Here is a 246,517-nt window from a genome sequence, read left to right as displayed (position 1 = left end):
GGAGCCTGGCTCCACCCCTCTTAGGCCTCATTTAAGGGCTGACTGCCCCTGAGGAAGGATCTCTGCCTGGAGATCCTTCCTTGGTGGGAGCCTTTTCCTGCGAGCCCCAAATCTTCCGATCCGGGTGAGCGCTGTATTTTCCTTCCACCTTTTGTAACGCTGTTTCCATTGCGTTAGTCCTGCTTATCGCTACACATGTGAATGCAAGTAAAGGCATCTGGGCATAGACTTGGGGAGGATGCAGCAGAAGGGTGTGAATGAAACAATTTGCATTGCTTATTAATAGAGCCCAGACTGTCATCTCCTGGGGTAGTGACCTGTTTGACAACCCCAGGAGATGATGGTATGTACGTTGAGGGCGTTTCTGAGTGAGCAGATCCATTGCAAGAAATAATTAAACTGACCAAGAGTAAGAAGGAAGTGCAGAAGGCTATGATCAGGAGTTAGGTGAAGCCCTATTTGTCTCCTCAGGAAGCTCACAGGAACACCAAAGATCCCATCTCTGTGTCCAAGCCTAATTTTACAGGAGGTGGAACGGGTTCTCCAAACCAAGAGTGAAAGGTAGCAAAGAGACTCTTATAATGCAAGGAAAAGCACTGAATATGCTTCACTGATCAGATCTGAGAGATATATTTACTCCTAACGACTTTTTGCCAAGCAAGTAGAGAAATATTTGGGAACACGTTCTTTGGGTTTGGTTCCAGTTTTGGTTTACAAACTTTGCCACCTGTTTCTGAGTGTAAAATACTTAGTACTTAGAAACTGACAGCTGTGTTTTCCACTGGGTTTTTAAGGAACAGAGGTTGATGTACTTCTGTGGATATGCATGTGTGCCTTTGCATTTGCTTTTTTTGTTGATAGCTACAAACTGTGACTTACACATGGAGGTCTCAAAAATATTTAATTCTGGCTTGATTTCTAAGAATCAGACTGTGAATAGACTGACTCTCTTAAACCCTCAGTTTTCTTCAAACATCCACCAGAAAGCTTAATCACAGGACATGTCCAGAAGGAAGCGGGCTTCTTCCTGGGTCCCCTCTTGTACAACTAACTTTCTGACATTGCAAAAGGCATTACATAATTGGTGTGAGAATGTGTCAGGCTGACATGATGCTTATTTGAAGTCAACTGTTAACTCATTGCTGTACAAAGGGACAACGCCATCAGAAGAAGAGAAGGCCACAGACAGAAATGAGCCTAAGGGGCAAAACTGTTCCCTGTGAATGGTGGTTAAAGATAGGCAAGTAGTGCAGATGCTGAGCGTCTCTAACCAGAGCAATATTTAACTGAGTTCTGCTTAGTTTTGCTGAGTGGATTAATCTATCCCACATTTCCTGCTACTTTGCTGGCTACAATTTGAGTTGTATTGAAATGCAATTGGAGTGGATTCAGCGCTTCCCTGTAGCTTCCAGCCACTTGATGCCAATTACAGCCCCCATGTGAGGTGTAATGAGTCTTGCTGACAAAACCAAACCTGGCACTGCTGTCAGTAGGCTGGTGGTAGCATTCGTACCTCAGCCTAGTGGAAGAAATAAATTTCTGAAGTAGTGAAGGGGGACAAAGAAGTCCTGAGAGCCTGGGGAGGTCTTGCTTCTTTATGCTGGCCACAATGTATGTGCATCAGCTGCTCCAACTTCCATCTGTAATGGAAACAGGAAGTGGAATAAATTTCCATTTCATGGGAGGATCTGTCCTATGTGCAGCCATGCTGGGTTTTGGTAACTCAGTGGCCTACCAGGGGCTGCTCCCAGGCAGCTCTGCAGCCAGCAGGAGTGGGAAAAGTACAGTTAGAAATGTATACAGGTGTATGGGTGTAGGTGTGTGGATCTAGTTGACACGCTAGAGGGAAGGGTGTCCAGGTATCCAGAGATACCTGGACAGGCTCAGGAGGTGGGCCCATGCCAACCTCATGAAGTTCAACAAGGCCAAGGGCAAGGTCCTGCACCTGGGCTGGGACAGTCCCAAGCACAAATACAGGCTGGGTGCAGAATGGCTTGAGAGCAGCCCTGAGGAGAAGGACTTGGGGGTGTCGGTTAATGAACTCACCACGAGCTGGCAGTGTGCGCTTGCAGCCCAGAAGGCCAACTGGATCCTGGGTTGCATCAAGAGAAGTGTGACCAGCAGGGCGAGGGAGGTGATTCTGCCCCTCTGCTCTCGTGAGACCTCCACCTGGAGCACTGCATCCAGTTCTGGAGCTCCCAGCACAAGAAGGACATGGAGCTGTTGGAGTGGTCCAGAAAAGGGTCATGAAGATGATCAGAGGGCTGGAGCACCTCCCCTCCAGGGACAGGCTGAGAGAGCTGGGGCTCTTCAGCCTAGAGAAGGCTCAGAGGAACCTTATTGTGGCCTTCCAGGCCTACAGGACTGGGGAGGGACTTTTTGTGAGGGCAGGTAGCAACAGGATGAGGGGAAATGGCTTCAAACTGGAAGAGGGTAGGTTTATCCTAGATATTAGGAAGAAATTCTCAATTTGTGGATACCCCCTCCCTGGAAGCATTCGAGGCCAGGCTGGATGGGGCTGTGAGGGAAGTGTCCCTGCCTAGAGCCGGGGGCTGGAACTAGGTGATCTTAAGGGTCCCTTCCAACCCAAACCATTCTATGATTCCACGATTCTATGATCTATTGATTGATACAGATCTCCCTCTAGATACCGTGGATGTGTGACAGAGACAGATATCGACTGATACTGGCACTGATGCCAGCACTGGAACATGTAGTATATGCAGATATTGCAAATATCTAGCTAGACAAAACACAGATAGCCATAGATAACGCAGAGGACAGGTTCGCACGGCAGCAACAACACACTGATACCGTTGTCTATGCGGATAGGCAGAGGCAGACACCTATCTCCGTAGCTGCGTACAGGCACCTCGAAGAGCAGAGCCACCCGGGGGCGGGGCAGGAGCAGGAGCAGGAGCAAGGGACAGGGCCGGGCCGGGCGGAGCAGCGCCTCGCGCCGTTGTTTGTCCCTGCGCTGCCCCCATAGCGGCCGGGGCAGGGCGGCGCGGGGGCGGGTCGCCATAGCGACATGGCGTAGGCCGGGCTCTGCGCTCGGCCCCGGCGGGACGAGGCCGGGCCGGGCCGCGCCGCGCCATGGCCTCGGTGAAGGTGGCCGTGCGGGTGCGGCCCATGAACCGCCGGTGAGTGCCGGGCGGGCGCGGCGGGGCTGCCGCTGCCGGTAGCGGTGTGGGCTGGGATGGCGGTGCGCGGAACTTTGGGGCGCTTCTCGGCGGACCCGGCTGCAACTTCGGGAGGGGAAGCGCCCGGGCGGGCCGGGCTGCTGCCGGGCTCGGCCGGGCTTCCCCTCGGCGGGGTCTGATCGCCCGCGAGGGGAGAAGGGAGCTTGGGCGGGGAGAGGGAGCGGTGAGAGGAGGGGCTGCCGAGAGCGAGCGTCCGGGCTGAGCGCTTGGATCAGCTCGGAGCTGCACCCCGAGGCCGGCTGCTGCCTCTGGGGCATGGCACGGGCTGCCGGCCGGCTCCTGGGCGCGGGGCCTCCTGCCCGCTGCTAACACGGCTTTGCTGTCCGCAGCTGTGGGGCCGGGGCTGTTGTCCGCGCTGAAATCAGCGCGCGGGACGCTTCGTTTCTAATGATGTAATTTAAGAAGCACACGTAGCAGCGGATGGTCGCATTCTGTCAGCAGTGGTCGTGATCTATCGTTCTCAACTGATGTTGCAAGTTAAGTGTTGTAAAAGCCTCAACAGGCCCTCGGGCTCCTGCGGCGCCTTTCATTTGCTCTGATTCGGGCATCTTAAGAAAAGCAAATTGGCAAAGTTCTAAGCATCCGCAGATGTCATTTTCAGTGGAGGAAAGAAAATGTACGGAAATGAAGTTGCTGCAGGTTGGTGTGGGACGGCGTTGTGTCAGGCAGCTGGGCCGGTTCCGTGGGGCTGAGTGGCTGAGGTCCAGGTCAGCGTGGGAGCTTGTCATGGGCACCCCTCGTGGTTTAACATGGTTCTCATCAATCTTTAACACTGTCCTGCTTATCAATCTTTAACATTACCCCCCGGCCTCAAGTTGCTCCAGGGGAAGTTCAGGTTGGATGGGAGGAATAATTTATTCGAAAGACCAGAGAGCAGCTGGCACAGGCTGCCCAGGGAGGTGGTGCGGTCCCCGTCTCTGGAGGTGTTCAGAAACGTTTAGGTGTGGTACTAAGAGACATGGCTTAGTCGGAAATACTGGTGGTATGTGGGCAGTTGAACTGGATGATCTTGGAGTTCTTTTCCAGCCTGGGTGATTCTATGATTCTGTATGCATTTCACCTTTCCTTTGAGAGCCTCTGACAATGGGCAGCGTAGGACTTTAAAGTGTTGGTAAGCATTGAGGAGTTTGTGTGCTGGAGCTATGATGCGCTCGGAGGCAGAAAAGAGAGGAGAATGTTTGGCAGCAAAGGGGGTGATTGTGGCAGGCAGTGGAAACAACTGATAAACTGCAAGTGGAAGTCATCTAGTGAGAGGTCATCTAGTCCAGCTCCCTTGCAGTGAACACGGACATCCACAGCTCAATCATGTGCTGGTAAGCTGAGGATGCCCGTGTGCTTCCTCCTGCAGTAGTGCAGGTGTTGCAAACCATAAGGGCCAGAAGTCTTATTTTTCCCTTGTGTATGTCTTCTCTTAGCTGTGCTTGTCTTTAAGGGTCATCACTGTGAGCACTGCAGTATTTTGTAGACAGAGGGCCTTTTTATTAGCTGAAAGGAACTTCCCAGTTGAGTGTTCACTCTGCAGCTCTTGTTGCCAAAGTTTTTAACGTGATACTATAGAGAGTTAAATTTAATTTCATGTGTGCCTGTAAATTTGCTTTGGTTTGTTCTGGGCTTAGTCATACAATGCAACTTACTTCATGAGTCACTTTTAATTAGAGAAAACCGAGGTAATGAATAGTTATGGGGAAACTCCTGCATTAGGGAGCAGTTACACTGTATATTGTAATAGTACTGCTAATGGTGTAATGAGTCATGAGCACAGGTCTTGGAATGAATCGTGTGACAGGGAGGGGTTTGTTTTCAGATGGCGTGCCGTGCCATTGCTTAGATGACAGGCTTTGGTTTTGAGTTTGATTTTTCTTTTTTCTTTTTTTCTCCCTTCATCTCCCTTCTGCTGTGACTTCGTTTTGCTTTTTTCTTTCACTGGTTTGACCTGGAAGGAGTTTGTTCGTTTCAGTGCTATTGTCAGAGACCTTGGCCATTCTCTAAAAGCAGTTAATGTCCCAGATCCACTGTGCAGAGGCTATGCCAGCCTATATGTGTGCTGTATCTCTGAATAATGTAATAAAAATGATGTCTAATGACTTTACAGTTACTGCTTTGGCATCAGTTGTGAGCATGAGCTTAGAAGGTTCCGTTACATAGTGAGTCCCTGTTTACTCTTTGCTTTCCCTAACTCAATGCAAAATTGCAATGACATTTGTCCTTATATTTAACGATTCTGTAAAATGGCTAAAAACCTGTCAGCTGGCAGAGGAGTAGGTGTTCTTCATAGAGTAGAAATTTGTATGGAGCTGAATTTAGGTGGTTGATGCATTTTGGCTCTGGTGAGTTTTGGTCACTGTTCATCGAAAGGCTCGTTTTCTAAAACAGTCATTAGAAACGTTTGATTATCGACATGTGATTTGGAGGGCTTGGCTGGGAGATCCCATCCGTTTGGCTGCTGGTGGCTACTCACTGTCTGCTGAATGGCTGCGGCCTTGGGGTCCTGTTAAGTCGAGCCTAATTCTAGCTGTCTTTGTGTGCTGTGTCTGCACAGTTCAAAAAAATATGTTGCTTTCATTCATCTGTTCAGTGTCTTCCAAGAAGAATGAGGGAATAATCTCTTCTTAAATCAGTTTTACATCAACTTTTATTTGTGTGGAAGCTAAGATCAAATCAGTATTCAAGAAAACCATCTTTTTACTTCCCCCCTCCCTCCCATTCTATTAATCTAGAGTATGCTAAGAAAACGTTCTGATATTTAGCAAAGAAAACAATATCAGGAAGAATCTAGTTTCTTCTCCTAATTTTTATTTCTCCTCAATTTCCTACCCTGATAACTCTACTCTGGTTTTAATTCAGGAAGTAATAGAGGAACACAAGGTTTTCATGATTTTGAACCTTTTTCTTCTGTTTCTTGTATTTGTATTCATTGTATTCAATTTGGTTATTGAATGCAATTAGTTGGATATACTAGGGGAGGGTCATACGCAGTCTTTACCTGCAGAAGGTGCAGCTGGCATCAGAATATGCGTTTGCCCTGCAGTAAATTCTTCTTCCTATGTGCTTATCCATTGCTCTTCGTATTTTAAATCTTTATCAGTACCTTAGGAAGTTGAGAACCAACATTATGCTGTCTTTTAAAAATAGCTGCTTGCACAATCCATGCTTTAGTATCCATAGCAGAGTTTTCAATAGCTCAAATTAATCTAGCGATGCAAAGGACAGAGGTATAAAATAAGCTGCTGTGACTGGAGTGTTTTTAGTTGCAGCTGCAGTAAACAAGGGGACAGCAGCCAGCTGAAACCTTTATTTCCTACCCTGATGTTTAGGAGTGATCCACACAGGAGATGACGTTGCGTATGGAACTTCTTAGTTATCTATGCTTATTTGAGTTGAGACGCAAAAGATGGAGTGTTTAGACAAAATGTGTGTGCCATCAGTGTAACACGGGGGCAGTGAGATAAGATGAAGTGATTACGAGGAAGGACACAAGTTGAAAGACCTGTGAGGATAGATGAGGCTCTGGTGTGCCCAAGGAGGGCGTACCTCTGTCTCACCTCATTCTTTATACGGAGAGAGTCTGAATCCAATACAAATCTGCTTGGATGCTGACTTGGCAAGATAAACTAACTGTTCTGAATGTGACTTTTTCACCTTGCCATTTCTCATGTCCAAAAGCTTGAACCCATTTAATGACCCTCTAGCAGATTTTTCCTTTGGGAAAGTTGTCGGATCAGATGCACTTTCCCCCCTAGAATAAGCTCTGTGTGTGTGTATATGTGTAAGTGTATATAAGCTATCATCAGTATGCTACTTCCAATGTGAGTGTTGGACCAGTGCATAACGATGTAAGCTCAGATCTGCATTCTTGGATCACATAAAGTTGATGCTAAGAGGACTGGAGCTCCAAAATAAGGGGTCTTGGTCTTGTGTGGTATGCAAATAGATATTTTTATTTTCTATTTATTATTTCATCTTTTCAAGAGATGCAACCAGTAGGAAGAGCTTTATTCTACAGCATGATCACACTCAAGTTTTCAGAATTGTAATGGGAGAACAAGGGAAAAGAGCATCAGCATGACAGTGTACGCATCATCTGTCCTTAATCACTACCCTTTAACTGACCTAAATGAAGATGCACTTAGCAGATGGTTGTGGTTGGCAATGACATGATGATACCCAGTGGGTGTGGCCAGCTTCCTATGTAAGGTTAATGTGGTGGGAAGGTGTCACCATCTAGCAATTCCTGAAGAAGTCACAAACATCTGTAATTATGTAAGAATGCCGTCAAAGATGATAGAGGCCTTAGCGATGGTAGTTTGTGACTGTTACTACAGTCTGTAGTTTTGGAATGAATGTGCAGTTGAGCTCACCATGTGAGCTGGGAAACAGAGGTGCTGCTTATTGTGAGCCCTTTCAGATGTCATATAAACGAGTCATGTCTGAGGAAGGGATGCAGTAAGGTGTGTCGAAAGGCTGCAAGCAAACCATGGGAAAACTAGGGAAAGGCTGGAGAAGTTGCTGTTGAAGCAAACGAAGTACAGACTGCACCAAAGCATAGTGGGCTTACAGAAAAGTCTGGGTTATCACTGGCAAGAATGAGGTGGCAGAAGTCTTATGATCCATGTAGTAGCATGGGGTATGGTTGTATTTTCAGGGTTTTCTTGCTTAAGGCAAGAAATTATTGGGTAGCATAATTAGAATTATTAGATACCTGGTCTAGTACCAGATCTGGAGATTGGTGGCCCTGCCTGTGGCGGGGGAGTTTGAACTTGATGATCCCTGGGGTCCCTTCAAACCCAAGCCATTCTGTGATTCTATAATAAGGAGACCAGCCCTGGCTGGGTAGGAATAGAAGAAGCAGCGGCTATGAGTGTGAGCAGTTAATGCCATAGTTATCTCGGTAGTATGCTGGGAACTTTGCAAGCATAAACCAGAAGAGCTCTCTTCAATAATTTAAATAACAAACGGTTGAGCCGTGTGTCAAAGAGGTGATAAAATGTGATGTTGGATGGCTGTGCTAAGGAGTGGGGTCTGATGAAGCTATGGCCTTTGCTAAGATGAGAAGTTAACGCCAAAGAGAGAAGCGAACGCCAGGGATGATTGTTGGCTGGGAACTGGGATGCCACAGGTCAAGATGTTCTAGAAAAACTAGTTGGACTCTCATAAGGCTTTTCCACAATAGAAAACGTCAGCGGTGCTGAAGCAAAGCCAAAGCTCTTGTGTTCAAGCAGTAAAGAATGCCAACGCTCTCTGGTGTTGTTTCTTCAAAACTTCTCACCTGTATTAAAGTACATGGTTTTTGAACATCAGTGGCTTGTAACTTGTTTTTCTCTTTCATTTCTGTGCCTTTTTCCTCTGTGGTTCATCTTTGAAGTTGTTCAGCTTAGAAGAGGTGAATTTGAGCTTACGATTGTGGTGTGATCACAGCTCAGCTCCTGGTCGCAAATACATCACACAGCCAAACAGAAGCGGCCTTCTGTGCTTCCCCTGGTGAGCCCCTGTGTCCATACCTTTTTGAGCTTGGTTTCTGGAACCTCATTATCTGAATTATGTTTGGGAAAGATCAACAAAAATGACTGGAATCATTGATTCAAAAAATACTGAGCTCAATGTGTACTTTACGTTGTGACTGCTGGAATAGATTACGAGATGCAAATCTAGGCTAAAATATTGAAAAGGAGAATTAAATATTTAGTTATGGCTCCTTCATAGTGTCTTGGGAATAATGGAATGAAGCTAATAATGCATCAGCTTAAACTGTTTCTAAGGAATTACTGCTAATGAGATAGTTTAGGTGGTGGAAGAGCCAGTCTCCCATGGGGAATGAAAGCCCAGGCGGCTGGGAAGAGCTAATTCCTTTGAAGAAAGTCATTATAGGATGTGATCTCCTGTGAATAGGAAGGTGAGATGAGACGTAGGTGACTTAAGTAGCTCCTGTGTTTGCTGTTCTGCCTCTGACCTCCTTTGTGGAGTTTTTTGCATGGCCTTATGCACAGGACCGAAACTAAACTGTGTACACGGTCTCTAAAGCAGTATCTTGCTGTTGCCATGGCCAAAGCAAGATGTTTCAGGGAGGGCAAGTCCCACCTGCAGGACTATCCTCACTAGGGTGAGTGGCAAAACTGGAGGTGACTTGACTGCTACTGAAGGAGCTCTGAGTGTTTGAGCACCATGGTCCCATTAGTGAAGAGTTAATGCCTGGGGCTGGCACCTTAGCTTGCAATAAACCACCAGAGAACAGGAAGCCCACGTAGAGCTTCTGTTTCCATAGGCTCATTTTTCTGACCTTTTCAATGCTTGATACAAATGCTTCAAAGTTTTCCAAGCCTGTGGGATTTTTCACAATCGCCGCCCTGTTTCTTCTGTTGCCTTCCATAGCTCCAAAGGACAAAAACCTCCTGACGTGCTGACGTGGCCAGAGCACAGCAGCAGCGTGGGCACGTGCAGCAACGTGCTTAAGCTGCCCTCATTTACAACCTGAGCCTCCAAATCTTTATGATCTTAGGCATTTTGAACTCCAAAAGCTGAGTTTAGAATAGCATTTCCTTGTTTATTTGTTTCAGTATTACCAAATGCATTATCAGCTTACATCCGTGTTATATCACTAAAATGACAAGCAATAAAATATTTTCTGGCTCTGCTTTTTGTTGAGAGCTCCATAAGATGAGAAGGGCAATGAGTCTCTGTACTGTAACTTTCTTGCTGAAACAGAAAGATGAATTAGTTGGTTTCTTAGGCTTTGCTTATTTGAAATTAAGACCTATTTTGAAAGTAATGGGTTTAGCACTCAGCTTTTTTTAATCTAACTGAACTCTTGGGCCGGAAGACTCTGAGAAGTCTGAGTATCTGAAGGTGGGTATTGCTGGGGAGAACAGCAGGCTGATTTGAAGAGCAAAGTCCTTTCTCTCGAAGCAGCTACAGATGTAAAGCCAGGGTTATTTGTTGAGGGAGAGATTTTCAGTTATCTAACTGGAGAGCATACATGGCAATAGTGTCTTAATTGCCTATGGACTAAAGTTAAAATGTATGCAAGAGGTTATGTTGATAGTGTCTTCATGACTTGGAATAGCAGGAGTAACAGCAGAACTAATCAGAAGAAACAGGATATTAAAAGCAAAATGCAATGCAGACTAAAATCCAAGAGTCCTAGAGAAACTTTCATGATAATTACAACAAAATTCCAGGATGTCATTCAGATGAACTTGGTTGCATCTGAGGTTGTGTGCAGAACTTACAGCTCAGAGTTGTGCAGGACCACGAGCAAGTAAGGCCATTGCTGAGCCTGGTCTGGCACTCCATCCACGCAGGCAAACCAGAGAAGTAGTCATCAGGATAACTTACTTAAATATTGTTCAGGTTATGATGTGATCCTTGACCTCAGATACGTGGATACATTGACTTTTTTTCTTTTTTAAGCTAGCTGTTACTAATGATTTCAAAATTTGCTTGTGCAGATACTGACTAGGCCTGAGCTGGGGGGAGGTCAGTTCTACCTGTAATACTGCTAAAAAGACATGTTTAAAAAGCAGGTCAGGTCCATGATTTAATGCAGTGACCAGACTGTATTACCATGAGCGTGCATAATGTTCCAAGAAAAGCTAGTTATCATTTGACATAAGACAGCACAAGGACACCGTGCGTTCATTTTCTAGGAGAGCCATGCTGCTGGAGATTAAACTGCTGCATTTCAGTATTGTTGGTGAAATTTATTGTTATGACTAAAAGCATTTAATCTACGTTGTCCTTCATATGAGCAGTGATATGCGTGTACTGGTCTATAAACTAAGGGACTAGTTCCCTTTTGTGAGGTGTACGGTATTTTCCCTGTTTCCTCACCCTCTGTCATTAAGTTTATTACTTCTGGTTTATTTTTGTGAAACAACATTTGGGGTGGCAGAACTCTCATTTCATGATTTGCATAGTTTGCTGACTTCTTATCAACTGCTATCGAAGAAGGGAATGAGCCTGTCGCTTTAAGCCAGCAGTGCACGCTAGCGAAGTAGTGATATCATGATAGAGCTGTTGTTTTGAAGCCTCAGGTATGTACACCATATCTTTCTCTTCCTGAGACACAATCATGCCATAGGAGGCTGTTTCTTCTTTCCCAAAATCTTGGGATTGAATCAGATTGACCAACTTGCTCAGATTTTAATGCTCAGTGAACACGTTGAGAGTTTTTTAATTGATGTTTAGGGAAAAATGTCTTTAATCCAAGTAATAGTGAAGATATTTTGTCTGTGAACTATTTTTGTTTATTTTTAACGTGAACCTATGTATGTTTAAATAAATAAATTGCCTTTTAAAGATGCACCTTGTAAGAGTGTTTCAGTAAGCGCTGAAGAGGTTAACAACAAAAAACTCTGGAGAGCAAAAAGAAAACTTGGAATTTTGTGATATTTTAGACCCTGCCAACTTTACTTTTCTTGAGGTTTGAGAAAGTAACAAAACCATCCCTGTGTAGTGGGGGTTTTGGTTTGACATTTTAAAGCATAAGGTTGAATCGAATGTTTCTGTTTTAGGAGCCACTCAAACAAAGGGAAGTGCTTTCGGTCTGTGTAATTCAATGAGACCTTGGGGCAGGCAAGGTACAGTTAGTGTTACCAGGCTGACAAGAAAAAGCCATGTTCTTTTTGTGACACATTGTGTTTGTTTTTTAGTTAAATCTACCTTGAATTCTCCTGGTCATTAAGCAGCCCTCATGCTTTCACATGGTGACCCCAGAAATACACCTGCATAGTGAACAGAGTGATGAAATAGGAAATCCGTGACATTGTGCCCAAAGTGTAAATATAAGAAGCAGGCATTTGGCTGGAAAGAAAAGCTGTTGAACGTGGCTGAGTTGCTTTAGCAAGTGCTCAGACTGTGTTTTTCAGTAGTTGAAAAACAAAATCACACATCTGCTCTTCAATAAAACCCTTTTCCAACAGGTAGTCCATTAGATGTCTACAGTGAATTTCCAAGAGTGTATTCTTCTGGGCCTCTTTTCATTTTGTCATAGAGATGCTCAGCAGCTGTTTGGGCAGCACCTGCATCCTTGTGGGTACAGACTTGGAGCTGTGCTGCAGGGCTCTCTAAAAAGAAACAGTGTATTTGGGAAAACTGATGGCGGTTCTGGTTCTATGCGTTGTGGTTTTCCCCTCCCACGCCTCAACTGAAATGCATCCTGTTTTTTTCTGTTCTTTTCCACAGAGTCGTGTCTGACAGCTGTTGTGGTAACCACAAAAGATTAGTGTGGCATCGATATCATGGTTTTCTCATGAGATAAGCTGTAATAAATGTTCTGTCTGAATAATGCAAAACAAACTAATAAAAACTTCAGCTGAAGGACCTTAACGATGAACTTGAAAGAAGACCAAACGCGTTTTGCTTCTTTGTAGATCCCTTCTTCATTTATATTTGAGATAACAGTGCTTTTCCACATTCCACTCCTTTCTTTCCATGGGAGGATCTTCAGAAAATCTTGCGAAGGATGAGGTAAATGGTGTAGAGCAAGGAGGTCATTGAGAGTTGCCTTGAAATGTGGAGATACTGCCCATGTTTTACTTGGACTGGATACCCGTGGAGGAGCAAAACTTCTCATGTCTTTGCTCTGCCAGTAGGTAGGGAAGATAAGGGAAGGAGAGAGAAAGTTTACTTGGAGATATCTACATTATGTCTTCTTTTCAAGAAGCATTTGGTCATTGCTCTCAGACAGATGGTTTGATTTTGACGTGGTTCTGTTTGTAGCCAGGAGTTGGACTCAATGATCTTTGTGGGTTCCTTCTCACTTGGGATATTCTGTGATTCTTCCATGAAACTACTGCAGAATCACCTTGAGTTGAAGCAGTTCTTTCTCACTTTTATCCCCTTGGGCAAAGTTTGGTAACTTCTCCTTAGTACAAGTGAACTGTTTATCAGATTATCCCATTATAAGAGAAGTATGCTAGTTCTTTTAAGCATATCTTGGTACTGATATTGATACTGTTTGTATAAAATAACTATGGTATTGTTTCAAAAAGTTGTTTTGTTCGTTTGTTTTCCCCATTCTCTCCCTTAATTCTTAGATGACTGGCTGAAATTAGCGGTAACAGAGTGTTCAGAGTAATGCCGGGCTGATGAATTTCCTGGTATTTATGCCAAGGAGCTTGCCTGCTGGATCACATTGCGGTTTGGTTGAGGGCCAAGGGATCACGGGTTATAAATTTCGTTCCCTTGTGATCCTGGAAGTCCACGTGGTGCATGAAACAACAGCAAAGAAAGCCTGTGGGCTATCCTGAAGCACAGTGAGCGAGCAGATTGGGCTTCAGGGCAATCAGGTTCTCTTAAATTGTCAAAGCATTCATTGTGAGCTGAGTTTGGCAGCCAGCCACTTGTCGTGGCCTCGTAAAGGAGAGGATGCAATTTGTAGGGCAGCGTTTTTGCTTTGTGGCTGGCACCTCTGGGCTGAGCTGACTGCAGTTGGGGTCTTCCAGCCCTGAATGCTTGTGGGAGGATGTCTAGAACTGAAATACAGCTGTTGGCAGTCCAGACCTTTAGTGGTGGTGGAACTTGCCGTCACAACTTTCTGAAGAGAGTTCAGTTCCCTTGTGAACTGCTTAAAATGATTGCCTGGAAGTGACTGCCTTTGTGCAAGCAATTGTTTTTTTTTATGGGATCCTCTTCAGCTCTTTATGTGTACAATAAACAGTACTCATCCATCTGATATGAAAGTGAAGCTGTAATATTTGACTTTAATGCTTTCTCCTGTCAGTTCTTCCCTCTTCTTTCGGGTTGCCCAATGATTCTGATCAGAGTATTCCTGTTTCATATTGTTCCTGCTTTCCACCTTCCCCTACAAAAATGCAAAATCCTATCCTGATGTTTCCTTTGTTTTTCTTTTCGTTGTCTAGTCCTTTCTGTTCAGGAGGTGGGGTGAGTGGTAGTTGTGTACAGGCTGCATTGCTGCTTGAACGAAGCCTATTTCCTATTGAAAGTACCATTGGAAGCTGCTTTCCCTATTAACCGTGGCTGTATTTGAGCCTCTTAACTATAGGCTTAGTAAAAGATGCTGAGGTTGACGTGGAAATGACTAAGGCATCACTAAAGGGATGCCTCTGATGTATTTCTACAGTAGATCTAAATTCACTTGTATAATTATAGCTGCAATTATTACAATTATATATTTTATTAGCTTAGAAAATAACTTAATGTGTTGATATTTAAGTAAGCACTTTTATTCGCTTGATCTTTATTCATGAATGTCGATTTTAAAATGGCTTTTGCTTTTCTTTACAATTTCTGCCGGAAAACTGCAAGTGGGTCCAGGGTGACCCTGTAGTTTCTGAGGTACCGTGCAGTATGGTAAAGCTCACGTTAGTCCTTTAAAGCCCTCTGCTTCCTTTTGTACCAAGCAGCCCTACGGGTTTGACAGGTGATGTAGCAGCCGGTGCTGGAGCAGGAGTGTCTGTTAGCATTTGGAGAGCCAGGTTTTGCATGTTACTTACATAGCGGTCTTTCACTTTTTATTTCTGTTCTTTTTGTGTGTGTGCAGGAGACATGCTCAAGGCTATCATTCAGGAGCAGCCTGAGCTACTTCTACGGTTAGGTATGAGAAAATCCTGTCTCTAGCAAGCAAGTTGAGATGTGCAGGTGTTAGACGCTGAGCTAACATTTCTTAGGATGCTTTTGAAAACAAACACTTGTGACACAGGTGTGCATACATGACAACACTGCTGCGGAAATGGACTGTGTTTCTTTGCAGGAATCCTGTGCAACAAACCCTTGGTAGCAGAGCCTCTCACCTGTGCTGCAGGCATCACATTTCAAAAGTACCTTGGGTACCTCACTTCTAAGTGAGCTTAAAACACGAGCGTGTTCTGGGTGTAAGGCTGAGTCCCTGCTACCAGGGCCATATGGAGGGATGGGTGCTGCTAGTAGTAGGGTGGTGGTAAGAGCTGGGATTATCTTACAGCGTTCTGTTTTGAAATTCTTCAGAGCCACGTAATTGGCTTCACTGGGCTTTGGATCAGACTACTTCAAACTAAGAACCCACCACGTAATTCATTTGCAGAGTCAAACTTCTGAAGCAGTTTTTCCCAAGCTGCTTCTCTGCTTCTAGATGAAGGGATCTGGATTTGGAGGCAAACCCAAGTACTTCAAATATATCCCATAGCAATAAATAAATATTGGTCACAGCAATTAAAAATGGATTCCCTCGATTAATTGACTGTGAAAAGTAACTTATTGAATGAAAAATTGACTGTAGATGATCACAATATGTTTTATTTAACATATTCAAGCTTTGCTTTTATTTTCAGGGAGAAAGATCTCAATGCTAAGTTTATTATTTCAATGGAGAAAAATAAAACGACAATCACAAACTTGAAGGTGAGTAAGCAATTTAAAGAAGGAAATGCTGATCAAATAGCTGTGAAAATATGACTGGACAAAACAGTGGGGCTTACTACACTATGGAGAACAGCACTTAGGTTTTGTATTTTGAAGTAATCCTTTGGGGTCAAAGTATGACTTACTGTAACTCAGCTTTTTGATAACCATTCTGTAGGCTGTATCTCTTAGGTTTATTGCTATGCGTGTTACTTAGCTGAAAGATGAAAGCCTACAGTAAAAGAGAAGTACATGCCCAGTGGCTAGTAAACCTTCAGTTTATCTGTAGGAGCAGTCTACTGCAATTCCCGTGTAAACGAATTAAACGCAAAGTACCCATTGCTTGCTATAATATTTTGATTTTATGTTTTAACATTTCTCTTCCCGAGAGAAATCGTGCAAAGCAAATAGGTTTTTGCAAGATAGTTTCCAATGGCAAATGTACGACAGGGAATTTTAGTGTCGTTTGTTGGGACAGATGGATTCGGGTGGCGGTGATTATTGCTGAAGTGCACCGCTAATTGTCGTGTCTCGAGAAGGTGACAGCGTAATCAACACGTGTGTCATGCCATTTTAATGAGGGCTCTGCACTGAAGTGCTGGACACAGTGCAAAGGTCTCTGGCTCCTATTAATTCTAAGCGTAGGATTATCCCTTAGTATAATGTGACTAAGCATAAGAATTGTGACAAGAATATACAGTTAGGAGCAGTAAGCTAAAATCCAAAGGATTCCTGCTATGCTGTCCTGTAATTTGACTATCCTGACTTCTAGGATGCGTACATTTTTTCACTGTTGTTAGAATAATAGGCTAACCTGTCATCAGAAAAGTCTTAGTGTGTAGCCTGAAGTTGCATTTGCATTTGGATTAGTTGTTAAAAAACGTTCTCAATCATGTCATCAGCGTATACTGTACCAATTCATTTTCTTTTCTTTTATAGATACCAGAGGGTGGTACTGGAGATTCAGGAAGAGAAAGAACTAAGACCTTTACCTATGATTTCTCCTATTTCTCAGCAGACAGTAAAAGTCCCAGCTTTGTTTGTCAAGAAACGGTAGGATTTCTAGATGTTAATAACAAGTGGGTTTCCTCTTTCCTCCCCCGCCCCACCCTGTCTTTGTGGTGAAAGGATTACTGAAACTTCTTTCCACTGGAAGTGATTCCCATGTAATTTAGAAATTCCCTAGATGCCTGGGAGTTTGAATGTTTTCTTATGCTTCCTCTCCCTCTCCTCTCCCTCTCCTCTCCCTCTCCTCTCCCTCTCCTCTCCTCTCCTTTTTTAAATTTTTTAACTTATTTAACATTGTTAAATGCTGTGTTTTCTAGTACAGCAGGTTAAACGCCTTCTCTTGTCTGGTTTGTCTTGTGAGGTCAAGCTAGAAAAAGGTCTGAGCTGTTTTGTGAAAGGAGACATCAAATTTATTTTGGGAAAGCTTTTTGAAAAAAGCCACATTTGAGAAGCAAGCATATATCTTTAATTCAGTTAGACAGAACCATTCTTCGCTACTTGAAGTGTTCTTTTTTTTTTTTTTTTTTCCAAAAAGGTTTGGTACACGTTGAAGGACCTGCTTGTCGTAGATTCTTCCTTCTTGTCTCGAATATTCAGCTTAGGAAAGGACAAAAATGCCTTTCTTCAGGCACATTCAGAACAGAAAATCTAACTTTGAACAATATGCAGAGCTTAGATGAGCAGATTGGCCCTCCCTGACCTTGCATTTCACGTGTACATAGAACCTCTTCACTATTTCACGTTCCCAAATAAATTTATTATTATTCACTCATAAATTGAGTGAATTTCAAGTGTTTGGTTGTTGTTATCTTCTCTTTTGGTTTTGTGGAACTTGGGGAATGCAAGCTCAAAATCTAAGTCTTTTTTTCCCCCTTAAAATAACATAGGGGTTTGCTGCTGAATATACTATGAGTCAGATGACTGCGTACCTTTTTGGTTCGTGTCTTATCTATTCTGTAATTCCCAAATTCAGGGGTATTGGTGAGGCTAATCCCAAGAAGCCTCAGAATAGAACTAAGAAGAAGAAACAAAAAGTTGAAGCCAATGTAAAATATTTAAAAGAACGGTGACTAAACTGTTTGACTAGGAATTTACCCTTGACATTTCTCTTCAAGCATTAGCATAAGCAGGAGACAATCTTGTTTTCCAGAATCTTCTTTATTTTATAAAGTTACAAAGTCAGTAGTGCATAATCTGGAGATTTGAACACATTCTTAAACGTCACAAATTATTATTGATGATGTTCTTTTAAGTAACACAGTTTTTGCTGTATTCCCTGAAATATCAAGAAGTATACATTTATTAGAAATCAATGCAGAAGTGTCTTAATTGTTTTAGCACTGCTGGACATCCGAGAAGCATATTTGAATGCAATGGTTGGAACCCAAGTTTTCAGTGAAAAGTTCAGTAACGTAAGGAAGAAAAATATCTATGTAGGGATGGTTGCAGCAGCCTTGAGCAATGATAATTTTAAAATCAGTGAGCTTTATGGTGCGTAGTAGTAGGATGCTGAAATAAATCCTAAGCACGGCCATGTTCAATACTCTGCTGTTACAGCGTGTCCCACGATGCAAGACTCTGCCTCCTTGGTCCTTACTGGCAGGAATAACTTCTGTTATTCAGTCTCAAAGAAGTTGTCATCCCTGTATCAAACGTGGTAATTAGAATGTGTGAAAACAAAAGGCATTTTTGAACAATGGGAGTGCATTTTTGGGAAAACAAAAGCTGCACAAGCCATTGTTTTGGTTGTATGATTCATTCCATATTTAATTGGAAGGCTTTGTAGTTAAGCTCTTATCGAGTTGCTGCAGAGTTTCCAGTTTACTGCTCCGGTGGCATAGAAGAAGGACGCCTTCGTTCGTGTTCGTTTCGCTGTGGAATAAAATTGATCTTGATTGTTGGTAGTGTGCTTTGTTCGTGACTGTTGTGTTTTTCCATTTCAGTGGTAGAGAAATAATACATGAAAGTCTGTCTAATATGACCTGCTCCATTAATATGCCTCGTAGCTGTAAAATACGCGTTAGTATTCAAAAATTAGAGTGGGAGTGGCGATCTGCCATCAAGCCACTTAATTTGTATTCACTGGAGAGAAACAAATAGAATTTTGATGAGCTTCCTGACCTTTTGTGACAAAACACTATCACAGTCGTTTGTCCTGAAGAAATTAAATCCTAACAGTGTATTTTCTTCTAACCTGCGCGTTAAGTCTGTGTTCAGACCATGATGTCTGTAACTGGCTACCCGATGTACTGCTCAGTGATTTCACCGAGCAAGGTATACACAAATTCTTAACAGGGAAAATACATAAAGCTGAGCAGACACATGTGGCTTCCATTTAAAAGAGTTACTCTGCGAAAGAAGAAAGTACTAGCCTCAAGTTATGGCCTCAAGTTGTAGCAGGGAGATTCAGGCTGGGTGTTACGAAAAATTTATTCTCCAAAAGAGTGGTCAGGCACTGGAATGGGCTGCCTAGGGAGGTGTGGGGTCACTGACCCTGGAGGTGTTCAAGGAACGTTTAGATGTTGCACTAAGGGACATGGTTTAGTGGAAAATAATGGTGGTAGGTTGGACTGGATGATCTTGGCGGTCTTTTCCAACCTTGGTGATTCTGTGATCCTATGGAAACCTTTTTCAGAGTGGTTAGAAAGCAGGAGGGAGGTCTTTTCTTACGATCCAGCAAGGAACAAAAGCTATTTTTCTGGATAGGCATGGATAAGAATAGTACAATGCATCTTCATAAAGCCTGGTATTGAGGGAAGCCTGCAGACATTGTGGAGGGGGGGGGATAAAAAAGAAACAATTTTTTGCTGTGAGTAAAGGATGCGTGAGGAGAAATATTGTGTGGGAATAATGATCTTATGCTCTTGTGACCACAGGAAGGCAGTTAATGGTAGCCTGTGCACCCTGGAGGGCATATCGCTAGGTCCTGAAAAGGCTGCAGGGTGTAAATGCAGATGGGAATTTCAGGAGAGCTGCAGACAAACAGTAATGCATAAAGGCTTAGTCCGGCTGGTGAGAAAAAAATGGCTGTGGAGAAAGGGATGAAAGGGAAAAATCAATGTAGCAGGCGCTCAGGAGAGAGAACTATACTGAGTTGCTGCTTCTCAGATGACAAGAGAAAGGGAAATAGTGCTTTGGCTGATCCTTGTACTCCTCGATTAGACAAGTATTACTGATTACAATATTGTAGCTTCTTTGCTCAAGGGAAGATCAAGTTAAGTATTGTATAGGCTGGCTTGCAACTCAATGTCAGTGATTAAGGAGTTACTCATCACTCTTCCATGAAGAATGGCACGATTATAGTGTGAGTATGTGCATGTGCCATTGAGTATTAATAATGACTTGTACACCTTGGTTAATTTAAACCACGTGTGTGGAGGAGCGATAGCCAAATTATATGAAACATCTGTGAGATTTTTCTGAAACTCATTTATGGATTGGGAGACTTGTATTAATGTTTTCATTGAGAGAAAAATTTCACTGTGAGTTCCTTGGGCCAGTGGGGATATGGATGGAAATGAAGGTTAATCATAATGAGTGGTCAGGAACCTGGGGGGGAAAGCTGGAGGCAGCACTGCAGAAAAAGGTGTTGAAGGCACCTGGTGAGAACTGAGTTAGCAGGTGGGAGCAGACCACCTATGTTATGTGATGTGGAGGATGAATCATCAGTTTCTGAGGTGAATGGTTGTGTTAAAAGGGAATGGGGCTAGTGGAGAAAAGAGGATCACATGGCCATGTTGGCCTAGAAAGTAATAATACTTAAAAGCTACTTCAAAAATAACGGAGCCGTTTTCTTCCTAGACTTGGTTAAAGCGTGCAAACAAACCCACCGTGGAGAACTAACAGGATTGATAAACATCTCCTTTTGTGGCCAGGGCACGGAGTTGGCAAAGATGCAAAAAATAAGTAGATATTAACAGTAAGGAAAAATGAAAGACATATCTGAGATGAGCTGAAAACAAAGAGAGCTACAGGAATAATACTTTTTTTTTGTACTTCTACAAGTCATGTAGGTCTCTGACAGAAAAAGAAGTAGGAAATACAGAGCTGCACTGCTGCAAACAAAATATAATAGTAACATTTAGCAATTGGATTAGAAGTAATTCTTTTCTGTCATAGAGTAAATGTTGGTTGATCCCAATGGCTTATTACATGGTAGCTTGCTGTGATTGTTTAATATTTTCTGTGCTGGACTGATGACAAAAAAAAAATCATTTTTTTTTAGGTTTTCAAAAATCTGGGTACGGATGTGCTTAAATCTGCTTTTGAAGGTTATAATGCTTGTGTTTTTGCATATGGACAGACTGGATCTGGGAAGTCGTACACCATGATGGGAAATGCGGTATGTAATGTTTGGCAAATGCGCATTTTTATTCTGTAGCAGTGCATTGAAGATATGCATGCGTTTGTTATTGCTGTCAACAGTCCTCTCTTTATACTATTGATTCCCCTTGTATCACAACTTCTAGTAGTAGTAAGACATTTTAGAAGCTCTTGTTTCTTCTACAGGTAGATGCTTACAATTGGAAGAAGCGTCTTTAAGGGATGCTCTGTTACATTGAACAAAAAGTGATAATTTCCACTGTGTAACAGAACCAAATGTTTCAGATGTTACCATTGATTTTCCACGTTCGACTCGAGGCAAAAAAAGAAGGTGCATTTTAAGTACACAAATGATCAGTTTTTTTCAGAAGAGATCTCGTTTTTAGACACTTTTGAAGGGTTAGAAGATTGAAACAGATCCTTGTCCCCTGCTCAGAAAAGGCTATCAAGTGTGGAGTAGGGACTGGGGGTAAGAGTAGGTAAATATGAGTTTCAACACGCAGTTACGAGTAGATAATGCTGACTTTGATTTTAGGGGTTCCAGCTTTCTTAGCACTGCAGCTAAGACTCTGAAAAAGAGGGAAGGTGTGATAGGAAGGGCACGTGGCAATCTGAGTGAGGAGCAGGAGTAGTTTCTTGCAGCTACCTCCACGATGGCCCAAGGACAAGGACAGGAAGCACTGGCAAAGCTGTTGGGAGTGGAGCAGTATGAAGGGCTGATTGATGAACCCTGCTTGCAAGGCAGCCTTTACAAGTTTAATTCCCCTTTAATCCTTGGGAAAAAATACCTCTGCTCCCAGCAGAATTGAAAAGGAGAATATTGCCACTTGTCCTTCATTAGATCACTCTTTGGAAATGCAGTAAGATTGGCCACCTTGCACCTCCTTGAGTTTAGGAGAGTAAATTAGCTGTAAATCTTTTTCTTTCAGTTGTCAAAGAATAAGTAGCGTCAGTATGGTAAGCAAAATAGGCTTTTGTAACCAGAAAAGATCTTATGACCTAGATGTGGATTTCTATTTCAGAAATTTATATGTGACATTTTTATGAGACTGCCTGACTGTATGTAATGACCATAATCATCAAGACATGTTGCAAATGAATAGGTGCTGAAGTTTGTTTGACACTATTCGATAATAAAGGTCTAATCTTCTTGCCATGATACATAAATACTTTAATCTGGTTTTGTACAGTGTGTGTATAAAATACACTCAGCCGCCAAGTTAAATGCTTTAAAATTGATGGCCCTGTCAGAGACGCTGCAGCGCTGTAAGAAAACTTGAATTGGAAATAAATTTTCTTTTTCCCATTTCTCCTCAACAAATATGAATTCTATTCTCCCTTTTCTTTAAATGTATGCTGTTCTTGGCTCTGGAAGGCTGCTTCCTTAACAGTGTGTGCCACAACTATTTCAAAAAGTATGTGGACCAGTTAGAAGTCTTGAGCAGGGATACTGAAGTGGTCAGAGGTCTATAAAATATGTTCTGTCAAGAAAGTCTGACCTGCCTATGCTGAGAAAGGAAGACTGTGGAGCAACAAAAGTCTTCCAAGATGTGAAAAGCTACTGCAGAAAGGAAGGGAATAATTTTTTTTATTTTTTTTTTTCCCCTGTAAGGTAGGTGGGCAAGCTGCAGAATGTTTAAATTGCAGTAAAGAGGTTTCTGTTTAGATAACACAGAAGGAAAACAAGCTTTTAATGAGAAAATTGAGCTCTGCAGTGGACTACTTATTGTGGCTCTATAAAGTTTCATGAGAAATTCTATAACCCAGAAAAAAAAATAAGATACAGATGATCAGATGTACTTAATCCTGCTTTGGAGCAGTAAAGGATGAAAAGGGAGGAAATGTTTAGTTTTAGTTTCTAATAAAGAATGTACATTTGTAAGACGTACATTTTAATGGCAAAGTGTACTGGGGAATATGTGCCCTTACTTCCTTGTCACTATACTGCCACAGTTGAAGTTATTCAATTAGAGTAATATTTTCTATTTTAAGACTCTCTGTGCAGTTGCTGAATTGTGTCAGTAACTAATGGCTTGCCTAAAGCTTTATGATGGATCTTTCATGTTTTTTTTCCTTAAACTGTAATTAAAACTATTCAGTTGTTTCCAAGCATGAGATGAAAGAAAATTCTTTTAATTTCCTCTGTGTTCTTTAAAAAAATACATAGAAAAAAAAATATGAGGGAAATTCTAACACTGGGCCCTGGAAAATATTGGGAAAGGATGCTCCTGTGTTGCCAAAGGCAACCCTCAAAATAAGCCTTATTAACTCATAAGTTTCTCCCTTTGTCTAAGGGCTATTTTATTCTGATTTGGTTGTTACACACCAAGGTGCAGTCAGGTGAAGGTCTAATTATGCTGGAGAGTAGGTAATTATTTTGAAGAATGAAGCCCGGCTTAGGAAGGACAAATTGGCTGTGGTTAAGATCTTGGGGGAGGAAGCTAGGTAAGAGGGGAAAATGCGGGGAGAGCATGCAGTTGTGCAGTGATTTAAAATAAAAAGATTGAGACTGGGTGAAGAACCAGGCAGGAATACTGTCTGCACCAAGGAAATAAGGTGAGGAGCTCTGTGATGGTGTCTGGGAGAAGGCTGCCAGAACAGAGAAGCTGAAGAATTAGGAGAGATGGGAGCAGTGTGGAAGCAGGCTGGAGTGAACTTGGAACGGGGGGCAGAGCTGAGGAGAAATCTTGGCCAGTGCAGCGCCTGTCTTGGTAGTCTGGTGCAGATGAGTCTGTAGGTGTGTTCCTGCAGCCAGGTATCTCTGGAATCCCACTAGGCAAATTTTCCTGGATGCCTGGAGTGCCCGGGCTATTTTCACTCTGGATGTTTGTTCTAGTTTGTCCTGATTTGCCTTCTTCCTAATTACAAGGCTACTAACTCTAATGAAGATCATTTCTTGCCTTGGCAGTACACAGAATTAGAATTAGTCTGCCGCATCAAGTCTGTGCTTTTTTAGACTGGAGGCAAATTGTAGCTGACAGACTGTTTTGTAAGCTATTCTGATTTAGCAGCTCTGAGCCCAAAGCTCATCTGTATGTGTGTCCTCTGCCTTTGTTCACTCATTTCAGCTCTGGAGGAGTGTTAGCCTCAGCCTTCGTGGCAGGGAGGTGGTGGTCTCAGCAGGTAGGTGATTATCTACTTGCCAGAGCCAGCTCTCCATGGGAGCATGGCAGCTGGGATCAGAGCTGCGTTGTTCTCCTTCACCCCTCTTGTGCTGGTGAAGCCTTGGCTTCTGTTTGGAAGGACATTCACTGCAGATGTTTGCCAAGTCCATACTGAAATGAGATAAATGGAGGAAAGATGGTATCTCGTGTTGCTCTGGAGCTCTGACTTAAGTAGCTGGGGATTTTGAAACTAAGCAAGAGTGGTGACACATAGCCCAGCAGTAAGGAATTGGATCTAGGATGCACGTTCCTACATACTCAAGAATTAAAGCAGCAAGGTGAATACAGTTAAATAAAGGGCAGGGGAGGGTTTGATTCCTCCCATTGCCGTTTCTGGGTGTGAAACAAGCGATTTGGGATTTTATTTTTCAAAATGTACTTCACATGCATATATGGCCTTGGGAATAAGAACTGTTGTTGTTGCAGGGTGATGCTGGCTTAATACCTCGGATTTGTGAAGGGTTATTCAGCAAAATAAGCGAAAAAACAAAGCGGAATGAGGCATCCTTTCGAACAGAAGTCAGGTAGGTCTTGGCATGCTGGTAGTTTGCTATTTTATCATACTTGTTTCAGTTACTGCAACACTGTTCCACTTATCTCTGAGAAAAGTCTGTTTTTAAGGTGACTTTCCACGCTTGGTCTCAGTCCTATAATTGATTTTTGTTGGCAGTTGTAGTCAAAATGTGCAATACTTCTAACTTCGATCCAACAACTCTGTATTTTGCTTTATTTACCTGATGAAAATGCCTTTGCTATTGGAAGGCATCTTTCTTATTTTACTATTTATTTAAGGCTGACGTTAGGTGCTCTTGATCTTGCTAATGTCTGCTTCCTTTTGATTTCTTGACTTCTTCCCTCATGATACAAGGACGCAGTAGCCATTACTATCGTAAGCCAACTTTGGATTTGTTTCCCCAGGCATCTCATCTTGCTTTCAGACAGCCTGGATATGCCTTTTCTTCTCTTAAAGAATCTCCAATCAGTCAGTGTTTTTTCTGACCTTTTCCTTTCAGCTATCTGGAAATTTATAATGAACGTGTGAGAGATCTTCTCAGGCGGAAGTCATCAAAAACGAACAATTTACGAATCCGAGAACATCCAAAAGAGGGGCCATATGTTGAAGGTAAAAAGACTTCTGGCATTTTGCACTCGGTATTTTATTACCTTTGTATATTTTAAAGTGTTGGATCTAATTGCTTAGGGTTTTTTTTCTTTTTCCTTTAAAATAAAGATGATGGTGGATATAGAACTTTCATTTGATATAGAAGCACTAAAGGTGAATAGCCTCATTTTCTATTTCTATTTGCTTTCTCAGTTCTAAGACTACTACACATAAATGCAGTTTATCTGTAAAGTAAAACCAATTCTCAGTAATATTAAGAGACGCAATTGGTTTTAAGAATTCATTGAATATGATTTATAAATCCATAATGTTTGAGATGGAATGAAGTAATCTAGTTGGCTTAATCCATCTTCTGCCACTGGAAGCTCCCATCTCTTGAGAGATTATGCTTATGCACTAAATGCTTTAGTACGAATGCATATTTTCTCTTAATTTACTGTAAACATGTAAGTGTGCCATTGTTCACGTGAGATCTCATTCTTAAGAGTAATAAAAAAGGATGGCAATAAACACTGCAATCGCAGCAGCACTTTGTAGTAATGGTAATCTGAATCCTTTTGTTGGGGGAAAAAAATAAATCAAGTGCATGTGTGGGCATACTGAAGCACTCTGCTTTTCTTTAGATTTGTCTAAACATTTAGTGCAAAATTATGGTGATGTAGAAGAACTTATGGATGCAGGAAATATAAACAGAACTACGGCTGCAACTGGAATGAATGATGTCAGCAGCAGGTCTCATGCCATTTTCACAATCAACTTCACTCAGGTAGAAACAACCCTATATTAATGCGTCTACATTTAATAACTCATATGCTAATTAAAAAATACACTTCTCTAATCAGCAAGTATGGATAAATAGTGACTGTACGCTGTCTTCTGGTAAGGAAAGATTAAAGTACAGCAGTGGTGTTTTGGGAATTGGAAATATCCTTACCAGTGATCATATTCCTTAAAATTGGCAGTGTAATATGATTACTTAGCATAAATAGATTTTGAGGAAATTCAGGTTGGAAATCTGGGCTAAATCAGTTTAAAAACAAAACAAAAAAACATCTCTGTGGCCCAAATCATGAGGTAGAAATGTTGTCTGTTTTCTTACTGACTTTTCCTCTGTTACTTTAAGAAACCTATTTATATTTCTTGATTTACTGGTGGAATGGTGGAAAGACTGAACTTGTTTTTTCAGTGCATAGTAATCTTTTTTATTTTATTTTATTTTTTTAAATGAAGTAAAATCCTTTTTTAATGACTCCTGTTCTTTGTTACTCTTTTGGGGAAAATGCTTTTTAGGCACCCATTGATAGCCTACTGGAAGATGAGGCAGCATAGCAATGGTTTGGTCTTCTGATGGAACTATGCATGGCTTCCCCCAGAACCAACACACGCCAAGTGTCATGTACTGCCTGTTTGCTACTGATGAACTGCTTGTCACAAAGCTTTTTTTTTTTTTTTTTTCCCAGGCTAAATTTGATTCTGAAATGCCTTGTGAGACTGTTAGCAAGATTCATTTGGTAGATCTTGCTGGAAGTGAGAGAGCAGATGCCACTGGTGCCACAGGGGTTAGATTAAAGGAAGGTGGGAATATTAACAAATCTCTGGTTACTCTGGGAAATGTCATTTCTGCCTTAGGTAAGTTACTGTTTTTTATGTTTTATGCTGTTTTGGGTTTGTTAATTGTTAAATACCGTTTTGCTAATTTACAGTTGTTATTTACACAAGTACCAGAGCTAGGAACTAGATGATCTTTAAGGTCTCTTCCAACCGAAGCCATACTATGACTCTAGGAAATAGTGACCTAGAATATATTCTGTGTTTGAAAATGAATGAAAATATATAACTGCTATTTTTTTTTCTGTCCTCACATCACAGCTGATTTATCTCAGGATGCAGCAAATCCTCTTTCAAAGAAGAAACAAGTATTTGTGCCTTACAGAGACTCCGTGTTGACTTGGCTGTTAAAAGATAGCCTAGGAGGAAACTCTAAAACTATAATGATTGCCAGTAAGTGTTTTTAAATGACTTTTTTTGCGTCCTGAACCATTCATGCTTAATAGGATTAGCTGTAAATATTTAGATTCCAGATGCTTCATTTAAGCAGAGCGTTATTTACAAGTTTTAATTTCTTTCTTTCTGTGTGAGTTTTCTAGAAACACTCTGCTTTTACCTATGCTCTTACAGAACATCTCTTGCAGCAGTACAACTGTATGTAGTCTCATTGTGTGTATGGGGACTGTCTAATTTGTTCAATAATGCCGTGATCAGTGGCAGTTATGTGTCTCCAGAATTTGAGAATTTCATTTTCATCTGGAGATCTTTAAGGATTCTATGATCTCTCGCTGGATGCAGATACCACTGGCTGTTTGGTCACAAACATAACAAGGCATTCAGATTGTATATGTACAGTCACTAGGCATACATAAGGGTCATCTAAATGTATGTGCCTAATTGTCTGCATCTGCTCTGACATTGAGCTCACTGCTGTGTTACTCTTTAACACATGCACAGTGTAACGATAAGCTAATCTGACCAGCTAATCTTCAAATAATATCTCCTGTTTGTTCTTGTGATTCATTTGCATTCAAGCAGCTCTGATATTTGTGATAAATGCACAAGCCTGGATCTAGATGAAGTCTTGTAATTCTCTCTATTTACACCTCTCCTCCACAGGTTGCAGACTTTCATCCCCAGTTTTGTTTTGTTTTGTTTTTAAAAAAGGTTTTGTGCATCTAGTCAATATTAATGTGTGAATGAGTTTACTTTTCCAAAACAGTGTTGTTTTTGTAGAGTTAGTGGCAGAAACAACCTGGTCTCTTTTGACCTTCAGTGGGTAAGAATGGCATTTTCTGTTAACTTACTTTTTGAGTACAGTGTTTTAACTTTGTGTAGATTTAACTGTTCATGATCAGTCATCCTACAAACTTTTCTTACGGCTTTCTCTTTACCCATAGGAAGCTCTGTAAGGATCACTTGATTTAAAAACCCATCTAAGGCATATATTGCAGGTTTTTCAACAGATTGGGATGGGAATCTCATTTAAAAAAATAAACTTTTCAAACTACAAAAAAACACTATTTGAGAGGAGGGGAGGATTTGGGACATCAGAGATGTAAGCGTGAAGAAAAGAAATTTCTCCCCTGTTCAACTGTGATGCAGTTTAATTGATGAACTCCTCTTTCAAGAAATGGTTGGGCAGGGAAGTTGAGATTGTAAAATGCATGGACCAAATTCTGGCTCTTCACTTGCATTGTTACGTTCAGATTCTCTGACTTCTTTCATTGCAAGATTTTAGGGATATTTCTGGAATTGGTGCCATTTCCTTTCCTGAGACTGCTCACGGTATCAAAAGATGATCTTGGACCAGATGCGGTTTTGTTCTTCTGGCTGTTCCACTAGCGCTGTGCTAACATCTTTCTTGATGCTTTCTTACAGTGACATGGTTGAGCAACTCGATGTATTCTGTTGGGGTGGGGGTGAGGAGGCTCTAAAAACACAGTGAGCTTTCAGTGCCTTTACTAATGATTATAGTGCACAGCTGCTTTTTCAGCTCCTTTTCCATCTATTAACGATGCATCTGCTAGGCACAGCCCTGATGGTTGATCTCTTCTCCAGCAGTAACTCTACTGATAATGTGGTTGAATTGCCTAACAGAGCCTGACAGGCTGTCCAGATATGTTTGGCATGCCTTTTCTATAACTAAACACGCAAAAAAAGCAGGAAGATCATCTCAGACTCTAGGAAAGGCTCTTGTAAAAATATGTCCAGAAAGAGAATAATTGAGTAGTGGGAAGGAAGCAGTAAATAAAGTAGGAAACCGAGTAGTGTGAGCTGGAGGAAGTATGGTCTGTTGCCTAAAGCATCTCCCCTAACTCAGACAGTCTCTACCACTACAAGAACATTTAGTATTGTCGGAAAAATGAGGAAGGACAGAATATTATGGTTGCTTATTTTTTCAGGAGTTTTCACTGTCTGTTTCTTTGGGTTTCTTGTTCATTTGGATCATTAAGAAGACTTCTGGTCCCTCATTTCCGGATGATGGTCTCTTTTTAATTTAGACATCTTACGTATTGTTAGGAAAATTAACTGAAATATAGCATCAGCACTTTCATTAAAAATCCATTGCTTTTCCTTGTTGAGTTGCCTGTAAAAACAGTACTTATTTGTTTTAGTGCCTCAGATAAGTAATGTTCTACTTGCTGCCAGGCACCTGCAGCTCGGCAGAACAGACAGATTAGTAAATAGGTGATAGAAGCTCTTCTTTTGTTTTGTTTTTCATGTCTACCTTTTGCTTAAGTACTATTTAATTTCTTTTCAAAACCTGGAGCAAAAGTACTGTGTTTCCACCTGGAATGACTTTTCCATTGAATTATTACATTGATCCTCGATAAAATACTTGGTGGTTTTCCCACTGTTCATGTAGAAATGCAGAAGAGTCCATGAAGTATTTATACAGGATATTTACGCTTACCAGCAAGTTGTAAATGTTACATGTATTGTCAGAAAGATTGCTTGACAACTCTTGATTGCTGGACCTAATTATTTTAATTACTTAAGCACAGTTATAGTGCCACGAAGGCAGTAGAACAAAATGAAGAACTGCAACCAGTTGTTGTGGTGGTTACGTATTTCTGTCCCTTCATCCATGTTGACTTTGTCAGACTTAAAATATAAACTAGCTTTACTAAATGAAACATATGGTACCGGATAAACTGTTTCTGATTTCATCTCCTCAGCTATTTCACCTGCTGATGTCAATTATGGAGAAACTTTAAGTACACTTCGCTATGCAAATAGAGCCAAAAACATCATCAACAAGCCTACTATTAATGAAGATCCTAACGTCAAACTGATCCGTGAGCTGAGAGCTGAAATAGCCCGATTAAAAGCCCTGCTTGCTCAAGGGAATCAGGTTAGCTTTACTTGAAATTTATGTGTAATTTTCCTTGAGTTATAACATCTATTTCTAGAATGTAATGAGATAATTATCTTTCATTATATTGATTTGAGTAAACAAGCTCTATGAGGCTATGAATGAATATTATTTTACTGATTGAATCAGTTTCCATATGGCCAGTAGATTACCTCTTTTAACATGAGGGGAAAAAATTATCAGTCTAAAGCTTTTTGCTTTTTCTTAATGTAATCAGGCCTTGATTGCAGTTTGCTGGGGAACAGGTACTCACCTCAGCACAAAGAGACTGAACAGCAGTGTATTTGCTGTGTCTAGCCTGATGGACTGAAGAGGTGCTTCAGGTGGTCTCTCAAAAGTAGCAGAAGGCAAGAAGTATTTAAGATGACCATGCTCCTGCATTTTTTATTAACATGGGTTTGAATAACACGTTTGGTTTTTTTTTGTGTTGGACTACACAGTACGTTAGAGAGCATGTCACTTGCTGAACATGCAAAAGTACTTTCAGTGATGGTGGAAGAAAAGGTTTATACTTTTTACTGAAAAAGACTGAAAACTCTCCTAGTTAGATTTATGTCTCAGATAGGGGAGCTGCTAAGAAGCCCTGCCTCTTTAAAGTGGTAATTCTGTTCTTCCAGAATTCAGATACTTCTGAGTTTTCTGATCTCAATTTGTCGAACTTGCAAAGTTTGTTTGATGCTGACTGCTTGCTTAACTTTACTGTTTCTGTGGCAACAGATGATAGTTATGGTGATGGTGAACACAAATGCTATAGTACGCCTGTTAAAGACCAGAAGTTAAAATGGCCGAGTTTGGCCAGTGGTTAAAAACTGTATGGTTTTCAAGTAACTTTTACTATGAGAAGAGTTTCTCAACTTGTCTGAACAACTGTTGTTTCATTCTGAAGTAGGCTAGTGAGGCCTGTGGTTCTGGTGTTGAGTCACTGAACTGTGTGATTTGAAGAGTCAGAATCTAACTAAGGAACTGGGATTGATCAGAGCTGAAGACTTTATAACAGTAGGAGTTATTGGCACACTGCTCAGTGCAAAGCTTCTGCATACTGGAGAGAATAGCCCAGTGTATGTGACTTATGGGGCTGTACAGAATGAAGCATGGTTTCTTTGGAAATGTTTTTGGTTATACAGAATGCTGGTTTGTTTATTTAAAAAAAAAAAAAAAACAGCAACAAAAAACCCCAGCTTTTGCTGTGTCCCCTCCCTCCCCAGCTGTATCGACCTGCAGAATTTCTCTTTTGCTCAGTGCTATTTTTCCTTCTTTTCTCAGTATTGGCCACTCTAAACATTTGCTGCACAAGCTCGGTGAAGCTTAATTCGTCTTCTGTTTTCAGGATGGTGAAACCAAGCTAACAATGAGGAATGTACAATTGCTCAGGCCGTGCGTCTCTTCTAAATAGTGCCACTTGGGGCTGCTAGATTTAATGCCTGTGCAAATATGATTTGGGAAGGCATCTGAAAGGATACTCTAGATTTATCTCTAGAACTACCTAATTTTATTTGAGATAGACTGTGCAATGTGGAATGTCAGTTCAGCATAGACCTTTTATTTATGTAAGTTTAGTACTTCAGCTAGATTTCATGCTATAAAACATTTGCTGAAAAAGAGAATGGAACCACAGTATGAAGCAGTAATAGGTACTGTGGGTGATTGAAGCTGAGCTCTGCTCTGTTACAAACAATTAGGAAAGTCCTCTTGGGGCTGAATTATTGTTATGTTTTTGTACTTCTCTTGTATTCTTTAGGAGAGAAAAATGAACATTTCTTCTCTGGCTTGTCTGATCACTTTTAGTTTTTAAATATGTTAGCAAGGTAGATATAGCACAGACCCCTTTGAAGATCTAATGCTTTGTCCTGATTCCAATTTGTAAAACAGTGGATATCACAAAATAAATCTGGTTTGGCTGTAGGATGTGATGGATGGCTGTATGGGAGACAATAGAGAATTTGCTTAAGTTAATTGAATTTGCGATGGTTGGTAAAACAGCAAGTGGTGTTATGTATGCACAATAGAATGTAAATCCCTCTGTAATTTCTTCTGTGATCTTCCTTTACATTCACAGAATACTGTATTGCAAATGCTTCTGTAGATCACTGAAGATACTGGTTACCGAAATGCAGGGCTGGATTCAGTGTGGGAGGTCATATAGCAATGAGTACTGCTTCTGTGTGTATAGTAATTTTCCTTTTCTAATGCCTATTATCTTATATACAAATGTTAATTACAGATAGGCAGTGCAGATATGTCGTACAGCCAAGTCATTAAGTGTTGATGCATAATAGCTATTTGTGTTTAACAGGAATATAGAGTTAAATTTGGGGAATTATGTGTTATAATCTCATCTGGTTTCTGTGTGGGCATGTTTGTTATAATATGGATACAGAGGGAATGAAATAACACTCCCAAACTGATGATTTGTATGGAGAATATCTGCTTGACAACACTTTGATTACTTGGAGAATTTACAGTGTTTTAAGGTAAAATGACATATGTTGGAGTGTAAAGTGTTTCATACCAAATAATCCAAGAAGGTGAACAGTTAATTTCTTTCAGCTGGTTTTGCCAGAACTGTCTTTTTTCTTCTTCTATAAACTTGATGCTATTTATTTTTTACAACTATAGATTGCTCTCCTGGATTCTCCAACAGCTTTAAGTATGGAAGAGAAGCTTCAGCAGAACGAAGCAAGGGTGAGTTATTTCATAAATCAGTTTGAAAATAAATAAATGAAGTAAAGGGGCCTTGGTGCAACCGATAGCCATTTATTTTTATAAACATGACTTGATTTTCTCTCACCAAACACCATTTCCTGGATTTATTTTTAAGTATATGCGAACTTGTGTTTTTGTTGTCTGACTGATGTAAAATAATAGCATGTAACTAAGAGCAAAGTGTGTGTCTTTGGTATTTAAATAATGAGTATATTTATTGGGGGAAAACTCATTAAATTATGATACTGAATCAGACTGACAAAGCATTCAGAGCATAGAAAACATAGTAAATGATTTCTGGGGAAATGGTCAATTTGCTCATGTTTTCAAGTAGTCTACAATTTGTATGGTAAGTGTTGTTTTTCAGAGAGTTTAATTCTTTGAATTTGGAATGGACAGGTACAAATGTGTGTAGCTAATATTAGCCATCTGTTGTCCAAGAGTTGGGTGGATGTACTGCATAGTGTGCCTTGCACCAAGCTCTTACAATGATCCGGCCCAATGTAGAAGCTGAGAATTCCCAGGCAGCTGAGATATTCTTTTGGACCTATGAGTATAATGGTATTCTGATTTCTTTAACTGATAATCATTCATTTTTTAGTCTATCACTTTGTGTTTTTTCTGTCTACTTCACTGTTCTTAAAGCTACTACGAGCCATTAAAAAAAAACAACCATTAAAAAACAAGGTGTATTAGTATGAGCCATAGCTACAAAGTACACTTTGGATTTATCCATAAGCCACGATTCTGCTAGGAACACCTTTTACAACTCGGTGATACATACAGGAATCCCTGTTGTGTTGCAGTGCGTACTTTAAGTGGAACCTGCGAAGCAGTGATACGAGCCTTCAGTTGTGAATGTATTTTTCATATTCAAACAAGGCTTTTAAAGCATTTGAAATGTGCTTTTATTTTAGTGCACAAACAAAGCTTTTATCTAGGAGCAGTGAGCAATAAGAGCTGCTGTATACACACTAATTAAAGTACATTATTCGTACTCTGACAGTAATCACTGCTTGTCCTGCTCAGGAGTGTTGCCCTCTGCATGGAAAGCATACCGAGCATGTTTTATTATCTTTTCTCAACCTCATTAGAAGGTTACTTGATTACTATTTAACCTAATTCCGACAGACAATGATTACTGAAAAATCTAAGTAGCTATTGCGTTGGTTATAGCTTTTTTCTTAATGCTTGAATGAATGGAATAATTAATTTGCTTAAAGTCTAAAGACTTTATCTCCATATTTAAATTGTGTGACACGTATACGGTACCTTTAATAAGTTGACTTGTCCTTATATAAGAACAGTTTTTAAAAAGTTCTGGTATGGTGAATAGACTTCATAGAATCACAGAATGGTTTGACTTATGGGCATTCTTAATAGTTCTCTTCAGTCTTTTCAGGTTTTCATCCTGCTTTAAATTCTGACCACCAACACTGGTGATGCGCTGAAAAATGTATTTACTTTTCTCTGAAATCTTGAGATAGAGGAAGAAATGAGATAAATTTATTTAGTTCTTCTTGATTCATTTGCATTTGAACTGCAAAGACTAGGGTGTAGGCTGCTGGTTGCAAATGGGGAGATGTTTGCAGGAACTTTGAAGACCTTTTTTAACTCGCAGCAAATCGGTATATAAGCTAATACAGGGACATAGCCATTGTGACTTCCATCGTTTCATCATATGTACATACATCCACATGCACACTTACATGTAACGTGCTAATGATTCCAAGTCAGCCAGAGCTTTTAGGTCACTCTGCCTGAATTGCTTTCTATACAGTGCTTTCTAAAAAGCCAGAAGGGATTTGAAATGAAGAGAGCCTTTTCTGGTGCGTATAAGTTGCCCTAAGAGATGGGCAGCTTAGTGGGTAGGAAAGGCAGGACAACACTTCCCGTGTTGATATGCAGTGCTGTCCCTGTTAGTAATGCCTTTGCAAGCAGACCCTTACTTCAGTGCTGATTTCAGCCGAGTGATTTCTGTGATGCAGCAAACTTAGCTCTCATTCTCTCATGATGGCTGCCTGCTGCTGCTTCTGCATGCACTACTCAGTGATTTCTGGAGTTTGTTTTGACCAGAGCATGTCTAGCTCAGGTGAAGGGAAGAAGCTGTCTTGGTTTAGTCCCTTACTGCAGGAGCAATGGTTCTCTTTTAAATATTTAAGTACTTATCTTTACGAGTTGCAAAAGTATTTCATACTTGTCTAAGAATTAATTACCACAGACTTTGAAAGAGACGTGATTTTTCAGGTATTTGTTCTCTTTTATAGGTACAAGAGCTGACCAAAGAATGGACAAACAAGTGGAACGAAACCCAAAATATTCTGAAAGTAAGGCAAATACATTCCTTTTCAATGTGGCATTTGAGCTAATCTTGGAGTTTTTCCTTCTTACAAATTTTTACCGCATTGAATGTTTCCATTTTACTGCAAAGAAAGACAACCTGGGGAAAGGGCAAGTGGCTCCCTCATCCCCTTGGTATTTGTGTTGCATCAGTAACTGCAAATAACCACCTTTTATGTTGCACTGGATATCTCAGTGAATGCGTTGCATAGAGGATATGGGTTTTGCATTGGCTTTCAGATTTCTTTCAGTCAGAAGTAGCTCTTCAAGTTGGAAAAACAGCTTCCAGTTGAATATCCTCCAGTAGGTTTCCATCAAACAAAACAGATGGATCTGAGCTGAGTCCCTGAGCGCTGGGATTTTTGCGGCTCATTCACGTAAGCTGGCTTGAGTGCAGCTGTTACACGAGTCCAGAATACTTCTGAAGCAGTTAAATCCACACAGTGCTCCCTTGCATTTTGCAGTTTTACTACAGATCCCAGAGGGCAACTTGGTGATTTCCATGTTGTGTTTTTTGCATGATGTAGACTGAGACGCTTGTGTCATCTGCATATATCTTTGCCTCTCTACTGTCCAGTTGTTCTGGTAGGATGTTATGTTGGCATGTGGCTCTTGAAATAGATGGTATTCTTAGGTGATGTTCTAATGGGCTACTTCATGATTTCATATGAATGCACGCAGAGGAACAATTCCCACAGTTTAGTTTCTTCAGAATGCGCTGACGTTTTTGCCAAGTGTTTTAACTGTTCTGTTAAATAAAAATTTGGAAAACAAACCATAAGCTTTCATGACTTGCTCTATACGCTTATTCAGAGTGCTGTTCAAGCAAGCATGTACTGTTTTTAAAAATTCTCCTTATCGCTGATCTGAGACTCGTTCTTGTAGTTGATTTTTGCTGTGTATCGCTTTTTAATTGTGTTAATTCTTTTTTAAGTTCACCTCTGTGTCTTTTATCTGTCTTGCAAATAAGTCAAATGGCTCTGTGCTTAAAAATAAAGCACAAAGAGCTTAGAGAACAGAGCAGGACTGGAAACTGCCTAGCAGATGGCATGACAGAATGGGCTGTTTAATGTCTGTCCAGATACTGAACTGGGAATTACCGTTTGCATATTCCTCAGCTGTTTTAGGTCCAGTTTTACATTATTCCTCTGTTTTGTTATTTTGAAGCATCTATTCAGATATACTTCTATATAGAGCTATTAGTCTTCTCTTTACTCAGACGTGGACTGGAGAGCTCCAGGAGAATTGGTGAGTTCTACATGGAGAATTGGTAAATTCTAGTCAACTGTGAAGTGAACATGATGGAGCTAGCCTGTGGAAAGTCTTCTCTGCTTGTGTTGGAAATGCAGTGATTCCTCCATAGAAATTGCAGGGTTGTACGAAGCGTTAATTTAATTGAACAACTCCAAGAAACAAGGGAGAGCCCTATTTGTTAAATAGCCAAATATAAAAGCTTTAAAAACACAGAAGCTGTAATTTTGCCCTTCCGGTAACGAGCTTTTGTAAGTTAATTCATCCAGCTTCTATATTTTGCACTTCTATATGTTGCCATTTGAGCATATTATTTTAGCATATTTCACTTTTGGGTTCAAGGCAATTGAAACTTTCTTGGCCCTGAAAAAAACCTGAAAATCTGCAAAAGGATTCCTGATTTTACTGCTTCATTTTAGAGCATTTTACTGAGGCTATCTATATTTTTATTCCACTTCTTTTTTAACAAATCTGGAGATCACTGCCAGCATATGAGTGGGAAAGGGCTATTTGGAGGCTTGCCAGACTGGATTGGGAAAGCAAGATTTCAAACTAGAGAATGCGATATTTCTTGTAACTGACTCCTTCCCTGGCTTTTTTTATTTCTTTATATGTATTCCACTTCTTGCATGCACAGGTCATGCAGATTGCTTCTAAAACTTGAAGGTCTTGGTGCCCTTTTAGAAATAAGACTGTGCTCACATCATTGCAGTCACAACCGCAACTTTGCCACGCCATTCACCAGTAGCTTTCAGAACATTCTTCATTAAGGACCTTAGGCCGTCATGTTTGTCTTTAAAAGCTGCTTCTCTTTACCTTCTTCTCCCTGAGTAAATAAGTACGGTTTGCAGGAGATTGATGCTGACTGTGTGGAGGAGTCTGGTAATTTCTTGACTGTGCGTTGTTTCTTGGCTGTGTGATTTGGGCTTGGTTAAATGGTAATTCTATCTGGGATACATTTATTGAAAGATTGTTTGAACTGTGCTTGAGCAGGTGAGGCTTGTTTGTGCTCATTCAGTGAAAACTTCTCAGTATTTAACTTTTTTTCCAGAACTACACTAGGACAGGCTATAATGCTGAATTCATTCTTTTCTAATCTCTTTGTAACTGTTCAGAAGCTGAAAAAATTGTTCAAATTCCTCCAACTTGTTCACACTTCAGAGTTACTTTGAACCTTGCTTTATACATTACCAGCAGCAACCAAATGCTACCTTGAAAATAATAAAACAGAATGGAAAATTCTGTCAGATAGGAAGAAAGAATACTGTCTGAAGCCAGGTTTTTGATTTAAAAGATATTTGGCAGCTTAAATTATTTCAGTCAATACAGTGCCACATGTACAGCTAACATGCACATCCCAGTATTCCTTATTTCTGCTTGTAGCTTTTAACACACTTAGTCTTCTTTGCCATTTTTTCTCCATGTAGTTCACCCTAAGTTACATTTTCCATCACAGGGTGCATTATCAGTTTGCAGACGTTGAACTGTTCTATCTGTAAATGCTGGCAATTCTGAGTGTAGTGCTGGATGTGTATGGCTGAATGATTGTATCGGCTGTGAACGTTGTTTATGATCCTTCACACATCCAGCTGCCTGACTGGACGCGTCCTGGAGCGGCGATGGTCGTGGTGCTGTTGTACTCTTTGTTCCATGCATTTGGAAGGATCTCTTTTGTAGGGAGACTGTCTGGGTTCGTATGGAGCCTGAACTTCTGCCAAATCACATCTAAAGCCAAAATCCTCCCACTATCATAATGCAAAGATAAAGACACAGCATCCCTTTTAACATCCGTTTAAAAATGTGTTTTAAACTTATGCTAACTCACATGAAGTATCTGTTACGGTAGCGTGGCAGCTGCTCGAGTTGTTATCTGTCTGGAGGGACAAGCATTGTTTTCAGTGGTGATGTTTATTTTCATCCTTGACCTCCTCACTGTAATACAGTATGACACTAACCTAGTAGTAGATTCTGGCCTCTATTCCTCTTTTTAATTGAAGGGAGGATATTGTCATGCTTAGTAAGTAGGCAGAATGACGCTTAGCATTAGGTAAAATACTGCATTGGGAAGCAGAGTGATAGTGTTGATAGAAAGCCATAGGCTTTGGGCTATTTCCTCAAACATCATCAGCTCTCAGAAGAATTGTATCGTGCAAAACAGCACCGCTGTACATTGCTTCTCTGTTTGCAGCTGTCTTGCAACCTCAGCACTTAGTTACTAACTCCAGGATCAGGATTTTGATTCTTATCTTGCTCTCATTGAATCTGTTCTTTTTTTTTTTTTTTTCCCTTCTATTAATGTTCTTCTATGCACATCCCTGAAAAAGAGGAGGAGGGACAAAAAACTGCTTGCTCTTTAGTGTAGACCTTTCGTCTTGCTCTGTGAAACATCAGGCCTGGGGTCTGTAATTCTGTTGGAAGGTTTCTAAGATGTTGAGGTAGCCTATCCGACTTAAATTTTTCTTTCTTTGAGGCTTAATTGGTGCAAAACTTCTTCAGATGTGGCTGCTTTATCTGACTGCATGTGTTGTAGTTCTAGAGAACTTTTTACTGGCATCTTTTACTGGCATCTTTTTGCCGTCTTTTGTGCATGTTCCAATTGCTTTCTGTAACCTTCAGCAACTTTAATACTAATTTTTAAAGCATGCACTCCTTTATATAAATCTCTGCTGCTCCTTTCTTGCTGTCTTTTAAGTTTCTCCTCCCTGTTACTGTTTGTGGAGAGACTGCTGTAATACTTTTTAGCTTTTTCCTTCTTTGATGCGTGTTATTCTTACCAAGCGTTATTTAGGTGCTCTTCTGCGTCTTTGTGTGTAGGTGCTAACGTGGATTTAGAGTTGGGTTTTATTTCGTTATACTGTTGTTTGATTCTGCTTGTGTCATTAGTGTTGTGTAGGAGAGCTGGCTGATGTCAGAGAATGCAGAGATCGGTCTTCCCGGAGTCTTTGAAAGGACAGAGGTCTTTCCTCTGTGTGTGTGTGTCTAATTCTCATGATCAATATTTTAAGTAGTAGCTGCTGCTTCTGGCTTTGTCCAGTTGGACTGAGTGACGCAGCCTCACTTCTATCAGTACCACTAATTGTGTTGCAGTACTTGACCGCATTGTGTAAATGTGTTATCGATCTCTGTTTATTTGACCTTTTTTGCACCCTTTCGTTGAGTATTAGTTAATAGTACATTTTTATGGCTTTAATAATTGGTTTTCTTAGCTGCATGAGGAAACTGTTGCTAATTATGTCCACTTCCAAGTGTTAACATCTGCTGTTTGTGGGTTTTCACTTGTTTTTTTTTTTTTTAATTCATATTTTACCTGCACCTACCTCTTCTTGAAGGAGGTAAAAACCTCTTACATTGCCATGATGAGTGAGTACGGACTAATAGTGAGCACTTACTGTGGTAGACATGTTCATCTAAACGAGGGCATTTCCTTTCTTTAGGAATTGTGGCTACATCCAGCAAAGACACTGGGAAACCAAAGCTGAAAGTAATTGTGTTCCTCTGGATAAAGTGCAGATTAGGGTGGCAGAAGCAAATAGATTTGGACTTTAATCATTTCCTTTCCATGCTGGCTTACATACTGAAGTAAACTCTGTCAAGAGCAGTCCATTGTGCTCTATATAAATTCTACATTAGTTGGCACTTACTTGCACATTCAGATAATATATATTTTTTAACCCCAGCTGCTGGGAGATATTTAAGCGCATTTATCTCCATTCTCTTGCCTATAAGGCTAGACATACATCACCATTTCCTGTTTTATGCCGTTTTGTTAGTTTATATTAACCTTGACTGTTTGGGGTCCTTTCCCTCTTCTCACTTGTTTTGTATTCTACCTCAGCACTTTGCCCTTTGAGCGTTTGTTTTCTGCATTCTTTCCTTTTCCTTGAATTGACCTGCAGTAACAACACAGCTTATTTCTGTGCTTTACTCACTCCAGCAGTTTAGTCGTGTTAACCTAAATCTTGTCTGTTCTGACTTAATACGTCTGCTCATCTTTATCCTCACTGACGTCTTTCTCAGCTCCATCTTTCTCTACAGTGACTCTTACAATGGAAGAGGCAGCAGGCAGGGATAGAACACAAATTGAAGGACTTCTCCCCTGTTTGAACATGCTCGGTCCTCAAGTGGAAAGGGCTCTCAATTAATATCTGTGCCTTTCACATGAAATCCTCCTGTCTAAATGCACTTGATTACGAAGTGGAGAAGTTGTGCGAGTTTTGGGTTCGTGAAGAACAAACTCTAGATTTTTATTTATTTTTCTTCAAGTACTTGAACATCCCTGGTTAATGATAGTTCATGGCTCACAGTGTGCTTCAGTAGTTATAACACTTCCCTCATTAATTACTTTTGCAACTGGTAAAACCAACATTAGGAACGTAATGCATAACACAGTTTTCCTAGATAACTAAAGAGTAGTTGAATATATACTGAATATTTATTCATTCCACACACATGTGAGTATGGGTATATAAAAATTATGACAAAAACAACAGATATTTGTAATCATTCGTATCACCTCAATTATTTTACAATCTTCCAGTACCTGCTGGTATGTTATGCAAGTTTTCACAAAAGACACAAGTGTATGATTTAATCCTGCCCTCAGAATCTAAATGTGACCGAGGCTTCTTGGATGTGTGCCTCTGAAACACAGGCCCTAAAAAAACGGTATTATTGGCCAATGGGAAAAAAAAAAAGTTACAGGAGTGGTGTGAATTTATATGCAAACTGATGTATGCATGGTGCTGTATTTAAAATGTTCATTTTCAGCTTTGGCATATGTGTTTGTTTGTATGTTTGGCAGGAATAACACTTGTTCAGGATTTTTCACATTGCGGCAAGTGAATAATTTTTGTAAATTGTTGCTAGTTAGACACGTTGGTGTTGCATTTTGGTTAGAATGTGTAATTTTGGCCGGGCCTAAAGCGTAACTGTGTAGTTTCAATGAGACTTAAATCTGTACTTTATTTAAGGAAATTTTCTTTGTTATTGTATAACTTGTATTTGTCATCTATACTAGACTCAGCATGCTTTCAGTTTTTATTTCATTTTTACAAACTATGACTCCTGCTGGAGCTTTTAAGGACAAGGCTTTAGTATCACTGCAACATTAGAGCAGGATTGAGTGTCTGTGAAGCATTTAAGTCATGCTATTCCTGAATTTCTTTTTCTGTTTTGAAAAGCTGATGGAACAAGTGGGATGCCAGCTCTAATTCTGAGGTTGGTTATTTTCTCAGAGCATCCTCTCTACCCAGCAATTACATGATGCATGTACATACCTCAAGCTGGTTTTGTGTGGAAAGGTATGAATGCACATTTGCATTAAATAGCCTCTTACATTATGCCTGATATGGTTCCCTTCAGCTGGCCTTGAAGGCTGTGAAGAGGACAAGATATTAAGAAGGGCTAAAAAGAGTTGATGTTAGTTTTTCATGTCTGTCTTTCTCAGTCAGAAATCACTTAGGAAACGATAGATTCTCTTCCTCTAGAAGCCTGTTAAATGTGGTTCTGATTTCTTACACTAGATGTCACTACAGATACAAAAATCAACTGCTTCTGGATGCTTAATTCAGGTTTAATTCAGATTTAATTCAGATATTTTAAGGCAGAATGATTTGCAGTATCTTGACTTTCATTGCTGAAATACTAAAATAAGATTATTAGAATGCCAAAACACTGGTTTAGGAGCAAGTCCTGAAGAACTTGAGAAACTGTTTTGACAGAAATGTTTCTGAACAACAATTCACAGGTGGGATGATGGGTAAAGTGATTGTGCACATTCAAGATTATCACAGTTATTTGTCAGTATCTTTTTCAAATTACTGTATATCTAGAATGTTTGACAAATTACTTCAGTTAAAGCCTTAAAAATATATTTATTTTCTCAACTTGAAAGCTCTGATATTTTAGGGATATGGAAGAGCAGGTCCTGGGAGAGATGGTGTCTCTTATTTGACCAGGTAAATATACTGTGGACATAGATGCAGGACACTTAATCTATTTTCTTTCTCTTTTAATGGACCTTGCAGTTGGAAAAAAAAAAAAACCCAAAAAACAACAAAAAGCAACAGATAATTGTTTCATTTAATTAAGTTAGTAATTTTTGTATTTCTTTTTTACAGAAAGTCGTTTGACAACAAGGAAATGTTTATAGTTCTCAGTCCTTGTATGGCATTTAAGTACCACTCCTGTTCCTGGAGTCACGGTATATAATAGCTGGTTTAGCTGTCACTTTGACTAGCATTTGTTTTCTGATCCCTAGCCCAGTGCTAGGTTTGTTTTTGTTTACTTATTTCTAAAATGTAGCAGTTACTGGCAGTGGTTGTAGTCCTCAAAGTCATATGGGCTTTTTGTTCCCTGGGACTTGGTTCACAGAAGAACAACACTTCTTTTTTTCTCTCAGTGTGGCAAAGTGAATATATTTACCTGCCAGGATCTTTATGCTCTTAGTCAGCACACAGATTTCTGCTTTGGTATTTGAGTTTGGATGGAGATCATCCAAACATAATTTTTTTTTTTCCTGCCTTAAGTAGACATTGTTTTTGATGCTATATTGCTGATCAGATGCCATTATTGAATGATGATTACTACTTTACTTGATCACCTCCCTTCCTTAAGTCTGATACATGCAGGTAGGTTAGTATAGACTGAGAAAGAAGAAAATAGAAAATTCTATAAAAGAAAAAACTAAAAACTTTTAAAAGGAATATACAATTGCCTTGAGATAGACGTTGCTTTTTCTTTAAGATAGTAGCTTTCATTGCTCACCGGTGACTTTATTTTTTCTTTTTAGTACTTTGCCCACAGCAACATTGACTTGCTGTTGTAAGAGAAAGGGGAAAAAAAAAGTACTAAATTGGGAACTAGTGCTACTGATCTACTGTAGCTCTTTTCCTAATAGAAACACTATTGAAAATGTCCCAGCCACCTGGGGAACACTGAGTGCAGCAGTCAAAAGTAGATTTCAAAAGAAATAGATGTCTGATTTCAAGTCTGTGTCTGCCACCTGTGTTCATCTTATTGAGAAACCTCCTTTCTCTCTTGTAGCCTCTTTAGCTGCTTGCTATGCCTCTGCGGTGGTCTGACCACTTTGAATTTTCAGTTTCAACTAGAAAGTTGCAATCAAGGGATGCCTAATGCTACTGATTGTTTTTTTTATTTCAGTTTTAGGCCATTTCTTCCCACTTGAAACCACCTGGACCATCAGAGAAGCACAGTTGGGGGCTGTAGATTCTGAGCTCACCAGCCGTGGATTAAGACAGAATTGAATAGTTTGGTTGATCCTGACTGTGCATTCCAATAGAGGCCCTCTGGTTTCTAGGAATAACCATACTCCCAAGTATTTTGCTTCCATCCTTCTCCATACAACTGAGGCCCTGCATTTGTAGATTATCCAGGCCACATTTAGCTTTAATCCATCCCTAGGGCTCGTAGGCTGTTTTCAAATGAGAGGGAGTCGGACAGAAAGAGTAGCTTTTGAAATTCTTTCTGCAGCTCAGATGCCACTTGTTCAACAATTCCTCCTGGGCATTTGGTCTGCTTTTCTATTAATTTTCTTGAGGCAGGAAGGAGAGCTAAATTGAAAGCAGAGGAAGCTCCTGATTTAGCCTGTAGAAAAAAGACAAGAAGAAATAAACTCTGAAAGCTGTTTCTTCTAAAGGATCAGCAATGAACTAATGAGAAGGAGCAGTGATAGAATGTGAAGTCCTTGTTGGGCTGGGTTATGGGAGGGTAAAGAAACATTCTCACATCATGATCTTAGAAGAAAAAAGCAAATTTGTCTGAGACTTTCACAGAACTGTTTCAAACAGTTGTATGGAAATGTGTGTTTGATAGGAAATACAAGAAGCGTTTTATTCTGCTGGTTTTTTGTATTTAGGAGTTTATTACTACACAATTCCGATAGCTTTGAATGTGTAGTACTGTTGTGCACCCAGTTTAATGTCTTAGTTGGCAACTGAACATAGTGTTGATTTATACAGTCTTACTGTTGTAGAAGTGCCATTAGTGTGATGACCGTTCTTTGTTCTTCTTCGCAACTACAAAACTATATCTTAATGAAATCCACCGAGATGTCTCAAACACAGAAATCTGCTGCTGTTGCAATCTGACCCTCTTCTTAAAGGAGGGAACAGGTTCATTTTTCTGCCATGCTTCTCTTCAGTTTCATGTATTGTATACTTCAGTAGCTGGGTTGTGAGGGATGAGAACTCTTTGGCAACCAAGCTGCTGCTTCTGCAAAAATTGTTGCTATTGCATTGCTAGTCCAGAAGTCCACTTTTAATTCTTGGTAGTTAATGGATAATGTTGTGCGTAGTCCTACTCTTTTCCTCAGGTTCTTTCAGCAGAGAGTGGGACGTTTTAGCTGTGCTAGGGTACTAGCAGACTTAAAGTAATCTGTGGAAGTAAGGATGATCTTCTCGGTAGATAAACAAAGCAGAATTCCAGAGGAGTGTAATGCTTCGTTAATTCTCTCATCCCTCAAGAAACACAGTCAACAAAATAGTTTTTAAAATAAATAAATGCATTAGCTAGAAGACTAGTCTTTTTTCCTTTACAATTCCAGGACTCATTCATCATCCAGCTTGAGCAACAAATGAAGAAGGAGTCCTGTGGATAAAAGTCTAGTTCCCTGCATTCTCTTGATTCATTCCCAGAGTACAATCTGTAGAATGAATTATTCACAGATCCTGTAGACAATATATGATCATGTAATTAAAGACTGTATCATAATGCATATGGGAGAAGAGGATGAATTAAGATCGCCTGTTTCTTTCTTCTCCAGCCAGGCTCTTTCCCTTTTTTAGGTACCAGCATAGAGAATATTGAGAGCAGAGTTGCTGTCTCTTAGCTGGAAGGTACAGTACCTCCTGCTAGGAAGGATCACCAATGGCAAAAAAAAAGTCTCGTTCTCTGCTGTTAACGTCAGTGTTGAAAGTTGTAGATTTATTTTTCTTTTGACAATGATATATACTTAGTGCAGTCACAGATAGAAGGTTGTGAAGAGGTGAAGCCTGCCCTGCTGCAGTCATAGCTTACCTGCAGCATACTCCGTGTGCCTCATTTGTTGAAACAGAAGAATAGTTTTCCCTTAAACTCAAGCTGATGAGGGCACAAACCAGCCTGCAGCAGATGTTCCAGCGTGGAAAGTGGCAGCTTTGATGGTTGAAGTTTTATAAGCCACTGGAAAACAGGATTTTACAGACGAGTGTCCAGGAAGCTTAAGCAGCCAAGCGGGCATCTATACTTAGAATTAGCAAAATCCTGCAATTCTATTCAGGGATTTTTTTTTTCCTCTCGTGTCAATAGCAGTTCTATCTTTGCGAGGTCTAAAGTGTAGGGGAGCAGAGACTTCAACCTGTTCAATTTGTCCTTGTAGTTCCAGGATGAAGGCCAAGCTTCCTGAAAAATTACTTTGAATCTACCAAGGCTTCTGATGGAAATACTTGGAACACATTTAAATATAGTGTTACATTTGGGTGCTACTACAATAATAGGGTGTTTGTGTGTTAGGAGACAGCTGCATTTTCATGGTGAGCACAGCACATGAGTAGGGAAAAAGAATCAATGAGAAATGGAAAAGGTATGATGGCCTTAGGAGACCGATAACTGCTCGTGTTATCAGTCTTAAAAATCTCTTATTCTTTATGGAAAACCAGTGAAGGTATTGTGTTAATTTTAGCTTCCCTATGTTAGCAGTTGCTCATTTGAGCAGTTCTGCATCCTGCATCTGCGTTTTTAATTGATATGTAGACAGCTCTCGATGCCTGTGTGGGCTGCTGCTGGAGCACCTGCGCTTTAACACTAAGCTATTTGCAACAGAACAGTTTTCTGATCTTGGTTGTTACAGACTCTTTTATGGGCTTTCTTGATTGATGAGAGTGGTGTGGTCTAAAGCTGTAGGAGACAGTCAAAGATCTGATTGGAGAGTTTCCTCTTAGTCGCGGTTTTCTTTGTGGCTTTGGGTAGTAGAATTTTCTTCCTCTTTTAAGACTGAAGTGTCTGCACTGTACTAATTGTTTGAAACTGATTCTGGTAGCCAGTGCGATGGTGTTACATTTTTTTGTCACGTTGACCAGAGCGACCATGTTTGGTGGGAATTTGTGCCTTATTTACTATGGGTGTGCATGAAGGAGCCAATGTTACTTTCATAATTGATGATTATATCAGTAGTTAATCTCTTGCTTTTAAATTAAGGAATACGCCCTTCCTTTTGAAAACCATTTTATTGAAGTTATAGGATAGCACAAAACATAGTTAGTTGGACTCCTCCACATCAGTGATACCTCATCAAAGACAGTATTGTCCTTATTTCTTCATTTCTTCCCTTAGCCTTCCAAATAGCATCTACTTCTGTGGTAAGGAATTAGTATTTATTTATTTTTATTCCAGAAGCTGAATCTGCGTCATGCTGAACATAGTATAAACACAGGAGAGACATTTGATATTGTATGTATAACTTTGTGGAATAAAGAAGAAGCTCACTTAACAGACACCCACTAATGACTCAGACAATTTCACTGATACAATACAAAAAACATATTTTCCTAATTAATGCGTAGGATGTCACTTCATTAGGAATCTCAAATCTTTCAGTTGTTCTCTTGAAACAGATTTTTAATTATTTTTAAACCCACAGTGTTTTGCATTGGCTGAACTCTGTGGCAAGTGTTTTGTAAGTAAGCCAGATTGCTGAGCAAGGAGAGTGTCTGTAAACAGTTCCAATCTAAAACTTAAGTTAAATAGTCAGGTCTGCTTCTCCCCCTGTCTTTTTAGCAATTACTTCTAGTAATCCCAAAGCAGCTTTCGCAGTGTGTTAAAATCATTCCTTCCTCCTCCTATTCTTTGCTTCTCTCATCGTAGGATCACGGAATCTCTGAGGTTGGAAAAGACTGCTAAGATCATCTAATCCAACCATCAACCCATCGCCACTGAGCCCAATAAACCATGTCACTCAATGTGACACCTACCCTTTTCTTGAACACCTGTAGGGACAGTGACTCCAGCACCACCCTGGGCAGCCTTTTCCAGTGTGTCACTGTTCTTCTACATCTAGAGTTTTTACTCTTAGTTAAAGTCAAAAGACATAATTAAGAGTAACCAGTCCACAACAGACCAGTTAAGAACTTCATCTGTTTTAAAAATACCAACTTCTGTAAAGCTTCCTGTTAAATATTTACGTTTAATTTCTTGAGAAATCTAGTTTGCAGCATCTGGACTGCTGCTGAAGGATTTATTCTGATTTTTTTCATTCCGACTTCGCTTTTTCCATGCAACACGTTTCTGTTTAAAAAGTATCAACCTGCATGAGCAGATCTTCAAATCATTAGTTGTACGTTTAGTTTGTTTTGATAAGGTAATGTTAGGGAAAGAAGGATACTGACGCAGCTCAAGAAGATGTCATCTTTTTGATGACATCTTTTTTGGTCTTTGCTGTTTTTCAGTTGGATGTTGGGATGTTTGTTCTGAAGATGAATAGAAGAATTTCTGATTAAGGGTAACAATTCAAACTTTCATATCCTAGTTGTGATGGGAAGCTTGATTGCTCTAAGGAGTAGGTTAAGCTGTCCTGAAGCTTTAAAAAGAACCAGGATATCTAATTGTGGATTATGTTTTGCATGAAGGGATGACATGTCCTTAGATGCTTTTTTTTTTCCAGTGGGATCCCCACCTGTCACTTGTGCTTCTGCAGCTTCTGTGGTGACGGCTCTTTAATGGGAACTCTGAGAAAACCAGGGTTTGGAATACTGATGTGGCAATTCCTCTGCAATGTTAATTAATTTACCAATTATGTGCTGCAGGGATGCTCAGAATTTTAGGGAAAAAAAATAAAGTACGCTTACGCAGAGTGATTGCCTAATTTCTTTGTTGTATAACAAAGAATTAACTGTACTAAGATGAGTAAGAAAGAAGAGAGTATGGTTCCAGTTTTCTGGTGTTCCTTTGATTAGTTAGTATGCTCCTATAGAGAAAGTGCACATCCGTATGTCTTTTTGTTTACATAAACCTACTTAATATTGGCTTATTTTTCATTGACAAATGCAGCTGATAATGTGGTAAATACAGTGTTACACTTCTGGACAGCTGAAATGCGTATGTTTAATCTGCAGTCACCTCTCCCCCCCCCCTTTACCTCTATTTACGCAGTCTTTATATTATCACATCACCAGATTCCCATTATTTCTTCCTCTGGTTTCAGTCAGTGGAGACACGTTTCCCCAGTCCAACTGTCTATGTGAATGAAGCATTCAAACGAATATTTCAAACACCTCTTTTTGTATAAATAGTTAATTAATCAAGGAGGTCTGATTTAATTTCTGAAAATATGAAAGTCTTAGTGTCTGGGCTATCTCAAAGGTTTAGGCTTATGCAGTAGACTTAGCCTCCATTCCTTGTGGTTTGTGATATTTACTTGCCAGTCATTAAAGTTACTGAAAAGTGCTACATCGTATTCTGTACCAGTGCATAATCTTTTATTTTGAGCTCATTTACATAATAGCATGAATTACTTCCCAGTAGATGTATCATTTTTGAGGTGCAGTTGACATCTGCCAGAAGTCACTGAGAATTCACATGAGGAGCAAGGCTGCCACGTTATGCAGCATTTGTGCTCTGGAAATCTCAGTACAGTTATAAAAATAACATAAAGCTTTGCGACTGTAGAAGGAAGACTAGCTTTATTTATTACAGTATGTAAACGTAGCTAATGTCATGCCTCCTTTGGTGAACATGACTTTCTTTTTTATTACTTCATATTGCCTGGCAAAAAGTAGGCCCATGGAGGTTTTCCTGAGAGTGCAAAGAGGATGACAATAATGGAAATCCTTATACTGTATTTACATTTGAAGCATTTGGTGTCCTCTCATGCTGTTCCTTTAAAAGCAGTTAAATGACTATATTAGGCTGTTGCAAACTGGAATAAGTCATTCATTTGTATTTTGTTTTTAAAATCTTGAAACAAACTGTAGTTTCTTTAACTGTAATTAATAGGCATAGGCATTTTGTGTGTCTCATCTCTTCTGGCATTCAGTAGTTGTGCAATCAATTCAATTGGCAGTATGCTATGTGTATGAATAGAGTTTATATATATTTATATGTTCGTATACAGAGCTTAGTATGCATTCAGTGGTAGAATGTGTATTCTCATTTAGGTAGGGTTTATTTCACTGGAATTTGAATTAGGCAAAGATAAGTGTAGTTGCTAAGAAAAGCTTAGTTCTCCCAAATGACTTCACTAGATTTTCAAAAGAAGAGTATCAACAATCGTAGTGATTTTACTATGTGTAACTAATTACTAATGACATTTGTCAGCTTAAAGCACCAACTATTTTATGCTTAAGGTACACAAAATAAAATTGATGATTTTTAAAGGGCACTTTACTCTGTCTTTTTGTAGCATCCTCAAAGGTTTGACTTGAGATCAAAAAGAATACATCTTTTGCAATTTCTGACCTTTTAATAGTCCTTTAATTTGCATTAAAAACTGCTCGTAAAGTGACAACTTGTATTTGCTGTCATTGACCTAGTAAAAACCAGCACGTTATTTCTGGGGAAAAAAGTAAGGTGATAATACCTTCATCAACTATCAGAAAAGTCATTATAAACTCTGTTCTCAAAATGGAACGAAAGAAAAAGGCTGTTAAAATGCTACCTAGTGGAGCTAAACATTCAAAGCTAAATCAAATGTTAAATTCAGAACTGCTGCTCTGACCTACATTCATTATGCTGAAGTAAATTGTGGAGGGACTCAAAACCTCGACTAATGTTGCTTCCTAAATGGGTTACATTGGCAAGGTTAGTGAGGAGACTAATTTTAAGAAATGCTTTTTTTACGAAAACTTCTTTAAAACTGAATACTTACTCTGCCATATGTCTTAGAGTTGGAACAAGCGTAATTGTAAATCCATTGTTTCTAAATTAACATTTTTTAAAGAATTGTTTCCTTTTTAGTTAATATTTACAGTGTTGTCTGTGGTCCTACGGTCAATTCCAGACCTTGTTGTTAGTGCTTTGCCCACTCAGTACGTGCTGAATTCTGTCTGTGTTCTGGTCCATCAGTGATCCGTGCTAGGAACAGCTGTAGTTTACTGATGTCAGTAAAGCCATCTGACCCTGGGACCCCTATTTCACTAGTGTGGTGATTAGAACCTAAATAAAAAGTAGTTGTAGAGAGGATGTGAGGAAATATTAGGAGGGAGGGAAGCTGGTAGTAGGAGCTCATTGTTAGGCCTGACCATCTTTAATCTTTTCCTTAGGTGTATTAACTGGTGAAGTTTACTGATAATAAAATGGAGAGACATCATTTTTCAAGCAGAGCATCTCACAGAGGATAGGATGACTCAGAATTAGAATAATAGAAAGGAGATTGATGGCAGATAGTTTGAAGTACAGAAGCCCGGAGACTGATATGATTTTAAAGCCCCATGGAATGGGGAGGAGGGTGGTTGAGACTTCACTGTCATAAGGTAGTATGCCAGCGTGAAAGACGGATGAGAGCTTGGAAGGATCGCATAGATGTTTTGTGTTGTGAGAAGAAAATAAGGATGTCTGACACAAGGAAAACTGTAAATACATTGGGAACACTCTCAGTAAGTCATTTCTCAGACCTGGGGATGAGAGGGTGGAGAGCAGCCCTGCAGAAAGTGATCTGGGAGTTCTGGCTTACAACAAGTTGAACTTGAGCCAGCCAGGCCCTGCGCTGCCAGGGGGTGAGGGGAGCGGCTGTCCCCTCTGCTCTGTGCTGCGTGGCCTCACCGCCAACACTGCCTGCTGTCTGGGTGCTACAGCATGAGAAGGGTGTAAAACTATAGAGAGCATCCCAAGGAGGAGTGCAAAGATGGAAAAGGGTCTGCATGAAGAATGGCTGAGGTCCCTGAGTTGGGTTTGCTCAGCACAAAGCAGAGGAGCTGAGGGGAGGCCTGATGGCGGCTGCAGCTCCTCACAGGGAGCGGAGGGCAGCGTGGGGCTCTGCTCTCTGGGGACAGCTACAGGGCCCAAGGGAACAGCATGGAGCTGTGTCAGGGGAGGGGCAGGTGGGGGTGAGGGAAAGGCTCTGCCCCACAGGGCGGTGGGCATGGCACAGGCTGCCCAGGGCAGTGGGCACGGCCCCGATGCCGGAGCTCAGGGAGCGCTGGGACACCGCTCTCAGACATTGGGCTTGGGGGTGCTGTGTGGGGCCAGAGGTTGGGCTCAGTGATCCTTGTGGGTCCTTTCCAACTCAGGATATTCTGTGATCTAGGTCAAGGAGGATGAGTGCAGATGGGAGTTGCAGAGAGAGGAAGCATTAAACACTACGTTGTGGCCAGGCTGGTTTGATGAAAGGAGTGCTCAGAGTTTGGCCTGTTAAGATGGCAATGAGGAGAGGGGATAGAAATGCTGACAGTAATTATATCAATAAATACATACACAAGAAGCAAAATAATTATTTCAGTTGAATGCCAATAGTGATTCAAAATTCAGGAGTATGAACTGACTATTAGTAAGTTCAGGCCAAATATGTGAAAACAATTTCAGTTATGCAGAGGATGAGAGCCTGAGTTGGAATCCATCAAATGATTTATTAAGCTATTTGGGAACTGCACTGGCAACACAGGAGGTCACATTTATTTCTTCCTTTCTCAGATAGGAGGAACACTGCTAGCATTTAAAGCAGAAGCAAAATTCCTGAAACTTCAGAATTAAATGAATTTTCTTGTTTCTCGAGTTAACTGGCAATTTCACTAATTTTTAGTAATCTCATCTTGCAATATTGACTGCAACGTTAATAGTGGGCCATGCATTCTTTATAATAATTAGCATGCAAAGCAGTTGAAAATTCAGAGTAGTCCATCTGTTTATGTAGCACTTTTCTTTCAGAAGAATGAAACCTGCAATCATTAAGACAATTTCTGTAAATAGAAACACCAGTCTATTTGCAGTGTATTCCTCTTAAATACTGCTATTTTTAATCCATTAAAAACCTCTCCAAACACTAGGACTGTAGATCCAAATAGTGGGAATAGTCTTTGAGTGGAAATTAAGTTCAAAAGTTTGTGTTTGTAAGGTAAAAGAAATGTGCAGATGGACCTAGGCCATGCTCCACAGCTGTTTTATACCACAGTGATGATCTTGTTACATACTTGGGTTTCCACGACTGGCTTTTGTCAGAGCTGTGATGCAGATTTTGACTTGGTAACAGGTTGGTGTTTTGCAAGTGTTAGATTGCTCACCTGAGAGCACACAACGGAAGTGCTCAGTGGGTTTGCATGAGACATTGAGGCTTTAACAATTGCAAGGCATGCAAGGTAAATTCATTAGATGTTTTCATGAGGGATAGTTACTGTCTACCGATACCTTAGGGAATTAATATATTTGCAAAAAAACCTCAAAGCTTACATAAGAAAGTAATTGCATGCTGGAGGATGGTTTGTCTTCCCTAAGTGGGTGAAACTATTTCTTTGCATAAAGAGAGAACTGAGGAGGGAGGGCATGCATAATAGAAAAGCAGTCTGTTTTCACTTTCATTGAAAGGACTCATATTTCACTAGAGTATTTGATTAACACAGCTAAACATGTAAATGTGCTGCTACATAGAGGGTGGTATAGGAATAATAAAAGCATCACATATCCCAGTGTCAAATCTGGAAAATTCTGCAATTTGAAAGATAAATTAAACTTCTCTGGAACACATAGATCATATGATAATAAGATACTGTTTTGTTGATTTCAGTTCCTGATTATTTGATAATTTAGTTAGGATGTCAAAGCAATATATATTAATATAGAAAATTGGAGAATAATTTAGTTTGTGTACTCCAATTGTTTGATGGAAGCTCTAGTAATTTGTTCAGCAAAATCATTCCTGGGGTTTATTCTCCAAAACCTTGGTGATCTATAATTTAGCTTGTTCAGCTTTACGATAGGGTGGCAACCTGCAGCTCAGTGCAGAAGGGGTTTACAGGTTAACAAAGTTTACATGAAAAACTGATTGTACTACTAAGTCAGAGTTCAGTGAGAGGCTTGACACAGGTTTTTACTATCTAATGCAAGTTAATGATCCTGTTTTTTTTTCTGTTAATTAGACATGAAGTGTACCTTGGCTTTGAAATATAAAGCTATGAGTATAGGTAGAGCTGGTATTACCGCTGCACTTTGTGTGAAAATTCAGAAAGCTTTGTGTTACTAAAAGGCACAAATATATATAGATGAAAATGCATCATCTATGTGGTTGTTAAAGTAGACCTTGGAGAAATTAAGAAGAAAAAGAAAGATCTAGGTAAAGGAAGTCGTCCAAAATGTCAAGAATAGTAGGAGAGTGCACAAATTGCAAAGGTAGGGAGGTAGCCAGCAAAGGAGGCATTTCTCTTCAGTCAGAAGTGCTACTGTCATGTTTGCCATTTCACTGCAGCGCTCTCTTGAAAGGTAACTTTAAAAGCAGAAGATGCTACATAATGAATCATTATGTGATTTTCTTATCACACATTTCAGTTTCAAGGAGTAAGATCTTAATCCATCAGAACACAGGGGGAAAAACCATTTATTGTATTAAAGCAGCAAATGTAAAGTGTTTTTTATGTTGATTTTTATGCATAATAGCAAAAAAATTCTTTGCTCAAAGAATTTTTAAAAGGCAAAAATCAGTGGGATTCAAAAGAGACTTAGAATTTTTGTTGGTAACATGTGTTCCTTCATGTATTTACTGATAAAATACTTTATTAAAAGGCTGGGAAACCTGGTTTCAAATCAGACTTCCAAACATTCTCATCTATTGTGCAGCTGTTAAAGATTATACTGGATCGGATTAAATAGGCCTGTAGGTGAAGTAATTCAGGCAACAGTGCCCACTATTGCAGTATAAAAGAGGGCAAGTTAGATAGTAATCCTTCCACCAGAAATCTTTCCATGTTTTTTGTGCGTGCAGTTCCTGGGGTTAGGGAACCAGAGGTGATAGATACCCTTGCATATTCATTCCCTACTTTCCTTTTCTCGCATTTTGTCCAATTTTTCTTGCACCTTTGTAAGTCAGCAATATCCTTCAGTTTAGCAAGAGATCACTTTTTCTTTCTGATGCTGCTGAACGGTTTTCTTTTCTGATCCCTAGTATAGGTAATAGCCAGCAAGCATTGTCCACTGGGGAGTTCTCCCACTTTCGTTCTGTACGTTTTCATCAGGGTGCCTCTCCTGCAGTTATGCATCATTTCCTATTTCTTGAAAGATTAGTTCTGGAAATGCGAGAGGTGTAGACCTCATACAGGAATTATGCGTAAGTTAGCTTTGACTGTTGTATGCATACCTTTTCTTGTTGTAACTTTGCTTCTTACATTTGTCAAAAACCTCTGCTGTGGAACTGTAACTGTAAGCCTCCTAATCTTTCACCTTTCTGGGATGAAGATGATAAAAACTGCTGAAGTGCTGTGAAGTCGTAGGTTTTTCACCCACCTCGATCAAGGGATGACCAGCTGAGGCTGTTTGACCCATGTTTCTCACTGCCTTCATTTGCATAGCCTCTTTAATTTTGTGCATCTGCTGGATTTTGAAATAAGCATTTTCAGGTGCCTTTGAATTCTGGGCAATTCGGGATATCTTCTTCTGTAGGTGGGAAGCATTTCTTTCTGCTGATTTAAAGGGAATGAAAAACATCGGGAATGCTTAACTGGAGGGAAACGAATCAAGAATTTCCTTTGTGTACAATGCACATATCTATATTTTATAGGGAGCTTAATGTTAGTGCTGTGCCAGTGAAGATCTTGAGACATTTGTGTGAACCTAGGACATAATAGCATATTTTCAATGAAATCGAATGCACCCAAAGTACCTGTTAGCATAAGAATTTGCTGTAGTATGTAATCAGGTTAAATATTAATGCAAAGAGTTTTGCCATTGCACATTTTTACCCATAACTTCTTTAATCTGGTATTATGCATTTTTGCATAATTTAAATATAGACATCTGGACAGTTTACTTAGCTGGCATAATGTTATGCTTTGCTGAAAGCCTCTGCACAGTGTTCTCTCAGAACTGTGTGCCAGCAGTTAACCATTGCATATTTAAGGAAAAGAAATGAGATTTTTGTGATGGAAAGTATGAAAGAAATTAAACTTCATCTAGGAATTCTGTTCATTAAAAGGGCACTGTGCTAGTTCAGTATTCTTTTCAATATTTTTGTGTGCCTTGGTCTGTGTTATTCGTCTATATTCAATGCATTGAAAGAAATGCTATGCATATTAAAGATTCTTTAACATGGGCAACTGTACAGAGATTGCTCTAAAAGTAATGCCCCCCATTTATTTCCTTGGAAACCACAACCGATACAAAGAGCACAATAACACTGTTTGATAGAGCAATCTCTCAGCTCCAGTACGCTATTTTTCAACTTACAAGCTCATACAGGTACTTTACACAAACACTGTGTTTCTGAAGGGCAAGCTTGGAGGTGCCTTAATGCAGTTAATTCAGCAGATGTGGTGCAGCAGCATAGAAGGGATTCTGTAACAGCTCCTGTATGTGCCACAGAGGTGCTCATGAATTTACCCCATCAGGATGTTTCTGGCTGCAGAATTCCAAGAGAGCATCTTCTATGCAAACAATTTAATCCTCTTATCCTTACTGTGACTCAAGAAGGTGTTTCTTTATGTACTGACTCAGAATTACTATATGACTGAATTTCTACAGAATGAGTCTATTTAATCTAGAGGCTCCGAAGGAAGAAAACTTTTTTCTCTGCACAGTGCAGGCATTTGTATTCACAGAGTGCTCCTTTGTGTGTAATACTTGACGTGCTTTATTTTCCACAGTTTATGAACGCATCTTAAATACAGAGGGAGTACATGTGCACTTTTTTTGTTCAAGGATAATTCAAGATAAGATGCATGCAGTGCATGCAAGTTTTTAAAATTCTACCTTGAGGCTTTCATTCATTTTCTGCATTAGTATTTTTTTAATGGGGACAGTGACCTTTCCTGCTCTTGGCATTCTGACTTACAGATTCACCGCTTTCTGAAATGGTGTTGCACAAATGAAAGTGAATCAAGTTCCGGAACAAACCTAATAATTTCTCTGCCTTAGAATAGCTTACAGACCTTCCGTTCATTTCAAAAGAGGTCCTTCCTTCCTCCTTTAGAAGTTTCCTTCCTATGCCATCAAGGGTAGAGGAACAATCTGGCTGCTTCATTCTGGCCATTTTCTTCTCTTTCTTTCAGTGTGGAAGAACAGACTAACACATATTGTTGAAAGTGTTTGTGGCTTTTGGTTTAGGGCAGAAGTGCACAGTTTGGAGTTTTCCTTTGAATTTGGAATTAGATTTTCATCCAAACGATTTAAAGTTTAGCAGTTACCCCAGATAAACTGATTAAGCTTCCGGATTTGTAGTAAATTGTATCTGAAGATATAACCTAATAATAGAATCATAGAATGGCTTGGTTGGAACAGACTTCAGAGCCCCCCAGCCCCAACCTCTGCCGTGGGCTGGCTGCCCCCCACCAGCTCAGGCTGCCCAGGCCCCATCCACCCTGGCCTTGGGCACCTCCAGGGATGGGGCACCCACAGCTCTCTGGGCAGCAGTGCCAGGGCCTCACCGCCCTCTGAGTGAAGCATTTCTTCCTTACATCTAATCTATATCTTGATCTCACTACTTAATTTCACTACACTCTGTTGCATTTATTTTAATACTTCCCTTAAAAGAGTGTATTCTATTTGTGCGTAGTAGTTACTTGCAAAGTAAGGTTTTAGAAACTCAGTTAACTTATGTTCTTTAATTTTAGATATGTACAAATGACGCATCAATTTTAAATCACAATTATATGCGCTTTATTTCTGAATATACAATAAATGTGTTAAATATGAAGACTGAAAATCAAAGCTTTTTTACTTTCATCTTAATTATTTGTGACAGATTTTTCTCTCCCAGCAATGATTTCATTATCTCTTGGGATGCCTTTTTTTTTTCCCCCTCAGTCAGGGATGTTAGCAAATGCTTTGTTTATGCTGGAAAAAATGTTTAGCTCTTAATGTTTCATCAGTTGCATTGGGCCAAAGGTGCCCGCAGTTGTGTGATCAGCCACCTATATTCACTGTTTTAAGTCTTCAGTCTTGTCATATAGGAAGGTTATAAATTATGTGTAACAGTAGGTGCCACTCAATAAATATTTAATATGAGATAGATATTTTGACTGAAATTACTTTTTCACTTGAACAGTGATTTAAACTGTATTTTTTGGTTTTATGAGGTGACACTTTTATAATATCAAGGAATAGCTGGATGCAGTTTGAATGTCAGAGAGCTGCAGGGCAACATTAATCACAGCTTTTTTTTTTTCCTTCTTTCTGAAGGCTGGAGAACTTTTTAGTGCACTCATGACCTGTCTGGGATTTCCTGGTTTTGTTTTGGAGTCTTTTCTGTGTTGTCAGCATCTCATTTTGCCCATTTTTGCACAGTCACTAGAGAACGTTTTAGACAGTGTTGATATTGACAATGTTTTATACGGTGCAGGAAAAAAAATGAAGTAGTAGATCTTTTTTCTTCAGATTTGTCAAGCTGCTGTACGTAGGAAAATACACACAGCATTTGTAAGAGAAAGCAGATAGATTGCTGTAATGTCTCGGTTGGCTCTGAAGAGTGAAGATAACTTGGAGAAGTATTGGCGCTGTTGTCAGAAAACTTGTTTTCTGTATTTGCTGGCACCAGGAGAAAAGTGTGTGCTTCGTAATACACAGAAGCTGATGCTGCCTCTCCTTCCCGAGTTGTCACTCTTCCTTGGCATATAATGGCTTAGTTCTTCAAGTCGAAAAACTGGTTCGTTTTGAAAGGCAGTGTGTGCGTGTTCAGAGTCTGCTGCTGTTACCTTCCAGGTCTAGGAAACGAATAGGATTTGAGTTCGATTTGCAAAATAAACTTTACGACTACTAAAACCTGTATCAAAGCTGTAGTTAATCTCTTATATATTGTGTATACCCATAGCACTAGTCACCCACCAGCCAACCGATGTCCAGCCAGACCCTGAATGAGACCAGCCCTGGCAAACCCCATCCCCACTCCTTCCTTCAGTTTTTACTGCTGAGCAGGACATGGTATGGAAGATCCCCTCGGTCCATTTGGGCCAGTTGTCCTAGTTATGTTCTCTCCTAGGCTCTCATCCATCCTCAACGAGCCTCAGATCTGCCATGCTGCGGGTGCATGGCTGCAGCTGGCCTTCTGGTGGGGAGGTGGCTGCCCCGTGAGACTGGGGCATGGTGGGCCGGGGGAAGGAACCCTGCCCTGGCCAGGAGCCGAGGGGCTGCAGCCATCGCCACAGGGACCTGCTGAATCCTGCCCAGCTTCTGCTCAGTGGGGCTGGTAGTAAAGTGCTGAGGGCATGCAGGAGCCTTTGCTGCCCAAAAGCCAGTGGGTGGGTGGCTCTGCTGCAGGCTGGCTGTCTTCACATAGCCTGAACAGTGCCAGGCCTTGCTGTAGGAAGGCTCAAAGGGCAGCGCCTTTACAACTGTCCATGGGTCTGGGGCTTCTGAAGCAAGTCATTACAAGGCCTAGATGGAAATTCTCCTCAGAGTAAGAAACCTCCCTCTGTATTGCCAAAAGCTTCATGGTTGAATAGCCTGTTGGCAAAATGTGAGCTATTTCTGATGCCTCCTGTATTCTGCTGAGCCTTGGATGCCTCAGGGTATAGGTCCTAGATAGCTCTGCATAGGGATTTGAACAAAGCTGGAGGAATAGAAATCATTGCCTGGAGATCTCATGAGGATGCTGGAGAGAAGGATTTGAAAGGATTTCTGCCCTGCAGAAAAGGGCCTGGGTGTGCTGGTCCACAGCCAGCTGATCATGAGCCAGCAGCGTGCCCAGGTGGCCAAGGAGGCCAGCGCCATCCTGGCTTGTGTCAGCAATAGCACAGCCAGCAGGAGCAGGAGGTGATTATCCCTCTGTACTTGGTGCTGGCATTCATTTTTGGGCCCCTCGCTGTAAGAAGGCTATTGAGTTGCCTGAATGCATTTAGGGAAGAGCAACAAAGTCATGAAGGGACTAGAAAACACAACGCATTGAGGACTGGCTGAGCGAACTGGGGTTGTTCAGTCTGGAGAACAGGAGGCTCAAGGGAATCTTCATTGCTCTCTACAATTACCTGAAAGGAGGTAGGAAGGCAGGTGTCAGTCTCCTTTTTCAGGGGACAAGTGATAGGTGTATGGAAACTGCCTTAAGTTGTGTCTGGATCTTAGATTTGATCTTAGGAGGAGTTTTTTCAGAGAGGTTGGTCAAGCATTGGAAATGGCCGTCGAGGGAAGTGGAGTCACCATCCATGGAAGTATTTGAGAGATGTGTGGAGGTGGAACTTAGGGACATGGTTTATTGGTAGCCTTGGTAGTGTTAGGTGGTTGGATTTAATAAACTTTAAGGTCTTTTCTAACCCAAATGATTCTATATTTCTTCCAGTGTTAAAGCCTTCCACTTACTCCTGCTGATTGATACTTTATCCCACAGATGCTGCAGAGTACGGCCCAAAGGAAATTCAAAGAATTAAAATTATGTGCTGCAAATACTTCTGCATTTCTTTGCTATTGCCAGTGCTTCCTTTACATTGGGTGTTGTTCTAACTGCTTAAGCCTACTGGGCTTTCAGGTGTCTGGGTTTTTAATTGCATAAGATTCACTTTATTTAAAGGACCACCAAAAAGTTTTCAGTATTCTTTAGCCATTCTGAATTCTGTGTAGTTTTAAATTCTTCTTGCTATCATGCATGGCGATACAGAGCTTGCTTTTATACAACATTGCTTTGTTATTCTCTTGATTGATCTCCCTTATCTCGTATAATTCAGCTGTTTGTCTGGCCTCTTTCAAATAACACCTTCACAGATTTCCTGAACGGTAAGCTTGGAACACTCACTGGAAATATAAAAGTTGCATTTAAAATGTTAGGGGAAAAAAACCCTGCCAATTTTTTTGTGGTATCACAGAGAATGAGTTACTTAAACACTATTTAAAAAGAGAATGAAGAATATTTCTTGCATATCTTGATAACTATACTTTTGTCCTTTACAGGAACAAACCTTGGCTCTGAGGAAAGAAGGGATAGGTGTTGTGTTAGACTCTGAACTGCCTCATTTAATTGGCATTGATGATGATCTTCTTAGTACTGGCATCATCTTGTATCACTTGAAGGTAAATACATATCTTTGCTTCCGTATCCTTTGTATGCTTTGTGATTTTTCAGTAGACAAATTGCAGTATTAATTTGCTATCTAAATACAGTGCTCATACAAGTGCTCATTACATCTCTCCACTGTGGTAGGAAAAGCTCCTTACATTGCTCTCCCTATAGTTTAGATTTATCCTGAGGGTTAATTGATTAACCAGAGATAGGTACTTATATCAACCTATGTATGTTTTTTTTTTTCCATTACTTTCACTGTGAAGCTTAACTTGAAATCCAGATCTAGATTGTCTCAAAACTAAAATGGTGCTCCTATGCACGATAGTTGAATTTGTTAATATATCGTATAATAACGACTGTGAAAGTGTTTCTTAAACTAAAAAAGTGAAAGAATATGGTATGTTGAAACATACACTTGTCCATAATACTCTGAGTAAGGTAAACCATTTCTGTGTATGAGAGAAAGGGAGATTTCAACTGAAAGTATGTACATTTCTCTCTTACTTAGGAGGGCCAAACATATGTTGGCAGAGAAGATGCTGTGACAGAACAGGATATTGGTATGGAATTTTGCATTGTTTTTTTTCTATTCTTTCTAACATCCCAGTCTGTTAACAGAGCTTTATAATTTTCCTTTTTTTCAGTTAGTTCTTCAAATGTTCTTGCATATTGTAATTTTTAGGAAATTTTTAAGGCTGCATTACGTGGGATTTGCTTCAAGGAACATGACATACAAAATAGCTTGTGGGATTCAGATCTATTCATATTCATATAGTTGTTTCTTATTTCTTTCTGCTCTTGAAATAGCCTTCTGTAATAATATTATCCTTTCTCATACAGCACCTGTCACAATTGCTGCACAATCATTCTCTTAACCTTTGTATAATGAGAATATTTTTATATTGTTACACCTAAAGCAGTCTTAGGTCTTTAGATTTGGGTGGAAGAAAATTCTGGAAGTTAAGTGAAAAGTAGATAGGCTTCTTGTACTGTATTTCCTACTTTCTTTAAAAGCAGCTAAATGCTATTGCTGGACTGCCCTGTCGCACATGTTGCTTAGAGGCAGTTTCATTAAATAAACTACATCCTTAAGTTCTCAAATGAAAAACTGAGAAGTCAGATGATGTAGTTTTGTATATATCCTGTGGTTAAAAGATGTGTGGATTAAAATTTATATGTAAATACTACAAAACTCACATTGCTTTGTAATGGTAAGCAATACGGGTAGAGCTATTCACACATAACGCACAGAAAGCAGCATAACTGTTTGGTAAGTGCCTGAACATAATGGAACATATAACCTTATTTCAGCCTTTCTGATACTCTAGAATTGCAGGTTACCATAGAATCACAGGGTGACTTAGGTTGAAAGGGATCTTAAAGCTCATCCAGTTCCTACCCTTTGCTGTGGGCTGGTTGCCCCTCACCGGTTCAGGCTGCTCAGGGCCCTGTCCTACCTGGCATTAGGCACCTCTGGGGATGGGGCACCCACAGCTCTCTGGGCAATCTGTTCAAGTACCTCGCAACTCTCTGGGTTTAAATTTCCTCCTAACATCTAACCTAAATCTCCCCTCTCTTAGTTTAAAGCCATTCCCTCTTGTCCTATCACTATCTTCCCAAGTGAAAAGTCAGTTCCTATCCTGCTTTTAAGCTCCCTTTAAGTGCTGAAAGGCCACAATGAAGTTTCCCCAGAAACTTCTCCAAGCTAGACAAGCCCACGGCTCTCAACCTTAATTTATAGGAGGGGTGCTCCAGCCCTCTGAGCATCTTCATTGCCCTCCTCTAGACTTGCTCCAACAGCACCGTGTCCTTCTTGTGCTGGGGGGCCTAGGCCTGGATGCAGTGCTGCAGATGGGGCCTCACAATGGCAGAGTGGATGAGGACAGTCACCTCCCTCGCCCTGCTGGCCACAACTCTGTTGATGCAGCCCAGGAGACAGCTGGTTTTCTGGGCTGCAAGAGCACACTGCTGGCTCTTGTCCAACTTGTCATTCCTGAGGACCCCCAGGTGCTTCTCTACAGGGCTGCTCTCAATGAGTTCATCTCTTAGTGAAATTAGGCAAGAAAAGTCTGTCTCTACAAATACATAAACTTTCCTTTCCTGTTTTCTTTATCAGAAAAAAGAATAAGCACTTATTAATCTTGTGCCAAAACATATGAGAAAAGACCATTACATAAAATAAATCAGAAGAAAGCTCTTCTACTGCAATAAAACAGCAACAAAAAAAAATGGGGTCAGTGTATAATGTGGGAAGTGATGAAGGAAAGAGCAAATATTGTCCAGAAAAAAATGAGAAAAGATGTTTGGAAATATGTAACACAATATGTCCTTAATGAATCAATATCACCGTGCAAATCTTATTAGTTGTTAAAAGACTAATTATTTTATTTTTGTATGTTTAGTTCTTCATGGTCTTGATTTGGAAAGTGAGCACTGTATCTTTGAAAATCTTAATGGTACTGTGAATCTAATACCACTGAATGGAGCGCAGTGTTCTGTGAATGGAATTCAGATTACCGAGGCCACGCAGCTAAACCAAGGTACTACCCAGCATTGTGTAGTTTTTGATAGTGTCTTTTTTTCTTTCTGGCAAGACCACTGAACAATCAACGTGTATATAGAGGGATTACAGGTTAATTCATTTTAATTTTAATTCGCTTTCTTCTCATCTGCAGCCCAAGGTGATCGGGAGAGCCGTGGAGTTCTTGTTCTTTCATAGAACTGCTATGTGATTTAAAGAGAGCTCTTTACTAATTTAAGCCACTTCTTAATCTTCAGTGTGAACTGTACATATCGTTTGATTTCATTCCAAGTTTATATGTGAAGTGAAGTCCATGGCAGATAGCTCAGATTGCTGTGATATTAAGAAAAAGAATATTGGCTTCCGCATGACTAAAATAACATTAGGTACTTATTTTTCCAGCTCCTCAGAGGTCCAGGACAGCCCCACTTAACACACTGTTGCCAAATCCTCTTGCACAGCAGGAGACTCAGCTGGAGTATCTGTTAACTGCAACTGTAGGGAAATGACAAATGGAGGGAGAGAAACCCTTACAGATGACATTCCGAGAATTACAGGTTTAATATTAAAGCTTTAAAATCTGGAAATGAAAAAAGCTCCTGGGACAACTGTGACCAAAGATGTATTTTGTTGGCATGGAAAGAAATGACATCAAATAAGCTGAGGAGTGCTGCAGCCGAGGTTGTGAATGTTTTATCTTCCAGGAGAACCAAGAATACCTTCCCACTTAGCTAAGATCTGCAGACCCATTGAGCAGTGAGGCTTTGTTGCAGCCCAGCTGCTGAAAAGCAGTGCCATTTTACATTCCCAGACAGAAGCTTTCAAAATAAGCTTATTCTAACAAATGAGGAACACAATGGACAGAGTAGTGCTGAGTGAGAGAAGTCTCGCATCTTTTTGAACTCAAGTGCTTCAAAATTCTGCTTACAGAAAGCAAAGAGTTTTGGTGTGAGGAGAGGATGTTGTTGATTCTGTGAAGTGTCTATTCATGCAGAATAAGAGTCCTGCAGACAGATAGAAAGCCCAACCCCTTTTGTCTTGAATTTGAGTAAATACTGTCGATATCTTGCTAGAAACGTTGGCAAGAAACACTTAACACGAATTGCAGTTGCAATGCCTCATCTTTTCTTAGCCTACTGCATTTGAAAGGCAGTACAGGTTTGATTGGCCTCAGAAGGAAGTTGGAGTTTGGATGCTATTTCCCTCGTCTAGGTGATGTAGCAGCTTCATTTTTGGACTGTAAAGGGTGGAAACATGGTTTGTTGTTGTTTTTTTGCCTTCTGACTTCCTGTCTAAACAAATTTGCAACTCAGAAAAAAGGGGCAGAGGAGAGGGTTGCTTTGAATTACTAAATTGTGCAAAACAGCTGCCTAGGCTGACCTGTGGACCATGTAACCAGATTGAGTTTGAAGGAAGGGTTACAGCTATGACATCGGGCTAGCAAAGCTGATAAAATAACTGATTTAACAACTTATGCACGTTACGTGTTTCCTAGCCGTGTTAGCATTTAGTCTCACAGCATGAAGTGCCAGCCTCTTTAAGTATCTGATTTGGGTATTGCTGATGATCTGCTGATATATTTAAGTGTTTCCGTTTATGATAATCTAAAAATTCGACACATTTTCAAATGAACAGTTATTAATAATAATAAAAAAAGAGGCATAGCAATTAATTACCACTTCCTTCTTCAGATTAATTCTTGCATTTGTGAATTCTGGCTAATGGGGCCTATCTGTGTAAATGCAACTTGTTGCATTTTTACCTTATTATTTTATCATTTTTACCTTATTAAGAGCATCTGGTAGAATTTCTAAAAGTAACGGAACAAATATTCACTAGAGTTTGTCCTTTACCTTAAATTTGTCCTCAGTTTAAACTGCGTTTTCCATCTTTAAGCTAAGCTGCCAACCCTTCTGTAGTTAACATAATCTCTCAATGTTTGTTTCTTTTTATAGTTTGTTAATAAAAGTGGCTTTTAAAAACAAAAAAAGTAACTTAGAAGTTGGGAAGATCTTAATTATAGATACTTTTGTTTGCACAGTTCCAAAATATTGCTATGTGTAGACAAGAAGTGCATGATAATATTTGAATATACATTCTACATATTTATTTCTTATGCTCTCTGGTCATTTTTGTGTTGGTGTTGACCCATTAAGTTACCAGGTCAGAGGTCCATAAATGATAGCCTGGTTCTGCATGGTTCTTGTTGCTATTCTTCGTGCTGTCAATGTATTTGTGAAACCTTTTGTTCTTTGACATTTAACTTTGAAGGAGAATAAGAATTGTTGCTTAAAGTAAACAAATAAAAAGCAAACTGCATGGCAAATCCAGTTATGTTTCCATGACGACATTTACACTGCGCATTTGCATTCTGATGGGGAAACTGCACTGTATAATAACAGATAATCTAACCTGATGCTTAGGAATTCTTTGACAGTGTGGCTTTGATTGAAACTTTTTTTCTTTAATAAGTTTTCATGTTGCATATCTCAATTCTGTCAAATGGGAGTTAAGACTGTAGTTATTCCTTTACAGTAGAACAAATAAAAAATAACAAGCATGTAGAGGTTCCATAATGCAAAAAGTGGTATGATGATATAATAATGACATCCCAGGATAAAAAAGAGGAATGTAATAGGAAAAGTGGGGGGAATCATATTTCCCTTTGTAATCTGCTCTTTGACCATACTGGTGTACTAAATTGAGCAAACTGGTCTAGTGGTTGGCAACTCTGCCCATGGTATGGGTGGGTGGAACTAGAGCATCTTTAAGGTCCCTTCCAACCCAAAACATTCTGATTTTAAATACTTCTGTAAGTGTATAATGTGACAGGCCCACATCTCCTTCCCCCCTATTCAGACTAAGCCAGATCCTCCCATGCTAGGCTCATGATCATATGATTTGGAGAAGTACTGGAAGAGAAACACAATCGTTGTTCATATGATCTGCCATCTGGTTTTGAATGTCATGTGCTGTTTTTAAGCCTTTCTCCTATTTTTTTATAGATGCATGAAGTTAGGAACATGTATCTATATCTGTAGTCATTTATTTAAGTACCTACCTTCTCCCCAGTAATGTGGTCAAAAATATTTACAATTATTTTAATCTTCATTTGAAAGTAACCAAAGTAATTTTACTGAAATCTTCAGTGTCTCCTCTGCTAAAGTCATGAGAACAGGCTTCCCGGCAGACAGCAAGAATGGGATAGAGAGATGTTTGGCTCTATTGCCAGCCTGTGAAGGCTAACAAGTGTTACACCTCTTCCACTGTAGCAGCCATGACCACCAGGGACCGCTTTTAATACGCCTACATAAAAACAAACCAACTGCCCAGTACGCATCATGAAGGAAAGGTCACCTGACTGTATCACATAAATTATGAAGACAGTATCAAAATGCCTTTGCAATACAGTCTGCGTACAGATCAGTGAAATGTTACTCTGTAAGATTTGACTAGGTAAACTGTTTGGTCCAAGATTTGATCTGTTGTGGAGGCAGCAAGAAATGAATCTGTGATTATAGCGCCTTCTGTCATTGATTTATCAAGACTGAATGACCTTATTTGGGTCGATGTTCCTAACTGAGCTAATTTTAGGAGGACCACTCCTTATTAAGGACAGCATTTCATTCTCAGATGATAACAGTTCATATGAAGAGGTTGTAAGTGCATTTTTTTCAGGTTGTAAGTGTGATGGAATCCTTTTTCTTCTAAAAGTAACTCACACAGACCAACAGATAAATGCTTGATTTTGTTGTGGCTAACTTGGAAGTCTTCATTGTTCTGAGAGTAGTGAAACATCACAGACAATGTGCTTTTTACTAGCAAAGTATTAATCTTGGTGCTGCTGTCCTTGTAATGTTATAAGAATTGCCCAGAATCACATTATGTATGGATCTGTACCACAACTGATTAAATACCATAACGGAGAGGAAGTGAGCAATATGGATTATTCAGGGTTCTTCCCTGAGAAAATAACTATGGGGTATAAAGGACTAATAATCTTTTTCTGAGTGATGACAAACTTCAATGTTCTACATAAAGAAGAAGAAGGTTAATGAGACTACTAATGAGAAGGAAAATTGGAGCTTTCAGTTTAGGCAGAATCAAATTTTGCTTCGATCATTAGTGGATGAGTGGTGATTAGTTTGTTCTTAGTCATATTTATGGATGTTCCCATGGTGTTTGGTACCTGCTGGTAGCCTCCGAAGTAGTAGTGTTGTAGAGTGTATAGGTCAAATTGGGTCAGCTGCTATGATTGCTTCCTCTTCCTATCCTTAATCTAAACTACATGAGTATAGTTGACCTTTGTGTGCATGAACATGTGTTTTTTTAAGTAGGAAGAGGAAGGAATAAAATACATCTGTTAACAAAGCTGTGACTATAGTTTGTTACACACTTGAATTGTCAAAATGCATTTTCATTTTGTTCCGACTTAATGGAAGGCTTTGCTTACATATTGGATGACTAAAAAATCATTTGGCATTTCCTGGTACGTTCTGTTAACAGTGAATGGTATGTTTTTTTCTCATCAGGTGCTGTGATATTACTTGGAAGAACCAATATGTTTCGCTTTAACCATCCCAAAGAAGCTGCTAAACTAAGGGAAAAAAGAAAGGTAAGATTACGTCAGCATTTGGGGGAACTTAAATCCCTTCACAACTTTCTTGCTAATACAGACACACCTTGATCATTGTAGAGTTTGTTTTATTTTGCTTCACACGCTTTCATGAAGTAAACCCATCAGTTTTTGTCTAACACATACATTTTATGGTCTGTTCTTAGAGTGGACTGCTGTCTTCCTTCAGTTTGTCTATGACAGATCTTTCAAAATCTTGTGAGAACCTATCAGCTGTTATGCTTTATAATCCAGGGTGAGTATATTCAAAAATCATAGAATCATAGAATCATAGAATTAGCAAGGTTGGAAAAGACCTACAAGATCATCCAGTCCAACCATCCACCTACCACCAATAACCCCACTAAACCATGTCTCTCAACACTATAAATGTTTCTTGAACACCTCCAGGGATGGTGACTCAACCACCTCCCTGGGCAGCCCGTTCCAGCGCCTCACCACTCTTTCAGAAAAGTAGAATTTCCTAACGTCCAGCCTAAATCTCCCCTGGCGCAACTTGAGGCCATTCCCCCTGTTGTAGTGCTGTAGTAAAAATGCTGTAGTAAAAATTGCAACTATTCTTCATTTTAGTTGTTTGAATGTTCCAAACGGCAGTAATAGAAACTATTTTGTTCTCAATTTAACAGTATATACGTACTAAATAATGGGCTTCTGAATGAGGTGAGAACTTTTGTGAAATGTTATTTGAACTAAAAATTCACATTCGTTCTAGAAAGTGGGGTAAGAGGACGCTAAGGAGCTTTCCATCCTGCTTAAAACTTGCTTTTAGCTGGGATCTCACTGTTGAAATGCAAGAGTTGTAACTGCACCAGCAAACAGACGCACTAACAGATCTGACTCAAAGATAGTTGTTGTACTTGGAGTTCCAGTGAAAAGATTTGGCATTATGTAACCAGGCAGCGCAGCACAGTAATCATAATGCAAATTTTACATTTATGCTTTCTTCAGAATTAGAAGCTATTTTTCATAAGAAAAATGCATTGTAAACAGAAAATTTAAGATTTCTCAAGTTTGTATAGGATGTGGAAAACCATTTTATTATACAGTTAGAAAGAAACAGAATGTTTGTTGTGGAGAAGCTTATTTTAATGTCTTTACCAGTGTTCTTTAAGTGATTTATGGAGAATGGTGGTGTTTTGTTCTACTTTTTTTTTTTTTCCCAGTAGCTAGTGCCTGTGTTTCACATTGAGAGTGAGATGAGACTCTTTAACCACCCATGTGCTTTTGAAAAATTGTCAATAAATTGAATTACAGGCTTGGATAGAGCAGATTTATTCCTGAATTTTACTGTGGGGTTGTTCTATATTTGTTAGAATTCAGGAAGATTAGACAGGTAACAATAACTGTCAGTTAAACACTGTCTTAAATACTGAGTACATCTAACAACATTGCTTCAAATGTGATTGTTGCTCTTTTGGTAACTACCTGCAAGAGAGTATGTGTAACAACATTGCATCAAATGCTGTATTTGTTGTTCTTTCACTACTAAACTACCCACAAAGAACACAAGCAAGGGAGCTAGTTGTTCACAAATTACATCTTTTTTTTGAGACAGAGAAGGAAGAGAAGGTCAAAAAAGTGTGAATGTATTTGTATCATTTTTTCCCTATTTCCTTAACCTTTTCAAATGGTTGGATCAAAACTTCTAATGACAACTGTTAGTGCTGTATTTCCTGAGGGCTATGGAAAGTTCCTGTTTTCTTTGTTACTGTGGGTATTGATCTACTCTGGGGTACCACAAGCTTCTCCCTGTGTAGTTTCTATTATATTGTTAGGAATAATTGCATTCTACTGCACAGCGCTGGCCTTGACTTTGCAGTGAGCATAATTTAGGATAGATTGTTTCAGAATTGCCTCACTTTTAGTCTTTCAGATTTACAGCAAAATATAATGGCACTGGCATGGCCCATTTGAAGGTAGAGTTCAGAATGATTTCCCTTACAGGGAGTTCATCCAGCCTTCATATAATGCTGTATCGTGTCTTGCAGAGACGATTTTTTCCGTGATCCTTATGTAAAAGTAAATTAAAAGAAAAGCCATTACTTGACCTAGAATGGGGCAGTTCTAGGCAAATTCTTTAATTCTTTTTTTTCCAACATTTTGTGGAATATAGTTTCTTTTTTCCTCATCATTTCTTCCAGTAGCTTGCCTTATTTTCCTGGAACTCATACAGTATGACTAATATAATTATCAATATATTCAGCAATTTTTAGAAGCTCTATCCATTCAGTATGCCTTGTAACTTGTATTTTCCTTTTTTTGAGTGTGATAAGAGAGAGCTGTTAGTGGTAAATAGAAGATAATTTTAGGTGAAAACCTTCTTCATGTTCTTGAACGCTTTCATGCCTGCGCTTCATTAGACTGTAAACTGTGAGCAGAGAGTTAATAATTAATATTGTCCTGCTATTCTGCAGTCAGTTAATCTTTGTGAACTGCCTTTCAGGAATGGGTATTTTGTCTTACTTAATTTGTAATCACAAGCAAGGATTATGCTTAAGGCTCACGTTACAGGGGGAATGCATGACTGTCACTTGATTTTAATCAATATCTGTTCCAGCTACTGCTAAGTACTTTTGTTTTTTGAAGTGAGGAAGCTCAAGGTTGCCAATTCATTATTTAGACTCTTATCCCTATATTAAGATTCTTTAACAATGTTTAAAACAATATATGCTGTTCCTCATAATGCACTTTGCCCACGCAGCGCAGAGGTGGTTCTCATTCTAATAGATAAGTGACTAAAGAAAAAATAGCTCAAATATGGCTGGTTTTACTGCTTTGATGACTGCTGCAAAGGGGAGGTAGACTCTGAAGCCTGCACTGCTGCTTAACTGAGCCTTGGTCTTGGAAGTTAGTAGAAGAAAGCCTGTTCCATAATCAGTGCAGCTTTGTGGGCAACAGTTTGGCAATAGCAGCTTTTCAGCTTAGACTACGGCTCCGTGACAATTTTAAGTTTATGTATGTTGATGCTAAAACTGTTTTCTTTCCATTTCCTTAATTGTGACAGTACCATTTTTTGTGTGTGTGTGTTTCTTTTTTCCCCAGTGATGTGTTGAGCTTGTCCAAATAGGTGTAATTCTGCAGAAAGTATCACTGTAAGGGAAACAGGTGGCTGAGGCAATTACAAGTTAGAAAACATGTTTTGAATCAAGCAGTTCCCAAGCATTTAGGCCTTGGTAATATTCAAAGCAAGTGGTTCAATATCCATAAAGAGTTAGCTTGCAATATAGGATATGGACTGAGCTAGGCTCAGTAGCAGGCCAATTGTGGTGTTCTTTTCTTTTTCTGTTGGACTTCTGTAGATGGCCAGCATTATGCCTGTAGTTAATTTGGTACTTCCAGCCTTTCTTCCTTCCAGTTTCGGTTCTGATAACCTAAAGGCTGGTAGCTAAATTTGCAATTTCTGGAGGTTGCAATAAACATTTTGTAAAGTCTAGAATCTGTACCAATCAGTGGTGGAAGAGCCTGTGGGCTGTTCCTTTCAGCTGTGATGAGAACAGATAACAGATAGATGACAGCTGCTGTGTGTGCGTGGCTGTAAGGTCTCCTTACGTAGCTGGCTGATGTTTTTGGATCCATCTCTGGATGTGTCATTAAGAGGTTGTCTCCTGTGAAGCTGTACGTGCTCGAGACTTATTTCAGAGCCTGAGAGAAAGTGATAGCACCTGATTTAAAATACCGTGTACTTAAAAGAACAATAACAGAAAACAAAACCAAAGAAACTTTTAATGATTGGTAATACCTCTTAAAGCATGTGGCATTAGCTAGTTTCTCGGCCCTGTTTTCAGAGCACATTGATGCTTGTTATTCTAAAATGAACAAAATGAGAGAGGAGGGACAGCTTGTGCTCCATTGAAGAAGATTCAGCTTTTGAACAGACTTCAAGTTTTTGCAACTAAATGCAACTAAAACGACTTGTTTTTTTCTTTGGAAAGAAAACCCATGTCACCAAATTAGCTCTGTAGGCAAAGGATAATGTCCAAATTAGCAGTTGACAACAAACTGTTTGTTTGTTTTTCAATCCCCAAACATTTAGTGGTGGTCACTGAGACATCACACATAACGAGATCTCTCTGCGCTATCTTAGTGTGTCTGCTCAATGCTAGTTTAGTTTACTGAGACTTCATTCCACTCTCAGTGTTTCTTTCCATATAGTTATTCCCATCTTCTTTTGTATATTGAAATTTTGTTTTAAGGATGATAACATACAGATTTTTGCTCATTTTATTTGTGTGTTCTCCATGTGAAAATCAATTTTGCCTTTAAATATATTTTCAGATGGGTGGTCTGTGTGTGTGGCTTCTGTTGTGTGGGTTTTTTTTTTTGTGTGGTTGGTTGTTGATTTCCTGTAAATTTTGTCTTACTGTACAAAATCCTTTGTTCTGATCATTCTCAATCTTTTTCTCTAATCCAGTGTCATGCAACACTGCTTAAGGTAATAAGCTTTGGGTAAAACAGTTTTTCTCATAGATTTGTGTTGAAGATTTCATTTATGGGCCTTCTGTAAACTATGTTATATTGTAACTATAAAACCACTCATGAGGAACCTTGATTTGTCTTCAGCATGTTGGTTTTCTTTTTTAATTAATCTCATGCATTGGGCTACTGAACAGCATTGTAGCATCTTTGTAGTCTTGCTAGTATTCAGTCTTTCCTAATAGATGTAGTACCAGATCACACTTTTGTGCTGTGTAAATTAGGCTATTGTGGTACTGAGCTAGTCAAACTGACTTCCTTTTCTCTGCTGCTTATCTATGCTGTCCTTATCACTAGATATGGCATGTTTTCCAGGAAAATGGTGGCTATTTAATTCTACTCTGATCAGATTAAGTTCCTTTATGGTAGATCTACAAAAGAAGAAAGAGTAGATTCTAGTCCTTAATATCTGTATTATTGTATTTTTAATTTCAAGCTAATTTTCTATTCGCAGTAGTGCTCACATTAATAAAGAGAATAGAGATCATGTGAAAAACTATTTTATTATGGGATAGACTAAACCACGGAACATCAGTCTTGCATCTGTACTTCGTGGAATCGGCAGTGATTTCTTACAGCCAGTGATGTTTTTGGTGATGCTGAGACTTTATTACAGTACCTTCTTTAAGATGCAAGGTTTCCGCAATCCCTGCTTGTGCTGCTTCCCCAGATCCTCTCCTGTCCTGAAATAACTTTGAACTCATAACCAGTTTGAAGCAAATGTTGCAGAGATAGTGGAATCAAAAGTAATGAATTCCTAAATGTGTAGAGGAAATAAGCATCCAGATAAGGAAAACATGCGTTATTTTTACCCCTATGGAAATAAAGCGTGTGCATCATTGGTAGAGAACAGAGACACTGAATATCTGCATGGTAGCAGAACCTTCAGTGGAGCTCCAACCACTTTGGGTGTTACTTTGGATGCATAGGGTTGTACTTTACTTTTCTAAAATGCATTAAATATACATTTTTGGAGCAGCTGGATGTACTAGTTGGAAGCTGTTGGTTGGGGTGTTGATGGTGATCCGTAGTTATCTTTAGGAAACAGCCATTTACCCTGAAGAATGAACTGCTTTTCATGATAGAATCATAGAATGGCCTGGGTTGAAAAGGACCTCAAAGATCATTGAGTTTCAACCCTTCTGCTGAGTGCAGAACTAGACCAGGCTGCCCAGAGCCACGTCCAGCCTGGCCTTGAATGCCTCCAGGGACGGGGCATCCACAACCTCCCTGGGCAACCTGTTCCAGTGCCTCACCACCCTCTGTGTGAAAAACTTCCTCCTAATATCTAACCTACATCTCCGCTGTCTCAGTTTAAAACCATTCCCCCTTGCCCTATCGCTATCCACCCTCGTGAACCCTTTTGCATAGTTCATTCCTGTCTTTCCTGAAGAAGCTGGAGCTTTCCTTTGGTGTAAAGTAAAACTGATTGCTGCTGGCAAAGGTGGTAGAGATGCTTCATCACGGAGAAAATCATGGAGTTTTCACCACTGACCTGTTTTTATATCAGTGACTGCTGTGATGGCTTGTTTTTCTTCTATCACATATCAGTGAAAAGCCAGTTACCATTTTTATGTGTATATAAAACGTTTGCCAAATTTTGTGATTTACAAGACTGTGACAATATCAAGAGATTTTGCTTGGGGTTTTGTGCATTATGTTACTAGATCAGAAATGTTTTATTTCTCTATGGCTTAACTAAGCATGGGCATGCTTGTAAATCATCTTTGCCGACTATCTTAGCAAACATGGCTTACATCTGACAGTGCTTAACAGACATCTGCATTTCCAAACTCCAGATCCCTAGGATCTGTATTATTTTGGACTGAAATAATGATGAATGTAGCCAAGCCCTGGCTAAGAAGTGAGAGCTAGCAGCTACGAATTCTAGAGGCAGACTGTATCAAAATGGAGGGATTTTCTAGTATCACATTAAAAAAGAAGTTTATTAACCAGTGCATAGGGTTTTTGCTTTCTGAAGATCTATTGAGATTGCTTCTTGTCCTCTGCCTTTTTTACATAACTTTGTTATGTTTGTGGATTTTGCACTGCTGCTACAGGAATTGTGATGGATTTAGAAATACTTGAGTTATCATCTCTTCTTGTGCTGTGTCATTAAGATAGTGCCTGCCAGTGTCCATCCCAGACATACTCTTAATGTAAAAGTGAAGGAGCTCTTGGTGAAACATTGATTTGAAAGCTCTGAATGTCTGGAGCTGTGTATAAAAATCTGTATTTGCTAATCTCTTAGGCATTTCTAATATAAAGTATGTGAGAAATGGGGGGATATGGTATTTTTAAAACTGATGTTTCTTCACTAATCCAGAGGTTCAAATGATGCTTCTTAAGCATTTTGGAGTCATGGCTTACTTGTTTTATAAACATTACGTTAGCGGTGTATTTTTTGCATGTTTCCAAGGGCAGTTTCTTTTTGCCGCAGGCACTTTTATGAGTTTGGAAAGAAATATTAAACATACTGTAGTTTTAAAACACCTGCCTTCTTAATTGCAATCATGACATCTTAAATTGCAGTTCCACAAATAATTCAGGTGAGGTCACGGTGCAGTCTTGCATTTTTTCAGTGTTAATGAACTGTCTCACCTGCTGGAGTTGTAACAGGTCTGAAGTAATTGGAGATTTGTGTATTTAGCTGAATATTTCAGCCCAGATTTAGGTTCTTTACACTTTTAAAAAAGCACAGGAAATATTTATTTTGGAAGATTGCCTTAAAGAATATAAATCTGTTGGAGGAAATTAAAATAAGAGAGAGACTTCTGTACAACTGTAATAACAGCCGATATTAGAAATGACAGGAAATAATTTCTCATAATTACTGAGAACCGTATCAAACTAAGCATATTAAAATCTCAAAATATTTTGGATAAAGAAGTTTGTATTGTGTTCTGTGCCTGAGTGTTTCACTTTGCAAGACTGTGTGTTTTCAGCCTCACTGATGGCATCGTAGTGATGCAGTGTTTCTCTTGGGAGGAAGAGGCAGAACTAGGAGCATGCTGTTGTACCATTTCAGAGCTCTTTCACTTCTCAGAACTGGCCAAGCTAATAAACCACAGGATTATGAGCATCGATTAACTACCATTGGCATTTGTAAAACATGTTCAGAAAGAGTCACTATGTAAATTTTACTTTGAATTGTAATGTCATTGACTGTTCCGTGGATCTAACCTATTTAACCTCTAATAAAACAAACTGTGGGTGATGTTAAAATATTCTATACTGCTATTGTGTTTTTTTCTATCAATTCCTCTCTTAATTGATTGCTCTGTTTCCCCCTACCTCCCATGGCAGTCTTTTCCCTGTGAAAGGACCAATCTGTTTAAGGTAGAGAAATTCAATTCCTATTTATTGATTGCCACGTCCGCATGTAGTTAACTTACAGAGGCTATCCTAATCATTTCTGTCTTTTTTTATCTTTACTTTTCAAATAGTTTTTTTTCTTTTCCCCTAGAAATTCTCTTCTGTTTGTTCTCAAGTGTCTGACAGCATGATATCTAATTTGTAACCCTAATGACGAAATATTTTCTGTTATTGTAGAAAGTAGTTCATAAAACATTTTTCATTTGCATCATTGTTACAATCGTTTAAACAGACAATGTGAAATGCATTGTATATTCTTTTTCTGATATCCAACAATTTTTTTTTTATTCAGACTAGAATTTGAGAGACAACAACGAGAGGAACTTGAAAAATTAGAAAGTAAAAGGTAACATCATTCCCTGGTCTTTATGTATATGTGTTTATATATATGTAAGTGCACATATGTAGCATCATGAGCTCATTTAAATCGCAGTGTTGGTAAGTAGAGGATGCTGATACAAATATTTGTATCTTGTGGTTTATGAAACTTTAGTTATTTCCCTGAAGTACTGTTGATTTTCATTGATTAATAACAAGCTAATAATCAGATAGACAAGCTTCACTGTAGCTAACTGTGATCTTTAGCAAAGGAAATACCAAACGGAAAGGGATGAGGAGAATGGATGTTATAAATGTAGTATATTGCTCTTGCTGTTAAGTTTCAAGGTTTTATTTTAAAGATGGCAAATGGCATTCTTTACTTTGATCTTTTTTATGCTCATTTGATTTAAAATAGAGAACTAACACTGTGAATTCTGGTTCTTGTAAATACAGCTGTAGTAATGACATATGCATAGTGATAATACATACCAGAACACGATTTAAAATACAAAAGAAAGAATTGTCAACTGGAGAACTGACCTGATTGTTCTGATTCATCTTACCTGCTAGGATATTAAAGTAATAGATTTCACCTTGTTGGAGATCACTGATTAGATTCAAAAGCTGAAAGACACTTCCTGCCTTCTCCTTTTTGAATTGCTTTATTGGTTTTGAAAGAGCTGTGTAAATAGTTGGCATAAGTTAAGCTAAAAACCTAAACAAATGACAACAGCAAAAAACCCCAAAGCCAAACTCCTAACAATTAGAAGATGTGGAATCACTGATACTTATCCTCTTTGTTATGCTGATGGGCCTTGAGTTCAGTTTATGCTTGTGCTTTAATTTGTCAAGTTTCAATTCTTCAAATCTCACTTGGAACTCGCTAGAACCTTTAAATGAGTTATTGCACAGGACATGATTTATCTTGAAGTTATTTCAACTGCATCTGTTCCTAAGCTTATATTCCTATTTATCGATCATTCCACTGGATTCACGAAAAGAGAAGACGTGGTTTCAGTTCACCTGTTGAATCAATTTTGCTGAGGCGAATTTCAACTAAAGTCCTCTTTTTAAATTTTGTTTGTATGAAATTAAGTGTGTGCATGTGTAAATATATATGCTTACTCTTCACTGTGCACTGTGTTCCATCAGTATTCTTATTGGCTAGGATAGAGCTAGCAGTCTAATAGTATTCTACCAGCATAAATGCTAGCTAACATGTTTTCTTATAGTGTCATATATCTACAGCTTTGCATGTTGAAATCTGTACTATTTGTCTCAAGGACTGATTCAATTCCAAGGAGTGTAAGATTTTAACCTGTAGCAAAACAAAATTATTTTAAAAGCAGAAAAAAAAATTTGGTATATGCTCTAAAATCCCTGTCTAAACCTTTTTAACTTCCCAGGGTTTTGTAGTCATTTCTACAAAACAAAAAAAAGGTAGATATATTTCATGTAAATGTTTTCTTGTAGGAAACAGATAGAAGAGATGGAGGAAAAACAAAGATCTGACAAAGCAGAGCTTGTAAGAATGCAACAAGAGGTAGAGTCACAGCGCAAGGAAACAGAAATAGTACAGTTGCAAATTCGAAAACAAGAAGAGAGTCTGAAGCGCAGAAGTGTTCACATTGAGAGCAGGTTAAAGGATTTGCTGGCTGAAAAAGAGAAATTTGAAGAAGAGAGATTGCGGGAACAACAGGAGATAGAACTTCAAAAGAAAAAGCAGCAGGAGGAAATTTTTGCCCGTGTCAAAGAGGAATTGCAGCGCCTACAGGAACTTAATCATAATGAAAAAGCAGAGAAAATGCAGATTTTCCGAGAACTAGAAAAACTTAAAAAGGAAAAGGACGAACAGTATATTAAGCTGGAATCTGAAAAAAAGAGACTTGAAGAACAAGAAAGGGAGCAGGTGATGCTTGTGGCTCATCTAGAAGAACAGCTTCGAGAGAAGCAGGTCATGATCCAGCTCCTCAAGAGAGGCGACGTGCAAAGAGTTGAAGAAGAGAAGAGAGATCTTGAAGATATCAGGGAATCTCTTTTGAAAGTCAAAGAAGCCCGATCTGAAGGTGAAGAAAACTGTGAAGAGTTAGAAAAAGCACAGCGTACTTTTATAGAGTTTAAAAAGAAACAGCTAGAACAGTTGACTATTCTGGAAAAAGATTTAGTTCAACAAGTGAATCACCTAGAAAAGGAAATAGCGCATGAAAAAGAAACTCTGGAACATTTAAAACTTGCTGAGGAGGAACATGTAAATCTCAAGAAGGATGATGAAAACTTTGGGGATGCTGTACTCAAGGCTGAAGAATTGGACATGATAAAGCCAGTGGAATACAGGCTCCAGTCTAAAGTACGCCAGCTTGAGTACCTGAAGAGTAATCATTTGCCAGCTCTGCTGGAAGAAAAGCAAAGAGCCTCTGAAGTCCTTGATAGAGGTTTGTTAGGATTAGATAATACTCTGTATCAAATAGAGAAAGAAATAGAGGATAAAGAAGAGCAGCTTGCACAATATAGAGCTAGCACAAATCAGTTGCAGCAGCTTCAAGAAACGTTTGAATTCACAGCCAATGTAGCTCGGCAGGAAGAAAAAGTTCGGAAGAAGGAGAAAGAAATCCTAGAATCAAGGGAAAAACAGCAGAGAGAGGCACTGGAACAAGCTGTAGCTAAGTTAGAAAGAAGGCACTCTGCTTTGCAACGTCGTTCTACGATAGACTTTGAAATTGAAGAGCAGAAGCAGAAGCTTGCCACGCTGAACAACAGCTGCAGTGAGCAGGCAGGCCTGCAGGCTAGTCTGGAAGCTGAGCAAAAAGCCCTTGAACAAGACCGGGAGCGGTAAGTGGAAGGAAAGCGTCAATATTTAGAAGCTGTAATTCACAGAAAGTGAATCATTTTATGCCTTGGATTTTGAGAGAGCAACTTGTTTTGTGTCCCGCTGTTTGAGCTTCTCATTTTAAGTAGTTTGCTCACAGTTCAGGTTACGTATTGCTTTTCTGGTATTCCAAGTAAACCAGTGGGATGTTTAATTTTTTTGTTACAGGCTTTAGGGCTAAATAGAATAGACTGGCCGTATATCAGTGTAAAATATGCAGGTGCTTTCATATGGCCCTATGTGATGACAAACCCTTTTAGGTACAGAAGCATCATCCGTACCCTTCTGCACCCTTTTACATACAGAAGTGTCATCAGTGGTACACATGGTATTTGGAGCTGTACTGTAGCATTCATGCCAAGTGTAGAAGGCTCAGAGGAGAGTGGTTCAGGTAAGGAGGATTCTTCCTTTGCAGAAGGAAAGGAAGAATTTTGTATTTAATTTTTGACTTAAGCAAAAATCCCCTGGGATTGGTGGATTTGATCCATGCAGTCTGGAAAAAGGGCAAAATTAGCATTTTAAAGTGTGTTGTCTGATTTGCTAATACTAGAGCTTGAAAACCTGTCATTACTGGTGGGAAAAAAATGATTTTGTTTTTCATGAGGTAGAATTTGTGGTTTGATTTCTAAATTTTATAGTGATTATGGGATTCTTCTTTTGCAAGCACTTCAAAGCAGATGCTTGATGAGAAAAATGACTGAAAAAAAAGATTATCTGTAGTAAAATCCATGAGCTCTTCTGTACCTTATTTCTTTAAAACTGTTATCAGAAGATAATAGGTCCTTTCTACACCCTGCATGGAGAACACTTTTTCATCATTTAAAACTACGTTGTATGGATTTTAGTTAGATGTTTTCAATACTGAGTTATTGTTCTGTCGTGGATGTTTGCTTTTATTTTTTGTAATTGTCTTGAAGAACATGCAATCTAGCTTTCTACGCTGAGCATCTCGCTTGAATAAAGCCAGCTATAAGGAGCTGGAGGTTCCAGAAAAATAGGCAGCTTCCTAGTTAGCCCTCAAGAGATTGCTGGGTTGTGTGATAAGTGGAAAAATAGACGTTGTCAGATAGAAGAATGAAGCTGGAAAAGGATTCCTAAGAAGTGAAAAGATCTTGTTTTTTTTTTTTCCCTTGTTTACTTTGAAATCCTCTTGCAGAAACTAAATAAAACTTTGTAGTCTTTCAGTGAGTGCCCCAGGGCCCTGAATAACTTAGTGCAGAATGTCATTTACGTACTCACAGGGAGAGCCGAATTCTTGTGAATGTTGTGGCAAAAGAAAATATTAAGGTAATAGTAATATGTTAAATATTTCAAGCTACTTATAGAACCTAGTGCACCAGTGTTTGAGTTTATGCTTCACAGTGTAAATTGTGATGTCCTGGGCACTTGAATTGCATGCATTTCTTATTGTTTATCTAGAAAGCATTTTGTGATGGTGTGCTTTGGAAAAAAAGGGATAGTGCTAGCTATCTAAAAATGTTTAAATCCAGTGCTCATTTGAAATGTTGAGTTAACCTAAGTCCATCATAACTGGATAAACTTTCCAGTTTGATTAATGTGGTAGCTCAAAAGCTCATTCACTTACAGTGGTAACCCCTCAAATGATAATTTGAAGTTCATTTGCACTGGAATAACTCGTGCAAGCTTTGTCTTTATTGGCAGGGATTTAAAGCATTAGAATGAGCACTGTACGACTGTAGAGTCATCTCCGAGGCAATGGGATGCATCACTCAGAAGGGGCAAGGAGCAGTTCCATGGGCTTATTGGCAGATGCGTCACGCAGCTGGATAAGCTTATAGCTATAGGACATTCTGTCTTTTGATAGGAGGATGTTTACAAATCGTGGGATAAGATATGTTCCCTTAATATAATTCTGATTTGTGTGGTTAAATTGATTTTTCCATAGACGGAAACACTCCCCCATACCCATCAGCCATCTCCCATCCACTTTCCTGCAGGATGCAAGATTGTTTTGCTGCTAATCATAAGAAACAGATGGTTTCTGGCTGTGCTGCAGAAAGTACTCAAAAAATGAAGTAACAATTCAGCCTGCTTTACTCCTGCCTAAGCCCCTCCGCATTTGTACCCTCTTCAGTTTTCTGTACCAACCTTCAGGAAGGAAGAAAGTAGTTGTAGCATTGTACTGCAATCTGGATACATGCAACTGCAGTTGAGGTGCTAGAATCCTTGCTTTGAATTGTTCCCCCTCCTTTTGCAGGAACTTTTCTTTTACTCTGTAATGTTGAGTAAACCTAGAAAAAAATTACCTTTGGAGACAAAAGTTGTAATGGCAATGGGGGAAGTTTATTACTGTGTTACTAATCTAATCTCCTTTTAAGTGAAGACTGTGTTCTGCTGATTACTTTGTTAAAACAGAGTTTGACTAAGTGATAAATATTGCAAGAAATGCTTCTTATTTCATACTGGATGCCTCAGGCGTTTTCAGTCTAAAGTACTGTATCTGGTTTTATATATTCTTTTCTGTGCATAAATCTGGCCAATATTGATATTTATTCTATTGTTAGAGAAAGGAGGTTTCTGTTTCAAAAGATGATTTATGAATTACGTAAAATTAATTCTATACTTTTTTATTTTGTAAATTTTCAACGATATATATATGCAGACAGGAGGAAAAACTGAAAAATAGTAAGATTTATATATACAACGTACAGTTTTTAAGATTTTCTTAGGAAATGTGTCCTGCCTCATTGCTGTTTTGGGTTGTCTTTGTTTTTTGGATTAGTGCTGTATTTTGAGTGACTTCAGCTTATTTCCCCGTGTATTCATTTACTTCACACTAGAATGTGAATAACTGAGATCTTCAATAAGGTTCTGTAATGAGGGAAGCTTATTTGAATTACCCTAATAGATAGGTTTAGTCTTCCTGAATTAATATTTAATGCGCTGAGGTAGATACCATTGAAAGAGTTTGATGCTGTTTTATTTAGTTTAGCTTTGCTGTTGTAATTTATTCTTGAGCCATCCCTGTTTTCCTATCATCTAAGTTTGCTTAAAGAACAATCAGTATGCCAATATCTTCATAAATATCGGTAGCTAAGATCTTACATACATGTATTGCAGTGTAAGTACTAGAACTGTGGGAATCAGCGATACCTCAGAACAGACAACACGAATTACATTTTACATTTTCTTTGTAGCCTGGACCAGGAAATTCAGCAGCTGAAGCAAAAAATATATGAGGGTGATGGTGGTCAGAAAGGAAATCATGGTACGTTAGAAGACAGACTCTCCCATTCCAATTCCCCGACAAGCCCAACAAAGCCACAGCCACCCTCTGCTCCCCTGGTTGATGACAGGTAGGTAACCTGGATTTCTGCAGTGTTTTGATATGAATGGAGTAGAAAATAAGTATTTTGAAAGATTGTCCTGCCGGCACTGAACTGTAATTAAATCCTGGAGCTGTACTTAAAGAATAGTCTGGAAATAAATTTGCTATGCTTTAAATATCCAGCAGGCTTATCTGTTGCTCCTGTGCTGTTTATTTTTTGAATACAGGTTTGTAAGACTCTAAACTTAGATTGTTTTTGCGTCTACAATTATTTGTCTGTACGGTATTGCTTTATATGCACTAAAAGCATCAAAACAAGTGAAATTACATCAAGCCTTCTTAACAGGACAGTTGCCCGCTATTACTTAAAATCTCTTCCTTCTCTGTTCTTTTTATACTTACACATGTAGTCATTAATACCAACTCTTGGAATGTTCTTTCTGTTCAAAGACCAAACATTTGATAGCATGAGTTACCTATAAAAGCAAACCACTGAGTAATAAAGATAGAACCTCAGCCTCTGTTTCTTCATCTCCCTTATCCTCATTGCTACTTGTGTGTAGAGACAGATGGAAAGTGGTGACTTAACCTGTGATCCATTTAATCGTGTAGTTGTGATAACAAATTGTTAAAGCTGTTAACCTTTGTCTGTTAGATGAACACTTGCTCAAAAGTCTGTGTTCCTTAAGGAGGGGTAAAGCTGGCCTAACTTTAAGCCTGCCAGTTTAGATTTTGTGCAGTATTTAGGGTTCATAAGTGTTTCAAAGAGCCTTCTAGCCTGTCTCAGATTTTGTCTAAGAATATGCTAATTGTTTTTTTCCTACTTGTTCCATCTCATAGGATAAATGCCTTTATTGAACAAGAAGTGCAGAGAAGGCTCCAAAGCATCCATCATAAAGCTGAGGATAATGATGGTAGCCTGTTCTGGTCTACAGAACGTTTAAAGGTGAGCAAAGATGGCTCAGAAATCCTGACCTTCAGTGCAGCAGGTGCACACACAAAGTAATTGTTTTTGTTTGATAATTTTCATGTTTTCCTGCATTTGCTTAACTCTAATTTACCATTGATACATAAATAAATAAGTCCAGGCTGTTAGTTTTAGATCTTGCTGATCCTATTTTCTAGTGGCTGTATTTTGTTTTATTTCAGTTCTTTGCAAGGAAGATTGTGTAAATGGCCAGAAGAAGACCGCAGATAGAATCAAAATGTTCATTTTATGCCTTTAAAATACATTGATAAAATTTCCTCTGAAAGATCAGGAACTGTTTGTACTTGCAAACAAATGCTCATTTAAAAATTGATAATCTGATTCATCTGAGGAATGGTTTGGTTGACTTCTGTGCCAGTGATTTAATAAATATAAATAAGAAAACAGTTATTTTGGGCTGTTAAAAAAAATGTCTTTTTATAAATACTTAAAATGAACTTACACAAGAAAGATGCTTTATTTAATAATCACCTGTACCTTTTTTTGTTCTTAGGATAATGAGAGGCTTAATAATGGCACTGTTCAGCGCAAGTTGAAGTATGAGGTAGGTCATAATTTGTCAGAATTAAGTGGTTGTCTTAAATTATGGCATGCCCTGTAATTAAATTTCTTAATGTTTAGCTGCATAATTAGAAATTTGAATTCACAGCAAGATTAATGGCTAATAGAGAAAGCAATTTATTTTGCTACCTTGGAATGAAAGTGATTTTTTTTAGGTTGGGCTTAGCTTTTTCCTTGTTTGAAAGGTATGTTGTTGTGGATGTTTCTTCCTTGTTTTCTCATGATTCTTAATTTGCAACAGTATCCCTTTCCTGATTCTTAGGTTATGAAAGCATTTAATGAGGAAAGGATGTTTGAATTCAGAATACTGCTGCACTGTTGTGTCTGGCGGTGTGCTCAGTACTGTATAAATGTTTGTAATATTAGCAATAGCATTGGGCAAATTTGCCTGAATGTCATGAAGGTTTAATACATGTAATCTTATACCGAGGCTTAGACCCCTTAGTTCCTTTGCAATTGCTTGAAACATTGTTGATTACTCGACTTGGTGAGTAATGCTTAAATATCGTAACCTATTTAAACCTTTATGGAGGAAGGGGGGCTTCAATACCTTTCATTTGGACTTTCCCATTGTTCATTTTAAACTGTCTTGGACTTCTTGACATTATCTTGTGCTTGCTTTTGCACGATCTTGGGTAGTATAGTATTGTTTTTTTGTACATGTGTGGAAAAATAATAAAGGTCCTACGAATTTCTTCATTGCCCTTTTGACTTTCCTGTATTTTTATTATATAAATATATATTTTTTAATAAAGCAAATATAAAGCAAGTGAAATGGATACTGTACAAAGTAAAAGCAGGGGTAGCTTGGGAAGGTGAATCATTCCTGAATCAGACCTCAATCAGTTTTGTTGGATTTTCCCTCTCTAATTTGGGCAGATTATACAGTGATTGTACAAATTCTGGTTGATTGTACAAATTCTGGTTGATTGTACAAACCCAATCAAAATCAAACTTAAAATTTAAAATTTAAAGACGTGAAAATCAGAAGATTTTTTAAAGTCCTTTCTGTTTTCTTTTGACATTTTTAACAGAAAAGTCAACAGTGGCAGCCACATTGTGACTTTCCGTTTATTTCTAAAGATGACAAATGTGCTTCTGAGTTGTGTGGAGAAAACACAGGAGTAACAGATCATAAAAGACAGAAGGAACATACAGAGAGATGGGACTTATTTTCCAGGCCTGGAAGAATCTCCTCCCTCTTTACATCAGAAAAGGCATTTGAGAATGGAAGGAGAAATTCAGAACAGGAGAGCTTTGCTAGTCTTTTTGACACTGAATGTAGTTTAACTCACTCTGAAAATATTAATACTTCAAAGAGTAAGAATGTTCCTTATCAGAATGTTTTATCTACTTCTTTACAAAGTCATGACTTAAATAATGTGGCTTACTCACTCTGCAAATTTGAAAATTTCAATCATTTTGACGATAAAATAATTACTTCTCAGGATTGTGACAGCTCAAGAACTGAATGTGATTGTTCCCACTTGGAACAGCTGTCTCCTGTAGGATCCTTAATGTGTGCTAATGAGCAGGCTGGTTTTAACAGCATATCATGCCTTGACTTTCCTCAGTCTAACATACATTCTGAAATAACTGTTAAAGAAGGCAGATCATTTAAGACCATGCAGCAGACAATGGAAGATCAGTCAAGTAGTTCTCAGCTTCCAACTGAAGAAGCTTCCGATTTAACCTCCTGTATGTCAATAGCTTCTCATTTTGATGTCAGACCAGAACACACCTATGGTCTGGGATATCTTTTCAGTAAACTTTCCTGCTTTTACAAAGATACTAGTAGTCAATTGCTCAGCAGTACAGTGGTTCCTAAACAAATTAAGAAGTTGGGAAGTTTGTGTGACAAAAGTGAGAGATGTGCACAAGTGGCATCATTAATAAAACATTTGCCACTTATAAGGAACTTGCAGGTAGATGTATTCTTCAAGTCCTGTGTGAATGAAGACATATCCCACTCAACTGATGACATCAAAGCTCATACTGAAAATGTTGTTTTGCCTGACTCCCCTGTGAAAGAAGATGTCAGGATGTGTGGAAACACAGGAATCTCAGATGCCTGTGTGAGAAAGCCAGCTGAAGGATTTGTATGCTGTTGTAAGGATGGAGAGCTGGAAAATAGTCTTGTGTTAAGACAGACATTTATACATTTTCCTGATGTCTTTATGAAGCTTCAGGTCTGTTCTCTTGAAAAAACGCTGGACATTTTAACCTGTGCCCTACCTCAAATTTGTACTAGTATGGAGGAGTTGAAAGGTATATATTGGCTTGCTGTTGGCAATTGCAAAAAATGTGATCCAGAACCTGCTTGCTTACTTCTGTTCAGCTCTGTTTTATACGTTATTGTTTCATCACCCAAACAAGAGATTGGTCAGAGTTCCTTGGCAGTATTTCATGAGGTTCCAATCATCACAGTACAGGAGATTCACGTTGGCTTTGCTGGACAGAGTATGAGTCTCCTGTGTTCTGCTGAAGATGACGTACTCACAATATTTACCTATAACAAACACTACACTCAAAGAATTTGCCATGACATAATGAGCATTTTGATTTCTACAGCCGAGGATGCTGCTTATTTAAATTACCAGCTCTTGAAAGATGATTTGATGCAGATTTCTCTTGACTGGACGTCAGAAGTAAATGATGTAGTCTTTTCAAGAGGGGTACGTTTGTCATGTAAATTCAGAACAGTATTAGCTGATCTGGTTTACTTACTCCATGAAAATATGGGAGATATTAAACCTTCGTTAGCTGACATTCAAGTGGTGCTGTATACCACCGTGAAGACAGACTGTGCTAACCAGACTGTGTATAGATCTCTAGTTCTTACAACTACTCATATAGGTCTCTTAAGGGAGAACAGTGCCTTTTATCCTGCACCTAACTCTTTGGGTGCTTCATGCAAGCGATCACAATTTGACAGCCTTCAGTTGTACAGATTGAATGATATCCGATGTGTAGTTTTGCCAGACAAAGAGAATTTCACAAAAATTGAGCTTGTGTTTTCTAGAAGGAGCGAGGTTGGATCTGATTCAGGAATTGGTTTCTCAAAATACTGTGGAAAAGAAATAAATACTCAAATGACAGTCATCCCATCAATTCTTCAAAGCAGTTTGCATATCCCATCGGAAATCTGGAAATTAACATTCAGTTCAAGTGAAGAAGCCATTTGGCTAATTATGCATCTGACTAGGTGTTGAAATCGAAATACATTTAGATACATTCAAAATAGGAGGCTAATGAATATTGATAAAATACTCTTTTGTCTATTGATTTTATTTAAAAAGAAAAGAGAAAAAAGAGTTTAAGAGAATACCTTAGGGTGGGTACACACATCTTACCAAAATCACTGTTACTTGATAGCTTACTTTTTGTGCTGTACATAAATTTCCTTGGGAAGGGGAGGAAATAAAATGGTTCTATTTTAAGTAGTAGGTGGATCAAAACTATAATTACAGCTGTATCTTCCGATTTCCTTTTTGGTGTTGTTTTTGGCTTCTTCCATCTCCTATCCATCTTAATGTATTTTCTCCATACCTCATTGATTGCCCTTTTTCTTAATCTGAGTATCTTTGTTTTTCACGCTTCTTGTCTATTTCATGCCATTGATCTCAGTGTTTCAAAATATTTGCAGCATTTTTTGTCTGAACTGCAAAGTGTGTTTAAGCCTGCAGTACAGTACATACAGTTCACTGTATGCTGTTAATACTAAGCATGTTTGTGTTTTTTATTCTTACAATTTTGGAGAGAATAACATTGGCAAATGTGGGTTGCCTTGGAGTTTTGCATGAAGGATTAACACCCTCTTGGATGAAAGTTTTTCACAAGTGCAAAAGGAGTTGTATTTGACTTATTTTAAGTCATTCTGGCTGAGGTACCAGGGATTGATGGATTTACCATCTCTCTTTTTTCCCTGGGTCTCAGCCCCCTTTGCTGAGGCCCAAGAGAATGCAGGCTGCATGGAAACGGTGAAACAGAACAACAAAAATGCAGAGAGCATCCAATTGTCTTTTTCAGTTTCATTCCTCTACCTTAACACCCCACTTTCTTCTTGCAGGGAAACAGTATAAGGCTTTTTTGCGTCATTCCTCTATTTTGTCCAAACAGTCAGCTTGAACTCCCACGCTATGGAAGTCTTTGCATTCCCAGTGATATGAATGCTTATGGAAAATGTGATGTGAAAATGGAGGAGATTACAGGGTGTGAAAAGATGTTATGCTTCAGCTGTTTGACCTTTGGTAATGCTACTACAACTGTGTTAAGACAGAAGCTTTAAGGTTTATGATTTGTGTACGTGTTTCTCATACTGTTAAATGGATAGTTAGCTACGGGGGATACTGCCTGAAGGTTGAAGCAAATTTAACCCTAGAATTGTCTCATGTAATGTGTCAGATTCCTGGCCTGAATTTCCTCATTTTCTGCTTGTTTACTAATGGGGTTGATTATACTGTGGGATTAAATCGCTTTCAGGCTCTTCAATACCATGTTCCAAAATATAACAGAACTATTGAAAATAGGTAAAACATTTCCATTAGACAAGACTTGCCTTGAGCTTAGTAAAAGGTTCCTCTTTACCTGTTACTCCTGCCCAATGTTCAAAAATTAAAAATAAGCCATCTTTTGTTTCTTCCCCTGCAGTGGGAACTGAATATGAATGTGCCATCTGCCTTGTTTGTGGAAGATGGTCCTTGGCAGGAAAATTGGTGGTATCTTATCTGAAATTCTAAATTCTGTAAGCATATTGCCAGGAGAGGTGCAATCTTCTACCAGACAGTTAGACTTCAGTCTCTCTACTAAGTCTACGAACATTTCCCATTGGTTCTTACCATACGTTAGGACATGATTATGTAATTCACTTGAGATTTAAAAGATGTAACTTACTTTGGATGAGGAAGCTGTGGCTGGAAGGATAAAGGGTAATTTGGATAGTAAGTTGTGATTTTCCTATCATAACACAAATTTATACTGCCCTAAGCAATTCCAAAAACAGCAGCAAAGTGTGTTGGTTTATTTTGAGGTATAGTTTTTGTTTTTAGCAGAAAAGTTTATACAAACATTTCACAGAACATGGAGTGTACAGTAGTTGTGTTGGAGTGTGACATATCAGCCTAGTTAGAGAGTGACTCTCTTATTCACATCATTAAGTTATTTCTTTAGTCTTGCTGAAAGTTAATGTTAAGTGGTGCTTTCTGTGAGGACTATCTTAAGTCAAGGCTGCTAAATGACAGCAATTACTGAAACTAATTTCTTTTTGGATTATACTCCACAGTTTAAAGATGTTTGCACATGTTGAGTTCCAGATAATGTGGTTTTCTTCTTTGTTTTCAAATCTAACTTGCTGAATATAACTCGCATTTATGAAAAAAAAATGATTTCACTATGGTCTCTTTTATTCCGCTGTAAATTAAGCATAATGATGGATATTCGTCACTATCAAAGAGTTATTTAATGTATTAGGGCAAGTTTTTCACAGCACATTGTGTTTGAGATTATTCTTCTGACTATTAGCTGTTTGTAATAATTTCCTGAAAATGACTGCCAATAAATTATGTCTTGACAGAGGTGGTTTTAAAAGTGACTTTCTAGTGTTCTTATTGTTTAAAAATGGATCATACTGTCATCAAGGCAGTGAACTCCTCTTTTCCCCAAGGAAAGAACTGCTTACATTTCTATACTCCAGAAAGCTGATGTATAGTTGAAAAGCTGATAACTTGGGGGAAAGTGAAAGAAGAGCAACGTGGAGGGGAGAAAATATTTGTTTGGTAAACAAAGATTATTACAAATATTTTTGTATCTATTCAAACATAATCTTTCTTGATATTTTCACTAAAAATGAATGCTTGTAGAAAGCATCTTATAGCTAATGTCAGCTTACTGAAACTAAAACTCACTTTTTGTGTTTTCTTTTCCACTGCTACTAATGCTAGCATTGAGAAAAAATGATGTTGGCATTTATGAGCAACTACTAAAGAAATAATGAGATAACAACCTGCCTACTCAATAACCAGGTGTGGATATGAAGAAGCTATATGTAACAGCCTACAGAGGGGCGGTTGTGACTGTTTCAAACTTTTCTGCAGCTGCTACTTTTGGTAGTATCATGACATGTAATATGTACTGTGCCACCAAGAGTTCCTACAGAGAGACCCAGTTCACTGAGCAGAAATGTGAACCACATTCAGATTTTTGGTTGGTGCTGGTCAGGACTGAAGGATTTTGACCAAGCAGTGTGCATTGTGAAGGCTACTGAAGTACTGAGAGTAAATGTTGAGAATACAGCTACAGATGAAGTGATGGATAGCATCCCTAAATACAAACCTGTGGGGTGGCCATACATTTGAAGTGTTAGCTTCTCAACTTATGTTTTGTTATTTTTAACTTATATTTGTTGTGCTGCTGTTGCTTCTTTAAGTACATTTTCAGACCAAATACTCTCAGTTGAGTTGGTGGATGACTTCATAAAAAGCAGTTTCTGTTTTCATTCACTACAGACACTTATGCCACCTTTTGGACAGGATCTCTACAAAACATCCATCTTTTCAGCTGCTGAACTGTTTTATTCTTGACATAACTTCACAATTATAAATTCCATCTGACTGTTAGTGCAGTGTGCTTTCACTATAAGCAACATTTTAGAGCTTTGTCCATGCCTTATAAGCTTATTGTTGTTGAGGTTTCTGTTATGGGATAGGATTTAAAGAAAATAATAGGAAGCTCCTTTGACAGTGGATTCCTATGTTATCTATACCTTGTTTAATTGCTTGGATTTAATTGTTAAGCTTTCTGAATTGCCTGGATCCCCTTACAGCTTTGCATGAGATTGTAAACAGATTTGTTATATAGATATGTATGAAAAATGAACTCATGATATATATATTATTTTTTTCAAAGAGGGTTAATAAGTCTTCTCTTTTCCCTTATTTTTGATATCTAAGCTGAAAAATGTCTTTTCACAGAATAAGCAATATTTTGAAGCAAATTCACCTTATGTTTTTTGTGCATAGCAAAATGCTAGGACTTGCTTATAAAAGCAGATCCGCTTTGTTTTCAAGTAATTCCTTCATTTTCAAAATAATTTCTGCCACTTCCATGCTCTCTTTCCCAACTCTTCTGGCTGAGAATATTTTCTCAATTTCAGTGAAGGTTTTTTTTTCTTTTTCCTTACTTAGTGATTTTGGTTTTCCTTTGTTCTCCCTATTTGGTATGCACATGAAAGCGGATGGTCTGTCGTTCTTTGGGAGCAAATCCAGATGACCTAAAGGACCCAATTAAAATTAGTATTCCACGCTATGTCCTGTGTGGGCAGGGAAAGGATGAACACTATGAGTTTGAAATAAAGGTAAGTGCTTTTCAGTTGCTTCTCCTTAATGTTTTACAAGCATAGATGTAGCATCATAGTAATAATAATAATAATAGGAAAATGCCCTTTCTTTAAAAACATATAGTTCCTAGTTATCTCTGTCCAACCATGGGTGTTCACTGTAACAACATCACAGTTAGTAACAGTGGAAACTGCAATAGGAAACACACCTGAGAATCTCCAGATTACAGAAATAACCTTGCTAATCCCAGTGGTACGTAATCTTTGTTCCAGTGAGTGCAGTTCTCATCCTTCTGTGTAAGTGGCCTCTGTACTATTAAATACAGGGCATTATGAGAAGCACGCACAATACAGGACGCAATAAAGACAAGCATTTTCCAAATGGTTGCTTGTTAGACTCTTGGGAAGGATAGTTCCAGGACTTACTGGGATGCAAGTGTAAGGTACAGAAATGTTGAGACTTGAAATATTTACCTAATGAGAGCCTAATTTAAGTATTTTGCACATACCCACATCCAGAGCTTGTTTCATTTCTGGCTCTTTGTTCTGCTTCTCCCCACTCTGCATTTACAAGGTCTCTCTTTTCCCAACTGTTTCCTCTCCATTCTAGTGTCTTTCCCAGTCAATACTCTGTGCAGAAGTGCTGGAAAAAATGCATATTCATTATGTTTCCTCTGGTACTCAGCCAGTATTTTTTCAAAGCAAGATGTGAAATCTAATTGGAAATGTGCTTTCAGTGCATGTGGACATGTAGCATAACTGATGTACATGGCATCAGAGACTCAGTTGGCAGCCACTTTCACTGAATGTACTGCCAGATGCTTCATTAGGTGGTGAAAGCTGGAGGAGTGACCTGCCTTCAGAGTGTGCAGGACTGGTTTTGAGCAGTGCTCATGGTCTCTTTTGCAGAGTCTTTCATTGAGGTGGTCAGTCTTAGCTCTGTTTATTGCTAATTAAATTGTCATCTTGAAACATATTGCACTGTCTGTGAATGGAATGCTTCCTATTGCCATTTGAATGTTGAATTTGCTGGGGTCAGTGAAAGCCCAGCAACTATCAGAGATGCTGAGAAAAGAGTAAGTGCACATGAACCTTCCCCGGGGACTGTTCTAGTGGCCGGCTGTTTTCAGCAGTTGGGATTTACTAAATTGGATAGTGGTTAGTAAAGGTAGATAAAGTAAAAAGCTGTTGTGTCCTTTTAGTAACAATCAGTAGATTTCTTTTCCAAGTACTCTTCCTTCACCCCTAAAACCTATGGAAACATACAGGGGGGACCTGGCATGAAGGGGTAGTTAAAAAACATGTGAAGAAAGGTTTACACTTGATGCAGAAGGAAATGTTATGGGCTGGGAAAGCATGCTGGAAAGAAGTGGAATTTTTTAATGAGGAAAGAACAGGATGATATCCAAAGGAAAAATACAGGAGCACATGAAATTAGGCTTCAGCAGTTCTGTTGCTTGTATTTTGTTTCTGCGAGAAGCAAGACTCACAGGCTGGCCTCTCCAGTGGCATGGAATGACCTGATGCAGTCCTCTGGCCAAGAGCTTTGTATACGGTGTGGCTGTTCTCTTCTGTCGTACTTGTCAGTACCATCGTTTTTCTCTCTCCTGTGCCAACCCTAGGCTGCCTCTGAGAGAAACTGCTGCTTAAATATCTTTGATGAAGTTCAAAGCAAGGAAATGATGGCATGCAGAGTAGGGAATGGGCTATCACTTTAATAATTGTGTTCCGTTCCTATTAACTTCCTTAGAGCAATAAATATTTTTCTTATAACTCCTCTGGACCTTAGTTTGACAGTCTGTGGGATATATCTTAGTCTCTCCCTTACACAGTCAATCATCTGTGCATGCTTTTTTTTTTTTTTCCCCTTTGCCTACAGATCTCTGTGTCACACTGGGCTGCTGTTGCTGTGGTCAGGATTTTGCTCCAAGCTACAATCTGCAGAGTTTCCACAAACTTATATTTTAAATCTTTTCCCTGCAGAGCTCCTATCTCTTCTTCGATCTTTAGTATCCTTCAGCTGTTCCTTACTCATATTCTGTAGGATATCAGAATATGTGATATAGTGACTTTTTTTTTCCCCTAAAAGCTAGGAAAGTAGAATTGTCTTTCTACAAGCGAGAGGGAGAGAATGTGAACCTGTTTTACCCTTTCCTGATAGGTGAGGATACAATGTCAGTTGTAGAAATAATTCTTTATTATAGCCCCATTTTCCTTTAGTTAATTTCCAGGTGATGGTGCAACAGAAAGGAACACTGATCTTGGAAAGGAGCTCTTCTGGGGCTAATCTCGTTTCCTTTGCCACTACCCAAATGAGCTTTCTTCACCAACATTCTTCTTGTTGTTGGGAAAATGGGTAGCTGACCTGTTTGTGTGTAACAGCACTTAAAAATCTGACAGTCAAGGTGATTGAGTTGAATTGTAAAACAGTCCCCAAATCTTTGAATCCTAAATATCTTAGAAGTAAGATCAGCAAATGTTTCTAATGATTAAACCTTTGCATATTGCTGTATGGAGGAATGAATCTGAAAAATATTCTGTATAAATTTCTTCTTGTAACGTGAAATAGTAAAAATTACTTTGTTTATATGCCAAAAGAAAGAAAACAAATTTCATGCTTCTTGGCAGCATTGTGTTAGTACATAAGTCTTTCAACCCTTCTATACCATCCAAAAATATTTTCTTCTAGTGCAAGTTCAGCATCTTGTCCATCTAGATGTATATAATCTCTGGAAAGGTGTTCTGACCCGCTCGCGTTCTGTCACTCAATACAGGTCATGCTTTTTGACGTCACGCAAGGCCCACAAGATCCTGTCGGGAAGAATTCAAAATTGAAACAAAAACAAACTTCATTTGAGTTAGCACCTTCTTTTGCTGCAAGACAAATCATGGAGTTGTTTGTGTGGGTCTGCTATTAAATATTTGACACTGAGAGAACTTTCCAAATAAATTTCCTTTTGGGTGGCAGTTTTATATGCAGTCTTTAAAGACATGATGAAGCAGTAGTCACTTAATCAGATTTAAACACAGTTACCTTAGAGCTGAATTAGAATACCTGAAGATTATTGTGTGTTCTCCGCCTCCTTTTGTGTTGTTATAATACACAGAATATTCAGACAAGGCTGCAGCAGAAACAGCACGTGGGAAGAGTTTTTGCATCATGAGGTTTTTGCGTTGTTGGCTTCTGTTACAGAGAGTACCTGTAATTACTAGACAGCGTCTGCAGAAAGCAGGAGGAGCAGTGAGGTTGCAGGGGAGGGGGAACCTCCAGTTCAAAGATGCGAGTGGGTCTCCCAAGAGCAGGTGATGGGAAGCCAAACCCGAAGTTGAGCATAGCCCTGCCAGGGATCCTTTGACAAGAGTGAAAGGGGTGTGTGCGTGTATGTAAAAATGTATATGCATATGTAAATGTGCATATATATGCCTTCTCATTTTTGTTCAACTTTCTCTAGTTGTTGTGACTTCTTTCATTTTATTCATCCTCTTAGATATTTTATCAAAACTGGCTTTTCCTTGTGTTTCAAAGCCTTCCAGTCATCTTTGATGAGTTCTCTGTAGAAGATCAAGGCAGATGCATCCCAAAGCAGTGGGTTGGTTGTTTTTTTTTTTTGGTCCAGTCATGAGATTGCATTCACCAAGTGCTATGGTGGTGTCAATGGTTTTCAGGCTGATTTGGCCCAGTTCTGTGACTAGTGGGGCAGAGGGACCCACGAACCCACGCCCCAGGAAAGGGAAAAGGGAAAAAAAAGGGTAGGGAGATGGGCCTGAGAACAAAACAGCGGCAACGATCTGAGGAGAAACAAACTAATTTACTTAATAAGATATCAGAATGCAAAATAACGCAATATAATACATTATAATTACAATTTAAGCTAATAAATCCAATAGAATGAGAGAGAGTGTTCAAAGTTAAGGTAGGCCTTACTCTAATACCAACGGTGAGATGGCTGGGGAGAGAGATGCTGCCGGGACGAGAGACGGGACGAGAAGAGAGAGGCAGGTCTCGTGATCTGCCAGTTTTTATCTTTCCCTCTGACCGGAAAATGGTAACAGGGTCGCAAAGTCCCCTGGGAAATGTAGTAGTCCTTCTCTTCTGAGAACCAGGTACATACACTGAATGATGTTATGATGTGGAATACCAATAATTAAAAATCATAAAACCATGACAGGTGGGTCCGCTAAAAATGATGGGTTTAGTCAACGTTTTCTCCTGAGCTCTTTGGGTTAATGCGGAATTGGAGTAAAGCAAAAGCAGTGCTCAATAATACATGAAACATCGCATGCCCCATGTGGAATAAAATTCAAAGAAAGGTCCTCAACTCTATTGTACTTATACCCTTAATTTAAATTTTTAAAAATCCAGTAAAAAAGCCAGGATAAATCCCTTAGTATCCTGCAGGTTCTAGACTTTCATAGGCTGTATTCATTGACAATGGGAGGAGTAATTTCATCAAGGTCCATTTTGGGAGGTATGAATTTTCACAGTGTCTGTTTAACCAGCTCAGACGTGTAAGGTGGGAATTCTTTCTTTTCTGATGGCTTCAGAAGCAGATGTAATATACACCTATTTTTGTGGATTTACTTATTTGTATGGGGGTGGATGGGAGAACGAATCTTTTGTGTGCCCTAGAGTGAAATCAGTTGAAAATGTTGGTTAGGTGATTGTCTGCTGTTGTGCAGAGTGGAAGTTAAGGAAACAGCACGGTAGTATCTCCTTCCAAATTTCTGGGGTTTATGCAGGAAATACTTAACTTTCACTTGAGTGAAAAAAGTGACAAAACTGTAGGTCAAGACTAAGGTCACATAGGTGCCCAGATAAGAGTGTTTTGAAAATGTCTTACAGATATACTCAACCCATCTATATGTTTATATATATATGTATTAGTACTGGTAAATTACAAGTAAAAAGTAGAGGGCTATTCAAATGTGCTTTATTTGTTACAGTTCAATAGATCTTCATTTATCCTGGTCCCATTCTTGCGGAGTCTATATAATCTATCATACAGTCTTTACTGAAGGATGGAAGAAAGAATCCCAGACCAAACTGACTGTATCAGCTGTAGGAGTACAAGGCCATGTTCTAGAAATATCATTGCTATGTCAAATGCACTATTATTCTTCTGCTTATATGAGTGGAGTTTGGTCCCATCTGCCTTAATAACAGCATTATTGTGGAGCTTTGGGGAGTGGTTAAGGTGTTGTTTAGCTTAGAAATTCATTTTCCAGTAATGTCAGCAGAACGGAAAGGGAGAATGACTGATGGCACCTCACCTCAACAGGAGGCAAAAAGGCTCATTAACAACAGTAAGATTGTGGAGCGCATTTATTCACTAATCTCATATGTGAATTGGGGAAGTAAACCAAGGAGATGACTGGGAACAAGTCAAATCGAGCCACCAGCGAATGCTGTAGAGAACAAGCTTCAGGTACTCAGCAGCGCAGATCTGTGGCTTTGCCTTCGTGCGCAGTTCTAACAAGTGTTGCTGAAGTGGTTAGAACAGTTGTATTTGTTAGATCCTTTTAAGAAGTTTAATAAAATTGGCTGCAGGCAGTTGGGTATATTCAGCACTGCCCTGTCACTTAGACAGCTGCCAGATGCTCAGACAACAACATCGTTGGCAAGTTGACATATGTGCTCTTCCCCAGGCTGTGTAGCTGGGAGAGTCCTGGATGCTTCAGGCTAGATTGCTCCCCGTAAGGCATGCCAGTGTGAAAGCTCTGGGGAAAAAAAAGAGGTCGTTTTTGCATAAATATCACGTGCAAATGAAATTTATCACAGTGAAAGTTCACAGTTCAATTGGCTATCTAACAATACAGAATTAAAGCAAAAACAAACTAGAAACAACATTTGAGTCACAGAGCACTTTAAGGTAATTATTCAGAATAAAATGGATAATGGGTTAATTAAGATTGGTGCAGCATGCATATTCCTGAATCCCTTGTTTATCATAGTTAAACCTGCCTATGCAGGTTGTATCCATTCACCTCATTTGTAAGGCTTTAGAGATTGTTAACAATGCATTGAGGGAGAGCAAATCCATTGAGGGATGGCAACTGCGTGTATTTATTTATGAGGAAGTAGAGTCCATCATGCAGACATCCTAGCAGCAGTCAAGCTTGTTGGTGACAGGAAAGATGAATTAGATCAGAAGTAATGAATTTGTGCTGAGGAGATAAGCCAGAAAAACATTTGTTTTAGGATAGAATAGTTCAGTTGGAAGGCAGCTCCAAAGATCTCTTTGTCCAACTGCAATTTGTGAAAAGAAAATATTTGTGAAAAGCACCGTTATATTTTGAGAAGTCCAGTTTTGTTTACTTATATCTTTAAAGTAAAAATGAATAAATGAGAGAAAACCTAATTCCTGATATCACATGGCACATCTTTTGGTTTCCAGAGCACTTCTGCCAGTTTCACTGTTTAGTATGCCTCTGCAAAGGCAGATGGGATGGGGAAGCGTGGATCAGAGATCACTTTGGTAAAAGTCTGCGTTGGCAACTCTCAGCAGTGCTACTTGGATCATAGAACCATGGAACAGCTTAGGTTGGAAAGAACCTTAAAGCCCACCCAGTTCCACCTCCTGCCGTAGGCTGGTTGCCCCCCACCAGCTCAGCCTGCCCAGGGCCCATCCACCCTGGCCTTGGGCACCTCCAGGGATGGGGCACCCACAGCTCTCTGGGCAGCAGTGCCGGGCCTCACTGCTCTCTGAGTAAAACGTTTCCTCTCAGTGTCTAATCTAAATCTCTTCTCTTTTAGATTAAAGCCATTCCCCCTTGTCCTATCTCAATCATACCATGTAAAAAGTTGGTTCCCCTCCTGCTTATAATCTCCCTTCAAGTACTGGAAGGCTGCAGTGAGATCTTCCCGCAGCCTTCCCTTCTCCAGGCTGAACAAGCCCAGCTCCCTCAGCCTTTCTTCACAGGAGAGGTGCTCCAGCCCTCTGAGCATCTTTGTGCCCTCCTCTGGACGCACTCCAGCAGCTCCACATCCTTCTTGTGCTGGAGGCCCCAGGCCTGGACACAGCACTGCAGATGGGGCCTCACAAGGGCAGAGCAGAGGGGGATGATCCCCTCCCTCTCCCTTCTGCTGCCCATTACCCCTCTGTTGATGCAGCTTAGGATACAGTTGGCCTTCCAGGCTGCAGGAGCACACTGCTGGCTCTTTTTCTGGCTTTATTGTCCCAGTTTCTTTTTCTCCTACTCGGTTATCCTGCTTCATTCCCATTTTCCATCATCCTGTAACTATAATATGCTTTGTAGTGAGGGAGCTGTTTGTGCATTTTAAGAGTCACATTTGGATTAAAACCCAAGCCCATATCTTTGTGAAATGCATTTTGCAAAATGCTTATTGTTGATCTTCGTGCACAAATTCATTGCTGGATAGAAGTTATATCATATATTAGGCCAATTGGATTAAAAAAAAAACAGAAAGCTTTCCTGTTTAGGCAATGCTAGTTGATTTTCTTCAGCTGTGCTAGTTGGTGTAGCAAAATGCCCTCCTCTCACTGCAGCATCGCTCGATAGCATTAGATCATCAGAGCAATAGAAGGGCTTTGCTGTGAAATCAAAGGCTTGTCATGTCACTTTTATGACCCACTTAGAAATTTCTTTCATTTCACCTAATTTTAGGCGGTGAAAAATTTTTCATTCGCTGAAATTTTTATGTCGGTTTCTGAGTTCCAGTGAGGGTTTGGAGTATAATTGATGGCAAAGTTAGGCAGCTGGATTGCCCTCCTCCTTGCTTCCTTTGCTATGTGCTTTTTCACAGGAGCATTTCTGTTGATTTTAATGAAACTTCCTGTATAAATGGGATGCTCATCAACGTTCTGATGACACAGGCTTAGAGCACTTGAAAGGAATATCTTCCACTGAAAGCCAATATATGATATGTAGTTTTTTGCTGTACAAAGTGGAACCACATTCTATACGATAATGAACTCTCTGTGTACAGGAAAAATATATTTAATATTTTTAGGTCCATCTCTATATGTATGTATGCATAATTTTATATGAGAATAGCTGCACTCATATCAGCATATAGAGAGGCTACACTACACTTGTGCTGGCTGCTGTTCATTAGTGGAACACCCGCTAATTGTAATGCTGTGAGCTGCATAACTGCACTGCACTGACAAGTGATTGGGGATATTTTAAGGTGTTTACAGACTTGTCAGTCTACTCTGGAATATGGAATACATGTGTTCAGCTTTTTGATTTGCAATCAGTGATCCTCATTTAAAAACAAACAAACAAAAGAACCCCAAAAACTTGCTTGTGCGATAACAGAAAAGTTAAGTAAACCGTAAATTATAGAATTGAAGGAAATTACAGTTACCCACTTTAATCTGATAACTCTATATACTGCATAGTTCTTAGCGTGGTGTGTTATGTGGTTTTACTTCTGATTTTTCTTTTTATATCATCTGATGCAGATAACAGTCCTGGATGAGACCTGGACAGTATTCAGGCGATACAGTCGCTTTCGGGAAATGCATAGAACTTGGAAATTGAAGTACCCAGAGGTAAGTTTTGGTCAAATTTATTTTGCAGGAAAGAGGGGAGCCTTAAAAATATTAACTGTGGATTCATTGGATTTTTTTTTGTTTGTTGGTTGGTTTTTTGCCTTTTTCAGGGGGATAGTGGGAGACAAGCTGACACAAAACCAGTATGCTTCTAGTAAAAATGGCAAGCCCTTTGGCAGTTTGAAGCTCCAAGGCTTCTGGAGCCAGGATGGATTGTTGCATGCTGTTACTACAGTGAAACCACGGCTAAATGTGCTGCCTCTAGCCATTAATTCCCTTTACCGCTGGCTGCAGTCATTCCCTGGAGGTTGCTGCTTTGTTCGCTGCAAAATACTTGCAGTCATACCATGTCATCCTGACAACTCCTCATTTAAAAGAAGCGCGTTGTTCCACAGATACCTTTTTGTGATAGTGGTTTCCAGGTTTCTGCAAAATGGAAAATTGATCTTTCTGACCACCTCTGAGACTTTGAGCATTCAGGATATGAGGAGCTGTGCCTGACAACACTTTAGTTCATTGGAGTGGGCGTTTGTAGAATTGCAGTCCTTGGTTTCCACATCTAGCTTTTAATTATTAATGTTTTGCTTCCTTTCTCCTTGTTCTGTTGGATATTAGAAGAAATAAATCATTCAAGCAATTGAAGTGATCCTAATAAGAGAGTCGTCTCAAGTAAGGAAGCATAGACCATATATTTTCACTGGCTATATATTAAAAGGCAGTAATGTCCAAGAGAGTGTGATGCAATAGCATGCAAAGGCTTTCTTAGTTTTTTTCTTATGTATTCTTTAAGCTAAAAACGAACTGAGCATGGGAAGACCTTGAGGTTTTAAAGAGTAAAATACCAAGAGGAGATTCTGGAACTTAAGATCATTCCTGTTCCAAGAGAGTATGAAACCCAGAAACTGAAACTACACACTATCTGAAGAAGAGTAAGCCTAAGGAGAAGAAAATAACAGTCATCTTTTCTGATTGTCAGGAAGTTCTAAAAGATCAAAATGAATTTTGAGTAGAAAATTGAAACATTCTCTTTTCACAAATGCTTTTAAAAATATTATTTGTGAATGAACATCACTGTGATATTTTTGATTCAAATAAATTGCTACAGAGATACAGTATGTAGACACTAATATCCTAATTGCATCTAACTCCTGACAAAATGGCTAGACTGTCATCCATTTGAGCAGAAAAGGGTTACCTGAATCCCTCTGCAGATTGATCTTCCCCTTTTAGGAAAACGTGTTCCAGCAGACTTTCTCAGAGCCTGTTATCAGTCCTGACAGTACATTGAGGAACAATTGAATATGACATTTACAATTATTTCAGGAGATCAACTTCATTGTAGTTTGTAGTAATCAAATTCAGAAGGAATCTGAGGTTCTTAAAGCCTCCATTAAATTGTCCCTTGTGCTGCAGCATGTTACTGTCAACTGTTGGAACTGAGCATATGTGACTCACAGGCTGACAAAGTCAGGCTTTTTAGTGTTACAGGGGGAGGATTTTTTCTTAAGAATTGTAAGGAGTGGTATTAGTAGGTCAGAAAAAAAGCAGTAGCACCTTCTGCAGGTTTCTTAGTAGCTTTTAGCAAGAGGCACGGGGGCTCTGATGTTATGTTATCTCCGTGCATCTCCTGAGAACAATTACAGGTAAATAATTATCTTCCTCAAATGTGGAGAATACATCCTTGAAATAAGCAATGTTCATTCCTTATGCTCCTTCACTATCTGCAGTCATGCTGACAAGCTCAATACATTTTCTGTTTTAATGCGCTGGTTTGTTTCTTATTGATACTGTTGTGTAAGACCATATTTGGTCTTAGGTCAATTTATTGAGATTGACATCTAGTGCATTAATGGAATTATTGGCTTAACTATACAGGTAATTAAATTTCTAATTTCCATGTAGGTGAGACATCATAATATGTTTTATTGAGTTATCTGCTCTTTCCTCAGCAGTCTTTATGTAAGTCAGGGCAAATATCAGGTCGTACCAGTTCGTCGATAACACCTTTCCCTAAAGTATGGTAGTTTTTGGAGAAGCATATTAATGTGTTTTGGTTTCCAGTGCGCTTGGAAGAAATGATTAGCCATGTTACTATCTGAAACAGCAGTAGCTTTATTAGAATCTTCTTCCAGCCTTTGTCTAGACTCCTCTTCAAAGCAACCTCAAATAAATTATTGGTCAGATTAAATATGCGTATCTTTTCTAAGTAGAAAGCACTCTAAAGCTCAGGAGAAGAGAGGTGAGCATTTGGTCAAGTCATCCACTGCATTTATGGTAGCTTTCTCCCTGTCACCACAGTATCTACTCTGGAAGCCCTGTTCCCTTCAGCAGCGATGCTGCCTACTTTGTTTTATGTAGTACAGGCCATTGTGTTGCGTCCACTCCTTTGAGACTTACGGCACCAGAAATAAAGGGCAAGTTTGCGGCTGGAAGAAACCTAGCTAATATGCAGCTGGTTTCTTCTGCTCGTCAGCATTTCCACAAATGATGCCCTTGAGGGGAAGACCATATTGCGATGAATGGAACTTCTAATACTGTTTGCTGTAGTAAAGATTTGGTGTTTGTTTTCTTTGAAGGAGTTTTGCTGTCATTGATACGTATGTGAACGAGCAATGCTTTCCTATATTTTAGCCTTCTTGTTTTTAAATAGCCTTAATTTATGGAAATTTTGGATTAATTTTGCAAAGTGGGTAGGAGCTTGGTTTGTTTTGCAAATTGAAAGTCATCTGTCTGCTTTCATTTGCCAGTGACCTAATTTGGTAATCATTATGACACTAAAATACATTTTAATAACAAATTTGGCAGAGTTAGCTCCATAGTTATTACGCTTTATTCCAAAGAAATTTGATCCTTAAATGCCATCGGAACCCGTCAAAGTTGGGTTTTATTTTGTATAGCTCACCTTCCAGCTCTAAATTAATATTTATAATGAACAGAGAAAATACCGTGAATGTGTTTAACATATGACTGTCCTGCTTTTTAGAAGTGAACTTTACAGCTCATTAGTTGCTCAGCTCTGAATTACTACATCAGTATTTTAATAACATGCTGATCTTGCATTTCATGTTGCTGCCACTGAATTCCCAAAGGAATGCATTGGAAAGCTGATTTATTGGGAAGATTTAAAAAAAAAAAAAGTGTCTTTTCAGAAACAGAAAGTGTCTTAATCTCTTACAGTCTCAGAATGTGTTACATTTTGTGTACCTTCACATTTCTTGTTATGTAAATGGACGGATGGTGACAGCTACTTATCTCATAGAAACGTGTCACTTACAAATTTGGGAAGACTGGAGAAGTTGCAGCAGGGTGAGATTGTGCCAGAGGCAGACAAACACCAACATTTTAAGTCCCTGCTGGTTTTTACTTGTTTTTTGGTTCGTTGGTTGGCTTGGTTTTTTGTTGTTGTTGTTCTTTGTAGATCTACACAATCGTCATTTGCCTGTATTCTGCTTCCTTACACTGCTCGTTTGTAAATTACACTCTTATTGGTTTTGGAATTCTAATTAAGATCGTACCTCGGCTTTCGGTTGCAGTGGCCTATGTAATGAAATATACTTTTTGTTCATCACTGATCAGAAACAGGAAGAAATAAGCTCTTTAACTGAGGCATAAGAACTTTTCCTCCTCCTCCTTTTCTTATAGCCAGTGCTCTGCCCTTCTTAAGGCTTTCTTGTCTTTTCCTTCTTTCAGAGGAAAAGAGCAGAACAATTGAATTCTTTATCATTCCTTTCCTGGATCCAGGGTCTGTAAAGTCCTTCATGCATTTTGGGGGTCCCCCACTTCTATACAGGTAGATAGGCCAGGTTTTGTGGGGCTTTCATTGTAAGCTTTGCTACAGAGTTCCCTGTAACTTTTCTGGAAACCTCCTTCCATGTGTATAAAAGTCTCTAGATGGTATAAAGAGAAGCACATAGCATCAAGGCATTTTTAGTCCTCATAGTGAATGATTGTCTTAAAATATTTGTAAATCCATGCAGAGCTTGCCAAGGAGCAGTTAAAATGCATACTTGCATTTATAGATTAATTCATGAAGGTAACGATGTATATGCGGGCAAGATTTTGAAAGAAGTTCTAAAGCTATTGGCTTCTAGCTCATTTAACAATCTAATAATTTGTGTATTCATATATGATGTTTGGCAGTCTGTGTATAAAGTAATAATCTTTCACTGTCAAAAGCACCAAAAGACTGCTTATTATTTTTGAAGCATTATAGGCCTCATAATTGAGCCAGCTTCCCCTTCCACTGGTCTGGTTTATGTCATCTTATGGGACCGAAAGGATGCATAATATCCATATCTGAAGAAGCAGGAAATGTTGTTATATGTAAGCTTGAGCCTTCAATCCAGAGTTCCCATGCGTTCTGCCTCTACCCCATATGCTATTCCCACTAGGGAAACGAATATGTGAGATACATTGTAGTTACACTTCTAATATCATGTGTCTTGGAAGTTAGGATTGCAGCATGTTACAGACAGTGGGAGTGTTTGCTTGGATGGTAGGGTTTTTCAGGTACTTAAGTATTGGACAGTAAAGATGGGATTTTATAACAATTATAATAATTAGGAAGAAATGTTGTCTGTCTGGTTTCAATTTTTTAGTCTAGATTTCTGGAGGAAAGGCTCTTATTGGTAGTGTCAATGAGAGTCATATTACTTCATTTTAGAAAATCCTCTGTTAATCAGCAATGGATTTGGCAGAATGGAACTCAAAGTTGCTGCTTTCTTGCTTTGTATAAGAATTGCATGAAGCTCAAAAAGCAGAAAATATTTCTCAAGCTTGTCAGAAATAGTATGTGAATGTTTTCGAAATATAATGAATTCCAATTATTTGTTGTAAGCTTATTTTTAAAATATTGTAAGTCGTTCAGATGTTTGGAAATTCAAAGTGGAATAGTTTGAATTGGAAGGAACCTTAAAAGGCCATCCAGTGCAACACCCTGCACTGAACAGGGACGCCCACAGCTCCATCAGTGCTCAGAGCCCCATCCAGCCTGACCTTGGCTGTCTGCAGGGACGGGGCACCACTGCCTCTCTGGGCAGCCTGTGCCAGCGCCTCACCACTGTTATTATAACAAGCTTTTCTTATATCCCATCCAAATCTTCCCTCTAACATTCAAAGTCATTTGTCTGCCTTTTCTATTAAATTGTTTCCTATTTCAGAGAAGAGCTACAAGAAATGTTTTGTATCTCAGTGAGGCTACTTCCTGTTTCATCCAACCATACTGCCTGCAACCACCCAACTTTACGTAAATGCGCGCTGTTAAAATATGACATCAGTGTTCTAATCCCTTCTGAAGTTCTTTTTAAACTCTTCTTTCGTCTCACTTATTATCTAGGATTAATTCTGCCATGCAATAATGAGAAGAGGCATGAGTTGTTGATTCAGCTATCAGGGACTGATCTCACGGTCCTTTCCTTTTGCCTCCATCCTCCTCTTCTGGGTGACAGCCAGGGAAGGAAGGGATGTACATTTTCTTTTTAAACAGCCGGTACATCTGTTGCTCTTGATAAGTAATAAGTGGAAGAAATCTTCAGCACAAAATGCCAGCACAATTAATGGTGAGGGAATGCATATGAGGTGAGAGCATCCCTGGATTTGGAGAGAGGTTACTTCTAGGGTCACTGACAGATAAATGCAGCTTCTTGCTAACTTTCAAGACATGGCTGGTGCTTTGTTTTTTTTGTTGTTGTTCGTTATTTTGTGTTCTTCTCCAGATAGTTATAAGTGTAGCTAATCAACTTTTGTGTATTTGTGTAATTATTTTTTAGTAATCCTCCTCATAAGAAAGAATACAGCCAGATAGATGAAGCAAAGAGGGAGCTGTAAGTCGGCATTCCTTGTGGAGAGCACTTAGGGCAGCTGCAGCTTCTCAGCTGGGCGCGTCGCCTTCTGACTGCTTCGACTTTCTGACTTGTAACTGTGCAGCTGCAGCATTTCATTAAATGTAAAACTCGTGTTAATCTCCTGGGATTACTTCAAGAGGGAAAAGGATGGGGATGCAATAACTTTGAGGTGCTTGGCTTACAGGGCTGCTGAGCCCGTTGCTATGTAGCTGGTGAGCTTGTGGAGCCCCGGAGCTGCTTTGGCAGCAGAAGACAAAAGCTTGTTGCACCGGAGCTGGTCTGTCAGAAGCTCTGCTGGTTTTACCATTGGATTTGTCATTTACCAGTGTCCATAACTGCATATTTAATTAAGAGATAAGATTTAAATAATACACATGCATTAAATGCATAATTTTGGACATTTGAATGTTTCTAGTGTTCAGTTGTAGGAAATGTAAAGCACTATAGCTGTAAATAACTGAAAACTTCTAAGACGGTATTTAAAATGAGTTTGTTCTGAAACCTTCAGTGTCCAAAGTCCCAAGCCTTTCACAGGTTCCATGATTGCTGAGATTGAAGTTAAGAAACTCCTAACTAAGAAACAATTTAAAATCAAAGGTTACATGTGCTAGAGAGAGCAAGGTGCAGCAAATAGCAATGATCACGATGGTACAGGTCTTGCTGTGTTATTATTTCAGAAAGTCTGATTTTGTCTGTATGGGCTTTCTTAATTCAGGTTCTTTCAGCTGCTAGGAACTCCATGTCCCTTAGGGAGAGTATTATATAACAATATTTCGAGTTTTATTTTGTATTTGAAAAACCGACCCAGTGAAAAAATGATCTTGGCTGGAACGATGCTTCTGAATGCTGTCGAGCTTGAAATTATTTTTTAAATAATCAAGAGTTTATTTTATGCAGTAGAAAAATGTAATCCCATGCAAATCTTAGGACAACCACCAAATGTGCATAAGCAGTCTAAAAATTGTAGGGTTTTAGGTTTTTTTTGTTCATTCCATCACCTTTCTGCCCCACCACAGAAAACTGGGTATTTGGGCACAGATTAAAATGAAAATTGTTTACAACACTAGTGTGCTTGTAAATAGCGAATGCCACGATGTGTATTGGATGTATATTAGAACAATCCATCTGGTAGGATCATAAGTGTACAGAAAAGGGCGTAGAAGTAGTTTTTTGAAGTACAGATCATAAAGGCAGACTTATTCTTGCTCTCTTGCTGGGCACTTTGCTAGCCTTAGTAATGTATCTTTCCATAAATATTGAAGGAAAAATAGAGTAGTAATCTTTAGAAACCTTAAATGTGTGTAAACCTTACAATTCTATTATACAAGCATGTGATTATAGCCTTCACCTTTATTCAGTGCAAATTACAGTAATTATGGTATGGATAATTTTAGATTTTAACGTTTATGTTCTTGTCACCGGTAACAGCCAGGAAGTACAAACACAGGAAGCGTATTTTGTCATATACACTTTTCCAGCTCACATTCCTAATTATGTTATGTTCAGAGAACTGTGAAAGCCTGTAGGTTTATATGCATAGTGCTTCCATGTCAGCCTTAGTTTGCTGTTAGCTACAGAAGTAATGTGAGCAGTAGATCCCTAAGTGCTTAATCTGGCCTTTCTTTCTGCAGCATGAAACTTTCTGCTACTGCTGTTTTTGAAAGAACTTCTAGCACTTTGCTCAGTACATCAGTCTATAAATGCATATGAATAGGAGAATCTTTTCCTGTAATAAACTGCAAAAATTACCCTGCTAACTGCATCATGTTGTTCAGGGCAAGTTTGATTATGGGGGAGTGTTGTTATCCCATGTGGCATGTCTGAATTCATACTTGCTAACCAGGACATGAGCATCTGCGGCATAGCAAAACCACTGGCACATTTGCTTCCAGCATGGGACGTAGTTATTCAATTTCTAGCGTGAAAATGAATTCAATCTGAATTTCTTGTCAGAAAACTGAATCTGAATGTCTAAGAGCTTTGTGAAAACTTGGCTTTGGGATTAATTTGTTATTATTGTTGTTTTGTATGCTGGAGTTGCGCGTCAAAGTTTGCTTGGGTTGGTAGATGCAATTTTGCAGACATGGAGTTTCTGCCTATCTCTCCCCCTTCTTCTCCCTCCCTCCTATGGTTCGGTCAATGATGAGACCTACTTTTATGTCCCTCCTCAGCAACTATGGAACCTTTGAGTTTCCAACAATTCTGTAGGAAAATACCATTGGTTTTATAGATCTTCAGATAAATTCGGTACGAGACACTTAACCTACAGGCAGAAATAGAATGCCAAGTCTTACTGATCATGCCATGCTAAATCTATAAGATTAACAATGCATAAATTAAAAAAAGAAGCCCTTGAAAGGGATAAGTTCTTTGCTTCATAATTCACAAAGCATTTGACAACATAATTGCTTTGATTATTTTATAATCTGATTTTCAAAGTTCTGCTCAATTATCTAGTGAATTTGCATGATACCAAAATATTCTTTTTTTTTTTCAATAAGTAAAATAGTTTCAGATGGATTATAGCTGTCTGTGAGAGAGGAATGCCTCTGAGAAGAACAATTCTGAGACAATTTAACTTGGATTTTATTTGCTCACTGAGATCCAGGCATTTCTTAGCTGCTCCTGAGTATCTGTAGGCATTGGGAATGCCTTAGGCTGCAACCCTGTCTTTCTTTTTTCTTCATGCTTAGTGAAAGGCAGAAAGGAGGACTGGAGTTTTTGCTGCTCCTTTCTTATTTTTTTTTTTAAATAATTGCCTTGCTTTAGAAGACTTTTAAGACTTGTGCTCCATTAATCGTTACCTGTTATTGACAGTCTCACTATCTTCTAATAGTTCTGTGAAGAACAACTTGTTCTCACAGTGTATCAGGAGTACATTGCTAGATTACGTAGATGTTTCAAGAAGAATCATTTTGGCTTCAGTTGATTTAAGATATGATGACCCAACTGTACCTCCAGTTTTTGTGAAAATATCCAAGTTACTTTTGAACCAGTAGTGTTGACAGTAGCAAAAACTGGCTGCTTCCAGATATGCAGCCAGTTACATTTTTTTCCTTACACATATAGGCGATACTACTGACACAGCTGCAGATGTGAAGCTATTACAATAAATTTAAATCACTGTCTGATCAGGAGGATGATACCAAGTTTCTCTTCAGGCTCTGTATCTAAAGGGGAGCTAGGAAAAAGGGAAGAAGGGGACAGACTCTTTAGCGGGATCTGTGGTGATAGAACAAAGGGAAATGGCTTCAAGCTCAAAGAAGGGAGATTTAGGTTGGATGTAAGGAAAGGTCTTTTACAGTGTGGGTGGTGAGGCACTGGCACAGGTTGTCCTGTGATGTGGCTGATTCCCAATCCCTGGAGACTTTCAAGGCAAGGCAGGATGAGGCCCTGGGCAACCTGACCTAGGTGTGGTGCCCATGTTCATCGCAGGGGAGCTGGACTAGATGGCCTTCAGAGGTCCCTTCCAACTCTTAAGGATTCTGTGATTCTGTGATTCTCTGTGGCTGGTTTGGAGCAGAGAGATTACAAGATTCTCCTTGCTTTGTTCATCTGAAGCCTCTGGGAACAAGTCAATGCAGGTTGCAAGTTCTACTGCTTACTAAGAGTATTTAGATGTTTATTTTTATTTTGATGTATTAAGCAAATAAATGACTTATTTTCTAAATGGTACTGAGGTACAGATGACTTAACTGATAGAAGTGCTATTCATATAGTGCTGAATAGTCTGAAGGAAGGAAAAGCTCTTGAAAAACCATTTTCCCCTCTGTGTTTGACAACGGATGTTGCAGGTCTCCGTATAAATATGGCTTACGGTTTATCCAGCAGCTCTTAAAGAGTTGAAGTAGAGCTATATTTTATGCTGAAGTATTGACTTGTCATTTGTGCTTATGATATGTAAAGATTAAAATGAAGCATGGTTCCTTACTTCCATGGACCCCATTTGCCTTTCCTGCAGAGAGAGAAGGGCCTTCACATGGCCCTTGAGAGCATCTACCACAAGTCCTCTGCCCTGAGCTTCCCACTGGAGTATCCTACACACCTACAGGGGAGCAGCAAGGGAGGGCATCCCAGGAGCTCAGGGTGGCTGCAGCATGAGTAACAGGGACCTCAGTGATGGGCACAGCCCAGTGGTACCTGAGCACAGTCAGTGATCACCTAGCGTGGTGAGCGAACGGACCATGTGCAGGGCCATGCCAGGATGGATCAATGACCAATGGAATATCAAGGCACACTAACTATAGCTGTGACGATGTGTTGTGAATATCTCGCTGCTCGGTATATGATGCTGTAGCTAGAAAAGTTAAAGGGTGAATTTCTTCTTTTTAAAATCAAATAAAAAACCTACAAAGCCACGAAACACTACGTGAATATTATAACAATGCTAACTATTAAGAGGCACTTTTTACCTAAGGGTCTGTTATAAATATTTGTTTATCTTGTTCTGGTAATGAGGTTTCAGACTTGCTGTGGTGAAAATAATGTTCTATTTCTTAATTAAAAATGGGTTGGCTTTAGAAGTAAGGAAGAAAACAAATTTCTAGAACCAGTGCAGCTGATAATGCACTTTGTTTCAAATGAGCAACCTTTGGTTGTGTGTTCACAATGGGATCTTCCTTTAAGGATCTGGGGACAATTTCTTGACTGCTGTAAAGTAAGTAAATAATAATAAGAAAATCTGATCTTTTTACCATCTGTGTCTGCAACACAGAGCATACAGAAGGCTCCATCTTACAAGAAAATTTTCTATCCCACTACAGAGCCCTAAGCAAGAAAGCCCAAGCAGTAAAATTTATTAGACATCTCTGCATGACAAAAATCAATAAAATACAATCTCTTGTGGTTTAATATGAAAATATACCTAAAGGAGCAGTGACTCAAGAAAAATACTGAGCTGGCGATACAAAATTGAAAATGTCAAGGAGGGGAAAACTTAATATAGAGGATGCAATCTGGTTTCTGTGGGGCATATTTCAGAACCAGCCAGAAATATTAGTGTGGAGGACCAGCGATGGAATCTCCTTTAAAAGACAAAATCCATGATGGCATGTCCGTAATGCAAGCGCATTGAGATGAAAAAGCACACCTTTCCATGGGTGCAGAGCTTTGAGAGCCAGTGTTAAAACATTCACTTAATTTGTAATTATCTATAAATGGTTATGAAGCTGTGAATGATGAAAAACAACCAAAGCTAAGGTTCTGGCCAGTTTCTTCTGAATGGAATTCATTATTTTCTATCATACTTAGTTCTTACTATTGGATGCTAATGATATGTTATAGACTTTTGTTGTACGTTGCTGCTGGCGGTGCAGAGCTGAGGTTGTTTGTATGCATGCTCTACATTTTCTATGAAATACTTTAAATTTATTTCGGACTTCATCTTCACACCCGTTGTCTAATTTGTTTTTCTGTAAAAGAAAAAAAAATACAGTAGCAATTTTGCAATATTTTAAATAATTAAATTACTCACTGCACTTTAAGTTCTAACTCCTTTATTTTTCTTATATTTTTTTTGAATCAGAGTATGTAACAATGCCCTTAAGATTAGCCCGATTTTTAACTACTTTCGAAATTGTTAAAGTAATTGCAAACTACTGTATTTCAGGGTTTCATTTTCATTTTTGGAGCAGCATGATTTTCATTCTGATTGCATTTGAAGGCTCTAACGTGCTGCAGCTCATCCTAAGAATGTAAACAAACAGAAAAAAAATCCCTACGGTCATGTACCTTGCCCTCATTCCCTTGGGTTACTAAAGCTCATGTAGATGGAGCAGCCTCATCGGTACTATCTCAGTGAGGTGGTGCCTGCTGGGGACAGAAATGTTATGCTCTCCTAGGAATCAGCTTACAGACAGTAATTGGGCATCGCAGACCCAAATGCATGCGAAAGTTAAACAAATCCCTGTTTTCCAGCCCCCACAAATAATGATGTTGACTTCAGTTTCGTGGCATTTAGTCAAGTGTGTCAGTTTTCGCATATATAGAATATACGAGGATTTTGCTTCCTAAGCATTTATTTTCAAGTGCACGATGAATAAATTGTAGTTTACTTGGAAACAAATAGACATTCTCACCCAGCTCCATGACACGAGGATCTCTGGAGGGTAGTGCTCATGAAACTGACGGCAGCAGTAGTCTTTTTCGTCCCCACAGCTGCTTTTTCAAAACGCTTCGCCACACAAACTCCTAAAAATGTGTCTGCTAAGTTGATTGCATTTAGTTATGTTAGTTTGTCATTTTAAACTGTACCTAGTGACAGCATTGATAGTGGGGGAGAATCCGTAATTTGTACGAGGCCTGCAGCTAGTTTTTAATTCTGTGATAAAGCAGCTAGTTTTATAGTATCTGTAAGACTAGACATAAGTGAAAATGTATGTATAATCTATGTGGCTATAAACCACTCTCAGTGTTGGAGGGGGAGTCAGTAGTTCCTTTTAAACTTCCCATTTGCGTACTTAGATGACTCTTTCTGTGTTTTTTATCATTTTAAATGACACAGAAGGCTAGCTAACTTCTCCTTGTAATCAGTCCTGTTTGTTGTGAGAGTTGCAGCTTTATACCTGTAACAAATCAAACTTAGAGGCATGCTACGTATTTGTTTGCAGATATATTTCTCTGTGACAGCTGTTCTTTAAGACCCTGAGATCTGCCATTAATTTTGAGTAGTCAGGAAGGCATCCATCTAGTCAGCAGTAGAAATTATTGCTGCTCTTTGATGAGTTTTCATTATTAGCATTTCTCAAAGGCAAGGGCGACTGAAATTTATGGCATCAGCTGGTCACACGAGACGGGGATGTTTCATAAACGCTGCCAGATGTCACCGAGATGAGCTTGTACGCCCCGAACGAATCATTTCTGGAAGAGCTGTTAAAGCTGCTTCAGCGACTTCCCCTACCTAGATTGTTTCTGTTGCATAAGCCAAATGGCACCGGGACTTCTCTGTGTGCAACCCAAGTGCCCTAAGAACCAACACAACGGCAGCAGGAACATGGTGCGGGGTGGGCAAGGCTGTATGCAGCCACTGCAAAGAGAAACTTCTGTAACCTTGCTAGAAATCCCAGTGGGAAGATAATGAATCAAATCCCAAATTATTTTTGAAAGGTAAATAAACCCTATACAGTACACCGTAAAATTCCTTTTTTCTTCTTTTGGAGAAGTGAGACTTGTGGTACGTGCTTATGAAGATTGATCAATGCACTGAGCTTGGAAGACATGACCTTGCAAACCCAGCAGTTGTTGCCATTTCTTTAAAGAAATAAAACAGGCACTGTGACCTGAAACACAAATACAAATGTTTAGCCTGCAAGATCAGAGGCAAAAAAAAAGTTGAGAGTATGTTTTAAACTTGCCCATGGACTCTCTAGGTCAGTGTGTACCGTTGTGTTCGAGCATGGTCTGCCACATGGCAATGGCAATTCACCCCCAAAGGTTTCTATCTTGGACAAAGGAATAGATAAAGAAGGGAGCAAAACCAAGGTTGCAAGGGCATGTTACATTTTTTGTATGTTTAACTTTATAATCTAAGATAGATCTTCCAAATTTACCTAAGAAGCATATTTAATTATTTTTAATTTGACCTTGACTGGTTTACAGGTGAGGTAACTATATATATCTTTTAGGTTGGTATATTCTGTCTCTGCACCCTTGTTCTGTCTCCCTACAACCTGCCTAGAGAACTTAATGTCTTTTCTTTGCCATCTGGGCCAATTTTTGTCCCTCCTTCATTGGTTAATAATTCTCAGCTATGCAGGTAGCAGTTTGTATTTGTAAAGATGCCCTGGCTATATTGCTTTCCAGTTTTCTTAAGAGATTAAAATTTGAGAAAACTGCAGAGTTTTATAGAACCATGAAAGGTTTGCATGAACTTTGATATATATGCTATCACTCATTTTTATAGTTATATAGATATTCTGTATTTAAATGCTATCGTACTGCTTATAATGAACAAAACGATGAAGTAATTTGTCAAATATTATATTCGGTATCATTTATGGCTCTATTTTGGTATGTTATTATTCTGACTAGCCTAAAAATTGCTTTAAGGAAAGTAAAAACACTCCTGTAATTCCAGATAACTTCATTGGCTGCAGTTAATTTGATTTTCTCAGTAGCAGGTGGCAGACTCAATGGAGTTAAAATAATGAAATAAACAGCGGCCTCCACATCTCACCGTAGTTCCAAAAAAGCATATTGAATTTAGATCAACCTGCTTTGTTTAAAGCAGGAATTTGGATATGTAAGCTCTCGTAACAGTTTTGATCATTACAGATGATTGTTTGATAGACAGGGGGGTATGATTTAAAGACAGTGAACCCCAGTTAGCAAAATGCAAAGGAAGGAACTTCTGGTGTCCAGTCCTTCTTGGCAATTTTGCATTGTCAGATGGAGATTTCAGGGGTGTTCACAGGAACGTGAATTTTTGTGTGTGTGTACTCACCCCTCTTCAGTGACAGATGAAGCTGAAATGTTCTTTGGAGAAGACTGTCTTTGAGGATAGTAACTGGAAAGGATGCCAGGAAGATCTTAGAACTTCCAAGAGTGTTAATTGCCAAGAAAGTTACCCAGAATTAGAGATGCCAGAGTAGTGGGAACTTGTACAACCTGAGAGATGCTCATGTATTGGTGGATGCTGAGAAGATGGCAGTATTGCAGGGGAATGATGTAGAGGAGCTACCCACTTTTATACTGGTGATGTTCTGGAGAAAGAAGTGGAAAAAAAGGCAAGGAATTTTAGCCAGTTTGAGTGCAGCAGGGAAAGTCAGATGTGGGATTGCTTGTCAGCAAGTTAACCCTAGCAGGGCTTCCTGTACACTTTGGCCTCAATGAGGCATTTTCTGAAGAAAAGAAGTAGACCTGGTTCTCCAGGACGCCAGACAAAAAGCAAGTGACAGGAGCAACATGGAAACTAGGAGTCTTGCTCTAGCCAGCCAGAAAGGCAAAGCTTAACCAGTTTGTGGGCAGGTAAATCTTTGGCACAGAGCAGGAGGGATGGAGAGCAGAGAGAAGACAGTGTTCTTATGCACTTGGGCAAAACAGCTTCCTCTTTGTGACAAGGATGTGCAGTAAAAGGATGGAAAGCTGTGTTGGAGCATAAATCATATTTGGGAAAGACAGGAAAATAGAAACTCCAGGGCACTGCTCTGCAACACAGCCCATCTTGTATTTCAGGAGGGAGTTATTCCAGGGTGAATTACCTCAAGGGAGGAGGGAGATGTTCGTTCCTCTGTGTATGGTTGAATGAGATCCAGAAACTGCAGGCTGTAACAGCAAGGATAGGTGAGAACAGAAAGCTGGAAGCTTGCAGCTCCAACAGAGGAGCTGAGAGACTGCAGGGATGAGCCTAGACCAGCTGCTTGGGTCTCAGACACTGCAAAGACCTGGGGAGCAGAGGGGCCGGAGCAGGGCTGGTAGGAGGATAGTTGTGTAAAACCTTTTCCCCGTTCTGTTCCCTGGTCACTTGGGTTTTTTGGTTTAGGAGGTCCGTTACACTTGGTTTGTTTGGGCTTCTGTTACTGTTTGAAAGATACTCAGTCTTCCTGGGGAGTTTGATGTGTCGGAGGGTTGACCTGGGGCAACCTCAGAGCTGTGTCTGTCCTGTAGTTGCTCAGTTATCCTGCCTCTGAGGTGTACAGAACTCTCATCCCTTCTGTCAGATAGCAGAGAAGTTTTGGGAACAGAAAATTGGATGTAGCAAATGAACAGTGGAGTAAGAAAAAGAATGAGGTAAGGCACAGTGAAAAAGATACCAATAAAATAGGGATGGGCTGAAGAGTGGAGGAAGACACATTGAGAGAGATCTAAAAAGCAGAGAGAATTAAAAATGGAAAAGAAAAATAAGTAACAAACTGAATATCCAGAAAATAATCCCATGGGTACATGGGATTGACAGTGAAAAAGGACATGACAATAGAAAAGCCTGTCTTTAATCTTCCTGTCCTCTGCGGGCACCACTTACCTGTCATATTTGCATCAGTGATACGCTGTAGGATTTACATGATTATGAACTACATTGTTATTTTTGTTTCTGAACCAGTGTAAGTTTAGAATTTTATTTGCTCATCCAAGGGACAATATTTCAACTTCAAATATTGTGAGCTGTCTCATCTGAATGTGTGGCTTTTAATTTATTTTTTGTTGCTTTTTTAGGGGAAAGTATTTGTCCAAGTGACTGATATTAGATTGATATTAGATTTTTTTTTGCAGAATTTATAAAGTAACCTTTAATCTGTTCGTTAAATGTTAGCTCTCCCTTTGCTTAAGGCTCTCTTATGAAAATGTATAGTATAGGTGGTTTATTTCAGACAAAACTACTGTAAAAATCTAAAAGTTATGCTTTTTTAAGAAAAACTACAACTTTATTGTCAAATCCCTAAATATTTAGTGCAAGTTCCTAGTTAAGAATACAATTTTTTTTAGAGTGTAGGAGTCTTAGTACATCTTGAGAAGTTGAGGCCTAGGTTACTTTGTTTAAACTTCAAAAAGTGAAACTAGGACAGTTTTTTCTTTCATTACTTGCTGCAAAATCAAGTCAGGTGCAGCCACCACACCGGCTGCAAAACCATGCCACATTCTTCTCTTTGATTTTTCTCATCTGTGACAGAGAATTCTGGTACAAAGGATCAAAAGTCAGACATGTCCTTTGAAAAATGAGAAAATTCAGAGTTGTGAAAGTAACATGAGAGTTAAAGAAGACTGACTTTTTAATTTAATAGTTAGCATTTCCCTAATTTTCTTTTTTCCCCTTTCCCCCCCATTTAAATATATCAAAACATTGAAGTACAAAGAGAATTCGGGATGAAAGATTAAAGATGACTCAGCCTCCATCAATGTCTGCCCTGTTTTTCTTCTTAAAAAAATCTTTTACCATATTGTAGGCACTAAAACATAGATGTTACCCACCAGAAATAATGAGATATTTCAAATCCTGTAGATTTTTGCTTGATGTAGGAAAATGGCACTTTTTTTTTTTTAATGTTTAGGCAGCATAACGCTTTGAACAATTTCACGCTTCAGAAGTGACAAGCCTACATGACTGCATTATGTGGTATTTTACTTTGGTCCACTCCATATTGAAATATCATCTGCAAGGTACTTTGCAAGACTTACATTAGCGTGTTATGTTCCACTGTAAAAGCCTTAAACCGCATTATACCCAGCAGGTCCCTAGAAAACTTCCATTAGTGTCAGTGAAGAGTTTCCAGCTGAATGTAGAAATTAGAGGACACCCTTCAAATACGGAGTCTTGTATCCTTCAGGAGAAAACACACAAAGTGTGAACACTTTCACAAGCGTGAAATGAGAGCGCTCCCTGTCCCAGGCAAAATCTATCAAGTTATCAGGGCCTTCGGTTATACTCTTGGTTTCCAAAAGGCCAGTCCCCAGATTTGCATCTCCTTCTGTGGCTCAGTAGTTGAAGGCTATGAAGATTCATGGTTTCACTAAAAGAGTATGCTTTTGTGTAAGTTTTGCCAGAATTAGGTGAATCCAAGGGTCAAGGAGCTGTAAGATAAAGAAAGGGCACTTGCTGTTCTACCAGTTCCTCTTTCTAGTGTTAAATGCCTGCCGATAAGCTAGCTAAAACCAATCTCGTGATTGAAATGGAATAGAAATATAGTCATCCTATAAGCTGTTTACAGTTTGCTAGGATAATACTTGGTAATACTAGAGCCCGTTTCACTGGAGGATTGGATCTAGTACTGTCTAAACTTGATCGTATTAATCTCACAAATATTCTATCGTGGTTGGTAGTGAGGTATCATTACTTACAGATGAGGTTGCTGAAACACAGGCAAGTAATGTACCCCAAGTAATGTGAGACCAGAAATAAAACACAGCCTTTATTTATTATAAAGAAATTAGGGAATAAATTGCAAATGACTGTTTGCCTCTCCCTGAGCCTGCTACTGCCTAGCAACGATTGCTAGATAGGATAAACATCATTAACTGTAAAAAGTTCAGTGTCTAAAAAGACATTAGGAGTGCCAATAGGCAGTCTTGAGGTGACTCTGTACTATTTTAAAAGATTATCTTTTTTTGTATTTTGGGTCTAAGGGCAGTCCTGGTCTTGCCCTTGATATATATACACATGCACGTGCACGCTACTTTCTATATGATGGATTTTGTTTTATCGTGGTGCCGTAGTTCAGTGTGGTAGGGAAATGATTCTGCAGCCAAAATAAAAATTAGAAATCTTGCACACTACATGCAGAAGCTTCTCAGGAAATCATTCTAGCTCACTGTTCCTGTCAAGCTGGGGAATATGCCTGTTAATTTCCCATGACAGAAAACACATCACCTCATCAGCAGCCCTAGAAAATGACAAAACGTCCTAACCAAAAAGAAGCCTGACTGCCAAACACTTTCACTGCCACTGCTGCAGGAAGGAGGGGGACTGGAAGAGGTGGAGGGGCATGCTTTAGAAATTTCAGGAAAGCAGAATAATGTACCTTGCTACCTGTAGTATCCTCCTGTTACACTTCATATTACTGCAAACCCTTCATCTCTTAGTCAAGGTGTGACCCTTTCAGAGTACGTTTGAGCCAGAGGGTACACAGTCATTTAATTCTAAAAGAATAATTTATACTCCTGAATATGGAGAGCGTGAAATTCTTTTTTAGTGTTTGAGCTGAGGCAAACATCTCTGTGCAAACTCTACACCAAAAAATGCCTTACGTACTTAAGTGATAAGAACAAACGTCGTTCAGTCACGTACTGTGCTGTGTGTATTAACCTGTAGCAATGGTAATTTCATCTGAAGCTACTGCACAGTTTCTTAAAGTCTTTGTAACACTACTGCTTTTTTTTTTTTTTTTTTTTTTAATGAACAGAAATTATGACAGGATGATAACATTTTTATTGTCACTCTTCTTATTTCTGGAACACTTGCACCTAAGTGTTTTTCCTCCACAATAAAGTACTGCATTTGTAAGTTAGCTGCAGAGAGGAATGGTGTGTGTATATTTGTGTATATATCTATGTATATGTGTGTATATTTGTATATATATTGTATTTTTATACAAATATACTGCAGTGGATCAGCTTCCTACAGCAATGAAATTACACAGTCACATAAAGGACTAAATAATTCACGTTGCCACATAAATAGTTCTGGTTCTCATGTTGCAAAGGTAATTTTCAGACTGTGAACTGGGTGGGGACTGGTGTTATGATGTCTGTTTAAGCATTTGGACAGCCTGAAACTCGAGCCCTGGAGAGTTTTGGATGTCTCCTTTTTGTTTTGATGTGTATTCAACTCTGCAGTCTGACAGTGTTTCTGCTGTAATGGCAAACAAGGAAAATGAAGTTTGCAGTGTATTGTAGATAACACATTTGCTTTTGTATCTCATGGGATATTTGGCATGGAGTAGGAGATGTGGGAACACTTCAGGGCTTCCAAGGTTGCTGAAATGATGATGAAGTCTACAGCTGGAGGTTTTATCGCCGTGTGGTTGGGAGGTCACCTGTTGTGTGACAGAAATGCCTTCCATTTTGCTTGTGTGATGGACACCTGCCAATTGTTTGGCTGAGAGGAGCCAGAGGACCCTTGAGAAAGACAGTGGCAAAGCGGGGACACAGAGTTATTCCAGAAGACCCAAGGCTGTGCACCTTCTGCACCCGTCCCCATAGAGATGATGGCAGCAGTAGATAATTAGTTTTTTTGCAGCATATCCTCTGCAGAATGCAAGATCTTTCCAGGTTCATAGATGTATGTACAGGTAAACTCTGTAAACATGTATTGCAAACAAAAGAAACATGCATACGTATACCAAATATAGTTTGGCACAGTGACAATCAGGTCAAGATGTAGGTTTTTGTTAAATATCCTTTTCCAACTCTGAAATATTCAGGTCCAGGTGTTGACCAGCAGTGAAGTTACTATTTTCTCTTAGGTCCATGCTGTAACTTGCAATGCTTTGGAGTGAGTTTGGCTGAGATGTTTCTTTTGCATATTAAGTTAATGACTGCAGAAATGAACGTCTCTTGTTTTGGTTTCAGAGATTTGTGCATCCCAAAGATGGGAAGTACGGAATATTAAAACTATGTGATCAGCTACTTTGGTTAGAATGAGTTTATCAAGGTTTGCTGTTGTTAGAAAATACAACTAACTGTTTTTCTCCTAAGATGTATTCAAAAAGCCAGCAACTTTTGCAAACACCTGAAAGACCATTGCTCATCCCAAAGTTTTCTTGAATGAGTCTCCCAAAACCTGTTAAAATCAAACTTCACGAATCATTCTTGGTTTAAGATGTAATACTTTGCTTTGACTCTGTAGGGTTTGTCTGAGGAAGTGGTAGCAGCAGTGTTGTGTGTTTTTTTTTTCATTTGGGCAATTTGGCCTCTACTTAACAGACACTATTGTAAAACTCTATAAATAAAGTATTTATTAGTAAATAAATTGAAAAGCAGTCTCTCTAGGGCCAGGAGGAGATTGTGGTGGTAGCTGTTTTATGTTGCTTGTTGCCAGCAGTTACGTGATTCAGTACAATTTAATAAAATATAATTTCTGCAGGAGTGGGATCGGGTAGCCCTCAAAAATAATAGCACTCACATTTCTGTATAGGTTAAGGAGAGAGTAATGCAGTGAAAATAAGTCCTAAGGACATAATTACAGAATACTATTTGGCTGTATGCTGCTTGTCCTGCCAACGTGAAAAGCAGGCACACGTGGTTGGAGAAACTTGAGGAATATTATTGGGTCCAGCTGACAAATCTGATGTAAAACAGACATCTCTTCTGCCTCCTCAGTTGCTCCACATCAGTTCATGCCGCTCATTTGAAGACACTTCTTTAAAATTATCCAAGTCAGAGTTCAACCAGAGAGTAGGAATAAATAATTTGTGTTGCAGAATTCCTCTGTATTTTAAGAATAGCTACATTCAATGTTAATAATGAGGTTCCTCATTTAATTCAGTGTACTACAGCTCCTAGTAACAAGATAAATTCTCTACAGTCGTATATATGCCAGTGTACTAGGAAATGATGCATCTTGTTTATTATTTCAATATTATCATATAGCCCGGGGAATTCATGCACAAGGCATTTTTTACCCTTGGGTTCTGCCTGCGAAATAACTCTAGCAATAGTGATGTGAGGTTGCATATTTCTATCTACAGTGAGAGCTAGAAAGAAATTGTTTTGAACTGCCTTGAGATGCAAACACAAACTGTGTGGAGAGGACTTGCTTTCTTGTGCATCATTCCCGGCAGCTCTGGTTTAGCAGGCAAAGTTTATTGGTGCTTGTTACCAGCTCTTGAGTTGTGAGTGTGTTTTCCAGTAATAGCTGTCTGGACTTGCTGAAATCTTATGTTTGCTGATGTACAAGAAAGGAATACACTTCTCTTGCTCTGCCCTTTACTAAAGTGGCTTGCTACAGTTCCTACAGGATGAGAAAGAAATGAAAAAACATAGCTTCAAACAGCTCTGTATTGAACTCCTAGAAGGACAGATCTGAACAGCCAGTTTTAGATGTTCTGTTCCTTCCTTGCTTTCATTTTTAATGTGATAAATAGAATTTTGCATGTTTATGTGGACTCTCTTCGGAAATAAAATTATCACCTTCCTTTATGGACATACATTTGAATGTGAACTGCAGTTGAGTTGCAGCTCTGGAAGTGCCTCTTGTCGTCATTACAGCTGCCAATCCCATGGGGGTGCGTGCTCTTCCCCTGTCCCTCTTGTGAAGGAAACTGTCATAGCTTAAGACTCCATGGAGATACCTCAGGTTCTGCTCCAGAGTCAGCTGGCAATCCAGCATTACTAACTTCCAGAGCATAACGTCACAGTGAGTTTTTAGATTCAAGAATGTTATGTTTATGATCTAAGAGAGAAGATGAACAGGTAAAATGACAATGTAGATGGAGACCACGGTTTTTAAGAGACTGAGTGCAGTCCTAAAAGATGCAGCATTCCTGAAGAGATCTTTCTTACTTCTTAGCAGATGTTATAACGTTAGATTCAATTTGCTATTGCAAAATATATATATATATATAAATGTGACATCTAATTCCTAAATTTGCTTTCTGTCACTCTTGTACGACCAAATGTGTTGTTATTTTAGCAGTGCTACAAACCAGATCGTAATGTCAGTAGAAATGTATAATGGGATGCTTGCTAACAGCATATACTGTGGCTCATGACTATTTGGCTTTTTCTTCTTTCCAAATGCTTTGTAGTATAAAGAGAATTTTCTCATTTCAGCTTGTCATTTATAATGCAGATTCATCCTTTAATATCTTCTAGCTTGCTGCTTTAGAATTCCCTCCGAAGAAGCTATTTGGAAACAAGGATGAACGGGTGATTGCAGAACGACGGAGTCACTTAGAGGTAATGGCATCTTCCTCACAGCCTTTTGAAGTGTATCTAGGTGGGGCACTCTCTGCTTGACCAACAGAAACTGTTCCCGTATGGTCACAGTTAAATAGCCTACCTGTAAGTGTGGAGTTACTTGCTGCTTCATTTAACACAGGAGATGGCAGCAGTAGATTGTAAAGTAATGAAGCACGCCTTTAAAAAATCCTAGTCTGGAAAAAAAAAAAGGGCATCTCTGTAGAGATGTTCACGGGAGGTATGTTTATGTAGGGGGGAAAGGTTGCGGATGAGGTAAGTGTTCACTGCAGACAGATGGTCTCTGTGCAAGACGAGATTAAAAAAACCAACACGCTACTTTAAATGCAGTTTGTTATCTGAAGATTTACTATTTTATCGTAGTTACTATAACCAAATAGCTCGTGACAGAAGGAAGGCAATATATAGGCATCTCTGAGCTTTATTTTATAACCCAGTTTGGAATGTATTTTTTTTGTGAATTCATTTGAAAGCTTAATTTTATGGAGGACAAGGTTGACAGAGTGCGTGGGTTTGTTTTTTCGGTTTGCTCTGCAGTGCTGTGTGGATGGCACAGTTTTGACTCCTATAGCACTTCAGGGCTTTATATCTCTGTGGTAATGTACACTGTGTTGCGGCCTGGGAGCAGGAGGTGGGGTTTGTGGAAAGAAGAGGAGGAAACGAAGACTAAAGCATACAGTCCACAACTATTTTGTAGCCACATGAGGATTACTTGATCATGCAAGTCATAAAGAATTTCTTTCTTTGTAGAGTTGAAATAATATTAAGGAGAGCTTTGGAAAATTTAATATAAAAGTATATTGCTTCCAACTGGAATCTTTTCTTGCATGTCTTGATTTTTTTTCCCCATGTATTTCACCTTCTCTTTGATCTGCAAACAAAACATCCCCCCACTGACTTTTGATGTGAGGTTATCTTACATATAGCACAAAATGTAATCTTTTTTTTGTTTCATGTCCTCCATAGAGGGCATAAAGGCATGGCCACATTCCAGTCTAGTACTCAATTTGCATAGTTTTGTACCAGTAAGAAATTTAATCCCTTAATCTTTCTGACCTTCTATTGATTTGCTAACCAACTTTATTGTAGTGTTTCTGAATGTTAAAACTCCTGAGTATAGTGATGCTTTGATCACGATCATGTAGTAATTGTAGCTCTCAATATGGCTAGTTTTTAGCTTTAAGTTGTATCTATTTTAGCTAAATGATGTCATTAAAACTTTATTACCAATATATTCTGTAAATATTATAATTTACATGAATGTGTTTTACCGTATGCCAGGTAGTAGTGCACTGGGCCATGCCACTTGGTAATCCTGGCAAATCTTTCCACACTAGAGAAACATAAGATCTCCAGTGGTCAAGAGAAAGTTCTATAAAGAAGACGGGGAACCAAGCAGTACCATCCTTGCCATGAGGAACTTGATGCCATAAGCTTGCCACCCATTCATGAAGATGGCAAAAATGCCTTAAGTTTGGATCTCTGTTCTTGGTATTCAATTTTATGCCCTGTGCATTCTGCAGTGCTCTGCTCTGGCTTTGCACTGTAGGCCAAAAGCTGGTGAGCTTCAGATAATATAGCTGCAGCTTCCTTGGCAAAACAATGAGAGAAACCACCTACATTGTGTTTCTTTCCAAAGTCACATAAGTCTTTGAAGACTCAAAGCACATCTCAAATAATAGTGGGAAACTATTTGGCAGATAAAGAGTGTGTGATAATGCACCATGGCACAGACAACCGTTTCTATTTAAAATGCTTGCTTTTATTTTCTCACGATGAACCATGAGCATATGCCAGTGGGCTAACCTGAAAGTAGAAAATGGACGGATTGCCTCTGGAAGGGACTTTGCCTTTTGAACGAGGCATGTTTCTCATGTGGGAATTTGATTAAGTAAAAGGCGGGGAAGTCAGACCTTGATAATGAGCAGAAACATGGCTAGCGTTTATTCACTTGGCTTTCATACCTCATAATGAATCCTGATTTGCTGGAAACATTTTGCAGTCTCTTGCAAGCCTCACAGGTGATGTTATTCCAGTAATACTATAATTTAAAAGCTTATTTGATTGTTTCACATGATTAGGCAAGAGCTGATGAGTTAATACGGTATTTTAAAGCAAAGCTCAACTTCTAGGCCAACAAAAATATATATATTCTAATCCAAAGTCCGAGCTGACTTGGTTGACTGATAGTATATGACAGTCTGACAAATATCAGTCTGTTAGTAGTGTTCTGAACAAATATTCCATGTTGTAAGATCATTAGTAGTGCTGTCATCCCTGTGGTGGATAACAAAGAAATTACTCTCCTCTCTCAGCTTTTACATTAGATATTTATATTTTTTGAACACGCTTTGTGTTGTTTTTCCTGGACTTCTTGGATTCATTTTGGAGTGGAACAGTAGAACTTTGGCTAGCCCAGGGCATTCTTGAGCAGCACCTGTGAGGAAAAGCAGTTCCTCATTTAATTTTCATTTTTTCTCCAAGTATGCACACAAATGAAAATTCAAAATCCAACGTACACCTGTGTAAAAGGTAAAACAACTAAAGCTCTCATTTCAGTCGAACAGCCTTTCTAAAGTATTTGCTGGAATTAGCAGTGGGTTACTGAAATGGCCTCATAGGCTCTTTTCTTTATGTCAAAGCTAAATTGCAACTCGGTTTGATCTGGGAAAATGAGGCAGACTGGGAGTTATTGCAGGAGCAAAACTACTCCTCAACTTCAGAATTAGCTAAATGTACAGCAGAGAGTTACTTCTATTGCATATATCTAAACATCTGTTTTAATTGCCTCCCTTTGGCTGTAGTCAGGGAAATTTTTCCTTGTGCCTAATTACAAAACCATTTGGCCAAAACATCCTTTGTGGGACCCATAGCTGTTTAGGAAGAGTTTGTTTATTTCCTGCACTGCACCTTTCAGGTTCTAGCCGCAACAGGAGCAGAAGTACTGAAAATAGCAGGAGGGCTTTTGTGGCTCTGTTCAGTGCAGCTGAAATACTAGAGAAGATCTTTTGGGAGGGTTATTTTGTTTTAAGATTGCCATGTAGAATTACCTCGTTTCACCTTTAGTTAAGAAGTGGACATGTTATTTCATCCTAATGGGAGTGACGTTACTTTGAGCAAAAGGCTGCAGGGAGCACCCGAATTATGAAGATTTTGATTTAAAATCACAATAAATTCAAAGTTTGTGCAAAACATTAGGTTCTTTATTTCTCGTTCTTTTTTTCCTAGCTTAATAACCAAAAGCTTGACAATGCATTGTAGGTAAGAAAGCAGACATTGTGTGTAGTCTTTCACTGTGAGATGAACCAGGAGAGAAGTCTTTGATACACAGGATACATATTTGCCATGTAAACACTGTGGCTTTGATGCTTGTTGGTATAATGTAATCTTTTGACCAATATCGTGCATTTCCACAGAGCTTTTGCAAAGTAATGTGCAAATTGGCACAGGGGTCTCACCTATACATCATGAAAATAAGCACCTAACTTGTGTTTAAAATTACCTGTCCTAAGTGCCCTGTTGCGATCTATTAATTTAGTATTTCATCAGGGACCTGTTGCAGGGCAAAACTCTAAATTAATTGTTCCGCAGTCTGAAGGCTGTAATTTCACTTCAGAGCCAACCTTGCTTGATTAAATCCGCCTTAAATGAAACAGCCAAGAATTCTTTTGATTAAAGTTAATGAGTAGAAGTTAGTGTGTATCTATCCTTTCATGCAATTAGAAACTAGTAAATAAGGATATAGGATCCCGTTTTTTTCCCTGATGAAATCAGAAAATGTATACATCCTTTTTTAGTTTATAAGCAAAAACTTTTTAAAGGAAGCACATGCCACAGGAGATCTGCAGTTCAGTGAATGTATCTGTTTCTGTTTTATCTGCAGAATATCTTTTATTAGTGGGGGAGCTGCGTGATCGGTGGATGACAGTAAAAGATTTTCCCGAAATCCCAGCTGCCCTGGATATTGCATTTTTGCAGGGGAATGATTATCATCGTTCCCTGCTTATTTTTTTTCTTCTTCTCATGGACACATCCTTTGTTCTAGTAAGGCAGATCAGTATTAGCTCTGTTAACCATTGCTCGGTCAGGAGAAGTGCACAAGTAAATGCTTATGCTCACATAGTTGTGTTTCTTGACTCCTTGCTCAGAAGCCTTCTAGCTGTGGACCTGCTAGCTTCCTTTTCTACTCTTGCAGTCACCAGCATACTCAGAAAAACACGATTGCTAAGCTGACAAAATCCCAGCATGTTGTTACTTGAAGGAAAACAAACAAAAAAAGCCCCTCAAGCCTCAGCCTGTCTCCTCTATGTCAATTGTTTCCCTATCCCTGCCACAGCATTTCCTCAGGTTTCTTTGTGGACAGCAAGGGACAACAAGCAAAATCCCTGACTGGGGATGCACCAGCAGGCAGCACAACAGTTGGTAGGAGTCATGCATTTCCTTCTGCTGCTCCTTGCAGAGCTCAGGGAATGAAAGTAAGTCAACCTGTACCAGTAAAGTAAAGCAAATCTACTCTGAGTTTTGAAGGAGCACATGCATCTTTCTGTCAATTCTCTGTCCTTTTTTTTTTTTTTTTGTACTTTAAGAGAGACACGCTCAATTTATTTAAAATTAATAATGCAATTGTCCTTAACCTCCTAACTTCCTGGTGTCTGATGAGGAGTTTTTCAATGATAGGTATTAAAGCAAGAGTTAGAAATAAATCTTGTATGAACTGCATTATTCAATTATTCTGTCCAGTCCTGAGAGAGAATTGGCTGGTGAAAGCAACACCAGCACTGAATGCACTAAACAGAAATATTGCTGTTTCCCCTGACAGAATTAAGCTTCCAAAGTAAGATTCTTAGAGGCCAAATGCTTTGTTTTTAACTTGTGTTCTGACTTGCCTTCCTTTGAAGGCGATAATTCTTTTGTACCCTATAGCCACTCCAACTTTCCCCTTTGAAGTGGGGTTCTGCTCTTTTTGTGTGACTGCAAGAATCCGCTTCTTAAGGAAAACACAAAATACTGGAATGAACACCTTTCATCAAATATTAATTTGTTATTGTTATTTAAATGAATTGTGTTTGAGTTCACACCTCAGTGGCAAGTAGCCAAAGAGACATCTGAGAAAACATCACAGAATATGTGTCCACAAACTTGAGCAAACTGAATATGTTAGAGCCAGTGTAAGACCTAATTTCTTGAGGTTTTCCTTGAAGTCATGAGGGTAGAAACATTGTAATGAAATTTTAGATGATTCATCGTCTGAATATTCAGTGTGAGAGAGAAGACAGAATGTGAGTGCATGCTCCCAGCCTTTTTTCACAGTGCATCCTTAATCTTTTTACCTGAGACAACCAGCTTCACGCTAGTTACAGGTGAATTGGTGTTTCTATTGCAAAAACCCTGTCAAGTGTGGTCACTTGGTCATTTCTGTTTTTCTTCACGCGGACACCAGTCACAAAGAGCCTTGAAAGCTATTGAATATGTGTCATTTCAAAGTGACCATTAAAAGGAAGTTATTAGACTCCAGTATCAGCTTACAACAACATTTCTGATCCCAAAGCTTTTTAAGAAGGGCTTTAAAGCCGACTGCTCACCAGCCTGGCTTGTGCAGCTTGAATGCCTGCTTATGACAGCGCACTTGTAAATACTGTTCTTAGAAACATCTCAATGAGATGGACTTCAGAAAGCATGCAGAATATATTTGATTGTCACTGGAAGATAAAAGGAAGCTTTTCCTTTTGTTACAGACATGACTGCATGCCATACAACTGCCATTGCAAAGCAAACTGATGCAAATGCCAGTGTTTGATAATCCTCGAGAAGATTGTTTCATACCCGTCGTCTGAACTACATTTTAGAGTGATGATTTTAATTTCCCAGTAGAGGAACAGGAATGTAATAAAAGCACAGGAAGAAAGAGAATAGACGCATCCACAGAGAAAAGTGGCACGTGTGTTTGGGAAGGGGGACCAAATTGTGAATATCGATGATGTGAAATCCATGTCAAGCCCGAGCTGCTGGATTAGATGTAGTCAGTCTGCACTGAGAGCCTTTCGTAACTTCAAATATCTATTTAAAAATATTTTAAAACACAACTAGCTGCTTTTCGGCAACAACGCTGAAGTCCTGCCAGGCCTACAGACAGCAAATGTTTGCAGTTAACCACTTGAGAGCAATTTCCCATGTCAGGTTCAGGGCCTTCAGCACATCATCAGGGCTGCACAAGGCACCTGGCTCCTCTTCTTTGAAGTGGCAGCCCTCACAGGGAAGCTGTAGCAGCTCTCAGCAGTAAAGCATTTCATTGGTTTTGGGTGTCAGTGCTTCTTGTGTGAGGTCACATTGGCTTCAAAAAGGAAATACATTTCATTTTACTGATTGATTAGATCCGCTAGATACAAATAAGTGGAAATTAGGATGTTGCATGCATCAGCAGTTGATTCCATACCAATCAAATCTTACTTTGATTAAAAGCCATAGAATCTCAGCCAGGCCCACAGCAAATCATAGAATGAATCATAGAATCATAGAATGGCCTGGCTTGAAAAGGACCTCAAAGATCATCGAGTTTCAACCCCCCTGCTGAGTGCAGAGTGCAGGGTCGCCAACCACTAGACCAGGCTGCCCAGAGCCACGTCCAGCCTGGCCTTGAATGCCTCCAGGAACGGGGCATCCACAACCTCCTCGGGCAACCTGTTCCAGTGAGCAATGTCAAATGCAAGATGCTAGTCTTATAATAGCAGTAGAGGAGAAAGATGATAGTTCGGAAGAAGTGAAATGAAAGCCTGGGGTTGTTTTCTGAATGAGATCAGATCAAGCTTCATTCCAGCAGGCTGCTAGATGCAGAAGGAACAGAAAATGCAAGCAACCCCTTGGTCACATTTGTTCCAACTCAGTGGCTCATTCAAGATCAGGTCTCAAACCCTCTTTCTTAGAGCTTGTAGAGGTAACTTCCATTCAGAATGCGTACTCCTTCACAATAACTTGGGTGTTTCTTTCTTAAGATGTGCAATTTCAGGTCCCTACCTCAAAAAATGGATCTTTTGTGATAAAATGTTCATCTCTGTTGCAAGCAAAGAATTAAATAGGAGGTGTAACTCCGGGGCCTATTTTCTTTTTCTTTTTTTTAGAGATTTTTAGAGTATCAAAAAATAAGGTACGTTTATTATGATTTAGGAAGTTCTGAACATGTGACAGCAGTATGAACTCTAGTTTAGCTCTGCATCATAATGTGTTTTGCTGTCAGTTCTGAATAAATCTCTCAGCGTCCTGCTGCAAATCAAGTTCTGTAGTTGCGCACCTTGATCAGTCTCCAAAAATGGCTCTCTGCATTCAGATGTGAGTCGATGAATAAAAGGAGTGCTAGACCAAGGACACTGGCTTGAACTCATTGCTATACCTTTTCAAAGCAAGAGTATCAGTCATTTTCCAGCATACGATTTCACCAAAGGAAGCAGAAGGTGATGCATGTCAAGTGCTTTGGTAGCTGTTTGCCAAGGCTACTCCAGCAGATGACACGCCGCCACTGCTCACCCAGAGATGCGTGATAAAATCAATTCTGTTGTTATTCTTTCTGAATAGATTCTGACAGGACTTGTTTTGACTTGTGCTCCAGAGAAAAGATTGGTTTCCTTCACTAGCTGCGTCTTTTTGATCTTTTTTATATGGCCTTTTACTTCCCAAAGAAGTATCACACCGATGGACCACCTGTAAATCATAGTCCTTACTGGCTTTATCTTTGTCTTTTTCTTTTCCTTTTCCTTTTTCTTTTTTTTTTTTTTTGCCAGCCTACAATTCCCTTTTCATTGGAGTTACTTAAAGCCGATGAATACGAGCTTTTAGCATGCAGGCGCTGTAAGAAATATTAAGTCCTGTAGATTCAAATGAATTTCAGGTAGAATAAGATTGTAATTTGGGAAGTAGACCGACTTCAGCAGTTAATTCAATGCAGCATAATAGTAATTCAACATAATGTGCTCATGCCATTAGACTTGCACAGAAAAATGCTCTAAATAGGTATAATGAATAGTTTGGATTTTGAAAACCTAGGAGAGCAATTTCACCTTGAATCATAACTGGCATCTCTCAGAATGCTTGTACGTTACAAAAATTCAAAAAGGTGTATGCATTCAAGTAAATTCCAGTACCACCTTGGGTAAAATTAAATTTTAGTGGCACTCAAACACTTCTGGAGATGTTATGGAGGAAACTGTAATCCTGATTCAAGGAATCTGTAACACGCTGGGCTTAAAAACAGAGGCAGAACTTCCCTAGGGGCTAAAACGCAAGTCCTGTTTTCTTTTATTAATGGAATTTTGATATTTGAAGATCTCAATTCTTACTAGCTTGGTTCCAGAGTCATTTAGGTACCTCTAAACGTGCCCAGAGGGAAGGTGTGGATAGTACTGCTGCTTCTCTCTTAGCCCTGGGTTAGGTCTGCCAGCAGCACAGGTTGCTGCAGCATTAGTGGCACTGCAGTGACTTACAGCAGCCAAGTACACAAGGCTCCATAGGTCCGTCTGGTGGCTCCAACAAAAGGAACAGCTGAACTCCTTTCCTATTGCTATGAAAGCAATACCCTATTTTTATAGATCCAGGATAAGTAAACGTGTTCCCTAACAAAAGAGGGGATTTTTCAATCATATCTTCTCCTATGTAGCTCCTTACCAAACAAGTTTGCTCTAACAAGTTAAGAGCTTGCATGTGTGTATCACAGTCCAATTGGAAGATATTTGCTAGCTTATTAAAAAATATACACTATTTGTGTTAAGGGAAACCCCTAAGTAGGGGTTTCTTAGGAAACACAGCCAGCCTACCGCACAGCAGCTGATCCCTACTGCCTGTTCTGCAATAAATGTTCTGCTCCCCACGCAACTGTCTGTCTGCTTCTTCCCCAGCAGCACTTGCTCCTGTGCTTTCAGGTTTTCTTTCTTCCGTTGATACGAGGACATGAGAGCAAAGTCTCTCAGGGAGGTATCTGGAAGATTAACATGGGTATGCTTCCATGTTGGAGGCAAATTGTTGCTGTGTGGAGTGGAGTTGGATGTATAGGTATTGAGGCATACAAGTATAGGGTGAGGCAGTACTTGCTTGGGAAAGCCTTCCTTTCTGCCTAACTACTAGGTATTATCTGTAAACAGTCTCGCCTCTGATTAGGCCTAATCAAAGTGAACAGGAAGGGTTTGATTAAAACAAGTCAGTCCTTTATTCTTTGCTTGTATAATGTGAAGCCAGTTAATCCAGCCCAGAGCCTAATTAATGTTTGCCAGTCTGAAGGAGACAGCCCTCTGCTGAATATTCTGGCTAGCAGTTGTGACTTGTCATTTTTAAACAATTTTGAATCTGTCTTCGTTCCCCTGAAAAATCTCCTTGTGCTTGCACAAGCCATGTGAGACTAGAGCAAGGCCTGTGATACCTATGGGACAGATAAATCCTGGAGGCATTTATTACCTCTGACTTCCCAAGGAAGCTCTGCAGAACTTTGATAGCGTCTAGTGCTATCGTTTTTGTAAGGAGAATTCAGCCAGCCTGCCTGGTCTTTCTGCAGCAGATACCGGCCCTGGTGATCGTGTCGTAATTCTAGAAGCTTTCATTTCATATATTTCACAGAACTAAGATCCTTTAGGCACAGGGCAGTCTCCCAGGCACTAAGTCTTTTCTCACTGTTATGAAATCACAGCTGCACATAATGACCTGGGGGTGTGTGCAGGAGATGAATGTGTGCAGATACCGAGGTGACATTAGGGACGTCCTGAAGGGCCCGAAATATAACCTGAGGTATTGATATCACCTGCTGTCCTGCTCACATATTTTACTGAGATATGTTTTATGATATCTTATAATATATGTCAAACTGCTGGGAAAAAGAATTGAAGCCACATATTTTCCTCTTTTTTAAAAACAACAACAGCAACAACAAAGCAAGCAAAATCACAGAAGGCCAAAACACTCGTGAACAGTTCTATCTGCTGAGTGGAGAATGGCTGGAGGTGAAGATATCAATCGTAGTCTGTGTAAGGTCCCTCATACTTCCATGCTGTTTTACTGCAAAGCAGTGCCACCTTTATTTTATATTCTTGCTGTCTGCCAGTTCTTTTTCTGCTCGTTCATATTTAACAAATCCAGAAATGGATCCGAAAGTACTTTTAGAGAGCAATCAGAGCATTATGCTGGCAATTACTCACACCTAATTAGCCGGTTAGCCTCAGCAGGTCCCCCAGGGAAGGGGAGATTGCTACAGTGGTGAACGCAGGGCTGAAGCTTTGCTGTGATGAACTGAGTTGTGTCCTGGAGGACTGAGATATCCTTGCAGAGAAGCCTGCTGGAACTGCTGGCTGGATGGAATACCTCTGCTTGGGCAGCTCGAATACCCTTCGCTGTATAAAGTTGGGATATTTGGCACAATTTGGAGAACCTGGTCCCTTGGAACTCAATTCCTACTGAAACTTCCTATCCCCGTCCTCCACTCTTGACCTAGGTAATCCAGTCCCATTGATGTTTAAGATGTGATCTCTGTGTCCCACGTGATGAACAGAGCTGGCTTAGCTTGCCACCCTCTTGCTAAGGGCTCCTTTGTTCCACACTTAATACAAGCTGGTTGCAGCCACAGCTTTCCTCTCCTGGCAGCCTGCTGATTCCCTCTGACTTTCGCCAGTAAGAAAATAAAAACAACAACAACAAACCAACAAGCCACAGAAGCAGCAGATCCAATTAGGAGTTTGAGTCCTATTTTTGTTGGGCAGACATAAGATCTCTTTGGATTCTGTACATAGCATCACCCCAGACGGGGCCCTCTGCCAACCTGAAGTTGCCACGAGACACCATCTCCTGTCAGAGTCGTTTAAGCCAGGCTTTTTTCTGTCAGCAGAGGTTGTTGTTAGTGATGATGGCTGGCATTTCTCTAGTGCTTGGTATTTGAAAAACCTCCCTTGAAGCCTTTGTTTCTCTCCTCATCCAGGTGCCAGTGAATGGCCTAAAATAGAGAAAGTTGGTTAATTTGGGGAAGCGTCCGGAAACGTTCATTTTCCTTTGCATATGCCTGACAGTTTCTTTCTAGGAGACAAAGGCAGGAGAGTTCTGATTTCTGCAGTAACGAGGGGCTCCTGCAGCAGGCTTTGCCTTCTTTTGTGATCGCAGATTGGCAGCCAAGCACATTCCTTGTTCTGGGACAGATTCTTCCTCAGGAATAGCTGACTCTGTGAACGTTCTCTCTGAAATCAGTGTGGTAACTGTAGTATAATGCAGATTTCCAGAGTCAGGGAATGTGCTTCAGACTCTCTTTTTTTGCAATCAGATATCTTTCCTATAGAAAACAGCTGCTGATACCTGCGTATGCTTTGCTCTATGAATAATTCAAATCAAGATTTGATTTAAAGCTTGCAGCACTTAACACTAGTCAACAGAATAATTATGTGATTGATGCCAAAGGAAACTAGCATCTATATTAAAGGGAGAGAAGAGCCGATGCTAAAAGTTAGATGAGCAAGTTAATTATTCCTGCCTCTGCCTCTGATGACCTTCTGTGACCTTGGGGCAAAGATTTTTCACTGTCAGGTGGCTGTGTAGGTGTTGAAAGAAAGGTTGGGGGGGAAAGAACCTATTGTTTCAAAAATCTCCAAAGCTTGGTAAGGCTTATCTTATGAAAATTTGTGGTGCTTTCAGCTCCGTCAAATATCAGTGGGCGATATTTAGTATGCTAATTGTAAAGTATTACACTGAAAGAATTTAAAACTGCGGGGTTTTTATTTTTTTGTATTTTTTTTTTTTGGTAGGAAATTGCTAGAAACAGCAGCAGGAGAGGGCGTTCCAAATTTCTTCACTTTCTGGAAGTACCAGAGTTGATGAGATTTTAAACCAACCAAAGTTTAATGAAAAATCCAATTCTTCCTAAGCTCTGCTATTGGTCTCTGAGGCTGTCGCTGTTTGTAATGGATTATGAGAACAATATCATTGAACTGAATTCTCCTTTAATATGACACAACTGAAAGGATGATAAGAACGCTTTCACTTTCAAGAAAGCTTTTTGATTGTAATAACTTTAATAACTTTAAATTAAGTTATGGATTTATGTTAAAATATATAAAATTATGAGGTCCCTACATCCTGAAGGAGTGCAGAAATCATTAGAATGACTTTGCTGTGCTGATGGATCAAGCCTGAGATGAACGCTGGACTACTGATAAAGAAGTGAACCTTATTAAAATAATAATTTTTAATAAGCTTTCAAAATGGTTACCATTTTTCCATTAGCATAATTAAACTGGAGGAAAAACTACTCAAACCAGTAAGTGAAAAGAAAACTTTGGGCCTCTCCTGACTTTCTCCTGCCTTGCTTTACTTCCTAACACGTGGAATCCAAGATTAAAGCTTGCAAGTGTGGTAGCATAAATTTTAAGAGAAAGTCTGTTAAGACTGTAATGCGTGCCAAGAGAGGAAAAATTCTGCTTTTCCTATTTTGACTTTTTTTTTTTTTTAAACCTGGCTTTCTATCTTTGTAAGTCTCGCCAAGAGTCTTTCCATTCCGTAAACTGCTGTTCCTGGATGTATGTTTAGACTGAGTAACCAATATGGACTGTTTATAAGTTACCCATTTTACCCTCCTGTTACAATGCTGTACCCTCACACTGAGACATTTACAAATTTGTAATTAGGATGTTTTCTGGTAAACCAACAGCATAGCAGGTGAAGTGAAACTCCTAAGCACATTTTGAAGAATACTGATTACCAGACTAAATGTAGAACAAATGACTGTAGGCCTGAAAGGCTAACAAGCAAAAATGAGTGAGACATGACACTTAGAATATTTGTAGCATTTATGTAGTTTTTTCTTTAAAAGTTAATCATGCAAGCCTTGCAGAAGTGCAGTTGCTATAAAATAGCACTTTGCATACAAGGAAAGATGATTTAGGTGCCATTTGTGAAGTGCTGGTAGGATGTCACAGCATTAATTTATATAAAACCTATACACGTTTCCTATGTTGACACCCTGAGCTTGCCAGCATCAAAGACTTGGTTTTTTTTTGAAGGGAGCACATCAAAAGATACCAGCGTGCTTCCCACCTAGTTTTAACTCAGCACAAACAACAGCATTGCTCTGTAAACAGAGAAAAATCATACCTGCTGCTGGAGGTGGATTTAATATGAAAGCTCTGAAAACAACTCTCCCTCTGCTCGTTGGGTCCCGGCAGAGGAGGTAATTTCATCTAGCCTTGCTGCCACTCTAGCAGCTTCCAGTGGCCTCCTGGGCTGCCACAAAGTCCAGGTCAAGTCCCCTCCGTGTCTCCAGCAAAGTTTTCTCTCCATGCTCCTTGTTGATGTACGCCTGCTCCTCTCTCTGGCTGCTGTCACCCTCATTCTCTGCCTATTCTGTCTGAATTAGGGAAGCTTGTTTCCATGCACCAATAAGGAGCTCTCTTCATTTTCTCCTACCACATTCTTCAACTTTGTCCATGCTGCAGCAGACAGGACAGAGCAACCTTCCCCCTCACTGCCTCTCCACAGCCCTTTAATAGGGGCATACACACTAATGGTGTGAGCTCTGTTTTCCATCTATGGGAATTAACTCCTAATCAGCGTATCTGGGCAGAGCAGCCTTAATTGCACTGGAGCAACAGCTTCTTTGTGTCAAGGGCACATCATTTCTGTGCTGTGCTAACATATCAGCATTGCAAACAAGGGCGAATGCAGATATGGGATTTAAAAGAGGGCTAATTTGCTCAGAAATGGTTGTTGAAGAGCACATAATGCCAAGCCATATGGCTGGAAACCTTCACAGAAAATGAATTCCATCATAATCTGGTATAGTCTGCTTGTTGTCATTTTCCCAAGTATCTTCTTCGTGTTCAAAGAATCTCTGATATTCACAGAGCAACTCCTGCATGCAGATCTGGGAAAATAAGTGTACCTGCTGTTCCTAGTGTTTCCCTGTCAGATAAGTGTACGCTTATAGCAGAGGGATTTTATTATTTATTTAATGCTCTTCCGTTAGAGCTGTTGTGCCAAAACAATGAATAATGGCTCTACAGCAAAGGCATGACAGTCAATTATCTGGCCATACATACCGAGGTGAATGCAATAGGTCTCATAATGTCTCCAGTGAGAAATTTTGGTACCTTTGAGCCTTCAGTAGCCATAAACTGAAATTACTGCAGTAACTTTTCAGCACAGTGCTAAAACTCTAATGGTATGCTATGTTTTACATTTGATTTTCCACCATACTCATCCTTCAGGCATTACTGGATTGGGACTGCTTTAAAGGGCCCTACTTTGTGAACTAATTATGACAAATGCTGATATGACATCTGTTGCTCACTTTAAATTACCTCTTAGTCTGTTGGAATTCATCTTGAAGGTATTTTTGTAATGAATATTTTTCATGAGCTCTAATACAACCTGTGGGAGATCTGAATAAAAAAGAAAATCTACCAGTCCTGCCAAGAGAATACCTTACGTGCCAGCTGCTACTTTTTGTTGTTGTTATCCTGCATTCTACGATATTAATACAGCTGGTTTCCAAGGTACTTTAAATATATAACAGGCCTTTACATTATGGAGAAATTCTCCTTGAGAAGTAAATAACCAGGACTGCTTCCTGAACGGGCCTCTTTTGTGACCCAGAAGTCGCTGCATTCAAATGGCTAAACCTTGTGTTTTTCATGGGCTATTGTGCTGTTCTGTCTTGTAGATGTATTTCCCACTGCATCCAAGATCACTGAATAATTTCTCAAGTTACTTTTTTTTGTGGTTAGTCTGTACAGAGCAGAGGTGTTTATCCTTGTGTTCAAGACGAGATTTCCCTTGCAGCTATTTGGGTGACATTTGGTAACGTTTTAGCACCTGCCCGATCAACATCTTACCTACTGTGTCCATTCAAAATTTATAAATATGGCTTATTAAACTAAGCTAAATGACTGTAATAATTCAACCCATATGCGAAGGAAACCCCATCAGGTTTGTGAAAGCTAACTTTGTATTAATATACATCTGTCACAATTTCTCTAGATATAAATGGATGCAAGTCACGCAGCGGTTGGTGAATATTAACTTTTGGGAAGGGGAATGCTTCTTATGTGTCAGACGTTTTTTTTTTAAATAATAAAAAAAATGTTCAGAGGGCAGCTCAGTGAAAAGATGCTCTTATGTTCCGAGATGATATGGAAGTCATACGATATTTGTGCAGATGGCCTTGATCAAAACAAATCCTTTTCCATGCGAGGTTCATAAAGGCTTGATGAGGAAGATTTCTAAAGTCCTTTTGTGTCCATATGTAGTGAAATTCCTGCAGAATAGATTTGAGGTTTGCACCTGCTGCAGTGTTTTGTAATGCTAGACAGCAGTATTAGCAGGTCATGATTAGCAGAAGCATTACATGAGCGCGGAATAAAGCAGTTAACAAGCCTGGCAGGGAAAGGAAGTGGGAAACATTTCTTTTCTACTTTTCCTCATCTTAACAGGGACATTTCAGGAGATATGTTTTATGGATTGATTTAAATGCTGATGGTTACTAAAAGGACTTTTCACTGTCCATGGAGATATTGTTGTTATGTGGGTTTTTTTTTGGTACTGCTGCTTATTTAATTCTTCAAAGCATTTGTAAATAATTTGACTTGATCAAGAAAACCTTACGTCATTTTGCATTTCGTTCTGCAGACATACCTCAGGAGCTTTTTCACTGCAATGCTGAAATCTCCATCATCTCCGCTGCACATTGATAAAGTGGGGTCAACTCTGTCAAAACACACCATCTGTGAGTTCTCACCATTCTTCAGGAAAGGAGTTTTTGACTACAGCAGTCATGGGACCAGCTAACTCCTGTGCCAGGACCCTTATGCCAGAGGAGCGCAGTCAGTGGTGCCTTCACTTCTGTGGTGCAAGAGAAATGAAGGGGAGGAAAAAAGGGTATCTTCTCTCATGCCTGAAAAGCTGCATCAAACCAACTCCAGCTAAAGACAGCTACGCCCTGATGCTAGCTTTTGTCCTTTCCCACTTCTCATATTAGTGCCTGCATTTTCCTGGCATGAAGTACACAGACATTGTTCTTGAGTTGCGCTGTTAATGCTGTATGAAAGTTCTGAAACTCATGCTGGGTTTGGATCCACTCCTCGGTGGGAGCACTTCTTCACATTTGCTCAGACAATTTGTTATGGTCGCGTGAGATCATCTTGCGTTCGCTGTGTTGGCGTGTCATACTGACAGAGAGTTTCTGAGCAGCCTTTCAGTTTCTCAAGCTGCTCCTTAAAGAACATTTCCTGTTTTGATTTCTTACAGCGTATTGTGGTATTTAAGGTAATGCTCATACTCCACTGATGTTTCTTTTTTTTTTCTCCCGGAACATATATTTTAAATGTTTGTCTGCGTGATTGTATAGTTTTGCTCAGAAGAATTAAAGAGCCTGAGTGACTTGAATGTTTACAAAACATATACAGCAGAAAGAATATAATTTAAAACCTTTAAAAGTCTTCCACGCTTGGGTATTTTGAAGCAGAACGAATCACTTGCTGTTAATTAAGCAGTAAAGGAAGCAATAGTTACTGAAGAATGCAGTCGGCATCTTTTCACATTTTCTAATTACCTAGACTGTAAGTGGATACTGTGCAGTGTACAGAGCTCAAAGCTATGCACAAAGCTAGACTTCTTTTTTTGAAAACAGCTTCTTTGCAATAACATAACACTGCAAAACCTGAATTTTATTTGCATCAATTAAAATTTACAGGATTTTACTAATAGTACTTAAAAATTACTCAGGACATATTCAGACTTGCACATGTATATACAGTTAGAACTCATATTGCTGCGGATCCAAAAATATGTATACACTGTGACTGCAATTGGATGTATGTAAATGTTAATGTATAATTGGTTGTAAAAAAGCAGAATTAATCAGCTTTTGGTTATTATTAAAATGCATCCTGGGAGGTAAATTGAGGAGTATGAAGCATTATTTGTGAGTTGCCATCACTGACCATTGGTAGGTCTTGGTAATCAAACTATTTAATGTTGTGGACAATGATTATTAAAATCTGAAACAACAACACTGGTAACACTTTGATTTCATGACCTAAATTGCAAAAGCAGTAATGCTTTATATTTAATATGATAAATAATAACAGTTTTCCACTACTAAGACCAGCCTGCTATGATAAACATTTCAAATTTAGGGGAAAAAAAAAATACTGACTAAAATGGATCATTTAAAACTTGAAAGTATTATGATTATTTTGTTTTTCTTCAGTGAAAACAGATGTTAAGGTGAAGTTTCAAAGCCGCCTCTCGTCAGAGTGATACCAGGGTAGGCTTAAATGTCTTTCGATATGTGTAACTGTACCCAAATGCTGTTAAAATACCCGTCTCTTGGCACCTTAAATTAGGAGCTGGGTTTTTAAAAGCGAAACATTCAGTCAAACCTGTTGATTCTCAAACTGGTTTTGCATCCCATATCCCAGCTGTTCCCAGTCTTCCTTGTGCATTTCCACACTGGAACAGTCCCTTCAACTGTGCACTGTCACTAAGAGACCTGGCTTGTTATCCTTCCCATGCCCTGTGCTTCTACTGCACTTCTCCATTCTCTCTCAGGACCTTTCAGTGTATGTATTGCCCACCCAGACTAAGAGACCATGTCTTCATTTCCACTCCACTGCTTGCTTCTTTCTTCACCATGCCATTCAGCTTTGCTGATGCTTCCTGAAGGAGAAGGACAAAGTTGGGAGCTTGCTGGGTTCCTATGGTAAGCAGAATGACTGGTGGTCTTTGATGTTACTGCACACATTAATGGAAGATTGGTATTTTCACTTATCTGTATTTGCCTTGGTGGCATGTATGAGTGCTTCACAGAGGCAGAAATTGGGCATTGTATTGCTATTCCATACTGGCATGGGAACTTTGACCCTAAATCACACTTCAATACTAGAAAGTCTTTTCAGTCTCTCCTGTCTTGGCCTACTCCTCCTTCACTACACTGCCATATGATGAAGAATTAGTGCTAAATAGTTTTTTAAAATGAATTTTACATATTTGCTTGTACATCATTATTTCCTGCATACCACTTCCGTGAAGGGGCCAACTTGGCAGAGCAAGAAATAGCAGGCTGCTTTATCTGCTGTGCAAAACCAGTTTCTGCAGATTTTCTACCTGAAAAACCATCGGTGGTGCCAAGCGTTTTCCCACAGCAACCAGCGTAGCACCTGACAAGTGAAGCTGTCATGCCACAATGCTAGTCTACAAGAAGGGCTTGAGTGTGCAGGACTCCCAGAGGCAAGTCATGTGCCTGGTGTCACTTTGGATTTGGAGAACCTATTTAAGAAAAACACAGCTGGACAGAGACTTGAGTGAAAAGTATGAATATTTCTATTTTTCACATGGATTTAAAAGAAGACTTGTACTTGGTTCCTGTCTACAGTACAAATTAATTCAGGGAGGACCAGATGCTCTATTGGTACAAATCTGCCAGTAAGGTGGCTAATTTGTGTTGGCTAGTTTATCTGGCCTGTAGCATTTAATGTGTAGATTGCAAATAACAAAGTAAAGGCTGATTAATCACTCAATTAAAAATGTCACCAAGTTAAAAGATAGAGAAATGCAAGTGTAAACATGCAATTAGGACCACAGCCCCAGGCCAACAGCTTTTCCCACCTTCTTATATATTCTTCAGTGCGATCCAGAGTGTAATAAATGATCACAACCTAAGGCTAGGCTAAGAGGCATCTTTTAATAATGTCATCACCTATGATCTTTAAGCCAGACTATGTCACTTCAGAAATTTTCAATAGAAGCTGAGAAGCATGTTGAAATTATTGGCCATTTTCAAGATGTCCAAACTGCATCCCTGTAAAGCTTTCCTCAGGCTATAGAATTTTCCATTAATTTTACTTTCAAAATATTGACTCTTGTGAAAGAGTCATCTCCAGGGCTGATCGTTTTTCAGAGTGCCTCTGTATTCGGGCTTGTGGGCTTCATGTCAGCAAAGTCCTTAAGCTAAAGCTTAACTTTTGTTTTGGGACTATTTAAATGTTAAAGGAAATGATTATTTGTACTTGACTGAACTGGGACCATTGTTCTCGCCCTCCTCCCTAAAGCTGTGCCTCCTTTTGAGTCATCAGAACATTTGGCGCATCCTTGCTTGACTTACAACAATTTTTCATCTGTAGTCACGCACCAAAAAAATATAGTATAGTTAATGCATATAAGTAACAAAACTTATTTTAATGTTTAATATTTTTATTTAAACATGAAAAAAAAGAGAGTAACAAAAGCATAAAACCAGTGCAATATGTGACCCTGTCTTTGTGACACTAACACAACAGCCTGGTTTGCTGGCAGTGGCTGCAATTCTCAGTGAGCTCTCAGGTGTTCATCAGAGATTTTTGATGACATTTTACTCTTTGTATGCTTGTATCCTGGAGAACAGTTGTTTAGCCAGTGTATCACAATGCACGCAGTTATTTGCCCTGAGTCAGCACTGCCCTGCGTTCTCCCCGTGCCCTGGGTTCAGCCCAGACACACCGAGGTGTGGTTGTGGTGAGCAGTGGGTGCGTGCCCGGGGCCGGGCCGCAGGGAGGGGCAGAGCAGCCGCCATGATGGCGGGGAAGGGGGTGGCTGCAGGACGGGCTGGGCTAGGCCTCATGCGGCCCATGGGTTGGACGTACCTGCCCTATTCCTTTAACTAGCAGTGCTTTTCCTCTAGATACGCAGCTGCGTGTAGGAGAGGTGTAAGAGCTGCCCTGAAGCCATGCTGCTACATAGTTCCTGGCATTCTCCTGGCTCTGCAAGAGCCCCCAGGGTAAGTTCGAAAGCTGATATCTGTCTGCTGGTGTTGGGGACAGTGTGCTGATCCATATGAATGTCTTCACAATTGCCCTAAAAATATGAGGAAAAAAAACAACGGTGTAGAGCTTGGTTGATTATTCCAAGTTTTTTGCAGTTGTTGCAGTTAAAGTGAGGAGCTGAGCTAAGTAAAACAAACAAACAAACCACAACTGTGTAGGACACTGGATGTGTTGCTCCAGACATCCAGACACAATCTCTCCAGTTTAATCAGTAAGCCTTTAAAAAACTATTGCAGAATTTCCTATTAGTTGCCCATGCGAACCATCCTGTATATGAGAATGAGAAACATGTTGTACTGGACTGAGATAAAGCTTGCAGTTTTGTAATCTGCCAGTTTGCTGCTTTATCTTTCCACTGAAGCTCTAAAGCCCTAAGAAATGAATTACTTTAACTTAGCAAGATTCTTATATCCAGCCCTGGGTTTGTTTTTTCTGTATTTCCTTAGAGCCTGGGAAAAAAATACATAACTTTTGATAAGTTGAGGAGCAGGAGCTTGCTGGCTTCCATGCTCATAGGGTGTAGATGTTCTTTCACAGAGAGGTCTTCATGAGTAGCTAACATCTGTGGAGTTCTGGTTAAAGGGCTGCAGTCCTCATATATTTTCACGGCAGACCTATGAAGTGAATTTCTTATATACTGTGTGCAGCCATGTTTTGTTTCATTTTGTTGTGTTTTTTTTTTTTAACAGTTGCAGAGCAGAATGCTTCTGTAAAAACACTTTTTCCCCCCCCCAAAACAATGACAACAAATAAGTCATTTTTCGTAAATGAGTGATTACAATGCAAACTGAATAAGTTTGTGGATGACACTAAATTGAGTGGAGCTGTTGACTCTGTTGAGGGCCCCAGTGCGGGAGCTCAGGGAGAGCTGGGACAGTGCTCTCATACATTGGGGTTGGGGGTTGGACTTGATGGTCCACGTGGATCCCTTCCAACTTCAGATATTACATCATTCTATGAAAGTTGATGAGGAATACGAAGAAAAACGGGGTAATTGAGCTGTGACCTACAAATGATTTTTGTGGTGAACATGTAAACTTCCATTCTGTCCCATATACTTGTGATTAAGTAAGTAAAAAATCTTGTCCAACTGGACAAAAATACTGGATCATGAGAGAGATTGGTCTGCTGCTGCTTAAGAGCTTTTTAAAGTGGTTTTAAAGCTTGTATGAGGAGGGAAGGACTTGTAGTGATGGTATTAATATTTGATGAAATGGAGGCAAGATCTTGGAGTAGTGCATTTAGCTTTGCATCTCACCTGCATAAGAAGCTTTCAAAGCAAAAAATGCAGGCAGTATGGGAAGCCCTACAGTTTTTTTTTCTATTTTCTTTGTAGTTTAATTTGCTTTATAATTGCTGTTTTTCTCCAGTGTAGTGCTGACAGCTGAAGTGTCAGCTTCCTGTAGCACTGCTCATGTGCTCATGCAGTTTCAGCAGCATTTTTGTTGTTGCTGTTACAAAATTGGTGTGTTTCTTCAATATTTCAAGCTCTACAGACGTTGTCGAAGTCCTTGGTAGTTTCTTTTGATAGCTTCTTCTATCTTCACATAACAATTTTGTCCAAATGGCTTGTTCTCATTCTTTGTAAATTTTCAATTATTTTCTTTCTGTTTTCCTGCTTTACAGACAGTTTAGAAGAATGTGTTGGGAAGATTTGAAGAAAAAGAAAACCCTTTATTTTTTGAAGAGAGGTAGTTATCTCATCACCTTCTGATCTAGCAAAGTGGAACATGAGTTCTTTGATCTTTTTTACGTATTTGGAACTTCTGAGCCTCCAGAGGTCTCGTATGCTACAGCTTTGGGGGCATCGTTGTAGTTTTTTTATGATCATTCCTGTATTCTTTTCCACTATAATTAACATTTGACATGAGCCTTTCTTCAAACAACATGTTTGAGAAGAGGAAACCTTTTAGCCTAATGCTACCTCTTTGTTTAGGTCAGAAGGTCTTTAGGCGACTCTGTCTTTTGTTACCATCATTGTGAACAGTGTTATTTCCTCCATGTTAACCTGCTTTAATGTTGCCTTGAGACAAGCGTTTCCTCTGTGGCAATTTGTTTTCCTCAAGAAGGATCAGAGATCGCCAGCTGAGATGATGTTTTAGTTGAGATCTGCAAATAATCAATGTTCATGCTTTTTGGTATTTTCAGTTACATTTGAAATCAGAATCTCAAAAATGGGGAGGAAAAAAAAAGAAAAGATTGTGTGATTTGGGAAATTTAACTGTGTTTTCAGGACTTGTGCATCACATAGATAGCTGGGTGATGCATGAGTTGGGAATAACTCCTTTTCATGGTGCAAATGACCATACTAACAATGAGAGCTTCGAGAATTGTTCTACGGAAACTGAAACTATCTAAGCATCAAATCACCTGTTGTTCCCCTCGAGTTCAACAGGAGAGAAGGTCATTTACTACTGAAAAAAACAAGCCATGGCATACTTCTGCCCATAACCTTCTCTATTTCTCATCATTTTCACGTGTGAGCAACAAGGGAAGAGTACTGGACAACACCAAGGTAATCCCACTCTCCTGAGTGTAGAAAGAGACTAGCTATCTATCTACAGTTGTCCGGTATTCAGATCTGACCACTTATTTTCCATTTTTTCAGCTCAGTAGCGTTTGGCAGTGCAGTGTAGATAAAAGAAATGGCCAGTTCTGGGAAGCAAGCGCTTCCAGGAGGCACAGCTCATGCCGTTGGTGCTCTAACATGACAAGGTTGTTTGGCTGGGTGTGAAATCAGCCTCTCGGATGGGCTTCCAGGCTGCCCGAGTGTATTGATTCTGGCACCTGCTACCATAAGCAGGTGCTCAGGTTTGTGTGTCCAGATGAAGCAATCTCCTAACGTCTTAATTACGTTCCAGACTTTGACTTGGGCTGTTGTTAGTAGCAGTGGGTGTTGTTAGGAAAAGTAACGAGGAATGTAGGTATGCAAAAACATTGCAAGAAAATTAAGAATATGACAACAACAACAAAAAACCCAATATACTTGTTCTAAGCATATGTATATTAGAAATTTTTTAACCCGTGGTAACAGTAACATTTGCATAGTGTTATCTACTTTACTGAGTGCAGCCAGAATTGCTCAAATGTAGCAAGCACACCAGCAAGTGAGAGCATCCTTCAGCACAGCACATTTCATACGCAAAAGACTTTCACTTCCTCTATTCTGTTTTGGTGGTACAGTACAAAAAAGCAAAGGGTGTCAGTGAAGAATGCCAAGGGCTTGCCAGTCCAAACTGGGACTCTGGTGTATTCTGGCTGCATGTATTTCATTCTGTGTGAGATAAATGAAGGGTAGCATTGCAAGTGCTTCGGAGTAGTTTGGCCTTTTCAATTGGGATGAGATTTACAGGACAAGTCTTGCTGCTTTAGTATTGCTCGCCTGGCATCCCGCACTTTGTAGGACTTGTAGCAGTTGTCACTCTGCCATTAGGAAGGCTGTTGCAGTATCTTTCCATCAGGAACTTGACAAAACTGTTAAATCATAACGCCTGGGTGACATCCTGGAAAACGAGTGAAAGCAGGATCTTGCGTTGAATGATTGGTTATCTAGATAGGAGGGGATGGGCCATGGTTATTCAGGTTTCTGAGAGCTCTCTGCTGAAAATTTTGTGATGAGTATCCCTCTCCTGGGAGATGCAAAATGAGTTCTCCTGGGAACTCAAAATGGTTTATTCTGTGAGCCTGTGGTTTGTCTGTGCTTTGGCTGATATTTAGTGTTCAAGGGGAAGCTTTCCTTCCTGTTCTTGGAGCTCACTGAAAACACTGGAAATCAGCAGTGGCAGGGAGGTAGAGCCAAGGCAGAAGGGACAAAGAGTTCAACTGGTGCCTCTTGGGCACCTGAAGAGCTAAGCCTCCTGCAGCTTCCCCAGGTTCTCCTGCTAGGATCAGTCACTGGAGCTGCTGCTTTCTCTTTGCTGTGGCTTCATGGTGCTGAAGCTCACTTCCTACGACCTGCACACAAATCAGGGCAGAGGAGCTGCTCCAGTGTTTCTCTGTGGGTTTACAAGTACATTCTGTTACTCTGTGGTTGGCAGCCCTGCCCATGGCAGGTGGGTTGGAACTATACGATCTTTAAGGTCTCCTCCAACCTAAGCCACTCTATGATTCTAGTTTCTTTGCTCAATCTCTATTTAGAGTAAATGATGTTTCAGTTCCAGTAGTTTCGGAGGTTAAGTGTACGTGTTGTGCTGATCCCTTTTCATTCCCTCGGTGTAATTTGTTTACTGTCCTGTTACGTATTAAGAAATGTTGGCAAAAATAGCTGAAGTACTGACTTGTTTTCATATTTCCGCTCTGTTCTTCCAACACGATGCTGTTCAAAACCCCCTGTTTTCACCTTCACATAGAATTGCACCTTCAAGGATAACTTTACACTCCGGTTGGTCTCAAGGAACCTTAAATTTTTCATTCCTTTATTATTAAAGCGATGCTTGTAACTGAAACTGAACTCTCATCCCTTTTCAAATTAACCCCTTGGAGCAAAATGTCAAGGATTTTCCAACTCTATCAAATGGAAGTTAGTGAAGCCAGCAACCTACTGACACCAAGGGGTTAAGCCATTAGTCATGATTTAATGTCCCCAGCTTTAATCTACAGACTCACAAACAGTGCTGTGACTTCCTAACCCCACCACAAACATGTCCCAGAACTCATCTTATTAGGTCTTCTGTTCGGGGACAGACTTGGGAGAAAACCAAACAGCGTCACAGCTGTAAATGAAAACAAATAAAGAGCCTGGAAGTGGAATGCAGATGTAATTAAAAAAAAAAAAAAAAAGATACGTCCCATGTTAATAGTCCTCAGGGCAAAAACAACTCTTAATTACAAGAAAAGCAAAGGGAAAAATATCCTCAGAATGTGTTTAGCCTCAGCTGTTTGCTGCACTGCTCCCTCCACCTTTCCCTTAAGCAGTCTCCTGGGGGTATTGCCGGGGATGGCATCACGCTGCTTTGAGAGAAAACTTGCTGCTGGGACCATGGCACCAAACAGAGATTTCCGCAAGGAGACGCAGGAATCATGGGATGCTCAGGGGCTGGGAGAGAGGGGTCAGCCCCAGGACTCTGCAGGGAAGCAGGCACGTGGTGAGGCCCCTGTGGGCGAGGTGGGAGGAGAGCAGAGCGCTGGGACCTGCAGGGCTTTTCCCTCTATGTGCCTCTCCCTGCCCTCCCTGTGCTGGCGCTGGGATACTGTCATGCCCTGATGCACATGATGATGTGTGTGAGCCTGCTGGGACCAGCACGGCTGCAGCTCTCAGTAGGGACACGTGGATGCTCTGGGACCTGTTTGTGGAGGAGGCCCCAAGGCACCGTGCTGTCCGCTGTCGACAGATGGTTCACATGTTGAGAAAACGAGGCCAGGATTTCTGCAGGCACGTGGGATACCCCAGGTGGCCCCTCCTTATCAGCTCTCAGCTCAGGTAGCACCAATAGCCAGGGAGCAAGGGATGAGCTTTCCAGCTGACTCCACCACCACATGCTCCTTCCTGCAGCACGTGGGGTGGGAGCGGGAGCATCGTTTGCTGGGCACAGCTGAGTTAGTTTAAAAAGCAAAAGGTGAATGCAGGCAGATGAGCAAGGGAGTGTAAGTAACGGGGTGTGTATGTGACTGTGGGTTTGCAGAGCCTGGTAACTCTTCAGGCATTTGGGTTTTCAGAGAAGTGGGCTCAAAAGGGATTTATGCGCGTCGTGTTCTTCCTTAGTGAAGGGCTGATGGCAAGCAATTGCACGCTCTGTGAGGTTGGAGACGGGCAGTTTCATTCTGTGTTACTCAAAATACGCTGTCTTCCTCTTACCATCACCTGGTTTTTCTTCTACAGAAATGCCCTGGCAAGGTGCTGCAGCAGTCCTGCAGACAGACTGGTAGGCCATCTCCAGTGCAGCGGCTTCAGGAGGTATTTGCTCAAGCAAGGCGCGTGCCCAGTAACACCAATTCTGTAAAAATACTAAATTAGGATATTAGTTATTAAATTCTACTACGCAAGTTACCATTTATATCGCTATAAATCTGCCTTTTCTGAGTGCCCGCTTTTATGGTGATGATCCTAGTATTTACATAAAAATTGCAGTACACAAAGTAAATTATGTATTCCAACCTGCAATTTTTGCTGAGGATTTGCACACGGAGAATAAATAATTTCTCGTTCTTAAGCAACAGTAATCACAAGTAATGTGCAGAAACATTCATAACCATGATCTCACATGAAAGATGCATTTTTTTTTCTGTAACCTGCTGTAATTACAGTGTACATCAATTCCATCATAGGTAGATACACCAGTTATTTTTTCCCCTTTTCCTCATGCAATTTTAATGACCGTTCCTGCTTAGAATACAACATTTTAAATTAAAAAATTAAAAATTTAGAAGTGGATTGTTTCCCTGACAACAGCAACAGCAACATTTAATTCCCCCCTGTGCCATTTGTAAATAAATACATACAGTTGCTGATACCAGTGAGATAATGTGCCTGAGGCTAATTGAGCCATTACAAATATTTTGAGCCCGAGTTTGATAATGCAGGTCGTGGTGCTTAAATATGCATGAACTGAACTGATTTAACCTCCTTGCTGCTCACCGGTGTATTGACAAAACCCTTTGCAACGGGGCTGTATGGACATGGTGATGTGTAAGGACAGCAAGCTTGGCTTAGGAACTTGCTCCAGTGCTGCTCCCAGCGCAGGAGGAGCGGTGCCTGCAGGTGGGTTTTGTTCACAACTGGAGTGTGAGCGGTCGGTGGCCGTGCAGAGCAGCCACACTGTGCTGCATGTCCTGCCCCCCCCCCACGCAGGGGGAGGCACAGCCCTGCAGAGTGCTGGGCAGAGGCTGGCCGTGCTTCTGGCCCTGTGAGTTAATGCGTCATTAAGGTAGGGAAAGATGGGAAAATGCCAAGCTCCTTGGTCTAATTCTCACATCTTGCCCTGTGTCTATATGAGAAATTACTTAATTTTACCAGTTCTCCGTTGGCAAGATGCTCTGCTTGCCCTGAAGTCAGCTCTTGGCCCTGTCCTACCCAGCCTTGAGCTCACCTCTAATGCACAAAGTCCTTTTAACCCCCTTGTGAGCATTGCTTTTATGCTCAGGACTGCTCTGTAGCCTCTAAAGAGCTTGGGCCAGCCTCGGTGGTGCCGTGATTCTCAAAGCAGGGTGCAGCTGCAGATGGGGAAGGAGTGCTCTTCTCAGCCCTTCTGATCTCTGGGCTGATCCTGGCTGGGAAGAGGAGTGCCTCTGCAGGGCTCTGGCTCTGCACCTTCTCTCTGTGAATTCATGTAGCATCACTGCAGCGATGGTTGGGCTACTAATAGAGCAAAATGCTTAAAAATGCTTAAGGAATGGGTTCTCTGAGATGTCTTTTTCCTGCTTGTCGTGCTTTTTCATAGCTAATTAAGGAGGTGCTGGACCAAGTGAAAATGTACTGATGCGCAGTTAGAGCTAGCCCTGACTCCATTAGGAAACCTATGAGACCGAATTGTGGTCACCTGCTTTTCGGTGCGTTGCAGTTCATCTTCCCTAAAGCTTATGCACAGCATCCAAAGGCTGCAGCCAGCACAGCATACCCCAGTTAGCTCCAGGAGCTGGACCAGTAGGTTGTCTCCTAGCATCAGCAGTGCCTCCACCAGTGCCGCTGGGGCTGGGTCAGATCCTCCACCTATGAGTGCTGCTGGGCTCAGCTGAAGCCGGTGGTGCTACTGTGTTTTATAGAGTCTGAGGCACTCGCTGTGGGGAAATATAATCCTGAAAGCAGCCTATTTTAGAGGATGCAATTTCAGTGGAGAAGAGCAGTGCTCCTGCAGGGCTCTTAGCTGGGAAATGTGCTGCCACGAGTCACCTAATAAAGCTCGGGGCAAGGTGCCATGATGATGTACCGTGATGGAAGGGGAGAAAAGCAGACATAAAGGGAGAAGAAGTAATGAGAGAGAAGAGGCTTGAAAACCACACCATCGTGGTTTGAGACACCCTAAAAGGTTTATTTTGTTGTGAGCAACAGGGTCGGCCATTCTGCATCTGACTGGAAGAACCTTGTGCTGTCCCATTACAGCAAACTGCTTGCAGCTTGTGTTAATGCGCTGAAATAATGTCACACACAGTCAGCCTTGGTCTGCACTAGTAATTAATGTGAGCGCAATTAATCTGAGCAGAGATGACACCTTTTGTCAGCACCGGGTAATCCGTTCTAGCAAAGGTAAAGCTGAGCAAGCAGTTGAAAGGGAAATCATTAGCAATATTCCTCTGCGATGGCAAAGTTTGTCTTCACACCTTGTTACTTCCATAGATGGATGAGCTAAATGCAGAGGGGGGAGGAAAAAAAAAAAAAAACAACAAAAAAAAGCCCTTCGTGAGCAGCCAAAGCTGTTCTTGCTGGTTGAAAGGAAAGCCTTCCTTTGTGCACGCTGGTATTTCTTCAGTGAGGTGCTTTGATGGCCCCTGAGGGATTTAGCTCATCTCACAGTCAGCGTGGAAATTAAGGGTGGTGTGCAATTTGTAAGACAGTCGTATTGTTTGAACAAAGACTGGCTACAAGCGAGTAAATCTGAGCTTTTGCTCGGATTTACCACATTTAGGCAAGTTTATATCCCTGACTTCTTTTCCAGAGTCTGTGTCAGAAATACAGTCCCCGCTTGGGCACCACAAGGACCCGGCGCTGGGCTGCTTTCCACGGCCCGGCCAACCAGCGCTGCCCACGGCCGCCTGGGGAGCTCTGCAAAAATGTCAATTAGCAATAAAAGTTCTGCAAACAAGCATAATGCCATCTCCTTATACCTCCCCTGCTGCTCCTCGCAGTCTCACAGTAATGTCCAGAGCTGAAAAATGGATGTTGTGGGCTTCTGCGGCTACTGCCTCTCGGTTGCTGTAAGCTCAGGGTTATGTTTTACTGGACACGTTGTCCCCTGGAAGTTTGGATGTCAAATTGAAAATAGAGGAGTTAGCCACTGGTGTCCCTTCTGAAGGGATGTTTTGCAGATTGGAGTGCCCGTCGTTTACAGCTAATTCCACTCGGACTCAAGTTATCTTTGCTTTTGGTTCCTGTCTGTGCTTTTCTCACAGGTGACTTGGGGATCTCTTAGCTCCTGGCTGTCATCCACGCAGCTCAGTAGGGGTCTGCAGGCATCGTTGTCTGCTTCTCCCCACAGTTCTAATCTATTTACCTTTCACTGCTGTTCCCTTGATTTTAAAAAGGAAAAGCCCACACGTCTGAGCAGTGTCTGTGTTTTCTCCAGGTAATCAATTACCTATCTAGGGTGCTGTTTAATTGCCTCATCAGGGCCTGTGTAACTCAGAGAGACATTTCCAAGCAGAAATCCCTCCCCTGGTTGCTGTGAGGGGAATCTGCCAAGGCTTTGCCCTTCATGTGCAGGGTAGAAAGAGAAGCCCAGAAGCCTTCCTAGCCTTGTACCATCATCATGCAGCTCTGAAGGCAGCTGTGTGCAATGAGCCACCTGGAATGAGGAGGCACCTGTGATGATGACATTGGTGACAGCTGTGTGAGGGGAGGAGATAATTAACAGAGCAGTTAAATGAGGGACCTGCCAGCTTGCCCCCATAGTTTTCTGCAGACCTCGAGTGAGTGCAGGAGCTTGTCTGAGATGGTTTCCCACGACTCCATACAGACTCCACGTCTTCTGCAGGTCAACCAGATGGATGCAAGTCCTATTGCGCAGAGGAGGTGCGGGGACAGCAATGGTGAGCAGTGAATGGTACTAGAAGAGCTCTGTTTGCTGTAGTACTGACTTCTCATATGGAAAAAAATCGCTTTGACGTGCTTTGAAGTCCTGGTGGAGTTTGGATACTGTGGCTAGGGAGGGCAGTCTGTAAAAGTACATTTTGGTGTTGAGGGAGAGGGAAAAGGGCAAGGGTGTGTGTTAAACCTTCCTTCCTTCCTTTAGGCAAGTGCCTGGGGGTAGGTGTCCTGACACTTCCTCATAGCACCTCCAAGGCTGCCTTGAGTCTTCAGTTGCAGCCTTCTTACGCAGACCTGGTGCATCTCCTAACCCAAAGCAAGCCTACAGGGGCTTTCTGGGTGCTTACTGAAGTTGATTGCAGTGCAGATCTGTTGCATAGAGCAATTATTTGGATCTAGATGCTTCCTCTTTTTTCAGATAGTCTTACATAGCTGGTGTGCTCCAGAGATGATGAGTGCTGTGGGCACACCTGTGCATTTGACTTGGCTCAACTCATTTGTTCTCTTAATCCTTTGTAATCCAATTGGGAGCAACCTTGAAGTGCTGCTTCTCAACAAGACACGTTCACCCCTTATCTCTGAAATGTGCCCAGAGCTGGTTTCCTGGAGGACTTGCCTTTTATTATTTTTTTTTTCCTTAAATGTGTAGTATTTCAAAATTGCTTTATGGTTAGACTAGGATCAGTAGAAGTTGAATCTGTCGTGACCCGAAGGTGTTGAAGGGAGTGTTTTTCCTAAGCCAGGCAAGAGGGGCTCAGCTGCAGAAGGTCTCCAGGTGCTCCACGTAAAGGAATAATAATGGATGTTTTCATTAATAGGAGTGCAGACCATAGCTTATGCACTCCTAATCCTGGAGTAATTAAATGACTGGAAAGAAGGATGATTCATGCCAACCCTCACAGTGCTCAAAGGATTCCTTTTCTGTATGTTTGAATATATCTCTGAGAATGAATTTGGTTTGTTCTATCTTGTAAATAATTCACTGTGTTCTTGTTAATAAAGTAGTTTCATCCCACTGGGGAGGGAGAAGACAATTGATATATTTGGTTATCATGGTGTGCCACACAAGCCTAAGATCGACTAGAGAACATTCAAAGAGAAAGATGTGATGTCTTTCAGAAGAGCTTTTGGGGAAGAAGCAGTTCAAAGCGAGAGGCTCTGCCTGTAAATGGTGATGCAGCCATGTAGATTTTTAGTGGTGCGAGCTCCTGCTGTGTGCCTTGTCGTTTTTTGGGGGGTGGGGAGGGGGTTACAAAACCCCTCAGCTTTGGGAATTCTCCAGTTTTGTGGGAATATCAGCTTTCATCAGAAAAGCGTTTTCTTTTCTTTAGTCCTCATGACTGTAGAAAAATGTTCACAAATGTGACCCTGCAGGCTTGAAAACCCAACCAAAAGAACTCAGGTTGACTGGAAATCTGTCTCGTGATTAATATTGGAGCTGACTTGTCAATTTATACTACTTGAAGGCCGACTTAAATAACCTGTAGCATTTATATACTACCCTTCAGATGTGGATTGAAAAGCCCTTTCAGATGTGGAACTCTGTCCCTTGCGATATACCTGTGATAGATTGTTACTGTGAATTTCAGCTAATTTGGTCTCATTTTTCTATGGTGATTTTTCTTAATTCTGTCTGACTGTTGTGTGAGTGATTGGCTGTACACACGTGTTGCTCTCTCTGGAATCTGTGGAAGCCTGCAAAATCCAGTGATTTCACCACAAAATTATCTGGCTGGGGAATTCACCTGCCTGGGAGTTAATCTGGGGCAGGGTGTGTGTACAGAAAAGGACTGACAACCAGGAGGTGATATTAAGATAAGCGAGCAAGGAGATCCCCATAGGAAACGGTGTTGCTGCAGAAAAGCAGAGCAGCTCCATGTATTCCCTGGATGAATTAGCTCACAGGTCTTAGGGAACATACCCATCTTACGAGCAAAACATTCACCTTTCTTCTGCTGGTTCCTGAGAAAAATCTCTTCTTGACTAATTCCAAGCTGCTCAGAAGTAAACGTGGATAGGAGTACATTGTTATTTGTAAGACAAATTCTGGGAAATTCTGGCCTAGATAGCAGATGGTGACAGAGGACACAGGAGCATCCTTGTGTTGGTTGCGAGCTTTCTTTGTGCATGGAGGTGAGCGGCGAGCTCTGCAATTGGAGGACCCTCGGAGGACCAGTGACTGCAAAACCAGTTGGTTTTGATGAAAGCCTCCACAGTTTTTGAGCTGATTTGTTAGCATCAGTTTGTAGCTTTTTTCTTGTGCCTCAGCATTTGGACTGGAAACACTCAGAGCTAAGCTTTTGCATAGTCCGGACTTAATGAAATTGCACACAAATTCTTGTATTTCTGTATAAACTCTAGAGAGGCCTTCATGTGTGCCTCTGTGCTTTAGTAACACCCTCTCCTCAAGGCCAGGCTGGTAAGCACAAGCTAGCTGGCCCAGAAAGGCTCACAAGTGAGCAAACCCAAAACTGCAGCTAATCCTCCAGTCAGCCTTTTGTAGTGTTTCATCACATAGCCCTCCTTTCCCCACTTCCTTAGATATAGCATGCATAATTTTCCACTGAGACATAATTTATAGGGTAGACAGACTCACAGCAGCAGTAAGAGGTAAGCAGTACACCCCCATAATATCACTGCCCTATGGTAATTGCAGCATCAATGCTCACACAACAATGTGGGCATCTCTGGCTCTGCTGTAAATATTTTTCTTTCCTTCTGCCATTTGGGAGGAAATGTCCCTCCTGCATTGGCATGGTGGTGGTTCATCTTGTAAATCCCTTGCCAAAATCTTTTCACAGAATTACAGAATCATCAAATCATTTCAGTTGGAAGGGACCCTTAAAGGCCATCCAGTCCAACTCCCCCTGCACTGAACAGGGACACCTACAGCTCCATCAGTGCTCAGAGCCCTGGCCAGCCTGACCTTGGATGTCTCCAGGGATGGGGCACCACCGCCTCTCTGGGCAACCTGTGCCAGTTTGAAACCATTTCCCCTTGTTCCGTCACACAGACCCTGCTAAAGAATCTGTCCCCTTCCTTCTTGCGTCCTCCCTGTAGATACTGAATGTTGCCTTTTTCCAGTCACCAGGGACTTCACCTGACTGCCATGACTTTTCAAATATCATTGAGAGTGAGAGTTGAGTACCTCAACCTTCTACTTGCCTGTTGTTACCAGCCTGCCTGTAGGGCTCACTAAGGGGGGAATGCCTTCTTGGACTTAACTTTTCTGATTGATGCATGTGTAGAAGCTTTTCTTACACTTTACACCCCTTGCCAAGTCTGGTTCCAGTTGGGCATTGACCAACTCTTGCTTTCCAGCACTGTGTTACCAACCCCTGCACAAAGTAAATGTTTCAGTAAGCCCATGATGCATGACTTGCTTTTTGCAATATTGAGCTTCATTTCACCTCAGTTTTTCCCAGCTCCTCAAGGTTTTCTAGCACTTCCCATTCAATGCAGTGATCCTCCACTATATTCATGAAGTCTCTGACTTGCAGCGTGTATCTTGCTTCTCTACAGATACCATCTCTGCAAACCTTGTTGCCTCCAGCTGTCCCTCAGCTGTCCCAAATGCTGGGGGATTTATGCGGTGATGCTCCAAGCATATATTTGAGAAGCATGAAGTATGTTTGTCAGGTTTTGGACTATGCTTAGAAGGAACTCGCCTCAGAGCACATAAGAAAAATAACTGAATTCTGAGAACTTGCATTTAAAAAAAAAAAAAAGAAAACAAAACATAATGGGCGTATGTTTAAATACAGTACTTATCTTGCCAGCACTTGGTTTACATCTGTTCCTGTATGGAAGCATGGCTGTTAATAATCATGCATGCGTAAAAGTTGTGTGCAGAGGTTTTCCAGGACTGCAAAGCAGTCCACTTTGCAACCAAATGTGAGTTCTATCTTTAATTGGCCGCGTCCCATGTCCACCTGGCAAACCATCCAGAATGTGTTTGGGGTGTGTGTGTGATATTGAATTCATATGTGAGTATAATTAAAGCAGATTGTCTGCAAAATCAACTCAGGAGAGCGCTCCGATGACTGCCTCTCTGCAAACCTCCTCCTGGATAAAAGTGTGAGGCAGAGCTGGGGGGAGCTGGGCAGCCCTCCCTTTATCTGCTGAGATTAAGCCGTGATTTGACCACACATCAGACATGAACAATATCACTGACTGGATCAGATTAAAGAAAACAGCACGGGGAGCAGCACAGCTGCAGAAAAGACAGGAGCAGGATAGTTTTGAAGGCTGGTGTTGTTCTCCTAGAGAGTGAATGGGATGAGATGAAAGGATGAGATCAGTGAGCAGATGAAGCACAGAAGTTGATGAAATCCTCAGAATTCGGAAGGTTTACCCAAACCTCTTACAGGGCAGCAGGTTTTCCACAGTGGGACCATGCAAATGAAAGTGTGATTGACAGAGCAGCCAAGCCTTGCACCTAACGGCAACATTAGAGGGGCATGGAAAATAAGCCATGCTGATGCTTGGGAAGGCCATGTAAATTACTTTGAGACAAGCAAAGGGAAAGGGATCTGTCTTTGCAGGCAGTGTGAACCCCAGATCAGTGCTGTTAACTGTGAGGGTGGTAAAAGGCTTTGCTGTCCTGCAAACCTCCACGGTCAGTGGCCAGCTTGTCATACCATCCCTGAAACTGAGAGGCGTGTGGAGAAAGACAAACACATGCCATTTAATATTTCCTAATGGCTGGTACAGAAGCCTGGCTTAGGCTTATTGAGACCCTCCGAGTCTGTTCTTTGCCCTGCGAACAGAAGCCAAGATTTTTCATGGTTCTGCTGTTGGTAGTGCTAACCTCCAGGGATGTATCTGTGTCCTGGATCCATATAACGAGACTGTAAATCACTGCAGCAGTGCTCACGCTACCCAGGTCTGAAACCAAGGAGATGCTTATATTTTTCCCTGTCCTCTTTTATCAGCTAGACTTTCCTTGGATTTTTATTTTTTAATTTCTCAGATCGTCTCATTGTTACTGTCTGTACGTTTAACTCGGAAATAATGCTTTGGAATTAGCATCTAGAGGATTAACTGCACTTTGACGAGAAGACCATTAACACGCACAGCAAGGAATCCAGCGTGGGGCTGATAAAAATCAGAAGTGGGATTGCTCAGAAGGGGAGGCTTAATTAGCCTGTGAGGTTTCTCTTTATAATTCTTACAGCATTAGAGATCTGCTCCAGGCAGGAGTTTGCCATGAGCTGCAAAGTCATTCAAGAGCTTAAGGGTTTGACCCAAATTTTATCGCTGGTGCACCTTATAGAGGTTGCGGTGTTAAATGCAGGAAAGCCTGGAAACTGAAAACACATCTTCCAAGAAGTAGACCCAGCTCCAAAAACGGTCTGATCAGAATCCCCTCCATTGCAGAAAAATGGAGGATTTGAATCCAAGTGTTTGGATTAGGACAGGTACCTCTGAAGTAGGGCTATGCTCCACTGCATAGCTGAGGCTGGTATGGAAAATCCCGGAAAATAAGACTAAAAGCTGATTTCCCAAATTAACATGTTGAAGGGGATTTAACTGGAGGCTGCAGATGAAAGGCCGAATTTGTTTAGTCGCTGTCTCCTGGGAAATTAGCAGAGTCTTTGAGGAATGCTGTAAACCTCTAGGCAGGAGCTTGCTGTCTCTCTGGACACATGGCAAATCAGCTTTTTATAATTTCATGTTGTGCCTAAGAATCCAAATAGGAGAAAATCAGGTTTGTGAGAACGCAGCACTTCCCTGGAGCACAAGGACAGCAGAACTTGTGGGGCACTGAGTGCCAGCCTGTGGGCTGGAGAACAGGCTGATGCTTCAAGCCTTGTGAAGCATTAACGGTGGTTTTTTTTTTTTTAATTTTGTGTATGAAGAAATCATTCAGTTGAACTACGCTGCCATTTGGTTTTCCAGGTAACAACCCTGGAATTTGAACAGGAGCCATCAATTTTTGCTTGCTCGAGGTCTTCAGGTCCTATTTCTTTGTCTTGACCTCTCAGTGAGGCACGGACCAACCTGAGGAAGTGCTTGGCCTTCAGCACCTGGCCAGGGGCTCAGTGCAGCAGCTACAAGGCTAACAGAGCAAAGGCCGCCTTAGGTAGTCAGCTGGAAGACCCGGTGGGAAGACCTGGAAGTCACTGGGTGCTGAGTAAGCTGAGGAGCCAACTTGTGCCTGCAGAGGGTGGGCAAGGAGCTTTCATACCTTTGCCTATCGTACCAGTGTGGCATTGGCCTGCCACCTGCAGACTTGCCATGCCCTCGTTTGGGCTCTGATCACGCGGAGCACCCAAAGCCCTTTTCACTTGCTCACTTCTGAAACCACGTGCAAGCTTTTCTCGTCCAAGTCTCTGGCAGAGCAGCACCCCAGGCAGATAGCATGCCAACACTTGTACCTGGGGGTCCTGGTGCCTAGCAGTGCCCTGGGACAGCCAAGGACCCCTCTCATAGCAAGGTGCTCTGCCAATTACTGCTGCGTTTAGGCCGCTCTCCTCTGTTTTCCACCCAAAGCAGCTTGTTCATGGTTTAGTTAATTAAGCGTCTGGGTGCAGCGAGCTCCTCAGTTAATTCGCTGCATGCTGAGGGATGTTTATCACTGGGTAGCATATGTTCAAATTTCCCAAATATTCGTTTGCAGCAGAGACTTTACAATCCCTATCTGTTCTTCTAATTCTCCTAGGCTCTTTCTCACAGTTGCGTTTTTAGCTAGGGGAGGCTGCTTTCCTAGGCATCCCTGGGACCTGGTGTTACTGCTTTTCCTTCACTTCTACAAGGGCTTCCTCAGTTTGTCTGCTCCTCCTGCCTATCTCTCTGATAACACACACTTTTCTTTTTCTTCCAAACTTTCTCATTTCTCTCCTTCGTGCATTGGCTGGCATTAGCTAGTCTCCCTGCCTCTTTGTATCTTCTTAAAAGTGTCAGTACTGTGTGTGGTGTTTTGTTTTTGTTTCATTCCAGTTGTAAAAACAGTGAGTGAGCAGGGCCCACAGTGATGTCAGCCTCGCATTTACACAGGGAAAACCCCCAGCCAAAGTGGCTATTAGAGAGTCAAGGAGCTGACTGATTAATGCCCAATGCAAGAGCTGCACGGAATGTTTGCGCTAAGTGCTTCCTATTAATTATTCATCCTGCCCCAGTAGAACTTATCTTCAGCTCAACACCCTAAGATTGCAGGGCAATCCTCTGTGGCTCCTCTGTGGGCAGAGGAGAGAGGTGATGGAAGAGGTAGCACCTAATGTTTTATGGTCTCCTGCTGCCGTGGAGGACCTTGACAGGGTCAAGTTGCCGTTTTGCATCTGTGCTTTTGAGCCATTTTGTTGCAAGGAAAGATTTATTAGCTGGGGGTAAACGTTTCGCATGCACCTCCTCTGGCAGCTGGAGTCACAAGAGGGCTTTTCTGGGGTGATTTTTTTTCTCCTTGATGGTTCTTGTGAGGATGCAAGTATATGCTGAACTTTGCTCCAAGGAAAGGCCCTACACGTGCTATGGGGGCCAGCAGGAGAAAGCAGAAATCACAGAATTGTAGGAGGATGAAGGGAGCTCTGGAGATCTCCAAGTCCAACTCCATGCTAAAGCAGGTTCCCTGCAGCAGGTCACACACGTGGGTGTCTGGGCAGGTTTTGAGTATCTCTGGAAAAGGAGACTCCAGCATCTCTCTGGGCAGCCTGTTTCAGTTCTCTATCACCTCGCAGTAAAGAAGTTCTGTGTCATATTCATAAGGAGCTTCCTGTGTTCCAGCTTGTGCCTGTTGCCCCTTGTCCTGTTACTGGGCCCCACTGAAAAGAGCCTGGCCCCACCCACTTGGCTCCTCTCAAGTGCCCCTTGTGGTTGTTTTCCCATATATTTTGCTTCCTTCCTCCTGTAGAGTGTTGGATGCCATCCATGTGCCAACCAGAAGCACTTCAGTATATACAAGCCTGCACGAATACGACAGCCATAGCCACTGCTTCACCTTGGTGTCCTGTACCCCCTTACACAACTCTGGCCTGTCCCCATGTGCCTGTGGTGCACGTGTTCTGTACCCAGTGGTTATATGAAACAGTGCCACGCCAAGCTGGAGAAGGCTATGAAGTGCAAAGTGGCGTGCGATAGAGTCAGCAGAAGGGAAACTGGTCCCGGGGGCTGTCAAGGAGTCCAGCTCCCTTGCTTCAGCCGCACCTCCCAGCTCTGGTACAGATTCCCCAAATATATACTCCAGGCTGACGGTATCTCACAGTTGTTGAGCTGTTACGTTCTTTTAACCACCTTTATCAATATCTATGACCTTAACTCCTAGCCTGCTCTGGGAGGGTTAAAAAAATAAAAAGTCTAACCCTTCTAATGGATGAGATGGAGACTTCATTGACTGGCTTACCCAGGAGAGATGTGTGAAGCTCATCACACCTAAATTAAATTATATCTTGAGCACCTTTCCTTTGAGCGCTGTCATTTTCCTCCAAGAGGCTGTATAAATTGCTTTTCCACTTTATTTGATGTGGCAAAAAGCCAGAACTGGGATCTGTCGTTCTCCAAATACTGAGCAGTGGTGATGGGTCAAAGCAATCTAACATGAAGGTTATTATCGCCGAGTGTGTGGGTTAGCACAGTTGAAGAAAATAATGCATTTGCCTGAATTAACACCTCAGTTCATCCTGGCACAGAAACTCTGCTCTCTCTGGACTTTTTCAGATTCACAGAGGCACAAGAAGTCCTGTGAACTTCATTGATTGTCTCAGTCCTTGATTTCCCATGAGTGACATGGAAGGCAAATTACGTTTATAGCAGAAAGTCCCCCTAAAGATTGTGAATATCTTGATACTAATTCTGTTAATAAAACAGATGGGATGAGCTAAAGTGGTACCAGCTGAAAGCTGACTGCGTGGTCAAACTGTTCAGGGGAAGAATTTTGGCTCACTCGTGGAAAAATGGATATCCACATCAGAAGTTTTGGGGTTTTTTTCTAGCCCAGGCATGTGTGTGGCTGTCATTTTGGTGGCAACTGGTGCTGTGTTCAGATGTGCTGCCCCACAGGGCTGGCATTCTCCCACCATCAGAGGTTTGCAGGGCATCTTGCTGGGTTTGTTGGTGCTTCCCTCTTAGGCCCTTTAGTTTAGAAGGAAGCCATTGTTCATTTTTTTTCCCCTTCTGGACGCCTTCCTGACCTCAGGTGCACGTACAGGAACCTGGCTTTGTGATGGGAGCATCCCAGGGCAGGCCAGGGGGAATGCTCGGTGCAGTCAGGGCTCACTCAGGTGGGTGAATACTAACTGTATTTGTGGTAGTGCAAATTGAACTGTGTTTGCTTTTGGAGAGCAGGCCCTTGTCTTTTAATAGATCAGAGCTTTGACTACTTGGTGAAAATTTTTAGTTTTTCTTTAAATATGCCTCTACACATATGTGTATATATTCACAGATACATCTCTGTGACTCCAGTCTGAATCTGACGTACAAAGCAATTTGGGGTATAATAAGTTTGAGCTAAAAGAGGGTAGTGTAATGCAAGCGGAAAGGCTTTCTGGTGCCTGAGTGTTTTCACTAGTAATGCTTTGTGGTTAAAGCATTGTTTGTGTCTTTTAATGCACTGAAAATACTGCAAGTCTCCACAACAGCTGTGAAGTCAGTGAGCGTTACTGTCCTGCTGTTAAAAATGAAAGGATTTCTCTTGGCTTTCTTATAGCTCCCTGTGCTGGCAAGAAATATTATGCAGTGATCAGATCCAGGGGCTGTTCAAAATAGAGAAAAGGTGACCATTGTCTGCTGAGCCTTGGAGCGGACCCTGCTATTTTCTTGGAGACCATTTGTGCAGCAGTTCAATCCCGTTTATGTTACACTCCTTTCTGGTTTATGGTCCTGTTTGGGTTTGATTCAGGAAAGGACTGGAGCTGAGCTGAGCCTGCTCATCTCTCTATCCCAGCTCCCAGCCAGTACTTGGCTTCTCACAGGACAGGAGTTGTACTGATGCTGGGAAGCTGTGCTGGCTGTGGGCTGCTTCTCCCCTGTGTATTCTTCCTACTCTCAGCACAGGTCCCACCCCAGCTCTTGGCTGATCAGAGCTGTTTCTGCCCCCTCTGCTTTACAGCACCTTATGAGCATTAGCAGAACATAAATCTATGCAAATTGTCTCCTACTGTGTTAACAACGTGATCGGCTATTCATTTTCTGGCCATCACTGGCCACCTGCCATTGGGTTTTATGATTTGCATGGAGTTGATGGACAACTTGAAAGTTCTCTGGCCAGTTTTGAAGCATCACTTCGAATTTCAGGGCTTGCTTTCCTTTCAGAATTGCCCTGCACTCCCCCTGGCAAGCTTTTCCAAGGCTGGCAGCTGACTGGAAGGAGGCAGGGAAGATTTTCTTCTGGGTCTCTCTTAATTTTTAATTAATCAGTGAGGTTTCATTCTGGCTTGGGTTCCTTCTAGCTTCAGTGCCGCCGTCTCATTAATTGCAGCCAGTTAGCACAGTGGAGATCCAGCAAAGTGTCAGCTGGTGTGTGCTTTTTGTCTCTCTTGCCGGCATAATTAGAGAGTACTCGTTGACTAGCATGTTGCTCAAACACTCCTTTGTGTTCTTTCCACTGGTGTCTAGCTGTATTTCATGGCCTTTTGACCGAGCCTGGGCTTCTGCAGTGGGGAGAGGCAGGCAGGAGCAGGGTACCTCCTTGGTGCTAAGTAGAAACGTGGCTTGGGATGTAACAGCTTTGCCTGGGAGGATTTGCAGGCTGATGGCAGCTTGTTTCTGCAGCAATATCAGCTCCCCATTGCTCTCAGCATCATCATGGTGAGACATACACATTGCTAACGGTGTGAGATCTTGGGTAAGGAGGTGCGGGAAGAGCCTCTATGTGGCTGAGTGCTAGCCTTGCTGGAGAAATCCCAAGCCCTGGTTTTGGCTGGGCAGTGGCTTCTCCCTTCACCTTCCTTGATTGGAGTCATGCTCCCTGCTGCAGTGGTCTTTCATGAAGTTCCCAAAGTCATAGAATCATTAAGATCGGAAAAGACTTCTAAGGTCATCTCTTCCAACCAGCCATCCATCCTCACCGTGCCCACTAAGTCATGCCCCCAAGTGTTTCTTGAACACCTCCAGGGGCAGTGACTCCACCACCTCCCCAGGCAGCCTAACACCCAACCTGAACCTCCCCTGGTGCAATGCAAGGCCGTCACCTTTCATCCTATTGCTGTTACCTGGGAGAAGAGGCTGACTCCTACCTCCCTGCAACCTCCTTTAAGGTTGTTGTTGAAAGCAGTGAGGTCTTCCCTGAGCCTCCTCTTCTCCACCCTGAGAACCCTCGGCTCCCTCAGCCACTCCCCATCTCACTTGTGCTCCAGACCCCTCACAGCTCCGCTGCCCTTCTCTGGACACGCTCCAGGGCCTCACTGTCTTTCTTGTAGTGAGGGACCCAACACTGAACACAGCACTGGAGGTGTGGCTTCACAAGTGCAGAGTCAAAAGTCAAAATCTAGTGCTTGTTTCTGCGTATATGAAAGGTCTCGCTTGAAATAGCATGCAGCACAATGAAGCAGGCATGGAGTTTCTCAGCCTGTGATTTACAAAAATGCCAACACTTATTTCTGATTTATTCTCCCAGACCTCCCCTCCCCAGACACGACAACAGGAACCCTCGCCCACTGTGAACCAAAACTGAGACCCTGGAAAGCCCAAACTGCCCAAGCTCATTGCTCCGACTCCAAACCTGCCTGTGCTGGCCACATCCTTGCATCTCACCAGGGCGTCTGCTCACTGCACTGCTGCTTTGCAGTCCTTTCCTTCCCCTTCTCTCCCCCTAATTTTCCAGTGGAGCCTTCTGCAAGGATGTAAGTTACCATTCATCTCCACCATGTACTTCTCTGTCTGTCTTCTCTCCGCGATCAAAGGGAGCAGATGGAAACTTTGCAAAGAAAAGAGGCATGTCTGTTCCCTGCTGCAAGTCGGGAGGGGGCTCAGGTGTTATCTCTCAGACTTCGTGCTGAAACTAACTGGATTTGTCCAGGGGATTTAGGAAGAAAAGATGCTATTGCCAAGCATCTGCGTACAGGTAATTTGTCTTGATATGTTTTCTGTGTTACTGATGAGAGAGGGAGGCAAATGCTTAATTAGGGAATTAACTGTCTTTTAAAAGATTAAGTTTTCTTTGAACTCGTTTATCAAAAGAAGAAAAAAAAAGTGCTGCAAACTGTGCGATGGAAATCTTTTTTCTCTATATGAATGAATGGATGAACAGCTAGCATAAAAGGTTGACGTTATTACCAGATAAACCTAGGACCACGCCTGCCCTATAGAAGTACTGCTTTCAGAGATAGCAGTCTCATGTGCTGCTCCTATTCTCTTCTCCTCCCTTCCTAGAGCTACTCCCCACCAGCCCCTGGGAAAGGGGAGCACGTGCAGGCAGGCCAAATGCTGCAGGCTCCAATTCTGATCCCATCACACAGCACTTTGCTCCCTGAGGTGTCTCTGTGATCTGATTCCTGTTAGCCAGAGTGATGCAGGTTATCATTTCATAGCGTCCAGCCGCTTTTGGGGGGAAAACTGGAGCTGAAGGCTACTGCTGAGCATACGCAGCAGAGAGGGATGGTTGGTTCTCGAGCTGTATCTCAGGGCAACGTTAAACCCAGTGTCTGATGCAGCCCTGCTTCTTGCAGCCGCATCCTAAGTTACGCCTTGAATCTTTGAGTCAATGAGAAATGAATTCATCTCTGCTCCATTGATGCGGATGAATCCAGTTTGATACGTGAGAGGGGGAGTAACCTGTATTTCCTGGGGTGAGCACGAGGAGCAGATGCATGCATGCACCCATGCTCCTGCAGCCATCCCTTCTGTTGTGACTTAGTAGATAGGCTGGTTAAAATGTTTATCTTTTATAAGCAGAAAGGAGCATCTCAAATGCTGCAACAATATTTTTTCCTCTCTATGAGCTAAAACCACATATTGGTGGGTTTTGTCCTACATGCCTGCCTGGCACTTTGTGGAGATTCTCTAATTCAAATTGACAGGTGCTTGTACAGGAGGTTGAAATGCCAAATAACAAGCTACATTTTGCATGTTTATGCATGTATGAGCGGAATATGAATTATTGTAAATCTACTGCAGGAATGGCTGGGAGTTAGACAACATGGACTAGGATTTTCTCGTTTTGCTCATGCACTGCACAAACCTCAGTATGTGCTGGCCTATTAGGGGTTTCCATCTGCAGCAAAGAAGCACCTCTGTCACCTCTTTAATATCTGCTGGCATCAGGCTGCAGAGAGGGAGTGTTTTTTGCCTCTGAAAGGCCACACTTGGCTGATACTCATGCTCCACCCCTGGCCATGCCTAGGGGCTGGCTGTGGCAGAGGGATGCACACAGTCGCCCATCCCTGGAGCCTGACGGGGCCATTGCTGCAGTCTGATCTCCTGCACGCCTTGAGCAATGATTTCAGTCATTGGTTCCTTGCAGAAACAGCAAACCCATCCCACGTGAGTGCTCCCTGGGCGTGCAGCTGGGTCCATCGCTGGTGGCCGGTGACGTGACCCTCGTGTCCCTTGGGGGCTGTGGGTGATACCCGGGGTACTCTGCAGCCTTCGGGCATGCAGGGGTTCCCAAAGCAAACCTTGTTTGGGTGGGTGAAAAGATAAGCACACCCCTATCTGCCTGGGAGTAACCCCACTGTAGGGTGCTCCTGTGTAGGGAAGCCCTGATCAAATCACTGCCTCCAGGTGTCTCCATCATGGGGACGTCCCAGGGGAGCCCAGCACAGACCCATGTGCACCCGAGCTCCCTTCTTAGCTGTGAGACCTTTTTGGGCAAAGAATTGTTCTCTGCACCTCACACAGGCTATGGGGAAAGATTTGCAAGAAAAGCCCAGATGTGTTGTGCAGATGTGTTGGGAGTTCTCTTTGGGACCTTTTTTCTTGTGTAGTGAAGATTAAAAAAAAACAAACAGAAATAAAAGTAAGCATAGCCAACAACGAAAGCCAACAATGCAACTGTGTTGGACTGGAGCACTAGCTGGCTCCTTGGTTACTTTACTTAGCTAGAAGAAAAGCTTTTTAGCCTTATTCAGTGTTCATTAACACCTCTGTTCAAGGAGTTACGGCCCGGACATTCACCTGTTTCCAGTCTACTTCCAAAACCCGTTTCCAGACCAATTCCATCAGCATGGGATCATGGAAGGGAAGGGAAGTCCAATTTTCAGTCTTCAGTGGCAGCTGCTAACAAGGTGTCCCTGCTGCGAGAAGGCTTCTCTGGCATCCGAAACCCCTCTCTGCAGCTGCAGTGATGCATTAAACTCTCCCACCTCTCGAGGCCATGGCCCCAACTGCATTTCCTGTGGCCTAATTACGCGGAATAATTTGAATGAGCTGTAAAATGAAAGATCTGAGAGCAAGAGGCAGTTTGCAGGCTCCCATGCTAGCAGGGTTGCCTTTCCACTGGAAGATGGCTGCTTCTGGCCGTAACATGGGGCTGGTTCAGGTGGAGGAGAAAACCCCAACTCAGCAAAAAATTAAAAAGCAAAAAAAACCCCAGCTCAAATCCATGTCCTGTGCACACCAACAGTAAAATTTCCTCTGTGCTCAGCAGGAACAAGTTTTTACTTCAGGGATTTTTTGGGGATCAGCGTCCCCGGTGGCACCTGCAAACAAACTTCTGCTTTGAAATGTGCTGTGTTGTCCTCAGACTCGCTTCAGCTTCTTGAATAATTTTCCAATAACTTCTGATGAGGCACCCGTAATTACCGTGCCAGTTTAATTTAGAGTAGGTATTTACCAATCAAATTATATCTGACACAGTTCTTGAAGGGATGGAAGTTATCTTTTTTTAAAAAAAATCACTGTGTGCATTCAGTAATATTCCAAAAATCAATGTTGTTTAGCAAGCCATATTGACCTTCTTAGGAGCTGAGATTTTTTTTTTTTTTTAATTACACCTTTGAAATAAGATTAAAGCCTTTCATTATACCTCAAGAATTGCCTTAAAAGAAGTAAGGAGCACCTAAGCATTTGTTATCGATTTGAAAGTATCCCGAGTCTCCTGACACCCATCTTTCAATCCAAAGAAATCAGAAATTGAGAAAACCACCTTTCTCTCTTATTTTCTGCACTGGAGGGACGCAAGGCTTTGACACATACTTTGCGAATGCCTCACTGATATTACCCGTGCTGGATTTTTTCACATTTCCCCTTTTGGTTTGTTCTACCTTTAAGCTCCCAAGGCCTCTGCGGAGATGGTTAATAAACGTTGGTATTCTGGCACCTGAAACTACACAGCGAGTAATGCTGCTCTGTTAGCTCTGGTGCCAACATCTGTTGCTCATGAATCATCACACGTAGCTACCATGTGTAGCTGAGGATTTGTTTAAACAAAGAAGAAGCTATTAGCGGTGGGCTGTGTGAATAGAAAGAGAAGGTGGTTTCTGCTCCACCAGGAGGAAGGATGGCTCACAATCCTTGCAGTGTGCTGCTGCAGTGGGCCCTGAGCATCTGTGAAAGCCCACCCTTGGGCCTGAGGCATGTGCGACAATCTCAGGAGGAGGCAGGCATGGAAAAAAGTAAATGCATCTGGGGCGATGCAGCTGGATTGCAGTTCTGCTTTCTGGTTGTTAGCTGCTTTGGGCCTGCGTGGCTTCTTACGCTGTGTCTGTTCTGGAGGAGTGGAGAGGGTCATGGCTGGGATGTCCCTGGGTCAAGGGGGCAAATGATGGAGTGGGATGGGAGAGGTGAGGCCGCCATTGCTGGGGGTTGGGTTGATCGGGGCAGCGAGGTGTTGTCAGAGGGGCTTTGTCAAGATGTCACTTCTAATATTCCTTGCAGCACTGAGTGTTTCCCCCTGCCCTAACCTTTCAGTGGCTTGGTCAGTAATTCATGTGTTAGCGTGTGCAGTATGGCAAAGAGCAGGGATGGAGAACACATGTCCCAGCACTGCTCCCAAAGAGGCAGGGTAAGGTAAATAAGCAGGGAAACCTGCTTAATGCCCTAACCCTAACCTGTACCCCCCTCCTGGCTGCTGGGGGAGGCTTCCTGCACATGCAGAAGGGCTGCCTCTGAAATCAAAGCGTCATGCACCCAACGTGGTGGCTTAATTAAGTTTGTGAGGCCAAACATCTTCAACATTTGGTATATGCCCTTAACTTTGTCCCTGCAAACCCCTGTCTAGCGTTGCATGGATTGAAGATTTATGAGGCCAGCTTGACTAAGCTTAGATGCACAAGCGCTGTGTGTGCTTCAAGCACTCCCGTACTCCTCCTCAAAAGGAGGTTACTGCCTGCACTAAAACTGCTCATGGTGCGTCATGGGGGAGTTAGGGAAAGGGAGGACTGACTGGAGGACACAGCAGGAGGAAACCTGTGATAGGTGATAGTCACAGACTTGCAGAGGGGATGAGGGCAGAAGGGACTTGTGCTGCAGTTTGAATTATGTTTGCACGTGTTGTAATATGGATCTTTATACCGTGAATAATCTGTTTTAGGCCATTTCACTCCATACCACACCAAGGTAAAAGCAAGGCAGATGAAAGCAGCTAAAGATTGACTTTGAGGATGCCTTGTCTTGATTTGTGGCTGTTTTTATGAGCCACATCTTCGCCATTTAAGCTTTGCTTACCACTTCTGCATCTCGATGTAGTGGAAAACACTGAAATGCTTTTCTGCATGTGTGTGTGCTATTGAGGTAAATGATGCAGTTGTAAAAATGAGCTTGGAGTCTTGGACTGGAGCCATTCTCCTGAGCACTGATGGCTCCAAGGTCGCTGCACGGAAACAGTCTCAGCCAGGGACCGCTCACCCAGGGGGTGGCAGAGAAGTAAGGCCAGCATTATGCTGAAGCATCTCAGACACGTAAGGAACAGAACAAAAATCCTATATTATTAAAAATGCTTATCTTGTGAGAAAAAGACTTTGAGACCCTTGATGAGCGAGATGTGCAGAAATCATGTCTTACGCTGCAAACTTACCTGGATCCTCAGAGCCTTGCCACCTGGTTGATGTCCCCAGGAGGAAGTGAGGAAGCGTGATGTTTGATTCTCTGGGCTTTTCATGATCCCACATCAAGGAGACCAGGTGCTAGCACTGCACAGAGCTTTCCTTTGGGATCTCTTGGAGGATGTTGTGCTTTATAGAATCATTGAATGAATTGTAGAATGGCTTAGGTGGAAAGGGACGTTAAAGACCAACCAGCTCCAACCCCCTGCCATGAGCTGGTTGCCCCCCACCAGATCAGGCTGCCCAGGGTCCCATCTGACTTTGCCCCCCAGGATGGGGCATCCACAGCTTCTCTGGGCAGCCTGTTCCAGGGAGTAGAGAGTTTCCTCTGAGTAAGCAATTTCTGCTTGACTTCTAACCTAAACCTCCCCTCTTTTAGTTTATGCTCTCTTTGCTTTTCATTTGTGTTTGCTGATTAAAGCATTGGGTTGGGCTATAGGAGGAGGGCACCTGGTACAAAAACTCACCCTGATCCAACATGCTGAAGAGTTTGGCAGCATCTCAGCCCGTTGACTAGCAGCTCCTCGGAGCTTGGATAAAACTTCAGTTTGCATTCAGGGAAGTGTTGCATAACGAAGTCCGGCTCCTCAGGGGTTAGAGATTCTGAGATAATACAAATAAAGCAAATAATGAGTAATTAGCAATCCCTGTGAGAAACGCTGCTGCCATTTTATGGTTCCATCAGGAAAGGCAATGTGAAATAAATCATTGACAGGGGGGTGCTACGATTTGCAGGCTGTGCCAGACAGCCTGTGGCTCTTCCACAGCCTGGCATTTCCCACACTCTACACATGATGCCAGGGCTCACCCCTGAGTTGAAACTGCTGCACCAGACACAGGGCCCTCATCTCCTGTTTCCTGTGGGTGAAGTCAGGCCGCCTCGTTCCCCCTGGTCTGCCTGCAGGAACGTACAGAGTTGCTGGCTGTTTTTAAGCACTCTTCAGTGAACCCAATGCAATATTCATGCCCCATCCGGTGCGGTCTTGTCTGGGGAAGTGTTGTGGCCTGGGATGATGGCTGAGATGCACAATTCACTGCATGTGCAAAGCTGGGCTGCAGGGGAGCCAGTGCAGCTGGCACTGACCAGGGGCACAGGAGCAGCAGCCCCCCACCACATCCCACTTTCTGCTCCCTGGGCACTGCACAGGTCTTTGACTTGCCTCTGTTGAAAGCTCAGAGCCACATCTGTGTGGAAACAAGCATGAACCTGCCAAAATTGATCCTGAGGGGAACAGGCAAGTGCCAACTGTTAGTGACAAATATTGTTGATGTTATCCTGACCTTAATGGAACTACCCATATGTAAACAAACAACCGATGTTTATCCCACATTCTTGTTTTCCCAGTATGCAGTCTTGCCTAGTAGCTTGTGGTCAGATGACATGTATCCCAGGGTTCTAAAAGGACTGGCTGATGTGGTTGCCAAGCCATCGTATCTGAAGAATTTTAGCTGTAAGGCAAAGTCCCTGGTGACTGGAAAAAGGGAACCATCACTCCTACATGCAAGAAAGACAGAAAGGAAGAACTGGGGAACTGACTACAGGCTGGTGAGCCTCACTTCTGTGCCTAGGAAGATCATGGAGCAGATCCTTCTGGAAGAGATGTTAAGGCACATGTGAGATGTGGAGGTGATCTGAAACAGCCAGCACAGCTTCACCAAGGGGATCATGTCCGACTAATCTGGTGGCCTTCTAAAATGGAGTGACCATTCTTCTAAAATGGACGAAGGAAGAGCAACTGATGTCATCCATGTGGTCTTGTATGAGGCCTTTGACGTGGTCCCACACCCCATCTCCTTCTCTCTAAATTGGAGAGATATGGATTTGAAGGCTGGACTATGTGATGAATAAAGAATTGGTTGGATGGTTGCACCCAGAGAGTTGTGGTCACCAGCTCTATGTCCAGGCTGGTCATGAGTGGTGTCCCCCAAGGCTCCATCTTGGGATTGGTGCTCTTCAACATCTTTATCAGTGACATAGACAGTGGGATCAAGTATACCCTAAGGAAGCTTGCTGATGGCACTAAGCTGAGTGGTGCAGCTGGCATAGCAGAAGGGAGGGATGCCATCTAGAGGGACCTGACATGCTTGAGAAGTGGTCAGCCTTGGTGTTTGGTGGTTTCTCACTTTGACATCCGCCTTTGTTTCTTGCTGCCCAAATGAGCTGCTTAGCACTGAAGCACAATTTGGGGTGGTATTTGGGGTAGAAAGTCTTGGGATTTATAGGAAGCGTGGCCTATAGGCAGAAGCAGTTCTGGATGCGCCATGCTGGCACTCAAAAATGATTTTGTTTTAAGGGAGTAGCAAAATGGTTCAGAAAAATCAACATTTGTCTGAGAAAACTTAGCACATCTTAAACAAATTACATATTCGATGGAGACATTAAAAAAGCATAAAAAATCTGCAAACAGCTGTAGCAATTTTAAGAACCTCACAATATGTTGCTTTTCTCCCAAGCAGGAGCCTGTGCTGGTGTGAAAGGGGAGCTCATAATTTGATTATCTCTGAGTAATTTTCCTGTCTTCCATTTCATACCTCCAAAGATGTAGGGGGATGTGAGTAAATGTCTGTGTTTGCAGTTATGTTTTGTTCTGGTAATTTAATTTAAGCAGTACTGAAACTCAAATTGAAATTAGTGTGAAAATATAGTAGCGTTGTTAGAGACAGTCCTGAAGGGGAAGAAAAAGAATCCCTTCCATGTTGCTAACTTCACCAGGGAATTTCCTTTTGTGTTCTGAGCTAATCTTCTTTACAGTATGCCTCCATTGTTAAACATTTAAGGGCCCAGGCTGCAAAGAATTGATTAAAAATCTTGGCAATCGCTGCGTGCCATTAAACTTCATTTTTGCTGTAACACACTTTGCTAATTTGCTATGATGTGTTTGATTTAGTAGTTCATTTAAGCCATTGCCAGGAGCAGTAGAGGAAAAGGTAAATTTTCAGCTTGTTGACTGGTTTAATAATTTGATTTAGTCTTTCCTCTTTGACAAGTTTACACCACTGACATTTGGAGCTATAACAGTTACTCAGCTGATACTCGAGTTTCCCATGCGCTGAGAAATTCTTCGGGCTACGCTGGGGTCAGGCTTGTTTGTGACTGAGGCTTTCTGAAGGAGCAAATGTTGCAGCAGTGCAGCCAGTTCCTCTACGTAATTTTTTGTAATGAGTTCAGGACTCGCCTTGTGAGCTGCTTTGAAGAAACAATTGCACGCATTAGGTCCGTATTAATAATTTCATTTTCCTTGTTGGGCTTTCATGCATATGCACAGCCTTAGAGTGAGACCCAGGGGAGTGCCTGTAACTGCAGGCAAGGCGTGGGGGGCACAAGACCTCTTCTCAGAGAGACCGTATTAGGTGAATACAGATGGGAAGTGTCTCTTTACCTTAAAGGAACAACAAACGTGTTTCCAGTGGTTTGGAGTAAACTTACCATGAAGATTAGAGTGATTGAGAAAATTTAAACACTCAAATATTTGTGAATTTTAAATCTGCAGGTCCTGGTAGAATTTTCTTTTTCCCCGAAGAAGTGGCCAAAAATTACTGCGTGTGTGCAGTTGTAACCTCTTTACAAGAGGGGGATGGTTTGTAAGGGTTTTATGCCACCATTAATCAGCTGTCACAAGCAAACTGGCAAATGATAACCCAGCACAGGCAACAAACACCAGATTGCTGTGGATTGAAGGACACCATTTAATGAATCACTGTAGGATTCAGCATGTCCTTTGTAGTACACAGATGCTCCCGAGTGTCATTTTACTTTCTGCTCAGGATGTTGTTAGCACCTGTATAATGTTTGTAACATCACACTTAGCTGTTTAGCCTATTGCGTAGCTATGTGTTTCACTATTTAGCAGTAATTATGTCATGAGTAGTTGGGAAAAAAAAATGTAGGTTGATAGATGCAGTAGAATTGGTTTGGGGGAATATTATGAGCTGGATCTAATTTAGGCATCTAAGCTGTGAGTGACTTGGAGAGACACCTTGGAGCTTTGAAGGTTTGTGGAGGGAGAACCTAATTTAGGTGTTTGATGTAAAGAAGACCATCTCTCTGAGGTCCATGTTTCTCTCCTTTGACTGCCTAGAAACAAAGGCATTGCTTCTCTATGCCAAGGGAGATTTTTCTCCATCGATGCTGCACCTCTCTTGCTGCTATACCTTTCAAATGGGTGGAGCACCTGTCCTATGGAGAAAGGCTGAGGGAGCTGGGCTTGTTCAGCCTGGAGAAGGGAAGGCTCTGGGGAGACCTCAGTGTGACCTTCCAATACTTGAAGGGAGATTATAAGCAGGAGGGGGACCGACTTTTTACATGGTTTGATAGTGATAGGACAAGGGGGAATGTCTTTAAGCTAAAAGAGAGGAGATTTAGATTAGATGTTGGGAGGAAATGTTTTACTCAGAGGGCAGTGAGGCCCTGGCACTGCTGCCCAGAGAGCTGTGGGTGCCCCATCCCTGGAGGTGCCCAAGGCCAGGTTGGATGGGCCCTGGGCAGCCTGAGCTGGTGGGGGGCAGCCAGCCCAAGGGAGTGGAACTGAGTGTGCTTTAAGGTCCCTTCCAACCCAAACCATTCCATGGTTCTGTAATACCTTGCTGGAAGGTATGTGACCTGTCAGGGCCTGCTGAAAACTCTTGATGGTGCTTCAGAGATGTTGTGTTGGGCAGATAAGCTACTGCCAGAGAGCTTGGGGTCTGTCAGAACTCTCTGCGGGCAGTCCTTCTAATTACAGAATATTCATTAATTTTATTTTGTTGATGTGAAGCATTGGACATTATATTATAGAACTGGAAAACCTGTAGAGAAGGAAACCAGGAAAAAAACAGTAATTAAACTCATGCTAGCAGTAACTTGAGGTTTCTCTTGTGGCTTCTGTTATCTAGGGGCACTGAAGTATCCACTATACCAATTTCTACGGCTGCTTGATATGCTGAAGAGACAAACTGTCTGCAGGCTCTATACTTCCATTTGTATTTTGGAATTCAGGTACTTCTTCAGAACTTGTAGCCATGTTTCAAATGCATTTTTCTGCGTGCTGGCATCTGCAAGGTTCTGAGGAGAGCACTGGGCATACGTGGGGAGGGGAGTACGCGAGTGCTCCCTTCACTTGCAGAGGGGGATCCTGAGGGCAGAGAGGCTGTAGGCATAAATGTATAGTGTAGCGTGCTGCAAAGAAAATGCCCAAAGAGCATTCACAACCTGGCAGTTGTACCCTCCCTGGGGAGCAAGAGCAGCAGCAGGCTTGTTGTTCCAAGCACAACCTGCCACTGCACACACCCTGCAGTGGAAGGCATTATAAAAAAGCACTGTTTGCCCAGCATTTTCCCAGTCTCCCATTTCAAGCCACGTTGTGGTGCTTCCAAGTGGCATGCATATAATATATTATTATTATCAGTTAGTGACTTGTGTGACAAGTGCCTGAGGTTCCCTGTTTGCAGGATTTAGGGCATTCTGCCACTGCCCATTGAAAAGCTCTGGGACAGGGAGTCTTTTCCAGAGTTGCTCTCTCAGGCTTTCCAGGAGAATTACAAATTATCACTTCATTGCTGACTCCTGGGCCACATATGCATTTTTTTGCTCTGGTAGTAGAGCCTGGAAGACTATTTTCTTTAACACTTCATGGAGTCTCTCTGGCATTTTCTTTAGTACCAAGTAATGATATGGCTGCATGTGTTCATCTAATGTTCATCCCTTCCCGTAGCTGCCATACACCTTGATGTTCATCTGCACCCAGTTACACTGATCTTATGATGACTGGGGAAGGGCCTGGAAACAAGGGCTTTGTGCATCAGTCGTTCACTGGCTTTTTTCAGAAGGTGAAGCCTGAGAGCACTTTCAGATGCACTTGAATGCTGTTTTAAATCTTTATGAACAAGCTGGGAGCAAGCAAACAATGGGCAAGATGCTGGCATGCATCAGGTTTACAAATGGCACGCTCTACCTGCCACCAAATGGAAACCCAAAGCAGCCAAACCAGGTGAAATGGAAGCTGGCAGTATTCTGCCTCCACTGGCTCTGGTCTATCCGCATTCTTAATACCGAGTTGCAGGAACAAGGCACGCAGATCACTGGAGTAAGACTCATGCTAGATAGGATGCTTCCTGCAGACTACTTTTGGCAGGTGCGCAAATTTCCCTTGGCTTATCAGAAATGGAGGAAAGCTTTAGAAATAGCAGTGGCTCCTCTTCACAGCCTCTGAGCTGGCCTCTCTCCAGCCGGCACTCAGAGCTGCTTCAGCGCCGCTAATGGCCTCGGTGCCGGCAGAGGGCACGGATCCGATGGTGCCATCACCGTGCATCTCACTTATGTGAAAAACCAGGCTGGAAAACATCCCAGATTTTGCATCTGTTCTTCTGAGAGAGGCAATGGGCTGAAGAAGGAGGGAAGCGTGGCAGAGAAATATCTTCAAACCCCTAGGAAAATAGTGGCTAGCTCAAACCACAAAAGCCTGGCTACTAACCAGTTCTGGCCACCAAACAAGGAGCACCCATGCCTCCTGCACTTTGCAGGTTTGTACCCTTTCATGCTTGCTGAGAAAAGCTTGGAAATATCACACAAAAACATCCTAAAAGTCAGAAGCCATGTGAAATCCTAGACCCCCTGTTGGGCATAATGTAAAAGCTGGTCAGAACTTTCTTCTGCAGAAAATATTTATGAAAAGCCACGCCATAAATCCACTCAGTTACTTGTTTTCAAAAAATTTCCTGTGGGGAATACTAAGTTTTTATTCCGTTTTGAGGTGCAATTTTAGCTGACACACAAAGTTTTCTCATAAACTGAGAACATCCTTCTGAAAACCAGGCAAACCTGTACCGTGCTCCAGTGTTATTTGGCTGAACCTTGGGGAAATAAGGAAAATTCTCTTGGGAATCTAGAAACTTCCCCTCAAATGATTTTTTTTTTTTTTTAAATGGGGTATGTGTTTTTCAAGGATTTCTGTTAAATTCATACTCCTTGGTACCCGTTTCTCAGATCAGTGCTAGAGAAGGTTCATGGGAACATGGAAAAGGAAGCAGCAACAAAGGCAGATCTCTCTCTTAGGAAGCAGGGGAACAAGGAGCAATGTCCACTGCCTCAAATGACCTCAGTGAGCTTGCTGACCCTGTTTGTTTTAGCTATCAATGTGCACAGCTTTTTGTTGGGGGGTCCTTGGAGCCATGCTGGACCATTGCTCCAGTCCCCCCTGCACAGCCACTTCCATGTGTTCAGGGCTGTGTTTCACACATAGTTTCCTCAATGAGCTGCCACTGTTGCTATGGCAGTTCTTCTGTAGCTTATTAATAAAGGAGGAGTGGTAATTAATTCAAGGAAAATTCAAGGTTATTGCTAGTTTTATTCTAATCTTTTCTTATAAGCAGCATAAGGAATGCTCTGTTTGTGAAAGCGCAGGTTGGGTTTCTGTTTCAGGACTGCTTTGTGCACTTAATTTGTAATTGTAATTTACCCCTCTCCCCCATTAAAAAGGAATCCAAGCCCCAAAAGAACAACAGAGAGGATCAGCTGAAGCTAAACTTTTATGATTTTTTTTCATTATGTAACAGCAAAATGCTCCTACTGAAAGGATTTATTGATCGCCCAATAATGAAGGGACAAGACTAAGCTTCCAGAAACGCAGCGCCCAATCTATATGGACTGATAGACATAATTGATTCCTTTCAGCGTGGAGGCGTTAACGTAGAAATAGATTAGGTTATCTGAGAGGACCAGCCTGAATGTTTAGATTGCTATTCAATAAATGCTTTGTACGGTACCAGCGCTTAGAGGGGGCTGGTTCATATTTTCCATCTTATCTGTCAACAGCTGTGCATAATCCGCCATGGGTGGATCAATGTGAGCCAAAGGTATTGCATTACAGGGTGATAATTCCTCAGAAAGGAGAGGGTGCGTTTAGGCTTGATAGTGTTGAAGTTGGTAAGCAAGCTAAAAGCTGGTAATTATCCCTCCCTCAAAAACTAATTATTTAAAAGTTGCCGTCGACTGGTAGTGCGTAGAGCGCAGCCTGAGCAGAAAACAGAGGAGCAGGCACCTAGCATGGCCCCGTGCATCCGATGTGCCCCATCGTGGCCAAAGGACCTCTGACATCCCTCATGTCATGTGTTTGCATGCAGGTGGAAGAATCCTCACCCCTCGTCTTACAGCATCTAGCACAGAGGGGTTTTGGTGATGGGACTGACATCATTCAGGCTCTCTGCCTTTGGACCTAGTGCAGCAGTGCCTAATGGAGGAGATGCTTGACATCTCTTGTATGTGTCCTTTCCTGGGCCAGGAAACACCATCACCAGAGTTCTGCCAACCACCTGCTAGACATGGTGGAGTGATTCAGCCCCAAAATGGTGATGTGTTAACCCTGTTGTGGGGCAGGGGGGAGAAAAGTGGCATTATTTGCATGCTGGCTCTGACCCAGCTGTGTCTGAACTCGACCTCCTGTGATGATCAAGATCAGCAAAAACGACCCAGAAATGAATTTTGCACCCAGACCTTCACTGTGGTTACCTCTATCCTGGATCTCCCTGGCAGCAGTCAGGGCACCACAAGCAGGGCTGGGTGGGGCTTTTGCCTGTGACAGAGGTCAAATCTATTTGCACCGCTCCACACGTTGGATTTTAGGCTTTTCTCAAAATCATCTTGTCTGCGTGCGATCCCACACATGAAGAATCGTGTAATCCAGGCTCGCTCAGGAACTGCAGAGTGCTGTAGTGCAAAGCACAGGGTTCACGGCTAAATTGTAATAATCATATACCAAAGGGGAATTACGTGTGAATGAGTGTGTTTATTTTATACTATGAGTTTTTATTCCTAAGATTTGTTGTTCTATCCCTCTATATAGCCAGAAGAGGCAGCTTCCAGATTAATGTCCGTTTCTCAGCGGTAGAAGTAAAACATAATGAAATGACAGTGAAGCCAGTGCCTGATTTTTTTCAACCTGGGGCTCCAAACCAGATGAAATTGCGAGCATCCCTATTCAATGAACAGGCAAAGAAAGGGCAGCAAAAATGCTGGCGCCAAGCAAATGCCAAAACCTTGCCTGAAAAAGCCTGGGGACAAAAACATTCGATCTGGAGAGAGAGAGCTGAGCTGAGCAAGCTGTGCCACTGGAAAGGAGAGGGTCTAAAAAACCCCATCCATTTCTGCAAGATCCAAACACAAGCACAGAATCCCAGACAGAGCGATTCTGGCTTCTCTCTCGCAGCCAGGGGCAAGGAAACACCAGGAGCCTGGCCAGCAGCCGGAGGCTGTGTAATTAGAGCAAAGCCGGCTGTGCCGGGCCTAGCGGTGGCTGACAGCCCCGTGGCACAGCCGTGCTGCACGCTTCCAGCCCCGAGCTGGGATCCCTTCTGGCGAGCAGCTTTCCCCTCTGTCAGCTTGAGATCTCCTGGGTGTTACTCTGCAAGCTGGTTAGTTTAGTTAACAGGGCTTCCTGCTGCTGTGTTTAGGTCTTTCAGCGAGCTAGCTACTCTTTGCTATAAGTTAATCCATGTGCCTCTTTTACCTAGGGGAATGGCAGGTGTCTGCCCTCCGTGCCCTCTGCAGGCAGCCGTGGCACCCTCAGGCCCACCCGCCGTTCGGTGCACCCAGCTTTTGCCCAGAGGTGCTGGTGGGGAAGCCACAAGCAAGTTTTCCCAGAGAGAGCTGGCTTCCTCCTGAGGTACCCAAGCACCAATTTTGGTGTCTGGCAGAAGAAACACATGAACAAAAAGCCTCGCCCTCGTTACATGCGTCCATCCCGTGACTTAAGTCAGCCAGCAAAGCAAGCAAGGGCCTGTCTCAGGGCCAGAGCCAGCCCGAGCGCCTCGCCCGGCCTCTTCCTCCTGGGCTTCTGCTCACGTCCGTATTTATATTTTAAGACCCTCTGAAGAACAGTGCTGTCATCAGAATGCCAGAAAGAGCCGTTAGCTCCTCGAAAACTAATAACCGATACGCCGGTATCATTTCACTCCCCATCCTTCCTCGGCAGCACATTAAACAGATGTCGCAGCGTGCACCGGTGAGACGATGCAGATCAGCAGCAACTGTCTGGAATTTAACAAAGGAAGAAGAAACATCACGGAGCTAGGCCAAAATCTGATTGCTGGGACCTGGTGAGGGTGCCTGTCCTCAGACAGCAAAATGAGCCGAAGCCTCAGATGCACTGGGCTCATTTCTGCTCATGGAGAGCTGTGCGCCCTCAGGAGCAGTCACCATCAGATCTATGTGTCCCTTGTGGAAACGTGAGCATGGGTGTGTCCCCAGGCCCTCCGCCGCTGCCTTTCCCTTACAGCTGCACTTCCCTCAGCCTGTTGTCCTGAAGCCCACCCTGATTTCCATTCGTGCAGTGTCTGTGAGAAGCCTGAGGAGCAGAGCTGGTCTGAACACACATCACGTAAGGGCTTTACAATCGGTAACTGCTCCTCCGAGGGCAGGGTCTTGAATTTAATACATGAAGCAAGCCCCACTGGCTCACCCAGTATCCAAGGATTTGGGTCAACATCTAGACCCAAATCCAGGGTGGGACGAACGGCACCAGCTTGTTAAACTGCATCAAGGAATCCCCAGTAACAGTGCTGCTGGGGAATGCGCTCTGGGTGCACACACCACGCTCAAAACTCAAGACAGGCCTCCTCTTGTCTTTGGCCTGAGGATCTCAAAGCACCAGCTGTAACAAAAGGAGGTGATTGATGAGTGAATGAAGTGTATAGTCAGGATGCACCCTTGCCTATGAAGTATGTAGAGGTGCTGTTTGAAGGTTCATGGTTTGAGTTCTGATATTTCAGGTTGTGACCTGATTGAGGATCAGCTTGGGGATGAGAAGTATTTTTTTGCCAGGAGAAAATCCTAAGGGATCCTGAAAAAATGGCTTCAGTTTAAGGGCTTCTGTGTTCAAGTACGGTCCACCAGGAGAGCAAGATTTTGCTAGAAGCTGTCTAGTCCTTCATCTGTAGCATTTTGCCTTCACATCCTATAATGCAAATTCCTGGATGGTCCAATACATACCTTTTCCCGAAGCTGTGATACCTACCATCCCTGCTTATGGGCCATTACCATTTCCTATGCAACCTTTACCATTTTCCAAAAGACTTAGGGCTATGCCCTGCCCAGGGTTGCTCTGCTTAGCCCACAGGCACTAGCTGGAGCAGTTGGGCTACATACTTTTCTTACTCTTAAATTTCCTTCTTGACCTAATTTAGACTGATGGCCCAAGTAATAGGCTTTTTCAGGAGGCTTTGAAAAGCTCTGGAAGCAATGTCAGTGCAAGGAGGAGACAACAAAAGGAAGGTACATACCACAGGCAATCTGAGAGCAAGGAGAGACACAGCTCTGCCTCTTTATAATGAGCAAAATGTTAATTAAAATCCTTGTAAGCCCAGAAAGAGATGTTTCCAGAATTAAGTACCTATTTTATCATGTAATGAAGGACAGGAAGCAATATGTTGCAAAGGCTCTAGAGCTGTTTCAGAGTCTGCTTGCTGCTTTTGTGACAGTCTCTTTTTGACAATGGAAAACCAATTCCTCTAATTCCTCCTTAAATGAGGAAGCTTCTAGCTATTGTATTTTATTTTTTTTGCTGCTGCTGCTGGACTGCTATTACTTTTACGTATCCTGGGGTGAAGAGGATGGCTCAGGTTTGTCAGTGCAGCGGTGGCAGAGCCTAAGGTGGCTGTTCTGCAGCCTATTTGTGCTCTTGAACGCTTTGGAGGCCCACGCACAGAATGAATCCAGCCAGAATAATAATGGCACGTCTTGCAATTCATTCTCATCAGTTTTAATGAAGATAAAGGGCCTCACTTTATGAATCCACTTGGGCTTAACAAATTAAACATGCTGCTGAAAGGGTACATGTGAACAGAATATCTGTCCTTATAACGTTCATTTGGACGGACAAAGTTAGCTGCCCTTATTCCATATATTTTTGTTTTGTTCTTGCCACCTGAAGAAGGCCTTGCAGCTCAACAGTCCCTTCTGATCTTGTTCCCTGCTCATTAAACACGTTGTTCAATTTTTGTTTTCGTGCCATGCCTGATGAGTTAGCATTGGTTTGCTTTGAAAAAAAACTATTTAGGGTGTCCAAGGAAACGTGCTTTATTTCCTGCAGTAGCCATACCAGCCACCAAACAACCGGTCCCGGCTGCAGGCAGCTCTGCAGCTCAGCCACAAAGCTCCACTTCTCGCCCTGTCCCATGGACCTGCCCCACAGCCACTGGCTCACTTGCCTGGAGCAGTGACCTTGCATAAAACACAGGGCTGATGCAGCCCAGCCGAGGGGAAATGTCCCTGCTCTGTGCATGGGATTTGCTGCACCGCACAGCAGGCTGAGTGCTGGCTGCACCAAGAGCACTGTCAGGGCTGTCCCCAAGCACAGCCCTGCTGTGGAGCTGGTACAAGTGATCTCTGCCCTCAGTGTGCTTAAAATGAGGCAATGCAAATCACTGCCTGCTTCGTCTGCTCCTTTGCCACTCTGTTGGTAATATGGGATGAACAGCGATAGCTGGTAGCTTGGCTTTGATAGCGAGCAAAGCCAGGTAGCTGAACAAGAGCCATGATTAGCCTTGACCTCTTATAGACAGTCAGTGACATTAAAATTGAACCCCTGGTTCAGCAGTCTTTTGAGACGAAGGGAGGGCCTCAGTATCTCCTGGGGGGGCAGGAAGGACAAGAGGTAAAGAGATGGGAGCTCTTGCAGGTGCTTCTGTTATGAAGAGCAGCTCCTATTTTCCTGGAAACAGTACATGTGAACACTGAAAAGGAAAGATGAGAACGCTGAGTCCTGAAAATGCAGCATTCCTCTCTGCTGATGTATTTTCCTTGCAGCTTTGTTGCTGAAGGGAGATAAGCACAGTATGTGGTATCATCAGTCGGCCTAAAACTCCACAACTTGTGCCTGTGTCTGCCTGTTCAGAATATTTTAGGCTTTGTTTTTGGTCACGGACTCACAGCAGCGGTCAGGGAAAAAACCCTGTCTTGGTGGATGATGCTGGGCAGGAGGCAAAGAGGGAGGAGGAGGGAGAAGAGGAGAAAGAAAGGGACGTGAAGCATGAGCAGGTACGCTCGTGTCCCAGATGTTGGGGCAGTTCAGCAGAGCTGGCTGGCAGCACTGGTGCCTTTCTCCTTTGGGGTCAGGATTATGCTTGGAAAAAGATACATTAGGGCGGGCTGGCCCTGGACAGTGCATCCCTGGATTGGTGCAGGCGTGTGTGGTCACCCCATGCTGTAGGGACCTGCAACTGTAGACCTCTGCAGCTCCCAGTGGGTTCTAGGGGCTGGGGCTGAGAAGGTCCCTAGAGCATGGGTGTCCAGCTTTTTGGCTTGGCTGCATTGAGTGAAGAGGTATTTTTTTTGGCTGCCTATAAAATACATAATGTAGTTAATGTATATAAGTAACAAAAAATCTTTTAAAATATGTTTTTATTATTGAAACATAAAAGAGAGCAAAAAACCCATAAAACTAGTGGGGTACGTGACCTCGTTTTTGTGACACTAACGCATCAGTGTGGTTCGATGGCAGTGGTTGCAATTCTCAGCGAGCTCTCAGGTGTTTGTCAGAGATTTTTGATGATGTCTTACACTCTGTGTGCTTCATCCTTGAGAAGAGTTTTTCATAGACGTACATGCTGCCAAAAAGCCAGGCCACTCAGTGCGGCAGAGCTGCTGCTATAATGGTGTGGGGCAGGAGGCAGCCATAGGATGAGCTGGGCTGGGCCCACAGTTTGGATGTGCCTGCCCTAGAGCAACTGCATGGCATGAGCAAAGGTGCCCTTCCCCATATTACCCCATGCTCACACCATTCAGGGCACTCATTGCTCCTTGCCCCCACCCAGAGCTGGGCTGTACCACACCCCTCGACTTCACACATTGAAATGGGTTCAGTGGTGCTGCTTACATCCTAAATCCTCTGCCTGCAGAACACAGACAGATTTGTGTGGCCGCAACGCTCAAGGCAATAATGTTAAAGACAGTAGTTCATAAAGGAGCAACTAGACCACAAGTTAAAGTGTTTATTAGCCTAGCAGTTATTTAGCTCGGTGGTTTTCTTCTTGGAATGAGGCAAAGATTTCAAGACCGTTATTTAAGAAAACTTGTCTGCAACTTTTAAGCAGAAACATTTGAGAAGAGACAACAGTGATTATTTCTGAAGTGTCTGTAATAATGATTTCCCACCAGTCATCTGCTTGTAAGGAAGAACAAAATTTTTATCTTTTGTTGCCGCAACTCTTGTCTTTCCAGTGATAAAATACTCATTTTATTTTATTTTTTTGGTCTGGTGAAAAGCCTTCATTGGCAGGAATTCCTCATTAACCTGACAGGACTGCTGTCCCTTTCTTGAGCCATTTCTAATGTCCCCCCGGCTTCTGAGGCTGCATCAATCCCAAGGTCATGCCACGGCATTTCATCTTGTAGGCAACACCATCCAATTTGGGAATAATAAAATAGAAAATAGTGAATAATAATAATAAAAGAAATCTGACTGAAGCCCCGAAAAAGCCCCAGGCATCTGTGCCTGGCAGGGTTAATTGCAGTGCATATCATCCTGACCAACACTGTGCCTCCCTTTTCATTTCCCTCTATCCAGCAACCTCTCTGAAAGTACATCAGAAAATACAACATGGTTGTTCACATGCTGTGCTCTGGTTATCTTTGATTTGCTCAGGCCTCTTTGACCTCTCGATGCCTCATGGCTGTGTCCAAATAGGTTTTGCCTGGTGAACCATTACAGGAAGGCGTTGGCTTGTGCAGCCCCTTCCAACTTTTCTGAGCCAGGATGGAGGCACTCGTATTGCCCTCCATGGGGTGATAACGCATTAAAAACCCTCTTTCACCGTCTCATTTATTACCTGAAATTGCATTGCTCTGAAACATTACAAGATCCAGCATCCACCGAGATAGGCTAATTTTAATGATTAACTGAGGAACTGTTAAATTTTACTTCAGTGCTCCACTGTCATTATGGAATTAGTATTAACGGCCATGTTCTGCGAGAGCTGTAATGAGGCCAGCCAGAAGTGACAGCGCAAGGGAGCTACAGCTCCATAAATATAAACTTAGCACATATCATTAAAAACAGGAAAAAATAGGAAAAAAAATCCTCAAGAGCTTCACTTTGTTGCCAAATTGTGCTTGTGTCCCTATAATGTGAGGTCCAATAACTTCATCTCCTCTCTCCTCTGTCTCTCTTGCTCTCTCTGGTTGCTTTTAATTAAACTTGGGTAAAATTAGCGGACAGAAAATCAACACTTGTAAAAATGTCTCATTACAGAATGATGGCAGGACAGCTTCCTGAAAGCTCCAGCAGTTTCTTCTTCACCAGCCATAAAGCCTGTGATGTCTTCAGGCTTCTCTTGGTACCCCGCCGTGACCACTTTGGAAAGCAGGTGAACAGAAAGCATGTGAATACTAAATTGAAGGCTTCTGCTGTCTCCCCTTGCCCCCTCCCAGCCGTACCCTGACACCCTTAATTTACCACCAGTTGGTCTATTTTGCTGCTGTTCTGAAGCCCATGTTCCCTCTGCCTGTGCCTGCCTTTTGTCAAAGATCAGCCCAAACTAGCTGCTGTTTCCCCATGGACTTGGACAAGCCGAGTCTGTGCCCCTTGCTCTAGTGGCACTTCCCGTAGTACATGAAAAGCCGTCTCCCTTTGGTCTCTGTCAGCACCCTGCTTTGTACCACTTCTCTTTGACCCTTGACTTAATAGCTGCCTCCTTCCCGGCCGTTCCCTACCTCCTTTCAATTACCTTCCTGACTGTATCCTTTGCTTCAAAGCCTATTAGTCCTCTAGTGAATAGCCTGGCATTCTTTGAAGATCTAAGCTCCCACTTCATCACTTGTTTTGGCTGTTTTCACTTTTCTGTCACATGCATCTGATCCACCCACTGGAGCTTCCTATTCTCTGACAGCCATTTATGCCTCATTATCTCCTTGACGGTTTCATTTTTCATGCTGTCTTCTCTGCTTGATCTTCCCAATCTTTTTCAAACATTTGTTTTCAAAGTTATTTCAACTTTCTCCGTTTGTTTTCATGTGCTAATGTCTCACATCCTTACACCATCTTCGAGGTGATGCTTGCCTTGACAGTCCTCTCTTTGTTTGCGGATAATCTTCCTCTGGTCTGAAGTCCTGAAGAACCTCCTGATGGTCTCTTACAGACCAGATAGCAGAGCAGGTGACCCACTGGGCAGATTAATCAGGTGGGAATGACGTGAATGATGTTTCCTTGGTGAGTCCCGGTCTTCTTCTGGCAAGAAGAGCATCCTCTTAATGGCAGAGGATCTGAAATGGAGCTTCTTCCACTACAAAGGGATATCTTGAGGCTTTTTTTCTTTTTTTGTTCTCTGATTCCTTTCCCCTGGAAGATGCCCAAATGCAGTCCTTGTTACCATCAGTTTGTAATACACGTAGAGTAGCTTGATGTACAAGGCTGTCCATTTTCTGTGCAGAATTTCATTTTATCTCTAGTTCTGCATGTCCTGTGTTATCTTAAACACAAGAATTATTTATCACCGACCTTGAACAACAGCTCTTACACCATAAAAAGCCTGCTGTTTCTTCCTGCAACCTCACTTAAATTTCAGTTTTTTCTTTGGCAGCATTGCAGTGCAAACACTTACTCTGTGTACCGTGGAAACGTTTTCTTGTAAACCCTCTTCCTTCTGCAAGGTGCAGCCCATGAACTGTTCAGTTAACCAGTGGGGATGCCTTTGAGATGCTCTCTCCAACATTCATCACAATCAGAAGATCACAGAAGATTTTTGTACCTTCTCTCTGTTTGTACTCATGTTAGCATGAGGTCACTCAGAAGCAGGGCCTGGCTCTACTAAGGACATTCTGGGACCATGTAAATAGGTAGCAGAGCTTCAGCAAGGAGGAAAAGCAGAGCCACCATTCCTGCCTCATGGATAGGGCAAGACAGCTTCCTGACACTGATATGGTGGCATTTCAGCCTCTAGAATGTGCACTGACAACTCTCCCTCTGACTTTGATGGCAGCAGGATTTTATCCAGAGCAGCCTGCCCACTGACTCTGCTTTGATAAGCCTGAATGTCTTTTTTTTTTTTTTTTTTTTAAATTTAATTGTTATCACTGTTCCAGTTCCACTATTCCCTTTTGGCTGCCTGGGCACACTGCTGGCTTGCATTCAACTTGCCATGAGCAACTAGATCCCTTTCAGCAGGGCTGCTCTACAGGCCATCGTCACCCAGCCTGTACATATAGCCAGGATTGCCCTGTGCCAGGTGCAGAATCCAGCACTTGTGGTTGTCAAATTTCATGTGGTTGGTGATTGCCCAGCTCTCTAATTTGTCTAGATCTCTGCAAGGCCTTTCAAACCCCAGGGAGTCAACAGCTTCTCCAAATGTAATGCTGTCCACAAATTAACTTAGCATACCTTTGAGTCCTGTATCTGGGTAATTTAAGAAAACATCAGAGAACTGGCCTCAGAATGAAGCCCTCAGAACCCCAGTAGTGACTGGGCATCAGCCTAATGTAATCCCATTTACGTATTGATGAGTTTGACCCGTCAGCCAATTGCTCACTCACTGCATTACATGTATATTTTTGTCTCCTTTTACCAAAGAGCTTGTTCCGTGCTTAATTTTTTTTAAATGCTGTTTCTTTACTCTTCTTTTTAATGGTTCATTTCCAATCAAGTACACATTGGATTTCCCTTGTTCCTGTTCCTTATACAACCAGGATATCACTATGATAATGCTTTAAACACTGTGATTCAACAGAAGCTGAGGATTCAAATCTCTTATAAAACCATAGAACTAATTTTAAAACCCAGCTTTAGGTCACAGGCGTTTATTGACTTTTTTTCTATATGTCTTCCATGTCATGTTCCTTGCCCTTAGTAGAATCTTTCTTGCATGGTAGTGTCTTGATGCCATAATTTAAGCAGGCCTTTAAATTTCTTTACATATTACAAACTTTAAAACCAATCTCGTGATAATCATTTATCTTAATAACCTGCTAACTTCCTGGGGTATCGATCCGGCACTGCATCCCTGCAGGGCTTCTTGCATGTATATGTCTCTGTGGCACTTCAGTTGTCTCTTAAAAGTGCATTGGCAGGACTGTGTAAATGTGCCACTGTTCAAATCGACCTAATAAGATCAAGATGAACTTTTAAATAAAGAAAACAGGGAAGAAAGATGATACTATCATACATTTCCAAGCCTAGACCTTCCTTGTTGGGAGCGTGGAACAACTCAGTTTGCCCAGTTCTTCTGGATAAGCTCTGAGCTTGAGATATGCTGTGATATTTCATCTCTGCTCTATCCTCAAAGGATAGTGCTTTTTCTTTTCTGGGGGAGTAAGTGAAGTGACAGGTATTCTATACAGCCAAGCAGCTCCGCTTGCCTCCTTTCACAGTAGCAGGGCTGTTTTATTTGATTTGTACTCTTTCCTGCCCAAGGGCTTAGCCCTTTGCTCACAGCTGGCTCCCAGCGCTTGATGCCACGAGCAGTCACTCCTTGCTTGAGCTGCACATTGGTGGTCTTTACTCTTTGAAGTGCTTCTCTGCCTTGACTCGGGTGTCACCAGGCTGTCTCCACACTGCATAGCCTTGGACCACTTTGCCACCATCTCTGTTCAGCCTCCTAAATCTGTGTGCCTCCTCTAGAAATTTAATAGGCGAGATCCTTGGGGCAAGTGCTTACCAGGCTAAGTGAATGGATTTTACCTTTGGAAATTTCCCTTTGGTTGTGCCCCCTATCACACAACATGCAGCAATCACAGTAGTCAATAAAACCTGGAGCTTTGCTTTTTGTTCACATTGCCTACGGGTCTTAGAAGACAGTGTGCTTATTTCAGGGTCTCACTGCAGTCCTCAGGAACTTTCCCTTCCCACTTCTCCGGTGTGAGTTCATTTCCCATTGCCCCCTGCCAGAATCACTGTGTAGTGTCCCACGGTAGTATCCCACATGCAATTTTTTCATACTAAAGAAGCTGGAAAGTCCCGTGTTTTCCAAAAATCAGAATTCTCTTCATAAGCCCTCTAGAAACTGGTATATTTTAGTGAAATTTTAATTTAGAACATTCAATGAAGTTGTATTGCTTTTCTGGGAAACTTTAAGCATAGTCATGACATAATTTATCATGACACGTTTCAGAGTGCACTGACTTGTTTTACTGACGAGGTGGCACCTCAGCCAGAGGTAGGTCTGTGTGAATTGGCTTAGCCCTGATGAGCAGTGACAGCCCAAGCAACGGACAGTGTTTGGGCCACGATTAACATTTTATGGATCATGTTATTTGCCCACTGAGCTCTCCAAAATCAATCAGATGGAACCCAGCCCTCACACATGCTTCCCATGTGATTAGTCAGGCTGGTTGCACAGCCATCGATAACATCAGCATGAATGAAGGAAAGCCCAGACCATTACGATCTAGACCTCAGTGTCACAGGAGAGAGAAGTGGAGGTACTCTGATCATCAAGAGGAAGGCATGAGGAAAGAAGGGATGGTAGGAGTGGTGACTGCCTCCTTAAACGTTGCGCTGTAAGCAGACTGGGTGGGTAGGAAAGGAACCCAGTGAGAATAAAAAGATGTATCTGTGAGAATGAAATTAGAGATTGCCTGTTTTCACGTAGCAATTAAGAAGAAAGAAGTGGACCAGAGATATAGAACCCCATAGCAGAGCAGAAATGATTAAATGGTCTGCAGCAGGGAAATAAAGAAACATAAATATTTGATGAGGATTACTGAAGTAGGCAATGGGAAAAGATAGGGGAATAAATAAAAGAAGATCTGAGGTCTTAAAACATTCTTGAAGCAGGAATTCAGGCAGCTTGTCTTTTGGGCTCTCGGAGAGCAGAGAAGAGGAAGTTGGTGACAAATGAGCCCTGGGCAAATGAGCAGCTGCTTCATACAGGTGGGTCCTGTGAAGCACTTGTACATCCCACAAGACCCCAAAAATCCTGAGGTTTCCCGAAGGACATCTAGCCTCACTGATGTCAAGGCTTTTACTTAACCTTCAGTTTCAACAGAACCAGGATTTCTCCTTTGGACTTCGGTTGTTGTGTGCCTGAGGCAGGTACTTTCTTGACCAAACATTTATGTCTTGACTCAGTAACCAGTTTGGAGGAGAACCTCATGACTTTATCTTTGGTTGGTGAGTACTGGCTTGTCTCCAAAGGACCTGTGTCAACACAGATCAGCCAAAGGGTCTACGCCATTGGATCTGATATCCTTTGGACAGAAGGCAGCACTATGAACAACAGAGGTAAGATTCAATTAATATAATAGAGCCAAGCTGGATCACCAGATAATTACTGTAATTATCAGTAATTTCTGTGGAGGCAGAGGAGATGGTTTGTGGTCTGAGAATTGATGTCATTGTAATAAAGTATGCAGTGATGACTTCAGGGTTCACAGGAGTCTGCCTACTGAAAACCCCTGTGAGGGAAGGCTCCACAAGGCTTTCACTGACATTATCAATTAAGTGTGTTTCCTTCTGTGGCAGGTTATTATAGCTTGTCCCAAAACAGGCAGTTAATGGAAGGATCAGAAGTAAAATGGGAAACTTTTTTTGAAGGCCATCAAAACTAGAGCCTATTTCTGAATATTTTCAGTAAAAACCTTTTTCTTACTGTTTCATATTTTTTAAGATTGGGTTTTCCAACAGGAGTTCACTAAATCTTTGCAGTGTTTCACATTTCAGCACATGTATAGCTGCTCCATTTTGTCAGTGAAACATATAGAAGGGTTTTTGAAGAACTGAAAGCATTTCTGGAAGAAAGCAACATGTTTGAGAAGTTTTCTCAGGGACCTTAACCAGAACCACAGAACCATAGAATCATAGAATGGCTTGGGTTGGAAGGGACCTCAAGGATCATCAAGCTCCAGTCCCCCTGCCGTAGGCAGGGCTGCCAACCTCCACATCTAATAGTAGACCAGGCTGCCCAGAGCCCTATCCAGCCTGGCCTTGAACACCTCCAGGGACGGGGCAGTCCACAAACTCTCTTGGCAGCCTGTTCCAGCACCTCACCACTCTCTTGGTACAGAACTTCTCCCTGATGTCCAACCTGAATCTTCCTTCCTTCAGCTTAAAACTATTTCCCCTTGTCCTGCCATTATCTACTCTTGTAAAGAGTTGACTCCGTTCCTGTTCGTAGGCTCCCTTCAGATACTGGAAGTCCAGAAGAATTCATCAGTTGCTTTTAAGATACTGTGAATTAGTCCTGTGAAGTCTCACAGAATACCTTCCAGTGCATGTCAAATGATAATTTCTGGTCTGCATAGGCAGTGTATACAAGAGCTTTCTTCCAAACTAAGCAAGTTTATCCAATTCCTATTTCCCATAGGTTTCTTAAATGTACATTGCTTGGATCTTGCGCTCAGGTAGCATCAAAGGCATCTGGTCTCTTTGATCCCCACTTCTCCCGCCATCATCTTTGCTCCCTGAAGCTGCTCACTAACGTGACCAGGAGGGCTCTTAAAGAGGAGCCTCTTTGGGGAGGTGCCATTTCACCATTTGGCCTCCTTGCTTCCTCATTCTGCTACAGGCTCCCGAGCCAAGTGTTTAAGGATTAGCTTTGGCTGAAAACACAAGGCTTGAAAGTTAAGAAAATTGAGAACTCATCCAATTTGCACCAGAGGGAGCCTCTGTAATTCATTTTGCTGGAAAGCGGCATCCAGTCAGCAGCACACATATGGTGCAAGCGTTTGAAAAGTTCATAGCCTGGCAAGCAGAGCCACGCCATTCACATCCAAGTGAGCGGCTGAGACCAGCCCATCTGTGAGCAAAGTCCTTGGGCTGGGGTTTGTTCTCCCCTTCCCTTTCTTTTGTTCTCTCTTTTGTTTTGTCTTGCTTCTATTTATTCGTTTATTTATTTATTTCCCCTCTGTTATTGTCCTATATATAAAGGAAGTAACAGCATTTCAGGAAAACTGTGCAGACAGCATGATCAGATTTATAGCATTTTCACTATCTACTTCTCATTAATATTGATTTTTTAAAAATATTTTGTCTCTGACAGCACACATGACTGAAAAAAAAACCCTCTTTTCATTTCCCAGCTTTTCATGAATGGGAAATATGTGCCCTGCTCACTCTGAGAAAACATGTACTACTCCTCTGTATGGCTAATTGCTGTTATCTTGGTGTGACTTAGTTGTCTGACACTCCTAAACAATTGCTGTAACTTTCTCACCAAGATCTGAAACTGAGAAAAAGGTTTATTGAGATGGAATTATGTTTACTTATTTAAATCATAACATGCTGCTTATGTTTTCAGAGTTCAAATTTTGTGTAATAGTAGGGCATTATAACATGCACTATAATTAAGGATAATAAGATTGCAGATTCTTGGGAAATAAGCTAGAGAAAAGTTCTGAGTGGTGAGAGTTTTCTCGAGGCCAGAAGGCATCTTACTTGTCTCAAGCCAAACAAAATGAGAAAGCCACCACAAGCAAGGGAGCTGCTCTTCTGCAGCCTGTGGCTTGGGCAGGTACACTCTTTGCTGGGTAAAGAACTGGCTGGATGGCCTGGTCCAGTGAGTGGTGGTGAATGGAGTTAAATCCAGCTGGTGACTAGTTGTGACTGGTGTTCCCCAGGGGTTGGTGCTGGGGCCCGTCCTGTTCAGTATCTTTATTGATGACCTGGACGAGGGCATTGAGTGCACGCTCAGTAAGTTTGCAGATGACACCAAGTTGGCAGGAAGTGTTGATCTGCCTGGGGGTAGAGAGGCCCTACAGAGAGATCTGGACAGGCTGGATCTCTGGGCTGACACCAATGGGATGAAGTTCAATAAGACCAGGTGTCGGGTTCTGCACTTTGGCCACTACAACCGCAGGTAGTTCTACAGGCTTGGGGCAGAATGGCTGGAAGAATTTGTGGAAGAAACAGACCTGGTGGTGTTGAACGATGCTCAGCTGAACATGAGCCAGCAGTGTGCCCAGGTGGCCAAGGCCAGTGGCATCCTAGCTTGTATGAGAAGTAGTGTTGCCAGCAGGAGAAGTGAGTTGACCATTCCGCTGTACTGGCACTGGTGAGGCCGCACCTCGAGTGCTGTGTTCAGTGTTGGGCCCTTTGCTACAAGAAAGTCACTGAGGTCCCGGAGCGTATCCAGAGAAGGGCAGTGGAGCTGTGAGAGGTATTCTCGCAGGTAAGAGCAATAGGATGAGAGGGAGTGACGTCAAGTTGCACCAGGGCAGGCTCAGATTGGATATTAGGAAAATTTTCTTCTCTAAAAGAGTAGTCAGGTGCTGGAACGGGCTACCCAGGGAGGTGGTTGAGTCACCATCCCTGGAGGTGTTCAAGAAACATTTAGATGTGGTACTGAGGGACGTGGTTTAGTGGGAAATATTGGTGGTAGGTGGACGGTTGGACTAGATGATCTTGGAGGTCTTTTCCAACCTTGATGATTCTATGATTCTATGATTTTTTCCCTCGCTCCAGAAAAAAACAATCTGCCCAAATTAGCCAAAGTGACCAAGGTCAATCGAGAGGGTCTCTTCTTCGGGGCCACCACATGACCACAAGTGGAGTGTCCTCGAGGCACACGCTGTGCCCCTACTCTGCTAAACATGAGGTAAGGAGCTGTGTGCAGCAGATTAACAGCAAAATAAATCCCCTTTTGAGAGCTGATCCGCTGCTTACAGCATAGCTTTTCTTCCAATACTGAAAAACACATTCATGCCATTCATGTATCCGTGCACAGCCCAGCAATCATACTTGAATTCTGCCACCATGCTTCATCAAGCTGATGTAGCATTGCAGGCTTTGCAAAACACTAAAATGAGAAGTGGGAGTGAGAAACAGTGGATGAGATGGGGGGTGTTCTAGATTCTAGAAGGAGCAGGTGGCAGCCAAGGCTTGGGACAAGGGGATTGTACCAAAGAGCTGGGCAGTTGGGCAGTTTTTGGAAGGTGATGTTGTCCATAACTGTCAGGAAGCATTGTCTGTGTTTGGTGCTTCGCTCGCAGCTCAGTACTTAAAATGGAAAGATTGACTGGTTTCAGAGCACGTTATAATCAATACAGCACATTTGAATGAATATTGCTGCTTTCCACTTAATTAGAGGTGACTTGGGTGCTTAGTATTTTGTAACAGTAAGATGATCGTGTCAACACTGTAATTTCCTAAGAATGGAAATATCACCTGATTTTCTGGGCCTTGCTTTGGTGTATGCATATGCACCCCTATTCCTGCATTTGCTTGTATTGTTTGATTTAGAGAGTAATCTTTGGTGTTTTTGCAGGCTAAGACTGAGCAGGATTTGTTGCTGAGCAAAGCTTAACCTGCAGCTGAAACCCTTGTATTTTCTCACAGGGTCACAGAATGAGAGCAAAGTAATCACACAGAGCATTGCAATCATACTCAGGCACTCAAGCACCAGCAGTCAGTTCAAGGAGCTGTGAGCCAGCACCTTGCAAGCTTCCACCAGCCTCCAGCACTCCCACTGGCTACTGTCACCTGCAGTGTTAGGGAGAAAGCAGACCTAAAGCCTCCTGCTGCACAGCCCTTACTCAGGGCTTTGCTTGTACCCTGGCATTTAATGGCACCCAGGTGCTGAGGTGGATGTAGCTTGGCCCTGCTGGAGTTTGGAGAGCATTGGCAGAGGCACTATCTGCAAGAGAGCAGCTGATAAATGGACCCAAGGAAACATACAAAGATAAATGAGCTTCATAACCCTTGGTTTTGTCCACTCTTCTCATCTCTAATAACACCACTGGTGAGGTGAATCTGCATCGAGTGGCTGCACAGCAAGCTGAGCATGGCGAGGCACCTCATGTATGTGTCTCTTGCACACCTCTTTTTTTTAATCTGTCATGAGGCTACTTAAGCACTGATGCCTGGCATTTAGCTACCAGCGGAGTGTTGCCTGGAGAACTGGTTAAAAGGAGACATTCTCCCACTGTTGCTGGCACTGGTGAGGCCATACCTTGAGCACTGTGTTCATTTTTGGGCCCCTCACTACAAGAAAGACACTGAGGCCCTGGAGTGCATCCAGAGAAGGGCAGCGGAGCTGTGAGGGGTCTGGAGCACAAGTGTGATGGGGAGTGGCTGAGGGAGCTGGGGGTGGTTCACCCAGGAAACACCAATAGCACGAGAAGGAATGGCTTTAAGCTGTGCCAGGGGAGGTTCAGGTTGGATATTAGGAACAATTTCTTCTCCGTAAGAACGGTGAGGCACTGGAATGGGCTGCCCATGGAGGTGATGGAGTCACCATCCCTGGAGGTGCTCAAGAATCGTGGAGATGTGGCACTGAGGGATGTGGTCAGTGGGCATGGTGGGGTGGGTTGGGGTTGGACTGGATGATCTTAGAGGTCTTTTCCAACCTTAATGATTCTATGATTTTAGGATTTGGTTGTGGATATAGGAGTATTTACATACATATATATAGGTACATATATATATATGTATGTACCTATAGAAGTAGGTAGACAGTGATACATGTGCATGTCTCTCTGTATATACAGAAGTCTTTACTGGCCAGTCTGCTAATTGGCCAAACACCCAAGAAAGCAGCCCAGCTGTCAGCTGACTGCTCCTGCTCTTGTTTCACAGCTAGAAATTCCACTGTTCCCCAGATTGTGCCTGTGTCTGGGAGAAGGAATGGAAAGGGAAGGGGGAAAAGGGAGAGTACAAAAGAAAAAGATCAATTTTCTCCCATTTTGGTCTTTAATTGCTGACATTTCCAAATAAGAAACACTCCAATTACCTCTCAGTGGCATGGTGGAGGTTTTGAGTGGCTCCTGTTGGTATTTAAATATTCATGATGGTGGTGGGGGATCTCATTAGGGGGTGGCTGATTGCAGCAATGTTGTCCCAAGGAACTATGGTCTCTGGGGTAGCAGAAGAGTCTGAGGACAGCAGAGACAGACACTTGGTGCCATCTTCTTATGAGAAGAAAGAGATGAAAGTGGATCATTTCAAAATGGGATTCCTTCACCCACAGGTTATTAGGATCGAGCCTGAAAGTGATGCGCAGCAGAGATGGGCGATGATGAGACGATGGCAACTTCCAAACCTTTCTTTCATCATAATAGCTTGAAAATCCTATGAAGCTGTGAAAGCTTTTTTTTTTTTTTTTTTTTCCCTTTTTTTTCCCCAACTGATTTGGACTTCAAACCAGCTTTGTCTAATAGTTTATCTTGTAGAACTGTCCTCTTTTTCAGCCCTTCTTTTTCTGCCTCTCTGCTCTCCTCTATAACCTCTCTCCTCTGCTGATGTTATTTGCCACTGTGCTCTTCCACATGTCAGGGAATAGGGAGCAGGGCTCTTTTCACAGGTGGGGAGCACTGGCTGTACACCCCAGCAGGACCAGACATCTCCCAGTGGCCCTCCTGAGACTGCCACTAGCAGGTTCCCAAGTCCATGGATGCCCTTTCAGTATCTACAGGAGGGCTGTAAGAAAGAAGGGACAGGCTCTTTAGCAAGGTCTGTGTGATAGGACAAGGGGAAATGGTTTCAAACAAAAAGAGGGGAGCTTTAGATGGGATATAAGGAAGAAGGTTTTTTTCTTAAGGCTGGTGAAGCACCGGCAGAGGTTGCCCAGAGAGGTGGTGGTGCCCCATCCCTGCAGACAGCCAAGGTCAGGCTGGACGGGGCTCTGAGCTCCTGATGGAGCTGTAGGTGTCCCTGCTCATTGCAGGGGGCTGGACTGGATGGCCTTTAAGGGTCCCTTCCAACCCACATGATGTTATGAGTTTATGATTCTATGCTAGGGCTATAGGAGATCACATAAAGTCAAATGACAATAGATTTCACATCTGCTCCCATCTGCTCTGCCTTTCCCCAGTCCCTCCTGATGAAGACCTAAACCGCTGTTCACAAACTGAAGGCAGCCAAGTGCTAGCAGATGTCCCTCTGGAGCGTGTCGGGTGGGCCCGAGCTGCATTTCCATCTCGTGATCTTTCTGATCCCGGCACTCTTGGTAAGAATTAAATCATCTTAATTCTCTGGCAGCTGTATTTGCGTGGATCGATTGCCATAGAGTCAGGAAGTTTAAATCGGCGTGAGTGACGGGCGCAGCGCTGGCTGCGATCGATGCGGCACCTCGGAATGAATACAGTCATCTTACACTTAATTAGGGACAGCTTGTCGGCTTTGCGGGGCTCTTCGTGCCAGGACAGGTGTCCCACGCGGCGCTTTGGCGCGCTGCACGAGTGGGTTCGATTCCTGTGCTCTGCACTGCTGGGCTTAGTCACCGATTCCTCCATCACATGCGGGGAAAAAAACACAGCTGAGCACTCATCAGGCATCTTTATTAAAATTTTATTATGTAAATTAATTGCTTACATAAGCACTGGCATAGCACATTGGCGTGCAAGCTTGGCAGATTCAGAAGATGCCTGTAATGCCTGTAATGTTGGGGTTTCATTTGAATATGTTTTCTCTCCCCGCCTGGAACACCAAAGAGCACAAATGGGTTTTTCCTACCCTGGGGCAGAGCGATACATCACCCAGCACAGAGAAGGGCACCCGACACGAGCCAGGGGAGGACTCACCAAGGCAGCCCGCAGCATGCAGCTCCTTGGTGCAGCTCAGGAGCATGGCAGCATTGAGTAAAATCAGGCCACTGCGTCACCTGCGTGCTTTCTAAGGTACATCTCACGAGTTCAGTGCAAGTTGCTACAGGTTTTCTCCAAACTCCCATCAACTGTTTCCAAAGAAATGTTCTCTGTCCCTTTGCTAAGGAGGTATTTATTGATGTGTTTCTTTCTCCCCCTGCACGTGCCCCTCAGCTAATATTACCCAATGGTGACCTAGGAGTGAAGTCTGGGCAGGAGTTTCTCTCCTGCCACGGGATGAGCAACTCAAAACTTCTCAGTCTACGTCATCAGTCATTTGTTCCCCCTCTGCAGACAAAGTCCAACCGTGCCACAGTGGGTCTGCGTAAAGGGATGCTGATGTCTGCCCAGCCCTGCAGGAGCCTGCAGGAGGCAAAGGGTCCACGTGGTGCAGACACTGGAGCAGGACAGCTCCAGCATTTCTGTATTGGCTCGTACTGGTTGCTGCTTTGGAGCACTTGGCCTCCAAACCCTCAGCACCCCAGGCTCCAATGATACAGCAAAGGGATAGAAGTAGGATATGAGCCCATGCGCTCTGAGGAAACAGTTGTTTAATAAATTAACAGACAAATTAAAATAATTAAGCCACATTTCCTATTAGCTGCTCACAGTAATGAAGTTTGACGCTAACGAAATCAGGCACCTGATTTTTTAATCTTTTTGTTTTTTCATCTCCATTCTGGAAGAAAAGCTGTGGGAAGGCACAAAGACTGACACTGGGTCAAGCAAAGTCCAGGCCCAGCTCACTGTCATGGTGCCAAGTGCCTCCTTGGTGCTTAGGGTGGCATCTTTTGTTTCTTTTTTTTTTGAATAAGAAGTTTTGTGTCACTGTGCCACCCAGCTCACCCCAATGCAACTCAGACAAAGGAGCACATCCTCTGCATCTATTGGGAATTTGGGGAAACTGGGAACAAAGCAGGCAGATCTGGTGCATTGGGGATGTCTTGCAAAGCCATATGGCTCTGTCACCAGTGGCTTTGTGCCACTGCAGATTATTGCAGATGCTGAACTGCTGCAAGATGTGGCTCCTGTCCAGCACCTTTGTTCACACTCCTGTGAGAGGAGTGGGGTGAATATGGATAAATGATTTCAAAGGTGGTCAAGAGTTTGGCAGTAAAATAGAGCACCAGATCCAGAGATGCTCCTGAGAGCCAGCACAAAGGCATGTATGGCATTTGCATGCCATGGCCGTGGGCCATGCTCCCCTTGGTGTGTGCTGTTTCATGGCAGTCTGGAGGAAGGGGGATGTCCCCACACCTCTCCTGTGTGCCCTGTCCTGGGAGGGATGAGCCAAGGCTGAAGCTGGTGCAAATCCTGAGAGGGCCCCAAGCAAAGCTGGGGCGATGCTATGGGGATGGGCTGCAGGACGCCGGCCCCACAGCATCCCCTCGGGTTGCCTGGGTGCAGACACTGCAGCCTGCAGGCATTTTTGTCTCCACTCAGTTTTTGTCGAGAGCATCTCCAGGCTCATTTTCTAGGGGAAGCATCCTGCATCCTGATGCATGGAGCCTCCAAGGGCTGGGCCGGGAGCGCAGCCGAGGTGGCTTAAGTACATGGCAGATGGGCGCCAGCAGAGGTTGGAGTCAAGGGGATTTTTCGACATGCCTTTTTTTAATCTCCTCTTAAGCAGACCCACTCAAGGAAAGCTGTAATTATTTTAATCTCTTTTTTCCCCTTCCCACTCTGCAAATGCACTTGGCTTTGCAAGGCCTCAGAGGCAATTTTATGGAAGAAAAGCGTGCCAATTTTTTTTTTTTTTTAATTTTAATTATTTTAGATAGATACATTTCTAATGATGTACTAGCCAAGGAACAGAGGGTTTATTTATTATTACCATTTGTTATATTTTTGCTCACTAAAGAAAGAATCAACCGTTCCCGAATGCCACCATGGACCATGGCGGATCGGTGAGTCGTGGCACACAGCCACCTCGTTCCCTTCCTGCCTGCAGTCCCTCCACAGCTGCTGGGGGCTTTCTCTTAGCGCTTGAGCGGGTGCAGAGTTGCCAGTCAGATGGGAGCTGTGGTCAGGCACTGCCTGCTAGCACGGGTGAGTGGCAAGCATCTGCTTTGTAAGTGCTTGTAGGTTGTGCGTGTTAAGAATATCTTGGTTTTGGTTAAGAAAAGGAGGCATCTATGCGCATTGAGAATCTCTGTGTGCGCGGAGGTGGTGTTGGACTTGCAGTAAAAACAACGGTTCCCAAACCCTTTCCTGCAGCTTGACTTCTCTAAAAACACATTCTGAATCTATCTCCTCTCCCAAAGATGGGAAAGGGGAGACAACCGGAGCTGACTTGAGGGTGTAGTAATTGAGTACACCTCTGTTGCACAGCTCTTTGCCCATTTGGGATCAGAGGTAGAGCTCCTTGGCCAGCTGCAAAGTCGGGCCTTGGGGGAGGGATTTAAGGAGCAGCTATGGGATAATCCTGGCTGTCTCCATCCATGCTGGCTGGTATGGCAGAGGAGAGCTTGTAAGAGCCCTGTGAGAAAGTGGGGTATGCATGTGATAACCTCTGCAGTCAGCTCAGGGAACGCGGTGCAGTGCAACCTCATCCTTCTGGAGGTTTGAAGCAATCCCAGTGCAGTTACAGGCTGTCTGTTCTCCTGCCCTGTCCTGTCTCCTGCTTGTTAGCAGCTCTCATTCTGCATTCTCACAAAAGCACTCATCAAACATTTACTGCATCCAGTTTACTGGAGGGAACTGTTTTCATGGCGTGACCTCCAGCTCTTAGAATATGATCAACTCCGTGCACAAGCACTCTTTCCTGCAGTGTTGATGCTGTATCAACAATAGCAGCGATGAACGCAGCCAGAAATTGCTGCTGTACTTGAAACATCCAACAAACAGGCCCTAAACTTGATAATTTAATTAAAGCCACCTGGCTGAGGGAGCCCAGCTCGTAGACTGCTATGGAGCAGGTAGCCCCTGTAAAGACTAGGTTACACCTCTGTCACTTAGGGAGGGTAATATATTGCGTTCTGCAGGAAAATACGGCCCTGAAACAAACCCTCTCCAGTTTGTCTATTTCAGCTTCTTTTGCTGTTCATTTACATTAACTTCTATTTTTTCCATCCGTTCCTGTCACTTATTTTGTATATCCAGGGGCATGTGGCCACCCTCCTGATGGACAGCAGCTCTCTTCTGCCACAACACTGTTGATCTGTGCTGGCTCCCAAGGTTCACACCTATGTTGTACTTGTCATCCAATGGGTTTATTTCTGTTCTTTCATTTTTTTTCATTTTTTTTTTCTTGTTGTCTTGTATAATGCTTGCTACATATAAGATGTGCTCTGAGAAAAGGCATTCCTTGCAGTTGTTGTGGTGGGACCCATACTTCCTCAAGTGAGTTGGGGCTGGTGGACCTCCTGGCCTGATAAGCCTGTACCCACCTAGGGCTGGTGGCCTGGGGTGCCCCAGGAGCCCACTGCAGCTCTAAGGCCACATAGTGCTCAGCTGCTTGACCCTCATAGCTGTGAGTAGAAGTGTCAGCTGGAAAACCAGCTAAAAGTTGGTCTGTAGTGCTCGTGGATGTGCTGTGATCCTGCTCCTGTGCTGTCTGCTGCCCTCATGCCCTCTTGGTAAGGAGGCAGCTCAGCTCCATCCCCTAGTGAGGGGCAAGCCTCCCCTTTAGTGCACGCATTAGGGCCACCCCAAACAGACCCGGGGCTGCCGTTTGTAGGTCCCTTCCTCATTATGCTGTCTCAGCACTTACATGGAGGCTGAACTCACTTCCCCTCACTTTGGCTGTTCTTGGTCCCGATCTCCAGTAATGGTCTCCAGTAAACCTGTCCCACGGAAAGCCCTTGTTGTTCTGGCTACGGGGCTGCAAATCCCTGCAGGTTTTTGCTTTGCGAGGTCTGGCATAAATAAGTTGCATTTCACAGCTGTCATGGGTACCTCCTGCTCATGCCTAACCGGGCTGTTAGAAGGGTGTCTCTGGATGGTTTTGTTTATGACTTTCTAGGATAAGGAGGTGCTCGTTGTTCCCTTCATATTTACTGTATTTGTTGTGTCCCTGAAATGCCCCGCCTCTCAAAAAAAGGCAGGATCAGATAAATCAAAATGCAGGGATGATTCTTGTCTTGTTTCAAGGTGCTGGAGCCTCATAGGGAGTGAAAAGTCTGGAGGCAGGTAGGACAGAAAGACAGCAGGTGTGATGCTGCAGTAAAAAGGTGGCTGCACTGAAACCTGCCCTGTGTTCCCACCGTCTCCCTTCCACCCAAATCCTCTGGCCTCCTGATGAGCCCCTGGGCTGAATTTTAGGTCTTACTGCCCTGGGGTGCATGGTATGACTAGCGGATCTCTCCAACAACAACAAAAAACCACAACTCGCTCCAAACACTAAAAAATTAAACCAAATGCCTCATGTTGTCAACATGATAGAACACACTTAGGCTGCTCAATCCCATCATCTAGATGCAACAACTGAACTCATTTTGTTGTTCTTTTTTTCTTCCAGCATTGTGATGTAGGACCTTGGTGTAAATGCTGTCTGCTGGCGATTAGAGGTCATCCTCCAGGTCTCCTTTCACCAGGTAAAGGGGTTGGAGGGGATGTGGGGACAGATTAAGGGCTTGCTGAGGGATGGAGCTGCAGCAGGGAGCAGTTCTTGGTGACGAGCAGATGGCTTGCAGTGCTGCAGGACAGTCTGGTGGAGGGATTTAACGCCTCAGCTATTTCCCTTGCATGGCTGCAGGTGATGTGCAGAGCTCCAGCACTGGGAGCTGTGGGGCTGGCTTCCTCTGGGCTACGAGGAGGAATAAAGCCAAGGCTTCAGGGCCAAGCAGTAGAATAACGTGTTGCAAAGGAGTTTTTTGTGTAGGTGCACACACTACCCAGAGTGTGAGAGCACTGGAGCCTCTAGTGCTTGGGGGGTGAGTTCCAATTTCAGCTGCACAAATCAGCTGTGTACGCTGCTGTTAGTGTTTTTTGAGGAGGCTGCTGAAGAGCAGCAGCTGTGCCTTGCTTCCTCACAGATGTATGGCAAGGATTTGCTGTCAAATTTGAGTTACTCTGTGGGCCCTGAAACAACCACAGTAGTCTTCTGCACTGGTGTTGCAGAAGCATCAGAATAACCAAAGGATTGGTGCACTAAGGAAGCAGACTGGTCAGCATGCAAGAGACATATCAGTCCTATATTGAATTGCTGGAGTGTGTTGCTGTAGTTGTATTTCCAAGTAGATCATCTTAGGCACAAACTCATCCTGGGCAACATTGTTATGGCTTGAGCAAGATGTTGGCCCAGTGCTAAAGTCTGATGTTTTCAGCTGCTAACCATTTGCCTGCTGTAGGAAGTTCCCTACCAAGCTGTGCAGTGAAACCTAAAAGAGAACAGACCTGCACCTGATCGTGTGGGGCCTTCTGCTAGGGCTGCTGCTGATGCAGGAGGGACCTGGTGGAAGCTGGGGTCCTCCCTCCTGCAGGAATAGCACAGACAGGGCTCTGGGACACATCAGGGGCATGGTAGGAACAAAGAATTCCTAATAGACTGTTCTGAAATACTTGGTTATATAAGAATCAAGATTTTGCTGGTAATGTCTTCTCAGCTCAAAGAAATGGGTTACAGCATGCAGCTTGTGGCAGTGCTGTGGAAGTGAGAAGACTGAGCCTGGCTGAGCAGCAGTAAGGCTTTCAACAGCTGCCACAGCTATTCTGCCACAGATCAGACTCTCCAAAATGTTAAAGCTTTGAAATAATAAATAGTTCATTAATGCGAGTAGAGCATCATTCCAGGAATTAAAAGATAAACTGTGAAGTGGTGGTAGTACTGATAGCAAATATGTAGTGCTGTATGTTTTTATGATTACACTACGGTTCCTCTTGCTTTCATTTGTAACACTCTGTATTGCTAAATGCTACCAGTACTAACTTGACAGATGAGAACTTACAAAATACCCGGACAAATTTCTATTTTGTTCTCAAATAATTAACTGCTGAGTTTGTTGAAAAATCTGCTCTTCCACCCCAGAGCATAAATACAAGCATGGGTGCTGCAGACATCCTGGCCATGCGACAGGCTGGATTTGAGCTGGCTAGAGGCAATGCATATCTTTGTACCAGGAGTAATAAGGATGTGAACATACACAGAGCAAACAGAAAAGCGTACCCTGCTTGACAACTCCACCAGAGCACACACAGTTAGGCTCTCTTATCAAGGAAGGAGTCTCACTTGATTGGGATGTGCATAAGCCATCCAATCCAAATTCCCCTCCAGATGCCAAACGAGGGATCTGCTACCAACTGCTGTCTCCAGCCTGAGTACAGCAGAAGCCTGAGCGCTGGCATAATCCACTGCTGTGTTTGAATCAGGACTCCCCCCCTTCACTAAAGGAATTCATTATAATAAATATTTTATCAGTGAATTCCAAAGGAATTAATAGGCATTTGCCACATACTTGAAGAAGGAGTTACTGATAAGTGTAATGGAATGAAGGTAGTTAAACATCTCTCAACACTTTCATTTAAGAGGAAAAAAAAAACCACCACCAACAAAAAAACCCACTACAAACAATGGCCTAATTAAGACTCCCATCACAGTTTTCACCTTAAGACATGGACAAAGGCTTCAAAGGCCTCATCCTGTGCGTCTGTGGAAGAGTTCTGCCACGAGGGCGGAAAAACAAGCCAAACCAACTCCAAGGTCAAGCTGTTCCTCTCAGGAACACAGCATTTGTGTGGCTAAGTAAGCCTTCACATGGAAATCACAAAAGACAACCTAGCTGTTCTGAGAGAAGCTCACCAAGGTTGAACAGGAGTGACCCTCAACTAAGCTAAGAAAAACTTACTTATTTCCCCAGACACAAATCTACTCCTTTTCCAAACATGACTTGGAGGAAAATGTCAGTCTGGCTACAGAATACAGAAATGAAATAAAAAGTACACTTTACTGTTCATCATATTCTCCTAGCAGACTTACCTGCTCCTTGCCTAATCCTCCTTTTCCAGACAAAAATGTACCTCTGTGAATCTCTGCGTAGCCTTCTTTGGCCTCCAAAAATAATAAGGTTTTTCCTCTCAGCCCTGTGCTATATAATAAAGAGTAAGATAGAATTTACTTGCTTTTCATATGAGACACGAATCTTTCCTTATTTCCTTTCAAAAATGTAGGCCTGCCACAGAGGAAAAAAAAAAAAAAAAAGAAGTTCTTTGCAGCATATCTAGGAAACCAGGTATCTCCTTCTAGACTGCAAATGTCCTGAGATAAGGGGAAACTAAAGCAATAAAAAAAAGTGTAATCTTCATGAACTACATCCAATAAGGTACTGTTTTACAGATATCGCTGGTATTTTTCTCTGAGGTTAACTAGCTGCTACTAAGACAAAAAATGAAGGTTTAACCTCATACCTGGGAAAAAAGCACGGTGTCCCTATTCCCATGCACCTCCTGTGCCTTGTCCCCTTTTGTTGGGTTTCAGGCAGGCTGTGCCTTGTCCAGAAAGCTTTTGATGCACGGAGCCAGCCCCTAAAGGCGGTTATCAGAGATAAATATGGGGTCTGCATGCACATCTTCAACTACACCTGTGTGATGGGAAGGAAAAAAGCCATCATCCTGATTTTTTGCAACACCTGATAACCCCTCAGTCTCTCCTGGCTTATATAACCATACCAAGGGAACAGCGCTGGACAATTAGTACTGGCATAACAACTACCACAGTGTTTACGTTTTTAGTATCTCTGATTTAATGATGCGATCAACCCAACTACCATTTCCCCTCCAGGCTGAGAATTCCTCATTCTTACCTCACTTTGTCGCTTTCCAAAAGTCCCACTGATGGATCCATTTCTGCCAAACTCCAACTATCGTGGCAACACAACATTCAGTTGACAACAACAAGACTCAACTATCATGGCAACACAATATTCAGTCAACAACGCAGTCCATATCCAGCCTGAAGGGTGCCTTTGTAACAGCCAAGGCTTTGCTGACTTGGCAAAGTCAGGAGGAAAGAAACACATGAGCAATGCAGGCTTGTCTTCAGAACAAGTTTTATTAAGGTTTTGCTTTAACAAACAAATAAATGTGTGAAGGCATCGATTCCTTAAGTTTTCTGTTGTATGGCATGGACAAAAGGAAAAACAACAGACTTCTAGAAGCGAATTCGGCACATAAACAACAGAGTAACAAAAGAGGCGTGTATTAGCCTATATAGCTGTTATACCATCTATTAGAAGACATTTTGCAAGCAACAGTCTACATTTCTTTGCATTTAAGTAAAAACATATTTTTGATCAAGAAAATTACTTTTTCTTCTTTTAAAACTTTTTCCTTTATATCACAAATGTCAGGGTAAGGCAAATCCCAGATGAATTGTATGATAAAAACCCCTATTCCCCGAGAAAATAGATCCGACATACTCTGCTAAGTTTGTCGGTTTGAAAGCAAAGCAGGCATGCACTGCATATAGAGAAATGTCTTTTTTTTTTTTTCCTTTTGATCAAGTGCATAAAGCAGAACAGTGTTAATTCACAAAGAGGCTTTTTCAGTGCTTTATAGAAAGATTTGCAATTAGCTGCGGTGAATGTGTGACCCAGTGTTACAGACAACGCCTCAGACATCTTCTTTGGAGGTCGGCCTGGAAGGAAACCCGCCCGTCATTGGAGCAGTCACTGGCTGCAGGATTAGTGAGCCTCACAGCAGGGACCAGCACTTTCAGAAATGTAAGTTGCACTGTTAAAGCAGAGTCTGATACCTTGTATGCAGAAACCAGCAAGGAGGGGCTTCCCCTCTGTGCCAGGTACCAGGGAAGGAATTCTAGCCTTAAACCAAAACTCAAGTCAAAAATTGCTGTGGAGCGATTCCGGGTCTGATACTCGTCCTTCTACAAGAACCGATCCCACCTTTCTACACCTCCTGTCACATCGGCAGAGACTGCACTGAGGAGCATGGGCCCAGCTGCAACCAGCAAACCCAACTGAGGAACTCGCACCACCCAACTCTATGTCTAGTGAAAAATGAAAAAAGCCGTAACAAAATGAAGATCCACTGGAAGAAAGATAGAGACCTCTCTGAAGATGGCCCTGTAAGGATTTAATCAATACATTTATTTATTCAACACTTCCTACACTTCTTGGCCTCACACTCGCTGCTGTGTCTTCAGGGAAATCTTTCCCAGCTTCAGAGGCTTGCTGCCATTCAAGGACTGAGGCTGAATGAAAAGTGCAATGGAATTACTGTCAGAGGTTATAAATATTGTGTCTAACATGAGGCATTTTAGCAGTTAATTATTGTTCTTTACATCATTTGGTCTTTGGAAGGACTTAGAGGAGCCTTTGTCTCCAAACAATTGTGCTTCTGTGGCCAGCCTCCTTGCCAAAACCAAGGCAAATGCTTGAGGGACGTGTTGAGGCTGGTTTACTCCAGCTGAGGACTTGGCCATCTAGGTTGTCCTCAGTGTTTTTGAGCAGCTCAAAGATGAGCTTTCCTAACCCATCCCCTGCAGTACAGAGACAGCTCCCTCACATTCCTAGAGAAATGGATCCCTTTGTCTTTTCAGAGACAGCCCTAACAGGGGAACTACAGCGAGAGAGACCTGATGCTTTCATTCCTCTTCCTCCCACTCTTCCACCTTCTGTTATGACAGACTGTTTGAATCAAAATCAGCAAGTACAGAAGACACACAGCAAGGGATGTGCATCGTGGAAATGCACTATTTGTAAAGCCACTGTCTACAAAACTGGAATCTACTGGAAGTGAGGTGAAGGAACGTCAGGGAAATATCCATGTCCCAGAAAATGCATTTTTTGCATCTGGCAAGCTAACAGGGATGAGAAATAAAAACAGAAGAGTGGCTTCAGAGGGAATAAAGTCCAAAATGTAGAGCTGGAAGGTAGTTATCTCTCTAGGAAAACTAGCAAGAGTATAAGACAGATTAAAAGGCTTATCATGTTTCTTCTAAAGCTGATCCAACTGAAAGTATCCACCGATCTCCAGAAGAACTGTACGAGGAAGAATCTCCTTGAGATCTTCTCTGACATGACCTCCATATGGTGCAAAATGCCACAGCAGCTGGCACGCAGAAATACTCATCCGCAAGAGATACCACAAGAAGCGAATGTGCTGGAGCCATACACAAGGTGAAAGGAGGCAGCGTTCCCAGGGGCCATGCATGCTCTCCTGGGGAAATCTGGAGCTTTCATTGCTTTCTTTTCTAATCCTTACTCGTCTTGACACTCTTCCAAATCAACCTGCAGCAGCCAGCAAATGCCATAGCCAATGCTATATTCCTTAGGGACAGTTTACTCGCTGTTATGCTGGTTGGGAATTTATCACCAAAGCTCCTGTACCTGGGATAAACGTAGATTGCAGGAGGATTGATATCCTTCCACATCTTGGAAAATAGGTTGCCTTGTTTTTTAGTAGTAAATAACTCATTTGGGATTGGTGCCTATTCTGGAGGGGGAAAGAGGGGACACCACAGCTGCTTTGGTTAAAAGGATCCAATTATTATCAGTGCCATTTTCAAATATGGTTTGTAGCCTGGGGACAGGCCGTGCGCTCTTCCGTCGTGCATATCATCTACCAATTTCATTTACTGTGTAGCTGAGAACACAGCTAAAACATGTAAAACCCTTTTGTTCCTCTTCTAAACATTTCGGTGCGGCATTTGCTGGCAGACCAATTGACATATGGTGAGACATTCTTATCCAAATAGCTGTTAATTGCTTTTTTTAAAAAAAAATTTTAAAAATCGTGCATATGCAGTAGAAAACATAACGAGGGCTCACACGAGATACAGTGTGAAGCTGTTAAAGCCAGAAGCCATATTTAAAGATGTTTTAAATGCAGAATGCCTGCTATCCTCCCTTGCTCGCAGAGTCCAGGAAACGTGTTGCCTGCCCCTACGTGAAGGTTGTACTTATGGCACATGGATTTTGATGTGCACAGACCTCTCTGGGAAAGAGGCAGATTGATCTGGGGTACTGACTGTTTGAGGCCATGTGTGCTATTTGTGCCCAAGGCCCATGGAGGGGCATGGCATGGCATACGCTTGTCACGGTTTAGCTTTATTGCACCCTAGAGATGTCCTTTGGGCTTGCAAAGAGTAGAGGCAGGGGAAACACTGAGGCAGCAGGTAAGTGAGATGATAGTGTTAATGCACAGGCTCTGCCTATGGCGCGCACTCAGAGTCTGGCCAGTGACACTTCAAGCAACTGGGTTGGGAGGTGCCGACTGCTCTGCATTAGGACAAGTTGCCAGGAGCTGCTGATCGACAAGCCTGGAGGTGGGCAACGTGCAGTCTCTATCAATATATCTGAGATTTTGGAGCGTCTCATCTTTCAAATCCCTAGCACGAGGAGGGATGTTGTTTACTGGTGCGTGTGGATTATAATCCTTTGTGGCAGTTCATGTTCTCAAAGCAAATCTCCATTGGTATCCTAGGGAACAGTTTAAAAAAAAGGGGAGGGGGGCAGGGAATAAATGCGCTCCCACAAGTTGCCTGCAGACAGTATCAGAACCAGGAAGATAGAGATGCTAGAAAAGGGGTAGACCTGAAGACAGGCTGACAATAGGATGGAGGAGGAAGAGACCCGATATAACACAGGGACTCGTCGTTCAGAAGAAACTGTTGTAATTGCAGGAATAATTGCAAACCATCATCAGAACTGGGAAACAGTGTTTCTTTCCAACAGGTTTACAGAACAAAACGTGATGAAGAACAAAGAGAAATTAAAGCAAAGAGTCATTTCCCCGAAGCTCCCTCCCTCCCAACCCACCGAGCACCTCCGTGTGCTCTTTTCTGCCAAGAATGATGCCATAGGATGTCAGCGCCTGCCCTTTGGGTTTTGTCGGGTCTCTTGTCTCCTGCATCCTTCTTTCATCGTGGAGGGGAAGAGAGAAAGAAAGAAAAAAGGCAGAAATTAAGAATAATGCTTGCACAGTCTTCAAGTCTCATCTTCCTAATGCAGAAGCCAAAGGTTTCCCTACCCATCACACGCACAAAACATGTGCGTCACGTGGTGTATATACACCTGCAGTTATCTCAGCAGTGTCTCATATCAGTGCAGCACCTCTCTCTTCTGCTGAGGAGGACCTGGCAAACTCAGTGCCTATTTCTGCCTTAACAGAGTACCACAGCCACTGGTCTGTAGCTTCACACATGCATTTCTTCTGAATAAATTCTCTCGTTTGCAGCATGGCACACCAGCTTGAACCAGAGACCGGCCCTGGTGATAATCTGGGAACTGGGGCTCCTCCGGCTGTCCACATTTATTTCATTAGAAAATCCAAGGCAATAATGTGAGGGATGAGACACAGCACCTCAGCTTGGCCTTCCTTCAGTTCATACAACCCATAACCTGTCTGTCGTTCCCTCCCTGTTTCATGCTGTGAACCTGACCATGCTTCTTGAGCTGAATGTTTGCAGACTGACCTTTCCTGCCCTAAACTCTCCTTTCAGAACTTTCCTCTCTCCTGCCTCCTCATTGCTGGGTCTCAAACAGAACTCATCTTTCAGGCACGTTTTAAACACCTCAGCTTTTTGCACCAGGGACCAAGCAGCAATCAGAAGTGCAGCGCTTGTTCCATGCATGGTGCTGTAGAGATGCTTGCTCACGCAGACACTCACGAGGCCTACAGTACACAGGGCCTGAAGAGCTCTGACACAATCCCTGAGCTTACAGGCAGCCAGCCTCAGGCCCACGGCTTCATGAGGAAGCACAGCTCCAGAAACTGGTGATGCAAACTGGCAGCACTAATTAGGGTTTTGTGTTTTCCCATAGCAACAAGCTACCTAGCGAGCCTTTTGGCTGTCAGAGGTCCCCAGCACTGGTGATGCTTTGGTTCCAGACCACGCAACAGTTTCCAAAAGCACTGCATTCAAATAGTAAACATGGTGAGCAAAGACCTTGGAGGTTTAACATGCTGATCGGTCCTCCCCCACAGACCTGCTCCTTGCAATTAAAACACAGGCAGAAAGGTCAGGAGGACCCAAACAGAGAGCTGCAAAGAGTTCAGTTTCTACTTCTAATCCCACACTTGCCATTAAAATGCTGGGAAAGTCTTTTTGTAGCTCGGCTCAGGCCCCTTTGCTTCAGGAAGGTGCCAGGAGAACGAGACCTTGCAGCAGAATTGAGGACATTTATTAATTAATTGCTAATTGCAGTGTTACTCTGGTGAACTTCACCTTCATAAAGCAAAAAACGACTGCAGCCCAAAACATTCAGAGACATGAATTTCCGTAGGAAAACGTGGCTGAAATGCAGACCCTCCTACAGAACACGTGAAAGCCGTGATAATTGTCACATACATTTTTTAAACCAGTGAAGGGTATTAACCTTTCAATGTATTTTTAACTCTGAGGATTTTATTAGTTTCTCTTACTTTTTTCCTCTAAGAGAACATATGACAGGAGGCTCGGGAAGGGGGAAGGAAGAGCTGTGGAAGCCGAATTTTAATTGCAAAGGCGCCTTCGAGTTGTGCTTTGGTACTTTTTAGCAGGGACACCATCGGCTGTATTTCTCGCTCCAGCAGTACAGCAGCATATTGTCAGTATGCTGACAAGGGCAAAGGGGCGTGCTCAGTAATAAGACCTTGTATTTTAAATCTCTCCGATACAGCTGCCACTGTTGTAAAGCTTCTATATTTGGTCTTGAGCTACATGAAATCCTATTACATAAATAGCACACCTTGCTGTGTATGATATCGGCAATGCCGAGGCAGTGTTGCGTATTAATGCTTAAAAATTGTAATTCTGAGATATAGAACTACTCCTTGTAGCTGGGGTGGGCCTGCATCGCTGTCTTCCTAGCTAATTACTCATTTTTATTTAGGGCTGCTGCTGCTTACATCCATGAAGACTTCCACGGCAACAGCTACCACGGAGCGCTGCTGCAGTAGCACCATCATTTAGTGCATGAAACAGTAAAGCTCCGAAAAGCAGCACAGCTCCAGAAAGCAGCTGGCTGCCTCTGCCTTGTTTTACAGCAGCGCAGTCACAAGCGACGCGGGGCATTGCAGAGCCAAGGGCAGTAGAGCCCTCGCAACGTGAGCCTGTTGCTCCCAGCATGCGGATTGCACAGAACTGAACCCTGTTCTGACCAGTATAAATGGCCTGTCATTTTCCAAAGCGATGCCAAAACTCACTCAGTTACTCCTCCACTGCTTATCTCACTGCTCTCCTGCCTTCTAATGATCTAAGACCATGCGCTGGCCAAATCCGTGACAGTTGCAGAATGCTGCTGCGATCCTTACTTGACAAGTCTCTGTGCAACAGAAGTCCTATTAGCTCATTGCTTTTTGTGCTCTCCCTTCTTCTTTGTTTTTGTGCTTTGGTGAATCCTAACTTTCATTGCGTTCATTTTTAAATTGAGATCTCAAATAGAACCAAAACTGAAAATGGGGAGGAAAATAGCCATAAATGTCTTACCTATTAGTTAAGCTTCCGGCACAGTTTCCGTGGGATCCTTTATACTTTCAACTTGACTATCCATTTCAGCTGAAAACAAAACAAGACAGTAGTCAGATGCTACTCACAATTCACGTTAAGTTTATCACCTTGAATAAGAACCACTCTCCGCCCAAAAGGCACAGAGTTCAATTATCGGTTTAAAAATTCTGCGCCAGATATCTGCAAAAGCATCTCTTATGCCAATTGTCTTAATCTGAAACTACACGGATACCCTGATGAGTAGTTCTGCACGGGCATATGCTTCCACATTGCTAGAAATGCCAAGCCTCTGGATGCAGATTTTTGCTTTGGTCCAAGTGAGAAGAATTTCATTCTGGCACCTACGAAAAATGGCCGGCTGATGAGCTGAATGACCCTCCTCTGTCTCTGTAGGCCAGCAGCAGACATATAGGTACTTCCAAGGGGTGATTTAGAGCTTCACCAGGCAAAGTGGTCTTGACCCCCTACCTGCTACTGCTGGCGTGTTGCTGTGCTGCGGTGAGGGGGTTACGCGGACACAATCATTTATTTGGAATCTGACACGGAGATTTTTCACGTTGGCCATGCTAATGAGGCCTGCGAATCTCTTAGCTTCCCCATGTGACAATGAAAGAGGAAGGATTTCCTGCACGGAGCCTTTGGCTGAGAGCAAAACCTTTGACGCGAACATCTCCGGCAAGGACCCGGACTGCACCAGGGGCTGGATGCAGATCCACCTCTAACTGCAGAGACACTGCCTCTGCCTTTGGCTGTCCTTGAACTGCAAACTGCTGGAGGGGCAACGGCACTACATTCCCACGCGTACTAGTTTACCAGTGTACTGTCAGTTCACGCAAGCAATCTTATTTTTCCATATGAAATTACTGAAAAAGAAGAGATGAATTACACGGAAGGCTTAAGTGCATTTCACTATGACCATAGTTCAGATGTCATGACAGATCAACAGGGGCACATGTGATTGGCTAAATACAAAAGGGTTCCTTCAGCACATGCATTTTCAGGATGAGTAGTATTTGTTATCTGTTCTGCAATGAACTTGATCGAGGTCATTTCTACATTTTCCTGGTTTTAACCTTGCCTTAAGCTGTGGTCTCAGCTGCAGTCATTTAACGTGTGTGACAGGAAAACCCCCAAACCTGGATGGGAGATTTGGAAGCTAAGGGAAACAAAAGGCCAAGAATCAATAGCTACTTCCAGCCAGGCGGTACGATCTCTGAGTCAATATCGTGTCAATACACCTGTTAGGATTGTGATGAATTATTTGTAAATTATTCATCATCCATATGCAGAACAGATCCCGTAATGGCTTCCTGGATGTATGCAATGAATAACAAGAAAAGTATCCGCTCCTGATTATGGAGCTCTGATGCACATCGCATTTAGCGATGTTGTGTTCTTCGTACGCATTTGCATAGCAAAGACAGGATGCTTAATAAAAAATCATTAAGGGAAGGCTGCTGCGCACTGATGACAGCAGCCTTTCTCAGCCTCATTATGCCAGCCGGTTTCACCAGCTTGGTTTTCTGAAAGTACCAGAAGGCTTTGCTCACATTTCAAAGAGATTTCTTTCAAAACCAAAGCTTCATTTGAAACCTGAGGTCAAGCTCTGTCAGCATCCCAAACGAGCATGCCTCTTTCCCCCGTTGCATTTTTTAAAAGCTACCAACAGCCATCCCCGCTCTCGCTGACAGCACATCACCTCGGGGTGGGTCAGATGCAAACCACCCAGCACCTCTTTAAGGGCAGTGTGAAAGCACAAGGAGCCCTGAAGCACGGGAGAGTGGGAGGAACAGAGGTGCCCGAGGGCTTCACCATCAGCTTTCTTCCACGTATGGGTGAATAAGCCCAGCTCTTTGCATTAACTGCTGACAGGGACGGGAAGATCTAACTGAAAGATAAGCTTCTGCAGACCACTGGGTGAACCCCAACAACAGATGTTGCTGCGAGGCCACCTACGTAATCCTTGATGCTTAGCCTGAAAAGCCATGGAGCGCCTACCGAGGAGCAGATGGAAGGGCTGCCGCCGGGAACGGGGGACGTGACTCACCAGCCTGGCTGCACGAGTCGGTGCTGGAACGATGCTGTTGGCCCCGAGCGTGCTACATCCAATCACAACGCAAGCCAGAAACTGGCTTTTCACCACTAAAAGTTTTTACAAGTGTTAAACCGCTAAATCGCATTAGCGGTCCTATTGCACCACCCGGAACACACGTCTAGAGCTGCCAGCTCAGCAAAGCGCTTGAAGTTCACGGAGGCTGCCCACCACCTACATGCAGCTTTACCAGTTCTGGAGCTTCGTGTGGGGCTTTTTACAACAGAAATAGACATTTCTGTGCAATAGAAATGGAGTCTTCCTGTCTGCTTTCTACTTAAATTCTAGCCTGCTGGGGAGGGCCTGTGTGCATCATCCTGTCTCCATCCGTGAGCTGCTGAGCAGCTCTCAAATTAAGACTGCGAAAGAGTTTCCCCTCAAAAGCCAGCAAATTCCCTGCAAGAGGAGAATAAACAAGGAGCGCAGAGTTCACACACGCAAAGTGGTGGCCATGCTTCGGCAGCATCCCTCCTCTCCCCCGCGAGCCAGCTGCGTGCTTAAAGGTCAGGGAGCCAGCAGTCACGGCGCGGCATCTAAGCAGAGAAGACAGGTAAATGGGAGGCTGGAAAACTAAGTTTAGAGTTGTCTGAAAGAGACGACGCGTTTTCCCCCCGGAGGATAATGTGCTGCAGATCTGGATGGCAGATGAAAGAAAAGTATTATTGTATTGATTTAAATAGGAGCTCGGTCAGACTCCTACTTGCAAATGTCATCTGTTTCTTCAGCTGCTTCCTAAACAATGTCTCCCTTCACGTCCATATCACTTGGCTATAGCACATTCAGCTGTAACTCCAGACTGCTCAGGAAAGAAAATTATCTATTTTGAATCAAACCGACTGTGCAGCAGTGATATATGTGCACCTCTTTACTTGGTAGTTATTCGCTTCTTGGATGTTATATAAACAATGCATGATGGTGTTAACTGCTGAGGTCTTGCTTTTGTGTCACTTCTGTGAGTCACATGGAGGTCAGGGCACCGGTGCCACACTCATCAGCTTGTAGTGCCTTATGAAGCAAACCAAAGTTTCACGTTTGACACTTCTTTTGTGCTTGCTGCATCTTTTTCTTTTCTCCTATTGTGCGAGCAAGTCAAGATGCAGCTTTCCACAGGCTTGAAGTAAGAAAGGCCAGTGAGTAACTCCATTATTGAAGGAGTGAAGAGCTTGATCTGCCTAATACCAGCTGTAAACTAACATCTACCTTCATAATCTCTAAAGATTTGGCAGAGGAGAAAAAAATTTGTCTGTGGGCAGAGAAACACCAACAAGGAAACCAATTACCAATGGTGGCTTTTGTCATTGCTGAACAGCTAACCAAAAAATCTGTTCTGGGTACAAGAAATTTAATATCCAGAGATCTTTGCTGTGGTTGCCAATGGAGATCACAAGCAGCAATTTGTATTACTGTGTATACACACCCATTTGGACTTACACACACACACAGACACCCCAACAGTGCTCCTAATGGACCATCATGCCCGGTTTTTAAATCCTAGTCATTTCTGAAATATATCACTATTACAGCCCTGCCCACTAGATGGACACACGGTGAGAACTGCCCCAACTCTCTACACTCTGTGTTTATAGAGCACTTTTCACTGTGACATGGCGCATGGAATTCAAAACCAGAGCTGCTGAGGGGTACCTGGTGAGACATCCTTCTGCTTTCAGCTGGGAAGTGCTCTCCTGGGGCAGAAGGAAGGGGACCCGAGGAAAAATAGGCAATTTACATAAAAATTACTGACAGAGGGAATCTTTTTATGTTTTGTTTTGCTTTAAATCTCAACTAGTACCCGGTATACTCAGAAATCTAGGAGGCTTTTTTCAGTGAAATGAACTCATCAGATAAAACAGAGCATGAGGGAACAGAGAGTTTACAGAAAAAGAAGTTACAAGATGAGCTATATGTAAAAGGCCATACAAGATAAGCAAAGAATGGGAGGAAAGAAACCTGTGAAGATCACTGTTGCAGAAGCTGTCAGCTGAATCAGCTGTGCTCTGCTGCAGCACGCATCCATAGCAGCCATGAGGATGCTCCTCTTTTCAGAAAGGAATCCCTACAGATATTCCTTCAGCAAATTTGTTTTCTGTAAGTAGCCCAGGCCATTCCAGGGATCTAAAATTAAAGTAATTTCAAATGGCTATGGATTTTTTGGTTGATTTCTTCAGGAAATGAAGAGAGAAGGCTGTTTTGGCTTCACTCTACGCAATTTCTAGTAATAGCATAATCTCCAGTATTAAAAAAGACGAACCAACCAGCAACCAAACCCATTAAGCATGCTTTCCCTGTTCTTAGAAAAGCTTCTCTGCAGTCCTGTATCAAAATCAGTCACCAGTTCAAATGCTGCAATATGATCCAATGTCAGAGAATGGAAAGTAGCATTAGATACTTTGTGTAATTAATGTCAAAAAGAATGCAGTAGTTTTATCTTGGAGACAAAAATGTTTGCCTTGAATTTGTATTACGCAAATGCTGAAGACATTACAGCATGAATCAGAAATCGGTCTGCACTACAGACTGGGTTCTCCTTGATGATGACAAATGAAATGTGGACTGGAAGCCCAAATCTGAGAACGCTGCCTTTTGAAGGAGTCAAAAAGACCTTTCAATTAAAATCCCAAAGAGTCCCACATGTAGTTTTGTTAAGCTACAGGAGCCCATCAAGAAGACTGACAAAGGGTTTGCCTTACCAAAAATCTAAGCACCGGGGCCCTGATCCCATCCAGCATTTATTTATGCACAGGAAGAGCTCAGGTGGCATTTTTTTTTGTTTAGGAACTGGTTATGCGTGCTGAGCTGGAGCAGGGACCCGGTACTTAACCCATGTCAGCCAGACAGCCAGGTCATCTGCTTACCAAAGGAACTGGCCAAAAATGATTTCATCAAGCCCTGACATAGGAGACTTGGGTTACTAATGTTCACAAACCCAACCGGAACTGCTGCTAGGTCACAACATCACAATAGTTTTACTAGCAGTAAATGTTCTAGGGAGATAATTTCCCTTTTCTACCAGACTGAGCTATGCTAGGACTTCCTTTCCTCAGAAGGGAAATCAGCTCTGAGCCAGAACAAGCTTAACGTTAATTAGAGGTCAACATATAAGTTCAGAGCGGCTATAGAACCAATGCTTGCCCCAGGATGGAGTCAGGCACTAGCTCAGAAGCTTTCACAAATGTTATTTTCTGACTCCTCCGTGAGACCAGATACATCTTGGCCAAATAAATTTCCAGACCAAAATTACAGCGGGCCTAAAATACTGTGTAGTTAAAAGGCAAGCAGATTGAATGTATCAACGGAACATATGAACTGAGCCAATTAGAAAAGCAGGGGTATGGCGCTGAAAGGGGCTTCCAAGGAAGTGCTGTGGACTCAATTTTATGAGAAATATACTCCACTGAATCTTGATGGGTCACTGGGAATGTGCATCCGGACCTAGAAAGACCCAGGAATGATTGTAAAAACAACCAACCAGACAAAAAACAACCTCAGAAGTTTCTAACAGGTGACAGCAGAAATACACAGAATCACACAATCACAGAACTGCAGAAGCTGGAAGGGACCTCAAGAGATCATAGAGTCCAACACCCTGCTAAAGCAGTTCCCTACAATAGGTCACACAGGTCGGCATCCAGCTGGGTCTTGAATATCTCCATACAAGGAGACTCCACCACCTCTCTGGGCAGCCTGTTCCAGTGCTCCGGCACCCTTACCGTAAAGGAATGGAACTTCCCATCTTCAAGTTTTAGGCCATTGCTCCTTGTCCTATTGCTATGCACCACTGAGAAGAGCCTGGCCTCATCCATTTGCCTCCCACCTCCCTTTAGATATTCATAAACATTAATCAGATCCCCCCTCAGTCTTCTCTTCCCCAGGCTGTGCAGCCCCAGGTCTCTCAGCCTTTCCTCACAAGGGAGATGCTCCAGGCCCTTCATCATCTTTGTGGCCCTCTGCTGGACTCCTTCTAGGAGATCCCTGTCTGTTTTGAACTGGGGAGCCCAGAACCGGACACAGTATTCTAATTGTGGCTTCAGCAAGGTAGAGTAGAGGGGGAGGATCAGATCATGGCCGTGCTCTTTGAAATGCACCCCAGGGTACTATTGGCCTAATTGGCCACAAGGGCACACTGCTGGCTCTCAGAATTCTCAGTTAAAGAGATTATAAACAGAATTCTGTTTATATGTAAATGTAAGCGTACAGGCAAACCTTAGGAAAGCATGCTATTAGTGCACTTCATGACAATGAAAATGTTAGAACAACAAACCGTCATTACTTGAAGCTTCTGCTGCTTCACACACGTGTTCAACCTTCATAGGCTCTGCAGAAGTTTCCTCTTCGTCTTGCATCCCTATAAGTGAAAGGAGAAAAACTGAAACTTTAATACCTGATTCATATATAATGCTCAAATTCTGTATGCCCATTCTTTATTTTTTTATTTCCTCATGGCACGCTTTTACCTTTATAGACTGTGCTGCTGTCAAGAGGCAGCTTTTTGAGAAAAGGGCAGGGGATATGGGAGGCGGAACATGGTTTGAAAATAATTGCTTAAATATCTGCAGCTATCTGCACTCCTTTCTAACTAGGATTGTTAAAACCCCATCGCAGTGCGTGCTTCTGTCTCCCTGCTGTTCTTCTCCTCAGCATTTTCGTGCAATCCTTTCTGCTCATAAACTGCAGTATGTGATGGGGACCTAATCACACTTACGAGTTTCTCCAGCTAGCAGAATAAAAATAGATACAGTGAGAGTTCAAATATACCCGTAGTCAGACACAAACTAGAATCTGAATTTAGGAAAATGCACTTTATTGCTGAAACTCAACATTTTTATCTCTTCTGCCTCAGGCTTGTCTGCGAACTTAGATTCCATCTCTTAACAGTATTTGAAATGGGAAAGAAAAAGTGTTTTTGCTGTTTCGTACGCAGCGCTCCTGATCCTCTGCCATTTGGAGTGCCGAGAAGCCAGGTTTTAGTTCATTTCCATCAGAGCGCTGCTGTGGCTACTATTGTGGCCACTGTGAGCTGCTGCCCCTGCCCTGCGGTCCAGCTCCAGGATGCCAAGCTATTGGTTGCTAGGCAATCGAGACACTGGGGGAGCTGTTAGGAGACTGCAAAGCGTAGCAAGGACTGAAACATTTCGTAAAGGGTTTGCTCGTGAGCGGAAGCGATTTACCGCCGCAGCAACAGACGTAAAACATTCGAAGTAACGCAGACGCCTTTCTGTAGGGGTCGAGGGTGTTTCTATAAAATGCACTTCGGTGCACTACATTCCATTCGTCCGTAAGCATGTGTTTCCCACTGAAGCTTTCCTTCTGATTGTATCTGCAAGCCCAGGTGCTGTGATGGAGATGTCAGCCCTCTCTGTGCGCCCTGTGACGATGCTGCTGCTCTCACAGGCAACTTCCAGCGCACTGCCCGTACTTCTGCCATGTGTTAAAATGCTAAAACAAGGGCTCAGCACATGCGGAAACCAACACAAATCAGCTCAATTCGCTGAGCGCGGAGGGAAGCGCAGTGGGCAACGTCACAGTGAGAGATGTCTCCTGCCCTTGTAACAGAAAGGTCCCACGTGTGCTTCTCTTCCACGAGCTTGGGTGAATGGCTGTATGAAAAACAACACTTTGGAAAATCGCCACCCCGCCGTGAACACAGCATCTTCTGGCGAGACACCCAGGTGCCCGCTGCAGGGATTCAGGGCCCCTGCTAAATATGGGTGCTCTCCCGCTGCCAGCGGATGCCAGCAGATCAGGCTTGGCCTGCTCTCCAGCACCATCTATTAACCAAACGAAGCGGATGTGATGTGACAGGTTACATCTGGGCTCCCCGCTCCTCTAGCAGCTCGAGCTGCCTCCGCGGCTGGCAGCTCCTCAATGCCTGCCCGGAGTTCCCAGCCTTACCCCAAGATCTCCCATTAACTAGCCAGCACGCCTGGCTTCACCGCGCTGCCGAAAGGCTTCTCGCTTTCCACTTCAGAAATCCCTTATCCAGCTGACAGGTGCAAAGCATTATTGGCACAGTGTGAGCTGAAGACAGAGCCTAATTAAAGCCACAGCACTTTGTGCACACGCATGTGTGTTGGTGTGTGTGTGCGTGTACTAATTGGGGCTGCTGAAAGCAGAAGGTGTCGAGGGCCCCCAACACAAAAAGCCTCAGGGTGGGCAGCCCTGAAGGGAGACCCAAAGGGCAACAGCAGCAAGTCTGTCAAATTGCTTTCTGCAAGGTTGAGGGCTGTGAACGTTGTCAGAAGAACACCAGTGTGTGTCCTACACTTCCCCTTCCTTCCGAGTCTGCTTAGCTGATTCTCCATCCCTTCAGGGACTGGATTATGGCCACATTGTGCTTTTTATGGCATATGTTGATTGCTGCAGATTGTCAGCAAGGAAAGGATAGTGAGACACATTGTTCAGGGATGAAGGAGGCAGGAGATATTTGAGACCTTCACAAAGCTGAGTACCACTGCAAACCTTGTGCGCTCTACCAGCTGATTTTGGGAAACACTTTCAACCCGTGCTAACATAAATCTTCATTTCTTCCCATGCTCTTGTTACAGGAGGGGGACAGCAGCATTCACCACGCTGCCACGCACGCGGAAGGGGCACAATCCACAAAGCTTCTTCCCTGCCGTGCAATAAAACCGAGCGCCTCACAGAAACGAGGCCATTTCCCATTAACAGCAGGACCTGAACAAAACCAGCACGGCAGTGACAGCCCATTCATTCCAGAGGCCTTCCCCATCCCCGCTTTGGATTGCTACAGGTTAGAGCACAAACAAGCGAGGTATTTCAGGTCCCCAAGCGGGCACCGAGCGCCACGGAACTGGAGGGAGCCTGGGAGGTACTGCTTTCAGTTCCAATTACTAAAGCCAATTGTGCTCCTGGCAGAGCTCACTGCCCCGGCCCTTTGCAGGCTGCTTACACAGCTAGCAGTGACAGCAGGCTTCCAGGGCAGGCAAGGGCGCTCCCAGCCTTCTTAAGCACGCCAGACAAATATTTACCAGGAAGACAGAAATCTCCGTCCTGTTATTTTATCTTTTTTTTTTTTTTTTTTCCTCTCCTGCAGTCACAATCTATCTGTAGTTCCATGCAGTTAGAGCTAATGCACTGCTCTTCCTCTGGAGAAACACAACTCCAAATTTGCATGCAATTCACGAAATCAAAACGAAGATGAACGCAGAGGTCAGATACCTATCTGTTCTCCATACTCCTGATAAATTAGCAAGTGAGAGGTGCAACCCCTCCCCTCGCACGAGATTTATGTCTATATGCACGCAATGATGCAGGCTTAGGAGCTGTAATGCAGAGCAATCCATACAACTTATTTTTACTTGATCATCAGCAAGGCTTTGCTGTGTGCCAAAGAGTGCCTCTGTAATCAGGAGAGAGAGGCAGGCACCCCTCCCAGCTAACTCAAAGCACAATCCTACCTCAAGTCTCCCCAGAACCAGTGAGTCACTGGGCTTCTGTGCTCAGCTGCCTGACTCTAGGGGGTTGATTCCTTGCTGCTGACTGTTGGGGCAGCTGGGGAGATGGAGGCAGTCAGGGAGATGGAACGCTCGTGGCGGAGCTCAGCCTCAGCAGATCCCTCCCAGCACCTCTGGGCTGTGGAGCAGGAGCCTGGATTTCTGCAGTGAGTTTCCAGCTAACTGTAGCACCACGGACTAGCTTTAAGACAAACAGAAAAATGAGATTTCATGCATAAATGAGTCCCTCCAGTACAATTGGGCAACACCAAGATAACGCGGATCTTAAAAAAAAAATCCCCAATGTTAGAAGCGTTGTAACTAAGAGCAAAATCCTTGCCTCAGGATCATTCTGAATTCTTGAAGAGAAGCAGTTGGCCATAACACAGCGGTCCAAGGCTGCTACTACTGCTTTTTTTTCAGGTAAAATGGCAAGGTTGTTACTCCTGAAAAATACCTACACAACAGATTCGTTGGGTAGTGCCACGGGATTTCCAATGAAATGCTCTTCTGCCCATGGACAATTTGCAACCAAGAGACATTCACTAGATGTAAGCTATTTGTCTAGCAGCCACTTCTAATCTGGTTACATACCTTGATAAAAAAAAAAATCACCTCCGTGATTATGTAATACAAAAATTACACTGTAGCTATTCTGAATGATGCAGATTTCCACGACGCATAGCCACTAAATTAAATTTATTATTCTGCATTTAGCTGTAAATATGCTTCTCCTAATTGGGAGACAGTGAGAAACGGGGGCTCGTTAAAATCTGAATTTCTCCAGTTAAAATTTGAAGGCACCATTTTCCATCTGCAGCAACAAAAATGAAAGACAAAGCTCTTGTGACCCAGAGCTGCATCGTCTTATCTGTCAAAACCAGTTCCACTTCTCCTGCTCTGCAAATAGCCGGGGCTGCTTCTCTCTTCTTCCCAGTCATTCCACTGTAGCTGTTTGCTAATGTTACTGCCAAGCCTTCGTATACTTTGATTACTGCTGCGTTTTGGTAGCATAAATGCTGCTCCACTTAGGAACTGAAGAACCTGCTTTCACTCTATTCACCACCCCCATCCGGCACGACTGACCCCTTTTAACCACACCAAATATGAAACCCCACATATAAGATTTACGCTGCAATTTTTGCATGGCTCTATATGCGGAAGTACCCCACCTCGTGCTCTCAGGGCTCTAAGCCACAGCAGCCACGGCCCTGCTTAATTTTGTTACACTGAAGGCTGGGGGCAGTTCCCCTTTCACCATCCTTCCGTGATGCCCAGGTCGAGTACAAGTCTGAGGCTGTATTCAGTGCAGCTTCATTAACAAACGTCTCCATCTGTTCAATCAGGAATCTTTTACCTTGATCAAAAAAACTCCCTGGCAATTAGGCACCACAGAGATGAAAAGGAAGCTCGAGACGGCAGAGGAAGGAGCGCTGGCTGGGACGCCAGCTTTGCCAGGCGCTGGAAGGAACCGAGCATCATTTCTTAATGCCGCCGTTAGGATCCGCAGCCCCTCCATCATTAAATCGAGTGTTTACCCCCTCCCCTGTGGCATTTTGGCTCTGTCTCCAAGCCCAGCAGAGCGATGAGGCTCCCTGTCCCTGCAGCACAGCGTGCATCGCGTCAGCTCTGTGTTTGTGCACGCGTCTGTACCTAAAGGCGCTGTTATTTCCAGCTCAAGCTGAACGGCAATTCTTTTAAAACATGATTTAAAAGTGTCTTAGAAGCGCTTATCCCTATCCTTTTTCGGTTCTTTATTAAATATACTCTTAGTAAATCTCATTATGCCTCTTTTTCCCTAAAGGTGGGAATGGGAGTGCAGGAAGGATTGTCTCCCAGCAATCTGGTCCGTAAGACCCATACAAATTGGGCGTCTCTAAAGTCGCTAATGCCCATCAGGAGCTCTTTGTCTCTTTTGTCGCTCTGTAACAACAGGATAGACCTGCACACAGCAGGCTCTTGATGAATACAAGGGCATATCGTTCTCAGAAAAGGCCTTTCTGAATTTCTGTTCTGACAAAGAGGCCACGCTGCTGTTTTCCAGATGCTCTTTCTATGAAACCTCTCATCAAAGAAGAACCCTACAGCAGGGAATATCTGAAATGGAGCACCCAGAGGCTTTCGATTGAATTCTCTGACTGCTGACTGTTAACATAACTAAAATGTTGCCGGGTAGTATTCAAACTAGCAGATTACCTGGCCCGAACTGCTTTCAGAGCTCTTGCGCTCCATCTCCCTGTCTTTAAATGAGGCAGACAGCACGCTCAGTGGTCTTACGAAAAGCGTAGGTGTTCTGAATACAGAGTTCTCTATAAACAGCATTATTTACCTTCCTTTCCCATCCTGTTATTTTCCCTGTCTCTTGTACCTGCTTACCAAATTCACGAGTTACACGGCTCAGCTCCTGACCACCACCAGCTTCCTGGTCCTGAAAAACTCATGGGCGCAAGGAATGGCTGCACTAGAGGATCCATTCACATACACCAGAGGAACTCCCCCGGTCTTCTGAGTTTCAGCGTACATCAGGGAGAACTGATGTTTGGGCATGCAGAATGCCTCTTATTCCTCCAGCAACGGAACAACTGCCAGCTGCCCAAACGATACCTGCACATCCATACTCATGGCAATGCATTTTTCCTGCACACCCACCACGCACATTGCCACGCTTCTCATCTGTCTCCAGCTATTCTTGTAGAGCAGGTTTAATCCCTCTTTGCACCACCAATCCAGAGTGAGGATGCAATCCTTCATTTTAAAGAGATGACCCAGGTGCCCAATAGCTTTCGCAGGCCTTGCTTTCCCCTCCATCATGAACAACTGAATAGCTCGCCCTGCTGCTGGATTTTCCATCAGCACATACTGTGCCACTATTCCATTTCAATTTTGCATTCACCGTACTTTCTGAGCATTTCAAATAATCCTGATGCAACTGCAGCAAAGCAATAGACTGTGAAAGCAGAGAGGTCCTGGATCTCGTAAGCAGGTCGGATTCATCAGAGCAGCACGCTATTTATTTCAGAAACGGTAAAGAAATTTTTTGTTCCCCTCTACAGGAGCCACCCCAAAGAGAAGAAGCCATGTCAGCCCTCGGCTCTAGGCAGCTGTACCTGCACCAGGCAGGCACTGGAAGTGAACAGCAATGATAATTATTGGAAAAAGGAATCATATTAAGGGGCGGGAGGGAGAGACTGAGTAAAAATGGGAAAGGACACAAACAGCAAATTGCTCAAAAGCTGGAAGAGAGAAAAGTCCCCTCCAAACATGCCCAGACTTTCAAGCAAGCACCCGTATGTTTTAAGTCTCCAACCCTGGCTACAATGAAGAAGATAACGGGGTGAAAAAGCATACCGTGAGCACAGGACAAAAGGAGGCTTTGCCCAAGTTCCTGATAAAGTGCAGCCAGGGCTGCTCACCCTTACGACTGCAAACATTTATTTCTGGGGTCACTGCTTCTGAAAGAGATAACTGCTAAGTCAAAGAGGAGCCCTGGAAAATACTCCATTCAATTCCTTTTCAAGGAGACTATTGCCAAGTGTATGAAGAATGAGCTTCAAAGTGGCAGGGAAGAGCAGCAGACGGGTAAATAAAAGAGGGTGCATGGTTTTACCTGAAAAGCAGCAACAAAATACTGTGTGCGAGAGAAAGAGACGCTTTCCTGATATTTATCCACAGACCCCAACCTAAATGGTGGCTTAAAATAGAACAGAATGTTCTCAGTGACGAGAGCACAAGAAAGTTCAACAAAGTTCTGTTAATGGATGGTACCTTACAGGCACACTGTAATTTTCAAACATTTTGTGATGTAAAGATGCAGCAGTCAGCATGAAAAAGTGAAAAACACATGCTCTTACAGGAAAAAAAGAACAAAAACCCCATTTCCTAAAAACATGGATAACCAGAGGTATTGTTCACATCGCACCTGGCTGAAACACCTTGCTATTTGGGATGAGCACTTCCATTTCCAAAAGCTTATCAAGGCCCAGCCAAGCACTCTGTTTTAATTTTATAAACCTGCTAGCTTCCTAGAATTAAACCGCACAGCATATGAAACTCATTTGCTGCAAAGGAAAGTGGTAATTGGCAGCACTCAATAAAAAAGACTTCACAGGTGATACTTACCATATCTTTCTTCCCTTCCAAGAGACGCACTCAGTGATGATCATTTTTCAAAAACAAATGAAGAACTGTATCCAGGTTGGGTTTTTTTTGTTGTTTGTTTTTTAAAAGAGTTCTACTCTGAGTCTTTTAAAGCCAAAGCTTTACAGTCAGCTTTGACTATATGGCAATTAACGCAAATCTGCTTTAAAGAAATCATTTTGCTATTGAAATCCTCACCTGTTTATGTTGTCAGATGTGTTGCTTTGGACCTAGGTGGTGACTCACCAAAATATAACGGACATTTAAACAATGCATATACACACGTGCTCAAGGGCAGTAAGAAGTTTTACATAAATAAATGGCTTGGGGTTGTTTTATTTCTGAAAAGAAGGGGACAGCCAAGTGACAGATGACAGTGCTGGCTGTGTTAGTGAAGGTGATGCTCCCCAGTCCGCTGGGGAAGCATCATGTGCTCTTTGGAAGAGAAGCCATCACTGAAATCTGGCTTCTGGAGATCTGTGCTGCTTCTGCAGCGTGTCATTAATGCTGACTGTTATTCCCATTTCTCCAGTGAAAGCATGGCTTCCTGCTCTACAGCGCTGTGCGAGCCAACACTAGCCAGGCCTCAAAGGACTCAGAGGAAAAGCAAACATATTGCAAGTCCTGTATTACTTAACTGTATGCGCAGATGTCGTTTCTAATTTCTACTGATAACTTGATGAATGTAAGAGAATAATGTAATGATGATTACGTAGAGGAAGATGTTTTCCTAGAATCAGTGTCAGAACATTGCAATTTAATCATAGAATCACCAAGGTCAGAAAAGACTACTAAGATCACCAGGTCCAACCCCACCCCCCCATGCCCACTGACCATGTTCCTCAGTGCCACATCTCCATAGTTCTTGAACACCTCCAGGAACAGTGACTCCACCACCTCCCTGGGCAGCCTGTGCCAGTGCCTCACCGCTCTTTCAGAAAAGGAATTTTTCCTAATATCCCTCCAGCCAGTTCTTTACCCAGCAAAGATTTCACCTATCCAAGCCATGGGCTGCCAGCTTCTCTAGGAGAATCCTGTGGGAGACAGAGCCAAAGTCTAGGTACATCACATCTGTGGCCTTTCCCCCATTCACCAAGCAGGTCACCTGGTCATAGAAGGAGATGAGGTTGGTCAAAGAGGACCAGTCAAGCTGACAGGCCTGTAGTTCCCCAGATCCTCCTTCCAATCTTTTTTGTAGACATGCATCACGTTAGCAAGCCTCCAGTTGTCTGGGACCTCTCCAATTGACCAGGACTGCTGATAGACGGTGGAAAGCAGTTTGGCAATCACATCTGCCATCTCCCTCAGCACACACAGGTGGATCCCACCTGGCCCCATACACTTTTGACAGTCTAGGTCGTGTAGCAGGTCACTGTTTCCTCTTGAGTCTTGGGGGTTTATTCTGATCCCCATTCCTGTCTTCCAGCTCAAGGGGTTGAGCACCCTGAGGATAACTAGCCTGACTATTAACGACAAAAGACGTTGAGAACCTCATCCTAAGTCCTTGGTGATGATGTTCTCTGCCGTGTACAAAAAAAGCAGGAGGTTCTCCTTGGCCTTCCTCTTGTTGTTAACAGATTTGTAAAAACATTTCTTATTAATAATACTGGCCAGAGTAAGTCCTTGTTGGGCTTTTGCCTTTCTAATTTATTTTTTCTAATTTCTAATGATGAAGTGCCGGATGTTCTTGTCCTGCTCTAATTGAGAGCTCCAGGTCAACCCAACCACAGTTCAGTGTTGAAAGCAACGTTCAGTACTTGCCTATTCACCTGCCATTATGGGGGTGTTTACATTCCCATCACACTATTTCACGTTCCAAAGGAGCTTACTGTACTAAATGCTGAATTTGTTAGCGCCTGGTTTCCAGCAGAGGACTGTTTCAGATACATAAGTAATATCTATAACTTATTTTGTTATATGATAAAGCCCAGCAAGCCACTTCAGTGGGAAGGAAAGAGCAAAGACGAAACACCTTAGATTTAACTCTGGAAAGAAAGGAGGGCTGGATCCTCACTGATTGGCACCTCCTGGTTCCATTTGGCCACCAGGAGTTGAAGAAGTGTTCAGGCTCTCCCGGTGTCACCCGTCACTGGCCCTAGAGGTTTCGCTCTGAGCTCAGCACTGCTATGTCAGAGCAAGAGCAGGCTCATATCTGACTGCCCCATGCCAGCAGGAAATGGCCGCATTCTCCTTTCAACTCAGAGTGCATAAAGGCAAGCCATGAACGGATCAAAATCCCTAAGTCACAATGCTGCCAGAAGGAACTGCATGCTACGTATATGCAAACTGAAGACAAGTCTGAAAGAGCAACCTAGCTACCACTGTGGGTGTTTCAGCTCGGTGGTGGCAATCATGCATTTCCACCCATTTCAGTGGCGTGTTTTACAACTGAGCTTTTACTACTGACATTCTGGAGAGTGAGGGAAGTACGGAACCAGACCGCAATAGCATTGCTGGTGTTCAATACTTCAAATACTTGCTCCGGTCCTCCTGATGCTCGCCCTCCTCCCAAAAAGCCAGGAATGTTTCCAAAACACTAAAAAGCAAAACTGAACAGAAATTCTCTGTGGGTTGCTTTGGAAAAGAGTCATCCACCAGCCTGGGTGTTATTACCCACACCTCAGAAGAGTATTGCCACATGATGATGGGTTTGACCATTATTTCCTGGCAAGGTCAAAGACTGGATATAGAATATGGCCACATCTATCTACTCTGTTTCATGGAGAAAATTTAAGGCAGAATTCAAAATTCACAGTGCAGGGTTGGACCTTTTTTTTTTCCATTCAGAGGTTCTAGGAAAATAATTTTGCAGGCCAGAAAAAAGCAAGTGTCAGTATTGGCAGTCATACGCTGGCTCCTCTTCCTTGTGGAGAGTCATTATGCAGTGTTTTCTAAAATTGTAAATGTTCTTTTGGGCTCACAATGGGAAACAACACTAATATGCATCACAGTGTGCGAGATAAAATGCATGGTGCTATTGTTGTCTTTGATTTGTCTTCCATTTATATCAGCTCTCAGCAAGAATTACAAAAAGACAGAGCTGCAGATTTTTCTTCTCAACTTTTTTGCATTTCATCCTTTCCTTAGTTCGTAAATTCTAGGGTCTAACTAGGATGCTACATCAGAGACAGACATTTACATTTAAATAATGTAATGCAAAGAATACTAACAGCTATAATCCTCCCACTTCCAAACAGCTCTAAAGTACTTCTCAGCTGACCTCAGCCTTGTAAAACAGGGGTCTGGATTATTTGCTTGCAGTTGAACATTTCTTTCTCCAGTAAGTCAGCATTCTGAGGTTGCCCTTTTTTTTTGCCTTTTGATTTCTGGAAGACTCACTCCCCGTGCTGCTCCTGCCTTTGTCTCTAGCTATAGGGAAGGCTGTGGTATGTAGGCTGGGAGAAGACCCTGAGGACGGTGAGGGAGTGTGACACCTCGAAGAGGAAGGCAAATTTGCTTCTTCTAAGCTCCCTGAAAAAATGGGACGCAGACAGCCCCAAGCAAGAGCTTGCTGATTATGAGATACAGCTTTTCTTGTTCAGAACAGTCCAGAAGGACTCACTAGTAGCGGGTAAGAGAAAGCCAGCAGTGTGCATTACAGCCACAGTAAATCATTCGAGAGAGGTCCTCAGTCAGGTTCATAAACCCTGACATCTACGAGCGTTGGCACATAGTGATCTACCAGATCTGCAGTTCACCAGTGTAGAGTAGGGGAAGTACTGGAGGACTTACGATCTCCCAAATAGCTTTATTCCTAATGAAACTTCCTCTGATATGAGTTTACTCCAACTGTTGGAAGAGGCCCATTCTGCTGTTTCTGGTTGTTCTGGCAATTTGACCAGCAGGGGAGAAAAGGGTCAGAAAGCTACTCTGGATTTCACACATATCAGAGATGTATTTGTATCAAAAGGAAGGAAATTCAAATGGAAAGCCAGACAATGCTGGGTTAGGATGAGAGCATTACTGGTTTTTCTTAATTACTTTGAGTAAGACCTAGAGCAACTCATTTGGAAAGCTCTGGCACTTTTTTTTTCCCCCTCAGCAATCTTGACTACACTCTGAGTTACTGAAGATTCCTCAAAGTCATCCTATATCTTCAGGCACAAAATAGAAACTGCAGGCCAAAGATACAAACCACATGATACACAGCGTGAACAAAAGTCTTTAAGAAAAAAGGGGGTGGCGGGAGGAACTTTCATCTTCTTCTCAGTGTCTTTCTCTGAGAGAGAATATGCTTTCAAATAGACCAGGATTTTTTCCCTTTATCACTGGAGAGAGTATCTCTTCTTTCCATCAAACGCACTGTTACCACATGGATTGTTCTAGATAGCAGCAGACATAGGTCAGTATTTTCAGAGTCAGGTGACTGAAGTTAGGAGCACTTTAAAATGGATCCTGATTTAAATTAGATCCTGATTTCCAAAAGCTACAGTTTTCCAAAAAATCAAGCCACCTATCTGGGATCCTAAGCTTGGATTCATAAATTCAGTGCCAATTCTCACTGCACCGAAGATGACACCACCTCTATGACCTGTGCTTTGAGAGCTCAGCAGCATTATAGCCAACAAACTGGCTTTTGCCTTCTTTTTCCCTCAGCAGTTTACAGAACTGCTAATAAAACTGGTGTCTACCACGAAAATTGGCAGACTCTCAAGTCTAATAAGATAACTGTGCTTTTCCTTCAAGCTGTTGAGCAAGTCTGTAACATCTCCCCACATCCTCCTAATAACTGATGGCTAACAAGGGTTCCTTAACAGCGAGATGTCCTGAAGGTCAGCTGGAATACAGCAGCTAGTGCTCTGGGATACTCAGAAATGTCAAATGCCATATAAGAACACCGAAACCCAGGCTGGCACGTTATAGTGCTTAGCCCTTCCGTAATGCCATCCTCCCACTACAGGGTGCCAGAAAACTTAAAGGCTTATGCTTGGGATCATAGCACCAAAGTCAAGATCTCTACCAATTAAGCCAGAAAAGAATAATTGTATTAGCAGTTGACAGTGGCAGATATTTGTCTTGCTAAAGGAAGATGACTTGTACATATTAAAAGCATTTCCTCCAGCTAAACTCCTTCAGATGGCTAGATTTGGACCATGCTTTATGATTTATTTGTAATGAAGACCTTCTTAGCTCATGAACTCGCCCAAAGCCTTTTTATAATACGGCTTTCAACTATTCCAGGCTTAAAAAAAAAAAAAAGAAGAAATCAATATAGCGATTCCACCCTGGGTCAGTCAGAAGGAACATCTCCCCTCTTCTCCTCCCCTTGATTACTCACAGACAGAGGACAACACAGGGCTTTTGCCAGCACATGGCACAAAGGTCGGAATTAGAGGCTTCAGATGTGTGCTATTTCTCATGGTCCAGGTCTGAAAGAATTTGCAGGCCAGTGTAAGGCTCGCCACTGCCCACAGTCTCCGCAAATGCCTCGGCATCTGTTACTTTCAAGAGAATTACTGAAGCTTTCAAAAGAATGCAAAAATTGCTAATCCCCTCGTGCAAGTGACTTCAGCCTTGACAGACCTTTTCCCAGAGCCGCAGATAAAACTGAAGGATTCGGCTATAAAGGATTAGGAGTGGTGTCACCTAGAATTAAGTCACTGGCCTTGAACCGTGTTTATGTTCAGCCCTGTCAATAGCAGATTTCACAATCCTAAAAACAAGGTTTATTGAGTTTCTTTAAAAATACATATATATCTTGATTTCCTGAGTAGGTTTAAAGGTCTAGACAATTCACGTTATATTGCTTTATAGTTCTCATTTTTTACTACACTTCAGTGCACTAAAAACCTTCAGCCTGACAAACAGTCTGAGGAGTCTCAAGCAACTTCTTTTCACAACCATTCACAAGATGGCTCTATGTATACAGCGAAAGCAAGGCAACAAAATAAACATCTTGGTCTCTTCACAACGAATCCATTTTAAATACTACAAACTCACTAAAGGGAAGAGCTGCTATATAGAAAACAGGTAGTCTTTGCCAAGAGAGTTTTTAGTTCACAGCAGATCTAGATACTTTGCTTGCTTAGTTACTAATCTAAGCACCTAAAATGGGTCCCTGAATGAATTGTGCTTTGAGTTAAGAGTCTGTGGCCTTTCAGTTAGCAGATGTTGCAAATATTTGGTGGTGAGGGGGACAAATAACCCGTGTGTCTTAATGAGTTGCTTTGATTCCCACAGAATATCCACGACAACGCCTGGAGCTGGTTGAAAATCTTATGAAGGCCCTAAGCACGGAGTACCACTGATTCCCATCCTCATAATACATACTGTAATTTGCTGTAACACTGGATGAGGATGACCCTGACTTAAGCACTGTGCACTACAGTTAAAGAGGAAATCTGCACAGTGGAGGCCAGCCTGCATTTACACACATTAGGTTTGTTCAAGAAATGCAGTCTTGCAGAAATGAGAAAACAATAAAAGCAAAACCCTATCCAAGCCTCAAATGTACCTCAGACATAGGGAAGGAGGAGGAGGAGGCGAGCCTCCTCATCATACCGCGTCATGAGGCACTTCGCAGAGGTGCTGGCTGTTTTGCCTACTGCTGCCAAAGCCCACAGGAGCCCCTGGCTTGGGAAGAAGCTGGAGGTTGGCTGGGATACTGACAGCAGCCCTGCTGCTGCACCAAGGGCGCTGGAGCTGCTGCATCCCACATGCAGCGGGTGGTCCTGCTGCAAAAGGAGCCGGCTGCAGAGGCACATGTGGAGTTGATCAAAATATTTCTAACAAAATCTCTTCCCCTATCAAGTTACTTTCTTTTTTTTTTTTTTCTTTTCAAAGAATAGACAGTTTTATGGGAACTGTTCTCTGTTTTCAGGGTGTCATACAAAAGTCGCCTGAAAAGCCCAAGGTTGCCAGAGAAATGTTGCTGGCTCTTGCCAAAATTACTAAGAATCATAGAATCATTTATGTTGGAAAAGACACTTAAAATCATAAAGTCTAAGCATCATCTGTAGATAAAATGGCAACGGAATTGGAATTGCCAGAAGAACTAGGTGTATTAGGCATAAATACTTTTTAGAGAAACAGAATGCTCTATTTCCTGGGCAGCCCTAAAGCTCTGGGGAAAGGTTGGCAGCGGAGAGCTCTTGACTGATAAAAGTATGAGTAGAAGCTTTCAGATTTCTGTAAAAAAAAAAAAGAACAACAAAAAAAATCTTCCTAATTGAGAAGACAGCAAGTCTTTTTTTCTCTGTTTTGTAAGCATTGTTCATGGAGGGAAGGACAAGAGGAAGCACCGATGGGCGCACATTGGCCATTCATGCAACAGGTTTCTCTGGCAGAGCAAAGCTAATTCTTCAACCAGCAGGAGGAATCCTAGTGGTCGCAGACAATACATGTAAAAAAGCAACATAACTGTGCTGGAAATCCATCAAACGGATGCCTTGGGTGTGCTGATAAGCATGCCATGATATGCAATTTAGGCTGTATGCTCTTCGGATGGAGACCTAAGCGTACAGCACCTTGCACGATATTACCAACTGAAGTTTAGGGAGCTCTGTGCTGCATGGCTATATGGCAGTAACGATGATATTAACAATGCTTGGAGATGACATTAATAATAATAACGGTTAAATAGGTCCTGCTTCTCCTTCTGCATGTTCCCAGCCAGCAAAATTCTTCAGTTGTTTCATTTCCTTAGTATAGTAGTAATTCATAGCCCAGGAGACTTCTAATAACACCAATTATGGTACAAAAGAAAGTATGATGAAAATAGACCCAAATTAAAGCTCACTAAGTTCAGCTCAGCATCTTTTCACTCTCTCAAGGTACGTTTGCTATAGCAAGCTTAACAGTGCAGATTCATTTTATTTCTGCCTATCTTCATGTTTACTAACCCTGAATTAATGCTTTCCGTCCGCAGCCCAAACACGAAAGAGTTCTGCAAATAGCTGAAAGAAATGATAAGGGCTCCAGGTGACATAGATCACATACAGTACACAGTACTACTTTCCCTAGAGTGAGCCTGTGTAGCAGTATTTCGTGGCATTCATCATTAAAGTTCAGTCTTTGGAGGACTGCCATCGTGGTCACGTGCAGCCAGCTCTCCAGTGATATAGTGGAACTTATAACCAAAGGCCATCCCTCCAGGGGGCACTGCAAAAGCAATCTGAATGTCAGGCCTCGGGAAAGGTGGTGGTGGGTTTTTTTTTCTTTTTAGCTCTTTTTATTTCAAACAGTCTCTCACAGGCTGCTAGCGGGCCAATCGTTTTAAGCACATGAGGTTTGTAGCCACAAAACTGTGATGTCTCCAGAAACAAGAAACCAGAGAAATGTAGGAAAGAAAAAAAGTTGCTTTCTTGCCAAAACAAAATTCCTGCTGATACATTGAGCTGGATCAAACACCAAGTATTGCTGCAGAAAAACAAAACTCGTGCTAACCTTGCCGTGAAGGCGCTGGGTGCTGCTGGGTGGCAGCCCCTCTGGTGTCCTCAGCTAAGCAAAGCCAAGGCAGCACTGCCCTCCTGGCCCTTCCTCCAGCTCCCAGCCAGGCACAGATGCCCAGCTCTGAGCTGTTCCCCACGTGGAGACACGGGGTGTAAGCAGCGGGGCTGCTCAGTGAGCTACTGGGAAGCCCCCAGCGCTCCAGTCAGTGCCTCATCTCCAGGAAAGCCTTGCACGTTGGCCACTGCCAGCTTGCGTAGAGCCACGCTAATAGACATGGCACAGGTAGACGTGGAGGAGCTAGGAGGCTACAAGGTTACATGCGATTGGGAGGAGCAGAGATTTCAATCAGCAGGATGTGAAACCCCCCATCAAAGCCAATCACTGACGGTGCTGGCTTCCTCCGCAGCGCTCAAACCACCACCTGGCACAGTGCAGCGAGAGGATGAACAGCACAGTAATTGAGAAGCGTGCCCAGCAACGTGTACTCGTTACCGGTGCTCCTGAAGGGTTAGAGCTCGCTTCATTTCCACAGCCTGAAGCAAGCCCGACTGCTTCAAGCTCTTCTCACAGGATGGGGATCATGGAGCAGCCTCAAGTGGCGCGTTTTGTTCTCAGTACGCGTCCTCTGGGTCCTAGGATCTCTGCCCAAAAGCTTTCTGCCTCCCAGTCAATTAAGAGAAGGTGGAAAATACCAGAGAAATGGCACATCCTAGCAATTATGATAAACAAAGTATATAACCAACTACTTTAAAAGCAGACTTGGAAATGCCACTGGCTTGCTTCGTTCTAAGCACATTCCCAGGGAGAATGTCAGGTCACATAACTCATCTGTTATCTTTACACAGAGGATCTTGACTAAGCAGCAGCCATCATAAAAATACTAACATTCCTTTTTGGGGAAGACAAATATAAAAGAAAAACGCGGCATCTCTCCTACAAAAAAAAAAAGGGGGAAAAAAAAAAAAGGCCAGTTAGCACTTCAAAGATGACTGGTCTGTAAATAGCAGTGCCAATGCACCGGGGAGCTGCGCTTCTCTTTAGCGACAGTCCCTGTTCCTCACACGGAGGTAGCAATGTTACAGGCCTTCCCTGTGCTGCATCATGCATTCATTTAGAGTGTGCTCTTTGCATTTTATTTCCCTGGATGCCTTCAAAATACCAAGAATTGCAGTAGCATAAGAACAGCCTTTCAATCTAGCCTCATAGAAAGCATCTCAATCGAGCCGATGGGGAGTGTCGGAAGAACAGTGCAGTAATCCTGTGTAGTTGTGAAGAAGCCCCTCTCACATTTCTATGTCACCCACAGCCAGCTTCTTGCATTTACAGCTAGCCGTCGTAATTGCATCTAAATATTTATCTCCAAGGTGGCTAAATGAGTTGCTATTTAATTGTAGTGGTGCGAACACGTGATGGCTGGGTGCTCTCAGCTGTATGCACAGAACACATGATGCTGTATTCAGTTACATGGCAAATGCCCACAGGTACCTCTGAGATAGACTACATGCCACACAAAATCTGTGCTTCACGTGCTTAAACAGCTCTCTCTATTGCTTGATAGGAAGGGAGGGAAGAAGGGAAAGAGTTTTTGTTTTCTTTCTAAATCTCATTTACAGTTGTATGGGTAAAGCTTGAAGAGTAACAATAAAAGTGCATATGTGACAATGCAGAAATAAATACCGTTCCACGTTAAATACAAAGCAAGAGGCAAATTTATTTTTCTGTTAATTAACCAGGCTTTCATCTCAACTGCTCTGATCTGTAAATAAAACTTTCAAACCAGCCTAGGAATTAGGCAATAAAACAAAACAAACTAAACCAAAAATACTCCAACCCAGGAGCCCCCTAACGTGGGTCAGCTAATGATGTTTGCCATTTCCCATTCAAGGAGGGCTTCAACAGAACTTTCTAATTGAAATGGGTTAAAAGCACCGATACTCTGGCTGTGCCCTCAGGCTGAGCACCACCAGCCCCCAAACGCTCCCAAGCAATGCCAAGGACCAAGGGGCATCCCCAGATATTCTGAGAAATAAGGGAGGGAAAGGGAAGACGAAGGGAGGACGGACAGACAGTAGGAAGTGAGAGATGAAAGAATGAATGACTGATCCCTGCCACTAATATTACATCCTCTTGCAGCTATGCCTCCCCTCTGAGGATTTGCTTTCCAAGCTCTTTATTGAAATTGTTCAGGTCCTTAACTGATCTCCTGGGGGGTGAGTCGGGGGGAGTGGGGTGGGTGGTTGAAAAGCCTTAAGCTAATTAAGCATGGCTGAGACATGCTTGATGAGATGGGAAAAACACGAGGCTTTTGAAGGGGTGAAAAACCTCCGACCATCTGGTTGTGGCATTGCAGGGAAAAGAAAGAGGCAGGAGAAAGGGGCAGCTCTCTGGGCGAGGAGGTACAGGACTCCTTTAATTACTGGGTCATTGAGACCATTACTGCTCCAAATGCCTGCGAAAGCCTGCAAAATAAGCTCGGGAGGCTCAGCAGAAACAACAGCTCTTAGCAAGAAAAGCATCTGCAAGAAAGTGAATCGGAGCAGCTTTCCCCAAGATATGTCCGCTAATTAGAAATGATAGGTAATGGATGGGGGTGGCGAGGCCCCCAGATCAGAACGAGACTTTTTCCAGTAACCTCCCTGCCTCTCCTCTCCGATCTGCTGTTCTCCAAGGCCCTGCAGATGGTGCTCTGTTTAAATTAATACCACCCTGCCAGCCAGAAGGAAGCTTCTGTTGTACTTGGCAATCCAGGTGAACAGCCTGCGTTTAGGCTTCAGAATGAATGCCCCAGGTGTTCCATCAATATGGCAAGCAGCTTATGCGCTCCAGCCTCTTCAGGCCTGGATAAAGCTCATCCGTGCTTTCCCATCTCTGAGACGGGCCGGAGAAAATCGCGGCGTTCATCAGAGGGCAAACTTCGCACACCGGAGCAAAATCTGAGCCATCTTTGTACTAAACGGCTTTGTCAGCCGTGAGCGGTGAAAGTGCGGGTGTGATCCAAGCGAGGAGCCCGCCCTCCCCTGCCTTCCCCGCTCAGATGAGCTGGATGCAGCTACGGCTGACTCCAGGTGCAGGCTAGCAAAAAGCAAGCCGCCTGCGACACCAGACGCCGCGGCCAAACTCGTGCCAAAAAGCAGCACTTTGCTAACTCCTGCTTGGGGATGTGACGATGTGCGGCTGATTTCCTTTCCTCCCACACGCAGATTCTTCTCCAATTATTTTGGCTGTGTGCTGTGATCCAGTCAGACTCGCGAGCTGCACAAGAGCAAGCTATATCCATCCTTGGATGGCAGACCTCATTAAAAGGAGGAAGCGGAACCGGGGATCTAACGCATCACGCTGCACTGCTGCCCGCGGGATCAGATACAGAACGCGGGCCCTGGCTACCTGCGGCCATTCAATATCCTGCAGCGGTTTTGATAAGGACACATGGCATTCACCCTATTCTTCGGCCAAATCTCGACGTACATTTTTCTCCTCTAGGTTCTCCCCGAAGGTTCACTTGGAAAGAGTTGCTGTGTCTTAAACTGTCACATTTATATTCGGTACTGTTAAACATTGGCTGCGTTCAGTGCCAGAGGGAAAAGTTTCAGATGCTGTGATCTCTGTATATATCAGTTTCTAAGATAACTTCAGTTCCTTCAGATAGGTACCGGATATATACGTACTTATCGTCTGCTTTTCATGCTCACTTACTTCAAGAGCCAGCTGGATCTGCAAACAGAACAGCATCCAGAAAATCTATTTCCCTCCACATTGTATGCAATGCTGGAAGCGGGCACAATTACGAATATCCTTTAAGGTCTTTTTCCTTTTTCGTTCCTTTTAGTTTTCAGCAGGCTTGCCAGGGTTGGAGGGCCAAGAGATCCAAAACCAAGCTCAGCAAGAACCTGAATGTTTGGACGCTTACCTGAGAAGCAGCTCTGTTCCAGTTGGCCCCGATGCTGCCGAGCACTGCAGTACTGCCACATGGTCACCGAGCCACCCAGCCAGGGCACGCTCAGGTTTGGATGTGTAAGCGGATTTGTGACGAGATGAGTATTAACAAAACAAACAGTTGCATAAAAGTGACTGTAACAGCTGTACTTGCTACGCACTGGGTAGTTATTGCTTTGGAAGAAGGGGAAATGAGACAAACAAAGCCAGTTTTGAGGATGCTGGCACATCAGGAGCAGAGATGGACTTATTGCGTGTGCTCACACAAGAGGAACTGTAAAAATCTGCTGTCCCAAGGAGGAGGCCCCAGAGCATGAGAGCACAACTCTGATCTCTTTCAGACGTCTAGCTTTATAGAACAATGCAACCATCAGAGGTAAGCTACAGACCTGGAAATAAACCCGTGTCTGAGTCCCACGCCATGCTCCATGAAGGAGCCAACCGCCAGCCGTCACGTCCTAGAGATCCCTGCATGGAGAGCTGTGGGAGAAAGCCCCTTCCACCCTTCTCATGCACCAGGGCCCGCTGCCAGCAAAAACGCATGACTTACAGAGCCCTTCCAACAACCAGGAAGGAGTGATATGGCTGGTGTATGCCCAAAAGAGCATGTCCTGCTCAGTTTTCTGCCCTCTCTGGGCTGGCTGGCTCTTGGGCTGACAGAGGTGCCACACACTCTGAGTATCTGCACCCCAGAGAGGGAGAGATGCTAAAACATGCCTTGCTGACTACCTCCTTGCTTAGTCTGCAAGCTTTCCTGCTAATCTTCCCTGTTGCCTGGACAGCTGGAAGAATCAGCCAATTTAATTTCCTTGAATCGAGCTGCTGGAGTTAGGTACCGATTTTTCAGCACAGTGACATCTTACTTTGAAGCACCTGAGGTATCTCCATTTGTGCCCATTTGATGTTCTCGTGCTACATTTCAGGCTGACAGACCACACAAACACACCCAGAGAGTGTGTTCTAACTGATGAAATACCTTGTAACCATGATAGGATTTAGCCACAAACCAGGGGTGCTCAATTTCCTCCAGCCACTGAGGCAGCGACTTTGCTAGGCTGACCCTCTAACTATATACCACTGTTAGCTGTAACCAGAGGGCACTGAGAAAAGATTATTGACTTTTTCCTCCTCGGAATCCAGAGCGCGGTTTAACTGATTTTCAGTCCAGGTAAGAACAGTATAGGCTGTAAGCGACTGCTTATTTCCTCCACGGAGAAGATGCTGAACGCGTAAATACGCCGTCTTTCAAGGGCTGTCAAGTAAATGCAGGTATTGAGTGTTTTTTGACAGGATGCTGTAAATGAAGAAAGGAGTTTTTGGCCTCTGTGGTACCGATGATTGCTGGCAGAGCTATGCCCTTCGCACTAGTGACTGAAAAAAACCAAACAAATAAGGCTGCAAAACCACAAAAGGAATAATGAGACAAAAGGCTTGCACGCCCCAACGTCTTGGGCTAAGGATCCCTGACCAGTGAGACAATAACAAGGAGTGTTTTGTGGTAGAAATTTGCCAGCTGGGGAAAGCTACGGATTTTAAAACTCAGGATAGAAATCAGAAGAAAAGTCTGAATCTGGGAGAAAAATAAATGTTTGAGGAAATAACAGTGTTAGTCAAGTATGGAACGATTTAAGCATCCCAGTAAATGCAAGGGAAGGTAAAAGACCGTGCCACTCCATAATCTCTGTATTTCTCCTGGACCTCTCAAGCAGAAAACAGATGCTTTTGCCATTGCCCACAGACTACAGCTACAACCCAAAATGCATCACCCAGAACACCCTTGCTGTACCGGTTTAATTGCAGATTAAAACACAGTTGTACACATAGCACACAGGAAAGGACCTTCAGAGCTCATGGAAGAGCCCAGAAAGAACAAGCTGAGCTTTCTGTTCAGTAACAGTCCCAAAGAGCCACAACCCTACACCAATGTTAAGATATCACTACAGCACGATTAATACATAGGTGCAGCCACAGAGATGGAGGAGGTGAGATTAAATGCTAGCTTCCTCCCTGGCAGACAACTCACAGTGACCAGAAACAGGCCCAGCTTGGGGCTGGCTAACACTGTGAGCTGGGTACACTAGTAGTGACCTCACACACTTGTCTGGCAGTAAAATGTGATGAAAGCCAACCAAGTGCAGGAAAACTATTCCAGATGGCAAAATCTGCTTGAGAACGCTCACCTGCCATCTGCATTAGGAAAAGGTGAGGGCACAGAAAACACGCTGCCAGGAAGTCATGGCTCACAGGCAGATAAAAGGAAGAGAATATCTATAGGTACGAGGAAAGGATAATGCTTTGAAGATCTGAATGAGATCACGTGGGACTTTTCCTGCCCAGGATCTGTAATGATGAGAGGCAGATTTACTCTCAGCTGGGGTCATGCCCATCTCTGCATTCTCCACTTAACAACTTGGAGATGTTTCTTCCCTCTGCGTGAGTGACAGACCCTCCTTGTGCACACCAGACTTCCTCTCTGAGCACCAGGAACAAGGGCACCTCGCAAGCCACAGCATCCCTCCCGATAGAGCCAATGCCATGGGGTTGAGCAGCAGCGAAACCAGAGCAGAGTTGAACCAGAAAGATGGCATCCTGACAGACCCGTTAGCATGACCAGTGGCTAAATGCCACCGTTCTGATAGGAGAACATGGTAAACTCCTCACCCACGCTGCTGGGCATGACTGCAGTGACAAAGTTCGCCGCAGAGAAGGGAAAATACATCCACACCCACAACGTAAAACCTAGGACATAAGCTGCTTCCTTTGAATTCATTCCTCTTCTGATCCCAAAATAAGAAAAAGTCCTCCCAAATCCTCTCCCCTACCCCCGCTGCTTGTTTTCGTTTCACACTGCTACAGTCCCACTCTGCTCGTTGTGTTTCATGAAAATCACTGGTAAACGCGGTTTCTTTCTCTGCTGTCTGAAGTGTGTGGGCCACTGGCACTTATGAAAAAGCTTTAAAACAGCACAACAACCTGGGCAGAGTGGCATGTTCTGCTCACTGTTCATTATACCTAACATAAAGCATGGGAGAGCCAGCTCAGTGGGATCTGTGCATGCCCCACCGTAGACAAGCTTTATTAAAGGAGAGCCCAAAATGAATCAGACTGAAGGAGCCCGATGGATATTCTACTTCAAAACTGAAAGTTTTACTGTTGCAAATGGGAATGAAGCCCTCTGTTCAAACAGAAACCTCGGGAGCCGTACAGTACGTTGAAAACAATGGTGCCATTTCTCTGAAGGTGCTAAACCTGATTTCCAGATACATTATGAACTACGATGCCATCTGTAACGCTGCAGCCTTTGGTCAGCGAGCTCTCTTTTTTCAATTATGTTGGAGGAAAAAAGTTTCTCGGATGTCAAACTCTCTCCCTCGTTCCTTTCCTTGCTACTTGGACGCCATTTGATACGATTTGAAAGATACGTGTTTCATTTGCATAAGGTACCTCTGCCTCTTGGGAGATTTGAATTAGAACCAAAGACTAGTAGACTTGAACACCGCATGAAATATGAATTCCATTATCTTTCCAGTTTTCATATGCTAAAAGGGCATTATCAGCATCTTAAAGCTCTTCAAGCCTTGGAGCTCAAAAGTACGAAACATGTAACATCATGTAATAATATTGTAAACATATGAGGACTTTGAATGACTTCATAGCATCTGCTTTTCGGTGAGGTTTTACGACTTTATATTATTTTGGCGTTCCTACCAATGGAAAATAAAAATGTAAATGGCACTTTAAAATACGCCATTAAAAATATCCATTTTCTCCTCCAGCTTCTCAGAGGATTTAATCTTTTTTTTTTTCTTTTTTATTTTCTGTATGTGGAAGAGAGTTCTAAAAAGTATTATTAGATTTAATGCCGAATGTGTTTCAAATTCAGTACTGTAACGTGAGTTAATTAAACTAAACAAAGGCCACACTGTCAACACTTTCAAAGGGAACAAAGAGATGATATTTTTAAATGAAATAAAACCCGACAATTCATAATAATATCTCTGTTCTGATTACTGAAAATGACACGAAGAAAGCAATCAAATACACACAATAAACCTTAAACGCTATCATTGTTAAAGTAGTCCATTTTCTTGTATCTTTTTTCTTTTGCCTTTTTGTCTTATACTCTACCATCAAGCCTGGTAACATAAAGTGACTGTGACGGCAGGTGAAATGCTTCAGCTGAGAATCCCTTACATTTTCCACTTTCTCTTAGAATAGAACGCGGAAAAAAAATATATCGTTTGTCACTGAAAGAGATGAAAAATAATTAAAACTTAGAATTGATCTTGCACCACCTGTTCTTTACATACACTCAGGCTAGAATCTGATATATGGAGAGTAATGAAAAGAAACAGATTCCTTCTGTGGCAGGAAAAAAAGAATGACTTCTTTCCCCCCAAGGAGATTGAAATCAATATCTGGAGCAGACTGCTGACAGTATAATAACCACCCCATCCTGCTCGTGCACGGCGTTGCTCAGCACAACCCACACAGCACCCTTAGGGAAGGCTTGCGGGGGTCTGCACCCTCTCAGAGGAAGGAAAGAACATCGTTTTGGGCACCGTGCACTGCCTGATGTGGTACAACTCTTCTGCTGCACCAGCCAGCGTTCAGAAAATAAAAATCCCAGCGCCTCCGTGCTCCTGTTGGTCAACATCACCAGGCACAATAGGCTGCAAGTGAGACTTCCTCCTAATAAACTTGCTGGTTCTCCATCATCACAGAATGTCTTGGGTTGAAAGGGACCTTAAAGCCCCCCCAGCCCAACCCCTGCTGTGGGCTGGCTGCCCCACACCAGCTCAGGCTGCCCAGGGCCCATCCAACCTGGCCTTGGGCACCTCCAGGGATGGGGCACCCACAGCTCTCTGGGCAGCAGTGCCAGGGCCTCACTGTCCTCCAAAAAGTTTCTGCCTAATGTCTAACCTAAATTTGCCCTCTTTTAGATTTGAAGCCATTTCTCCTCGTCCTATCGCTATCAGACCTTGTAAAGAGTCACTTCCCCTCCTGCTTATAAGCTCCCCTCAAGTCCTGGAAGGCTGCAATGAGGTCTCCCAGCAGCCTTCTCCTTCTCCAGGCTGAACAAACCCAGTTCTCTCAGCCTTTCTTCATAGAAGTGCTCCAGCCCTCTCAGCATCTTTGTGCCCTCTTCTGGACCCACTCCAACAGCTCCGCACCCTTCTTGTGCTGGGGGCTGCAGGCCTGGACACAGCACTCCAGATGGGGCCTCATGAGGGCAGAGTAGAGGAGACAATCCCCTCCTTCTCCCTGCTGCCACCCCTCTATTGATGCAGACCAGGATGCAGTTGGCCTTCTGGGCTGCATCAGTGAAGTACCTGCTGAGAGCACCCAACCTTTGCCAATATGAGAGCCCGAAAAACTCCCAGTGTGGCACTGACAAAGCCACCACAAATACAACCACAGGCACTGGGACTGAAAAACCACCCCTCTTCCACAAGCCGCATTATCCAAACGGAGCACAGAACATGCTGACACAGCCACTGACAGGCACATCAGCCTCACCTCTGTTCAGAGGCTTTTAAACAAAGCTACCCCAATCCCATAACTATGCAAAATATTTTACGTGCATTCAATAAAATCAACATATTGTTTTGAACTTGAAAAAAAAAAACTGTGGCATTCCTCCCTTATCAACAGTAAGCTTTCCCTAGCCTGAAAGGTTTATTTTCCCTGTCCTTTGCAACATCTACTTGGCATAAAAATAACGTGAATATACTTTTCTGCCACAGCTACGATGCTTTCAGAATGGCACCGTGCTTTTCACTGGAGCTACAGATGGAACTGCCCTTGGACCAATACAGATGGGCCACAGCAGGCTGGCAAGCAGAATGTGTGTGCCAACACTCCTTGTTCGGCTGATATTTCAATTGCAAAGCTCACCTGAGTTTCGTGAAATTCTCCAGAAAATAAAGGCCTGTAAAGGGAGACTTCTTAAACCCAAAAGCACTTGGATGTAGGTGCTTTTTTGGTTTACTAGGAGGGATAATCTGGTGACTGAGTACTTCCAAATAATTCCAGCAACGCTCTTTGCAACTGTCCGTCTCTCTCTAGCTCAGCTTTGGACATTTGAGTTTCAACACCAATTTCCAATTTTCTACTTCCAGAGAACAGCCAGCATTTCTCTGCGAAAGGCCCAGAGGTGCACCTCTATTTTTCTTTGCCAAACATCAATACACGCTGGAAGCATATTTTTAAGATACATTCCAAATTTATGGCAAGACGACTCTGCAACAGCCCATAAAATGTCATCTGACCCATTCAGTATGGGTTGTTATCAAAGACCAAACATGTTGCATCTGAATCAGGATAATTACTCCTATTCTGGGGGGGAGGAAGGGAGTAAAAGGAGTTGGAGCCTCTGAACTAGCTCTTCACAATGCTCCCACATATATTTGTTTGCTTTTCTTACCAGACAAAAAGAAAACATCTCTTTTGAAGATGCACACAGAAGATTTGTTAAATCTTTTTCTTTTCCCTAAGATGTCTGACCCATCTCCACTTGAAACTAAGAAGTTCAGTTAAAAAATAAATGCAGTTACAATTGCCATGACTCAAGAATAAAGATGTCAGATTTGTCTGGAAAGATCATTCTCCAGAAGCAGCTTGTTTCTCCTTAACTACAATGTCATATCAGAGAAAGTCATTCTTTTGACAATATTTACAACTGTACCAGTGCATGTACAAATCTTAAATGCCTGAGAATGAAACTGTAAAAAACGAAGAGCTCTTTTCAAAGCTTTGGAATATTTAAATCTCTCCAAGATTATGCTTTAAAATTATCTACTTTAATGAAGTAGAGATGGATAAATGTCCTTAAACCCTGGTTAAGTAAAGAATGGATGGCATGACAGCTACAAAGTTACATCTGCTCTCATAATGAAGATTCTTGAGTAAAACTGGGTTTAGCTACGACAGAAATCGGGTAGAATTCTTAACTTACAGTAAATAGGCAGTGACCAGAAGTCTGGAAATCACATATATTGCAGATGATTTAAAAGAAATAAATCCCTCCAGTCCATTCACAAGCCTACTTAAACGTCACACAGCTCAAATATAAAGAAGATAGTTATTATAGTTCTTGAAACACAGCATTCAAGCAGGCTAGGATGCAACTACAGAGAAATACCAACTGAATGAGTTAGGTCTTGCTTGTAAGCTAAATCCCTGGATGCTTCTATATCCTTTCTGTAGGTGTTGACTATGGTAGTTTGTCCCTTGATTGTACTTGAGTGAGAACCTGTTTCTGAGCTTCTGGACTTGTCCAGAGGAAAATAAACATATTCTTTTCCCAGAGAGACTGCTACCCAGCCACAGGTTTAGCAGAGGTACCACCATGCCACAACAACCATGATGGAGTGGCACAATATCTCCATCCCTTTCCTTCTGCCCACCATCTCTTACACAGCTCCAGTGATCAGACTGAAGCTGTCAGGACTATTTCTTGAAACCAGGAACTGTGCTTTGGGCTCAGAACACAGCGACAGGTGAAATCGGTTGCTTGAAAATTGTTCCTTGGGTGGAGAAAAATCCCCCATCAAGCCCAAGTCATGTTAGAAACAGCACAATAAGACAAACTATTTTAGCCTAATTACAGAAGAAGAGTAAACAGAAAATTCATGGCTGTTTCTGTTAATATTCCAGCGCTCTGATGGAAAACCTGTCCTCCAAAGAGTTAAGCAACTTCAGCAGACGACCGGTGAGATAAACCATCACATCTAATGACTTTATGTAGGGAGTTAGAAAGAGGTCAGAAATGAAAACGATGAAGAGGGCACAGCAGGCTTAGAGCAGGAAATGCCTACGTATTCACACATGCTGTACACTGTCCTGTAGAAAAACTGATGCTGAAAACTGAACGCCGAATGCACGCTCATTACAACATAACAAGACTATTTCTAAGCATACATATAAAAGGCCAGCCAAATGGCATATTAAAAACATGCACACCTCCCTAGTCAGCAAATAGGTCAGTGATCACCACTTATCCTGCTTTTTAATAAAGGGACTTGTGAATATTCCCTAATCTTATAAGAAACACAGATTTTCATTATTCTTTTGTGAACTAGAATGGGTGCATTAAAGCAGTTGGAAAATAATATAAAGAAAAACCTGGCATCTTAGCTTGCCATTTTTTTTTTTCAGGTGCTCCCTAATAATATATAACTTCAAATTACAGTAGGAAAAAGGGAATAATTGGCACACACTGTATTTTATGACTGATCTTGGAAAAAGCCACACCAGGTTTTTATGAAACACACAGTGCTTTACATTGTTACATTCTTCAGGGTCATCTGGCTTGTTTCATACTTCTGGCAATAGGAAAGAGCAGTGAAATTGCAAAGACTTTGATTCTCCAGTCCTCTGGGCTCCTGGCGCCCCAGAACAGCATTTGTGCCTCCTTGGTAATACCCGCTATGGAGCTGTGAGGCCACACGAACTATACAGAAAGGACCCTGCAGGCACTAAAATCCCCAACAATACACGTCAGCTGGTATTAAAATGAGCACAATTAGATCGGAGGCGTACCTACAGCTTGTGAAAAATGACACACACCTCCAAACCATCAAGAAAAAGTCATTTTTTTCAAGAAAAACCTTCCAAGGAAAACTGAAAAAAAAAAAAATCTAGCTTGCTTCAAAGCTACTACCAGTAACTAAGCAGAAATTTCGCTTCAGGTTGGAGAAGGGACTTCGAACTTTGCTGGTTGCTTAGTGGCTTCCACAGCTCCAGCGCTGGATACAGCACAGGTCCCAGATGACTCCCATTAATCCAGTGGCTACCAGTGAGACACAGACAGGGGAAAGGCAGTTCTGTGCCACCCCTCACTCTGGGATTAGCTTGGTAACACAAAAAGAAAATACCAGCTGCAGAACAGAGAGATCAGGTAGCTGACAGTCCAGTAGCTGCTACATGCACATAGGTCTAATACAGATCAAAACCACCGCTGTGACACTTACGATCCAGTTTTATGACTGGATTTCTATTTAATGGGAACTGCAGTCCCACTTCAGCTCTTTCCCAAGTGTTCCCAGACCAAAAAAACGCTATTTCATTGTACATCAAATGCGCTGTGGATGCCGCTGGAAAACGATTTAACTGAATTAGTTCATGCAGTAGCACTTGGGTTACATGGAATAGTGCTATGTATTACATCTCTGGTTTATGCCCCATGATCTCTTCCCATTGAGAGGAGACTCTCCTTGGGGAATATATATTATTTTATCAGCTTGAACTTCAGCTGATTTTCTGTTTTTTCAGCTCTTTGTCCATCATGGTGGACTTTCAAATTTCATATAGCTGAGCATGTGCTTGCTGGCATGGGAAGCATCTAACATGACCAGCTCTGAAGGTGCCCCACGCATTCTTACACCCATAAGGGAAAAGGACGTGCAAGGAAAAGTCTTAATTTCCTTTCCTTCCCCCCAAAAAGAAAAAGCATCAATTCATTTTCCCGGATCCCAAGACAGTATGCTCAGAAAAGAGACAGTTCTATCTATACAGTTACCTAAAAGCAGCATTACCCTACATGTAGACTCAGCACAGCATCTCCTCTTACTATGGAATTCAAATCAATGAGTCTTTCTGTGAAATTCAGTAAGCTTTGGATCAGACTAATCGTGTTCAGGAGCAATATGTGAGTCCGCATATAGGAACATGTTCCACAATGTCTGGAAAGAACCTTTTACTTACTTAGCACTTCAGCCTTTTAAATCAGGGGCAGGAAAAGTGCCAAGAACAACCCTTTTCTGACATTACCTTCTTTTCTTTAATGTTGCATATTTTAATACTAGGTAGAACAGATGGTGAAATACAAGCTCTCCACTGAGAACTAAATGACAGTATCTAGCTGTAGGGGACACTAAAGTATTAAAGAGAAGGAAATGCACAAATAATGAAAGTACATTTTGTCCAACTTGCTTTTGATGAGACATAAAATAAAATGTAAATAATTTCTATTAGGAGGAAATTAACATAATGACTTTGGTATTTGCAATCAGAGTGAGCTTGTATTATATAACCTGGATTTGTAATTGAAGTAGAGCAATACCATTTACCTAGAGCTGAAGTAAGAATTATACGAATTCTGTTTTCACCATCAGTAATACAACACAAAACCAATACTATTAACATGACTGATAATAAAGAAATGCGATTAGTCTCAACTTGGATTGGCAATAAAAAAAGGCAGCAGAAATGTTCTTTAGCTGTACATGAGCAAAGAGGTTCCATTAACCTGAGTTTGCAGTGAAGAAAAGTGTCAATAAAACAAACACAGGTTTGCAATTAAGTTGGTGTCAATGCGGCTGGGAAAAGAAGTTCATAATTAGGACAACGGTGTTAGTATTGACTTGAATTTTCACTAAAAATCATGCCTGGGTTTTAATTTGGAACTGTAAAATTCATCTCCATGCTTTACAGAAGGCGACTGTATAATTATCAACTTGCCGTTACTTTACAATTAGAATTACTTCCATAATGTGCTCTTTTTTATATAACCATGTGTGTGTTATAACTGGTGAGCTGAAAGTAATGCTCCCAGAAGAGTATCCAACACAGAAAATTAAACTTCTAAGTTTCTTTACAAAAGCATTAGTAAGGATTTAAATACTTTACCCTAAGAAAAAAAATGACTGCTTCAGCAAGACCCTGTACTCCTGCTCCAAATATTGGTTCTTTATTA

The 246,517-nt window shown here is 42.1% G+C and overlaps 2 protein-coding genes and 1 long non-coding RNA gene across 19 annotated transcripts in view; 2 read left to right on the top strand and 1 right to left on the bottom strand.

The window, feature by feature from the left end:
- Positions 2,938-138,573, top strand: KIF16B (kinesin family member 16B). 6 transcript variants are annotated; one of them, XR_002436408.1, is made up of 27 exons: positions 2,957-3,143; positions 15,467-15,536; positions 16,476-16,589; positions 20,770-20,886; positions 24,458-24,555; positions 25,045-25,154; positions 25,778-25,920; positions 26,615-26,783; positions 27,024-27,155; positions 29,885-30,060; positions 32,698-32,763; positions 35,052-35,111; positions 60,373-60,492; positions 60,993-61,044; positions 62,887-63,024; positions 67,538-67,620; positions 67,788-67,876; positions 75,782-75,835; positions 77,284-78,639; positions 81,835-81,993; positions 82,806-82,911; positions 83,447-83,497; positions 90,743-90,865; positions 99,277-99,366; positions 121,452-121,535; positions 133,313-133,824; positions 137,190-137,324. XR_002436408.1 is itself a non-coding variant. In XM_021389941.1 (26 exons), exons 1-26 carry the CDS (start codon positions 3,097-3,099, stop codon positions 137,346-137,348), a joined length of 3,966 nt encoding a protein of 1,321 aa, XP_021245616.1. In that variant the 5' UTR covers positions 2,960-3,096; the 3' UTR covers positions 137,349-138,573. The 6 variants fall into 6 exon arrangements, 5 of the variants coding, with proteins under 5 accessions (XP_021245615.1, XP_021245614.1, XP_021245617.1 ...); XM_021389941.1 differs by lacking the exon at positions 133,313-133,824 and having other exon boundaries at positions 2,960-3,143; positions 137,190-138,573; XM_021389942.1 differs by lacking the exons at positions 90,743-90,865; positions 133,313-133,824 and having other exon boundaries at positions 137,190-138,573.
- Positions 183,290-224,215, top strand: LOC110395481. Of its 2 annotated transcripts, XR_002436410.1 has the most exons (4): positions 183,290-188,130; positions 194,654-194,788; positions 199,885-199,960; positions 218,449-224,215. It is a non-coding gene; the product is annotated as an uncharacterized LOC110395481 (long non-coding RNA). The 2 variants fall into 2 exon arrangements; XR_002436409.1 differs by lacking the exon at positions 183,290-188,130 and having other exon boundaries at positions 194,447-194,788.
- Positions 203,394-246,517, bottom strand: part of MACROD2 (MACRO domain containing 2) — an 847,154-nt gene continuing 804,030 nt past the window's right edge. For 4 of the 11 annotated variants that reach the window (XM_021389946.1, XM_021389955.1, XM_021389950.1 and 1 more), the window contains 3 exons: positions 216,165-216,248; positions 209,791-209,859; positions 203,394-207,237 (listed from right to left, as the gene is read on the bottom strand). In XM_021389946.1, the coding sequence (XP_021245621.1) occupies positions 209,798-209,859; positions 216,165-216,248 (146 nt within the window). In that variant the 3' untranslated portion in view covers positions 203,394-207,237; positions 209,791-209,797. The remainder of the gene's footprint in view (positions 207,238-209,790; positions 209,860-216,164; positions 216,249-246,517) is intronic. The other 7 variants (XM_021389947.1, XM_021389948.1, XM_021389949.1 and 4 more) reach the window with 7 other exon arrangements.

The sequence above is a fragment of the Numida meleagris genome, chromosome 3, assembly GCF_002078875.1.
Source record: "Numida meleagris isolate 19003 breed g44 Domestic line chromosome 3, NumMel1.0, whole genome shotgun sequence".
NCBI classification, from domain to species: domain Eukaryota; kingdom Metazoa; phylum Chordata; class Aves; order Galliformes; family Numididae; genus Numida; species Numida meleagris.
This window is presented reverse-complemented; position numbering and strand designations above follow the sequence as displayed.

Excerpts from the sequence above, each read along its gene's own strand:
- KIF16B (XM_021389939.1), top strand. The coding sequence starts at position 3,097 with ATGGCCTCGGTGAAGGTGGCCGTGCGGGTGCGGCCCATGAACCGCCG. Across the intron at positions 24,556-25,044 it reads TCCTTTCGAACAGAAGTCAG|CTATCTGGAAATTTATAATG; the intron begins GTAGGTCTTGGC and ends TTTTCCTTTCAG. Across the intron at positions 26,784-27,023 it reads AAATGTCATTTCTGCCTTAG|CTGATTTATCTCAGGATGCA; the intron begins GTAAGTTACTGT and ends CTCACATCACAG.